Consider the following 256,943-nt stretch of genomic DNA (forward strand, 5'->3'; position numbering starts at 1 on the left):
GCAAAACAGTGCTCTGCCTGTATCTTGATACGTAACCCTAGACCCAGGCTTCTAAATATAAGAAACAGTTTTGGGTCACCGACTACAAAAAATATATATATTATTTTAAGACAGCATCCACATTCATTAGTTACTGCCAGTCCTTCAAAATTACTCCTGGATGTGGCATATTTGAGCCTGGAGAGTTACCCTATAAAAATAGGTCTCTAAGCCAAATACTCTGAATTGTGATTTTTGACAAATACAAAGAGAGGCATAAGGACCACCCAAGCACCACCCATCACCCCTGGAGAAGCCTCAGAAAGAAGGCATCCCCTTCCCAATAGAGACAGGCTTATTTGTGATTTGTTCCCACAGAGATTTATTCATCGCGGGCCAGGAGCGGGGGTGCGGAGTGGCCCTTGTGCATGCTTGGTGTCAGGCATTTGAGTGTCTCCTGGGCACCTACCTGTTCTAAGGCCCGGATGAGTGGCCAGATCAAGTCTGCGGTGGTCCAGTCACAATGTTCATCCCCTTTCCCGTCCGAGTGTACACCTGCCCACTTCACACTCAGACGCTGGTTCACCGAGGTGCTCTGGCGTCTAGTTTTCCAAAGCTGTCTGCTCCTGGCACTGTTGATTGGCCAGGTGACATGGAATCCTGTGTATGGGGACGAGCTGTGCTTCGGAGGGAGTGTACAGACAGGAACTTGAGAAAGGCCAAATCCTGCCTCTGCAGAGGCAACAAGTGGCTGGTGACCGGCAGGAAAGAGGCCCTAACTCACACACCAGCACCTTGTCGGCAAGTAAATACAGTATTTCCCGAGCCAGTGCCCAAGTTCATCCAAACCATCACATAGCCTTCTCCTGGGTCTCCCTGCCTATTCTTCTCTGACTGATGCTGTAATACTACAAACTCAGGGACTTGAAAACAGCCCACACTTGTTCTCTTACAGGCTGGGAGGTCAGATGTCTGAAATGGGTCTCACTGGGCCAACATCCAGGTGCCGGCAGGGTTGCATTCGTTTCTGGAGGCTCTAAAGGAGAATCCGTTTCTTGCCTTTTCCACCTCGAGAGCGGGCCACACTCCTGGGCCCCTGGCCTCCTTCCATCTGCAGTCAGCATGGCCACTGTAGTCTTTCTCGCATCAGATCTCTCTGGTTCTGACTCCTTTGTCTCCCTCTCTCTGATTTAAGGACCCTTATGATTACATTCCTTCCCCCTCCCCCAATCCAGAATAATCTCCTTATTTTAAAGGCAGTTGATTAACAGCCTTAATCCCATCTGCTACCTTAATCCCCACCTTGCCTTGTAACCTAACATATTCACAGGTTCCTGGGATTTCGTACGGGATGTCTTTGGAAGGCCATTATTCCGCCTACACATGCTGCTTTCACATTCATTCCCCGGCAGCACTCACACACAGCCCTGCTGGTCTCAAAACCTAAACGGAACCATGCCATTCCTCTGCTAAACTCCCAGCCACCCACCCACCCAATGAAAATCCTAACGTTTAACCATGGCCAGAAAAGTCCTAGGTGATGAGACCCCTGGCTGCCTCTCAGAACTCATTTCCTACCACCCCCCTCCCTCATGCTGCTGTACCCACACTGGCCTTCCTGCTGTTCCCCAAACATGCCACGATCCTTCCTGCCTCAGGGCCTTTGTATGTGCCCGTTCCTCTGCCCAGACAGTTTCCTGGATTTTCAGTTAGCTGGCCCTTCCTCTTCCTCCAGGTCTCAGCTGCTCACCTAAGGCAGCCACCCCACCCCTAACCCCTCGCCATCCCTTCACCTGTTTTATTTCCTCTGCACCTAGAAAAGGATGTAGCACATGGCAGATGCTCTACACATATTTCTCGAATGAGTAAAAGGCTCTTCTCCCATATGCCGTCCCTCTGGCTAATGTCCATGCCTTTGCCTCTTCTTCTCTGACATGCCAGCTCTCCAGGATGTAGGGTCTCCTTGCTACATGCTCACCCAGCCCTGTAGCTTACTTCAAGGGCTCCCCACAATGGGAATGAGAAACAGTCATCAAGTGTGTAATGATCACTTCCTGTCTGTCCACCCCAGCGCTCCATCAGCCCCTCTGAGAGCAGGAGTCATGTCCACGTCTTTCACCTCCGCACACCTGGTGCCTGGCCTACAGGTTTCCAGTCATTACTTGTTGACTGTAAGAATGAGTAAATATGTCATGAGTAAGGGCGCAAACAGAGGGAGAGATAGTACAAGAGAACAGAACCAAATACTGCTTCATCACCTTGGCCTTATTTTTACATTCTGATTTGCAGCTTTAAACCTGATTTCTGAAGTAAGATGTGATCAACCAAGGACTTGGTTCGAAGTCCTGATCAAATCATTCTCACTTATTTTGTTGTTGCTTTTATCATGACGGTTTAGAAAAAGGAAATCATGAAAATGCATGCAACACCCAAAAGTTATTTTAAGAAGATATGGATCCAAATAAGCCCCAACTTGTGTGGGTGGCCTTTCCCCAGGGCTTCCTTTGGGGCTGGACTGCCCCCTAGTGGAAGTGAGAGAAAAGCACTTTAGGGTGCCCCTTTGAGGAATAGCGTATTTCTTTGCTTTTTATAATCCTTTGTGTTTGTGTAACGGGATCCAGAAACAAGTTGGAGGGAAATTGAACAACTTTGGTAGAGAAAAGAAGCAACAGTTTCCAGAGTAACCTTTAAGGAAAAACGGAAGCGGAGATAATGCTTTAAAAGATTATAGTGTGCCCGGCACTGTTCTAAGCACTTGTGCCATTTAATCTTTGCAAGAACCAACTGACTAAGCTACTATTTATTGTCCACTTTTGATACATGGGGAAACTGAGGCATGGGAAGGTTAAGTAACTTGCCAAGGGCCATAACTAGAAAGTGGTAGATGCAGGATTTGAACCTGGGCAGGCTGGCTCCAGGGCCTCGACTCCCTCCCAGGACCAAACCTGCCAGTAGTCACTAGTTCAAAGCACTAAGGTACAGTCATTGCTTTTGAAAGATTTTTGGCTGATTTCCAGGGTAATTTTCAGGCTAGCTCACTCTAAGACTTAGTTCTGGCCTTAAAATTCTCAAAAGCAAGGTAGGCACAATTATTCTCATCTCTGTTCTTTAGAAACACTAAAGGTGGGTAAGAGTAAAATTCCCAGTGACTGTGGAAGACAAAGGCTGGCTCAGTGGGGCTTATTCTTAAATCTCTATATTCTGCAATTCTAAACTTAACTATTTTGCCCCAAAAAAAGTTGCTTAATCATGTTTTTTATGAAAACATGGGGGGGGGGGGGTTCCCTCAGCCCGGCCTGTGCCCTCTCGCAGTCTGGGACCCCTCGGGAGATAACGACCTGCTGGCTTAGGCCTGCTCCCGGGTGGCAGAGGGCAGGCCAAATCCCTAGGTGCAGCCCCTGGTCGGGCTCAGAGCAGGGCCGATTGGGGAGTTGAGGCGCCGCCCCCTGTCATTCACAGAGCAGGGCGGATTGGGAGGTTGCAATGCCACCCTCAGTCATGCTCAGGGTAGGGCCGATTGGGGGGTTGGGGCGCCGCCACTGTCACAGTCAGGGCAGGGCCGATGGGGAGGTTATGGCTCTACCCTGTCACACACAGAGCAGGGCCCGTGGGGGGAGGGGGGGTGGGGTGCCGCCCTCTATCACCCACAGAGCAGGGCCGATCAGGGGGTTGGGGCACTGCCACTGTCACACTCAGGGCAGGGCCGATGGGGAGGTTATGGCTCTACCCCGTCTCACACAGAGCAGGGCCTGTGTGTGGGGAGAGGGTGGTTGGGGCGCCACACCCTGTCACACACAGAGCAGGGCCGATCAGGGGGTTGGGGCGCCGCACCCTGTCACACACAGAGCCGCAGGGCGATCAGGGGTTGGGGAGCTCCCCCTATCAGGCACAGAGCAGGGCTGATCAGGAGGTTGGGGTGCCTTCCCCTGTCAGGAACAGAGCAGGGCGGATAGGGAGGTTGTGGCCCCACCCCCTGTCACACACAGAGCCGCAGGGCGATCAGGGGGTTTGGGCGCTGCCCCCTGTCACGCTGATCCCGGTGCTGGGAGGCATATTACCCTTTTACTATATAGGATAGAGGCCTGGTGCATGGGTGGGGCTGGCTGGTTTGCCCTGAAGGGTGTCCTGGACCAGGGTGGGGGGTCCCCACTGGGGTGCCTGGCCAGCCTGGATGAGGGGATGATGGCTGTTTGCAGCTGGTCACACACCCTTCAGGGTGGGGGTCCCCACTGGGGTGCCTGGCCAGCCTGGGTGAGGGGATGATGGCTGTTTGCAGCTGGTCACACACCCTTCAGGGTGGGGGGTCCCCACTGGGGTGCCTGGCCAGTCTGGGTGAGGGGCTGAGGGCTGTTTTTAGGCTCGCGGGTGACTGAAGCTCCCAACTGCTCCTTTTTTTCTTTTCTTTTTTATTCTGGGCCAGCTTTAGCTCTGGCTCCAGCTCTGAGGCCTCTGCTGGGTTCTATAATCGAAACAATGTATAACTCCAGCTCTGAGATCCCAGCTCGCTGAAAGCAGGTTTCTGGGGTTTTGTTTAGCTTCTATATTTGTTACAATGTTTCTTAAACTGCAGGCTCAGAGGCCGGCAAGGCAGGCGGGGAACGTTGGTTTCCTTCGTCACTGAAGCAAGCAAGCCTCATGTTAGTTTCAAGCTGCCTGGCTGCCGGCCACCATCTTGGCTGGCAGTTAATTTGCATTATCGCCCTGATTAGCCAATGGGAAGGGTAGCGGTCGTACGCCAATTACCATGTTTCTCTTTTATTAGATAGGATACTATGGCAAATATATGGTTTGCTATCTGCTAAGTATTGTGCTAAGCTTTTAAAATGTATTTTCACTCAATTGTCATTAACAACCTAGATATAAACACGGCTATTAATTCATCTTTTCCTCTGAGGAAACTGAGGCACAGAGAAGTTCAATTACTCATTCAAGGTCACACAACTACACAGTGTTAAGATTTGAGCCCAGGCAGTTTGATTCTAAAGTCCATTTTCTTAATCATTACATTCGACTAACTCCCATAAATCATAAACTGACCCTCATAGTCTAGTTCAGTGATGGCGAACCTATGACACGTGTGTCAGAAGTGACACACGAACTCATTTTTTTTTTTGGTTGATTTTTCTTTGTTAAATGGCATTTAAATATATAAAATAAATATCAAAAGTATAAATCTTTGTTTTACTATGGTTGCAAATATCAAAAAATTTCTATATGTGACACAGCACCAGAGTTAAGTTAGGGTTTTTCAAAATGCTGACACGCCGAGCTCAAAAGGTTCGCCATCACTGGTCTAGTTCATACCTGAGAAAAAAAATAACACTACTTTTTTTTTTTTTACAAAAAAAAAATAATAGAATTAAATGACTTACCTTCCTATTTCCCCATTTTCCCTAATTAGTTGCAAGCTTAACATAAATTTGTGTGGGCTGAACTTTGGGGACAGATTTGCATTAATTACAACACATTTTCTGTTTGGAACCTTGTCAGATATATAAGGTCTCAACTCTGTGTCTAAAATTTATTTCCTATGTACAATACTTGATATCCACAGAAGAAAAAACAATCATATATCTGGGTTGTGGGTTCAATCCCCAATTGGGGGTGGGTGGGAGGCAGCCTATTGATATTTTAATTTTTTTATTGATATCAGAGAAGAAGGAAAAGAGAGATAGAAACATCAATGATGAGAGAGAATCATTGATTGGCTGCCTCCTGCACAGCCCCTACTGGGGATCGTGCCCGCAACCCAGGCACGTGCTCTTTGCTGGAATCGAACCTGGGACCCCTCAGTCCGCAGGCCGACACTTTATCCACTGAGCCAAACCAGCTAGGGCTCTATTGATATTTGTCTCATATCAACGTTTCTGTTTTTTTTCTCAACCACCCCCCCACCTCTCTCTCTCTCAAAAAATTAAACATAGAATTATCCTATGAGCCAGCAATTCCAGTTCTGGGTATATACCAAAAAGCAGGACTCAAAAAGATACTTGTACAACATGTTCATAGCAACATTATTTACTATGAACCAAAAGGTGGAAACAGCCCAAGTGTCCATCAATGGATGAACAGGTAAACAGAATGTAGTACATACACATATGGGAATACTATACAGCCTTGAAAAGGAGGGAAGTTCTGACGCATGCTACAACATGCATGACCTTGAGGGCATTATGCTAGGTGAAGTAAGCCAGACGCAGGACAGATACTGTAATTCCACTTGTGTGAGGTCTTAGAGCAGCTAAATTCGTAGAGACAGGAAGTGGAAAGGCACTTTCTAGGGCTCCAGGAGGCATAGGGAGCTACCATTTAATGGTGTAAAGTTTCAGTTTTCAAGACAGAAACAGTCTTGAGATGGACGGTGGTGAGGGTGCACCAGAATTGAATGTATTTAAATGACACTGAAGTGTACATTTGACAATGGTTACGATGGTAAATTTTCTGTTATGTACATTGTTTTGAATTTTCTACACTTTATGATGCTTTGACATCTTAGGGCCTCGGGGAAAGGGAGAGACTGCCCCTCCCAAGGTTAACTAACTTCTAGGGATAGTAAAAGAGTTGTATGGAATATGCAAACCAACCAGTCCTCTATCCTCATCATCCTAGGGCCAGGGACTGGACAACTAGAGACCACCCCTGTAGCCCAGAGCCACCCGAATTATTCAGACTATCCAATCCCAAACCTGCTCAACTGCTTGCCTTGCCTTCCCCATTCCTGTTCTCAGAAACCATAATAATGGCGGTTGCATGCTTTCCCCTCACTCTCTCTGCCTGCGACCAACTCAGGGTTCTCTCCTGTGGCCCTGAGTTTCCCCCTCCCCCTGGGAACTGAGTGTAATCAACTATCTTTTCAGTGGCCTTGCCATACATGAATAAAACCAAAATCCTGGGAATATTTTACAATATATTTTAGCCCAATTTAAAACAGATAAATAGCCCTGTCTGGTTTGGCTCAGTGAATAGAGCATCAGCCTGTGGACTGAAGGGTCCCCGGTTCGATTCTGGTCAAGGGCACATACCTAGGTTGCTGGCTTGATCCCCAGTAGGGGGACGTGCAGGAGGCAGCAAATCAATGATTCTCTCTCATCACTGATGTTTCAATCTTTCCCTCTCTTCCTCTCTTAAATGAATAAAGATATGTATTTTTTTAAGATAAGTAATTTTAAAGACTATTACAAAAGCACAGATCTAAGTCAAATATGGTACATCTCTGCTCCTGGAGTTTAACATAGTAGTTAAGAGTGTAGACTCAGAGGTTGAATTTCCTGCATCCAAATGCTGGCTCCACCATTGATTAGCTTCGTGATGCTGGGCAAATTCCATAGCCACTATCCTTTAGTTTTCTCATATGAAAAGTAGGGATAATAACAGAATGCCCCTCTTAAGACTCTGTGAGGATTAAGTGGGTTAAAACTAGGAAAGTGTTTAGAACAGTGCAGGTACCAGTATACAGTAAGCACTCTATAAATATTAACTATTACTGTTATGGAATCTGCAGCCATTTAAAAAGTGAGGATGATCTGTATGTGCTGACATGGAAATATATACCCAGGGAGGGGGCAGGAATTTCTTAAAGGAGAGAGATATATAAGCAAATACTTTTTATGGAAAAAGTTATCCTATATAATAAAGAGGTAATATTCAAATTAACCCTCACACCCTCACAAGATGGCTGCCTAAGACCAGGCCGGCAGGGGGGTTAGTGAGGAACAACCAAACGACTGAACATGCAGGCTGCGTGGGGCAACCAGGCCAGTGGGGGGGGCCATGAGGGGCAACCAGGCTGTCAGGGGGGGCAGTTGGGGGCAACCAGGCTGGCAGAGGGGGGGCAGTTAGGGGTGAACAGGCCGGTGGGGGAGGCAGTTAGGGGTGATCAGGCCAGCGGGGGGAGGGGGAGGAGTTAGGGGTGACCAGGCAGGCAGGCAGGTGAGCAATTAGGAGCCAGTGGTCCAGGATTGTGAGAGGGATGTCCGACTGTCTGTTTAGGCCGGGATGGGGCCTAAAATGACAGTCAGACATTCCCCAAGGGGTCCCGGATTGGAGAGGGTGCAGGTGCTGGGGTCCAACCCCAGCAGGTCCAGGGGTCCCCAAAGGTGTGGACGGAGTTGGCAAAGAAGGAATGACACGGAGACAGCGTTCAGTTGATCAGCAGCCTAGCCAGGATCTCTAGCCAAGTTCTGGTCAGGATCTCCAGCGAAGTTCTGGTTAGGATCTCCAGCCAGGTTCTGTGTCCATGTTCTCTTGCTAGGTTCTCCAGGTTCTCCAGCCAGGTTCTGTAGCCATGTTCCCTCGCTAGGTTCTCCAGCCAGGTTCTGTCCAGGTTCTCCAGCCAGGTTCAGTCACCAGGTTCTAGTCAGGTTCTCTTGCCAAGTTCTATCCAGGTTCTGTAGCCAGGTTCTGTCTCTAGGTTCTTCAGCCAGGTTCTCTCGCTAGGTTCTGTCTCTAGGTTCTGTGGCCAGTTTCTGTCCAGGATCTTCTGCCATGTTCTCTCCAGCGAAGTTCTTCTGTCTCTAGGTTCTGTGTAGGTTCTGTGTCCTGTTGTCTTGTTACATCTGTATTTATACCAGTTGATTCCAATCCTATGAATCTCTATTCCAAAGGTTAGGGCGTTTCTTATCTCCATTCCAGGGAGTAAAGATTATGTAGCTTAAGCATGATTGTTCATAGTTAAAGTGATTAATTACCCTCCTGGCACTTAGTTAAGGGGTTTTATTCCCTCCCTAACTTCAGGGGAAAATCCCTACCTGGGGAAACAACCTTTCTCAGAGAGGTGACCTTGGTTAAAACACATAGTGCCAAGAAGGTGAGCAAACATATTAAGAACAGTATGCCATATATGCCAGGTCCCTTGAAACAGCAAGGATGGACCGGCTCCCGGCATGCAGGCTGGGATGAGGAGACCCCTCCCCGCAGAAGCCTCCCTGCCATGCATGAATTTCATGCACCAGGCCTCTAGTACCATTATAACCAACACTGCCGCCCCCCTCCCCCCCAAAAAAATATATAAGAAACTCTTAAGAGTTTATTTGGAGGGGAAGGAAATAGAGATTTGAATGAGATGTGAGGGAAACTTTTAGTTTTTTTTATTCAATACCTCCTATACTACTTGAAGTTTTTACCATATTCATTCACACCTATAAACATAGACATTTAATTTTTTTGGAGGGGGGGGGGAGCAAGTATCTCTCATTGCTCTTTACTGCCACCTAAGGGGTGCTGGGGACATTGCCTGCCATGATCACAATCATTGGTGTTAACCTTATTCACTTTTTTTTTTTTAATTCTCACCCAAGGATATTTTTCCATTGATTTTTTTAAGAGAGAGTGGAAGAGAGAGGGAAAGTAAGAGAAACGCATCAATTGGTTGCCTCCTCCATGAGCCCCGACCAGGGCCCAGGCCAGGGAGGAGCCTGCAACCGAGGTACGTGCCCTTGACTAGAATCGAACCCGGGACCCTTCAGTCCACAGGCTCACTCTATCCACTGAGCCAAACCTAGAGCCTTATTCACTATTTAATAAGTGATCCCACCTTCTTGAGTTAGTATCTTACACCAAACAATTCATGACCTCAAACTTTCCATTTTTAATTAGGTTGGTAACAATCAGAAACATGGGCCCATAGTTATAAAACTCAATAGATTTTAAAACAAAAATACTGGTTTGATCTCCTTCACTGAGTGACCATTCCATCTTTATATTTATAATCTTGATCAGCCTCACCCATTGGCCTACCCCAAATAATCTCGCCTCACCCCTTCCCCAGTGATCTGTCCATGATGCCTACATTTCTAAATCAGCTAGCTGCCTGCATTCGAATACTGGTTCCCAGCTCTGTGACCTTGAACAAGTCACTTCACCTCTCTGAGCTTCAGTTTCTTCATCTATAAAATACAAGTGATAATAGATCTCGTCCTACCAGTTTGGCTCAGTGGATAGAGCGTCAGCCTGCAGACCAAAGGGTCCCAGGTTCGATTCCAGTTGGGGGCATGTACCTTGGTTGCAGGTTCCTCCCCAGCCCCGGCCATGGTGGGGGCTCGAGCAGGAAGCAACCAATCAATGTGTTTCTCTCACATCGATGTCGCTCCCTATCTTTCCCCCTCTCTTCCGCTCTCCTTAGAAATCAATGGAAAGGTATCCTCTGGTGAGGATTAACAAAAAAATTTAAAAAAATAATAGATCTCTCACAGGACTCTTTGGGGATTACAAGTTGATATATCAAGTGCAATACCAGATGCATAATAGGGCTTGATAAACAAATTTCACTGTTAATACCTACAGTCTTCAAATCTCAACTTAATTGTCTCTTCCTCCAGGAAGCCTTCCCTGACCTCCTAAGTGGGTCATGTTGTCACAGATGACTGTTGGATGTTTGTTTGATTAATGCATCTCTTCCTGGCTGGATCATCAGCACTAAGAGCACAGAGCATGGGTCTGCTTTGCCCACCATTCAATTGCCAGGTCTACCACAGTGCCTGGTAGATAGTGGTTATGCCATATATGGGTACTGATAAAGAAATGAGTCAGGAAACTGAAGGCCTCTCAAAAATTAAATGTTAACCAGAACACGTGTCATGAGCCCAGGTTCTGATGGGCTGGGTGACCTGTGTCAGGGTCATCCTGCAAGACAGCTCGCATAACATGAACTGGAAAAGGGATAAACTATACACCTCAGCCACTTCCCCTAGGACCAGCCCAATGTGTTATTTTACATCAAGGTGCGGGCCCCTGGTAGTCCTCGCGGCGTATTCATACAAATGAGGGGAAGGTGCCCATTCCTCCAGGCAGGTGGAATCTCAGGACCTACTTGTCTCCTCAGGCAGGCAGACCTGCCCAGGGCACACTGCACAGCCCCGGTCCCTGGGCTCTCTCACTGGATGCAAACCACTTATCGTATCTGAGCCAGAGCACGGGTCCTGAAGCTTTCTCCAGGCGCGAGCGACTGCATAGCGAGATTAGGGGTCCACTGCTCACGTGTTCTTCCTTATCTCGCAAGCTGTTTTGGAGAGAACCCAGAGCTCACCGTCTTCATGTCCAAGACTTCCTCACTGACTATCGGGAGCAAGAACAGCTCAAGGAATGACACCGGTACCGCCAGCCTGGCCTGAGCCCCTCCCGCTCCTGGAGACGCCCTTGCCTCCCTGTGCTACTGCCTTTCTGTGAGCCTGTGTCCACCTCTCCTCTATGGATGCCTTTGGGGCTGGATCCATGTCTTATGTATTTTGTCTTTTAAAAATCCCTTTTAAATGACAAAAGTAGTACATCCTTGAGGTAGGAAAAAATTCAAACAATAAACTAAAGAGCTGAAAGTCCTCTTTCTATCTGCTCCTTTTTTCAATCCCACTCCTATTTCCAGAGAAGATCATATTTTTAAAATAAATATATTTTATTGACTTTTTTACAGAGAGGAAGGGAGAGGGATGGAGAGTTAGAAACATCGATGAGAGAGAAACATCGATCAGCTGCCTCCTGCACGCCCCCCACTGGGGATGTGCCCGCAACCCAGGTACATGCCCTTGACCGGAATCGAACCCGGGACCCTTCAGTCCCCAGGCCGCGCTCTATCCACTGAGCCAGACCGGTCAGGGCAGAAGACCATATTAATAGCATGTTGTGTATCTTTCCAGGACCTTCCATTTGCAAGCCTAATGGTGCCGGCAAACATGCTAATGTTTATTAAATGCTTACTAAGAGTCAGGTGCTCTTGCTCAGCACTTTTTGTGCGTGTCCTCAAGTAATTCACAGAACAAGCCTACAAGGTAAGTGTTATTTTTGTTCCCTATTTCACAAAAGAGAAAGCCAAGGTGACAGTTACCAGGTGGTGAAGCCGCATTTGAACCCGGGCAGGCTGACTTCCGAGCTCACGCTCTTAACCTCTACTGCTCTGCCATTTTGGGGGGGCCTGGGACGTCACAGACACTTCTCCGTGGTTACCTGTGTGCTTCTCCTTCCTCCTTCTGAAAGGCTGCTCGTCGTCCCTAAAGCGAGTGTATTTAATTCATTTAGCCCTCCGCCTATTGACAAACTTTGCAGCATCTTCCAGTTTTCCATTTCCTTATTTCCTCAAACCTAAGATTCCACTGGCTGTATGAAGCGCCCAGTTTCACAGAGATTAAAATGCGCCTCTCAGAATTAATATATTATGGCGTTAGAGACAGTGCTGCAAAGAACATGCTTGCATACAATTTTCAGGTGTGGATTTCGGTAGAAGTTTCTAGAAGCAAAGCCGTGCACCAAAATGAAGGTGCATTTTTATTTTGATAGATACGGTCGCGTTCCCCTCCAGGAGAACATCACCCGTGTCTCCGATGTACCCGGCACAACGGCTGGGCCTGGGCAGGTACCTAGCAAATGTTTGTTCAGCGGACAAAACGCATGACCAGGCCCGGCAATGGGAAGTGTTCTGCGTTACCCGCATGCAAAACAGAAACGGAACCCACACACGACAAGGAAACCACGACAGGGCCGACCCTGAGGCGAGAGCGTTTTGGTGCCGCATGTGGACACCCTGGTGGCTGAAGCGCTGGCCGCAGGGAGTGACACGCGCTAATGAAGGCGCGTTATGCAGGGCGCTGCGTCCACAGCGGCTGCAACATTATCTGCCCAAAGGCTGTGCACTCGGTTTACAAACAGCTTCTGAAAGCGCCAGCATTTTACAACCCCCCCGGCACCAGACGAGAAAGTTCCAGAAATCATACGGTCTGTCATTTTACTCAAGCCCCTGCACCGCTGCCCGCACCAGCACCGCCTGGGGCACTTATTGAAACGCACACCCCCCTCCAGAGCTTCGAGGAATCGCCATTCCCGAGGACTCGGGCCGGGGAACCTGCATTTTCACCGCGCGGCCCTCACGGTGACGCTCAGGCGCTCAAAGGCGTGAGAGCCAGCGCACCACGGGCTCTAAGGGGCCTCTTATTTAGACTTTCCCTTTCACACGAGCCCTTTGGCTGGAGAGTGTGGAATCACCCGGAAGTGAGCAAAAATATCCCAAATCTCTAATGGAGTCACTCACCCCCGCGCAGGGAGCGCGGGCCAGAAAGTCGCGCGCGGCTGCGCCCCCTGCCGTCCCTCAGCAGCCTCGCCCGGGGCGGGGCCGGCCGGAACCGTCGACTGCGACTGCGCGCGCTGAGGCCCACAGAGACCGCCTCAGGGAGCCGGCGGCCGCGGCGATCCCGACCGGAAGCGGAAGTAAGGGTGAGCCTCGCGCCTTCCGGGCCCCAGCCGCGCCCACCCCACGGGCCCCGCCGGCTGGCGGAAGAACCGGAAGCGGAAGTTGCTAAGAGGCGGGGGGAGTGTGTCTGGTTATCTTTGCGCTCCCTGGGTTCGCGCCGTCGCTGCCCGAGCTGGGAAGGCGCGGCCGTGAAACCTCGCCAGGTTTGCTGACCCGGCTCAAACCGGATTCCCGCCCGGAACCTTAGCCCGAGAGGTGCGGTCCTCGGCGCTCCGACCCTCTCCTTGGGCCCTGTGACACCCCCGCGCCCCCGACCGCGGGAGTCCCCTGCCCCTTCCCCGGGGTGAGGCCTAGCCCTGCCCGGTGTCCCCGCAGACTCCCGCCATGGGCAACACGAGCAGCGAGCGCGCCGCGCTGGAGCGACAGGGCGGCCATAAAACGCCCCGGAGGGACAGCTCGGGGGGCGCCAAGGATGGGGACAGGCCCAAGATCCTGATGGACAGCCCCGAGGACGCCGACCTCTTCCACTCGGAGGAGATCAAGGTGAGGGGAGGTGGGGAACCGGTTCCCTTGCCCATTGAGATCCAGCCCCCGCCCCCGACACTCCCCCTCGGAAGCGGGGCGAGGGGCTCCGGCCGCCTCCGCGCGGGGAGGCCGCGGCCCCGAGGTGCCCCCTGAGCAGCCCGGCCGCCGGTGTCTAGTTTCCGACGGAGAAAGTCACCCTGAGGGGGAGGAACGCGCCGCGATCACATCGCTGAGGAGAGAGGCTCCGGGCCGGAGTGTAAATTCTGAATTAAGACCGGGAGCCGGCAGTCACAGCCCGTCTCCTCCTCTCTCAGGGATCCTGATTATGTCACTGAGAAGCCTCCCTGCCCGCAGGAAGCCTGGCCCCTGTGACAGTGGGTTTGCAGGTTGCTGTGGGTCCGGGAGATAAGGCAGAGCGCACGGGCCGCCGCAGGCCGCGTGGGTCAGCGATGGCGGCGGAGGGTCTGGACCGGCCCCGCCAGCACATTGGGTCCCGGCCCGCCCAGAGCGCGCACGGAAGGGAAACGGCTCTGGAGGCCGGGTGTGTGGAGGGGGAGTGGGGTGCCAGGCGCAGGGGGCAGCCCGCTGCCGCTCACCTGCTCGGCCCTGGTGTGAAACATGACAACAGACCAAGGCAGACCAAATGCGGGCGCCCTGCTGCAGCCTGCTTTCATTTATCAGAAAGTCTAAGGCGACTCAGACTCCCGCTACCCGCCTAGGGCCTGCTTCCAGCCGCAGGACACAGATTCCGCCGCTGAGCTGCGTGCAGTATATCCTAGAGAACAGCTCATTTCTTAAGGACAAGGCGACAAAGCAGGTCTCGGTGCAGTGAAGGTGCCTGGCCCACCCATCCCCAGCCCAATGTATTCTGTTAGCATCCACTTGTCTGTTAAGCATCGTCCATTAGGCTAATTGCCTGCCACTCATTCCAACTTTGCTCCCATTTTTTCTCAGCTGTTGGGCTGGGTGATCATGTTATTATCTTATATTCTCACTTGGATCTTCGCTATAAAGACTCTGCTTTGACTTGGCTTTCCATCCTCAGTTTGAACCTGCTTTCTGAATCTGTTGCATTCCTGGGAAGCTACGTGCAACATGAACTTTGGAATCCTGGTTTTCCAACGACCTGACGGCCCTTCCCTCAGTAATAATTTTGGCCCAAGGATGGCTATTTAAGACAGCATAAGAATGAAACTACTTTCTTCAAGAAGTATTTGTTCTGCCCTAGCCTGTTTGCTCAGTGGATAGAGCGTCGGCCCACAGACTGAAGGGTCCCGGGTTCGATTCCAGTCAAGGGCACGTACCTCGGTTGTAGGCTCGATCCCTGGCCCCGGTCAGGCGTGCAGAAGGCAACCAATCGATATGACTCTCACATCAATGTTTCTCTCTCTCTGTCTCTCCCCTCCCGTCTACTCTCTAAAAAAAAATCAATGGGAAAATATCCTTGGGTAACGATTAACAACAAAAAAAAGAGAAGTTTTTGTTCTGTTGCTATTCCAAAACTTCTAAAAGAAATGTTTAACATGAAGATGATCTGTGGAGAATGATTTAAAATAGTGTCCACAAAAAAAAAAACACAAAAAAGAAGTCATGGATTCTTTTAACTATGCGCAAATGTACCATTTTGGCTGGGGTCAGTTATCACATCCTCAGGGAAATCGTTTTCAGTCTGTTATTCTTTATCTGAAATCTTGTGAAGCTCAAAGAATGCAGGCGGCTTTTAGGACGTGCGCAGCCAGTGTGTGAAGGGAAGATGCCGTGCAGCACCCCTAACGGTCTCCCCAGCCTGCAGCGCCTGCTCTTTTAGTCTTGGCTGCTGGCTAGGAAACATGTAACAGATCCCAAACCACACATTTCCCCAGAGCCAGACGTGCTTCTTCCTCTGGAGCCTCCAGTTACACATCGTCTCCCACACCAGCAGTTCCTGTCGACCGTGGGTCTTACCTGTTTCTCCCCAGGGTCTGATGGCACTCGGTGAATGTCGTTTTTCCCTTCCCCGGAATCTGGATTTGCCAGTTTTCACGTTGACACCTCCGGAATTGTTCCTAATAAATGTTCATGTACTTCAAATCTTGCTTAATTAAGGGAGGAAAATGACCTTTATTAAGCTAGTCTTGAATTCATTGCACCTTCTTCCAAGGGAGTTTTGTCATTTCTCCTAGAATTTAATGTAGTTCTCTTTAATCACAGCAATAATGGTAGCTAATAATTTTTAAGCACTTACCATATGTCAGACACTACGCAGAGCATTTTACATGGACTTTCTCACTCAGTCTTCACAACAACCTTAGTGTTATTTTTACTGTCTCCATTTGCCAGTGGGGAGCTGACGTACTAGCCAGTTAATGAGCCTGAACGTGAACCTTGGTAGTAACAGCTGCCTCTGGAATGAGTTGTCGATATTAGGGGAGCTGTCTGTGTAGGGAGCTCACTAATGACTTCCTGTCCCTGAGTGCGCTGCTGTGTTTCCAGGCTCCCGAGAAGGAGGAATTCCTGGCCTGGCAGCATGACCTGGAAGTGAACGACAAAGCTCCTGCCCAGGCTCGGCCCACTGTCTTCCGCTGGACGGGGGGCGGCAAGGAAGTGTACTTATCTGGGTCCTTCAACAACTGGAGTAAACTTCCGCTCACACGAAGGTACTTGCCGGGGAGGGTTCACGTACTGTCTCAGCTCAGGGGTGCTCTGGTCCTGAAGGATCTCTGCTGGGGAAGAGAAGGAATGTTTTTATAATATGAATGCTGAGTGGAAGAATAATCTTAGTAATTCATAGGTTCCATTCTCACACCCACATGTCTAGGTTTAGAGCTCACGTAATTAGGAGCATTGCTTCCACTTCACATATTCAGCTGTGCGTTTGCTCAGGCAGGATTCTCGGAGAGAGAAATCGATTCCTAGTGCTGTAGAGAAAGCACCAGGCTGGGAATTTCGAGACCGGACTTGAGACCACATTGGCTGGCTAACCTGTCATTAATGCCTGAGCCTCAGCGTTCCTGTCTGTAAGAAGGGACTATTGGATCAGATGATCTCTGAGGTTCTTTCTAACTTGGATTCTCTGTGCGTTCCTTTTGTTTGAAAGGTACATGTTATGTAGCATCGTTAACAAGACCACAGTAAACTCATCAGGAACCCTAGCATGGACTTTTGTCTCAGTGTCAGTGAAAGCATCTTCCCTGGGGGTACTCCTGATGAAGCCGGGGGAGAAACCGCCCTGCGTGGCCAGGCCTTGTTATTGTCAGGGAGCCACCTACCTTTCCGGGGTGATAGTGGTGTAGGAGGGAGCTGCTGGGCACAGTGACAAGTTGCTTCAAGTCGGGAACAAAACAGGTTTTCTGAGACCTTTTTAACAGTTATGCTTCTTCAGAGAACTTTTGCCTCCTATTAAATTGCTCCCCTTCCCTGCCCCTGGCAAACTGACAGGGTAAAGCTTGGCTGCAGGCTGTTGCCGTCCTCCTTGGCATCTAGGCTGCCAGGTGTTTTGTGTGCACGTTGAGAAGGACAAATGCCTGTCAGGCGACCTTTTGAGCAAAGTGAGTTTTTAATAAAACGTTGCATCCCTGCTTCCTTGACCATTTCTAGATTAAGATCTATGTATTGAATTGCTTGAATTGGTTAAAAATGTTTATACTCCTGCAGCTGAAGTCTTGGTTTTACATGGGAAGGTTTTGTTTTGTTCTATGGCTGGCTTTGTGAGTAAGCTCAGAAGGCAGCCCACCCAGCTGAAAACCTCTGCTTCCTTTTCCTCATAGCCATAACAACTTTGTAGCCATCCTGGACCTGCCGGAAGGAGAGCATCAGTACAAGTTCTATGTGGATGGTCAGTGGACACACGACCCTTCTGAGGTACTCTCCCCCCGCCCTCCGTCCTCTGACTGCCGCACAATCCAAATGAGTCACCTTCCCTTCTAGGCTCTTGCCAGGTCCCTTTGTCCTGCCGGTAAAAGTCCCTGTGTGTGGCTGAGCTAGATAAGTGCTAATTGTCAGACTTTTGGCATACTTGACCAAGAGGAGCAGGTTGGCTAGACAAGAGCTGAGCCCTTCCAGCCAAGAATTCTAAATCCTCTAAGAATAACCCCAGAGGTCTTCCCCGTTATGATTTCTGCCTGTCTGTCTCTTCCCAGCCAGTAGTAACCAGCCAGCTTGGCACAGTTAACAACATCATTCAAGTGAAGAAAACTGACTTTGAAGTGTTTGATGCTTTAATGGTGGATTCCCAAAAGTGCTCCGATGTGTCTGGTATGAACACAGTTCTTTTATACCACGTGTGTGTAGGTGGGGGCTGGACAGCATAGAAATCCTCTGTTTCCCTCTCCTCTCTCTCTCTTGAGTCAAGCTGCCCAATCGGGTGGATGTTTGCAGCTCCCTAAAGAGCCACATAATGAATTCCTAACTCTTTGGGGTCAGGTGGCTGAAATCAGCCCCGAGGAAGCAGTCAGTCATTTTGGGGGCAGATCTCCAGGATTCAGTAGGTCTGTTGGCCACAGAGATCAGAGAATTGAAACAGAATCAAAAGGCCTGGGAGCCTGGCCGTGGGTCAGTGATGAGCCAGCGCCAGGGAAGCCTGTCAGCCCCCGCTGCTCACAACCCACTCAGGGTGCCTGGAGAGTTTCCGCCTGACACGCGGTAAACAGGCACCTCCGTGACCTTGGCCATCACCGTGTGGCACATTAGCACCTTGTTGGGCAAGGAGGCTCACCACAGGAAACAGGCTGCACAGCACAGCCTGCTAAGGACAGTCTCGGGAAACGTTCCCGTCTTTCACGAGTCATGCAGTCATAGCCCTTTCAGTAAATTGCTTTCCGTCCAAACCCACAGGAAGGAACTACCTGGAAACGTAAGTGCAGTTCAGCGGGAAGGGTGTGTTGTCACCTACAGTGTCAACAGCAGCTGCACTGCAGCCTTTAAACAATTCCTGAACCCCCTGGGAGACCATGGAAGAAAATGGCTTCAGTTCAGTTTATAGGATGATTCCTCATTGCCTCCTGGTTCGACCTGGAGGTTCTGCCACCAGGGCCTTGTTCTTATCGGCTGGAAGCCACGGTGGTAAATGATCGTGGTGGGCTTGCCTGGCCAAGAGGCCAGGTGGTGGTGCGTAGGAATCAGAAATCCGGACATCGAATTCTCTCTGGCTAGCTACCAAGTCTTTTAGAGAAAACATTTATTTCTTTTCCAGAGAGGTGGAAATTGGGGGATGGAGGAAATGCCCAAATATCCCCTACTTACTGATAAGTGTAATTTTGGGCCATGCACTGAGGCTTTTAGTCACGTTTCCCAGCCTAGATCACCTGGGACAGAAACTGACACCCCCCCCCCCTCCCCCCGCTGCAGGTAACCCACTGCAGGCTCTCTGTAGACTTCTCAGGCTCTCTTAACATCTGTATTGGCTCCCAATGGCTTGATTTTCTGCACTTACTGCTTTTCTTGTTTTCTGCTGTGAGCTGTTCAGGTCATGGGAAGGGAGCCTTTCCCTAGAAAGTGTGGCAAGGACGTTGGCAGAGCTGGACCCTGTTTATTCCAGACAGCCCACGGGTCAGGCAACCAGCCCCATCCCAGATGTCCTGAGTAACAGTTCAGTCCTCCCAGCTGAGTGAGCTGCTTCTAACTTTGTGAAATACTGTGCTTCTAGAAGCTTCTTAATGTCTATATAATCGAGACACTCAAGCACGAGTTTGAAAGGAACCTGAAAGTGGTAGAGTCAAGTGCCTTTGGAGATCGGTTTTCCAATTTTGTTTTGATTTGCATTGTGCCGGTACCTCATATAACCTGTATAAACAGGCTGCTTTATCTTCTGTTTTATTCTGGCTGGCGGTGCTCCCAACTCAGGCTAAGCCACTTAAGCCTCACTTGGTGCCTGGAGCTTCTTTGCGGTATTGGCCGGTGCAGCCCACAGCGAGGAGCATGTCCCTCCTGTTAGGTCACGGCGACAGCTTCCGTGATAGTCTGACCAGACTCACCACCTCTGCCACAGTGCTGACTCCTGCAAAGGATCTAAGTTCACGACTGAATTTTATCCAGTCATAGAATTCGGAAAGGTTTTCTCATTGCCTCTGCTCTTCACCCCTGGGGCCTGTATATTCTGCAAGAGAATATACGTCTGTATTGAGGGAACAGTGCCGTGAGTTAAGTGAGACTGCTCCTACCTCCTCATTTTCAAAGTAAGTGCCTGTCACCATCTCCCAACAGAGCTGTCCAGTTCCCCGCCAGGACCCTACCACCAGGAGCCCTACGTCTCAAAACCAGAGGAACGGTTTAAAGCACCACCCATTCTCCCCCCACATCTGCTCCAGGTCATTCTGAACAAGGACACGGGCATCTCTGTGAGTGCACAGGCGTCTGCCTGGACCGTCCTCCACGGTCATGTTCAACCGCCCCCTCTCTGTCCACCTCTTGCGGAGCTGCTGCCGAAAAAGCTCAGTGTCGCCCCTCAGTGTTAATGGCCGGGTCCACCTCTGCCGTGGGAACGGGCTACTGGCAAGACCTTCTCCAGTGTGGGTGCTGCCTCCCCATCCAACAAGCCTTTCGGGGCTTTCCTTGCATTTTACTCCTTTCAAATTTTATGACAAAAATACATAAACCAGCCCTTCTCAGTCAGCTGCATGATGGGATTCCTCCTTTAGCCCCAGTGCTTTCAGAAACTGCTCTTAGATCAGCATCTGGGTGTCTGGGCAACACATTCCCTCTGAGGTCGCTGTCACAGAAGGAAGTGCGGGTCCTCCTGGGCCCTGGAGAACACACCGTCACTCCCTCGTAGCTTATTGTCCAGTTGGTTGAACCCAAATCGCCCAGTTTTCTGCTCGGATTCTTGGAGAGGCTAGATGTTCTCCAGCTTTATTCAAGCCACCATCTCCAAGGCACCCGTTTATAAGGTGGAAAGCGCACCTTATAGGAGCTGCGTACGGACAGGAGCTGAAGGACACGTGTGCAGGCGTGCCCTACACTGGCTACACTTTTACCCAGGGACCCACCACTCGGGGCAGAGAATGCCTAAGCACACGCTCACCTGACAGCTGAGCCGACTTTTGCCCTACACCTTCCTCGTTGGAATGAGCATTTATAAAATTGGAGAGGGGTACATTGGAAAAAGAAATCCAGATTTCTGGTTTCTCAAAAAATTGGAGGGTGTGGCAGCATTAGTGCCAGTCCTGAGAGCTTTGTGGAGCAAGAGTGCCCCTCCTCCCCCAGTGACCCCTGTCATTCTCCAGGCGCCCACTGCCCGGGAGTGTCTGGTATCGATTGTATCCTCCTGCTTTCTCTAAAAGTGCACCCATTGGACAGCTCTGTCTTCTGCCCCTCCAACAAGAGGACAGGGCCGTGGGCCACATTTTGTAGAGGCCAAGGCAAAGCTGAGCAGAGACCCCAGGGAGCCCAGCAGCACATGGGGGCTCCCCTTGGTTGGAGAATGAAGCATGACCCCCTCGCCTCACCTGGCGCCTTGGACAGCCCTTTCGCTGCCTTAGAAAGACGGGCCCTGAGCAGCTGCTCCCTTTCCTTGGCTCCCCAGGGCTATGATATAAAGTGGGGAGTCTTCCCGATTCCCAGATCGTAAATGCTCACCTCACGTCTGCTTCTGTTCCTCACAGTGTGATCCGGCTTTGCTTCCTGAGCCCAACCACGTCATGTTGAACCACCTTTATGCGCTGTCTATCAAGGTAATGATGTGTTTGTTGCTATTAGGGCTGTGTTCTCAAAGTGTGCTCTGCGCCCCCTAGAACTAAACTACCTGGAGTTCTTGGCTAAGGGGAGCTCCCAGGACCTGATGCAGACCCTCACTCCAGTCCTGCAGGCGGCCCAGGAACCTTTCGATGAAGCCCCCCTGGTGATGCTCTTGCACTCTATGAACTGTGAGTCCTGATCATTTGTCATTTCCACCCTTTCTCAGGACGGAGTGATGGTGCTCAGCGCGACCCACCGGTACAAGAAGAAGTATGTCACCACCTTGTTATACAAGCCTATATGAGGAGCTGCGGGCAGTGGTGGGCCCGGAACACGGGCACCACCAGGCTACACACACACATGCTTCCCACTGGAGGGAAGGGACTGTAAATTCCCCATTTCATGCTCTGTAAGACATTTCATACCTGCCCTAGTCCTGCTTGAAGGTCAGTTCCGGGCACAGCAGCTCCTGGCACGCCTGCCTCCGTCTGTCATGGCCCTCTCAACACCCAGTGGCTGAGAATGGAGTCGAGGACAGAAGGCCCACAGCCCCACCACAGGGCACAAGGACGGGTGCAGTTCTAAATACACATCCACCAAACCGGTTGTGGAGGTTTTCTTAAGCCAAAAAACAAACACTAGCTACTTTGGTAGCAAATATCTGGGAAGCAGGAATAAGGCCACACAAAATTTGATTGTATGTGTGTCTTTAAGGCCTGGCTCTGGCGCTAACAGTGTTGGTGCTGCCCGGCCTCTGCAGTCAAAGCAATATTGTCTCCCGTTCTCTGCTCCAGGGAGGTGTCATTTCTATAGCAATTAGCACCTGTCTGATTTCAGGTGAAGTTCTACAGTTGTTACACTTACGTGCACTAAGTTTTGTTGTGTGTGTTTTTTTAACCAGAAATGGCTGATGTACAGCCTTAGGGTAATTTTCTAATCACCCAGCTAGAATGTAGATCATGTGAACAAACTGCTCAGCAATAATCTGTTCTCAGAACAGACTTCGAAAACCGCTGCCGGGTTTCTCCATTAAGCTGGATGATCCTCAGGACTGGCCACTGTTAGCGGCACGGTCGTCCAGCTTTTTATTCTCATCGTAATGAGGTGACAGTGTTACCATGAAAGCCTATGCCACCTGCTCAGGACCTCTGTCCCTACCTAGAAGGCTGTCGCAGTTCTTGTTGTTGCTTATCTGCAAAGAAATTAGAACTCGACAGCAGTCTTCTAGATTTGTGTTGGGATGACATCCTTTGGACCAAAACGAACCTCTTATGCTGGGCTTGGCTTCCAGGGAGATGCCGCAAATGTTCCCATTAGTGCAGGCTCCTGTCCCCAAGTCAGCGGAAGCTGTCATGGTCTGTGTTCATGCTGGGAGATGGAGGAACAGAACTCCTGGCTTCCAGTACCTGTTCCATAAACCCGAGTCCGGGTTAAAATAACCCTTTTTTGTTACTGTTTCAAAACACTGAGTTACTGTCACCTTGACGTACAGGTTTCAATAAAGCGTTCATTCAGCGCCATGCTTTTTAATCGTTTTCATGTCCTGTGGCCCACAGGTGAGGCCCATTCCCTGGCCACACCCATTCCACACACAGTTTGAAAGGCTATTAAGGACCCTGGTGACTTAAAGTCCCTTTGAACAGCTGAGTCACAAGGGGAAGCTGAGGAGAGGTAGCTGCCAACGTTCCTGGCTTAGGCAGGGAGGTGGTATCCCAGGTCACAGATACTGCTTCCTGTTGCTCATCATCGAGCACCGTGAGGGAGCCTGGGGCCATGACACCTGCTTGGAAGCCACCAGGACAACCTGGAGTCAGACCTGTTCTTGCCAGCTAACGGGCTCTGTCCTCCCAAAAAGAGGGAAGGTTACGGGTATCCCTTTCATGGGCCTTTCTTCCCAGGTATCGGGGAGCCGCTGGGGCATCTGGCCCACCTACGGTGGGGAGTGGCTGGATAACTAGCCATCTCACCCTGAAGGCCCAGCTCTGGCCAGAGTGACTCGGTTGGTTGTCCCAAGGCCCGAGAGGGTGCTGGTTCAATTCCCAGTCAGGGCACATGCCTGGGTTGTAGGCTCGACCCCTAGTAGGGGGCGAGCAGCCAATGTTTCTCCCTCTTTCTCTAAAATTAATAAAAGCCCGAGTTGGAAAATGCAGCCTATAAATTGGCTCTACCCACAAATTTCAGAAGCAGCCACGCTGGAAATGCAATGCAAAAGGATTTGAAGCCAGTAAGCCCGGTCATTGTCCTGCGCAGCCCAGGGCCCATGGGCACCCGGCAGAGATGCCTGTGAGGGAGCACAGGCCCCAACCACAGAGCAGCACGCGGTGTCCGCACTCGCCACAGCTGCTTGTGTACTTAAACGACTTCATTTCCTTTAAAAAGGAAGTCCCCTGTGGTCCAGAAGATTGCTCAGACCCAAGTGAAAAACTTTATACCCAAAAAAAACCAACTTTATACCCAAGAGGTAATAGGGATTGTTCCACGGATGTGGAAGAGGAGACCCTGCTCTGTCCAAATCACGGGCAAAGCTACATGTGCCCTGCGGTGCCCCATGACCCGGGACTGTTGCTCGGGTAGCATACCCTTGCGGGTGAGGACTGGGGACATTGGCTAAAGCTTAAGTTGCTTATGAATGTAGAGGTACTTTTCCCTCTGGGAGTTTATATGCAAATGAGTATGTGGAGGCAAAGGTAAGGTCCTTAAATTACAAATGTAAAGTGATATTGCAGGGTAAATAGAACCATAGATCAACACATTGAAACCAGAGACCAAAGGACCCAGGCAAGGGCATTTCCTCCCCTCCCCTGGGAAGTCAACAGCGCCCCAAGACCAGGTCAAACAAAGCCTGACATCGCCCTGGAGTCCGCCGGTCCCCCAGCATCCCCTCCCAGGGTGTGGACACAACTGAGATTAGGAATGTCCAGTTCAGTTGCTGACTAGCTAGGTGACCTTGGGCAAACCCACATGACCTTTTTCAGTCTGACTTATCCCCCTGAACAAATGAGAGGGCTTGGACTAGCACTAGATAGTCCCTGAAGCTCATTTCATTTCCCAATGGGAGCCACAAAGCTTTTACAACAGGCATGGAATGTGGGCACAAACAGGAAGTTAAGAAAAAGTGCCAGCACATCAGGCTCAATTAGGAGACCTCCATGACTCCCAAGGCCACGCCTGAAACCAGGTCAAAGTGATCCGTCCACGGCTGAGGTCAGAGACTCCACCATCACAGAAAAGAACAAACTTTCTGAGTCTGCTCAGTTCTGAGACCTGACCCTCCACCAATGTTTACAAATGCTTTGAATTAATTTGTGAAGACTGAAGGCTATGGACCACTCATGTCTCCTAGCTTCTGAGTAGTCCCTCCCTAGCGGCTCTCTTGATCAGCAAATTGGTGGAGAAAGGAAACTAGAGCCACCTGCCCTGGAACGCAATAGTAATTGTCTTCAGGAGAAAACAGGAAGTTAGGATCATGCATGTATTTCCTCTAAAACCCAAATCACTCCAACTAATTATAAAAGGATCCACAAGGGCCCTCCTAAGAGTCATTCCTGCTGTGAAGCAGACCTTAGACTGGATTCTAAAAGCTGGAGCAGCCAGAGTCCCATCTCGGGCCCAGCCCTGTCCCTGGGTTGAACCCCGCCTGCAGCCCTGCCAGCAGGGTCACCTCCCACAACCACCTGTTTTTTTGTCCTAAATACAGCTAAAGGGCCTTTGCCTGGATAGGCTGCCAGCCTTCCCACTCCTTCCTACTCTCCTGGAGTGAATGCACCCATCTCATCTGGAAAACTCAACAGCAAGTGAGAATAAGAGACAGCCCCAGCTGCACATCCCCAGAGTCAACTTATTTTCCCTCTGTGGTTTCCTGAAAGACAGCCTGAGTGGTGTCTAGAATAGTAAAGTCATTTTCAAGGTTCTTTCCTCTACCCTAACAACCCCTTCTGGGCAAACAGAGCTCCATTAATCATTGATGGACTGAGAGCCATGATCAACGCTGCACTGTATTTCCTGCCCCCACCCTCCCAGCTTTGGGAAAAAAAAGTTTCAACATTTGACTAGGCAAGGGATAAACTTTTTCTCCTGTGAACAGTGTGCCTAGAGCCTGCCTTAGACATAATATTTAAATTACCATGAAAGGAAAGCTTCTCAGCCTTGGTACTGTGGACACTGTGGGCCTGATTATGCTTTGGGGGTGGGGAGCTGTCCTGGGCCTTGTAGGACTTTTAGCAGCATTCCTGGCCTCTACCCTCTAGGCGACAACCAAAAAGGTCTCCAGACCTTGTCAAGTATCCTCAGTGGAGGGGAGCAGTCATGCCTAGTTTAGAACCCCTGGAAGAGGCCCCTTTAACTGTTGTATTATGAGATTGAAAGCTTAGCTAGTCCCACCCCTGTGGGTCTAGCTTTAATGCTTTAGCCAGTGGTTCTCAACCTTCCTAATGCCGTGACCCTTTAGTACAGTTCCTCATGTTGTGGTGACCCCCAACCATAAAATTATTTTCGTTGCTACTTCATAACTGTAATTTTGCTACTGTTATGAATCGTAATGTAAATATCTGATATGCAGGATGTATTTAGGCGACCCCTGTGAAAGGGTCTGTTCGACCTCCAAAGGGGTCGCGACCCACAGGTTGAGAACCGCTGCTTTAGACTTAAACCTGTGTGAATGTTTTCTAAAGCAAACCCAATTCTGAAGACCAGCTGGCTGTTCAGTCCTATTAAGCAAATCATCCCTTTTTGGCCTGAGTCTCCAAATCCTAGTTTCATGGTTATTAAATTTGCTATGCAGTCGCCTCTTTAATCTTGTGAGAATTAAATTGCAAGAGTAGAAACGTGATGTCTAATTTTGTGCTTCAGACCCAGGAGGCTGGTGCGGCTGAGTAATTGGTCGGCTGTTTCTTTGAAGTCACTCCTTAGGGTGCAAAGAGCCTTTCTGATGCGTTCCTTTAGGGAAAGGCGGTTTCCTTGCGCTTGTCAAGTATCCTGGGGCTGACAGAACCCTCAGGACAATAACTGAAAGGCTGGTTGGTCCTTAGTGGATTTTTTCTAATATTATAAGGAAAGAAAGGTTTCAGCATTTCCCTGGTTCATCTTCGGAAGTATTTTCATTCCTGCAGCTGTGACCTTAGGCAGATTTTTATCCCCAGCAGTAAAACAGAGAAGAGGAACAGAATTGCAACTACGGTTCCTGTCACAGGCCTTGTGAGATACGACCCTGTAGGTCAGACTTCAACTGTGGTCAGGTGACTTCATTGGAAAATAAAAATCGAACAGCAACAGGAACCATGAGGAAATCAACAATTGCCAAAAGTGATGATTTTGTCTGGGTCAGGCATTTTTACTAAGAAAATATTTTAAAAATTATAGAAAAAAATTCCTTGTAGACTATAAAACTTCATCCAGTTAAAAACAGAAATATTTACATTTGAAATTACCTGATCTGAACTCCTCCCTCCAAGGAAATTTACCTCTTTAAATCCCTGTGGCCTTCTAAGGACGAGAGAAATTTTAAGGTGGCTTGTTGTCCCAACGGGCTGCATCCTAGGGGAGCTGGGTAATCCTTCCGGGAGGAATCCTTCGAAATGGCCTGCTTGGTGAGCTCACGCCTTCCAGTCCTGCAACCCTATAAAACCACCTTAACAACCACTTCATGGCTCCCTGGAAGTGCTGACCACATTGACAATGCCACGCTTTTGGAAGAGAATGTCGCCAGTCTAGAGCTCTGTGTGCTCCCACCCGCCCAGAGGAACAGCCTCGTGGAAAGGAGGGAGGCCCACGCCGTGATGACAGGCCTGGGCCGGCACTGGCCATCCTTAGGGTTTCATGGTCTCGCTCAAGAAATGAGAGGAGGTCACTGCACTAGAGCACACATTTCCGATCGTTGCTTTATTTCATTATGGTTCAACAGCAAAGCTCATTCCTCTCAGGTGGATCTTCAATTGTTCCCTCCTCGTTCTGAATAAAAAAGGTAATGAAGAAAAAGCCTGTACTTTTGGAGACCTAGCATCTTATTTATGCTAAGAAGCTTTTGACCGCAATTTCGTGTTACAATATTTCCTGCTGGCATCTTGGTGGTCACACGGAGCTGCCCACCCTCCAGTGAAGATGGCTGTCCACAACTGCCACCGTTGAAACCAAAAGTAAGTGTTGAAAAATGCACCTTTTACAATAAAAAAGTAGAAACCAATTCAATTTCCTTTTTTTTTTTTTACGAATATAAAGTTTCTTGTAAATATGTACAGTCTGTGGAGCTACTTCTAGAGCAGGAAGCATTTCACACATGGGACACACGATATACACGCCGGGGCTCTGGAGGCCCGTCTCTCATGGAGATCCTAAATGAGATGCCAAGACTGAAAGACTCGTTTGCAGTGACCTTTCCAAATGCTGTGGACCAAGAGACAAAACTTCAGCAAACATTCAGTCGGGTCTGCCCCGGGGGAGGGAAGGGATGCAGTACGACCCCAAAGACTCAAAGCGACACACAGAACACGACAGCATGACACTGGCCAAGGGTGCGACAACAGGGAGGGTCTTGGGCGTTTCAGAGGAGAAAGCACTTAGGTTAAGAGACGAGCAGGAAGGAGCCGGGACTCGGGCCAGGCTGCAATCTGGAAAGGGTCTGAACTGTGGACACCTGGGTTGAAACACGGTCACGTTCACCTGCTGCGGTGGGAACAGGCTACCTGTCGGCCTACCTAGGATTGCCTGGTGGTGGGAGGCGTGCCTAAGAGAACACGAAGCGAGATGCCTTGTGGGAGATTAAAGGCAGAAATAAGGCCGCTAGTTAGCTTGCCAACTGCAAAGCCTCTAGGTTAGTTCTTTACCAGTTGCCAGGAATTTACCGGCCGCCAGAGGGTAGAAACAGGTGGGCCTCACTGCACCTAAGGAGGGCTTCTGGCCCCTGCAGAGGTGGGAGCTGAGCTGCGGCTGCCTCTTCCTGGTCTTAGTCTAGCCCTAGGGAAAGGCTCGTTGGGAAGTCACAGTTTTGTGGGGTAGAACCGTGCTGGGTTTGTGTGAATAGTCATCCACGTGGATCGGCAGGAAGCGTGACCGTGTGAGGTGGTGGTTTGCTGAAATCCTTCTCTGGTCGTAAGGCTTGAGCGTTTGGTTTTTGTTGGTTCAGTGCTACAGACCGCAGCTTCTGTGGCCAGTGAGCTGGCAAGTGGTCAGAGGGTCTCGATTTGTGGGAGCTATGGGCGGTCCAGGACATTGCAGAGCAGCCAGGTCGGGGGCAGCACATGCAGCGAACAGCCATGCAGAACTCCCGGACGGGTCTCTTCCATCCCAGGGCGGGAACAGTGTGCCATCGCAGACATGAGGTGGGTGCCCCCAGTCCCCTCCCAGGCCCATGGGTGCTGGGCTCAGAGCAAATCTATTGCATGCTTTCCTGGCCAAAGCTACATGAAGCGGGACAGCAGGCTGGGGAGATGACGCTGAGGGGCGGGGAGGGAAAGCTTCTCGAGGTCCCTTGGCCCCAAGTCACTGCCTCCAGCCGAGGCCGATGACCTCCATACATTCTCAGCTGGTGGGAGGGGTAGTTGTCAAGGCCATAAAAGGCAATGAGAACAGTAAACATTTGGCTAAGATGTCGCCCTGGGTGAAACAGGGCCTTTTGCCAGGAAGGGCGAGGATGAGAATGGGCCTATGTGAGTGCAGGAAGTTAGCCAACTGGCGGGGACTCTTCTACGATACGTTTCAGTAGCAAAGACCTGATGTGTGATCTAGCTAAAAATGACTACAACAGGAAATACATTGCTATTCAAATCTAGTAAGAATTCTGTTGTCTTAAAAAAAAAAAAAAAAAGGAAAAAAACTTAGAAAAAACACACAAACAAAAAACAACCAACCCTAGGATCTTAAAGTAGCTATTAATTAGGATTCTAACCACATTGTAGTTAGTGCCGGGTTGGTTTCCTTTGATGAACTGGTACAGGCTAGAGCTAGATACAAAAGTTTATGAATGCTTGGAAAGAGTAACAAAGTGCAAAGGGGATGACTGCAGGACGGTGCCGGCAGCTCCCAGGAGCCTCAGCCCCGCACTCCTAGCAGGGTGTCCGTGCCGAGGTGGGTCTGGGTCCAGCCGTGCCACGGGGGGCTGGGATCCCCTTCAGCAGTGTTCCATCGTGTGTTCGGTGTTTTCCTGCAGATTATGATGAGGAGTTGGCTTTTCTGACTGAGGATTATACTGAAGACTGGTCCCAGACCTACGAGCAAAAGGAGGAGCGGTTTTAGCCACCAGAGGCCAGAAATTGCTGTGCTCTTTGCATAATCCTAACAGGAAGTTTGCAGCACCTGGTTCCCCTCTCAGCGGTTAATGCTGAGTGCTGGGCAGGGTGGCACCAACTAGCAGAGCCAACCTTCAAAGCTTGGAGTCCATCAGGGACTGAAATTCACTAAAAAGTCTCAAAGGCTATGAGTATTTCTACTGTTACACACACACACACACACCATCTTATGGAGCCATCGCATTTAGATGGCTTTTCCCCTCTCCGTCCTGGCAGGGGTGCGACGGTGACCGGCATTAGAAGAAAAATGCGATCTAGAAAGTCAGCTTCAGTGACGGAAGATTCAAATTCTTCTAGAAGCAGCCACTGCGACCAGTGTCAGGGCAGCCTTCCTGACAATGCTGATGTATGTGTACATGCGCATGTGTGCTTGGGCAGGTAAGGCGCAGAACGCTTTGTGTAGGAAGCCGTGTGTGTGAGAAGGGAGAATGCACACACACCTGCTTACATGCATACTCTCTCTAGAAACTGCCAGCACCTGTTGCCTCTGCGGGAGGGAAAGACCCTGTGTGGCAGCTATCGCGTTGCTGGGGCACACGCACACACACTATCCTTTGCGTAGGAAGTCTCTTGTGAAGTCAAGGACCTTTCCTTCCTAACCTCGTGTGCTCACCAAGCCCGAGTTCCTTCTCACAACAGAGGCCGGAGGGGGCTCAGCCCCCGCTCACTCCTCTGGCCTCCGGAGGGTGCCTCACCTTGTTGACCTGGGACAAGGGCGTCCTCACGGCTCCCGCGGGAAGCCGGCCCCTGCTGCTGTCTTCAAACAGCCTCCCAGGGGACCGCTCCCTCCGCGTGCTGAGCATGCGGCCTGGGGACTTCTCCCGCTCCAGGGGGCGGCCAGGAGACTTGTCCCTGCGCAGCTCGGTCCGCCCCTCTCGGTAGCGGTGGGGTGTGCTTGGCTCTCGCGGGTGGCTGGGGCCTTCGGGTGGCGCCGGGCTGGAGGCCACACGCTTGGTGATGTGCTCGTTGTACGTTGGCGGGCCTCGCTTGTTGGGGCTGCTGGCAACAGGAGAGGGAGGGGGAGCTGAGGAGCCACACCCCAAAGGGGCAGAATCCTGTGAGAACCCTCCGTCCCCCAGCTCACCACTGACCCTGAGAAAAGGGTCCCACCTGGAGTTCTCCAGGCTCTTGGTCTGTTTGACTTGGGTGGGGAGGGCAGGGAAGAGCGCGCAGATGGCGACAAAAGAAAGTCAAGCTTCCGCTCTAGGAGCAGGCTTTTGTTTACTGGGCACCTACTGTGCCAGGCCCTGTGCTCAGCTCCTACTGTGCTTAGATCATCACAACAGCACAAGCTGGGAACAGGCAGGCCCACACTGTACAGACAGGAAATGGAGACCAGGCGGGCTGGTGGCTGGCCTGGGCTAGTGAACGACGGACTGGGACTCAGCTCAGGTCAGTTTGATGTCATAATCCCCAACCTCTATCCTTCGACCTAGTCTTTTCCAGAGCTGCGGAGGCACGGGAGGACGGCACGCGGAGGGTGAGCCTGCTGAAAGGCCCTCGATGCGGGGAGCAGTTTGGAGAAAGCCTGTTTCCTCCCTGTCGGCTGCCATTGCTGTCCCCCTCCTGGGCTGGTGTTCAGTCCCCTCTCCCTCCAGGTAGCTTTCTAAGGAGGCAACCCAATGCTGATGTGAGAGGTGTAGGGATCGGGCCTGACATAAGTAGGAAACCAAGCAGGGCAGATAAAAACAGTGTAGCTGCTCATAAAATGTCCCTGACCCCAAAGGGTGATGGTTAATAACCAATCAGGTGAAAATACTGAGGCCCCCCTCCCAGCCCCCCAAAAAGAAACAAAATACTGGGGCCTTTTTGTACAATAAGCTAACCCTGTACCCAGCACTGCCTGGGTATTTCATGACGATTTCTGCACACATGTCCCTAACCACCTCTGAAGCAAAAGCAAGAAACAGAACTGACATGCGGCCTCCAAATCAATTCCTTCCCACCCTCATGAGCAGAAAAAGATCTGGGTCCTCATTATCTGAGCATGATTAGTGCTGGGAGAAGGCAACCCACCTAAAATGAGACCATTTTATAGTGAATCCACTTGGAGACATATTTTCATTGATTGGGGCTTTATCTTCAAAAGTAAAAGGAGAAATCAGGAAAATAAATTTATTTTATCCTTGATATTTTAAAAATCTAAATTACATGCTAATTCTAAAAATGAACCAAGTATGAATCTCATACTGATTTATTTTTTTTTAATATATATATTTTATTGATTTTTTACAGAGAGGAAGGGAGAGGGATAGAGAGCTAGAAACATCGATGAGAGAGAAACATCGATCAGCTGCCTCCTGCACACCCCTCACTGGGGACGTGCCCGCAACCAAGGTACATGCCCTTGACTGGAATCGAACCTGGGACCTTTCAGTCTGCAGGCCGATGCTCTATCCACTGAGCCAAACCAGTCAGGGCTCATACTGATTTATTTTGCTGTAACTTTCTCAGCAAAATTATATGCTCGAAAAATAATTAAAAATTATATGCTAACATGTTACATGACATCCTTTACATAGATGCTAGCTTTTGCAGTAAAACATAAGGACATCTCTTCGAAAATATCTGAGAATGTCACTGGTTTTTCCAAAGGCCTATTGTAATCCTTGAAATTTAAATCCTTCTCATTGGGACAGTTTATCATTTTATCAAATTTGTTGATTTTCTTTCTTCAATTATTGGTCTAACTTTACCAGAACCTCTTTTGTCAATGCCCAGAATTGAAAGCAACTGAGCAAAAAGATACTGGTCCCTGGGGGAGAAAGACTAGAGCAAGCTGAGATGCCTGCTGGTATAGGTGAAGTTTTACTGGAACTCAGCCACGCCCATCTGGTGAGGCACTGTCTGTGGCTCTTCCACACGACAGCCGAGTATGGAGACAGACCCTATGGCCCACAAAGCGGAAAGATTTACTATCTGGACTTTTACAGAAAAAGTTTGCCAATTCCTGCTCCACCGTGAAACAGAGAGGTTGGTGAGCGGAGACTGTTTCATAAGCAGTCGGTTCGTTGTGCAGTTTCATGTCATTCTCTTACTTCCCGGTGCAACTCTAACTGTGCAGACCCAGATACCAAATGCTCAGAAAGCCAGACCTCCCTGCGTTGAGCATGCAGCCACAGAACAGAGTAACTCGGATTTCAACAGCTTGAAACCAAGTTTATATTCATCTCTAGTTACGTGGCTTTAAGATATGGCAGACAAATAAAATGAACCCCAAGCAGGAGAATTATATTAAGTCTGTTTGTAACGGATGAGAAATTATAAAATGTGTCCACAGGGGCCCATCAAAAAGTGAGAGGGAGGTTACTGCCCAGGGGAAGAGAGATGGCTCAAGGAAGGCCACTCGGGATGTCGGCTTAGATTAATGGGACAAGAGAAAATACCCATCATTCTAGGCCGAGTGGGCAAGCTTCCATCTCCATATGCACTAATAACCAATGATCTTCCCCGTCAATTTTATGCTTCTTGCAAAAGTTGCACTTCCTGCTCTGCTAACCGGCCAGGGCGATGTGCTGACCTGCGGAGCAGCTGTGGGTTTGGACTGAGCGCCAGGCCCAGAGCTGGTCTTGTCGTGTTGCTTACACGTTGGGGGAAATTCAGTTTGTTAAATGTTTCATGTAACTGCTGTCCAGTTTTGCCAAGCTGTGTAGTGACTTTCAAATTCTGGTTTTCACAACCTGGAGACCAGACTGTTGCTTTCACATGATGTGCGTAGTGTCTCATGACTGAAGTTTGCTTTGTTTTATAGGGTCTGTACGCCTTGTATTTTCCAACAGCTATTTTGTAAACAGATGATGTATTTCTCCATTGAAAACACAATTTAAACAAAGCCACAACAACCAGCACTCTTCCCCCCCAATTTCAGACTTTTACCTTCTAAGCTGCCTAACGCAGTCCCCAGCTAAAGGCCATGTAGAAGCCAAGAGGCAACTAAAGACTACCAGCTGGTTTTGCACGTGCCTGGCAACAGCACGACTTCTGCCCGTGTTCACAGAAACTGGAGCCGCTTTCGACTACAGGAAAAGCAGCTCCCTCAGAGACACCACACAGTCCCAGAAGGACGGTGCCTGGCCCTGAACTAGTGAGGCGATGGAGAAAAGATCTAATTACAGTACTTTGATCTGTTCTTGACATGATGTAGGAACTCTTTAAATAAAGCCTAGATAAATAAAATAAAAACCGCTTAAATAAAATCTAAAATTTCCAAGGGAGGACTTGAGCAGCCACTCTTGAGGCAGGGACAGGCCAAGAGTGAGGAGCCGCTGGTTATTCAGCCAGTCCTGGGATTAAAACCACACCGACCGAACGTTTCTGACTGACTCTTATATTTCAGCAAAAGAGAGAGACAGGGTATTAAATAGCCTGCAGTATTAAATTAATGACTCTCCCAAGACCTGAGCATTTTGTGGTATCAGAGGTGTTTCCTCCACAGTCCGAGAGTCCCTTCAGATTAGAAAGCGTCTTCTTCATCTATGCACCCAGCCCGGACATCGTGTCTGGCACATGGTAGGGGGTCCACATAACTCTCTGTAGACATGTGGGGTTGTAAACCAGTCCAAACATTAAATCCTAGATAAGTAAATATCCCCTGGGTTAAATCCTCGCAGCCCTTTCTGTGGACCAAGGGCTTGAACTTTACACGTCTCATGCCTCCGCATCGCCCTGGAGCTGGCTAGCCCTCCGCGGCAGGACAAGGCCAGGCCCACTTCCACACGTGCTGTGGGACAACAGGTCTCTGCCTCCACAGAGGAAAACGCAGCAACATCTACGAAAATGACAAGTGCACAGCCGCTGCTAGGAATTTACCCTCCAGGTAGATTCCTAAGATGCAGAGTAACAAAATGACATAGGCACCGCCATTTGCTACAGCAACAGACGGGGAACAATCCAATACCCAATGGGAAAGGAGCAGTCAAATAAGCCGAACGTCATGGGGAGGAATGCTGTGTAGGCATCAAAAAGAAGGAAGAAATACTCCTTACACTGACACGGAACGCGCTCTGAAATGTGAAGGTCTGCGGGCATGCACCGCGTGCGGCCGCCTGTCTTAAAAGGAAGGGGCAGAGCGAGGCCCTCCAGAAACCTGTTCCTTCATACAAGCAGCAAGAACACCAACAAACACCGTCAAAATCAACTTCCCAGAACTCTGGAAATTAACCAAAGGCTTGCAAGAGCGTCTATGTAAGAAAAACAGCTGAATTTCAGTAAGAACAAGCTTTGTGACACTTTAACTTGACCTGCTCCCCCGGCTTTCTTCCCAGATCCGCAGTCAGTCGTGTTGAAAGCAGCAGCCTCGTAACCACAGGAGCCGGGGAAGCCAGCAGAGCAGCTGCCACCAGAGGGAGCTGGCGGGACTGACGCGCCCCAGAAACCTGTCACCAGCTGACCTGTCTGGTTCCTCCTGGGAAAGGACCCTTCTCAGGCTGGTTTCTATTTGCCCTGGCTTAGTGCTCCCTATCCCAGGGAACATCCTATCCCAGGGAACGTCAGTGCCAGCCGTAGTAAGAATCAGTCTGGGAGAGTCACTACATAAACAGCAGCAAGCCCAAGGAGGGGACCAGATTTTCCGCCACCACATTCTATTATCTGAGAGGCATGTTTTCAACAAAATAATTATGACATACAAAGACAGAGGGACGTATAGATAGGACTTCATTTCTTCTGGGAAATCTTCCCTGACCCCCAAGTCCAGGCTGGGGGCCCTCCTCTGAGCTCCACGGTAGCTCACACAACCCCGAAGGCAGCCTCAGCCTTCTAGGCTGTGCCGGAATGGCCTGAGTGCATGTGTCTCTCCCCTGGGACTTCACGGGGGCGGGGGGTGGGGGGAGATGCATCTGGTTTATTCACCTCTAACCCTCCCACGACCGCCCAACGAGCCCGGAAGGATATCTGCTAAAGCAATGAGTGCATAATGCACGTCCACCCAAACAGAGCCACGGAGACACCCTCCAGAGAAAGGCCTGCCGTTTCCTCCTGCCTGTGCTCAGGGGCATTTGAGCAGTCTCCTGCCATTACCGTGACTGTGTCATGTCAAGGCTGCAGAGCTCAAAGAAATGAGTGGCTTGAGCTTCAATACCAGGGAACCTCCAGCCAGTGTAGCAAGACTTCCTTCTGCTTTGTAGAAAGCGCTGACCCCTGCAATGAGAAGAGGAGGGGCACGGTACCTGCGGGAGGTGGAGGGACCCCGGTGGTGGTCAGTGCCAGACTCCTTCACGAGGTTTCCTTTGCAGCAAATGATCCTCAGTTTATCCTGGTATGAGGACGCCAGGTATATCGCTCCCGAGGAAATTGCAGGGCCCAGGTAGCGTGGGTTTGGGATTTCCAAATACGCTCGGGCAGGGGTCCTGCAGAGAAGAGAAGAGTAGCAGTGCAGGTTAGCGCCACTGCTAGACAGGAAAGGAAGCAACAAGCGCCTGGCCCCACACCCACCCCAACCCTGAGCCCCCAGAGCCTGGGGCCAGTGCTTACCCCAGAGAGGAGCGTGCCTGGATCTCAATCACTTCTAGTGAGTTGAAGTGGGTCACAAACAGATAGGGTTCTCTGTAGGCTGTGGGGCCGCCACGGAGGAAGAGCGAGAAGAAAGGGTTAAAAGAAAGAAAATCAAAACCAGCCTGCAGTGCACCCTTGGGCCTAGCAATCCCACCTAAGCACAGTGAGGCATGATCGAGGGTGTTCACTGCCATGTCGTCAGAGCAGAAGATGGGAACCAACTCAAGGGTACATGCGAGGGGATCAGGTACATACAATGTGGCACAGCTGTGGAATTCTGCACACACAGCTGTGGAATTCTGCACACACAGCTGCAGAAATGCAAGAACCTCTCCAGTACTGATATTGGGGGGGGGGGGGGACGCGCTGAGGTGTGTAGTTTTACTTAGTGCATAAAGCAAGGTTCAGAATAATGTGTCAAGTGTGCTACTGTAATGATAAAAAAGGGGGACATAAGAATGTATTTTCTCTCTGCATTTGCATAAAGCCCTAGAAAGATAAGAAACTCAAAACTTTTTTCTCTTGAGGGAGTGGGCATAGAGAGTTTGGAAGATGGGTAATATGGATGAAACTTTTCATTGTACACGTCAAAATTTTTTGATTATGTGCATTTTGAAAAAATTAAATAAAAAAAGACTGGTTTCATAGGTAATTAGATATTTCTGGTCCTAATACTATATATCACAGTGTCACTGAAACTCTAAAGATGACCGGAGATCCTTTCTGTCTTAAAGGGAAAAGGAGGTCATCCCTCCTATTCCTGTGGTCCCTGTGCTTGGGTATTAGACTTCTAGTCACGCCTCCGGTGCTGAGGTGCGGGGGAGTCTCCTGGCCGTGAATCGGGGCTGGCCCTGTGGCCTGCTTTAACCAGTGGAACGCGGTGGAAGCGAGGCCTGAGCTCCCGCTTCTGCCCACAGGGAGAGGAGCCGAGGCCTCCAGCCACCAGCCCAGCCGGGCTCCCACCAATTGCTGCCATGTTGGTGAGGCCACTGTGGACTTTCTAGTTGTCCTGTGACCCGGCTGACACCATAGGAAACAGAACTATCCAGGCAACCACAGAATCATGGGCCATAAGTTGTGTTAAGTCACTAGGTTCTGAAACTTGATATACAGCAATAGATCATCGAAAAAGCCTTGAAGGGCATTTCAGCTGCGATGGTAATTCCCAACATTCACAGGGACAAGCAAGTTCATCCTTGTATGTGTGTGTGATCACGCAGATAGTCCCACATTTAGAACTTAGGAGCAGAGGATACCATTCGACAAGTGCATACAAATTAGTACAAGATTTCATCACAGTGCTACTTACACTTACAACAAGAATGGCCAGGACCTGAGTGCTTTGCCCAATTAGAGCTGATAATAGTGACATGTGATAATAGTGACATGGGGTACTCTGCTGCCTTTGAAATGATGTAAGTAAACTCAGGGAACGGTCTGCTTCTTATCATGAGACCCTAACAAATACTTCGCAAGGCCAGTGGGTTTGGCTGATGCAATTCTTTATCAAGCCGTAGACTCTCTGCCCTGAGCACTGACTCGGGGGATGACTACATGTGGCACTTGGTGTCCAATGGAATCCACGAACACAGTGCTTGGGCCAAAATGAATTCCACCCACAATTCTTTCCCAGGACACCAGCTGCTGGCGAGAGGAGCCCTCCACACCTTGCCTCACTCACCGAAGGCCAAAGGTAAGCGACTCCACTTGAGATCGTCTGTGCGGCTACGTCTCCCGTAAGAATCCACAAACACCCCAAATTCTGCAAGGAGTCAGAGCCCGGGCATCAGCATAGCTGAGGCAGACACACACTCTGACGGAAGAAGGAGGAATCGAGCCCAGGGGACCACTGGCCAGATTTCACCAGATGGTTAAAACCTAAGGACCCTGCTAAGCCTGATCTATTAGAAAACGAGGGTTCAAGTGAAAGGAGGAGAGAGAGGAAAGGAAAAGGGAGGAGGGTTGGGGAAAGGAGGGCAGGGAGGAAAGGGAGAAACAGAGACCCAGAGACAGGAAGGGAGAGAAGAAAGACCCAGAGATTTGGAAAGAACAAAGAAGAGACACATCAAGAGGAAAGAAAAGGGAAAGACAAAAACGTAAGGACGGGGAGAGAGGTGAGGACAGAGAAGGAAAGGACTGCCTGACTTTCGGACAGAATGGAGTAGGGGAGCGCCCTGGTGGGGACAGGACGGGCATCCCGAGAGGCCTTGGTGGCAGCTGGAAGGAGTTCTCTGCACCCCAGCAGGACCCGCCTTGCCCCAGAGTCCCCTGACAATCGCAGCTCTGGGGGACCCGGTCTGGGTCTGCTGGTGCCAGCAGCCCTCAGAACAGCAGCGAGCGGCAGCCCCGACTCACCGTGGAAGCAGAGCAGGTACTCCTCCCGCTGCCCTGCACTGTTCACCTGCATTATCGAGACAGGGAAACTGTGGGAAGAGGAGGCAAACACAGCAGGCGCCAAGGAATGGTCGTTCTTATCCAGGAATTCTGAAAAGGCAGGCGAGAAGCGGGGCTTCAGGAAGGGGCTGGAGCTGGTGGCAAGGCCAGAGCAGTGTGTGGGCTGGGAGGACTGGGGCCCTACCCTCAAGCGTGTACTGCTTCATGTCAATTTCGTAGAATTTATTGGTTCCGATGAGGATACTGTAGTTGGTGAAGTGGATACAGCTGCAGGGCTCTGAGGTCTCTATCTCCTGAGACAGAGGGCAAGAGGAGAATGTGAGTGTCCCCAGCCCAGGTAGCGACACCGCCAGTTCTCCTATTTCCGCCTCAGGCATCAGTGAGCCTTGCAGAGGGACTGCTGCCACCAGACTTGTTCAAGCTATGGATTATGCACAGCACATTCAATCTTTTCACGTCCCTTTGCTATCTCTGAATTCTTTGCAACCCCAATCTAAGGAAATAAGGCCAAATACAGCCAAATAAAAGGGCAGAAACACCAGTTCAATGAAAAGGTAGCATTCAAAAAGAGAGTTTTAAAAATACAACGTTCTTATCAGAGGAAAAAGCCGGGAAAAGTACCCCAACTATTAACAGTGGTGGCTGGAGGGAGTGCTTTCAGCTTCCTTCTGTCTTCGAGTTCTACGTTTCTATTTTGAACCTGTATCACCTACATAATTGTTATCTTCATCACTGTCGTCATCTGTCCGAATTATTTGCTTCCTCATTACTTCTGCTTGCTTTCAGGCCAATCCTTATGGCCCAGCGACCCAGACATGCTTATTCGAAATGGTGGCCAGGAATTAGGAAGAAGCAATGATTTCTGAGAATTCTCCTGAAGCTAACGGTTCAAACCCAAATCAGCACTGTCATGACCACTAACTATTCACTGACCACCTACTACGTGGAAGGAAACTTTTAGGCAACGTGACAAAGTGAAATGGTTGGAAAAATCCAAGTTCAGTTTTGGTTTCGACTCTGTCACTTAGCAAGGCCAGCCTCTATCCATCGTCCTACCTGAAACTGGGGATTGCCACACCTGCTTCTCAGAATCACTGTGAAACATGTTTATAAAGTAGCCAGCTCAGTCCCTGGTACCAGAAGGTGCTCAATAAAAAGCCACCCTAAACTAACAACAGCCCATGCAGGGTGGACAGGTCCTCCAAGGAACGAGCCTGGTTTATTCACCTTCCTTTCACTTTTGAGACTAATCATGAAAGTACCTGAAATAAGTCAGGCTTATTGGGTGGGACATCCTACTCTGCCAGCCTGCGGCCATCCTCCTGACGCCGCTGCTCCGAGGAGAGCCAGCTCTACCTGCCCTGCCCAGCACAGCCAGCACTGGCTTTTCCAAGGTAATTCACAAAAGCTTCCAGGACCCAAGAAAGATTCTAGTAAGTGCCCCCAGCGACTGCCAGCTTCTCAGAGATCTCTTCCCTTTTTTCCTGCTCTGCCATCAGCCACCTTCCTTCCACCTTAATGAACAGCTGGGTCCACGGGGTGGGCTGGAGAGGAGCTCACAACCAGGAGGAAGTGAGAGAGGAGACCTGCAGCCACCAGCGTCTGGAGCCTCCTCCAGGGAGGAAGGGTCTCTCCCAGGCCAACCGGCGAGAGATCGGCAGGTGAAGAGACAGCACGCGCTGTGCCCTGAGAAGCACGCTTCCTACGCCAGCGCGTGGGCAGCGCAGATGGACCAGGCCCGAGACGTACCTTCCGAATGCAGTACTTGCTGAGGTTTTCGTTGTAGCGGAGAACGACGACTTTGCTGGGCATGGCTGCACAGATGCAGAGCCCATTCTCAATCTGAAAGCGTCGGAGGAAAAAGGAGCGTCACTGGTGTGTATAGTGACTGCGGGAAAAGAGCGAGGTCTCACCCTCGGCACTGCTGAGCCCTGGACCAGGTGACTTCTGGGTGAGGGGCTCTTCTGTGCATTGTGGGATGCTCAGCAGCAACCCTGGGCCCTGCCTAGTAGATGCCAATCGTTTGACAGAAAATGTCTCCAGCCATTGCCCAATGTCCCGGGGGCAGGCTCACCCGTTTGAGAACCACTGATTTAGCAGAGATTCAGAGAAAGCCTCAGGAAATCCACCTGCCCCACACGCATTTTGTGTGTGTGTGTTATCTGCTGGAGACAGGGCCGTTTGACAATCTTATACCCTCAGGGAGGGGAAAGGCAGTAGACTTTGCTGTAAGAATTTAGAGAAGATTTTGGCCCCAAAAGAAAAGTTCTTGGCTAAGATCTGTGTATATAGAGTTCTACATTAAAACTGTTTTTCTAGAACAGCTGAATCCCTCTTACTTCACCTCCTACACCTAGAACTTTGTCATTTCACCAAGAGTGAAGAGAAGCTTATTGTTCAAATCAGTCCTGAAAGGAAGGTGGCTGGCAGGGTGGGGAGAGGGAAATGGGATGGATTAGGGAAGGAATACACAGGAAAATGAAAATTATTGGCAACATTCTATTTCTTGGGTTGGATAGCGAGTTTGTGGATATTTACAACAGTATTAGGTGTTATAATTTTATAATTTACATATATACTCCATATATTTTTTGTATATTTCAAACATTATGATTAAATTAACTTATAATTTTTAAAAACCAAGATGCACATTTTTTTTTTTAAAATATATTTTATTGATTTTTTACAGAGAGGAAGGGAGAGGGACAGAGAGTTAGAAACATCGATGAGAGAGAAGCATCGATCAGCTGCCTCCTGCACGCCCCCCACTGGGTATGCACCCGCAACCAAGGAACATGCCCTTGACCGGAATTGAACCCGGGACCCCTCAGTCCGAAGGCCGACGCTCCATCCAGTGAGCCAAACCAGCTAGCACTAAGATGCACATTTCTAAATAACTTATCATTCACAGATAAATATAAGAAATTTTAAAAATATGTTGAATAATAAAAATTTACAGGGTGCAGCCTAGCCAGTTTGGCTCAGTGGATAGAGCATTGGCCTGTTAACTGAAGGGTTCCGGTTTCGATTCCCAGCCAAGGGCACATGCCCAGGTTGTGGGCTCGATCCTCAGTGTAAGGCATGCAGGAGGCAGCTGATCAATGATTCTCTCTCATCATTGATGTTTCTCTCTCTCTCTCTCTCCCTCTCCCTTCCTCTCTGAAATCAATAAAATATATATATATACAGGGTGCAACTAAAACTGTAGTTAGAGGAAAATGTGTAGCCCTTAAATGCTTATATTGGGAAAAAAGACCTGGGAGTTAATTAGTGAGACTTTCCGCACACGGAGGCCCTGAGGAGCGCACCTTGCCAGCAGCAAACAGGTGGCAGCCCTTGACAGCTTCGAACACGCTGGGCGACACGTCTGGCTGGGCGGGAAGGTGAGCCTGCGCCAGGGACTGTTTCACTTTCTTCACGTCCACGAGGCACAGGGCTCGCTCTTCTCCTGGGGGAGGAGCAGCGCCGTGGTCAGTGTGGGGACACCAAGCAGACACAGGATGGCCGTTCTAACTCCATCCACAAATGTAGCCAGCAAGGCCACACAGATGCCCTGCTTTCCATGAATCCTGTAAACGCAGTTTCGGTCCAAGTTTCAGATCTCACATGAAAACATCTTGCCTCTTAGTCAAGATTCTGGGAGAAAAACATTCTGCAGGCAGAAAACTGGAGAAGGTGAACCATACTTTTCAAACATGTTCTCCCCCAGAGTAAGAACGGGATAGGAACACCGAGAGAACATTTCATAAAACAACAGACTCTGACAGTTCCAATATGGCAATGTCATGAAAGACAACAGACAGGTTAACAGAGACTAAAGAGACATGACTAAACGCAGTGAACGATCCCAGACTGGATCACTACTCAGGAAAACAGGTACTCTAAAGGCCAGGATGGGGCACAGATAAAATCTGACAATGGGCAGTATATCAGAGCACTGTATTCCAGCAAAGGTTAAACTCCATGAATTCCTAACGGTACCATGTGGAACTGTTCTGTATGATGCTATCATAGAGGATTCGTGCCACAACCTAAGGGTACAAACCCATAAGTACACAACACCAAGAGCAAACCTGCATGTAAACTATGGACTTAAGGTGACAATGATGTGTCAGTGCAGGTTCATTACTTGTAACTGATGTACCCTCTGGTGGGACTGTTGATAGTGGGGGAGGCTGTGTGTGTGTGTGGGGGGGGGGGGGGCGCCCAAGGGCCTATGGGAAATCGCTGTACTGTCTGATCAGTTTTGCTGTGAACCTAACACTGTTCCGAAGAGGAAGATCAAAGAGCCCAGCCGGTGTGACTCAGCGGTTGAGCATCGACCTATGAACCAGGAGGTCACAGTGCGATTCCTGGTCAGGGCATATGCCCAGGTTTCAGGCTCCATCCCCAGTGTGGGGTGTGCAGGAGGCAGCGATCAATGATTCTCTCTCATCATTGGTGTTTCTACCTTTCTCTCCCTCTCCCTTCCTCTCTGAAATCAATAAAAATATATATATATATATATATATATATATATATATATATATGATCAAGGAGGGAGGGAGGAAGGGAGGAAAGCCAACAAAAAGAGACAAAGCAAGCAGAGGAAAGAGCTGAAGACCAAGAAAAGTCAGTTCCAGACCATCTTAGCTCAGCTCCTGGATCCATCCAGCTGAGCCTAAAACAGGACCTAATTGTGGATGTTTCGAACATTGAGCCAATAAATTACTGTTTTCCTTTTAAAAAAAAATAGTACCCAAAAGAGAAAAACATTTTTGCCTTGGTTATAGGAGAGAATACCCTGTTCTTAGGTGATATGCTGAAGAACTGGCTGCAACTCTCAGTCCAAAAAAGTGATAACACGTCTGTGTATCACAGGAAGAGAGGGGAAAAAGGTGGCAAAAGCCTAACAAGTGGTGAATCTAGACAAAGGGTCTCTGAGAAGTCACAGAGCTCCCTCCGTATGAATGCGATGAGGACAAAGGCCTGACATTAATGAGCCTCAGGCTCACTACTCTTCACCTGTCACATGGTGAGAAGTCCTTGGGGGTGTCAGTGTGTGCTATACTGGACCCCCAGGAAACTGAAAATGAACAAGAGGGCCATCACCCTGGGCACAAAGAGGGACAGAGAGAGAAGAGCTGCTTCCACTCCAACCTGCCCCCAGGAGGGCCTGCCTTCCGGTTTCACAAGCATGACACCTGGCTTTCAAACAGTTTTCCTTAAAGTGAAGAAAAAGCGCCATGTCCTTGGCCTCCACCTGCTATCATGAGGAGCTTCTCCAGGTCCTTGATGATATAAATTTGGAAGACCGCTCCGATTCCCGGGACGTGGGTGAGGGAGTTTTTCAAGACATTCAGTGCATAGAGCCCTTCCTCGGTGCCTACCAACACCACCTGCAAGGGCAGAACATAAGCACCGCCACGTCACCATAACAACCAAACAGGAAGAGGCACAAAGCTGACACAGCCCTTTCTTTCTTGACGGCGTGTGGCTGTTGCCAGACGCCAAGCTGACAGTGTCCAGAAAACACCGTTACCTGGTCGCTGAAGGGCAGTGTGCAGTTCATGTCTAGCCGGTCATCACCTTCCAGTTTCAGCAGGGAGTTTCCAAGCAATTTCTTTTCATATGTGAAAGAAAATAAGAAAGAAAAAAGAGGACCTGGTGAGATTGAACTGTTTCATGACCAGAGAGACAAAAGCAAGAATGGAGAGAAGCTTAATGCCAGAAAGAAAGGCAAGTTATACCTGAAAACACTCAGAAACACACATCTGCTCTTGGCTTGCCTCATATTTTGATCTGAGCTCAAAAGGCAAGACGGGGGTCTTACCACTGTCTCTGGGGTGGTTGTTAATTAGCATTGGAGTTAGAACTCCGCTTGGACGCAGAAGTAAATGAGTATAATAGTTGTAGAAATATTCTGCGTGGAAAATAAGCTGAAGCTAAAGATGTACCTGCAAAGGGTTAATGAGCACATGGAAGGTTCTTTCCCCTACAGGCTGTAGCAAAAGTGCAAAACCCAGCGTCAGCAGCAAACCAACAAGCTTCGGAGTCTCTTTACCTGAACCCATGCAGGCAGAAGCCCCTGGGGAACGCAGCCAGGGCCCTAGTGTACACACAGTAACATGGATTCAGTCAAAGGCGTACGCGGGTAACGATGAAACAGGTCACTGAACACCTCTACCCAGTGAACAGAGCTCCTGACAGCAGGAGGTTCGTGGCTAAGGATTTCCAATTGCTAATATTTCAAGTGTTTATTAGAAGAGATAAGTGTGTGAAAAGCACTGTTTGGTCTTATGTGGAGAAAATGCCAATGAACAACGAGCCCTGTTTATATCCTGGAAAGTTCTAGGAGGGCTGCTGCCAATCAAGGCACACCTACGTTCCTACGTTCAAGGATAAGTAGGATTTCAAACCTGCCTACGGAAGAGCAAATCGTGTCGAAGCAATTGAGAAGGTTATGAAAAGCTTGCCTGAAGTAGACACGGCTGTCGGCCGCCTTTTGTGCTGCTTCATGGCCAACGTGCTTGAAACTCAAGCCTTCAACCCCAATAAACTCATCAGAATAAACAAGAGAGAGGATTGCCGTAAAGTCCATAGCTGCTGTGTTGCCATGACTAAGAGGTGGCTAATGGTGCTGCTGTCCATTCTGAAAGAGGGCCCGTGATACCAGAGGAGCCACCTGAGAGCCTGTCTCTCTGTCCCCACAGAACTCCGCTCGTGGAGCCATCACCCCTCTGAGAAGGAGCCCGAGGGAAATCATGACAGCCAGGACCCCACCGAGGCAGCCCACAAAGACAAGCCCTAGCGCCCACTTTCATACTCACAGCATCGGCTTCTGCCTTTTCCCTAGAAACTCTCCCACCTGCGACAACTGATTCTAAGGCGGTGACCCAGCGCTGCTTGTCAGGGAAGCTGGGAGCTAGCAAGTAGAGGGTTCTCCCGGGCCAGCAGGTGGTATGCGGGTGGGACTCCATCTTCAGGATGTATGGGACATCTAGGAGATCGACAGAGAGCACAGGGTTGGATGTGGATTTCCCCACTCCCGCCGGAAGGGATGGCCCTGAGGTCTCAGAGATTTCACTGCTAAGACAGGGAGTTCAGGAGGTTGGGCCCTTGTGCAGGCCAATCGCCCACATACCCTGATTCAGCAAGCCCAGCCCACCTCCGGGAGAGGCTCCTGCTCTCACCTGCTTTGGCTGTATTTGCGAGTTCAGAAGCACCAACGGCGCCATGAATAGATACATCCCCGTCGGGAAGGCACAGCTCAAATTCTTCCACCGGCCTCTGTCCAGCTTGGTGCAAAGAGGAAGGGCAGAAAGAAAAACAAAAGAACAGGAACAAGAACAAGAGGAGAAAAGAGGAAGAGAGAGAAAGAAAGAGAGAGAGAGAGAGGAGAGGAGACAGTATGCATGGAAAGAGGCACACGAGAACAAAGGAGGGAAGGGTGTGCAGAGAAGGCGGAGAGGGAAGATAAAAAAATAAAGTGTGTCAGATGAGCAGCACAGTCAACTGTGTGATGACGATGCGGATTTATGGGTTAGTTGGCTGAGGCAGGAGTTCTCGGAAGGTGTGTTAGCAGGTGGAATCTTCAGGGCAGCACCCTGCAGGGTCTTCAGAGGGGAGACCTATAGATGTGAGTATCGTACCAATAACCTTTAGTGAAGTCACTTGGTGTTTAATTTTCAAAAATGGGAAATTGTAGAAGGCTTGCAGCGCAGTCCAAAAAAACAAAGCCTTCACGCCAAGCCTGGGAGCCTGGGTCCACCACGTGCAATGAAATCCCCCTGAATTACTAATTTACCTTCTCTGGCTTCGTTGTCATAAATGAGGACTTTGGATCCCTCCAGGACAATGTACTTCCTGTCCCAGCCTTGCTGTCCTCGTTTGTTATTCCTGGGAAAACAGATGGAAAAGAAGAAATGTTTGAATTCAGAGGAATCAGGTGGGAGGAAGGGGTGGGGTAGGGAGGGATGCCCAGAGAAGACATCCCTAGAATTCTCTAGAAAACACCAGGATTGGAAGTGGCCTGTGTCTTTCCATGCCAACACAGGGGAGGAAACACTTCCTTCACCCCTCTAGGTTCTGTGGCTGGCATAGGAGTTCCACTGATACCAGAAGATGAACGGGAGAAAAGCAAGCACATCTCATTTTGCCTGGGCATCTCCATAGGAAAATAAAGACCCAAAAAGCCGATAGGCCACGTGCTTGTATTCTAGGCTGAACAGAGTAGTAATTTTGGAAAAGTGACTAAAATGTACAGGGGCAGCCATGACTCCCCGTCTCTGGTGATAGGAGTGTTTCTTTCCTGCTGGTGCAGGGAGGGCAGCTCTGACAGGGAGTTTTATCTCCGACTTTCAGGAAGAGGAAGGGGAGGTCAGAGTGTCCTTCTTGCACCTGCTGTTTTTCAAGAGCTTTTAGTTCAAAACAGTCCTTATCCCAGAGTGGCATCTTTGGGGGTGGCATGTTCTGCCATCCTCCACCAGCACCAGCCCAAGCTACCCTGCAACGATACCTGGGCACCTTCATCCAACCTTCCAGGTGCAAGCTGCTGCTGGGCTCCTTGGCCTGGAGACCCGGGGAGCTCATTTTGTCGCGGCAGAAGGCCTCGGTGAAGTGTGTGGCATATTCGGCTGGCAGGCCACAGGTCGCCGGCAAGCACGTGGAGCACTTGGGATGACACATCACCTGACATTCTAGGGAAAAGCAGGGGACAACCTGGAAACTCGCGTGGCTGATCCTGGACCATTCCCTTCCTCCGCCAGCCACCCCCCTGCTGGGCCTGCCAGCCAACCCCCTGCCGGGCTTGTCAGTCTGGCCTTGTCATCCAGGTAACCCCTAAGCTTCCGCAGGAGCCAGGCCTCTACAGAGACAGGAAATGAGAGAGCCAAGTGCTCTCAGTCCAGTTGTTCTGGCCTCTCCCAGGCTATCACAAACAAATGTGTAAAGGACACATGTGCATGCTCCAGTGGAAGCCAGCAAGCACACAGCCTCATGGGAGGCAGAGACCAGCCAGAAGAAAGGGGGCTGGAAATTAGCAAAGCCCAAGGCATTTTGTACAGGAGGTTTGAGACATGAGCCAAAAACAGGTATAAACTCTCTCCTCCAACAAGAGAAAACTAGTATCCTCCCACGTAAACTAAAGCTTGAAAATGAGTGTACTCTATGATAAGAAAATTAAAATGGGGGGGAAAAGGATAGATTTTTTTTTAGGTGGAGACACACAGGTGCCCACTGTAAACATACAACCACTGCTCTTACCCAGACATTTGGATGCCTGGCGTCCAAAGTGCACAGTATCCAGACAAACGGCGCACTTTGTGGCTCGCATGTTCAGTCCTACGTTAAACCGGTGAGGAATATTGTGGTGCATGCGTTCCTTAAGACGCCGGCTGAATTCTGGAGGAAAATGTTAAAAATCATTAGGGTGCTACAAATTAAACCATCAAGAAAGTGGAAAGACAACCCACAGAACAGGAAAAAATACTTGCATGTCATGCACTGACAAGGAACTTGTAGCTTGACTATATAAAGAACTCTTACAAAGCAGTAATAAATGACACATAACCTAATTAAAAATGAGAAAAGGATCTGAATAAGCATCTCGCCAAAGAAGATAAATGAATGACCAACAAACAAATATAAAGATGCTCAACATCATTAGTCGCTAGGGAAACGCAGATCAAAACCACAAGGAGATACCGTTCATGCCCCCAGAAGTCTAGAATTTGAAATATGGAAAATAAGTGGTGAGGATGTGCAGACATTGGAATCTGCATACATTGCTGGTTGGAATGTAAAATGCCAAGGTCACTTTGGAACCCACTCTGGCAGTTCCCCAAAAAGTTAAACATAGGATTACCATGTGACCCAGAAATTTCACTCGTAGGTATATGCCCAAGAGAATTGAAAACATATGCAGCTACAAAATGGGTACATAAATGTTCATAACAGCATTATATATGACAGCCAAAAAAATGTAAACAACCCAAATGCCCAAATGTGCTATTCATACAGTAGAATATTACTCAGCCATAAAAATGGAGTATGTGGTGGATGGATCTCAAAACTTTATGCTCAATGAAAAAAGCCACATATGGTTTGATTCCATTTACATGACACGTCCAGAATGCAAATTCAGAGACAAAAAGCACATTCATGATTGCCAGAGGTTGGGCAAAAAAGAGAAATGGAAAGTGACTGCTAATGAGTATAGAAGGTTTTTTGGGGGGAAAAGGATGGAACCAAATATTAGAATGCAATGTTATACAACCTGGTAAATTTAACAAAAAAGACTGAACTATACATTTCAGTGAGTACATGATATGACATGTGAACTTATCTCAATAACATTGTTTTTGTTGTGTTTTGTTTTTTATACATTTTATTGATTTTTTACAGAGAGGAAGGGAGAGAGATAGGGAGTTGAAACATCGATGAGAGAGAAACATCAATCAGCTGCCTCCTGAACACCCCCTACTGGGGATGTGCCTGCAACCAAGGTACATGCCCTTGACCAGAATCGAACATGGGACCCGTCAGTCTGCAGATGACGCTCTGTCCACTGAGCCAAACCAGCTAGGGCTCAATAACATTGTTTAAAAAAATATTACAGCAGGTTAGTTACAGATAGGGGAACTTAAAAAAAATTTTAATATATATTTTTTTATTGATTTTAGAGAGAGGAAGGGAGGGAAAAAGAGAGAGAGGGAGAGCAACAATGATGTGAGAGAGAAACATGAATCCGTTGCCTCCCATACCCACCCTGACCGGGGATCAAATCCTCAGCCTAGGTATGTGCCCTATTGCCCTGACCAGGAATCAAACCCACCACCTTACAGTGTACCACATGATGCTCCCACAAACTGAGCCATATTGACCATGGTGAGAAACTATTTTAACACTAACAGATGCATCTAATTTATATGAATCAACTTAAAATCTCCATTTTCTGGTTACCAAGAATTAGGGGTTTTTAAAAAAAGTAGGAGGTCAACTACATGATAGCACAGATGTTTGTGGGCATAAAGAAGCATGCTTTCAAGCCAAAGGTTTGTAAATATCTTAGTCATGAATTCTTTGATTTCCCAGATAAAACATTTATCTAGAGCATTTCAGAATCCAATTTAAAAATCACAAATATCAATTACAGAATTTCTAATTATTAAATATACTAGAGGCCCAATGCATGAATTCGTGCACCATTGGGGTCCTTCGGCCTGGCCTGCGGGATCGGGCTGAAACCAGCTCTCCGATATCCCCCAAGGGGTCCTGGATTGTGAAAGGGTGCAGGCCAGTCCGAGGGACCCCACTGGTGCACAATTGGGGCCAGGGAGGGACGTGGGAGGTTGGTCAGTTGGGGAGGGACCGCGGGAGGGCTCCAAGGCGTGTCCGGCCCGTCTTGCTCAGTCCCGATTGGCCAAACCCCAACAGCAAGCTAACCTACCAGTCAGAACGTCTGCCCCCTGGTGGTTAGTGCGTGTCATAGTGAGCAGTTGAGCGGCCTTAGCATATCGTTAGCATATCACACTTTGATTGGTTGAATGGACAACCAGACGACCAGACACTTAGCTTCTTAGGCTTTTATTATATAGGATAGGATAAGCTGACTCAAGAATTCTCCCTTCATGTCTAGTTCCATCATGAATAACCTCATGTTAAAAACCCAACTTTTAAGCCTTAAGAACCAGATTCTTACACTTATATTCTTATCTGTTAAAATTAATAAGATGTTTTTTTCCTTTTAATAGGCCCCCTCTCAATAGTGACCTAGAATTTAGTTAACTAGAGACAAAACTAAGAAATTTCTGAATACAAATTACATTCACCATTTAACATCACCCCCCTTCCTTTACCACAAAGTTATAAGGAATAAATGACATGCTCACACTCAAGGCACCCAAAGGAAGTGCTCCGAGCATCACAAAGTACTCAGGGAGCCACTCTCCACAGCCCTGTCACCAGACGCCAGAGCCAGGAACCTTTCTTTCCTGTTAACATCACCATTTTAGTGATTTTAAGGGTAAAGTTCTTTGACTGATTCAGTGTTATGTAAACAGAGAAAACAGATGATATTATCATTAAAGAAAACCAGCAGAATGCCATGGAGAGTTACAATATTTATGACGAAAGTCGGTTTGATGGTGATACCGTGATGCTAAATCACAGCTCTACTCCACTCTCCCTAAGACTTTCCAACCTCCCTCTTTAAGTCCTTTTCATCTCTGGGTGAACAGAATACTTCTGAGACTATAAAGAAAACTCCTGCCCGAACCAATATGCTCAATTAATATTTGACAAAGGAGGCAAGAACATACAATGGAGCCAAGATAGTCTCTTCAATAAATGGTGCTGGGAAAATTGGACAGATATATGCAAGAAAATGAAACTAGACCACCAACTTACACCATACACAAAAATAAACTCAAAATGGATAAAGGACTTAAATGTACGACAGGAAACTATAAAAATTCTAGAAGAATCCAAAGGCAACAAAATCTCAGACATATGCCGAAGCAATTTCTTCACTGATACAGCTCCTAGGGCACTTGAAACGAAAGAGAAAATGAACAAATGGGACTACATCAAAATAAAAAGCTTCTGCACAGCAAAAGAAACCATCAACAAAACAACGAGAAAACCCACTGTGTGGGAAAACATATTTGCCAATGTCATATCCGATAAGGGCCTAATCTCCAAAATTTATAGGGAACTCATACAACTTAACAAAAGGAAGATAAACAATCCAATCAAAAAATGGGCAAAGGACCTAAATAGACACCTTTCAAAAGAGGACATTCAGAAAGCCAAGAGACATATGAAAACATGCTCAAAGTCACTAATCATCCGAGAGATGCAAATCAAAACAACAATGAGGTACCATCTCACACCTGTCAGACTGGCTATCATCAACAAATCAGCAAACGACAAGTGCTGGAGAGGATGTGGAGAAAAAGGAACACTTGTGCACTGCTGGTGGGAATGCAGACTGGTGCAGCCACTATGGAAGACAGTATGGAGTTTCCTTAAAAAACTGAAAATGGAACTCCCATTTGACCCTGTGATCCCACTTCTAGGAATATATCCCAAGAAACCAGAAACACCAATCAGAAAGGATATATGCACCCCTATGTTCATAGCAGCACAATTCACCATAGCTAAGATCTGGAAACAGCCTAAGTGCCCATCAGTAGATGAATGGATTAGAAAACTGTGGTACATCTACACGATGGAATACTATGCTGCTCTAAAAAGGAAGGAACTCTTACCATTTGCAACGTCATGGATGGAACTGGAGAGCATTATGCTAAGTGAAATAAGCCAGTCAATGAAGGAAAAATACCACATGATCTCACTCATTCATGGATAATAGAGACCATTATAAACTTTTGAACAATAATAGATACAGAGGCAGAGCTGCCTCAAACAGATTGTCAAACTGCAGCAGGAAGGCCGGGGAGGGTTGCGGGGCAGGAGGTAGGGGGGTAAGAGATCAACTAAAGGACTTGTATGCATGCATAGAAGCATAACCAGTGGACATAAGACATTGGGGGATAGGGGAGGCTAGGGGATTGTCTAGGGCGGGGGGATAAAATGGACACATATGTAATACCCTTTGTAATACTTTAAGCAATAAAAAAAAAAAAAAAAAAAAAAAAAAAAAAAAAAAAGAGCTGAATTAAATGTAAAAGAAAGAAGCAGCTGTATAATATGAGGAAGTTAATATTGATTAGAAAATCCAATTATTTCTACAATTTATTTTGTTATATCCCAAGATAGCTGTTTGTCAGCAGGTGAACTTCCTATTCAATTGGCATGACTGAGTAATTAGATGTATTCTCAGAGCAGCAATAAAATGAAATTCTCATGTCTCAGGAAAAAAAAAAAAAAAAAAAAGAAAACTCCTTAGACTGTTGGTAGGAATATAAACCCGCATAAACTAACAACACTCAAAAAGCACATAACCTTCAGCCCAGTGATTCCTTCCCTAAGAGCACACCCTACAGCTACACTGCCCAGAGGCACAGGGTGTATGGTAACAAGCAACTGGAAATAACAAAGATGCCCACCACCAGCGCCTGGTGTAACAGGTAAGTCACATACCCACCCCATGGAGCACTATGCATCCCTTGGAAAGGATGAGGTCCATCGTGTGTGTTCATATGACACACTCTCAGATAACATTTTAACTAAAAGAAGAAAGGTGTTTTGTGGTGTATAACACAGTGTGCGCTGATATTTATAAAAGAAAAAAGGCCTAAGGAAAACATGCTTATTTTCTCAGGCTCTTTAAATATGATTATATAATATAAAATATGTGAGTAAAACAGACATGCAGTTCCACGAACCACTGCTGGATGAACACAGTGGTTGACTCTGGGTAAGGGAACTAGGATTGGGAGGATGGAGAGATTTGATTCTTACTCCTTATCCCTTAATGTTATTGCTTATCATTTTTACCGTATTTCTTAATGAAAAAAAAATGTCAACCAAACTCGAATGGCTTGAGAACGTACCCTCTGGAGTTGAAGACTCCTTTCTACGGCTGGACGGCGGGGCGAGCAGGCTCATGGCACTGGGCTGGTGCTCGGGCGACCGCACGATGGCAGACATGGCAATCTGCTGCCTCGCAGTGGCTGGTGTGGATGGGTGCGGATGGTCGGTAGCTTTCCGGTGAGCAGCTGGGGAGAGAGCAGTCCAATGCCTTTTGGTCAGCCGAGTCACCAAGAGGCCCGAGCCCATGGGCTGCCCCAGGCTGTCTTTCAAGGACCCCAAACTAAAGGGACATCATTGTACCAAATCAGCAACGCCAAGGATGCCATGAATTGTTCAGATTTTGGGTGTCTGGACTGAAAGCTCACAGGCCATAAATACAGATGCCGAGCTGGTCTTGAGCAACCTCCTCGGGGTGGGTCCTAACACTGCCTAGAGAGCTGGGAGCCCTACCTTCCTCGCGGGCGGAGCGGAGCTCGATGCGGGTCTTCTGAAGAGCTTCCTCTAGCTCGGCACAGCGAGCTTTCTCCTTCTCCAGAGCCACCTTCAGCTCATTGTACTGCAGAGGAACCTGTGTGGGCAAAGCAGGGTCCTCTTTCCGTCGACTAAATAAACCCTAGCAATGGAAACAGAGATATCTCCTAACTCCTGGAGACTGGCACTTGACGCTAGCTAAAGGAACGCTGACTTGGGAGGAGCACACCACGAAAGCCAGGAGCATACTCACTGTAAGCGGATTTAGTAAAAATGGCATGTGAGGGGGAGGGGAGAGGGCCACAGCCCATTCCAGCGGCTGGAAAAAATAGGGATGCGCAAATTTTCACCGGGAGGGTTTAAAGATGCTTGGATTGCCACCACCTCTTCCTTAAGCATTCCCAAGGAGGAGAGCCATTTCCTGATTCTTTACCCTCAAAAAATGGAAGTGGAGGATGGAGTCAGGAGAGATGGTTCGGAAATCACTCTTGCCTTGAATTTGTCTCATGATGCTTAGTTACAAGACACAGAGAAGAGTGTTATAAAAAACAGAAGCAACAAAAAATGGAATGCTAAAATTATGTCAGAATTAGGGGCTTACTCAAAAAAAAAAAATGCAAGTGGAGACATGTGTTGTACATAAAAGAAAAAAAGGAAACCATATAATGAGACAAAATAAAAACAAAAAAATGGAAACACCCTAACTACATCAAGTGACATAATCAGATAACAGTCCACTGCTAAAATAAAAAAGATTAGATATCATAAGCATAACAAACACAGTCACACAGTGTACAAGAAATTACTTCCCCCGCAGCCACCGCTCAGTAGGAGGCTGCTTGCAAATGCTGCTCTCATCCTTACTGTAAATGCAGCACTGGGCTCATGGAGACCACGTGCCCCTTCAAGCCTCAGTACTCCGTCATCAGAGGCCTGTTCTGGGAAAGCCCTGCCACTGCTACTCTGGGGTAGGACCGCCTTTGGAAGGAAACAAAACTCCTTAGAGACCTTTGCAAACTGAGAACACTTGGCCAAACCTCAAAGGAGGGCTTCAGTGGTTCAGAAAAGAATGTGCTAGGCTTATTAAAAAAAAAGAAAGTTCCACCCTAACCGGTAGAGATCAGTTAGTTGCAGCATCTCCCATGCATCAGAAGGCCACGGGTTCGATTCCCGGTCAGGGCACATAGCTAGGTTCAGGTTCATCCCTGTTGGGATGCATGCAGGAGCAACCAATTGATGTATCTCTCTCACATCGATGTCTCTCTCTCTCTCTCTCTCTGTGTCCTTTCTTCCATGTCTGAAACAACTAGAAAAAAATCTTCCCGTGTTCATCTATACCATATGAAACCCTGCCCATAGTTGCTTGTTTGGGAAGACTTTTTGGCTAATTTTTAATTTGTCTGCTACAACTTTAAAAGGACGGAGCAGTACTTGGTGGAGGATGTAACTGTCCAGTCAGGCACTTCGAACTGGTTACTTCAGCTCTCTCATGAGCCAATCAAAATGACTGGGCCAGGTGATTCCTAGTCTTTTCTGGAGTCCCATACACGTGGCCTGTAATCTCTCTAAAGTCCCATACCTGTGACCTAATCCCTCTGGAGTCCCGTACGCATGAGCTGAGACCCCCCTTTGGAGACCTGTATGGTGACCCATGTATAAACCTTTCTCTGCTGTCTTCCCAGTTTCTTAGGTTAAAAAAAAAAATTACTCCCTTAACAGAGACAGGCACTACAATTTTAAAACCATGAACATAAAGTACAGAATTGACAATGATATCCTCTCTTTGAGGGCTATTCTGATTATCTCAAAACCTACATCTCAACCCAAAATAAAATAAAAAAATGTACATTTTGTTTTCTTCAGTGTTCCCTGGATTATGTATCACCATGGTTTTCCCTGAACCATCATTATGGTTGGGCGAAATGTCAAGTCCCCCTTTTCAAACACGATGACCCACCTTTTTCTTTTTAGCAGGCTGGTCCATTTTGGCTTGCAGAAAATCAATAAGTTTGGTTTGTTGAGAAATAGTGCCCTCCATTTTCACCTTTTCATGAGAATAGAGAACCTGAAATTCATCAGAACAAAAACAACCTCAGACCCAGAAGGAAGTATACTTTTAAATTTGATACTTTAAGAAAATAAAAAATACAGTCAGTAGCATACTAGCATATGAAAATTCAACACAAACATACTCAGTCAATATTGATTTACTCAGTCCTATTCTTATAGCCAAAAGAGTGTGTGTGTGTGTGTGTGTGTGTGTGTGTGTGTGTGTGTGTGTGTTTGGGGGAGGGGGGCGGGGGGGAGGGCATGGACTGATGGATGGATAAAAAAGTGAAAAGGTAAAAATAGCAAGTGGCTAATACTAGAATCTCAGGGGTAATCGGCATAGAAGTTTTCCAACTTCTCTGAATATTTGGAAATGCTCGTAATGAAGTCCTGGGGGAAATACACAACAGTGCACAGCATGAAGATACTGACCGTTTCACCAGCTGGCTCTTAGCCACCAGGCTGTGGCTCCGCAGGCACCTGTTAAGTAAATTCCCTCTGCCAGGTCTCACCTGAATATTTTCCAGCTGATATTCCAGATCACTCCTTTCTGTTTTCAGCAGATCAGCCCGATCTAGAGCTTCTTGCAACCCTTGAGTCAGACGGAAAATGTGACTCTTCTGCAGGTCCATCTGCTGCTGTAGTTTGGCTTGCTGGCGGGAAGGAAGGCCAGAAAAGGGCTCACTACACTCACAACATGTGTTCCCACACGGTTCCTACTACCAAACGCATTCAGGCCTGACACCAAGAGTGCAGCTTCCGCCGAAACCAGTTTGGCTCAGTGGATAGAGCGTCGGCCTGCGGACTGAAGGGTCCCAGGTTCGATTCCGGTCAAGGGCATGTACCTGGGTTGCGGGCATATCCCCAGTGGGAGATGTACAGGAGGCAGCCGATCGATGTTTCTCTCTCATCGATGTTTCTAACTCTCTATCTCTCTCCCTTCCTCTCTGTAAAAAATCAATAAAAAATATATTTAAAAAAAAAAAAAGAGTGCAGCTTCCGAAATCATCTTATTCCAGAATTAACAACTGTCTCCTATTCCACAGTGATGCAGGCCCAGTTAAAAAGAATCTGCACAGAAACCTCTGAAGGCCAGCAGGTCACCGGGCGCCCACTGTAACAGGAGGTCCAGGCTGCTGGGTCTGGCTCCCCAGTCAGAGCTGCAGTGAAGGCTACTTGGGATTTAAGAGTGTGAGCTGCCTGAGTTGACATGTAAGGCTGTGTAACTTAATGCCTTGACAATCAATTTGTCCTTATTGTTTGGTTTTAAAACCGCAATTGCTGTTAGGAGAAATCATTTGTCCACGCCTGGGTGCTACACAAAGGGGAATCACATCCCTTCTTTTTTTTAAAACATATTTTATTGATTTTTTACAGAGAGGAAGAGAGAGGGATAGAGCGTTAGAAACATCGATGAGAGAGAAACATCGAACAGCTGCCTCCTGCAACTCCCTACTGGGGATGTGCCCACAACCCAGGTACATGCCCTTGACCGGAATCGAACCTGGGACCCTTGAGTCCGCAGGCTGACGCTCTATCCACTGAGCCAAACCGGTTAGGGCCACATCCCTTCTAACTTAGAGCACCTTGTCAGGCTGAGGGACCCCAATAAGCATGCAGTAGCCACAGCTGTGGGAAACATTTCTACTGTGTGGAAGAGGAAGATCCCAGATTCAGTTATGTGTTGGTAAAACCCAGAGAAAGTTTTCAGTTCAGTTTATTGGAAATATAGTTCTGTGCTAGAATTTATAATGGAAATTAGAAGTTTCCAAATTTATAATGGAAAATCAACCAAAAATAGGGCAGGCTATCGCGGTCCTGGTCTCATGGCTCTCTTTCCTAAATCGCCTGTTTGTGGAAAGCAGGAGAGAACAGCTCTCCTGACAAGACTGCTTGATTTCCTCCAGCCCTGGGCTCCCGGCTAACCACGGTGCTGTGACCCAAAACGCCCTTCCCAGCGGCCCACATCCCTGCAGACTTGAGGACAGAGAGCTAATGAGGAGCAACACACATCACCGCGGGGCTCCCAGCAGACACCGCCAATGGCAGTGCTCTCGGACCCAGCAGGCCGAGAGCTCCCGCTGACCTCAGTTTGCTGACCTTCTCTGTCTTACTTCCCTTCCCTCCACCTGTTTCTCTGCCCTCCTCTTGAGAGGTGCCCGATTCCTTGAGGCATCACAGCATACGGAGAGGAAGCTGGGTTTTAGAATGTGAGAGACCCTGGTTTAAATACTGATACTAACGCTGATCAGTCATAGGACATAGGGTAGCTCATACTGCCTCTCAGAGCCTCAGTTTCTTCATCTGAAAGTGGGTATAACACCTGCCCTCACTGGGGGACATACTGGGTGCAGTGCCAAGCATACAGCAGATGCTTCATGAGTTTTAATACTCTCTACCTCCTCTCTCCTTCTTTCTTCCCTCCATCCAGCTCAGGTGCTCTTTCTTGCCCCACCTACTCTGCCAGCCTCTCCCCTATCAGTTCCCCAGGAGGCAAGAGATCCTGTCACTAACCAGACATCACCTGGTCTGTGAGCCAACCTGGAATTTCTGAATCGAACCACAGAACCCCCTAAAATACTTTAAAAAAAAGAAGAACAGCTAAGATAACCTATTCAAGGGAGCTATCCATCCCTCGCAGCAGGAGTGATTTGTAAATTACACTCTTAAGCTTCTCCCCACTATTTTAGGACATTAATTACTAGGCAGGAAGCAGAGAAGCAAATGCTGGGGACAAGAGTGTGTTTGGTGACAGCCAGGCCCAAGATTTTTTTCTAGAATAAACACAACAACCGTTCCTTAGCTTTCCAAGAAATAGGCTGCTTAGGTACCATAATAAAAAACAAGTAAGAATGACATTTGTAATCAATAAAATGTTTTTCAAAACCATTTGCCTGCTTCCCAAAGAGAGGCAAGTGGCAGCAATTCCTGGCCAGTGTTAGACTGAAAGGAAGGCTTTAGCTATGTACTTAGATCTGTCCCACAGTTTTATGAGGTGACATGAGACTGGGAAGAAGCAGGAAGGATCTAGATGACAGAAACCAGAGCCTGTAACGACCCTGGTGGCTGGAAAGACGGCTGAAAACTAACAAGAGAACGTTCAATAGGGGGGTATTTTTAAAAACTTCAACTGAATAAATACAAAACACAAAAATGTAAAAACAAACAAAAAACCACTTGTGGAAGGGCAGACGGTGACCTCACAGGTCAGTGGTGTCAGGGGCACGATAAAGCCCCCAGGAGCCCAGGGCACGGCAGACGTTACAGAGTCTGGAGGGAAGTGGAGGTGCCCACCATGTCCGTACTTCCAGACCTCGGGACTCTGAGGGACTCTCTGGAAAGATCAATCCACCAGAAAAGAACATCGCCAACTTGAAATGCACTGTTTAGAAAAGATGAGGTGAATCGAGTAGGGAGCAACTTAGACCATGTCACTGGCATCAGTGGTTGCCTTACAGAACTGTCACAGACTGTGGGAGCTGATTCATGTAAACGCCTCAGAAAGGCACTGGCACATAGTAAGTGCTAATTAAACATCAGCTATTCTGCTTAATCACCAAGTAATCAATATTGATCTGCTATTTCAGTTGGGAATATCAGACTACGTTCTATTTGCAAATGTTTCAACCTAATAGAACCAGTGGGTGGAAGTTATACGTGTTAGCTCAAAATAAGACTTTGTGAGAATCTGAGTTGCTGAGAAAAGGGCTAGGATGTCCGAAGTCACTGTGTTTAGGCCGTGATTCAATGAGACCCATGCGAGGAATGTTGGGGAAGAGATTCCCTAGCTTGGGTGGGAAATTAATTTCACCAGGATTAGCAATGGACTTTAATCTCTGGCATTACTTCTAATGGACTAACAGTGGCTGGAAAGTGTCATGTCAGAAAGCTTCTGAGACCATTTAGGGCCCAAGAGGAAGGATTTGGGAGAAAGAGCCACCAATAAAGTCTGGGAACAGTGGTGCAAGTGCTGAGAATTGGGCTAGATGACACATAAACATTCTGTCCAGCTCAGAGACTCTGATGCTGGCCGCATTGACAAGTCTCTGTGCCTAAGATGAGGACAGCTGGGTTAAGTCCTCGGTCACATGCTTGCCGGGTGCATACCACAGCCAAGGAGCTGAGCCCCATTTTGGACAATAAAGATCATTCTATGTTTCATAATGGTTTCAACTGTCAGTGAAATTTGCCTCAAACTCAATGTCAGCCAGATGTCTGTGAGGTACAGACTAGGAACTGGAAATGTTCTCCTGTGGTTTAGAAGTGAGAATGAGGGGACTGACTCCGATTCCAGCATTCTATTCCTAGCATTGTCACTGACTCACCATGTAACCTTGGACCAAAGCACTGAGCTGTCAGGGCCAACTCTCCTTCCTCGGAAAGAAAATAGGACAGACGACATCATTGATTATCTCTGTTCTTTCCGTTTCCAACATGTGCTAAAGTGAGGACACTGCCTATTCATTCCTGATAAAAGAACACAACTCTCTATTTGACTACCCAGTAGGCTTCTATTTTTTTAATATTTTAAATATATTTTTAAAATATATTTTTATTGATTTCAGGGAGGAAGGCAGAGGGATAGAGAGATAGAAATATCAATGATGACAGAGAATCATTGATTGGCTGCCTCCTGCACACCCCACAGTAGGGATGGAGCCTGCAACCTAGGCACATGCCCTGACCGAGAATTGAACCATGACCTCCTGGTTCACAGGTCGATGCTCAACCACTGAGCCACCCAGGCCGGCACAAGTACACTTTTAAATTTCTATTAGAGTGTTCTTAGTCCTACCTTTCATAAACTTCTCACTCATCTATATAATTAAGTTTATTTAAATATTTCATGTGGCAAAATATATAGCACATAAAATTTAACATTTTAACCATTTTTAAGTGTGCCGGTCAGTGGCACTAAATACATTCACAGGTTGCGTAACCATCACCACCTCTGTCTCCTGATCCTTCCCAACCTCCCACCCACATTTTTTAAAGTTTTATTCTATCATACATTCCATATTTACCTGCACAATTTTCACCACATTTGTTCAAATTAGTAGCACAGCGATATTATTTCTACCAGCAGAGCCCTTTGGCAGCTATGGGTACCATACAATAAAACCCCAATTAAGCAGACAAGCACTCGGTTAATCCAAGTGCCAGGCTCACTATGGGTTAAAGAGAACACTCCGGAAGTCCAACTTCTTGTTAAATATCTTTACACAGTGTGTTTGTCTTGGTTGGTCCATTCTAATGAACAAAGCGAAATAATTAGTGATTCAACACAGAGGGCTTTGCGTGGGAGTGGGAAGTAGTTACCATTTTAATTAGCGATGTTCAGATTTCTGCTACAAAGTTCAGGAAATAGCAGAAGGGGCGGGTGTAAGAGATCACTGGAGCTTTTCATTTTGTGTCTCAAAAGGAGGGCATCATTTTTTAAATTGAATTAACTGAATACTCAAGTCTTTATGAAACTTGGTGCTCACCACAATCAAGTCTCTGCCCCGTGCACACCGCGGATTTGCATGGATGTTCTACCAGCCTGAAAACTTAATAGACTTTGGATATTAAGAACAATTTAACACAATTTTCATTCACCCACATACTTAATAAACTGCCACTGGGCACATACCCACCATGGGCTCCACACTCTGTTAAGCGCCGTGTGGGAGGGCGCAAATGTCAGAGGCCCTCTGGCCTTCATGACACGTCTTTTAACTTTACTCTTCCTCTAAAATTCCAATTGCAAAATCTGAAAGTCTAATTTGGCCCTGACCACCGGAACACAACAACTGTTCACTTTCGAAACCCCGCCTGGCCCATGTGCCAGGAGTTCCCACTCACCTCCTCCAGGAGCCTCTGCTTGAGCTCACGCTCGGTCTCCAGTTTCTGCTGCAAACTCCGGGCGTTCATTTCAAGCATGGCGTGTTTCTTCTCCAGGTCACTGAGCTGGACATTGGGGAAGTGGCCATGATACCACATTTAGGAATGTTGGATGCTAATGACTTTTGCAAATAGCCACAAACCTTCACATGTAAAGAATAACCAAGTTCTGAAGGTCAGAACATAAACACTATGTTTTAGAAGTTTACCACACAAGTCCACGGTGGAGATAAGCCTTATGGAGGCCATTTCTGTAAGGATAGGAGTGATCTGTAAGGGATGGGTCATATATACAGCCATGACAAGTTCTAAGAGAACGGCCACTGAAGAATTTATTTATCTGACATGCTGTGGCTGAATGAAACAATAGTCATATGCTGAACACCTACTTCTTGCCCAAGATAATATCAGGGGCTTTGGGGGTAAAAGGACGGACACGCTCTCTCAAGGACATCACATCAAATCACAAAGGCAGGGAGTGGCCGTAACTAGACATGCACACAAAGAATGAGGCTGCTTGGTAAGATGTTAATTTTGATAAGAGGTATGGAGAAGATAAATTCATATTGAATCAGTGGTCATCGAGAAAAGATGGTCTCAGGATGCCTGGTGTCTTAAAGGCTGAGTAGGACTTTGCTATAGAATATTTTAAGAATAGTCAAATAGAAAAAAAATTTCTTCAAATTAAACACAGAAGAGTTCACTTATCTCTAAATACCACATTTATTTTCATCATAGTTAAAAAAAAAAAAAGTAAAGCCACTCGGGAATATTCCTGAGAGGCAAGCTCTAGCCTTGAATCTAATCATTTTATTTCTATAAAATTCTAGTAAGAAAATAATCATGATGTCCATAAAGATCTATGTTCATCACTGTTACTTAAAATAACAAAAAAAAATGGAAGAAGCTCAAATTTCCAACACGAGTGGAAAGATTACAATGGGTACCTCCATGTAATTTCTGTTTTTAGAACTACATGTTCAAAAAATATTCTATAACTCAAGGAAAGTCCCTAGCTATATGATGTTTTTAAAAAGCTGCAAACTATTTCTATAGTAAGAACCTAAATTTGTAAATGTTTGTGTGCACACATCAACATGTCACACAAAGAAAAGACTACAAATTACAAATAGCTTTATCAATATGATAGTGGTGATGAATGATCAGTCACTTTTTCCTTTATTTTCTGTGGGTTTTATATCTTCCATAATGACCCCAATAATTCCTTTTGTAATCATGAAATAACCAAGAGTTATACAAAATACAAAACTCAGAGGACTGTGCATGGGTATGAAAGTGTACCTGTGAGGTATATATGAAATTTCTCTGACCTTCACTTTTGTTATCTGTAACACTGAAGCACCTACTCTAAATCTCTTTCAAGGATCTTAGATAAAAATCTCCAAAACACTGGTCTACGACTTTGTAAATATAACATTAAGTCCATAAAGCCTTCTAGAAATCAGGTGCCAGAAAACTACAGTTGTACGTCCACAACCAAAAGCTGGACCTCAGGAGCAGACAGGGAGATGCTAAGAAATCACGGACGGACTGTGATGCTCCAGTACCTACCACACTCACCCACACAACTGCCAACCAAGGATGTCCCATGGTGACACCTACCTGTGGGACTTTACTGGAATGGGTAAATGCCTGTTCATGAAATATGCTGACCATAGGTTGCATCTAAAAGAAGGAAATGAGGACGTTTTCCTAAAAGGCAGGGGGGATGGGCACCGACCTTGTCAGAGAGGCTCTCGGCTTTCAGCTTCTGCTCTTTGAGAGCCTGCTGCAGCGCGAGAATCTCGGCCTTGTGCTCCTTCACGGCCAGCTCGACCACCTGGCGCGACTCGGTGATCCGCTGGTCGGCTCTTGCTCTGCCGGGAAACACAGGCCGCTCTCAGAAGCGCTGTCGTCATCGGTCTGGAGAAAGGAGGCTGGCCCATCTTTAGTCCTGACAAGCAACCCAACAGGCTGCAGGCTGGACAGATGCCCTACCCTCCAAACTATGCCTTGCTTCCTGACTTATTACAGAGCGAAGGTTTGACCCACTTTAGGCCTTGGGTAAAAATACTCTTAAAAAGTAAAGTTCCTGTGAGGAGCCGCGTGGAAAGGCTGAACAGGAAAGGGCACGCTTCCCAATGCAACTGGGCTGATGGGATGCGTCAACACTGCCACACCCTCCAGTGGGAGCAGAAACGGATCGAAGTCCCACTGAAGGACTACTGGGTGCAGAGGATCATGGGAGACCCCATTTGAGCAAACATTTCCTCTCCTTAACGTATATGCAAGATGCTGAGTGTTTTGTGTGCTCATCGGAAACCGAAACTTGAATCTGGTGAATGTATCTGTAAATAAGTTTAGAGAAAAGAAAAACTAGAAACAAACTGGAAAAGTCACTTCCCTTCCCATGCAGGTCTTAGGTTTTGCCTCTTCCACATCTGGGCGTATAGCAAGCTCCTCCACGGGCAATGCTCCCCTCCCCTGCTCCACGAACCCAACCTGCCTCAGCCTTCAAGGATAAACTCAAGGCCGTGTCCTCCAGAAAATCTCCCCCAACTTCTGCTCTCAGAAGTAACCTCTCCTTGCTCTGTATCCAAAGCACAAATGTATTTCTTTCCTGGCGCACCCCACTATTTTAGGTGATAAACATCTGAATGCATACGTTATCTCCTCCATTAGACTCTTAGCCTCTTGAAGACAAAAATTAAGAATTAGACTTTACTCATCTCAGTATCCCACATAACACCAAATTGGGGGGGGGGGGTTATAATTGCCCCCTGAAAATATAGATGAAATATCTACCTAAACACAGCCCATAATTATACCTCCCATGTGTGGCTGTGTATTTCCTAATGCTGAAGCCAGCCTCCAACCTCCAAAATTGTTTCTGAAAAACTCTAGAAACAGCTAGGGTAGGAGCTGGACTTGAGGGCAGGGGGAGGGGTCTGTGTGAATGCAACCAGAACATACCCTGAGGATTCGGGGGCCCAAGAGTTTGGAGGGAAGCAAACCAGCAGCCCCTCACAATCAGCAAATACCGTGAGTGGGAGGATGTGCAAAAAGGAAATATTTCTCTTGAAATTTAATCTTTAGCCTCTAACCTTTTCTAGTTTAACTAACTGAGCATAGACTGTATGTAACATCAACACATTTAGTTGAGTCTCCTATGGTCAAGTAAACATAAAAAATACCAAAATGAGTCCGACTGAATGACAGATGTTTCTGTGTATAGCTGTCTTGCTTAAGAAGTATCACAGGAAGGTAGTGTCGGAGGAAGGTGATATTAGGGAGGTTATGAAGGATAAATACGACTCAGCTGTGCAGACAGGAAGTAGTGGGGCTAGCTCTAGCCCATTCGGTACCTTGGTGCGCACTGGAAAAAGACACCTATTTCAAGACCATTTATTTCCATCTGTTGGCAAACTGCTGTAATATAGCAATTTTGTTAGAGCAAAATACTTCCCTGCCATGAGTGGTGAGACTGTCCTCATAAATCTGCCACCCGGTGATGGTGATGTCTTCGATGTGAACAGCACGCCTAGAGCTATGTGTGGCCTGGCAGGGGATTCTGTGCCAGGGTGATGGGACGGGGGGACGGGGGGACGGGGGTGGGGGGGGAACAAAGGTGAGAAAACAGAGGAAGAAGACTGCCTGGACTTACTATTTTTTTCCTCTGAAGAAAGAAAAAGAAAATTAAACTATTCTTGTAGAGCAGTTGTTCTCAACTGGGGGTGATTTTGCACCCTCAGGGGTCACTGGACAATGTCTGGAGACGTGTTTGGTTGTCACAACTTGAGGAGGGGCATCAAGTGGGCACAGACAAAGGAGGATGCTCACAGCAGAATGCACACGGCAGCTCCCATGACAAAGGGTTATCAGGCCACACTGAGAATAGGGCCAAGGCTGAGAAACCCCTGGGCAGAGGGAGACCAGCATCACTCACAACCAGGATTAAAATGGTGATGGCTGGCATGGCTCAGTGGTTGAGCATCGACCTATGAACCAGGAGGTCCTGGTTCGATTCCAGTCCAGGGCACATGCCTGGGTTGCGGGCTCAATCATTCTCTCTTATCAATGGATGTTTCTCTCTCTCTCTCAAATCAATAAGTATATATTTTAAATGGTGATGGTCTTGCTACAATACAAGGCCACCAGGGTAGGAAACCGGAGGAAAGAGTTTCTGCAAAGAAAGCACTGAGACATGTGTCCTGCTCTGCCTTCCGGGTCTCTCCTCGGGGTATACGGACACCAACTGAGGCCACAGACTCCAAGTGACACTGACCACCGTTACAACTAGGGTGACCAGCCCATCTTGGTCTGCCCAAGGGTCTCACGGTTTCAGCACTGAAAGTCTTTTGTCCCAGAAACTCCTCAGTCCTGGGAAAGCTGGACGACTGGTCACCCTGTTCACCACTCTCGGGTGATGCTGCTGTGGTCACCTGTCATCGGCTGTCTACAAACAGAGAGTCTCACCTGCTCTGCTTCTCAGTGTCCAGCATCCTCTGCAACTCTCGGACCCGGCACTCAAACTGGGACTTCTCGTCACCGAGGACGCTCCTCCACGCCTCCCACTGCCGCTCCTTTTCCAGCAGCTCGTCGTTCAGGGCCTCCAGGTCCATGACCTGTTCTTCCAGCATCGTGCAGGTAGTCTTCAGAGCCTCCATCGTCTGCAAATCAGTACCAAGTGAGCATTTCCTGGATGTTACTTTTGTCAGATCAGTTTCAGAAAAGCACACATTTCTCACTACAGCCTGAAATACAGTCTATCTTTTTCTTCTACCGATCGAGGGGACTGGGCAAGAATTGATGAAGGGCTATTTCTGCCACCTCTTCTAGGCAGAAACCAAAGCAAGGCCAGGGGAGGAGAGTGCAAAGGCTCACATTAGCCTCCTGGAGCAGTGTGTTTTATTCTTTTTAATTCTTATCTCTTTTTTCTATTGATTGATTTTAGAGCGAGAGAAAGGGAGAGGGTAGGGAAAAGAGAAAGAAACAGAGAGAGAAAGAGAGAGAGGCATCAATTTGTTGATCCACATATATATGCATTCATTGGTTGATTCTTTTATGTGCCCTGACCAGGGATCGAACCTGTAACCTCAGGATGATGCTCTAACCCAGCCGTGGGCAAACTATGGCCCGCGGGCCGAATCCGGCCAGTTTGAAATGAATAAAACTAAAAAAAAAAAAAAAAAAAAAAAAAAAGACCGTACCCTTTTATGTAATGATGTTTACTTATTAGTTCACACAAACACTCCATCCATGCTTTTGTTCCGGCCCTCCGGTCCAGTTTAAGAACCCATTGTGGCCCTCGAGTCAAAAAGTTTGCCCACCCCTGTTCTAACCAATTGAACTACCTGGCCAGGGCTATTTTTAACTTAAAAAAATTAAACCAAAGAAGAACTACACACTTTTAGAAACCATTTTTAAAACCCTCAAGCCTTCAAAACACAGACATGATTATAACAAGAGCCCATTTCCTGGCCAGGCTCAGTCTGGGGGAGATGCGCCAGGCACTCACGCTGACCTGAGGGGACCAGGGGTCGCTGACACTGTTATTGTCCTTACCTGCTTCTGGCTCGTGAGTTGCATCTCTCTCTCCGAGATCTCGCGGCGGAGATGGTCCACCTCACTTCGCAGCTGAACTATCTCATCGTTGGCGCCGGAAGCCTCATCGAGTTGTTTGGACAAGTAGAAGTTTTGGTTGTTAAGCTCAGCGTTGTCCTCCGTTAGCTGGTTTAGCTGCTCCTCCAGGTCTGTGATTACCTAAAAGATAAAAGCAATTGGTTACACACCACACAAGTAGATTTTAAATGAGAAACTGCTTCTAGAGCCGTGGGTTCCTGAAGCGGGGGACACTAGCGATCAATGAGCGGCTCCTGAGTTTGCCTCTCCAACGCCCAGAGTGGGCCCCAAGCTCCTGCGCCCGCCCACTGGGCACTAAGACACTTGCTGTGCTAGAAAGAGGAAAGTCTATCTCAGGGTTCACCTGGAAAACATGGCAAAAGCAAACCCACCAAAAGTGAAGGCCATACAGAAGGGGCCCCTTTAAATGAAATAAAGTTCATGGACAAAAATATAATGTGGAAAATGCAAATTGAGGAAAGAGGGACGAAGACCGGTCTCACAGTCAGCTATTAAGCTAAAATGCCACGACACCTTCGATAGAAACTATAGTTTTACCAGGAGATAGTCTTAGAAAGCAAAATAAAGTTCTTATTGAGAAAGACCGAGTGAAGGACACTAAGAGTTATTCTAATAATATCTCAGGCAATATATTTAATTACATGCAACAAAGGAAAAATATCTTCAGGGAAGTTCAGAGTAATCCTGAAAACACAATATTGTACCATGGCGTCACTTTAATGGTTTTCATTATACAGTTCGCTATCGGAAAAATGGGAAGGCGCGTATATGAAATTGTCATTTTGTAAAAAGAGATTTAATCGGGTTTGGCTAAATTATTTCCCCGCTCAATGGCAGAATGACTTCAACTCCACTGCCTTTAGCTTTCCTGTTCTTTGCTGAGCTCAGTATCAGCACTTGCAGACCGCTTTAACACACAATACTTAGGAACTTTAAGGCCAATTTTCTTATAATAGTTGGAATGAGGTGCACAGGCAGCAAATTAAATTTTATGTAACAAAAAGATGTAAATTAAAAGGAAATGCCTTTAAGCCTATGCTTATTAATTGTTTCCAATTTTCAAACCAAGAGTAGAGTTACTTTATGAAATGGTAACAGTTTCCATGACTAATTCCCTATTTTAACCACCTCTGATTAGTGTTTAAAAAATATCTTCTTGGGCACATGGAAACAAAGAGCATCAAGTAAGTACATTTGTTCAATGCGGCTCAGAAAGCACAGCTTTTCATTTTGTTAACCGAGCTGATGGATTTTTAATGTAGTAAGTGGTCTAGGAATTTTAATTTTAATATCGTAAGTCAAATTCCTAACGTACTGGTTTGAAGTACACTGTCAGCTACAAAAGGGGGAATAAAGGTTATCTGGTCAGGTTCTTAGCTGAGACTCCTTCCTCATGGGGGTGGGGATAGGGAAACACTGCACGCTTGCCATTCCTAGCAGGCAGCTATGTCTCATAGGGAGCCCTACACCACCCCCTCGGTGCCATGGCGAAAGCTCCTCAAACCATAGATAAATGAATAAACAATGCTTAATAGTTCAACTGGTCTCTTTCGGGTAGGTAGCAAGCCCCACTCCTTAAGATCGTTTTCATAACAGACTGCAAATGTCCCCACTTAACTCTATGATGCTTCCTTCCGCCACTTTCCCAAAGGAAAACAGAACTGAGGAAACTGGCCCGGAAGCTATGCAGTACAATGAACGCAGGAACCTGAGATAAGCAACGGTGGACTTTACTGGGTTGGTTTCTCCATCTGTGACTAGATAAATACTATCTTCACTACCCTTCTGCTCCTATTGTTTTAATGTTTTGAATTTTCTTGCCTACTATTCCACTTTAATGTACCATGTAAAAATACTAGAGATAGCTCTAGCTGGTTTGGCTCAGTGAATAGAGCGTCGGCCTGCGGACTGAAAGGTCCCAGGTTCAATTCTGGTCAAGGGCACATGCCAGGGTTGCAGGCTTGGTGCCCAGTAGGGGGCATATAAGAGGCAGCCGATCAATGATTCTCATCACTGATGTTTCTATCTCTCTCTCCCTCTCCCTTCCTCTCTGATAAAAATATATTTTAAAAAATACAAGGGATTAAAAATTAATGACCAAGATGATGCTTCATTATAAAGATTACAATGGTGCCTCTTGGGGAGCACGAACTACAGAAAATTTGTTCATGTAAGAATATACATGCTGCCAAAACAGTTTCCTTGCCATCTGAAGACATATTTAAGCCTTTGGATACCCACTTCCTTTTGAAATTTATGAAAAGAAAATGCAGTCTGTTATGAATCCATTTCTGCCACCTCTTCTCTTTCTCCCAAAATTAAATTACAAGTTGTTTCAGAAGAAACACTGGAAAGATGTCAATGACGTGCCAAGATCGTTACTCTCACTTCAAAGGAAACGGGCCCTGGAGGAAGGGTGCTTCTGGTTCCCTGTTGTCCTCTGTTGTTTTGTTTGTTTGTTTTGGGGGGAGGGGCCATGTCTCCGATTCCTACTTACACAGTTTGTGATGCTGGTTCTAGAGCCTGTCACTGTCTCTATGCTGCCGATGGCTAAGGGAAGGAGGTTGTGTTTGTGTGAAGCACCCAAACACTCATTAAAACATTTTAACTCGTTCAGACTTTTTACATATTCTTTCTACCCAAGCCAGAACATGTGTAGCTTATGCCTCTGTTTCCAGTTGCTGGAGATGTGGTATTAAGTGTTACACACACACACACACACACACACACACACACACACACACTTGAGTTTGCAGATATTGAACTGACTTGAGACAAAGCAGTAAATTAATGGTCTCCATGGTTTAAAAATATATATATAATAATAGACTTTTATAATAATAGGCGATTTTGAACCAGGTAATACACAAGGAGAATTGCTGGGTCTACTTTGTGGCCTTTGGTTATTCTCTCCACACCAAGGGCAAATGATCTTTTTACTATGTTAGAGTCGGTTAATCTTTCATCGCTGAAGACAGAGGGTAAAAAAGATAAACTGAAAGCCTGACTCCATCTTAATGGCAAAAAAGACAAGGGAGACAGGGGCCAAGAGCTTTCTTGTGGACTGTTCTTGCAGATAAGATATCGTGGTGCAGCTCTAAGAGAAAACAGGATATAAAAAATGCTGTTTGGAAAAAAAAATAAAAAATCTCTATTTGGGGTTATCTGTTGCTTTTCAAGGCTTTCATACAAAACTCGTGGTTCTGAGGAACAGATGCTAACATCTCGCACCTAGCGAGGAGCCCCGGGGAACGTTACCCAGTAAATGTCCGTAGCATGTGAGAGGTGAAGACACCCTCCAGGTAGTGTGCACCAGGCTACAAAGACACAGGCCTGAAGTCTTATTTTAATGCCTAGTTTTCTCTTGAAGGCAGCTATTTGCATATTATTTATTTTTAATCTTATAGCTGACAGATTGATTCATAATTAAAACTGTGTCATATGTTTGCCCACCAACTCCCCTCCAAAACAGGCTTAGGTAGGATTCAAAGATCTATATTTTGAATCAAATCCTTTTTTGAAATCTCTTTGAAATATAGAAGCGGTCAGAGCTTGAAAATCTTACTTTTCATGGGCTTTTTAAAAGCTGCTAACTGGGAGCTTCTATCAATTGATTTAGGAATTCCCAACAGTAATAAAGACACTTCTAGTGGACGATCTCAAACCACACCAACAAGAAAGGAACATTTACTGAGGTGCCTTGAAAGCAGCCTTTGAACTTGGCAAAAGTATAATTGAGATAGACTATTGTTGCCAAATATTGTTCCATAAGGGGTGCCTTTCAAACTTTTCCAAGGAGCAGAACCCTTTTCTAAACAAAGGATTCACTTTTATGTCAGAGGTCCAATATCCTATATAATAAAAGCCTAATATGCTAAGTGTATGGTCGTCTGGTCGTCCATTCAACCAATCAAAGCGTAATATGCTAATGATATGCTAAGGCTGCTCTACAGATCGCTATGATGTGCACTGGCCACCAGGGGGCAGACGCTCTGACTGGTAGATTAGCTTGCTGCTGGGGTCCAGCCACTCTGGACGGAGCTTGGGACTGAGCGAGACAGGCTGGACACGCCCTGGAGCCTCCCCTCCCCGGCTGGCCAACCTCCCGCATCCCTCCCCAGCCCCGAACATGCACAGGTGGGGTCCCACAGCCTGGCCCGTGCCCTCTTGCAATCTGGGACCCCTTGGGGGATGTCAGAGGGCAGGTTTTGGCCCGATCCCGCAGGCTGCGGGACCCCACTGATGCATGAATCCATGCACTGGGCCTCTAGTAATAAAATAATGATAGTAACCAACAGTTTAGCACTTTCTATGGACCAGGCCCTATGCAAACACTTGGATGCATTATCTCATTAATTCTTGTAGGAACCCCATGGCTAGGTACTGTTACCAAATTTCTGATTCTATGACTCAGTGTTCCCTAAGTGTTACGGTTTCTGTAATTTGGATATATACTGGAACTAAGCAGCTACCTTTCTTCTCTTACCAGGCTCCAAAGAGCAGTTATTAAATAAATTATGTCTTACAATCCATGATGCACTGGAATCAAGGAGAGTGTTCGCTCCATTTTACAGGCAAAGAAATAGAGACTTGGGAGATAACACCACATAGGCCCCCAAGAGGCCAATTCAGAAGTGGAGCCTGGTCTGCCTATCATCAGAGAGCCAGTGTGGACCCTCAGCGGCCACTGCTGTGGGTGGGACCCCTCCATCCACCTGCGAGGCCCCCAGAGCTTCTCCACGGAATGCCGGGGGGAAGGAAAGGAAGGATTACAGGTCAGTGTTGCAGGAAAAAAGCACATCTGAGGAATAAAGAGAGTCTGAAAGTTACATAAGTTAAGAAAGTAACCAAATTCATTCTACATATCGCCATATTCTATTAAAAACTGTATTTCCAATTTTAAAAATGTGGGGGAGAGTGGATGACAAAGGAGCACAAGGGAACTTCTGAGGATGATGGATATGTTCATGATTTTGAGTGTTGTGCTGGTTTCATAGGTGTACACACACTTCAAAATTCATCAGGGGATTGTATGCCAGTTACACCTCAATAAAAGTATTAAAAATTTTATTTTAATCTTTATGCCAAAAGACTAAAAATGAAGAAAGGAAACCTGCAGATGAAGGATTACTGATGTACACACTGAAAATATATCCAAGTTTTATTTTAGGAAAATATAGTAATCTAAAAATATCACAGCCATAAAAAGACCTATATTTTATTCAGTGATCATTTGAGCTTGTACGTAATGTAAGCAAATAACTCTTGTGTAAAATAACAAACCAAGACAAAAAGAAACTGAAAAAGAGGACAGGCCCAGATGCGTCTATTCTTTGACGAAGGGAGGGAGAATGGAGGAAATCAGCAGACATTTCTAAGGTGGGTCCACCCTGGTCCAGCCATCGGCACCAGAAAATAACCAAGAGCCATCTGCCAGGTGCCTATTAGAGTCAAACTAAAGGCACGTCGCGTGACCTAGCTATTCCGCTCTTGGGTATACGCTCATCAGAAATAAGTGCTTATAGCCACCAAAGGGCGTGGACAAGAATGTTCTCTGACAGCTTTACCCACAGCAAAAACAACACAAATTTCCACCCGCAGGAGAATGGGTAAACTCACTTCAGTTCTAGTCATATACTGGATACACCACACCATAATGAAAAAGAACAAATTTTTGACAGATACAACATGGATGAACCACACAGACAACTTAAGTAAAAAAAAAAAAAAAAAAAAATTTTAAAAGCTAAACTCAAAAGACCTTCATTTAAATGAAGCTCAAAAATAGGCAAAATTGATCTATGATATCAGAGATCAGAATAGTGGTTACCCTTGGGGAAAAGGATGCTGATGAGAATATGAGGGAGCCTTCTGGGGGCTGAAAATGCTCTGTATCTTAATCTATGTTGTGGCTACGTAGATTGTCTATACATGTAAAACTGTTATACACTTTATGTTCTTTTCTGTATGCATTTTATACCTAAACTAAGGGGGAAAGAATCAGGATCTAATGCCCCACTACTGGGTAAGGAGGAAAGAAAGAGTTCATAAGAAAATAAAACACGGATGGGGGCGGGGAGGGGGTGCGCATTCTGGAAATTCACAGATGCGAATAATGCAAATGGAGACAAGCTCACCTAGGACTGACTAGGAGGTAATAGCAATGAAAGGACCAAAGGAAAGGCAGGGGACCATGGGTAAGATAACATCCCTCTCTTCTGAAAGAGGCCTATTTCAGGCCTTCCTTTTCAGCAAAAATAGACTTTGCATTGCCACTGACCGACCCTATTACATAATCTGTGAATGATGCTTATCTGTGCATAGGATTTATTTTTCTCAATATAAACATCTTCCAAAGTCCTAGATTTTAAATTTGCATGGAAGGAAGCCAGATTTTACCTGTTAGGAAGTTAAAATTTCTAGATGTTTCCTCTGCAGAGGCAGCAGCTTACAGAAGACTCTTCGCACACATAACTGCCCCTGCACAATCTCTGGCCTGAGCTGGCCTGAGCATCGTCCACACTGGAGACGGAGGGGCAGCTGCTCGGGACTTTTGTGGCAGCGACTGAAGCCTATTAGTGGTTGTGCAGTGAGAATTACTTGGACCGCTCCAGCTATCCTCCCTCCAGCATGAAGAATGGCTTTAAATGTTTAAAACAGGCAGACACCCGAGAAACTGAAGTGATCTGGGGCTCAGAAACGCCAAATCGGTTTGACAGCATTAACTGCTTCGAGCTGAGAGTCTGTATCAAAAATTAGTCACTGACATCACGAAGAGATGTTCTCTTTTTCGTCTTGGATTTAATGTTATGCTATTTTAATCATCTTTGGTTAATACTCACAGTACAGCTGTTACGAAGGGCATCAAATTTGCGCTGGATTTCATCTCTATGTGCCTAAAAGGTAAGAAGTTGATTATAAATTTTCCATAGGGAGGAATACAATTGTACACACTACGGGTCAAATAAAGAGAACAGCAATTGCCTAGAAAGCCAAGAATGTTGATGCAGCAGCTTCAGCATCTGTTTTTCAAAGGATTAAGTCATCCCCAACATCAGAAACAAAAGTTACAGGAACACATGATGCTGCGTTAATAACGATTAACTATTTTTTTAATTTTAATTTATTTTTCAATTACAGTTGACATACAACAATGAACTACTCAGACCACACATGCCCACCCTTTACAAATATATTTGAACATTCACATTAATGCCTAGGGATGAGTGGACAAAAAAAAACTAATAAAGGGTGAAGTCTTTACTCTCCTTCATTTGCTTGTTCCCCGGCCTTAACCTTTCCCTCTTCTCACTACTTGACCCTCCCCAACCAGCCTATTCCCAAGAGACAAAAACACACAGACACACATACAGGACAACAGCCAGGACAAAGTAGGAACTTTTTTTTTTTATCAAAAGCTGCTGAGACTCAGAAACCCCATAGTGATCTTGAAATAAATAGAGAGGCAGAACTGCTTCGTTCAGTTGACAAGGATTTTCCGAGTGCATACTACATGCTAGACACTGTGATAAGAGAGAGCGTGTAGGGCTGACAACTTCATTCTGGTGAGGGGAGCTAGAACATAAATAAGTGCATGATTACAAAGTGTGGCGAATGCTATAAAGGAAACAGAAAAAAAGGGAACCAGGGGGTTAGGAAGGAACTCACTTAGATGGGTGGTCACAGAGGCTTCCCCGAAGAGGTGACATTTAAACCGAAACCTGCTGGGTGAGGAGGAACCAGCCACGCAAAGAACAGGAAAAGGCAAAGAGAACAGTGTGTGCCAAGACCCTGAGGCAAGAAGGGTTTAGTGCACTTGATGAACAAAAAAAGACCCGAGTGGCTACAGCAGAGTTTTTTCAACTTCAAGCTGTACTCCAATGGTGAGCATAAGTGGGATTTTCTGGTTTGTTTTAACCAATGAAATGGAACAAAACAGGACAGAATATAAAAAACATCACAGGGTACCTTTTCTACAACAGTAAGCCCTGTTGTAGAAAATTTGTCTGAGATAGCATAATTCATCCAATTTAAGTTGCTATCAAGTTGTAAGGCTATCACAATTTTATGTAATATTTAAAGAGAAAGTACTATCAACTAAACCAAGACATGTTTATATATATACTAGAGGTCCGGTGCACGAAATTCGTATACTTGGGGGTGGGTGGGGCCCTTCAGCCTGGCCTGTGCCCTCTCACAGTCTAGGAGCCCTCAGGGGATGTTCAACTGATGGCTTAGGCTCGCTCCCCACAGGAGCGCACTGGCTCAGGGCTTCTGGCTGAGCTGTGCTCCCCTTGGGAGCTAACTGACCACCAGGGGGCAGCTCCTGCATTTGGTGTCTGCCCCTGGTGATCAGTGCGTGTCATAGCGACTGGTCATTCCGCCATTCGGTTGATTTGCGTATTAGCCTTTTATTACACAGGATGATTATATCTACATTAATAAAAGAGAAAAATGGTAATTGGCATACGACACTACCCTTTTCATTGGCTAATCAGGGCTATATGCAAATTAACTGCCAACTAAGATGGCAGTTAACTGCCAACAAAGATGGCGGTTAATTTGCATATGTAGGCACAATGCAGGGAGGCGAAAGGGAAAGCAGGAAGAAGCCCCCTGACACTGACAGTGATCGGAAACCCAGGGGGGAGCTAAGAGCTGGGGGGCAGGGCAAAGGGGGCCCTGGGGCCGCCTTTGCCCTGCCCCCCAGCCATGATCGGAGAATCAGGCGCCTTTGCCGCCCTGGCCAGTGATAGCAGGAAGTGGGGTGGAACCAGCGATGGGAGCTGGGCACGGTGGAAGCTGGCAGTCCCAGGAGCTAGGGGTACCTTGCCTGGGCCTAAAGCGGAGCCCACGATCGCGGGGCCGCTGCAGCTGTGGGTCCCCACTGCCCTGGCCGGACGCCTCAGCCAGAGGCGTCCGGCAGGGGCGGAGCCCGCACGATCGTGGCGCCCCCCACTGCCACTGCAGGTCCCCGCTGCCGGGGCCGGATGCCTAGGCCAGAGGCATTAGGCCTGGGCAGGGGCAGAGCGGGAGATCGCGGGGAGCTGGGAGTCCCCTGCCCAGGCCTAATGCCTTGGCCAGAGGCGTTAGGCCTGGGCAGGGGCAGAGCGGGAGATCACGGGGAGCTGGGAGTCCCCTGCCCAGGCCTAATGCCTTGGCCAGAGGCATCAGGCCTGGGCTGGGGGCAGAACCAGTGAAGGGGGGAAATGAGGGTCCCCTGCCCAGGCCGATCCTGGGGCCGATCCTGCGATTGGAGGGTGATGGGGGTCAACGCCTGAAGGCTCCCAGTATGTGAGAGGGGGCAGGCTGGGCTGAGGGACACTCTCCCCCCCCCACACACACACCCAGTGCACGAATTTCGTGCACCGGGCCCCTAGTAATCATATAAAAGCTATGATTGTAAGATGCAATCCCAATTTTTGATACCTTAAGTTCAGTGAAACACACTATTACAATACAAGGTAAAATGTATTCTTCGGTGGGTTGTAGCCAAATGATTTTTGAAAACCACCTGGCTCAAGCACAGACAAGGAAAATGTGGTTTAAGATGATGGTAGAGAGGCAGGCAGGGACCAAGAATCTTTTCTTTTTTTTAAATATATATTTTTTATTGATTTTTACAGAGAGGAAGGGAGAGGGATAGAGAGTTAGAAACATCGATGAGAGAGAAACATCGATTCAGCTGCCTCCCGCACACTCCCTGCTGGGAATGTGGCCGCAACCAAGGTATATGCCCTTGACCTGAATCGAACCTGGGACCCTTCAGTCTGCAGGCCGACGCTCCATCCACTGAGCCAAATCGGTCAGGGCAGGACCAAGAATCTTGAAGGCCCAGAAAAGTGTTTGGATTTCATTCAAATTGCAATTAATTGAAAGCCAATGATGTTTTAAGAAGCAGACTTACATGATATGATTGTCATTGTGTGGGCGCCACAGGAAGAATAGATCAAAATAGGACAAGGGTAGAAAGGAGCAGGAAACCACTGTCATTCAAGGAGAGAGGGTGGTGGCAAAGGCGAAGAAAAGTGAATGGAACTGCTACCTCTTTGGAAGCACATGTAATAAGACCTGCTCATGAACATGGGGCCAAGGGAAAGGAGGAGTCAAACCCTTACAGCTTTCTGATTTGAGAGCTAAAGTGGATTATGGCATTGTTTGCTTTGCTCGGAAAGCCCAAAGGCAAAAGTAGTCCTTCTCTTAAATTTAAAAAAAAAAGGAAAGGAAAGGAATTAGCCCTGGCCAGTGCTCGGTGGTTAGAGCACCGGCCCTCGGACTGGAGGGTCGTGGGTTCAAATCCCAGTCAAGGCATGTACCTAGGTTCAGGCTCGATCCCTGACAGGTACCAATAGATGTGTAAGAATACTATTTATCCAAAGTAGGAACGTAGCTCTCTACACTGCTGTTGAAGTCTCATCTGTGAGCAAGCAGAGTCTGGCCCCAAAGACCATCCAATCCCCGAGTGCATTTCATGACCACCGAGGACTCTTCCTAAAAGGAGAATAAGGCCCACAGATTAATAAACTCTAGAGCAAGAGTGAGCAAATTTTTTCTTTAAAGGACCAGACAGTAAATATTTTTGGCTTCGAGGGCCATTCAGTCACTGTCAAAAATACTCAACTCTGCCCTCATGACACAAGAGCAGCCATACTCAATATGTAAAAAAATGGGCATGGCTATGTGTCAATAAAACTTTATTGACAGAAAACAGGAGGCAGACTGAATTTGACTCACTGGTTATAGCTTGCCTAACTAACCCTGCTCTAAATGACTATTTGGTGTGAAATCTCTCAAAGACAGCAACAAGAAGCTGAGGGTAGAGTTAATTCCTTCAAGGCCTAAACAATGATCCCTGGCCTAGACTTAGGGATAGATGACCTATTCCACCTTCTTACTAATAGCAAAGTTTCTCATCCCACACCATTAAAAACTTGTTTAACTGCCCCCCACTTGTAGTTTGAAATGTCAATCACTAATACTATTTCATTTTCTTTGAAATTTTCCATCACCGAGACCCTTGGATCATTTTGACACATCAAATGGCAATCCTCTTTGAGGATATAATGTAATGAATTACCATTGTTATGGCTTTTGATTTATTATTGACTATGAACTATAAACCCAAAATGTAGAACCAATCCTGTTGTGACTGCTAGAAATACTATAAGAAATTTAATAATTATTGGACTGATCTGGGTTAAAAAAATGTCAAGAAACATGTTTTATGTTTTTTTGAAATAAGTTATAAACCAACTATACAAAAAAGCAAAAGGTCGCATAATAGTATATATAAGGATAGTGAAATACATAAAACAAGGTAAAATGTATTTGGATTCTCTCAATGAAATAACTGAGTGTTAATAAGATATTAGGTATTACAGGGAATAGGTATTCTTAAAAATTATTGAGGACCCCAAAGAGCTTTTGTTGATGTGGGTTACATCTATCTATATTTATATTAGAAATTAAAACTGAGATCTTTTTCAAATATTTGTATTTTATTTCTTTTTAAATAACAATAACATTGCTTTTGTACCATCAGTGTGTTAACCCAATAAAAAATGCCAAATGACATCTTAGTATTACTGTGAAAATAATCGGACCTTGAGGACCATCAGGCATCCACAGACCTACTTTGAGAACCACTGAGCTAGGGGTTAGGTGGCAATAAGGTAGAATGGACAGGCTGCAGCCTGCAGAGCAGAGAGCCACTCTCTTTAGAGAGTATGTCTTCATTAATTTTAAGGAAAGTTACAAGAAGAAAGAAAAGAGAATTATAACACAGCCTTGTGAGAGAAAATACCCACAGAGCTCAGGAAAGGAAACCAGTATTTAGATGTCTGACCACCTTCTGGGATCCATGGTCATAATTCTAGAACACTCAGGCTTCCACCCCTTTCTCTGTGAAGGCAGGCACCAAGCAAGACTGTCACCTTATATGCCCCAATTTCACATCTTGGCTATCACACTGACAGCTTACTAATTAATACAGGGTTTGATATTTATTGAGGGGGGGGGGGTAGAAGAAATGAGAACATGCATTGACTAACGATTTTAACTAATCACAGGGAATGACTTTGGAATCTCATAATCACAGAATGCTGGGACAATTCCTCTCATTACTGTCTCTGGCTTTAGACTCTTGGCCAAATCAATAAAAGCACGTGAGGGAAGGGACGCGAAACATGTTGGTGGGCCCTGCAGGTGTACGCAGGGCTCACACCACACCTCTACCCCACGGCACCATTCAGACACCATGTCACACATCGGTGTGCTCTAAAGTGTACGGACTCCGATTCTCTCCCTTCCTGGACAGGATTACATGGAGTCTTAAATTTCAAGTCCAGGCAGAAAATGCTCTCCCACCAATAAGCATGACAGCATCTTGAAAGTATGGATTTTTGCTTAAATTTGACTCGCCTGTTGGTCTCTACCTTGATTTAATCTCAGCCAGTAAATTTCAATGCAAATGCAATTGACAGGATGGGTAAAGCGAGAGTGAGGAAAAAGAAAGCAGAAGACCCAGACTGGCTTCCCAGTGGCCCCTGCCAAGCTTCTTCAATGCCCATCTTCAACTTAACTGCGGCGATCCATCTAATTTGGTCCAGAAGCGGAGGCCAAATGGGGTAACTACTCCTTCCCAGGCGAGGAGATGGAGGCCTCTTTGAAATAAGCAATAATAGCCCATTTAACTATTCCTTTTATTGATAAAACAGCCTGCTGTGAAGCTGACAAGCCTCCTGGGAGATCATTTTAGATCTGGCTGATTTAATTTGATTGATGCTTACACTGGGTCTGAACCTGGGCCTCGAACAATGAGAGAGAGGGCATCAGAGTACAGCATTTTTGACCATTTTCTCTTTCTCTTGGAAAATACATTCTTCAGACAAAATTCAACAAAGCCATTCAGGCAACAACCACATGAGGCCCATAACCAGGTTTAGAGGACGTAATCAAAAGGAGGGGAGAGGGAAAACCCACAGCCTCAAAACTGAATGGAAGCAAACGCATGGAGCTGGGTTTCTGCGTGAGGGGCTTACAAACAGCTGTCTGACCAAGGCAGCTTTCTGCCAGAACTTTAAGAAGCCCTGTTTTCCATGGCATCTTCATCTGTGAGACTGGTAGAGCCCTAGTTTCTAGACCTAAGAAAGCTGTTTTTCTTTTTTTTCTAAGATGCTCTGAGGCAGTGATCTCATCTGACTAAATTAAGTCGTGACTTGCTGCTGTGCTAGGCTCCCAGCAGCCATTAGACACAGCATATTCCAACCAGCAGCAAGCAGGATTTAGAGACTAATTTCCCCACAGATAAACAGCGGTGACATGCGCTCTATTTTATACCCTCCTCCTTCCAAAGGGAAGAAGATACATGGCCACCGCCCTCCCTCCCAATTCCAACTGAGCAGAAAAATAAATGTCTCCCTCCTCCAATGTAAAAGGATTTGAGGAATTACAGGCCAATCCCCCAGGGACAAAAGGCTAAAGACACAGCCCTAGGCACACAGTGAGGACTCATTGAGTATGGATTAAATTACTGAGTTCTCTTCCTTTCAGATCTTGGGTATTCATACAGGGGCAAAATATTAACATACAATGCATTAAATATAATTTTTGGTTAGATTTTTAAGTGTCTCCTTTAGCAGCCAAGAAGAGCTATCTGGCTGTCTTCCTCCCCATCCACCCAACTCCAGAAAGTGTATAAGCCTTCTCTGCATTCACTCTTATATATTCATTTCATTCTTACCTCCATTTTTCCCTTTCATAGTCTTATTTACTCTTTGCCTTTTGTTTCTTATTTACCCTGTTTCACTGTTTTGTATCTTTCTAAATTGCTTTCAGTACATTTTGAAACAAGGCCAAGTATAAAGAGATATCATGACTACTTTTTTCCAAACAAATATTGGGGGCATGTGTCATCAACAGTGTTTAATAAGTGTTCTCATAGAGACATGGAAATTCAGATTTTAGTCAGTATCTGAACTTGACATTAAGTCCTGGAAAATCTAGGAATCGCAAGTACCTTCTACATCTGTTACTATGTTACCCCCAGAATCCTAGAAGTCCCCGTGTCCCAGGCTGGTCCACAGTGCCAGGGTCCTGACATGAGTTTCCAACTGGGTTGAGATAATGGGTTCTCCAAACCCAACAAAGGGAGAATAACTTCTAAGAATGAAACTAGTTTAAAATATATACCAGATCATACCAAATGCATACATAAGACATAAAGCAGAATCTACAAATTAAAAAAAGAACGTAAATAAGGTTAACCAAAACAAATATAGAAATATGGTACTGTTAAGATTATTTTTTTTTTAATGATTATTGAAAATCAAAGTAGAAGATCCAAGCAAAAAGACTTTGGCTAAAACTGAAATTCCAAATATAACTGAAATTCAGATGAATACACCTGAAATGAATATAATATTGAATGTCAACTGTAATTGAAAAAAATAAAAGAAAAAATAAGGATGATTTTTTTTTAAGGGAAGATAAATAAAGGAAGACCTTTTCCAGATGCTAAGGAAAGCTCAGATATTACCAAATGATCTGAAACACTAATTCCAATGAAGGAGAAGCCTATGTAAGCCAATTTAATGCCCATTCGACATCTCAAGAGATCTCTGTTTTCTCTTTCGAAATGTCTAAGAGTGAGCAGACACCTTAGCACCACACTCATCCTCGCTGCGGCCTTCAGCGCTGCAGGAGCCGCTCCCCAGGCCGCTCCCCAGGCCTACCGTGAGCGCCTGGATCTCCTCTTCTGCTTCCGCAGTTGTCTCTTCTAGCTCCGTCTTGGCCTGGCGGAGCTGGCTCTCCAGGGCCGCCCGGGCAGCCTGCAGGGCTGTCAGCTGGGCCTCACGCTCCTGCAGGGAGAGCTGCAGCTCCGTGAGCTGGCGCTTTAGCTCCAGCTTCTGCTCCTCGTGCTCGAGGCTGACCTGAGACACAGAGAGAAATGCCCAGTTGACCTTAACTATAAAGGAAGCCAGGATGTGACCTGCTGTTCAATATGTATCTTAAACTTGGTCATGGAATCAAATTCTTCAGCACTCAACTGAGGGGGAAATTTAAATTAAACAGGTCTGACTTCTATGAGTCTTGAAAATCAACAGGAGTCAGAAAATGTGAGAGGATGTACATACAAACCATTCCTTATTTACAAATATTCAAATGCTTGGGAAGGTTTCCAAAGGAAAACCATGCAACAATCTCCTCCAGGGGACATTATAACAAGAGCTCTTACTAGAAAAGCATTTAAAAGCAATGATAGAAGTAACATCATATTAGTAAGAGGAACACCTTCATAATTAGAATACAAATGGAACAACAGGCTAAATTCCGTGTATTTTAAATATTCTTGCTCGGATTTGTTCCCATTAGGTAACCAGTAACAATGTCACATCACGAATATTCTTCCTTCTATCGGCCCATCTAGCCATCTATCTACTCAACATTTCATTCATTCATATAAGAAAACTTTACTCAGTAACCTCTGTGTAAAAAGGAAAATGGAGATGAAAGACAGGATCTGCCTTCAACTTGAGAAGAAAAATGAAAACCAACCATTCTCTTGTGTTTGGTCATGTGCAAGGGTCAGGACATGCAGGGGTGTAATGGGAACACAGCGGAGGGCAGAGGTGGTAACTGCATCTGTGTACTGAAGAATACAGGAAGCCAACAAGCAGCTCAGAAAAGAAAGAAAATTCCAATCAGGGGCAGCAAGGCACCCAGAGGCATGGAGATGAGAAAGACTGTGGCGCATCTATTGACCTAACAAGCACTGACAAGGCTGAACCGAGAACCAGACTCTGTCCGACATTAATGACCAAGCAAATAACAGACGCTCACTGCCCTCAGAGAGCTCACTCTCCAATGGGACTGCCAAGAGGCACACAGGGTGATAAGTTAAAAACAGGAAGCTGTGGGGACCCAGAAGAGACATCAGCTCCAGCTCCAGAGGACAGGAGAAGGCTCCCCAGAAAAGATGACACAGGAGTCCCAAAGGCCATACGGATGAAGAGAAGAAAGGCTTAGGAAAGCTTTAGCCTAGAGAACCAAGAGAATCAGTGGTTGCTTCGAGGCAGGGCAGGGAACCAAGGACAGAGGTGAGTCCAAGAGGAATCTGTGTTTCTGCAGGTGCATTACACGAGGGAAACCATTGGCCAGGACAGGGAACATGAGAGGAAGAGCCAGTCTGAGGAGAAAGATAAGAAATTCAGTCTTCGCCTATTGAACTCGAGCAACAGGGAGACAGCGAAATGGAGAGGTCTAACATCTGCTGGGATGATGGCTCAGAAACCGGAGGGAGGGCTCGGGTGGGAAGTCGGGGGCAGCTGAAGCCAAGGCTATGATCTCTCTGTGAGGTTGAGAATGATGACGATGGTGCAACGACGACATGACAGCAGCAAATGTACTCACAGGAGCCAGGCACTGTGTTAACTCCTTTCATCTTCATAACTACTATGACCTCTGTTCTGCAGATTAGCAAACTTTGGCATTGAGATCAAGTAACTGGACAAATGTCACACAGCTAAACAAGGTCAGGGCTGGTTCGAACCCAGGAAGTGTAGCTCCGCTACTTACTGGTGGCCTTAATAAAGGGCCAGCACTCCGCTAGCAGGCCTGGAAACTCCCCTGCCACTTGGGAAAACCATGAGACGCAGCTGACAGCGGAGGAGCGGAGGTGGGTGAGCAGGATGCTGAACACGGACAGGAGAACCCAGGAGCCCTGCACAGTCAGGACGCCACACACTTTGCTAGCGAAGAGCTAACGCTGCACACACTGGGCGGGCGCAGGCCCTTCAAGATGAGTCAAGCCGAGGCTGAGGCCTCTGACCCCGTCTCAATAGCAGCAGGCAGCAGGGAGGTCGGACCTGCCTTGTTATATTTAAAGTTCCAGAACTCCCAGAGAGCATACAGCTCCAAGCCTCTCAGCAGCATTCTAAATTTCTACCACCATCCTTGGGGGACTAGCTGTATTAATTTAAGAACAAAGCAACACACTTCCCAGAGGCATTTTAATTGCCCAGATGAGCTATACAGCCTCAGGGCAGAAGAGGTAAGAAAGACATTTGTGGAAAAGAAAGGCAGTCCATCCAGCCAATGTTCCCAAGCTCAAAGAAGTCTCTCTGAGTTATTTAGGGGGGAGTGGTGTTAAACTTACTGAGGAGTAAAAATATCGCCTGCATGATAAAAGTTAAACCATCACCTAAGGCTTTCAGATGACCTAGAAAGATGGTTCTCAAACTCTACAAACAAGAATTTCCTGGGGCATCTGTTAAAAATGCAAACCTCTACTCTGCACCCTCTCCAACCCCAACCCCATTCCAACAGGCTGAGGGAGGAAGCGGGCCAGGAATCTGCATTTTGACATACCAAGTGGTCCTAATGGAGGGTCCACACTTTGACAACTCCTGTCCTGTGGAGTGCTGGCCTCATTACAACACTCCAGTGTAAACTAAGACGTGCCTAAGCATGGGTACTCCCCAGACCTCTGCCAGCGTAGCAGGCTTTTCCTTGAGAGTCACCATCTGCTCTTTGAAGAATTCCATCACCAATATTTGAGCACAGTGTCTCCACTCCCAGCCCAATGTCCCACTTCCAACAACCACTCTGCTGAACGGCAGGCCTGTCTCTGCAGGTGCCAGGTTACCCTGCCCACTAGGCTGACAGCCCCAAGATCAGGGACTGGGTCTGTCTTGTCACAGATTATATCAGGCTACTAACTGGCACACAGCGGGCATTTAGTAAACACAGCATGGGTGAGTACCTGAACGTAACTTCATCACTTCAATCAATCTCAACATGTTTACAACCGAGTATGTTGTATTTTCCTCCTCAAAACCTGGCTGTCCTTCCCAGCTTCCTTATACCTCTGAAGAGAACCACCTTCCATCCAACAAACCTACCGTTTGGTTGAATCTGCCCCTGTCATTAAGCCATGCAAAGAGCCAATGCCGTGCTAAACTCTGTGCATGAGCTGGGTCATGTGACCCTTGCTAAATCGAGATAAGGAGGAATCACTCTGCCTCCATCTGAAGATGCACCAATTACATAAGCCCCATGTGACCTTGAAAGGAAGATCAGTTTTCATGGCTGCTTTACAGATGAAGAAACTGATGCACAGAGAGAAGGTAGCCTGCCCAAGGTTGGAAAACTCATCAGAAGTGGAGGTGCGACTCTAACCAAGACCCTGTGCCCAGCCTGTGCCCTTTTCCAGGCACAATGCCTCTCACGTGAGCACTGACTTATGCCTGATCCCTGGCTGGTTTGGGGCCCGAGTCCTCCAACAAATCCTCTGGGGCGATCACCCTCACTCTCACCTCCCTCAACCGTGTCTCCAGCTCCAGCAGACGATTCTTATCGCTATGGTCTTGGTGGCTGATTTTTTCCAGTTGTTCCTCCAGCTTCCGGTTCTGGGCCTCCAATTTCCCAGCCTGCGTCTCCAGGTAAAACTTCTGCTGCCTGAGTTCTGAAATCATCTCTTCCTGGGCCTTCCTGGTGGGGGTGGTAAGAGGAACCAAGCAAAAGCACAGTCTCGTCAGAGGTGAGCACGTCCTTTCGGAAGGACAGACAGAAACAGAGCGAGTGATGTGTCTTCTACAGTAAGTGGACACGGTCATTCCCGGGTTAGCTAGGACCTGACCTGGCCTCAGGGTCATTCCCAGGTTAGCTCTGTCCTGACCTGGCCGCGAGAGCATGATCCGAGCATGGGGACGAGTCCCCCACTTTGGGGATTAAGTGTGGCCAAGGGGAGTGCAAGATATAATCACCTTTCACTCTTTGGTAGACCTTTTTTTTTTTTTTTTTTTTTTTGAGTCTGTAGAGGAGGGCAGAAAGGGGGCCACTTAGAGTCTAAGAGAACCCTAACCACGCTTTCAGGTGGACTCAGGGGAGGAGAGAGGGCTGAGGGGAAGGAATGCCGTTCCTTCTACCGCTCCGTGAACCATGCTCACCTCTCCCAGCCTGCTCGAAGCATCAGAAACCAGAATCACTCAAAGACCAAAGAGCAGTCTGCCAAGCTGGTTTAAACTAAGATGGGAATGTTTTAGAAGAGCTCTGAAGAGATATTTAAAGAAAAAAAACACCACTCTGGAGATTGTAATTTCAAGATCAAAGTACTCCTGGAACAATGAAGAGTCCTTGCTAAACCCCACACTTCCTCCCCCAGGGTCTAACTTAATAACAGCAAAATAGATGGCCCAATTGGGCACCACAGATCACCTCTGGCTAATCACTGCGGGCAAGTCTGGGAACAAGGTCTGCAGCTTTCCAAAAGCAAACTATAAACAGCCTCATTAGAGACAGCAAAACACTATAATCTAACGGCAATCTGAAGCACTTAAGAAAACCCAGCTCAAGAGAGACTCTTAGAATGAGCCCACTTAAGAGAGGGCAAGATTGCGTAAGTATGGGAGGGGGGGGCCGGCCAAACTACAGAAGTAATTAAATCTGCTCCAGCTCCATCAGAGGGGAATGGAGTTTATGCCCAGGAGAGAAGATCAAAGTGTAATCACACAGGCAGCTAGAATCTGAATACTTACATGTTCCTCTGGGTAAAAAGACTGCTGTTTGCAGCAAGTTTATTGGCTTCCGACAGCTCCACAATCCTCTGTTCCAGGGATCTGATCTTGGAATCCATAGCATTGATCATCTGAAACACAGGGGACCTCTGAAACCTTACCCACAGGCAGTTCTCCCAGCACAAGAGTAATGTGAGCCATGTGCCAGGGTAAGGGTCTCATCTGAAATGCAGGCCATCTGACCAGAGGCAACAGGCACACAACTAGTCTGTACCCTGAGGGTCACAGATCTTATTGCTCAAACGATGGCACTCAGTTGTTTTACCTAAACAGCGACTGCATGTCCCACACTAGCTAAATGGCTTGCATTAGAAACAGGCAGGAGGCCCCATTCAGGAACCTGACATTCTGCAAGTAAGCAGGCCTCTTTCAATCCCATGGCACCTGCATGTCACCTGAGCCTGCAGGAGCCTCTAACTTGAACCTACAAGTCCATACTTCTCATCACCCATGGAGTTGTCCTTTCCTAAGTGATCCCTTATCACCCAGCCACTGCTGTCCAACATCCTTGAAGGTTTCCCCAACTTAAGGAATCATAAACCAGCAGAGGTCATGGTTAAAAATACCACCTCCCAGGACCCTCCTTTAGAGAGTCTGAGGTGCGAAGGCCAACTACAGAAGTCGTTAGGACAGTAGGATCTGAGATAACACGCACTGCCTGTGAGCCCATGAGCAGCAACTTTCTGAAATGCCTGCTTATATGGATTAGAAAGGAGAGATGGACAAGTGAAAGAGCGGACGCATGAGGGACACCAAGGGCCATTGGATGTTCTGTCAGGGGGACGTTTTGAAGGACGATGTTCTAGCTGATGACAGATTAGCTCTTAGAGAAGAGTGAAAAGGTGAAATCGGCCATCCTGAGCTGCCACCTCCACTGCTTTTAGGAGAGGAAAGTTACAGAGAGAACCACCTGTTTGCAACAAATTCCACCAGATAAAGCAGAAAGAATAATTCATCAGCTGCAATGGAGTCATCTCAGGTGTGTGGTTCCTGGCATGGTTCACAAACCCTTTGAACACTGGCTTTGCGATTTCTTATACCTACCGCCTTCTGCTCGCTGAGAATCTTGCCTTTCTCATGGGCCTCCTCCTCGTGTCTCTGCATCATATTCTCCAGGCTCTCCTTATCAGCCAGGTCTTTCTTTATCTGATTGTCCAACACCTATGAGAAACAGAAACAAAGGAAGTTAGTTTCCTGAGCAGCAACGCTGAGCAGGGAAGGCTAAACAAGGGCACTTGAGAAAAATGGGGAAAGGAGGTAGGAGGGGAAACGCAGTTGGAGAGGACAAGCCCTCCAAATTCTGGGGCAAAGAGAGGGTTTGGGAGTCGGTTTCTTAGCTGAAATGAGGTTAAAAAGTCTTACCATGAAATGGCAAGTAACCCATTGACTTGAACTAAGAACTTATTTTGAAATCAGTAGCCAAAAAGACCGAAGAGGTATATCTTAAATGGAGGTGAACTCCAAAATGAAAGAGAAAATAAGATCTCTCTACAGATCCTATCATTTGAAGATATTACCTGAGGACAACTTTCTCGTGGCCAATGCACCAGTAGTTTTCAGAATATTGCTTGCTCTTAAATTTGCACAAAATGAATCTAGATATCTCTGGGCTCCTATGTGAAGAGACAGAAGGCTGGAGACCGAGGAAGTCTGTGCGACCGAGGCTGATGGTCAGACAGCCAGGGGCAGGAGGCTTTGCCCACCAGTAACGTAGGTGGAGAGTCAACAAAGAGAGAAAAAACGAATGTCTTTCCTCTGATCCAGCTGCACAAACAGTCACTGGAAAGAGAAACCTTTCCCAGGGGAGAGAAACCGTGTGTTCTCAGTGCCGAGAATGCCACTCTGAGCACCTCCTGTTCCTGAGAGGAAAAATCAACCAGTAATGGTGTCACCATCCGCCAGCTTGATCTAATGTTCTGCAAGCCCTACTGGTTGCCAAAACAAGAGAAAAAGAAAGACAACATCATAACTTGTCCAAGCCTTTGACCACAACCCTGTGTTCCTCATCTGAGAGAATCCACTCTGCTTTTCTGAATGACACCAACTGCATCTGATGCTGGAAAGAAAGCGGAAAGAATTGGGGTCACAGATGGGATTGAAATCTGCCTTTCCCACAATGCCTATTGTGAGGGGACCTTCATAGAGCATGGGGACATTGTCCCTGAAAAGAACCAGTCAGCAGGGAGGGGGTCCACATGATAAAGAAAGGAAAGAAAGATTTCAAAGAGGGCTTTAAACTAGAACCGACTGATGGAAAAAAATAGAATGAGAGTTGGTGGAGAAGAACAAAAGGTGGAGAACAGGTCATGGGAAAAGGGAAGAAGCTCAATAGGATAAGTGGCCCATTCTCTTGGATGTCAGGGCATGATTCTAAAATTATGAACAAGAAAAGGACAGAATCTAGGGTATGATCATAATTATAACTAAAATGGCCTTACAGAGGCAGGATCAGGAAATACAAAGCAGAATAGGCTAAAAAGAACAGTTTCATAAGGATTCCAGGAGGGAAGACAGAAGAAAACGGATCTTTCCCTAACATTCCCTAAACAAAGTTCTCGCCATCTAGAAGGCAGCAGAGACTACATAATATCTAGACCAGGTATGCTCTTTTTTACAAGGTGCTAAAGCAGTAAAGCACATTTTCGGGGTGCCTCTGCTCAAAAAAGACCCCAATATTGGCAGTGATGGAACCCAGTAAGAGGTCAGGGTGAGCTGGAAGAAACCAGTCTCGGTCAAGACAGAACATGTCTTTTTGACAGGAAAGTCAATGTAATATCACAAATCTTAGAATGAATTTTACGAAGGGTTATTTCCATCATGCAAAGGTGCCAATGGACTCCTGTATACATAAAAGTCTGGATCCCAGAATTCAAACTAAAATGATGAGTATATAAAGTTTAAAATACACTTTGCGGTCACTTCTGGGTTGTTTTCCGATATTTATTTTAATAAAAAATAACCAAAAGTAACACCAAGGGTAAAAGAAAGAAGATGTCAAGCTAGTGATGGTGATAATACTGTGTGAGCACATGCATGTTGGATTCTCCAAAAGAGAACCAGTCACCTCTTTGAGAATACCAACCAAATCAATAACAGCATCACCACAAAAATTAAAAACCTTCTTCACTGTCTGATTTGGAAAGGGAAGAAACAATATTTGAGATATAATGACCAATGTCTGATTCTCTAGAACATAAGAATTGAAGGCTAGGTCCAAAAGCATTAAAAAATTGTGATGCCATTTTAAAAGGAAATGGATAGGCTGGCATCCATTTCTGACCACCGAATTTATTAATAATAATTGAATTAAAATAATAATTTCAATAATTAAAATAATAATTGAATGTATCATTTTATATGGTGGGTAAGATTATTTAGGCTACTTTTTCTACAGAAAATGACTTAAAATGCTAAATGAAATATGAAAAACATTTTCCCAAAAGTGAAAGCAGAAACCCAGAAAGGTAAAAACGGCACAAGCACCTTTTAACTTGAGGCATTTTTAAACCAAACCAGACTTTCGGTTTTTTGTTTTTGTTTTTTTTTTAATATATTTTATTGATTTTTTACAGAGAGGAAGGGAGAGAGATAGAGAGTTAGAAACATCGATGAGAGAGAAACATCGATCAGCTGCCTCCTGCACATCTCCTACTGGGGATGTGCCCGCAACCCAGGTACATGCCCTCGACCGGAATCGAACCTGGGACCCTTCAGTCCGCAAGCCGACGCTCTATCCACTGAGCCAAACCGGTTTCGGCAGACTTTCGTTTTTAATAGTCTCAAAGGTTAAGAAGGCAGACAAGTCAAAACCCATGGCCACCCACAGGGTGAGCACACGTTCTCATTCAAGGTCTTGTAGGATAATTAATAATTTCCTAAAGAAAACGAGCAGCTCACCACGCACACAGGAGACAGGCACTGTGAAAAAGAACCAAGAGAAACAACAAAGCAGAAGAAGACCTTCAGATACTTCAGATATTGGGATCATCAGACACAGATCATAAAACAAATATGCTTAATCATTTAAAAAATAAAAGGCAAGCTTAGAAATGAATGCATGAAATAGGAAAATTGTCTTAAAAAATCTAGGAAGCTTGGGAAAGAACTAAATAGAATGTCTAGAAACAAACAAACAAACAAAAAATACAGTAACTGAAATTTTCAACTCCATGGGTAGGTTTAACAGCAGAGTATACAGGTAAGAACTAATAAAATGGAAAATCTGTCAGACCCTGCCCAGAATGTAGCACTAACAGATAAAGAAATGGAACTAGAAACAAAGGGTAGACTGTTGGTTATTTAACACATGCCTAATCAAATTCTCAAAGGAAAAGGAAAAAGAGAAGGGGAAGAGACAATATTTGAGATATAGAGATAGACAATTTTCTGGAAATATTAAAAATACCAATACATTCAAAGCTCAGTATATTTCAAGCAGGATACATAAAAATAAATCTGCACCTAGACACACTGCAGTAAAACTTCAGAAAATTAAAGCAACATTTTTATAGAGTCAAAAGGGGAAAACAATAAATTACTTTCAAAGATAGCAACAGTTAGATTGACAGCTAACTTCTCAATAACAGTCATAAAACCCAAAAGTCAATGGAATGATAATTGCCAACCTAGAACTATACCCAAACAAAATATCTTTCAAGAATGAGACTGAAATAAAGACATTTTCAGACAAACAGTACAGAGAGCTTGTCACCAGCAGAACTTCGCCAAAGAATATCAAGGATACACTTTAGACTTATTGGAGGGATCACTTCATAAATTATGTCTAACCACCATGCTTACACCTGAAACTAATATAATATTGAATGTCAACTGTAATTGAAAAATTAAAAAACTTGTTTTTGAGGATATGCTTTAAACAAACAAACCAAAAAAGTTTCTTAGGTCTGAGATGCAGCAAGGCAATAAAAACAAAGAACGTGGTCAATCCATCTAAATCAAAACTATCACGGACTGAATGAAAGTGGGTCAAAAATATTTAAAAAATAAAATTGAGATACAAAATGACCAAACTTTTAAAATAAATTTTTGAAGCTCTAATATCCATGCCCCTACATGGGTAATACAACAAAGCCTTCCACAGTGGCCTTAAGAGAGTTTTTATCCCAGACAGTCCTTTGATCAAGCAAGAACTGGCCCAAAGTGCCCAGGAAGAGAGAGAGGCTATGTGGTGCTCTAGGCTGAATGCCAGGGAAGATCAGAAAGTGTCTTTACTTTAATTTTTTCCTCATAGTGCTGCTCTTTCTGCTTCAGGTGGACCTCTAGGTGCTGGGCTGAGATCTGGGCCTCCCGGTGCTTCTCCTCCAGCTCCTGGACACAAAAGAACAGACAGTCAGGTGTGCAAAGGGCAGGCCATAGCCAGTGTGTTAGACATTCACAGGAAACATGACTTTGGCACAGGCAGCACAGGCAACAGGCATCTGTTCCTTCATCACTAGCCCTAAGGCTCTTGGGAAGGAAATCGCCACCAAGCCTTGGCCTGGGCTTCCCAAGTCCAAGTATACACACATATACACACACAGCTGGTGGGCAGAATCAGAAATCTGTCAGTGTGACAGGTCAAACAAAGGCAGCTCTTCATATCTGCATAGAGAAATAAGAGTAACAAGGCAACACTTGAACGTTTAGCACAGCGCAAAGCCCTGACCACTATCTTGAGCTTCAGGCCATTTTCACTGCTATGACAGCCTTAAATGAGAAAGTAATTTTAACTTATTTTAAATTTAAAGTTAATTTATTATGATAAAAAAGTATTTTGTATTTTTTCTCATTAACAAAGTGATTGCTCAAGAACCCTCGCTGAGAAGGAAAACTCATGTTACACTTTAAACACTTTTGAGTTTTGAATGATTATTTCAACTGACTGGTATGCAGAATATGAGAATGGAGACATTCATATTATCTAATGTGTGTATCAGCAATTTTCAACCTTTTTCATCTCATGACACACATACAGTAATTACTAAAATGCTACGGCACATCAAAAATATATTTTTTGCCAATCTGACAAAAAAATAGGTGTAATTTTGATTCATTCACATCAGACAGCTATTGTTGTGTTGGCTGTTGTCACTTTTTTATTTGACAATCTAAGGGAAAAGAGGTCAGGTATTGCATGTTTTAAAAATTCTTGCAGCACACCAGTTGAAAATTGCTGGTTTGTGTGATATAAGCTAATGGTAACAAAGCAGAACATAAAACATACTGATAATAATGACATAAATATGTACACATATATGTTATAGATAGAAGAGAATTTGGAGTAATATAAGTAGCTCAAATTTAATGTTCTCTGCATTCTTTTATTAAGTATTCTGCTTTTAAACAAACTTGTAATTCATTTGAAAATTATACCAATTCATTTGCCAATGTATCATAAACTGATTTGTGAAAGGCAGCATTCAATTCACTGAAACATTCTCTAAATGCAGATATCATATCCGCATCTACATTAAGTCTTATGAATCTAGGCCCATTAGTTCATTACTAACATAAAAAGTTATTACTCCAAAACTAAGATAACAAAAACAAACAAAAAGTTATTAGTTATTACTCCAAGTTTTCATCTCTTGACACTATTATGACTTTTTTTTTTGAAGTGGGAAGTAATTACGAGAATTTTGAAGAATAAAGAAATTATACAGGGTATGTTCAAAAAATGGGAAAAAATACTTCCAAATTCACATGCACATATAATGTTACTGATCAAGCTTTTGAAATTCTAAAGTCTGCAAGCATTGGCTTTGCTTTGGGGGCCAGTGAAGTGTTCAATTTTAAGACCAGGTACACAAAATCTGTTGTAATCTAGCAGATATGATCTTGAAAAATTGAATATAAACAAAATTTTAATTAATAAAAACATAATTTAAGGGCTTGCTGTGCACTAAAGGATCCTCTGCAATGACTTCTTTTATTAAAGCAAAAGACTTTGCTATATAATGAGATCCCCAATGATCTGTGTTGAAAGTTCCTACCAAATAGCAAATATTTTAAAGCAGATGACATTTTGGGATCTGCTGCAAGCTTCATCATTATATAACAGTATTAAAGACCACCTCTGCCCATGTCCTAGATACTTCGCAGCCTAAGCACAGGGTTCTTGAGCAAAAGGCACCTTCCAATAAATGAAGTCACAGCCACAGAGGAACTTGGGCAGCTGGCAACATACATTCAAACAAAGAAATATGCTTACTTTATCTTTGTTATAAATAACTTGATAATCTTCCTTTTGTTAGTTTCAGTCCTCATAAGATAGCACAGGAATGGAAATCTGAATCTAAAACAGGTCAAGAACTCAGATACCTGAGACTGGCAACTTTAAGACCAAATTTCTGGTCTATACATGAATGGGAGTTTACGATATATAACCAAAGAATGTGGAGCTCTATTCTCCTCCATAGTAATTGCAAATGACCTTTGGAAAGCAGATATGCTAAAATCTGACTTCTTGGCAGTTTGGCATTTTTTGTTGTTGTTGTCATTTTTTAAAACATTATCTTTTCTATATGTATTGGATCAAACTCTTCAGTCCTGTTACATAAACACTGTTGTTCGCTGCTATATTTCCAGCTCCTAGAACAGTGCCTGGCACATAGTAGAAGCTCATTAAATATTTGTTGAATGAATGAATGAACACATCACCAGTAAACAGAGAAACACTTTGCAACCGCAAGAGACTTAACCACTTCATTTGCACAAAGCAAGGGATAGTGGTGGTGGGATCTCGGTGGGGCCTAATTTTACTCACAATAAAATTCACACACTTGACAATTGCCAAGAGAAACTTTGATGACGGAAAAAGAGAACGGAAAGGGTAGAACAACAGTCACATTTGCCTTTGCGTACAGACATATATATGAAGACTGTGTGCCCACACAAAACAATCGAACCAATTTCTCTTTCACCTATTTGCTCAAGAGCATCCATACGCTCGTGAATATATACAAACATAGAAATGTAAAGTTTTAAAGGGTGTTTCTTTAAAAAATATTAAGTACAGGCCTATAAGTTGGCTATTCTTGAGTTCATATATGACTCATTTCCCAGAAGTGATGCAGAGAGAGAGAGAGAAAGAGAGAAGTGACCTGCTCACCACCTCGCCTCCTGTGGCAGAGAGAAACAGCCGACTACTCCAGAGTCACTTCTGGGGCGGGGGAGGAAGGAGCTATGAACAGACTCCAAGTCATCACTAAGTGGCATCAAATTCCTGGCTTTGGGACTGAGATCCAAGGGGAGTCCTTCAAAGGTTCCCCTGCGTTCCACCCTGGCAGGCAAAACTTTAACCCATCTGCAAATACCACCCAAAGCCTTCCTGATTAAAGTTAAATTGGTCACCAGAACTGAAAACAGAATCATGATTACAAAGCTAAAAAAAAGACCTGCTACATCTAAGGAAATTGAAAAATAATAATAAGAACCAACTGTGGCAGAGAGAGTGAGTGGGTGAACATTGCTATGACAAATACTACTCTTGAGAAAAACAATTCCGCGTGACTAATTTCTTCTCCAAAAACAAGAATCTGGGCTTTGGTCTTAAAGGTCTAAAGCCCTACCGTTTTTTTAAATTGGCAATGCAAGTTAACAGCCATACAAAACCCTGCTCATAGGAAGGAAATGCTCCTGGAGAAATCTACGGGAAATAACAGAGTATGCAAATCCATAATTTAAAATGCCAGGCAGTAGCAAACAGAGCAAAAATAAAAAATGTTTACGGATCTGTTACCAGTGCTGAAATGTCCAACATTTGATTATTCATACTGTTCTCTGATGTGGTGTTCACTGAAATCACTTCTCTTAATTCACCTACTTGGTGATACCTCCCCTCTGATGGTACTTAATGCTTCTTTTTACCCCCTTCCCTCTGCAACCTCTAACCTGTTATCTTTTAACTTTTCAGCTTTGGTTCCCGCTCACCAGAATTTTATCAGCCATCTGCTGGATCTGTTGGGATTTTGTCTGGATGTCATCCTTCAGTCTGTTTTCTCTACGCTCCATGGTCTCTAGCCTCTTTACCTTGTTCTCCAGAGAATGGCGACGTTCCTGTAGATCGTGAATCAGAGAGTTTTAATGGGGTAACCGCTACGGGCATAAGGCCTGCACTCGAGGCGGGAAGAGAAGTCTCAGGCACCCGCACCAACAGCGAAGAAAATAAAGACTCTAGAATTCAAGTACTTGGTTGTGAAGGTTACAGGAGTGCATTCATTCATTCAAATATTTACCAAGCACCTACTATTTGCAGAAGTACCATACTAGGCATCACGGAAAATACAGAGAGGAAGCCGACATAACTCCTGCCCTTGCAAAAGGTAAGACAAACACAGGTAAACATAATATAGGTTAAGAAGGGAAGAGCCATAAAGCAAACAGGTACAGAGTGCTGTGGAAGGTTGGAGGCAGGAAAGGGGACTTTTTACCCAACAGGTGAGGGGAAGAGTCACAGAGACGTGAGTTCTGGAATGGTCCGGGACAGGGGGAGGGCAGAAGAGGAGGACGGAAGACCTCTCAGACAAAGGCAGGCATGTTAGCAGAAACACGGAGGTGGTCAAGAGCCAGGTTAGGCCCCAGCTGAAGCCTGGAGCAGCTACATCTTCAGATGCGTGATGGGGAAGAGCAGGAGAAAAGGTAAAATTCAGAAAGGTGGGTCAAATAGTTGTGAGTGTCATGTACCAGGCTCAGGGCTGCGACTAAGATATATGGAAGTCCTGAAAGGTTTGGGATGGGGTAGGGGTTGTTGATGAGCCTTCTTCTGAGTCCATGAGTCTTACTATATGAGCTAGCTGGGAGGAAGGAAAGACCGGAAGCAGAAGGCAAAAAAAATCACTACTGCCCAGCAAAGAGGAAGAGGACCTGGTCTATGAGGAGGCCGACAGAAATGGCAAGCAGGGGATGAACGGAGGAGACAGGGCGGCTGTATTTATAGGACTGAGTAGCTCACTGAATGGCAGGGCCCACAGGTCCACGGAAAAGCAGATACGATGTCAAGGTTTCAAGCCTGGGGTGACTAGATGAATGATGGTGGCCCTGACCACCATGAGGAAATAAGAAGGGAACTCAGTTCGTGGGGGAAGACCCTGAGTCCATTCTAGATTTGATGCACTATTCAGATACCCAGTCCAGAGGTCAGGGGAGCACTGGGAAATACTGACTGGAAATGGGTGAGGATGGCCCCAAAGAGACATGAGCAAGCAGGGTCATGCCAGCACGGTGTAGGGAAAGCAGAAGGGCGGCAACAGGGACATGGTTAAATCAACTGGCACATCACTCTGTAGAGCAATCACCACGGAGCTAGGGGAGATAGACAGGAGAAAAGGGGAAGTGTCACTTTTTATTCTATGCTCAGTATGTTTTAAGTTTTTGACAATGAGAAGACACTCGTATGTTTGCTATATAATTATATAAACGATTTCAACAACAACAACAACAAAGAATCTGAGGGCGAGAAGACACCCAGAAATTCAGATCTGGGAAGTCATCGACACGGTAATAGCTGACGCCTTGGAAATCAGTGTTATTATTACTGTGGGGAAAAGGCAAGGACAAACAAGGGCACAGAGAGAAGAAAGAAAAACTCAGGGACGGCGTTCGTCTCCTATACACACATACACAAATCCTCCCAGATGAGTGAGCAGGTCAGAGGAAAACAGAAAGGAAAAGCTTTCATCAAAACATCTTTCTACTTGAAGCTGCTGTGACAAATCTTTCTTCCCCTTTGGGAAAACATTTCCAAGCCTCTCCATTTCAAAAATATTTGCAGAAGGGAAAACAGTTTGGTCAGACATAAGCAAGAGGTGGCTTTGCAGTTCCTCTCCCTTGGCACAGCCAAAGGCTGCTCACTGTCACTCCCACGTGGCCACGCCAGGGTCCAGGGTCAGCTCAGCAGGGACTGGCAGTCCCCTGCTCACCTCGGCTTCCACCAGCTTCTTTTTTATGCCTTCGGAAGAATCCTCGCGGTTCTGCAGCTTCTCCAGCTCGCGCTCGGCCCGCTCCTTCGCCTGGCGGATGTTCTGCAGCAGCTCGGTGGCCTCGGTGCTGGCTTTTACGGCCTACCGGGAAAGAGGGAACAGGAGGTGGATGGCCACGTTTACTCCATTTTCTAAATGGGGAAAATCAGGGACACTAGGAGAATGTCCATTTTAAAAAACATATAAACATTCATTTTATTATGAAGTTTGTCTAATTCTAAGATGCGCGTACATATTCTTTTAACATTGCTGAATTTGGAATGCATCCTACACTGAAAATTGACGGCATTTTTTCCATCTCGGGGTATGTGAGATAATGGTGCATCTGATGTGAGATAATGGTGCATCTGATAGTCATTATCATCTTAGATTCAATGCAATGTAGTAATGCAAACACAAAAGTCTAGAAGGATTTATCTACCCAGGTAATAATGTATTTACCTCAAAGCATTAATTTTCTCCTCATTTAATTATCTCACTTTCTAATTTTCCTATAGAGAAATTGTACCACATTTACAAGCAAACAAGATAAAAACAGTAATTTCAACTATTTTTCAAAGGGCACAACACCCATAGTGTTCATGGTAATTCACCAATCCATGTGTTGTTGTTTTTTTAAATAACACATTTTGAAGTTAATTTTTATGTGGGTCTTCATTATACTTCTGCTCTTATAGCATCATTGTAAAGATCTGAGTTGAAGAGACCAACAACCTCACACTTAGTTGCTTTTTAAAAAAATATATTTTACTGATTTTTTTACAGAGAGGAAGGGAGAAGGAGAGGAATAAAGAGTTAGAAACATCGATGAGAGAGAAACATCAATTCAGCTGCTTCCTGCACACTCCCTACTGGGGATGTGCCCGCAACCAAGGTACATGCCCTTGCCCAGAATCGAACCTGGGACCCTTCAGTCCACAGGCCGACGCTCTATCCACTGAACCAAACTGGTCAGGGCAGTTGCTTTAAATTAAAATTTAAAAAAGTAGAAACTCAAAATTTTAAAATGGAAACTGCAAGAAAACTCCAGTTTCGAGGCCAGCACTGTCCACATGAGAGCCACTAGCCACGTGTGGCCCTGGAGCACCTGACAGTGGCTGGTGTGACTGAGAATTACATTCTTTTTAAAAAGTATATATTTTTATTGATTTCAGAGAGAGGAAGAAAGAGGGAGTAAGACAGAAACATTAATGATGAGAGAGAATCATTGATCAGCTGCCCTCTGTATGCCCCCCACTGGGGATCAAGCCTGCAACCTGGCATGTGCCCTTGACTGGAAATGAACCTGGGACCCTTCAGTCTTCAGGCCAACACTCTATCCACTGAGCCAAACTGGCTAGGGCAGGAACTCCATTCTTTATTTAAGTTCAATATATTTAAAAACTGAAATAGTATAAATGTCTTAATATTGACATACACGCTACCATGATATATTGAATTAAATAAACTATACTATTCAAATAATTCCACCTGTTTCTTTTTGTTTTTCCTAATAAGCCTACTAGAATATTTTAAATTGCATCCGTAGCTGATAATTGTGGCTTACATCACACTTCTATTGGAGAGCACAGTTCTAGGTGAAAACAGGGTTCCTTACGCAAGCTACTAGCTAAAAGAGACAGTAAAGGCTTTCATTAGTGGCTCAAGAACAGGCAAGAAGGGAAGAAATGAATAAGCAAAATGTGGAAGATACAGACAATGGGATATTATGCAGCCCTGAAGAAGGAAATCCTGTCAGATGCCACAAAGTCGCTGAAACTCAGGATGTTATGCTAAGTGAAATAAACAGTCACACAAGGACGAATGCTGTGTTATTCTACTCATACGAAGCACCTAAAGCAGTAAGACCACACCAGCAGAAACACAACATGAAAAGGCGGTGCCCAAGGCAGGGCTTGCAGGGAAGGGGGATTTGTGTTGGCAGGTATGGAGTTTCAGTGCTGCAAGATGGACAAGTTCTAGTGCTCCATGGTACAACACTGTGAATGTACTTAACACTATTGAACTACACACTTAAAATGGTTATGATGGTAAATTTAATGTTATGTTTTTTTACCACAATTTTTGTAAAAAGAGTAAGTAAGAAGGAGTTCTCCTACACTAAGCCAATAAACACATTCACAAGCATCCACAAGGCATGTCTCAGAACCACATTCATTCTGGCTCTTTTGTTGGTATTTCCAGGGTTCAACTAGCACAACCTTTTCTGGATGCTGTCAACCAAACTCCCCCCTCCCCCCACCAGGAGACGCTTCCTCGGCTCCTTCCATCTTCCAGTGCACAGCAATGCTGCCCACAGAGTTTCTCATTGAAAGCAGTCTGGGTCGTGAACAACACATGCTTCCCTTACACATGTGCAAAATGGGGAGCCTGGCCCCACGAAGGGAGAGAAGCCGGCTTCTTGGGTTCTGTCACAGTATAATTAGAAATTTTTCTTTAGACTCTCACACAGCTTGGTTTTCAAAAATAAACACTGCTGACACATCTCAAAAGAAAAAGTATATTAAGAACTCATATTTCCAGGTAATAGCTCATTCCCCCTGCACTTTCCCCTGTGCTGGGTGACTAAATCTGTTTCTTTCATCGTTCATGCCCAGAAGGAGGTAAGGTAAAGTATTTGGGAAGGGGGGGTAGGTTCCCAAGAAAATCCCCTCGGGCTTACCTTCTCCAGCTTTTCTTGGAGCTCTTGAATTTTGAGCTGCTGCTCAGCATTGATCTATAATTAAAATCCCAGGAAATAAAGCAAAAGGCAAGTCGGTATTAAGGTCTTGCTACATTTACTGCAGTCCTATTTTCTTGAGGTTCCTGTGGGGTCTTTTTGTTTTGTTTCCCTGTACCTACTAATGGAGAGGAAAAACAAGTGCCTATCAGAAAAGACTGAATGTCCCAGAGCAAACCTCCAGCATACAAAATGGCAAAAAGAGAATCAAAGTTGCCAGTGCCTTAAAGGCAAAGAGAATTTTCACATGCATTTTATTGAGAGTCTGGATTTTTTGTTACTGTGAGCAGACATGACAAAAAAAAAACACGATGTCTTTTATCCCTTTAGAACTACAGCTGAAGCTAAAAGTGGTCACCCAGAGGTTGACCATCAAAATAAACCTGGAAGGAAGTTCTCTATTCATTACAAGAGAATTCTTCCCGATGACCGGCCACTGATAGTAACCTCTGAAAGATCATCTACCAAAACAGCAACATCAATAATGGAAAATACCTTCTCCAGTTTGGCATATTCTCCCACTTCAGGCTTCCCTTGATCCTTCGCCTGTAATTTAAAAGATATGACATAACGGGCAGTCTCAAGAATATAAAGTCTTACAGACAACAGTACCTCCTGTACTTTCTTAAGTCTCGGTGATCAAAGTAATGATGATGATGATGACAACAAAATATCTTCTGTAAAGACCAGGACTTCCCAACGTATCCCATTATTCCTAAATGTAGACTCATCAGGCTAGTACTCCCTTTAGTCTTGCTAGATCATCCCTGATTCTACCCCAACACCCTCCTGGTGGGTGGCTGCTACCTTCATCAGTTTATGCTGACTTTCTGTCGCTTTCCGCTTGAACTCTTCGGCAGCGAGCCTGGACTCTCTCAGCTCTGATTCATAGAGGTCACTCCGTCTTCTTGCCGAAACCAGGTCCTCTTCCAACTGGTTCATCATTAACCTCATTTCTTCCACTTGAGCCTGGTACTCCTAATGGGCGGACCATGGAAGAAAGGTGAACTTGAGAACTACTAAAAGAAATGACGGGCAGTGAAGAAGGACAGACATTGGCCACAGAGGGAAGACAAAAACTGAAAAGAGATTGGCAGAGAACAGACCCAGAGAGAAGGTGAGCAGACAGATGGGCAAAGGGAGAGGCGTGGGAGGGTGAGGAGGGAGAAGAGAGTATTAAATCTTTAAACCGTCTTAAAGTGGAACATGTATCACTAGTAACACCATTTGGAACACATGTGCCTATAATTAAGATCCTTTGAGCAAATAATACCACAAGTAAGCACAGAACCTTAAGGCATCTGCAACACAAGAGAGCTGAAAGGGATGTTCTTTAAACAACTGGAACAAACTGCGTATGTGTAGCTTTCTTCCAAGGGTAATCGTTTCTATAGATTTGTCCTTTAGAAGTCATGTGCTCCTAACGTAATTAGATATGGTACTAGTTTTAAAATTAACCTTTCAGATTGCTCAAGAGGGTAATTGGAAATCTCAGTGGAAAGAATCTTGGAAGGTGAAACTCATCATGTCAGTTTCTCACCATTAATTTTTCTGGGCCCAAACTGAATGAAGAACTTAACATTGCTCTTGAAATACAAGTCACCCTGAAATTTGCATGAGTCAGAAAACACTGACTCTGGTCAGAATAACTTGTGAGAGAGATTCCAAAGAAAGAATCATCTTGTTCCCTCTAACAAACCCTTTCAAGTGATCCAGACAGCCTGACCTTTTTCAAAATGCATTTCTAAAATCAAAACAGAACATCTGAATTGAGGCTTTTCAAAATTGGATTTACCAGAAGAAATGGGCAGTTTTGAAAACTTTTGGTCAAAGTATGAAAATCATCTTTATTAGCAAAATCAAAACTTTTATATATAAGAATTATGAATGAGCACTTTTGCAATCCAAGATGCCTTGGGGTGGGGGTAGGCAGACTATAAAATGAAAGAACAAGGAACTGAATCAAGATTGTCTTTGACATTCACTATATACAGTGAACATCTATAAGACCTGTTCTAACAAGCAATAATTGAAGAGGTATCAATTGAGCAAGGATATGTATGTTTTAAATAATAAGGTATAAAGCAGACCTCTCAGCCTATTTTAATAGGCGATCTCCCCAGTGCACACTAAAGGAGAGGTGATGTCCTATGAAAACTGGGTAGTTGTCATGCAAGCACACCTCTAACTATATCATTGGGAGAGGGGAAATGAAGAAAAAGCAAGCCCTGAGTGGAGCAGCCTTATTTCACTTTACTGAAAACTATACTGTCACTGAAGGTCAAGCCTAGACGTCATGGGGCTCCAGGTTTCTGGATGGTGCACACTAAGGGGGTGATGTGGGGTTATATAGCCAAAGGCCTTTATAACCTGCTCACAATTATCTGAACTCACGGAATGGAACATGAGCCAATTATGTAAAACGATACATTTTTCCTTGGGTTTTTCCAGACCCCTGGATGCATTCTGATTATCATGGCTCTGAGTACTGTGCCTTCCTGGACCCCCTTCTCTCAAAAAAGAAATAATAACAATTTTTTAAAACTATATTTTATTACTGTGTTCATATAAAGACAAAAACATGATTATCTATGGAAAGTTTCTTTGACCTAAAAGCTCAATTTTTTTTCTTTTAAATAAAAAAATTTAAATATTTTATGGGCAACTACAAATACCATCAGTCCTACCCCACAGTCACAAATACCAAACTGTGGAGGCAGCTGAGTTGGGAGAAAATCTTGGGCATCTTATCCCGAAGCTCCCTTTCCTTTTCTTTTTTTGTTTATCCTCACCCAAGGATATGTCTCCATCAATTTTTAGAGAGTGGAAGGAAGGGGGAGAGACAGAGAGAGAGAAACATCAATGTGAGAAAAACACATCGATTGGCTGCCTCCCATATACGCCCTGACCAGGGCCGGGGAGCATGCCTGCAACTGAGGTCTGTGCCCTTGACCAGAATTGAACCCGGGACCCCAGCTCCCTTTTCTTCCTTGAACTTGTTAGTGAGAAAGGGATGTAATGTTTGCGTTCTGTCGACAGCGAGGACAGAGCAGCTGTTCATCCCCCCAGCATCTCTTTCCTGAGCCGTCAGCACCCCGGGGAAAGAAGGCAAGAATCAGGCAACATCTCCGTCAGCTCTCTGAGCTCTTGGGGCACTCAGCCTGCTCAAGCATCGACGAGAATTCTACCTCACTTGTGGAGCCGCTGTTATTATGCTGCAGACTTCAAGGCAATCTCATAAATCCAACAGCTAATGCCTGCTGCAGGGAGAACCTGAGGGAAGGTCATCAGGTCTGTCTCCAAGGGCAGCTGGGAGCGGTCCTGTCTCAGCATGGGCAGAACTGCAGGTGGGAGCTGAGCGGGATCAGAATGGGGACCACGGACAACTCCCGCGGCCTGCCTAAGGTAAGTGTTCCGGAGGGAGCTTCCGAATTTTGTGGGAAGGAAGTCAGACGTGGTCCTATTCAGTGAGAAGCATCTTCCGTGTTTCCTGAGCTTCTGCTTCCCTTCCTGAGGCGAGGGCGACGGCGGGGGGGTCAGCGATTGCTGGTAAAGGTGCATGAATCAAACCATCACGGGAGACTCGGGTGTTATTTTAGACCAAGTCCAAATACTCTATAGGGGGTGGCTAAGTAGAAGCAAAATATTAATAAAATAAAGAGCCGTATAGAAATTAGCTTTTGAGATCAAGAGCAGGTGAAAACTGCCAAACCTGAGAGGAACCACCATGCTGCAAACCAATTACAGACAGTCCTCGGGCTCTGTCGGACTTGACATACGTTGTTTCGTGTTATGTCGCCATCTCCCATTTATTAAAAAAAAAAAAAGTTCTATCATTTCGACGTATGTACATATGTGCTTTATGGTTTTTATTATTTATTTACCACAAGTAAAGGTCAGGAATTGTTATCTTTCTTTTAAATCTTTTTACTGTTTCACTTCATTACTGCTGTGTGTGTGCTCCATGTGAGTGACATAGGTGCTTATGTAGGTGGGTTCCGACTTGAAAATCACGTTATGTCACGCCATAGGAACGGATCTCCGACGTAACCCGAGGACTTGCTGTACTAGGAGCTTGCTGAAAGCAGGAAATGCTTTTCCTTTTTTGGTCAATCCTCACCCGAGGAAATTTTTCCATTGATTTTTTTTTTAGAGACAATGGAAGGGAGGGGGAGAGACAGAGAGAGAGAAACATCAATAAGAGAGAGACACATCAACAGGTTGCCTCCCACATGTGCCCCAATCTAGGGCCAGGGCTTACAACTGAGGTACATGCCCTTGACTGGAATTGAACCTGGGACTCTTCAGTCCACAGGCCAACACTCTAGCCACTGAGCCAAAGTGGTCAGGGCACGGGAAATGCTTTTTCCTGGACTGCAAACATCCTCCTCTCACAAAACGTCCCCGAAGTCACTTTAATAAACCCTTTTTCTGGTGAGAAGTAAAATCAGACAGCAAGAAGTGTTCTTTCCCCACTGGAACTTTTAGCAGTCATTAAATCTAAAACTCCACATCATGCCAACTGCGATATGAATCACAAAAGACATTGCTTTGAATTCAACCACCTTTCAAAATGTTCTGTTAATTCTGTTTCTGTGGAATTTCATGGACACCAGCTGCTCCCTCTGGTGGCCAAATATAGCTTTAATTTCCCCAGGATGTCAACCAAGAGCAAATTTCCAAACACATTGAACTAATGGGAGAAAAAGAACCCCACCTCTTGAAACTTTTAGAAAGAAAAACCACGTTGGTAAAAGGGGCAATGAGTCACCTGTCAAAGCAGTTCTTTCAAACTGAGTGGGCTGGAAAAGCTCTAAGATTAGCATTGTTCAGACACCTGCTAACCAGATTTCTCCGCTTCCTATGCATGTTTACTTACAACAGTTTAATCAAGCAAGAGGATAGAAACCAATCATTTTTAAATATTAAGGTGATTGGATTATACCAACAACACCCCCCAAACAATCATTCTTTCTTTAAAGAACAGTGAATGGATCCGATCATTTGCAGAAGTTTCTTATATTTAGCACCACCCAGATGGCTAAGTTGGTGCTACCCAGAGACAAAAATGTTCATTTCCATCAGTGTTTACATTGGGTTTTCTGAAGTGAATGAGAGTTGCCTGGCAGCTGATAATTCAGTTCTCCAATTGCTCATTACCATCTCTTCATGAAAGTTTCTATTTACAGTTTCTTCAAAGGACAGAAAAAATCTATGCTAAAAAGGAAACAATGAAGCAAAATAAAAAAAATGAACAATCTCCAAAGAAAACCCTTTTGAAGGGGGCGGGGGAAGTGGGCTTTTTAAAGGTCTCGGTGCTCTTTTCTGAATACACAGGATGTAGCTTTCTGCACTCAGATTTGCTGTTAATCTCACTCAGTCTTACCTCTTCTTCTAGACCAGTGGTCGGCAAACTGCGGCTCGCAAGCCACATGCAGCTCTTTGGCCCCTTGAGTGTGGCCACAAGGTTTCAATCGCACTGTACGTGCGCACGTGGTATTTTGTGGAAGAGCCACACTCAAGAGGCCGCAGTTTGCCAACCACTGTTCTAGACTATTTCTTTACATTTTATTTATATAGTAAGTTTTACCTACTATGAATTATTCTGGCTTCTCTCAAAAACTTAAAAGTGAAACTGAAAAGCTATAAAAACCTTTAATTTCTTTTTAATGATCTAAAGCAGAGGTTGGGAAACTCTTCCTGTAAAAGGCTAGATAGTAAGCAATTTCAGCTTTGCAGGCCAAATGGTCTTTGTCACAACTCCCCTCCACCACTGGAGCAGGAGTAACAGATATGGGCAATACGTAAGGGAATGAGCATGGCTGTCCACAAAAACCTTATTATGGACACCGAACTCAGACGTCCACAGACTTTGCATGTGCCATGAAATATTACTCTTCTTTTGATTTTTTTTCCACAATTATTTACAAATGTAAAAGCCATTCTTAGCTTATGGTCATGGAAAACAGATGGTGGGCCAGACTTGCCCCAGAGGCCACAGCTGTCCTGCCTTTGCTCTAAACCTAAACTTTTCATAGAAAAGAGCAGCCATTATGGGCACAGATTTCAAAAGAGCTACAACCAAACACTCTACAGTTTATATCAGGGGTCCTCAAACTTTTTAAACAGGGGGCCAGTTCACTGTCCCTCAGACTGTTGCAGGGCCGGACTATAGTTTAAAAAAAAAAACTATGAACAAATTCCTATGCACACTGCACATCTTATTTTGAAGTAAAAAAACAAAACGGGAACAAATACAATATCTGTATTTGCATGTGGCCCGCGGGCCGTAGTTTGAGGACCCCTGGCTTATGTAAATATGGGGTAGCTGGAGGGGGGTTAAAGAGAAACCAAAGGACTTACATGCATGCATATTAGCATAACCAATGGACACAGACACCGGAATGGGGGGGGGCTTGCCCGGGCTAGGAAGGGATGCGGGGGGAATCAATTGGGGAAAAGGGAGACATATGTAAAACTTTAGACAATAAAAAAATAAAAAGATTTAACCCTAATGTAAAAAAATAAAATAAAAAATAAAGTTTCCAAATGACCTACATCTCTCCCCCTTTCTCTTTCCTTCTCTCCGCCTCTCAAACACCCCTTCCTGAATGAGAGGTCGGAGCCGCCGCCCTGCTCCCGGGCAGGCAGTCATACCTGCTCTTTGATTTCCTGGAGCTTCCGGCTCTGCTCTCTGATATCATGGAGAAGCTGCAGTGCTTTGTCATCCTCCTGGGACACCTCCATCCGTGCTTGCTCCAAACTTCGCTTTAAGCTCTGCAGAAAGCAAAAATTTTAATAGGGATGCCCTGCGGAGCCTGCTCTGTTTGAAAAGATTCATTAAGGGAGCTGCAAGCTGCTTCGCAGACAGCAAGACGGTGTCAGGTGATGGACCAAAGTCGACAACTTCCAGTTGGTTGCTGATTCCAGTTTTCATCCTGTAAAGACCCCTGGGTTCAAGAAAGATCATCTCAATCCTGTGACCTTATGATCCAGCCTGCAGCTACAGCAAGCTGTCTCCTACCACCGTCTCCCTGACCCAGCACATACTTACTTACATGTTTAGGACTAAACACTAATAAGATCCCTTAGCTGTTATAACCACCACTGGGATAGTCACAGAGTCTTGTCTGTAATAACAGTTATTCAAGGACATGCTAGTATATAACTCTTTCAAAGTAGCAATGACTTCATTCTCTGCCCTATTGTCCCTTGAGACTCCAAGTAGTCTATTTCCATCTCCTGGCTTACGTCTCCTGGATACCTTTCATCCATAAGGTTCCCTCAGTGCTTCAGTGGCACTGAAATATATATCTGAAATACATAGCTGAATAACTTCACCCACCACTGAAAGGCAGCCAGATCTGGAATGGAAACATAGCAGTTACTCTTAATTAGCCACGTCCTATAGATCTCTCCCTCGTGAGAGAAGGGGGGGAGGGGGGAGGAGGAAACTTGAAAAATGTGTGATTCAATTTTTTAAGACTGTTTAATTGGGCACATTAAAAAAACACCTGGATGAAAAAGTTAACGAGACAATGGAGAAGACAGTCTACTCTTGTGATGGAAAGGGGAAAAAAAAGCCACATGGTAAATAATGACAGAGGGTCTGGGTTTTAAAGGCTGAGTTTTCTTGTTGCTACGCCAGTTACAGGCAATGAAAAATTGATTTCAGGCAGATTCAAAAGACATTTTCTTGTGCTTATTTGCGAGTTGGTTCCCGAGGCTAATCGTGTCAGACATGGTGTCGGTTTGGACCAGAGAGGTTGGGATGGGTGAAGTTAGGACCCTTGGTGACTTGCTGCAATGATGACTACGCCCATCTCCAAGCTCTGCGGCCTGCCTGGACTTCCTGGGGTCCAGTCTCATTTCTCTCTGGGACCTCTCGCCAGGCTCACACTGCTCTGCAAATCACAATGCTTGCTTTTGTAAGCTCCCTTCTCTACTCTCTGCCATTGGCTGTGATGTGCCTCATGGAGCTGTCATGAAACAGGATGAGACACACACAACAGGAAGTGCCACCTCCAAGGGCAGGGGACTTGGGGAAGGCTCACACTGCATTCTGTGATGTAGGTAGCAAGGTCCTGCTCCAGGAGGGATCTCTGAGTCTCAGAGGCCTTCAGCTCCACCTCCTTCTGACTAAGCACAGCCTCCACCTCTGACACTCTCCGATGTAACCGGGTCATTTCCTGCTCCATCTGAAATAAACACATCGACAGGTTATAAAGGCCCCTGGAGGTTCGTCGGGGGCTATCACATCTCAAGTGGCCTCCAAAACCACCTGGTGGTCTGGGCTGGCACTATCTCGCCAAAGGTTGGGATGGCAATACCATTGTTTCTTCGCCCAGGAGCGCACAGTTCTTCGTAAGGATAGTCACCAATGCTAAGTCACTCCTCTCATTCAAGTCTCGGTTCACACTTGGTCACTCCTCTAACCCAGTGAGCAAGAAAGCCACAATCATCACTTTTCACCTGCTTGCTTTTTTGGTTTGGTTTGGTTTTTGCAGACGTCACTTTAATGTTACCCCAAATCCATCTTGATCCCCCCCATCTCCTTGCAAAATCTAGAGGACAATCCAGGACAGGGCAAGGAGATATGTATTCGTCTGCACTCCTAGGAGTCCCAGGCAAGCAGTGACTTTTATGAGCTTCCAGAAAGCTGCCCCTGGGCAGGTACAGTGAATGTTAAGAGACGTTGAGCATAATCAACACCGTGGCAGCAGTTACACAAGCAGGAGTTTTAAAAGACTAGGAAGAGAAACTTCGCATCACTCAGAGCAGATGGGATGCATCTCGGCCACAGGAGAGGACCCACACCACCTGCCGGAAGAAGCGGACATCTGGCTGGGTCATGCTGAGAAACAGGCCGTTTTAAATCCAGGGCCTCCTCTGGTTAAGATTTAAAGGATTTACAGCAAAGTCAAGGCCCGAATTCATCTCCCTCTGAGCTGCTGGAGGTGTGACTTCAGTGAGGGAGATAGCACCTCACTCGCTCTGTATGGATCAGGTGGCTCAGTGCCAGCAGCGGCCCCGGGCGGCTCCCTTGGCATACATTGACGGGAGGATCCTGGAGCAAGGAGAGAGGCCGGCCGTGGAAATAAATACCTTGTGACACTTGTCCTGGGAGTCTTGCAGCTCTTTGCTTTTGATGAGAAGTTTCTTTTCCATGGAGCTAGTCTTGGCAGGGGAGTCCAGGCCCGACACAACAGACCTAGACAGAAGGAAACCAATGTCAGGGTGGCAAGTGCACGGCCTGAAAGCCACACTCAGAAACGACGCATGGACGATGGAGCTTCCAGAGCTCTGTGGCCATCAGCAGGGCTTCTAATGGCATCACGGCCATGAGGCAGGAAGGTGGAAGGAAGCAAGAATTCTGGAAGCAGGCAGAGCTGGGTGTCAATTCAGTTGCCACTGACCTGAGGCAATATTCAGACTCTCTGAGCCTCGGTTTCCATGTCTATGAGGTGGAATGCTAATAAAAGGACCTACCACAGAGGAGATTGTGAGCAGGACCCTGCCTACATGGCTTCACGCACACTCAGCAGATATGTGCTGTGCACCTACTGTGTTCCAGAAACTGTCCCAGGCACTGAAATAGCAGTAAATTAGACATCAAGGTCCCTGCCCTCCTGGAACTGACATTCCGCAGGGGGCAGAAAGAATGCATCAGGCAGACACACACAAAAAGGTTACAGATGATGACAAAGAAGGAAACAGGGTGACATGACATGAAGAGACAATGGATCCAGGGTCTGCTTTAAGCAATAGTAATCAGGGAGTGCCTCTCGGAGGACGTGACATTTAAGCTGGGGCCTGAGGATGGGAAGGTGCAGGCCATCCAAAGCTCTGGAAGGAAACAAGCTCTAGGGAGGAGGGATAATTGATATAGTCCTGAGGCAGAGCAGAGCTAACACAGCAAGTGCACAATAAATGTACACGGATCAAATTATTGTTTATTCCATCCCCAAGCTAGCCAGTTGGTTCTGTTTCATTTTATACAAACCGCTAAGGCTAACTATGGTAGGCTGAATAATGCCCCGGCCCCAAGAGGTCCATATCCGAATGCCCAGAACCTGTGAACCTGTTACCTGACACAGCAAAGGAGACGTTGCAGATGTGATTAAGTGAAGGATTTTGAGATGGGGAGATTAATGTGGATTATTTGGTTGGGTCCAATGTAATCATAAGGATCCTTATAAAATGAAAGCAGAAGAGGGAAGGAGATATGACAACAGAATCAGGGTCAGAGTCAGAGAGAGATCTGAAGATACCACACCGCAGCTTTGAAGATGGAGGAAGGGGCCACAAGCCAGGGAATCTAGGCGGCTAGCAGAAGCTGGAAAAGGCAAGGAGACCGATTCTCTCAGAAGCTCCAGAGTGCAGTCTTGTCTACATCTTGATTTCAGCTCATCTCAGACTTCTGATCTCCAGACTTCTGACCTCCAGAACTTGAAGGTAGTCAGTGTCCTGTGTTAAGCCACTAAATTTGTAGCAATTTGTTACAGCAGCTCTAGAAAGCTCATACACTTACTGGGCACTGACTACATGCCTGGTTCTGTTCTAACTCTAGACATGTTTTTACTCTCTATTCCTCACAACTCTGGGAGGCAGATACAATTTATTATCCTCATTTTATAGATAAGGAAATTGAGGCCCAGAGTGATTAAGCAACCTGCCAGTTACTAAATGGTTTCAGTTGGTCTCACAATAAAGAGCTGGGGCAGGGAGAATGACTTGATACACCTGATATAACCCTTGGAGAAATATCACAAAAATAATGCAGCGTGACCTCCTGCAAGTGGGTTAGAAGGATGCTCTCGCCATAGAAAGGATATGCTTGTGTATATCACTTGTGCACTCTGCCTCATCCCTAGAAACAGCTAATTATGGGTGGAAATGACAGTCCCCTTCCAGGACAGCTTCCCACAGGGGTTGGCTCCCAGGGCACAAACACTGGGACTGGTGAAGGGCAGGGTCAGAGCAACAACCGACAAGGGTTCTCACATAGGTAAGGACATGCAGCAGAGCCCACCGCTGTCCCACAGCCCCATCTCTGTTGCCTTGGTAACGGGATTGCAGGAGCTGGTTCTCCATAAGCATTCACTTCTTACCAGCAGGTGAAAGTTCCGCTTTCTGCCGACCCAATCTACTTCCCTGCCTGAAAGAGGTCAGTTCCCTGCAGCAACTCAGAACACCTCTCCTTGCAGCTCCCCGCCCAGTGACAGGGTTGGCGGGATACTGCTGTCTTGCCATGCCCCAGTGACAGCTCCCTACAAACACACTACAGGGCAGCCAAGCAGGTCAACACCCAGAGCCAGGCTGCTTTGTTCAAAATCTGACTCTGCCATGCTAGCTGTGTAACCTCTCTGAGCTGTGGTTTCCTCATCCATAAAATGGGGATAATTCTCAACCTACTTCAAAGAGTCCCTGCAGGGATTAAATGAGATAACCCAGGTAAAGCCCCAAGCACAGTGCCTGGCACTTCGCAAGGGTTCAATAAATGCCGACCATTTACTAGTATCACTGTCGTTCCTGTCATCACTACCCATGCAATGTCATAAATAGCACATGCCTCACAGGCCTAAAACAGTTGCTTGAAATAGTCAAACTCAGGGGGTTGAATTCACTCTGTGCTATTATTCACATTAAAACAAATGTTGCTTATTCATAGAAATGGGCAACAGGGACTAAAATCCAAAAATAAATCCTTTTTAAAATCTAACATTTGGCCAAAAATTTTAACTGATTTCTAGGCCTCTCATTAGCCTGTTTGGTACCTAAATCTAGGTACACAGACACACACACAGTTTTTCCCCCCTTTAATCTGAGATGAAATGGGTTGCTTGGTATGACTTGAGTTACCCTTGCTGCTTCCTTCATTCTTATCTTCACTCTGGGGGTGAGCTAGAGAAGACCCAACCCACCCAGGAGGGAGGGCTGATCTGCAGACAGGCTCACAGGTCTTTCAGTATCTAGAACCCCCGCCTGTCATTACGTCACACAAACTGACCTGAGTCAGAGAAGACAACACAGGACACAGCTCTCTGTGCCCAAGCACAGTGCCTGGCACTCTTTAGAGGAGTGATCACATGGGTGCATGATGATGGGATGGGATGGGAAGCGGCTCCCACAACCTGATGACACGTGGAGGGCAGGCTTAACGCTTGAAGTGGGCTGCTATGGGTGCAAAGCTGATGGCTTGATTCACAAAACAAACAAAATCCTAATCTAGGTCACTCACTAATGGGACCCAGAATCGAGGAGATGTGTGGCCCCACTCACTGGCTCTTGCAGGAAGGAGACAAAGCGACAACCCTCCTGGTCGCCCGAGGTCTAACGCCCTCATTCTTCTACTGCTTTCATACTTGACAAATGTTCACTGTTTAGAAGGTCTAAGTGCAATTAAGAGCTCTTCCGAATAAAGGGGCTAAGAAAATAGTCTTTTTAAGAAATAAAAATCGTATCTATAAAAAGCTATGGTGATTGTTGTCTTGTTGCCAGAATACCATCTCAATGTACTACAAATGTTAAATGTTTACTATCCTGTACCACCAGTATAAAAGAAGTATGTACCTCTCCATTTTACTCTATCCAATTCTAGACATTTCTTCTTCCTGGTTTCTCCTACCTCCTTCATCTACCACCAATGGGTTTCATGTAACCCTCCTTCCATTTTCTCCTTTGACTCTAAAAGTATAAAGAGAACCGCAAAACTGCCATTCTCTAGAGCAGTGGTTCTCAACCTTCCTAATGCCGCGACCCTTTAATACAGTTCCTCATGTTGTGGTGACCCACAACCATAAAATTATTTTCGTTGCTACTTCATAACTGTAATGTTGCTACTGTTTGAATCGTAATGTAAATATCTGATATGCAGGATGTATTTTCATTGTTACAAATTGAACATAATTAAAGCATAGTGATTAATCACAAAAACAATATGTAATTATATATGTGTTTCCGATGGTCTTAGGCGACCCCTGTGAAAGGGTCGCTCGACCCTCAAAGTGGTCGCGACCCACAGGTTAAGAACCACTGCTCTAGTTCTCAGTTCTTTGAGATCTTGCTTCTGGGCTTGTTCTCAGTTTGATTCAAATAAACTCTTATAAAATTTTAAATAATAAATAAAACAAAATAAAAATTTTAAAAGCTCTGGTAAGAATTCTGTGATTAAACCGGCTTGTAGCAACAATCCCATAAACAACAATGGGATTGGAGCATAAGGCTGGAGGATAGAGGGCAAAGTTCATCGCAGCCCTCTGGACATCCCTGCACCTTAGTGTCACCTGAAGAGCCTTTGAAAAATACTGATGTTGGACAATGAAAATACCCATGTGATACTACCATGATGGATACATGTTATTCCATATGTGTCCAAAGCCCTAGAATGAATGGTACAACAAGAGTGAACTATGAACTCTGAGTGATAATGATGTGTCAGTGTAGATTTTATCCACTGTAACAAAGGTACCACTTTGGTGCCAGATGTTGATAGCGGGGGCAAGAAGTATGTGTGAAATTTCCAAACCTTCTTCTCAATTTTGCTGTGAACCTAAAACTGCTCTTAAAAAATTAAGCAAAGTCACTAATCATCCGAGAAATGCAAATCAAAACAACCATGAGGTACCATCTCACACCTGTCAGAATGGCTATCATCAACAAATCAACAAATAACAAGTGCTGGAGAGGATGTGGAAAAAAAGGAACCCTCATGCACTGCTGGTGGGAATGCAGACTGGTGCAGCCACTGTGGAGTTTCCTCAAAAAACTAAAAATGGAACTCCCATCTGACCTAGCGATCCCACTTCTAGGAATATATCCTAAAAAACTAGGAACACCAATCAGAAAGGATATATGCACCCCTATGTTCATAGCAGCACAATTCACCATAGCTAAGACTTGGAAACAGCCTAAGTGCCCATCAGCAGATGAGTGGATTAGAAAACTGTGGTACATCTACACAATGGGATACTATGCTGCTGTAAAAATAAAAGACCTCTTACCATTTGCAACAGCATGGATGGAACTGGAGAGCATTATGCTAAGTGAAATAAGCCAGTCAGAGAAAGATAAGCATCACATGATCTCACTCATTTGTGGAATATAATGAGCAACATAAACTGATGAACAAAACCAGATCCAGAGAAAGAGAAGCATCTATCAGACCATCAAACCTCAGAGGGAAGGTAGGAGAAGGTGGGGGTAAGGGGGAGAGATCAACCAAATGACTTGCATGCATGCATATAAGCCTAACCAATGGACACAGACACCAGGGGGTGAGGGAATGGGGGAGGGGGGGGGCAATGGGGGGATAAGGACACATATGTAATACCTTAATCAATAAAGAAAAAAAAAAAATTTTTTTTTAAAATTAAGCCTTAAAAAAAAAAAAAAGATGTCTGGGGTCCAAAAAGACCAATTAAATCAGAGACATAGAGACTAACTAGAGGCCCAGTGCATGAAATTCCTGCACAGGGGGTGGGAGTGGGGGGTGTTCCTTAGCCCGGCATGCACCCTCTCCAATCCGGGACCCCTCGGGGGTTGTCCGACTGCTGGTTTAGGCCCCATCCCTGTACCGGCAGTCAGACATCCCTCTCACAATCTGGGACTACTGGCTCCTAACCACTTGCCTGCCTACCGGCTTGATTGCCACCTAACCGCTCCCCTTATGGGCCCCAACTGCCCTCCCCTGCCGGCCTCATAGCCCCCAAATGCCCTCCCTGGCCAACCTCATGGCCCCCAACTGCCCTCCCCTGCCAGCCTCATGGCCCCTAACCGCCTCTGCCTCGGCCCCACCACTGTGGCTTTGTCTGGAAGAAAGTCAGGCAGTCGGAAGATGTCCGGTCTCCCAGTCTAATTAGCATATTACCCTTTTATTAGTATAGATAGTAGGGCCTGGGCAGTACCAGTTTTATTAAGCTCCTTGGTAATTCTAATGTACACACAGCACTGAGAATCATGATACCTGTGATTTATACCTCATAGTATGACTGTCCCCAGCTTCACTCTCACCACACCATTTGATGCTGCTGCCCTTTGGTCACTTTTTGAGTGGGAACACAGTTTTTAAGTTAATCCAGGTGGGCTATGAATTTCAAGACAATGCACATGTTTTAGACAATGATAAAAGGCTATTCCTTTTATATGCTCCCATTGTTAATAAGTCAACTAAAATATACCATTTTCATTAATTTCTATAAAAGAAATATACTAGAGGCAGGTACAACCTAACATATTTGTATTCCATTTATTTTTCATGGCCAATTCAATCATTAGCAGCAATGATAAGCTCTGTATTTCTTGAACCAACAAATCCCCCCAATAGATATTCTGAAATACAGTGGGGCCTTGGCTTACGAGTTTAATTCGTTGTGTGACGGAGCTCGTAACTCAAATTACTCGTATGTCAAATCAAAAAGTGAACGAGTGAGACACGTGATGCTGGGCTGATGTTGTGGCGTTCACTGTGAAGTTCGCTGTGCCAACTAGCGGTGGGGTATCTGAAGCTGGCTCGTAACCCGAATTTTAGCTCGCAACTCAAAGCAAAAAATCAGCCAAGAGACGGCTTGTATCTCGAAAAACTCGTTAGTCGGGACACTCGTAAGTCAAGGCCCCACTGTATTATCTATTTTTTTCTAAGCTTTCATTAGCCATCCTTATGACTTTCAAAGCAATAGCAAATTGTTGCTGACATTTGCATTATTGTAGAATTAACCATATTGTAAATCATAGCTTAGGAGGTTCAAGACAAAGCTGGTCTCAGAGCCACCAGACTGTTACCAAATAGGTCCCTGTCCTCTACAACTAGTAACTCAGCTGGTTAAAAATTATCGTGAAATGGACCATTTCATCAAGAGTAGTATTGTTTAAAGAGCTGATGGTATTGTTGCTTTAAGGAAAGTTGGCAAAAGATCGTGTAGCTGGTTGACTGATGGGCACAGAATCACAGCTAAGAAACTATCTAATCATGAAGTTCTGTTGACCCTGGAATGGGAGTCTATCTACTAATTAAAGAATTTTCCAAGAATTCTCAAACTTCGCCCTAGCTGGTTTAGCTCAGTGGATAGAGCACCAGCCTTCAGGCTGAAGGGTCCCAAGTTTGATTCCAGTCAAGGGTGCATGCCCTGGTTGCAGGCTTGATCCCCAGTAGGGGGTGTTCAGGAGGCAGCCGATCAATGATTCTCTCTCATCATTGATGTTTCTATCTCTCTCTCCCTCTCCCTTCCTCTCTGAAATCAATAAATATACATTAGGAAGATGACTGCCGACGGGAAGGCAGACTGCTCTAAGATAGTGTGTGAGAGAACGAAAGGAGAGGGTGTGGACATATGGAGTGTATAAATTTGTGTGTGAGCAATAGCTATACTCCAGGGGACTGTTGGAGACTGCCGGATTGGGCTCCCCTAAACAGGCAACCTCCACTGCTGCTGAAATCGCTCCTGGAGCAGCCGGCTCTGCCGCGGAGACCGCGCCATCTTGAAGGGGAGAGTGGCTGTTATCGGGAGCATATACACCCAGGGATCCTGCAACCACAGCACCCAGGGACCAGCTACGAACCCAGGAACACCGGATCTCAAGCATCGCAAATACGTGGACTCGGACGAGCCCTGCTCCTCCTCACAAAAAGGTCAGATTTCGCCTAGGGAAAGGTGAGGTCTGCAATCCAGGTTGGAGAGAGGAACATGCGCAGGGGAAGTCTGTGCCCCACAAAGTCTGCGGCTGTTGGGGCCAGAGTGATCCACGAATGTGGAAGGAGATCCACAGGGCTCATGGCAGAAGGGAACTCTAAAAATCAGCCCATAGCTGGACTGGGACCAAAAAGGCAGCCTCGGATTTTACTAGTGTGCCGGCTGCTTAGTGCCAGGGGGAAAAGGATGTGCGGGAAGAGACGTTTGGAGAATTGCACGCAGAACTGGATGGAGAGAGAGAGCTACAAAACCAGACACCCGGAGAAAAGAAATCATGGTGAGACAAAGAAACAGCTTGCAAATGAAAGAAAAGGAGGCATCACCAGAAAAGGGAGTAAACAAAAAGGAGGCAAGCAATATGTCAGAGAAAGAATTCAGAGAAATGGTCATAAGGTGGCTGAAAAGAATGGAAAACAAATTCAACAATGTGTGGAAGAACCAAGAAGAAATGAAAAATGACATTGCTGCTATAAAGAACTCAATAGAAAGCATCAACAGTAGACTAGAAGAAGCAGAGGACCACATCAGTGAGCCAGAAGACAAGGTAGGAAAAAATACCCAAGCAGAGCAGCATCTAGAAAAAAAACTTAAAAAACAGGAGAGTCTAAGGGAACTTTGGGACAACACGAAACGAAACATCCGCATAATAGGGGTGCCAGAAGGAGAGGAAACTGAGCAAGGAATAGAAAACCTGTTTGAAGAAATAATGACAGAAAATTTCCCTGATATAGGGAAGAAAAAACTCACACAAATCCAAGAAGCTCACAGAGTCCCAAACAAAATGAACCCCAAAAGACCGACACCAAGGCACATTATAATTGAATTGGCAAACACCAATGACAAAGAATCTTAAAAGCAGCTAGAGAGAGACAGAAAGTTACCTACAAAAGACCCCCATCAGACTACCAACTGATTTCTCAACAGAAACACATCAGGCAAGAAGGAAATGGAATGAAATATACAAAGTCATGCAAAGGAAGGGTCTGAATCCAAGAATACTATACCCAGTAAGGCATTCAATCAAAATTGAGGGTGAAATCAAGAGCTTCACAGAAAAAAAGGACTAAGGGAGTTTATTACTACCAAACCAGCAATGCAAGAAATGCTAAAGGGTCTGCTGTAAAAAGAAGAAATAGGAAACGAAGAAGGTACATAGGCGTAAAAAATAAACATGGTGACAAACAAGTACCTATCAATAATAACTTTAAATGTTAATGGATTAAATGCCCCAATCAAAAGACATAGGGTAGCTGAGTGGATAAGAAAACATGACCCATATATCTACTGTCTATAGCAGTGATGGCGAATCTTTTGAGCTCGGCGTATCAGCATTTTGAAAAACCCTAACTTAACTCTGGTGCCCTGTCACATATAGAAATTTTTTGATATTTGCAACCATAGTAAAACAAAGACTTATATTTTTGATATTTATTTTATATATTTAAATGCCATTTAACAAAGAAAAATCAACCAAAAAAATGAGTTCCCGTGTCACCTCTGACACGCGTGTCATAGGTTCGCCATCACTGGTCTATAGGAAACCCACCTTAGAAAAAAGGACTCACACAGATTGATGGTGAAGGGATGGAAAAAGACTTTTCAGGTGAATGGAAATGAAAAAAAAGCTGGGGTAGCAATACTTATATCAGACAAATTATATCTCAAAGTGAAGGACATAACAAGAGATAAGGAAGGCCACTTCATAATACTAAAGGGAGCAATCCAACAAGAAAATATAACTCTGGTAAACATATAGCACCCAATACAGGAGCACCCAAATACATAAGAAAACTTTTGGAGGATATCAAGGGAGAGATTGATAGCAATACAGTCATAGTAGGGGACTTTAATATCCCACTATCACCACTGGACAAATCCTCTAAACAAAAAAATCAGCAAAGAAACAGCAATCCTAAATGATGCACTAGATCAGATGGAATTAACTGCAATCTTCAGAACATTTCACCCCAAAGCCACAGAATATACATTCTTCTCAAGTGCACATGGGTCATTTTCAAAGATAGACCATATATTGGGTCACAGGCAAAGTCTCTTCAAATTCAAGAAGATAGAAATCATATCAAGCACCATCTCAGACCACAATGGCATAAAACTAGAAATCAACTACAATAAAAACAATTTAAAAAAATCAAACACCTAAGGAGGCTAAATAGCATGCTATTAAACAATGGCTGGGTTACCAGAGAGATCAAAGAAGAAATAAAAATCATCATGGCAACAAACGACAATGAAAACACAACAATCCAAAATCTATGGGACACAGTGAAAGCAGTCTTGAGAGGGAGGTTCATAGCTCTACAGGCCTGCCTCAAAAAATACGAAACAATGGTAATAAATTATCAAACCCTACAACTCAAAGAGTTAGAAAGAGAGCAACAAGAAAAGCCCAGCGTAAGCAGAAGGAAGAAAATAATAAAGGTCACAGCAGAGATAAATGACACAGAGACCAAAAAAAACAAACAACAACAAAAAAACAAAAACCAAAAGATAAACAAAACCAAGAGCTGGTGCTTTGAAAGGATAAACAAGATTGATGAACCTCTAGCCAGGCTTACCAAGAAGCAAAGAGAGAGGACCTAAATAAACAAAATCAGAAATGAAAGAGGTGAAATAACAACCGATCCCACAAAAACATAAACAATTATGAAAAAATACTATGAACAACTCTATTCCAACAAAATGGACAACCTAGATGAAATGGACAAATTCTTAGAAAAATACAAGCTCCCAAAACTCAACCAAGAAGAGTCAAAAAACCTGAATAGGTTGATAACTACTGAAGAAATTGAAACAGCGCTCAAAAATCTTCCAGCAAGCAAAAGCCCTGGTCTGGACAGCTTTACAGGGGAGTTCTACCAAGCATTCAAAGAAGAACTAAAACCTATCCTCCTCAGACTATTCCAAAAAATTCAAGAGGAAAGCACGCTTCTAAGCTCTTTCTATGAAGCCAGCATTACCCTAATCCCAAAACCAGATAAAGACACCACAAAAAGAGAACTACAAGCCAATATCCTTGATGAACATAATGCTAAAATCCTCAACAAAATCCTAGAAAATCAGATTCAGCAATACATTAGAAAGATCATACACCATGACCAAGTGGGACTTATTCTAGGGATGCAAGGATGGCTCAATATACACAAATCAATAAATGTGATACATCACATAAACAAACTGAGAGACAAAAATCACATTATCATATCAATTGATGCAGAAAAAGCATTTGACAAAATCCAATACCCTTTCTTGTTAAAAACTCTCAGTAAAGTGGGAATAGAGGGATTATACCTCAACATAATAAAAGCCTTATATGACAAACCTACAGCCAACATCATACTCAATGGGCAAAAACTAAATTCATTTCCCCTAAGAACAGGAACAAGACAAGGATGCCCACTTTCATCACTCCTTTTCGACATAGCACTAGAAGTACTAGCCATGGTGATCAGACAAGAAGAAAAAATAAAAGGCATCCAAGTTGGAAAAGAAATAAAACTGTCCTTATTTGCAGATGACATGATATTATACATAGAAAGCCCTAAAGACTCCATCTAAAAACTACTAGACCTAATAAATGAATTTGGCAGTGTAGCAGGATACAAAATTAACACCCAGAAATCTATGGCCTTTTTATACACCAATAATGAACTCACAGAAAGAGAAATGAAAAAAACAATCCTATTTACCACTGCATCAAAAAAATTAAGATACCTAAGAATAAACTTAACCAAGGACGTAAAAGACCTGTACTTGGAAAATTACAGGACATTGAAAAAAGAGATAAAGGAAGACATAAACAAGTGGAAGAACATATCATGTTCCTGGATTGGTAGAATCAACATCATTAAAATGTCCATACTACCTAAAGCAATCTATAGACTCAATGCAATACCTATTAAAATACCAATGGCATATTTCAAAGATCTAGAACAAACTCTCCAAAAATTCATCTGGAATAAAAAAAGACCCCGAATAGCCACAGCTATCCTGAAAAAGAAGAACATAGTTGGAGGGATCACAATACCAGACATCAAACTATATTGCCAAGCCATGGTTCTCAAAACTGTCTGGTACTGGCACAAGAACAGACATATAGACCAATGGAACAGAATAGAGGACCCAGAAATTGACCCAAACCATTATACTCAATTAATATTCGACAAAGGAGGCAAGAGCATACAATGGAGTCAAAACAGCCTCTTTAAGAAATGGTGCTGGGAAATTTGGTCAGATACATGCAAAAAAATGACACTAGATCACCAACTTACACCATACACAAAAACAAACTCCAAATGGCTAAAGGACTTGAATGTAAGACGAGAAACCATAAAAATCCTACAAGACTCCATAGGCAGCAAAATTGCAGACATATGTTGTAACAATATCTTTACAGACACAGATCCTAGGGCAAGAGAGACTAAGAAAATAAACAAATGGGATTACATCAAAATAAAAAGCTTCTACACAGCAAAAGAAACCATCAACAAAACAACAAGAAAGCCCACTGCATGGGAGAACATATTTGCCAATGTTATCACCAATAAGGGTTTAATCTCCAACATTTACAGGGAACTCATACAACTCAACAAAAGGAAAATAAATAATCCAATCAAAAAATGGGCAAAGGACATAAATAGAATCTTTTCGAAAGAGGACACTCAGAAAGCCAAGAGTCACATGAAAACATGCTCAAAGTCACTAATCATCCGAGAGATGCAGATTGAAACAACAATGAGGTACCACCTCACACCTGTCAGAATGGCTATCATCAACAAATCAACAAATGACAAGTGCTGAAGAGGATTCAGAGAAAAAGGAAGCCTCCTTCACTGCTGGTTGGAATGCAGACTGGTGCAGCCATTGGGGAAAACAATATGTCGTTTCCTCAAAAATTTAAAAATGGAACTGCCATTTGACCCAGTAATACTACTTCTAGGAATATATCCCAAGAAAACAGAAACACCAATCAGAAAGGATATATGCACCCCTATGTTCATAGCAGCACAATTTACAATAGCCAAGATTTGAAAACAACCTAAATGCCCATCAACAGATGAGTGGATTAGAAAACTATGGTACATCTACACAATGGAATACTACACTGCCATAAAAAAGAAGAATTCTTACCATTTGCAGCAGCACGGATGAAACTGGAGAGCATTATGCTAAGTGAAATAAGCCAGGAAGTGAAAGAAAAACACCACATGATCTCACTCATTTATGGATAATAAAGAACATTATAACCTGATGAACAAAAAGATAGCTACAGAGGCAGAGAAGCATCGAACAGACTGTCAAATTACAGTGGGAAGGCTGGGGAGTGTTGGGGGGTGGGGTAAGAGATCAACCAAAGGACTTGTATGCATGCATATAAACATAACCAATGGACACAAGACCCTGGGGGGAGGGGGGAGAGGAGGGAGGGCATGTCTGGGGGGTAGGGGAGGCCGGGGGAAGGTCAATGAGGAAAAAAAAAGAACGGGAGACATATGTACTACTATCTGTAATACTTTAAACAATAAAATTAAATTTAAAAAATAAATAAATAAACAAACATACATTTAAAAAATTCTCAAACTTCAATAAATATTTTAGGACTACCACCTATAAGTGGATGTGTATGTGAGATTAGATAGATAGATAGATAGATAGATAGATAGATAGATACACAGACAGACATAGACAGGGATGGTATTTCATGAAAGGTACATGTAAACCAGTGGTTCTCGATCAGGGACAATCTTGTCACCCAGAGGATATTGAGTGACATCTGTACGTTTTTTTACTTTCATAACGAGGACTGGAGAGCTATTAGTATCTAATGGGTTGAGGCCAGATATGCTGCTCAACATCCTGCCATCCACAGAAGAACCTCCCAAAAGCATTAACCAGCCCAAATGTCAATTGTGCTGACTGAGAAACCCTGCTGTGGAAGTTATGAAGTTAAGGAAGCTACAATTCCTGTCTTCAAGGACTAGCAATGTAGGATAGAATTAATGCCACTATCTTTATCACTGATATTAATGCACATTTATTGAGCACTTACTATGTGCCAAGCACTGCTTGGTACTCTATGGGTTACCTCGTTGAGTCTTCCCCACGAGCCTATGCAGTGGGTATTTTTATCCCGTGACACTGATGCTCAGGAATAGCTTACCCTATGACCTCTACATTTTCCTATATGATGATGATTAGGGTGTGGGTGCAGGACAGTCAAGCTGGGTGGGAATTCAAAGTTGGGCTCTGCAACCTAACGGTTTTTGGTTCAAATCCCAACTCTGCCACTTTGGGGTTGCAAGGCCTTGCACAAACCCAAGAAAGGTACCGAAGAGGCTCATAGGAGCGAGGTCATGGAGGAAAGGAAAACCAGGTAGTTGAGGGAAGGGAACTTCTATCTGTGACTGGCTATGTGCAGTGCTGGGAGGGCAACTCTGAGCCTGAGCCCAGGGCAGCCTGGGTACTGAAGAATATCCACAGCCAGGTTAGTCCACAGCCACCCCCAGAAACAGCTCAGCCCACACTCTTCCTCCATTACTTGGTGGCTCAAGGGTGGTAATTAAATAGGAAACAGCACAGACTTGAGAGGCCCAGGCTGGCTCATGCTCCAGGCTCGATGAGATGCAGTACAATAAGGATGCTAATAAAAGAACATGCAGCCTGCCCACACATTGCTTGCCTACTCCTCCTGGCCACATCTCTGATCCACAGCCAGTTATCCCCATGGAGAGAAAAGGCACTTCTGAGCAGCGCTGCATGCAGCCACCCACCCACACACAGCAGTGCTGTCTCTGCGAGCACGAAGACGAGTTTGGGTCTTCCTTTTCTCCCAGCTTCTATTTTCTAGAAAAATTTACTCTGAAATTGACATCTCTTCCTGATACACATCTGCTTTATAATTATAGAGGCCCAGGGAGTATTAATAGAGGTAATGGCATATGACACAGAGGGAAGGCTGGGCTTCGTTGTTATTGCTGCAGCAGGAAGAATGTTTTTATTTTTTTAAATGTGTTAAATGTGACCTAAAAATTGCTTTACATGGAACTTCAACATTTAAGTAAAAATGATAAAATGCAGTTTCCCAATGTCTATAAATAATACACATAACTCCAAAAACACCCTTAATAAAGCTATTAACAGAATACTTCGTATCAAAAGAGTATACAATCTATACTTCCATTCTAAAAGCAAGTACTTCCCAATCACTACTGTCATAATTGAGATCATGCTTAAGCATCATGCCTCCATTTATTTCCTTAGGAAGAAGACCCCATGACTGCAGAAGATGCCACCAATTCACAGATCACACATGTCACAAATCACAGATATGCGTGAGCTAACCAAGAATGGGCACTGGAGGCTAAAATAAGGGACTCAAAATTAGCTCAGCTGAGGGCCCTTCTTAATTGTGGCCAATGGCACTAAAAAATACATGTCATTGCAAGATGTAGCACGGTGCAAAGAATAAAAAACTCATCAGCATTCTGCTCCCAAAATATACTGGCTTTTTAAGATTGGGCATTCTGAAATTTATGAACTAACTTTATAAACCCCTTTTAACATACACAGTGGTGTCCATCATGAACACTTGGAAATATCAAAAATACTGCTGTTCTAAGGAGTTTCAGAGTCTACTGGCTTTGGAGCACACCCTACCCAAACACAGAGACACACACACACACACACACACACACACACACACACACACACAATCAGCAGTGGTCTCCAGTTGAATTAGAGCATTTGCTTTGGAATGATTAGCATATAATTCAAGAATCAGTTATTAAAAATCGTGTTATTAATAAAAGCATAATGGGTGCCCGGCTAGCTCAGTCGGTAGAGCATGAGACTCTTAATAAAAGCATAGCATCTCTAATACAGTCCACACCTCTAAGCCAGTGCCTAGCTTTGCAGGCCAATTTCATTGGCATACCTGCACCGCTTGTCTGGATGGCTGCAGTAACCCAAGTTACCTCCCTGATTCTAACTCTTGTTGCCCTACTCTCCACCACACAACATCACAGGGCCCCTCTGCGAAATAAGAACTGGCTATTCCACATCCCTCCTCAAAATCCTGCAAAGGCTTCCTGCTCATTGCAGTTACAGGTGCTCCTTGACTTGTGACGGGGTTGCATCCCAATAAACCCATCATAAGCCAAAAATGCATTTACCACACCTAACCTACTGAACGTTACAGCTTAGCCTAGCCTACTTAGCATGCTCAGAACACAGTGTCCAAAAGAAACAACGGGTACTGGCTGTTTACCCTGTGACTGTGTGGCTGGCTGACAGGAGCTACAGTTCGCTGCTGCTACCCAGCATCACGAAAGAGTACTGTACCAGGAAAGACAAGAATTCAAGGTACAATTTCTGCTCCTGCCCCATTTTAAAGTGGAAAAATCATAAGCCAGGGCCATCTGTAGAGCACAATCCAAACCTGAAGGCCCTACCTACCGAAATCCAGACCACGCTCCCCATGCACCCTGAAGCTCAGGCCACTGTCACTCCCCGTCCTTCCCATTGAGGTTCTGATCTCTTCAGAGCCCCAACCACCATCTGAAATGTTCCAATTTATGAGCTTATTTATCCTCTGCTCCCCCAACAGAATGCTAGTTTCTTAAGGACAAGAACCTTTTCTGCCTTTTTCATAGTTAGGCCACAAGGCCTAGAACAATATATTTGTTGAGTGAATGAATGAATGAATGAATGATGTGCCAAGAGCTTCTGTGCCCCAGGCCACCTCAGTTCAAAGGTCATGGTGGGACAAAGGAAAACAAAACAAACAGTTTTCCTTGCACGCTGGCATGAGTACTGTTGCTGGCCCTTGCCCAAGAGGTGCCCAATATCAGTTCTGGGACAGCAATGCCACAATTACATGCACACTGGCCACACTCAAGCACCGTAAAGTGGAGGAAGTGTGTGGCCTCAGACTGGCCTGTCCTCCTTCCCCGGTGCCGCCTTTCAGACCCCACTTGAAACTGATCCTACCAGAAGCCTCAAGCGTGTTTTACTGACACACCACAGACTCCATTCAGAATAAAAAACTGAATGGAGGTATTACGACATCTGTCAGGCACCCCACATGGAGTCTGCTTCTCTCAATGGGCAGAAACCAGCACGATGTTTTTATAAAGTGGAAGCAGGAAAGACCAGAAAGCCGAAAGCACCCTTAAGCCCATCCTCACCCCTCAATAACAAACATGAAATGAACACTCACCTGCTCCAGGTGCTAGCAACTGTATGCTCCCCACAAAAAAACCTAACAGACAGGCGCTATTATAACCCCCACTTACACATAAGGGAGCTGTGGCTGAGATAAGTTAAATGCCTCGTTCACACAGCTAGCAAGGGTGGAGCTTAGATATGAGCTCTTATCTCTCTGACTCCAAAGCCTGTGCTATATAGCTCATTCAAAAAAATAAAGAGTGCTTATATCAGCTCTAAAGTTACATGCTGAAAAAGTTGGCCATTCTCTGCCACATCAAAGTGCAGGAAACGTAAGAAGTTTCACGCTTATTAATCACCACTTTTCTTATCTGTAAAACAATGGGTTGTTATTGGGATGAAATGAGGATGCCTGTCATTTGCAATAGCATCTGGTACAGAGTGAATTCTCAGTGAAGTCAGCTCTTTCGCCTTTGTTATTTTTAGGCAACTCTGTAGGTTCTGCATAATCTAGTACAGTCATAACCATCAGAAGCAGGGTCTAAGTCTTAGATCTGTTACTACCTACAAAACTTCAGAAAAATAACAACATTGCTGAGCCTTAGTCTCCTCATCTGTGAAATAGAGCTAATACCAGCTGCCTCACAGATTTATGGTGCGGACTTAATGAGATAATGCATGTAAGGCACTCAGCATAGTTCTGGGCACACAGGAAGTACTCAATAGATGACAGTTCCCATTAGCGGTTGAATAAACTGTGAAGAAAATGGTATAATCCCTGGCCACTTTAGTCTAATTCAATTTGACAAATGTTCACTGAAGACCTGCCAGGGGCAAGGCACAAGGTAGAAAACACAGTCACTGTCCTCGAAGAGCGTGAGCAGCTTGGCCAGACACAGGGGACAAGAAGGAATGAGGACTGAAAGGCAGGCTGGGTGGTGGCATAGACTAGGCTTGAATACCAAGTCCAGGAGTGGCCGTTAAATCTGTGCACACTGTCATACTACTGAAGGTCTGAGCAGGAGAATGACATCATCCAGCCTGTGATTGGGAATAGTTCCATCTTCTGTGGAGAATGGGTCAGAGCCAGGAAAACTGGAAGCAGAGGAATCAGTTAGGCTACTGCATTAGTCCAAGTGTCAATGGGGGAGGGGGTGAGGACAGAAAGATGGGCATAGATACAAGTGTCATCCTCGAGGCACAACATAGAGGTCTTGGCAACTGATGGGATGCGGGGGAGGCAGAAAGAGTTTCAGATGACTTCGTTTTCTTATCTTAGAAGGGCAGGGAAAGTGGTAGTTTCTTAAATGAAATGAAGAAGCCACAACTAGCACCTAGTGGCTTACTGAGTGCATCCGTGTTGGGAGGGAACAGAGGACAGAGATGGTGAGGAACTGGTAGAATATCCTGGCTGGGAGGAAGGGCACGGGGCAAGAAGAGTTAACATCAAGGAACTGAATGAGATCACCAAGAACAGGCTAAAAAGAGCACTGAAGAGGGAACTTCAGAGAACGGTGTGCACGTTTTAAGGGCCTGGAACAGAAGACCAGCCACAGGAGTGAGAACGGCAGAAAGTTAGAAGGAAAGCCAAGTTTGCAGAAGAAAGTAGAAAATTTCAAGACAAATGTGGCAATTAACGGTATCTAGTGGTGAGGTGGAATCAGTCGCTTCTGAGACAGTCATTTCCATAGAGGTGCAGAGGTTGAGAAGAGGTTGTAGGCTATTCTTTCTAGAAGCTTATCAGAGAAAAGAAGGAGAGTGAGGTCAGAAGAAAAGAGATAAGAGAAACAGAGAGAACAGAGAGAAATTCATTTAGGTAAAGGAAGAGTTGCCAAACTGGCGCACAGCTTGGGAACATACAGCTCCATTTAGTCAATTACTCTCTTCTTAGGGGATCCGAGGCAACCGTGCAAATTAGCATGTGTAGGCCAGCAAAAAAAAATACTTGACAGATCTTCTAGAGCCTAATCTTTGGGACTGGGCTGGGATGGTTTGGATCCGCTTTCCTGAAGGTATCTTTAAGACAAGTGAGAAGGCGGCAGAACGGCCCTGCCAGGCCTGCAAGGCAAGCACGCACGGTCTAAATAGAGAACAGAATAAGGCAAGCAGAACAAGATGTGCTCGACTAAGAGAAGGAAGAACTGAATGATCAAGAATAGAGAACCCAACACAACCGAGGGGAACGTTAGACATCTGGTCCAGATAATGGCAGCATGGAAACCATGCAGCACACACAGAAACCATGGGCAGGAGCCAGTTACGTTTTTTTAAACTATTTGGGAAGTACAGGGGGTGCATACCTTCATGTACCACAACAGATTCTGTCATTGTTGCTGACTAAAGAAAAAATCAAAACACAGATGAGGTTCTTTGCAATAAGGATCTGGGCTGGACATGGAAAGGAAAACCATTTTTAAGAGAATATTCCCAAGTATTTCAGTAAAAAGGAAGTAGGACTGATTGGAGAGTTCAGGCTATCCTTCACTAGAATAAGCAATCCCAGGATAGATGACAGGCTGCAGCGTGGAAGTATAAAATGTAGGTTTGAATAGACACGGATCATAGAGTCATCAATAAATGGAGAGCTGCAGCCATAAAAATGATTTGGATCAATTCACCAAATGCTTATTGAGCAACTTGTATATGATCAGCCTGCAGATAGGGTGAAGAGCAAGGTCAATGCAGCTCCCTGTCCTTGCCAACCTTAGACCCTAGCAAATAAGAACTCTTAGGGAGAGAGTACATATGCATGTGTTGATGGACACACACACACACACACACACACACACACACACACACGGTAAGAGTGTCTAAATGAGAAGAGGAAGAAATCAATCAGAAAAATCCCGGAGCTACACAGTCTACCTACGCAATAAACTCACAGAGATTGAAAACAAAGTCATTTAGCATTTAGGTCGCTTGTTAATTCTCATCCGACCCTGCCCCAAACCCATTCCTTGTCATTCTCCACGTCGACAAGCATGTGAATCTCTCTGGGTTCAAGTCCCGGCTGAGCAACTCGCAGCTGTGTGGCCTTGGGCAAGTTACTGACTCGCTCTGTGCCCAGGTTCCTCACATGTAAACTGGGGATGATGATGGTACCTTCCTTGCGGGCTGCTGTGCAGTTTAAATGAGTTGATCTGTATAAAGTGCTTAGAACAGAGCCTGGTACAGAGCTGGCACCCTGTAAGGATGAGCTGTTGTTATCACTCTGCCTACCTGAAATCCTGTCTACATCCCTCTCCACTTGAAATCCTGTCTACATCCCTCTCCACTCATCCAAATCATTGTCTCTTAAAAAGCCAAGCCAAATATTTCACCTTCCACCCGTACGCTTATAAATTTAGTTCCAGCACACATTTCGTGCCGGTTTGCCATGCCCAGCGCTCCAGTAAGAGCGGATGAATGAGACCCAGCCCTGCCCTGTGATCACAGCTGACGAGGGAAAATGGACAGACATTCCAACGATGATCATCACTGTAATTTGGCAAGAACTGTGACTGGCATTACCCACTAAGTGTCCCGTCCTGGGCTGCCAGGCTCTCCTGCCACTCCAATTTGTACCAAGATATCTGCAGCAAAGGTGTTTGCCTGGTGCTCCCTGAATTGTTTCACACACATATACTTTCACTTGTACAACCCGATGGAAAGGAACCCATTCTGGGCCTGGGCCTTCTAATTCTATCGCCCATCCACTCCACCCCAACCACCACCCTATACCTACAGGTATTGGCAACTGCCTACTAATTCGTGGTTGGTCAGGACGTTCAAGCTTCTCTAGCAGAAAGTTACCAGGGCCTGGGAAGCTGGGTTTCTGGTCTGGTATGACTTTGGACTTTTAATTATTGCTGAGTTCTTCCCATCACCACTTGGCATGAACGAGACACTGCATTTACAGAATAGAGTATCAGTAGTAACAAAAGTAATAGAAGTGAACGTTTATTGAGACTCTTCCACATGCCAGGTACTAGATCAAGTATTTTAAATGCTTCACAGAATCCTCCCAACAGCCCCAAGAGGAGGTGGTATCATTACCCCACTTTGCAGTGGTGGAAACTGACATGCAAAGAGGCCCCCATGGAGCAAGGAAGAGGCACCGAAAACTGGTTCTCTAAGAACCTGGGGAAGCAATATGCCAGCCCTTCTTCATTCCCCCCGTGTTTGGATGGCTGGCTCCAAAACGAAATTTCAGACCCACCCAAAAGGAAAGGGAAAAGCCCTGAGCCAAAAGAAAGAGTAAGCCCCTTCCTAAACAGCCTCCTCAGACACTGGCATCCCAGAGTCCAGTCCCACTGAGATCCCAGCACTCCTCTACAATTCCCAGCTTCTCTAACAGCACACAACTGGCCTGTAGAAACTATACAAACTACAGAACCAACTGGCTTCTTCCTTCTAGAGTTGATGCTGAAGGTTTGCAGAAATGTACTGATCCAGCAAGAGCTTCAACAAGGCAGTGCCTCCAACCTCAGAGGAAGGAGAAGGGCCCTAAGGAAATGGACCCGCACTGACGGGGGAGGGAAGAGGGCCGGGACCCGCTTTATTTTGAAACCTTTAACACACTGATTTCTGTTAATACCCTACTATTGTGAAATCCAAGCAAATAGAAGCTCACAGGAACCACCAGGCATGCAGAGCTTGGGGACTTGGTTTGGGTTATTGTTGATTAAAAAGAAAAGGGGGAGCCGAACCGGTTTGGCTCAGTGGATAGAGCATCGGCCTGTGGACTGAAGGGTCCCAGGTTCGATTCCGGTCAAGGGCATGTATCTTGATTGCGGGCACATCCCCACTGGGGAACGTGCAGGAGGCAACTGATCAATCTCTCTCATCGATGTTTCTAACTCTATATCCCTCTCCCTTCTTCTCTGTAAAAAATCAATAAAATATATAAAAAAAAAAAAAAAGAAAAGGGGGATACTTACCCACTCTCCAGCACTAACCAGCTATGCCATAATCCCACCCCAAAGACAACCAAAACTAGTTCCGTAGACTCTCTCCTACTCCCTCCAACTCAAGCTGCAAGGAACTCCCACGAAGACTCAGACAGAGAATGCTGAAATCGAGAGCTGTATTAAGCCTTAAAAGAATGATGCGCTCAAGTGGCTGGCTTAGAAATAGTCTGGGGGCCCGAAAAGGGATCCTAAAAAACAGTCGCGACAAAGTCATCGCACTGCCAGAGTCTCCGTGAAAATTCCTCATTCATTCAGCCCCACCTCTGAACATTTCATTCAACTCACTGGCAGCAGACCTGGGGTCAATTTGCCCAGCGCCGTAGAGCAACATCTGCACTTTCCTCGGTGGTGTGAAGAGTGAGTAACAGCACAGGTAATCAATGTGTATAAATAAAAACCTGTGATGCTGGAAACAGGGAGGGGAGGGGGAGAAACTCAGGAAGAAACACCAATCCCTGGAGGCGATGGTGGTGCCCCCAGAAAATGCCTCCCCCCACCTCCAAGTGAATTTTGTAAATATATATCAACAAACCTGCAGGGGATTCTAAGTAACTCCATCATTGAATCTCTTTTATTGAATTTCTCAATAATAACAATCCAATATGTCCAGGGTCACCTACATCCAACAGGTGGAGTGAATTCCTAAAATGATGTTATAGGTTTTACCTGTAGGGCTGCCCATGGCAGTATAGTCCGAAGGCAAAATCACATTAAAAGACCTAAGATGAAAGAAAATTCTTTCTGATTCCAATCATGAATTGGAATGGAAAAGGCAATGAAGTTTCCCCAAAGACAGGTACTATGATTCCATCTTCCAAATAAGAAATACAGCCTTTTGTTTGCATGGACTTTTTTTAAGAGAATCTTATTAAGCATTCTGTTGGGGCATGAACAGAAGCTCATTCTATGCTCTAGAGATATAGTCTGAACGACCAAAGGTAAGACAGCATATCTTCAGATACAGTGAGCAATATAAACACAATCTGGGGAAAAGGATCACGGGAAAATTAAATCAACAAATATTCGTCGAGGGCCTGGGCCTTAGCCCTGAGATGCCCTGACAGAGAGCTCCCTTTACTGAGCTTTCGGTGAAAAACGGGAAGATGCAATTACGGTCTTCCTGAAAAATAAGCAATTAATCACCCTCTGCTTCAGATTAATTGCTGTGTGCCTAAGATCCCCGTATCATTCTGCCTTTGCCCCTAAAATCTAACTCCCTTGAGTCCTCTCTGGTTTTTCAGATCACTGATTGGCACCCTAAGCAAGCTTCGTTCTGACCTGGCCAGCCCACTACTGACCAGCACTAGGACTCTCCGCACGCCTCCTTCCAGTCTGATTTGTGACCTTCAGTGTGCTGCATGTGTCAAGGTTAAGCTGCCCAGGAACCATGCATCCTTCAGTATCGGGCCTCTACGTCTGCCCTGGCTGTGAGGCCAAGTGCAAAAGCTCGCAGCCCTGCTGGGCCATTTCAAATCCATCTGAGGGCACATTCAACAGCTAGTTCGCTTTCTGCCTCTCCTCCCATCGTCAGATCCCTTTGGGGTTGCTGAGCAAATTTAGCCAGAAAGGCACAGCCAACACTTACTGAAATCCAACCTCCAATTTTAAGCCTAGCACCCAGGCAGGGAGGAAGAAGGACCACTTCAGTGCCTTTCTAAATAAAAATCTGTCTCAAATTCAGTCGCAGCCCTCAACCCTATCTCATGTCAAGTGCCCAATTCCCCACAACAGTCTGAAATCTTTTCAGGAACATTACTGTCAAAATAGCACCCAAGGGGAGACACCATCCAAGAACCAACTTGATATCCCTTCAAATTGATGTCTAAGCTACAAGCACAACAAATTGGAATGAATGCTGCCAGGGAGAAAATCAAATTCTGCTCGTCTCCTAAGTGGGCAGCAACTACCTACCCAACATTACCCTGCGAGCCTCCAAGTGAGGAGCCAGGCCGGGCCAGGAACTGCCTGGGATCTCCGCCTCTGAACACAGACTGTCATCGGATCATGACAGCGAAGCGAGACACTGAGCTCCTGCATCCACAGAGGCTACTGCATTTTAGACAAATTCCGGGAGGCGGAACCCAGGACACTCCCGTCCCAACTGCCACGCTACTGCGTTTCTCATTAGCTTTTTAAAAAACGAAGAAAGACCTATCATGTCAAGAGGTGGACAGTAATATGTACACTTCCATTTTCTAGTCTCCTGGTCGGTTTGGTTTTTCCCCTGTGAAGCCCAGGTTCTGGGAATCAGTGACTCGCTGCATCACACTCCCTCCCTCCTGGTGGCTCATGGTAGCGGGCTTTCTCTGGCTGCCAGCGCTCTGCCAGCGCCCTGATCTTCAGCAGACTTCGAGCGGAGCCGAGCACAGCTCTGTGAGAGCTCCGGCACAGCCACTTGAAGCTCAGGTAGCTAAACCCCTCAGGAAACCCTGAGGCACAGTTTTTAGGTTTTTTTTCAGTACAGCCAAGATAGCGACCTCCATCTACCCGCCTGAGAGATGGAGACCTAGGTGGACAGATACACAGATGAACAGCTCATCTTAGTCCTGCACATTTCTCCTTCCACCACGGATCTGCACTGCTAGGTATTTCCCACTATCTCCTCCCTCTAAAGAAGATCAAAGACTAGAAAACTAACCCAAAGTACCCAATTGACAATTATGATGCTGCAGACAGGAAGAGGTACCTTAAACAGAGCAAAATGAAAATATTAACAGTCAACCCCTCCCAAGCCCAAACAGGTAAATTGCTTTCCCAATGCAGGCTGGTTAACAGCTTCCCCCCACCACACTCCCACCACCCGACCACCACCACCTTGGGGCTCTGTGGGTCTTGCATCAATGCAGGTCCCTTAGAAAGTCAAATTCTCACTTACTCAGATCTACCAAGAATCCCCAGTGCCTTGCTATATGAAAACCCCACAAACGGCAGTTCTTCGCCCGAGAAGCCTGAGGGGTTCAGCTGGCACGGAGAGGATGAAACCCACGAATTCTTCTCTGGTTCATCAAAATTGGAGGTGTCATCATCAGACTTGAGGGTGGGAACGAAGGGGGGAGGAGCTGGTTAAAGAAAAACAAGAAGAAGGTGGGGAGAGAGAGAAATTCAGCCAGATTGCACACTGTTGCGGAGAAAATCCTGACTCCCTCAGCGTTTGCGATGGCACTGCAGCGCCTGCTTTCAATCTAGCTCGCACAGGCAGCCCCTGCCTGGGCTGGCTCTTACAGCAACAAGAGATTAACCCCTTCTCTGCCAACATGGCCACCCACCCGCAGACAGGCTGCCTTCTCTGCTGGGATAAACTCAAACAGGTCACTTGGTGGAAAGAAAGCACTTGGGAAACTCGTGTGAGCAGGCTGCTCATGGCTGATATCTCCAGAGAGCTCATACAGAGCATCGGCGGGGGTGCCAGCACGCCCGATGACCTAAACCTATGCATTTCCTCTTCCAGACGGGTCTGCATTATTAATGTTTAGTGCTATTCACTGAAATAAGGTTGAAATAAGATGGAATTTCGTGGATCAGCCGGAATGAGAGGGAGGAACAGGAAAGAGGATTTGGGAGGTATGTAACTCCTGTTAGGATAGCACTGCAGTCTAGCTCATTCATATCCAGATGAGTACACACGGAGCTCTTATTAACCACTTTTTTTTAGTTAATTTTCCCTTCTCCCCAGCTCAAGCATGCCTCCCACCGTCCCCAAACCCACCGCAGTTCAATCAGCATAATGAAACACGAGCCAAATAAAGTTCTTCCCCATGATTTACAGCACCCCTGCGCTGGCGGATGCACCGGATGCACCGAAGGACATCGGCGTCCTACCTCGTTAAGGCTTGACTCCAGGCCAGGGGCATCTTACATCTTTCTCCACTCGCTGCAGACCTACTCAACTCTCTCGAAGTCAGGGAGGTGGAAACTCATCCATCCGTCACCAGGAGGCTGCCCATGGTGGTGGGCTCCCAGGGGTGCAGCCGGCCAGAAGCGTTACCATGGCTGCAGGCTGAAGCGTCTGAGGCAGCCTGGCCCAGCGAGTTGGTGAGCTGGGCATCACATCCCCCGCAGTGCAGGCTTCATGCTCCCCACTCTGTGCGTGCTCTGGCTGTAACCCCACCTGGCTGCCTGCGTGGCAGGGGCCAACGCTGATCTGAGTGACAGGGCAGCATGAGTCACTGCCGGAGCTGGCTACAGCGCCCCCTAGGACAGTTGTCACAGCCCTTCACAGTCCAGACTTGTTTAACTCCTTGTTTCCTGGACAAAGCCGTGTGCCAGATCTGATCAGCAGTCTGTTTTCTGTTTACAGACTCAAAAGACTCTGGCTGTTTCCAAAGTTCCCCAGTGACAACAACATCTGCAGCAGCACTGGGAAGTAAATGGAGCAGTGGAGGGATGTGGAGGGCGGAGGAGAGGAAGGGGGTCTGGCTGCTCCCAGGAAGTGCAAAAGAGCATTCTCAGAGCTGCAGGTGCATTGAGATGAGGTGGGAGATTGAAAATGTAAAATGTGCACTGCCAGGAAATTATTTAACACCTCTAAGCTCTCAAGAGAATTTAAATGTTCTCTGTTAGTATCGGAATCTACTCGCTTAATACTTTAAAAATTAGCTGATGGGGAAAAAATTACATTGAATGCTTCAGCCTACATCCCATGCATACTTTCATCAACACAGCTTCAAATCCAATCTGATTTCAATTACCCAATACCTTTCTTTAAGCAAAAAAAAAAAATTTTAATGAAGCGACATCTCATAAGAATCAAAAAAAGTTTTCCATCCTAAAATAAGGAAACTCAGATAAAGACAAGAAATGTATGAAGGGAGGTTTGCAGATGATAATAGCATGGAAGCATCGTGGTTATGGCACATACTTTGGGATCTGAGTGGATTCAAGCTTTACCACTTAACAGCTCTGTGACCTTGGGAAAGTCACTTAACCTCTCTGAGCCTCACTTTCAATACAGAGATAACTTCCTCAAAGGGCTGCTGGGAAGTTTAAGTGAGAATAATTTGTATAAAATGCCTGTACAGTTCTCAAGACACAGTAAGCACTCCATAAAGACTGCCTACTATACTACTGTTGCTCATATGAGATACATGTTTATGACAGATGCTGCAGTTACTGAAGTCCAGTGAGATACAGCAGAATCTATGTTGAATATTCTTCTTTCCTGCACATGACACCGACACACTCATGCGGATGTTTGTGCTAATCATCTTATACCATTTAATTCCTAACAGAGGTTTAATACCCTTCCCACTATATCCTAATCCAGCAGTCGCCAACATTTCGGACTTTGCAGACCACCGTTGGTCCACAGACCACCGGTTGGCGACCACTGTTCTAATCTATCTTTAGGAGACTAAGATAGAATTTCACTTCTGAGTGAGGAGTATGATTAATATAGGGGTAGAAATAATTATGATTTAGAAATTCCATACTATAAAATAAGAGTCCTCTTTAAAACTCCATCATGCTCAAAGGTAGCCCATCTGGTCAAGATTTAAAAAAGGGCCAGATAAGCTGCAATAAAAAGAAGTCACCATGAAATATACCCACTGATAACATGTGAGATATTCACAGGACAGATTAAAAGCCAGGGAGGTAAACCTCCAGACAGGTAGTAACTGAGTGCAACAGGAAACTGAAAAGAAGAGCCTCTGGGAATCACATGTGGGCAGGGAGAAGAGCCAACGTCTCAGGTCAAGAGAAGTGGGGACACTGGAAACTGAAAGTGATGGGGATGCTCACCCTTGACCAGGGCCCTTTAGGGGAAAAGACACAGGGTGACTACTAACTCTGTAATCCTGGGGAGAGTGTCTGCATTCACAGTGTCCTGAACGGTGTGGGAGCTACAGGGCAAGAAATGAGCATTGACACTGGTCCAGGATCACTGAGTCCTAAGGGTACTCACAGGCACAAGTGGAGAATAACTTGTAGGGACACTCACAACCCAGGGGACACACACACACACACACACACACACACACACACACACACAATCCCTACTGCAAATGAGTTCACAATGAAAAAGGAAAAACAATCAGCTACACATAACAAGGAAAAAGAGACCATCCAAACCATCATGAAGGAGCATCAACAGATATAATGGGAAAATCTGCCCTCCAAAAACTACAGGTAAAAGGACAATCTAAAATGGACCATAAAAAAATTTGTAATTTATTATCAAGGTAAATGAGTAAAAATTCTAATAAAAGAACAAAATACTCTGAAAAAGGACCAACCACATTTGAAAGGAAGCAAGTGAAACTTATAAAAATGAAAAGTATTTATTACTGAATTTAAAGCTAAAAATTTACTGGATGCATTAAATAAAAGATTAGACACGGCTGAAGAGAAAATTAGTGAACTGGCAGTTAGATCTAAAGACAACACATAGACTTATGCTTCCAAAGTGTAACCTGTAGGCTGGCAACATCAGCATCGCGGGGGAGTTAGAAACGCAGAACCCCAGGCCCTGCCCCCTGCCCAGGGAATCGGAAGCTGCATTCTAACAAGATGCGCAGGTGATTCATGAGCACGCTACAGTTGGAAACATGCTCCTAATGAATGCGACACACAGAGACAGGGAAGACATGAGAGGTCAAGGACAGGGAATGACAAGGTTCAATACACATCTAACTGCAGCACCAGATGGAGTGAGCAGCAAACAATCAAAATCTAGATGCCATATTCCAAAAGGATCGTGTAAAATTTGGCCAAGTCTAGAGACCACCAAGCATGTGAGCACATCTACCTTGGGGAACTAATTCTCCTTTTCCTCGTCCATTATGGAAAATGGCCCTTGTTTGATCCTAATAAACTGTAATATTTTTTGCTTTAAAAAAGGTAGTAAGCCCTGGCTGGATGACTCAGTCCCATACACCAGAAGGTTGCAGGTTTGATCCCTGGTCAGGGAGCATACAGGAAAGCAACCAATCGATGTTTCTCTCTCACATCTCTCCCTCCCCCCCCCCACCTCTCTCTACCTCTCTCCAGCCTCCTCTCTCTAAAATCAATGGGCATGTCCTCAGGTGAGAATTTTTTTAAAGCATTCACAGGTCATTGGATCTGTATCTATGTTGATGGAGTCTGAGAAGATAGCATACTGCTAGGAACATAGCAGGTGCACAATAAATACTTACTGAACAGACACATAATTAAATGACTAGGAAATACCTCTTGCAAAGAGAGTACGTAGCCTAATACAGGCTGGGAGAAAGGACTTGATGTTTGAGTTAAATAAAGAGGCTCTAGGGCCTCTTTAAGGTGGAGATTGTTCTGTCTGAAAAATATGCTAATGAGTGCCTATATTATTTTCTGATACAGAATTACAAAATCATCACCTCCCCCCCAACACACCCACCACAATCAATAATGACAAATAAGAAGCCACAAATTAAGATCTATTTTTCATTGGCAAAAGCCACTAAGAAAAAATAGAAAAATATGTTTTCCTACAAATTTTTAAGTAAATCAGCTTGTGCTTGAGGTCACATCCGGGCACTTTCTCCTTGGTGGCAGGGGCTATCCAAATAAGTTCTGAAGGGTTGTTTTTTCCCTCCAGTTATATAAGATAGATGGCAAAACAAGGCTTTCAGAAACAAAGAGCTATTTTTAGAACTATAGTTAATCTCTTTCCTATAAATTCTCTTTTTTTTAAGTCCTGACATTCATTAGAAGCTTTGAGAGGGAAAAAATGTATTGCCTTCAAAAGTATTCAAAACATAGCCCTGGTCAGTTTGGTTAAGTGGTTAGAACGTCGGCCCTCGGACTGAAGGGTCATGGGTTCAATTCCAGTCCAGGGGACATACCTCATTGCAGGCTCAATCCCCAGCCCTGATCAGGGCATGTGCAGGAGGCAACCAATCAATTTGCCTCTCTCACATCCATGTTTCTCTCTCTCTGTCTCTCTCCCTCCCCTCCACTCGCTCTAAAAATCAATGGAAAAATAAATATCCCTGAGTGAAGATTAACAAAAAAACACACAAAAGATTTTCTAATTTTGTTGCTGTGTCTATCATCTGCTTTCCCCACTGGAACACCAGCTCCATGAGGGGAAAGACTGTGCTGTGTTCACCATGACACACCTCACACCTACAGCAGTACCTGGCTGTCCTTGTTCCATGTTTAATATCTGGTTAGATGTGGGATAATTTCTTAGACCTAAAGGGTTATTTCATGCAATATGCCACTTTAGGAGACCCAATTTAGTCATGAAGAACTGACACATAAAATCTATCTACACTAATAAAAGAGAAACATGGTAATTGGCGTACGACCGCTACCCTTTTCATTGGCTAATCAGAGAGATATGCAAATTAACTGTCAGCCAAGATGGCGGCCGGCAGCCAGGCAGCTTGAAACTAACATGAGGCTTGGTTGCCTCAGTGACGGAGGATCGTTGGAGGAAACCAACGTTCCCCGCCTGCGGCTGCAGGCCTCTGAGGGGGCAGTTTAAGAAACATTGTAACAAATACCGCCGGACTTCAGCCAGCAGATTCGCAACATTGTAAGCAAAGGCCAGAAACCTACTTTCAGCCGCGTGGAGGCCTAAGAGCTGGAGCCAAGCCTCAAGGTAAAGCTGGCCCAGAATAAAAAATAAATAAAATAAAATAAAAAAAGGAGCGGTTGGGAGCTTCAGTCCCAGCCTGAAAACAGCCCTCAGCCTCTCACCCAGACTGGCCAGGCACCCCAGTGGGGACCCCCACCCTGATCCAGGACACCCTTCAGGACAAACCAGCCAGCCCCACCCATGCACCAGGCCTCTACCCTATATAGTAAAAGGGTAATATGCCTCCCGGCACCGGGATCAGCGTGACAGGGGGCAGCGCCCAAACCCCCTGATCGCCCTGCGGCTCTGTGTGTGACAGGGGGCAGGGCCCCAACCCCCTGATTGGCCCTGCTCTGTGTGTGACAGGGGGTGGCGACGCAACCTCCCCATCGACCCTGCCTTGAGTGTGACAGGGGACAGTGCCCCAACCCCCCAATTGGCCCTACCCTGAGCATGACTGAGGGTGGCATCGCAACCTCCCAATCTGTCCTGCTCTGTGCATGACAGGGCGGTGCCCCAACTCCCCAGTCGGCCCTGCTCTGAGCCCGACCAGGGGCTGCACCTAGGGATTGGGCCTGCCCTCTGCCACCCGGGAGCAGGCCTAAGCCAGCAGGTCGTTATCTCCCGAGGGGTCCCAGACTGGGAGAGGGCACAGGCCGGGCTGAGGGACCCTCCCCTCCCCCCCGAGTGCACAAATTTTTGTGCACCGGGCCTCTAGTCCTATCTAATAAAGAGGGAATATGCTAAGTGACCCTATGCCACTGCAAAGATGGCGGCGCCCACAGCCAATAAGGAGGGGGTATGCTAATTGACTGCCCCACCGCCCACAGCCACAAGATGACGGCACCCAGTCCTCCAGCCCCGCAGGGACGGCAGGCACGTCCCAGGCCTGGCCTTGCCGTGTGTCTGCCTCCGGAGTCCCCCAATCCCCTCAGCCCCCGAGCCGCCCAGGGCTGCCAGAGGCTCAGGTAACCAGGAACTGCCGAGGCTTGTGCTTCTGGCAGTGGCAGCAGCAAAGGTGTGATGGGAGCGTCGCCTTCCCCTGATTGCCGGGTCATCTCCTGCCCCTGAGGGCTCCCAGACTGTGAGAGGGGGCAGGCCGGACTGAGGGGGACCCCGGCCTCCAGTGCATGAATTTTCATGCACCGGGCCTCTAGTATATATATAAAAGCGTAATATGCAAATCGACCGGGCAGCAGAACGAAGGGTCGGCAGAACCACTGGTCGCTATGACGCACACTGACCACCAGGGGGCAAACGCTCAATGCAGGAGCTGCCCTCAGCCTGCAGGCCCCAATCGCTTGATGGGGAACGGGGAACCGGGGGTGGGTGACAGCGGATGTGGGTGGTGCCAGGCCAAGGCAGGTGCAAGGGCCCCGACTGCCCCGCCAGTCGCCCCATACACAGAGGGCGACTGGCGTCAGTGGTGGGGGCAGGCGGCCAGCTGCCGGCAGCCGAGGAAGATCGGCCCTGATCACAGGCCAGGCCTAGGAACCCTACCCATGCACAATTTTTGTGCCCTGGGCCTCTAGTATGTAAATAAAAACACCTGAGCCTAGATATGGCTCATAAAACTCCTATGACTTTTAATCATCACTGTGGTCACAGACATTGGTGCTGAGTTGTGTGTGGCAGAGGTAGAAGATGAACAGCAGCCAACACAGTGTCATAAAGGACAATGGCACATAAATGAATATAATGAATCAGGACTGTGCCTGAAACATAGTGGGCATTCAATAATATTAAATCGAAAACATTTGCAACTTTATTCCATCTACCATGATGTCCTGCACCTTAAAAAAGCACTACTTAGCCCAGGCTGGGTAGCTCAGTTGGTTAGAGCATCACCCCGGTACGCCAAGGTCATGGGTTCAATCCCCAGTCAGGGCACATGCAAGAATCAATCAATGAATGCATAAATAAGTGGAACAACAAGTCAATGTTTCTCTCTCTCTCCCCGCCCCCCACCTACATCCCTCCCTTCTTCTCTCTCTAAAATCAATCAATAAATAAAAATTAAAAAACAACAACTACTTAGTCTGGCCATGTTGCTCAGTGGTTGAGCATCCACCTATGAACCAGGAGGTCACTGTTCGATTCCCAGTCGGGGCACATGCCCAGGTTGCGAGCTCAATCCCCAGTAGGGGACGTGCAAGAGGCAGCCGATCAATGATTCTCTTTCATCATTGATGTTTCTACTATCTTTCCCTCTCCCTTCCTCTCCGAAATCAATAAAAATACATTTTTAAAGAAAAACTACTTAACTAATTAAGTAGTTGATATGTTCAAACCTATAAGGAAGACCACAAAAAAATAAGCTATCTTTCAGTTCCTTAAAATCTGAGGTGCCACTGGGATTGCACTTACCCGAGTTAAAAACACAGAACTGCAAAGTAAGTGAAAGGGAAGCAATTTCTGTTGTTTAGAGGTCAGGCTATAGGTGTGAATAGTCAAGAATACATCAGTGGAGTGAGAGTGAGTTTTGAAGACGGGGGTACAGGAAGTTTTGTGTGTTCCTGAAGGGAAGTGTCATGGAGGTGAATGAATCTCAAGAGTTGGTTAAAAGGTGTCTTCGTGGCTGAAGTGTGGGGAAGAGTGCTACTTTAGATAAGCCACAGAGCGGCTGCCCAAGAGGCTGTGGGTAATGAGGCTGCAAAGTCCGTGAAAGGGAAATCTTGGCTGAACCTTGAAAGGGGGGATCCTGGATTGGACTGACAGGAGGGATTATTAGAGCGAGTCTTAGAGTGCTGCGCTGGTGTCAGCTCCTGAGACTGATATGATCGTTTCCGTAGTGATAGTTGGAAGAGGTCGACGCCAGAAACCTCTACAGGACAAGTCTACAATAGTCAACATGACAAATTCTATCCAAAGGAAGTGATAACAGAAACAGACACGGTGTGGGTTAACAGGAGACGGGCAACAGAAAGAAAAGGCAAAATGTAACAACTGATGCAAGGGCAGTATTTGTTATCATTTTAAAAAGATCAATGACCAGCTCTAATTCCAAGAGAAAAGGGTTACGATAGAAAGAGCAAGCTAACCCAATATCAGAGGTCTCCTGAGAATGAACCACCAGAGTAAGTCAGGGGATAGGCAAATAGAGCTAATTACTAAATACACAGAAGTAACGGAGCCCATGAGAACAGGTTATATTCCTTACAGCCTCCAGGTGGGAGGCAATCAGATATAATTCATCCAAATGATACATTGTATAAGTTATTCAAAAAGAAGACAAATCATAACTAGTTCCAATAGAGTTAAGTAAATTAAAAGTTATCCCATCTCTTTACTTCCCAAAAGAGTCATAAAAAGACTTTAGGGCAGTGGTTCTCAACCTTCCTAATGCCGCGACCCTTTAATACAGTTCCTCATATTGTGGGGACCCCCAACCATAAAATTATTTTCGTTGCTACTTCATAACTGTAATTTTGCTACTGTTATGAATTGTAATGTAAATATCTGACATGCAGGATGTATTTAGGCGACCCCTGTGAAAGGGTCGTTCAACCCCCAAAGGGGTCGCGACCCACAGGTTGAGAACCGCTGCTTTAGGGCAATGTTGATTTGCCTGGTGATTTTCACAATGTAGCTTCCAAGTAAATGAAAAGGAAGTTAGCGTTACTGGAGTATGCTTTCGTCAGTCCATCGCCAGGTGCTAGGGTCTGGCTGCCAGCTGCTGAGCAGAGTTCCTCTCTGATGGCAAACACGAGATCTCGAGAGGGTTGTGAGCTCTGTCTGAAACTCATTCTCAAAAGCCATGTCCCTACTGGGCTACTTACTGGCAAGTTCTTGGGTAACAGCTTACGCTCCCCACAGAATTGTACGTCAGAGACACTTCCTCTCAGTTCTGGTGGCACTTGAACCAGATTTCGAACTCTTCCTTTTGCTTTGTTTCTCCCTTCCCTCTCAATCTAGGTGCTCAGTGGCCTGTGACACATCTACACAGGCTAGAAAACACTCCAAAGACAGACCTGCTCACACTGCAGCTGGGCATTTCTCTGCAAAGTGGGGCTTGGACAGACCCAGTTTGGGACCCAGGGGGAAGCCCCAGACTATACTTTAAACAAAAGCACGTGAGCTGGTTCATCGGCTTCCATTCCCTAGAATCTGCTCACCCTCAGTCTCAACAACTGAATTACTTACAGCCAAGAACACACTGGATTTGGTTCATTCTTTGCTGCCCTCAAGACTCTGTAGTATCCTTTCCTCCAACATTTTCATATTTTATTTTTAAATTTTTTGCTATGAAAACTTTCACATGCTCAGAAGCAGTAAGGTAGAAAAATGAATTCCCATGTGCCCATCACCTTCCATTGCATCTCACCCCACCCCTACCTTGTCTGCATGCTTGTTGATTATTAAAGGCAAACCCCAGAGATCCTATCATTTTGCCCATCATTACTGCAGGAGATATCTCTAAGCCAGGGTTTCCCAGCTGTTTTGTTGTAGGGGGCTGCCAGGTGTATTATAGGTTACCCGTATCCACAACCTAGACCCACTAATGCCAATAGCACCTCCAGTCATGACAACCAAAAATGCCTCCAGACATTTCTAAATGTCCCCTGGTGGGCAAAACTGCCCTCAGTTGAGAACCACTGCTCTAATACAAAAGGACTTACACACACACACACACACACACACACACACACAATACTGTCACGCACCCAACAAAGTTAATAGCAACTCTTCAACATTTTCTAATACCATGTTTGTGTTAGACTTTCTCCAATTGTCCCAAAACTGTTTCTTTACAGTTGGTTTGTTTGAAGCAGGATCCAACCAAGGTTCATACACTGATTCAGCTGGTGTACCACCTAATCTACACCATGTAATGCTATTTATTGGTTTAAGAAACTGGATCACATGTCCCTACAAAATTTCCCACATTCTGCTCTTGGTTGGTTTTACTCTTGTGACTCGTTTAACATGTTTTCTGTCCTGCATGTCTCCTATAAACCGGCAGTTAAATCAAGGGCCTTCCGTATATTCATATTCAATTCTTTTGGCAAGAATACTCCCCAGGGCGTGTTGGCTACATACTAGGGCATGATATTAGAGGGCACAGGATGTCTGCTTGTTTCCCTTCTTGTGATGTTAAGAAAGACCCAATGAAAAGGATTCCAATGATATCAGCCTGATCCCTCCACCATAAAGGTCCCTCCAATCTTTCAATGAATGGTCACTGATGACCACTGCCTACAGCCATTATTTCATTAAGGGCTACAAAATGGTGGTTTTCTAACTGTCATTCCTTCTGCATTTATTACCACATCAACAATTTGGTTATCCTAGAAGATAGTTCGAATAGGAAGGCAAGATAAATGCTTGGGTCTTTCCCTATATTTAGGAACATTCAGAGTAATGAGTTGGAGGGTGGGGGCCCTCAGCCATGGCCAGAAATAACCAATAAGATTTCTTTTTCAGTTATTGGTGTGAAGTCATGAATTTTTATATAGTTGATGTCTTCACTGCAGTCTTTTCGATGGTCCTCTTGTCTCACCTTAGACCAGAGAAGCCCCTCTACTAGATATTCTTGCCAAAAAAAAAAAAGTCAAATCAGAATCCATTTTAGTTTTTGGAGCTGCCTTCCAGTTTACAGGGACTGGAAGAGCAAATACAAAACCACCACCACCATCATCCCTACTGAGAAAGCAGAGACAAAAGTGGGGATGTTCTATAAGACAATGACCTCACTTCATCAAGTCAATGACATGGGGAAAAATTTTTTTTAATGTAAGCCCATCTCCATAGCTGACTATATTCCAAGATATGAGTGACTTTACATCCAACTGGAGTGTTGGCAAGATGTAGAGAAACTAGATTTCTCATACACTGTCAATAGGAATGTAAAATGGCACAACCACTTTAAAAAACTTTGGCACTTTCTTAAAAAGTTAAGCATATATCTATGATCCAGCCATTCCACTCGTGGGCATTTGTCCAAGACAAATGAATGCATGTGCCCATAGACTTGTACACAAGTGTTCATAGAAGCTATATTTCAAATAGTCAAAAACTAGAAACAACCCAAATGTCTATCAGCAGATGAAAGGATAAACAAATTGTGGTATAACTATACAATAAAATACTACTTAGCAATAAAAAGAAATGAAATAATGATACGTCCTACAATGTGGATGAATCTCAGAATAATTATAAATGAAAGAAGCCGGATAAAATAAGTACATATTGCATGGTTTAGTATAAAGTTTAGAAAATATAAACTGGAGTGACAGAGGCAGGTCAGTCATGGTCTGAGGGCAAGGGAAGGGAAGGGGAGAGGTGGTAGAGAAGAGTTACAAGGGGCATGAGGAAACGTTCGGGGTGATGGGTATGTTCATATCTTGAGGGTGGTGATGGTTTCACAGGTGTATACATACGCCAAACTTAAGCGCACACTTACAATGCATGTACTTACTATGCACCTATTCTTCCCCAATAAAGCTGTCTCCGACCATTGGGAAGGGAGAATATTTTGTCCCCAAGTCTCTCCTGGTCTAACAAGCTTCCACCCAGGCTCCTTCACCCCATGAGGTAGGCGTGTAGAATAAACACATGTAGTCTCACCCTTTAATTCACCTCTCCCCCAAGGAAGGACTTGGACATTCAGCAGGCTATTTTAGTGGCGCACAGGGTTGCTGCGAAAACAAGAACCAGGCTTACCCACTACCTGTTTTATTGCCCATGTCCAGATGCAGCAGGCACTCAACCAAGTGACCACGCTTGTCCTCCTTATTTCCATCACGCCTACTGCGCAAGGCCTCCCAGTCCACGAGGGAAGACCTCCATTCTTCTCTGTTCAATAGGGTAGGTGAATTTAACAGAGCCCTACGTCGAAGGTTACTGAGCACTTGCCTTGCCAAGAATAAAGTGGATATTTCCGTCCCTATCTGGCTACCAGTTCTTTGTGTGTGTCCTTTGTTAGTCAGAATTTTGAGGGACAGAACGGTGGGTCTTAGAACCCAAAGTGTCAGTGCTATACCTTTCCTTTCTATCAGCAGGGATCAACAGAGTTGGCCACACTTTTCTCTGAAGTGAGACACTGAAAATCATTGCCAAGCCCTCAGTCATGAACAACCTGGACCTCCTTGTCTTTGTCCCAGGCTTTAATCTCTTTGACTCCTGCCAACTGCCCTCTTTAATTCTATCCAAACATCGCCCTCTGAATATGTACGTAAATGCAATCACCACACTTCACAGAGCTGACTGTGAAGTTGGCTGCTGAATATAGTCCCAGATGTTTAATATAATTTTGAATCTTTGGCCAAATCATTTCCATGATTGCTTGGTTGTGGAAGGTTTTCTGGCAAGTGAGAATTTAAGGGCTATGGATTCCAATTTATGCGCTTTCTCTACAAACCTATTTCCTGTTTCCCATCTTCTCCCAGAAAAGGCACTAATTTACCTCGTTTAGAGTTGATTAACTGAACTGGAACTTAGCATTGCATTGTTGGCTTACACGAAGAGGCACTATAGGAAGAATCATAGGGAAGTCCCCAGGGCATGTATTGGAAGAATGTGGCCCACCATGTCACAAGGGGTCTCATTTATAGGGAAGCTCCTCAAGGCTCAGTATCCAGAAAATCAAATCTTTTCTGAGCAAACTATTCTGGGTCTCTTTCTCGTGGAACTGAGGCTCGTGGGACTGTTCATAATATTTTCTGCTGTGGCCACTAGAAGGCTGAGAGTACCAAATCTGTCTTCTACAACTTGACAGGCACTTGCTTGTTTTCACCTTTGACCCTGATTTTATTTCCTTACCCTGATATTTCTACCACCCAGATTTCTACATTTATTTTGTATCCTTTTAGTACTGCAATTATAACTAAAATAAGCTTGTTTCAACTTATCTTGGAATAAAGTGAAATATTACATATGTTTAACATCTGGATGTAGCTTCTAGAATGAAATCCTATCATTTTAATTCATAAGCATTTAGCTCTTTTTAGTCTATTTTATCTTGTCAATGACTTACTCTCTAAAAAAAGAACAGCCCTCAAGAGACACATCGATATCCACCTGTATATCCCATAAGACGGTAAGAGCTTCTGACGACATGTCTTCATTATTCTGTCTTTAGGTTTTAGCAGGTGGTCCAGTAAGTTGTGTTTCTGCTATCACTACTATACCATCCCCCCTCTTTCTACCCTCCTTATACCAGTTCCCCAAGCAGCTCCTTTCCTCCCTTCCTCCTGCCCCTGAAGTGACTGGGTGAGTGTCTGACAGGGAGATACTAGTACATTTAAGGGGCCACCCAAGGCTAACAGAGAAGTACATCTACTACCGTCCTCAAACTATTTTATAAAAAAACACAGGACCGGAAGCCTGCTCAAATGATAGGAGACCTTAAAAAGGCTCAAAACACACACACACACACACACACACACACACACACACACACACTGCACAAGCCATTGAGGGAATGCTATCTGAAAAACAGAACACTAAAATAAATAACTGAAATATTCATATTAAAACCGTAAGTGGCTTTTCATTTGAGAAGAAAGCACCGCTCATTTGAAATCAATAGTCAGAGTGGCAAATTCAAAGGATAAACACAGTAGGGTTTTGCAAAGACTTTCCCCTCATTTATTCCAATGATGCAGGAAAATAACCTGACAATAAATACTCCTGAATTCTTGAGAGGCAGTATAATGATGCTGTTAAGAGTACAGGCTGTGCTGTCATTTATATTAACAGAAAATATTATGGAAAGTTATACAAAAATTTGGCAGTAGTGGTTCGCTGTAGGGAGAGGAACTGGGTGTGTGGTGGGAAGATGTTTTTCATTGTATAACCTTCCCTGACACTGGAATGTTTTCCCAGGGACTGTATTACTTTTCATATAAATAAAAGCTAAGAGCGCTTGGAGTCAGGGAGATCTGATTTGACCTCTGCCACTGCCAACGCCTGGCTCGGTGACCTTCACCAAGCGGCTTCATCTCTTTAGGCCTTAGTATCCCATCTGTACTGTGGGATTAATAATTGTACCTGTCTCACAGAGGTTTGGGGAGAAGTAAATGAAACAAGAACATGCATAAAGTATTTTGCAGAGCCCCTAGCATATAGCAGGTGCTCAATAAATGGCATGGCAGTATAATACGCAAATAAAAAAGTGTTAATGATGAAAAACCGAATCCATCCTTAATTAAAGGTAAATATAAAATGACAGTTAGCTGCGGTGTGGGAAGGCATAAAACTGCCTTTTTACAACCATATGCTATCAGCAGGTGAAGATTAAGTTAAACCACCATCTTGAAAGTCATGAAGGATATAAAGCCCATCTGAGGGAGAACTTTCAATTCCTCAAAAGCAGAACCTAAAATTTGGCATTTCTAAGCACTTCCATCCACCCATTGAAGTTCTTAGCCAAAAAGCAGTTTCCCCGTAGCCTGACCTGAGCACAAAACTAAGAAGACTCCACAAACATGAACAAGAAACTCAGATCTAATTTTCTCCTCTTGCCAAGCTTCACAAACGCTAATATGCACAGGAATCTGATTCCTGGGGACCTTATTAAAATGCAGCTTCGGCTTAGCAGGTGGGGCGTGAGTCTCTGCATCTCTAACAAGCTCCCAGGTGATGCTGAGCTGCTGGTCCACGGTCCACACGCTGCACAGCAAGGTCCCACTGACCCCAGACGACGGCTCCACTGCTTATCAGCCAACAGCAATCTTGAGGGATTCCGATTACTGTGATACTCTCTCCTGGTAACAACCGGTCGATTCTTTTAAATCAATAATTCTGGCCCTAACTGGTTTGGCTCAGTGGATAGAGCGTCGGCCTGCGGACTGAAAGGTCCCAGGTTCGATTCCGGTCAAAGGCATGTACCTTGGTTTCAGGCACATCTCCAGTAGGGGGTGTGCAGGAGGCAGCTGATCGATGTTTCTCTCCCATCGATGTTTCTAACTCTCTGTCCCTCTCCCTTCCTCTCTGTAAAAAATCAATAAAATATATTAAAAAAAATAAAATAAAATAAATCAATGATTCTGAACTGGGGGGGACTGTGTCCCCACGGGACACTGGGCAATAAACATCTGGAGACATTTTTGGTTGTCACAACTGTAGGGATGGCCTCTATGGGTAAAGACCAAAGGTGTTGCTAAACATGCTACAATTCACACAACAGCCCCCACAACGAAGAATTACCTGGTCCCAAATGTGAATAGTGCCCAGGTTGAGAAATCCTGTTCTAAATAAACAGAAAACATGAGTCCAGTCCTCTCAATTCATCTCAAGACTATAAACCCCGATTTTAGAAGTAGGTCATTGATCCAGCAGTGATTTTCCTTTCCCAAGCTAAATCTGAGGTGTGGAAAGGGTAAGAGATTAGCAGAAAGAACAGAACACTATACGTAGAGAGGGGTCACTGGGTCATGGTCTACATTTTGTTTAAAATCAAGCATTGGTGATTCAGTAAGCCAGAATGACCAACTAAGCATTAAACTTTCTACCTTTTGAGGTGCAGCAATTTTAACAGAACCATAGCTCTATCAAAGCAAAGGCTCTAACGCTTAGACTATAAGCTCCATGAAGACAGGGTCATATCCGAATTTATTCACCTATAGAGCTACAGCACCCAATGTAGCCCTTAGACATTGTAGGTACTCAAATATCATGATGAGTCTTGTACATCCAAAAATTACTGCAATCTACACTAATAATAAGACAAATATGTAAATTGACCATACCTTCAGGACGCCCCACAGCCAATCAAGAGTGCGTATGCAAATTAACCCAACAAAGATGGCGGGCCTGTGGGCAGTGCGCACACACACAGGTGCCGAGCGGCTGGGGCGCGGGGCATTCCCACCCCCCCGGCTGCTCCAGGCCTACCTGTGCAGGCACCAAGCAGCCTGGGTCCCGGGGAAGCTATTGGAGTGTCTGGTCCTGTCAGCCCGGCCTGGGGGCAGCTGAAGTTCCCAATCCTTTTTGTTTCTGCAGCCCCTGGACCATAAGCGAAAACCAAGAGCACAGGGAGCACCAGGAATTCTGGGAATCGTAATTCTGGTGGCAGCCCCTGGACCGGAAGCAGAAGCCCAGAGTGTCGGGAGCACCAGGAATGCTGAGAATCATAGTTCTGGTGGCAGATGCTTTGTGCAATCTCCTAGACACCAGAGCAAAGTGAGCCTGGAGCAAGTTACTTGTGTGGGTGGGGGATGGAGGGAAAGCAAAGGTGAGAGACATAAGTAAAGCCAAAGTGTTGAGGAAAAATTAAAAGGAAGATATCCTGCAACTTCTAGGAAATCTCCACCAATGGAGCAAAGAAAAAAAAAGACCTCTACTATTCTGTGAGCACAAAACCAAAATAGGTTGGGGTCTCAGATAATTCACTCAGATGATTGCAAAGACAGACAGAAATTCCTGGATTGGAGAGGGCTCCCCTGAGGGCTCCAGATTGGAGAGGGTGCAGGTTGGGCTGAGGGACCCACCCCCCCGTGCATGAATCTTCGTGCACCGGGCGCCTAGTCCTATATAATAAAAGGCTAATATGCAAATCAACTGAACGGCAGAACAACTGGTAGCTATGATGTGCACTGACCACCAGGGGGCAGATGCTCAATGCAGGAACTGCCCCGTGGTGGTCAGTGTGCTCCCACAGGGGGGAACGCCACTCAGCCAGAAGCCGGGCTCACAGATGGCAAGCACAGCAGCAGTGGCAGGGGCCTCTCCCGCCTCCATGGCAATGCTAAGGATGTCCAACTGATGGCTCCAGGACTGCGAGAGGGCGCAGGCATAATGGGAGTATTGATATGGATTTTCGACTGCGCACCACCAGGACCACCCCCCAGGGGCATTCCCAGACTGCGAGAGGCAACCACTTCCCCCCACCCCCCAAGTGCACGAATTTTGTGCACCAGGCCTCTAGTTACTAATATACATAAATAGACACAGAGATTAAACCATCTATAGTGTGAGATGGTTTATGATATGTCATCATTACAAATCACAATTACTTCTGCTAGGGCATGCATGTTATTATAGAAAGAGCATGGGCTCTAGACCTCAACCCAAATCTGGCCCCTCTCACTCAATTGCTATATGACCTGGGATAAGTTACCACAATGTCCACATCTGTGAAATGGGTATAAAAATCCTTACCTCTGACAGAATTGTTTAAAGTAATATGGTGTGATATACTTAAATACCTAGTAGTTGACTCAGAATAGGTGCCATTTCCTATCATACAGAGGGACTGGAGTAAAACACCCAATGGGTTAGTTACATAGTGCTTATTTCTACACACAACAATATGTAGAATTTCACCTGAGGCTAAGAAGAAATAGACCTCCTCTCCTTTAAACCAAATGCTGTCATCCCTCAGGTTAAGTGAGCATCCACAGGATTATGACCTTGTGGTTTCACTATTCAGATAGCAAATAATGATCATCAGCAAAAAAAAAAAAAAGAGAGAGAGAGAGAGAGTTAGAAACCTATCTGACAGGGGAATATCTCAGTATTCAACTCCCAGATCAAAACAAAATGTACTCTCTGCTAACAAACATTAAGGACCTGAAAACTCAGAATAAGGTGCTACTTGCACTGACATCACCATGCCTTTGGGGAAGGGCGGGGGGGGGGGGGCGACGCGGGGGGGGGGGGGGGGAGTATGTTTTGGAAAGGGTAACTGGAAGAGTGCACCAGACTGCTATGCTTCCCCCCTGATAGGAGCAGGGGCATGATGCCAGGAAAGCAGGTGCGACCCCAAAGGCATGAAGGAGGAGCTTGACTAGCTTCAGCTTTCCGGAGCCCAAAATCAGAGTGGGTACAACCAGACTCCGGACCAACACCTGAAACATCACCAGAACTGCATGGCCCAAGAAACACAGTACACTTAAGAGGCCCCAGACTAAAACAATGGAAAGCAGCCTTGAAATAATGATAATAAGCAGCTGAAAACCCAACCTTACATCTGATTATGTGAAGCTGGGAACGAAGCATCAGAGTAATGGGCACCTGGTGACCATGAGTGTGGCAGGGACTCATCACAGAGGTTGCTTGCTGGGAGAATAAGCATTCCTGAGTTGGGTCAGAGTCCTGGTGGTGCCCATATCACCCCCCAGGGGCAGGACCCAGGAGGGCACAGATGCTCCACCTGACTTCAGTGTCAAAGCCAAGACTTGTCCAAGTTTCTCTCAGAAGCCATTCCCAACTCTGTCATTCATAAATTTGCCCAGACCCTTCTTAAACTGCATTTATATATCCAGCCAAGACCACCTCTTGAGATAATGAGTTTTAGAAGATTACCTGCTGTGTTAAGCAGTACTTCCTTTAGTTACAACAAGAAAAAAAAGAATTAGGGGTGAAACAGCCGAGAGGTTAATGTTGCTTTCATCAAGGAACACTCTTGTGTGTGGAAAGTGGACTATTCAACAGTTTGGAACCACGAGGCATTTCAGCAGCAACCATGAACTTGGGAAACTTGATGACTTCAAGTGTATTGTTTAACAAAAGTCAATCAACATGTGCTTATGGAAAAAAAAGGCTGGACAAAGGCATAATTTCTGTTAGAGTGAGAACACAGCCCAGATTGCATGGAGTCCAGCAATGTTCTCACTCACAGAGCCCTGAGCTGACTGCAAATATGCAGGGATCAGAGGCTGGTGAAAATCAGAAAGCCTGCCAGAAGACGGTGAAATTAATACCATGGCTCTCTGCATGGTCAGGGAGGCCGCGGGACCTCCAGGAAAGGGCACTACCAATCCTCACTGGGCAGGAAGATGCCACCCATTGGCTGAGCTACATTAGTTGATGGGATTAGTCCCAGCAACTACAAACACTCTAATTGCAATATGGTACCTGGATTTTGTTCCTGAAGAAGAAAGAAAACATGAGTGGGGACACTGGTGAAATAAGAAGCAGGTCTAAAGTTTATTAATAGTAATGCACCAATACTAATCTTAGTTTTGACAAATGTGAGATTGTTATGTAAGATGTTAACATTAGGGGAAACTGGGAGAAGGGTATGCGGGAACTCTCAGTACTATCTTTGCAACCTTCCTCTAAATTTAACACTATTCCAAAGTAAAAAGTTTATTAAAATTAAAAGAAAAATTTTTAAAGCCAACATATTTCATGAAGTGATAGCTCATTGTGGTTTTGATTTGTATTCCCCTGATGATTAGTGATGTTAAGCACATTTTCATATAACTGTTGGCCATTTGTATGTCTTCTTTAGAAAAATGTCTTTTCAGGCCCTTTGCCCAGAACCCTGGTTCTTAAAACTTGATGGTTTTTATTGACTTCCAACTCCCAGTATAGTGGCTCTGAATAGTCATGAAATATGTTGGCTTCAAAAATTTTTCTTTTAATTTTAATAAAAGAGATCTAATGTACAGAATTACTACAGTTAACAATACTGTACTGAAGTCTGGAAATTTGCTAAGGGAGTAGATTTCAGGTACTCTCACCACAAAAAAATAAAAGTAAGAGAAAAAACTAACTGTGAGATGGATATGTTAATTAGCTTGACTACAGTAATCAGTTCATCATGCATATGTATAGCAAATCATCATGTTGTACATCCTAAATATGTATAATTTTTACTTTAAAAAATAAATTTTAATAAAAGAATTAGGATTCAGTTGGGTGAAGAGAATTCCCTTATAAAAATGAGTCTGTCGGGGGGAGAAGGGACAGGACATGTGTTAAAAATAAGGAAAAAGTAAGAGGGCACTTATTAGCATAAGGAAAAATTAAGATAGCCACAGAAGGAATAGTGAGCCAAATATGGCAGCAACAAGTGTGAAGATGACCGAGACTATTAGTAATCCATCATAAAGTCATCTCCTCCCAAAGACAACCATGACCTTCAGAGATGGGCCTCATGATGGACAGCATGGGCCACATTCTACACTGACATGTATTCTCCACAGGGCTATATCATTTACAGAACAGTGGTTCTACTTGTAAACCCAAAAGCCTAAAACCTATAAACAGCCCGAAAGGAAAAGACTAGAACAAAATCTGAGAATTCTTTTTTTTTAATATATTTTTATTGATTTCAGAGAGGACAAGGGAGGGAGAGAGAGATAGAAACATCAATAATGAGAGAGAATCACTAATTGGCTGCCTCTTGCACGCCCCACAATGGAGATGGAGCCCACAACCCGGGCATGTGCCCTTCACTGGAATCGAACCCAGGACCCTTCAGTCCACAGGCCAACACTCTATCCACTGAGCCAAACCAGCTAGAGCAAAATCTGAGAATTCTGATACAATACTGAAAAGTCAAGGTTTACCAAAAAAACAAAATAAGTTAATCACTATTCCCTGACTTACTTGAGTGGAGATATGTTCTTAGACATAATCCACAAGTGCATGCATAAACCATTAGCTGCTTATTCAAGAATCTATATATAGTATAAAAGGCTAATATGTAAAGAGTCCCCTCAGGAGTTCGAAGGTCAGACCAGGAGTTCTAGTGCTCACTATGACAAGCACTGACCACTAGGGGCAGCATGGAACATGGTGGGTGACCAGCAGCGCCCCAGCTGAGGGAGTGAGGGAAGGAGGAGGTGGGGAGGTGGGGAACCTGATCAGCCCTGATTGCAGGCCAGGCCAAGGACCCTGACAATGCATGAATTTCATGCACCGGGCCTCTAGTATTAGAGATAAGAAGGCAAGGCAAGAAAAGATTAAGTATCTGAATAGCAGCTAACAGAAATTGTATCTTCTTTCTAAAAGCAAAAAGGAAGACTGTACTGAAAATGTATTGCTGATTAAAAGCTCAGAACCATGGAGAGTTGGGGGTTGATGCCTAAATAGTAGAAAAATAAAGCAATGTGGCTACCAGAGGGAAAAAAAGCCAAGAAAGACTTATGGAAGTGCAACCTACTTAAATATTTTGGCGGGAGGTTAGAGAAGCCATCAAAATGGCTTTCAGCTGGACAATACTGGATCTTAACCCAACACGTTCCAGCTAAAGGTGCAAGCGGTGATAATTACAACAGTTCCAACTAGAAGCCTGGTTTTGCCACCTAGACATGGCTTCCACTTCCCCACCTCCCCTCATCAGCAAAAATAAAACACACTCAAGCAGACCAATGGCTTTCTGACTGGCTAATCTATGCTAATCACTGGGTCAGGTCACTAGAACACATTCAATAAACAACACACCCAAATAAAAAAAGGTTTTAAAAAATCACCAATTTGTAAAAACCCAAGCATTTTTATTTTGTTGACAATAAATCAGGCCTTTGTTTTTAATGAAGTTAGTTTGCATTAGTTCATTACAAAGTGATATATGAATGAATCCACTCTGTGTATACATTATAGATTTTACATGCTTGTGGGCAAACACAAAAATTTTAGAGGGAAGCAAATGAAAATGCGAGGCATCTATGGCTTTCCTGCAGGCTTGGCCATTAGCAGAGCAACCTGGGCACTTTGCCTAATCTCGGAATCCTTTTCCTAACCTGTGAATGAAATACCCAGGCCCACTTTTCCTCTGGAAGGAAACTCTATTGAAGCAAATGACCACCTTCAAACTCCATCTCTCTAACTTACTGAGGGATAATATTCTAAAGGCCGCATAACCACGGAGTTTGACCAGTGACCCAGTTCTGTGCAAGCAACTTTAAAGTGGAATTACTCAGACAGCTGCATTACACCATCAGCCTTTTCTATCCAGTAGATAATGAAAGCCTTACTGTTATAGTTTATACCAGCTTCTGTGGGCCACAATAATTTCAGATCATTCTCAAGTGTTTCTGAATCCCAACCCCAGAACTGAAGGAACCGCAGCTCTACTTACAGTTACGAATGTTATTCCAGTCGATTTTTGAGAAAAAAGGATGGCAGCAAAGGCCTTCAAACTTCAGTCTCTCTTTCTGGCCACACAACAAGCTTTGAATCAGATCCAGTAATTCACTGCTAACTTTGGGGTCATCTGGAAACTTCAAAAACCGCTATTCCAAAAAATAAAATAATTTCCTTAGCAAATTCAGCTTCATATGCCCAATATTAAGAAAGTACTTCTCATATATGCAAGTTTCTTTTTTTTTTTTTAAAGAAGGAAGTTTTGTGCCCTCTTCAGTTTGAACCAAAGGCAAGCTCCCAAAATAAATGGCCTGTTGACAGGAATAGGCCTCATTTCTTTGCAAGGGTTCAATACTTTTCATGATTTGACCCCTGCTCCTCTACCATTTCATCTCGCTCCATTCCCCATCTCCCTCTTGACTGTCCCACAATGATGAGCTATTTAAAGCTGCCTGAACAAATCATGCTGTTCTGTCTGCCTAGAAAACCCTGCCCACCCTGAGCCCCTCTTCCCTGCCTAGCTCTTCCACCCTATCACTCCCTCCTGCACTCTCCTCTGTATTCTGCTTTTGCACACATACATGTATTCTGATTTCTGTGTGATGATGGAGGAAGAAGGCAGAGAACCTTCTCCTTGCTCATCACTGTAAACCTGATACCTAAATGTAGCGAGTGCGACCTACTCATTGCTGAATGGTGGGCTGAAATGAAGGGAATAAATCAGCCCCAAGAATCATCTAAGTGGAAACTTTAACTCAAGAGGAGACTCAAGAATAACAAATAACTATGCATGTATTAAGCATATAAAATATGTATTATACATAGAAAAAATATGTATTAAGTATTCCAGAAAGATGAAATTGGGTGAGATACAAAAACCTGTGAAAACACTTCTCTTTTTCCTTTTGGTTGAAACTAAAACATTTATATTTGTCATATCTTTAAGAAATGGGCTCACTATAGTGAATAGTCAGTTATTAGAAAATAGTTTTAAATTCTACTTTATATATATTACTGTATTTCTGATTCATGCCCTCAATCACATTCGACAGCTCGCAGCACTACGAAGCCGTATATAGCATAACATCAAGAGCATGGACTGCAACGCCAGACTGCCTGTGTTATTTTTGGACAAGTTACTTAACTACTCTGTGCTTTGGTTTCCTCATCTGTTACAAGAAAATAATAATATCCACCTCACAGGTTGTTGGAGAATTTTCCACGTTAATAAACTATATTTCATCAATTCTAAGACTCACATTTATTCACATTTAACAACACTGAAATCAAAATGCATCTTATACTCAAATCAAATATCAAAGATTAACTGGCAGCAGATTTTCTTTTTCAATGGTGCACAAAATAATGACGTAGGCTTACAATTAATTATTGGCAGCTAAAAAGTCAATAAACTACAAGTAACAAAGTGTTTAGAACAGCTTTTGGCATAAAGTAAGTGCTGTATAAGTATTTGCTATGTTATTAACCAGTACTGCTGGTTTACATTACAAACGCACATTCCACAATTTTTAACATTTCTTAATATTACCTCAAAATCTACTAATAGCTCTTTACCTGGAAATTCATGATGTTATTAAAGGTTCTGGCCGAAGTTCCCTCCGTGAATGGAGACCTTCCATACACCATCTCATAAGCAATAACTCCCACTGACCACCAGTCACAGTCGAGGCTGTAGACACCTTTTCCGTCCCCATTCATCACTGTCAACACTTCCGGGGCCATGTAATCTGGGGTCCCAATCGGGAGTTTGGCATTCACCTGGAAACCCATAAATAAAATGAACACAACAAGCTTTCAATTACCCTCAAATATATTGCGAACAGCCACATTTCAGACACAAACTGATTTGCCGCTGATTACTCTTCTTCCAGGCACTCAAACCTTCTGTCGAGTGGCACACTGTTAGGAAATGCAAATGACTTACTACTTTTTTTAAGCACATAGTATAATCCAGAGGGAAAGGGCAAAGAGCTGTTGGTATACCCTTTGGTTATGCAATGAGAGGGGAGTGTACACGTGAAATGGAAGATAGCTTTTCTGGTACACGTTACGGATATGACAGAACTTCTCTTACTTATGAAACAGCACAGTGATAATGAATCCTAAAGATGAATCTCTAAGATCAATCTACCCATTACTGAAACACTGGCAGCTAGTTGGCAACACAATATTACAAACGTGTTCTATCTCAAGTTTAAATATTTGGAATCAACATTTTCACTTTGATCCATCCACAGGGCAAGATATGAAAATTTGCACGAGAGGTCAAATGTTACTGAGTTCACTTTCCTCACCCCTCCTCCTCCAGTTCCTTGTTCCCTCCCCACTGTTCAGAAACCAGGGCCCTCCAATCCAATGGCACCCAAGCATCCGGCCTTGGCAACAAAAGATTAGGACGATGTAGCAGTCTTTTTATGAAGCTAAATATTTTCCATTTAAAGAACTGTCCTTTCTTTTTCTGAGAATTTGTCCTTCTGGCTGTTTTGGTGTTTAAATGTCCTTTGTTTCTTGAAATGATGCTCATGACAGAAGTAGGTTTTCTGCCCCTCCCCCCACCCCTTCGGAGGCAACCTAGTAAGTCAGCAACAACCCTTTTGGTCTTCAAAATTGTTTTGAAGTTTCACTGAGCCATGAAATTTGAAGTCTAAGGATCACCTCTCTAACCTTTTTCCCCATAAACCAGAGAGGGCCTGATGTTAATCACATACAGTGTTGACCAGCTGTCCAACAGGCTTCTCTCACATCAGCAGTTACATGGCACAAAATAACTTTCTCCCCATTAAAGGATGTTAAGTGCCCCTCTGTGAGCCAAGAGATTTTATGGGTGAGGCCACATGTCTTTAATGCTGGGCTTTATATCAGGAAAGTAAATTCGCTTTGATTGGGAATTGAGAGGAAAGCGAATGTTTAGAGGACACTAGGAGGTCTCCTTTCCCCAGTGATGAAGACCCAAAGCTCTTCCAACTCTAAGTTTAATTTTGTCTATTCCTCTGACCCAGAGGCCCAGTGTGATAGGAAATGGATTCATTTTCCAGACTCCCCGTTTCCGCCGCCTGCCTCAGGCCCACCATGTTTTCCCAAACTGTAACCCAGAAAGCAGCGTGATACTGTTACTCTTGACACTTGGGCCATCCACTGCTTTGGGCAACAGGCTCTCCCTGCAAATACCCATTTGGGAAAGCTACATGGTCACACCTCCCAAGAACCCCACGGGCCTGTGTTGATGCACAAAAGTGAAGAGAACGGAGGAAACATATGGTCTAAGACAGCACACCCTAAGCCTAAGGAACTGAAAGTAGCTTACATCGAGAGGAAGCCTTGATGCTGGGAAGCCTCAGTCTAGACTTCTGTGCTTTAATGTGTGTATAAATGTTAATGAGCTCAACATAGGTTAGGATGAAATTGCAGGGTTTTGGTAAAAACCATCAATACTGACAATGAGAAATATCTTTTAAATATCAAATAAGAAAATAAACACTATAATACCTTGATTTAACCAGGTGTTGGTAATGCCACTGTATCGTTGATTAAATGCTTACCCTTTATGCCTAATTATCTTGCAGAAACATTAATACACAATCCTCAAATGTACATCCTTTGCATATGTTGGGTTTTATTTTATCATCACACTAGGTTGTTTGAGAATATTCAGTTCTCCCTGTTTGCAGCTCACATGGCTTGGTTACTTGTCCACAACCAAAGAGCTGAAAGGAACCTGACTAGGTCATGTGTACCAGCATGACCCAGCAAAGGGTATAAACTGCCAATCCCTCATTTTCAAACTCATTGTTAGACTTATCAAAGAGATTCAGATAACTCCCCAAGTAATGCCCATAACAGATATGTGACCATAGGCATCTGCCTCATCCTTTGTAAATTTTCTAAATTTTAAAGAAAAATACTCCTTGGCTTGCTCTTTGTATATGTCCTACTATAGTAATTAGCAGTAATTAACAGACTCTTAATGGCCATTAATGATTACTAAGTTTCCATTAGCTATTGACCTCCAAGCATATTAAACCTGTTTGATATGTAACCTCACACATCTTGATAAGGTTTTTGCAAGATGCTTTCATTCTCCTCTGGGGGCAATTCACAGCCAGCTAATATGGGTGAGATATCAAAAAGGGAATCATGTACTAGAGTCCAGTCCAGCACACCATCTGACAAGGCCCCCGTTTTGTGAAGTTTCATTCATCTTCACTATATTGACAGGGAAAAAAATACACCAGTTCAGAAGGAGATGAGAAGAAAATGACTAAGAGGCAGAAGGGTCTGTCATATTTAGAGAAATAGAGGGTTTTAAAAAAAGAAAGAAAAGGATTGACCTAGCCGATTCTTTTATAAGCAGAAAGACAAGAAGAAGGTAAGAAAACTACTGTTTTCCTCTTCCCAAGCCCCTTCCCATAAAATGCTAAGACTATATAAAACTGCTTCAACCTACCTTTCCCCACCTCACTGCCCAGGGCATAAACATACACCTTTGCAGAAGCAGGGGGCTAAGAAATTCTCACTCCAACATAAATCTCAAAAATGGCTATCACCTATTGGTTTCCAACTGATCAATGGGGCTGATTTATAATCTTTATTTATAATCTTCTTACAATTGTTTTCCTGAGCTGAGACAGGTTAAAAATGTTAGCTGTTTACCATTCTTTGAAATTCTAATAAATGAAGTGGGTGACCTAACTCACACAGCACGTCAGTGGCACATCCTAGAACACCCAAATCTCCAGGCAGTAAGGTCTACCTGTACTTACTAAGAAAAATACTCCAAGGCAATATTCTAAGAAGCTTGAAATAAAGACAATGGAAGATAGAAAACAACAGATTTAAGATTCACAAATATCCAAAATACATAAACAATATTTGTGAGTGGTAAGGAAAAGGATTAACAGACTTGGGGTAACATACAATAATTTCAATCAATGTGGATTCAATTTTATATAGTGTATTTTGAGTACAAAAAACATTTAGAGCTCTGACCGGTTTGGCTCAGTGGATAGAGTGTCGGCCTGCAGACTCAAGGGTCCCAGGTTCGATTCCGGTCAAGGGCATGTACCTTGGTTGCGGGCACATCCCCGGTAGGGGGTGTGCAGGAGGCAGCTGGTTGATGTTTCTCTCTCATCGATGTTTCTAACTCTCTATCCCTCTCCCTTCCTCTCTGTAAAAAAATCAATAAAATATATTTTTTTAAAAAAACATTTAGAACCTACTTAAGGGCTATAAAACATTCTATTTAAACTTTTTTTTATTTGAGAAACATTGATTTTGTTGTTCCAAAATGTTATTTATGTAATCATTGGTTGCTTCTTGTATGTGTCCTGACCAGAGGTCAAACCCACAACCATGGTGTATAGGGAAAACACTCTAACCAACTGAGCTATCTGGCCAGGGCCATAAAATCTTCTATTTAATGGAAACACATTTCTAACCTACCTCCATTGGTCAAAAATACAGAAAAAAAAAAATTATAATTCTACTAGAGGCCCAGTGCATGAAATTTGCAGTCCGGGAGCCCTTGGGGGATGTCCCCACAGGGAGTGGGCCTAAGCCATCAGTCAGACAGCCTTAGCCCTGCTGCGGAGGCAGGAGAGGCTCCTGCCACCTCCGCAGTGCTCAGGGCTTCTGGCTGAGCAGTGCTCTCCCCGTGGGAGTGCACTGACCACCAGGGGGCAGCTCCTGTGTTGAGCGTCTGCCCCCTAGCGGTCAGTGTGCGTCATAGCAACCAGTCGTTCTGCCGCTCTGTCGATTTGCACATTAGTCTTTTATATATAGGAGGATATCCATACTTGATCTAGATTGCAGATACTTGGTCTTCTATAATAAAAGGGCCTTTGAATTTAAAACAGTGCTAAAAACCCCTACTTCTCTGGTTGTCACATGCTCGGCCCTAGAAGCAGGAAGTTCTGGAGAATGATTCTGTCTCCACAAGGAGAGGAGTGCAATACTCTTGAGTGTACAGGACTGAGTACCATCTCCTTGACCCAAATAATCTGGGGTTAAGCTCGTTGAGCTGCAAATAAAATAGTGCCTCTGGGAGGCTCCCTGCTGGAGTGAAGGTGCTACAATTAGCAGTGACAAGGGCAGTTTGAAGCACTGAAAAACAGAAACCGGAAATGAATGGGAGTCCTGTCTCTGCCACAAGGGGTCTGAAGACAGTGACTCCAGATGCAAAGATAGGGCCTTCGTCCTAATTCCCATTTCTTCAGCAAGCAGTGACACTGGATCTTAGCCTCACATTCTGAGCAGGTTTATTGCAAACACATTAACTAGATTTCAGATGCTTCTCAATCCACAGCAGTGATTCTCAACCCGGAGTGATTTTGCCACCCAGAGGACATGTGACAATGTCTGGAGACATTTTTGGTTGGTTGTTGCAACTGGAGGGGAAGGTACTATTGGCATCTACCTAGTGGATAGAGGCCAGGGATGCAGTTAAACATCCTGTAACACACAGGACAGCCCACAACAAAGGATTCTCCAGACCAAAATGTCAATGGTGCTGACTATGTACCTATGTTCCAATTATCAGATTATGTACCTATGGCCCAATTTATTTCTAGATGCATAAGATTTTGTTATAAATGCAATGTATAAGTTTTTTTTTAATCTTATGTGGTAAAACTTCTGCTGTATTTAACTTTTTTTGCGGAGCTTTATTCCACCATAAATTCAACACCTACGTTTTCATGCCTGTTTTGGAATTGCACATAATTTTAAAAACAAAATGTTTTGGTTCTATAATCTAATTCTTAATGTAATGGTCAAGAGGAATAGATTATAAAACATAATTTGAAATAATACCCACTTTTCCTTCAAGAAATTTGAGAAAGAAAGGTAACTCTACATATTGCCCTTTACAAAAAGAACTTAACTCTCACAGTTGGGGGGCATTTCGAAGAGCAGCTCCTCAACCTCTTAATTTGTGCATTTTGACTAGAATCAGTATTTTCTGGAGAAAGAATAAAAGGCCAAACTCATAAGGACTTGTCTAGGTCACCGAGTGGTTCAGTTGTGAAATGAGTCTTAAAACCTAAGTCGATTTTCTCTTAGACTTATCATTTTTTGCATAATTGACCTCCAAATTCACATTTTAATATGTATCAACTTTATTAGATTTTTTTAATCTATTTTTTTTTTTACTTTGTCATCTTTTCCCTAAAGTATTCTCACTCTTGCTCTCAATAGCTGCCCTCCTGCCTTACTATTTAGCACATAGGATATTTATTAATTTTTACCATAGTTCCAGGACTCAGGATTAACATTTTGAGCACTTGGTTCTTAACACTTAGGGTATTTAGTTCAAATGCTCTGATGATTAACTTTAATTTTGCTGCATGAAAAATAGAGGATTTGAAATAAAGAAGATTACATTTCATCAAAATATTTTAAGGTTAAAAAAAACATAATGTAACAGAAGACAGTCTCTACCAGGCAGGGAAAACAAAATAAGCATTTTTCTCTCTTTTAAACCAACTATAAGAATGTTCCTAAAAATGTCTTGTAGGGTGTGAACAGGTATCCTATCTAATAATAGACAAAGATGCAAATTGACCATACCTTTGCTATGCCCACCATTGGCTAATCAGAGCGATATTCAAATTAACTGCCAACAAAGATGGAGGCTAACTTGCATATGCCGGCTGGGAGCGAAGACTGAAGACACCATAGAAGGAAGCCAAGCAACGGAGCCGAGGTAGCGGAGATGGGCGGGAGAGAAGCTGCAGAGAAGGGCGGGGTAGGAGCGGCAGAGAAGGGCGGGAGAGAAGCAGCAGAGAAGGGCGGGGTAGGAGCATCAGAGACAGGAGCGAAGCCCTATTCTTGCAGGAATCCTCCTGCAATAGGCCTCTAGTTATACATAAAGGGTGCCAAGGTCAAGTAAGTCTGGGAAACAGCTCTGGGTCCCCATCTCCACTCTCATCCCCCTCAAGAAGTCATTTCACACGCTGGCAGAAAAAGTCTCCAAAGTGTTACTCAGCTTTATCCCAGTATTTCCCAAACTTATGAGGATCACAGCATGCTTTCCAATACAACCTCTATTAAGCTAGCTTATTGCATTTTGTTACCATCTTATTTGAGTTCATTTTAGCAGCTGATCCAAAATCCACCAGCTTGATGTGTCCTGTGCGATCAATGAGAATATTCTCAGGCTTGATGTCTCTGTAAGAAAATCAGGCCACAAATTAGTGTTGTCTTCTCCATGCCAATCAGCAAATGCCTGCTTACCTAGGATATTGATTCGGCCAAGAATCTTAGCGTCTGCTGTAGAAAACAGTATGGAGTTTCCTCAAAAAATTAAAAATGGAACTCACATTTGACCCAGTAATCCCACTTCTAGGAATAAATTCCAAGAAATCAGAAACACCCATCAGAAAGGACATTTGCACCCCTATGTTCATAGCAGCACAATTCACCATAGCTAAGATTTGGAAACAGCCTAAGTACCCATCAGCAGATGAGTGGATTAAAAAACTGTGGTACATCTACACGATGGAATACTATGCTCTGTAAAAAAGAAGGAACTCTTACCATTTGCAACAGCATGGATGGAACTAGAGAGCATTATGCTAAGCAAAATAAGCCAGTCGGAGAAAGAGAAATATCACATGAACTCATCATTTGTGGAATATAATGAACAACATAAACTGATGAAAAAAAATAGATCCAGAGACAGAAGTATCGAACAGACTGTCCAATCTCAGAGGGAAGAGGGGGGAGTGGTTAGGGGGGTGTTAAGAGATCAACCAAAGGACTTGTATGCATGCATATAAGCACAAGCCGTGGACACAAACAGTAGGAGGGTGAGGACATGTCCTGGGGGGCGGGGGGTGGGGGGAGAGGGGGAATGGTTGGGGAGAGGTCAATGGGGGGAAAAGGAGACATATGTAATACTTTAAACAATAAAGAATTTAAATTTTAAAAAAATCTAAGTGTCTGTGTTCTGCTATAGACCTCCCTATTGATGGATATAAATAATAAGCACACATTTGCAAAATACACTGAAGAAGAGGAGGAGGAGGAGGACTCCTATGATTCCTGGTCTAACCACATTCCACTCCCACAACATTCTCGGGGACATGAAACATCAAATAGTGAGGATGCACAGAAACCCTTTTCAAGCGAGGATCGTGCGGAACACCTTTGTAAATTACAACAGGCGAGGTCAGAAGTACAATGCCATGGTTCTCTTCCTACATGGTATGTCAGCTCCTTCGACAAGTCAAACCCTGTCTTTCTACCATGTAACGTAAAGACCCCTCTAAGAGCTCCTGGTCTTAATTAACTACGTTCACACACCTAACTAGCAAACTTGAGAACGTTACCATTCTAGATCTATTCCACTGAATGGGCAAGCTGAAATGACTGCCATTTTGGAAAATTTCATTTCAGCCAGTTACAGTTAAGACTGGCTAAAAATTAGATGAAATGTTATTTTGATGCCTAAGTCATTCATCCATTCATTCTATTGTTGGAACTCTTAGGTGATACAGTTAAACCCTCAGTAGTGTACCAGAGAGTGTCACTTACCGATGTACATATCCCATCAGATGAACGCTGTGAACAGCCAAAATCAGTTCAGCAAGGTAAAACTGAATCATGTTTTCATCTAATTGGTCCTCATATCTATTCAAAAGTGACAGCAAGTCCCCTCCAGGCTGATATTCCATGACCTGTATAGAATGCCAAAGCTATTAATTCTTCATACACACACACAAAAAGGAAATGTCTCAATTAGATCCTCAAATCCTGCCTGACATGTTATAATTACAATGTCTCCACAAAGTAATGAAGATGTGTGAGGCGTATTATAAGTCACGTAGAATGAGGTCCCTGCCCTAAGGAAATGGTATCTGTTCCCCAAGAGAATCAATAAAACGAAAGACTAGTACCAGACCCCATGCACAATGTCTACAAGGCAAGCTCGAAAAGTTGAATTAAATCCTCCCACGCGCCCACCCACCGACACTGACAGGCATCCCCGAGGGTGAGTACACAGCCTGGATGGAAATCCTGGAGGACAACGAACCTCTGCATCCCTTCTGCATTCCCCTCAGCGCCCAGCGGAACACAGCAGGCGTGCAATAAATGTGATACCATCTTCGCCTTTAACCGTCAGTCAGGGTGGAAGGCAATCTGACTCTATTAAATATTTAAACGTGAACATATACTCTTTGGTCTCATAGTCCACTTCTGACTATTTTACAGGAACTTGTAATAGTTTGTAAACAGATAAACAGATTCACTGCAGCACTGTTTGTAACACAGAAGAAAAAAACCTGGACGTCACCTAACTATCCATCAGTAAGAGACTGCTAAAATGTAATCCACCTAAACAGTGGGCTAAGATGCAGATATCAAAAATGAATGGACTCGATCTATTCACACTCCATGGTAATCTATGGAGTGGCATCCTATGCAGGCTGAAGTACAGCTCCTTTGTTGTGAACGTAGGGAAAAAAACACAAATTATTACATTTGTTAGTATATACACAGGGCGGTTAGTGCCCTGGCTGGTGTTTCTCAGTGGTTAGAGCATTGGCCCACATACCGAAGGGTTGAGGGTTCAATTTTTGATCAAGGGCACATACCTGGGTTGCAGATTCAAGCCTTGGCCCTGGTCGGTTGCATGCAGGAGGCAACCAATGAATGTATTTCTCTCATATCAATGTTTCTCTCTCTCTCTCTCTCTCTCTCTCTCTCTCTCTCTCTTTCTCTCTCTCTCTCTCTTTCTCTTTCTCCCTCACCCTCTCCTTTCCACCCTATCTAAAACTCAATGGAAAAAATATCCTTGGGTGAGGATTAACAAAACAAACAGAAAAATATTTGATTAGCAAAAAACTTCTCCCACACCAAAGAACCCTCTCAATACAAAGCCCAGCACCAACAAGGCCGTCCACACTGTTCGCGTCCTTTCACTCTGGGAAGTGAATTCTCTCCATCCTCCTCCAAACTCCTGTTTGCTTTTAGTCCAGAATTAGAAGAAAGCTCTAGTCAAGCCAAACAAGGAGCGTTGGCACATATCCCCAGGGGCCCCAGGCTAGTCAAGTAAAGACTCTGCCCCACACCGAGCCAGCCCCACGCCAGAGGCCCCGAAAGGAATCAGTGACTTGCATGTCCTCCCGGAGGGCTCCACATCACCCTGGAGTCTCCCCCATTCACATGGCATCACACACATGGCAGATACCCAACGAGAGACTGGACAATTTGAAGAGTAAGGTTCCATTTGATTTGATCTATGAACTAACAAGAACAGCAACACTTAGAAGGGGAGGCAGCTAAAATGTAGACTTCATGTCCCCCAAATTCACAGCAGACATAAGCTACTTGTCCCTGTGCTAAAGGAGCCCACAGGAGCCACCTAGTTGCCTATAGCTCACCCACTCATCTCAACCTGGTTCTCTATAGGCCCTGGTATGTGGGTAAATGAATGCTAATTTTGATGTCTGTTTTACATACATATTACCATCAAAAATGTCTTAAACATCCCCCCAAGATTCACAGATAACACTAGTAGTCACACTTTTAGAATGGAAATGTCTTAAAATAAGAACAATGCATATTTATGACAACACGTAGCAGTTATAAATTTTCTAACCTGGCTCTATTAAAGATGTGAAAAATTGAACAGCTTTTAAGTTTAAGGATGAGAAAGTCAATGCATAGCAGCCACTGACAACTTTTAAGAACTCACAAATTGACCACTATTTAGTACTTAGCATCTACTCCTGAAGAGTCTATTTGTAATAATCAATAAAACAGTTTAGAAAATAAGAACCATCTCTTAGAAAGGCAAAAAAATATGCATGTTGTTCAAAAAAATAAAATTTCCTGAGCTAGAAATCTCTGCCCAAACTAGATTTGTCTTTTCTACAAGTCAAACAACTTTTTATTTCTTCAAAACCAGGGCTGATTGAGAAGACAAGCAACAAAAATTACAACAGCTGCTAGGCAGCATGCTCCACAACATGAGGCCAAAGAGACATACGAAATTACAAACCTACCAAAATAGACTGGGTACTTATCAAAGAAGCTAATCGAACTCGACCCACCAATATGATTCCAGATTACCATACAAAAATCCCACTGGGCACCACTAGGAGAACTCAGCTTGGCCATTTATTGAGTAGATTTGGCTATCCCAAGATGTTACCCATGTCCTAACCCTATCCTACTGGGGTAGCTGTTCATCTGGTCTGAATGGAGCCCATGGGGAAGATGGCGTGGCTGGGGCCAACCCCAGCTTAATCAATCATCTTGCTGTTGAGCTTAGAGATACAATAAAGAACCAGGACTCAGACACTTTCAGAAAACACATCTGGGCTTTTAAAAATGGTACCACGTCAAGAGGCTCCAAAAGCATCATCAAAAGTCAAAAACTAAGAGCCCAAGGCAGTTTGGCTCAGTGGATAGAGCATCAGTCTGCGGACTGGAAGGTTCCGGGTTCAATTCTGGTCAAGGGCACATACCTCGGTTGCAAGCTCAATCCCCAGCCCTGGTCAGGGCAAGTGCAGGAGGCAACCAGTCCATGTTTCTCTCTGTCTCTCCCCCTCCCTTCCATGCTCTCTAAAAAAATCAATGGAAAAATATCCTTGGGTAAGGATTAACAACAACAAAAAAGAATAAAGATTGACATTCCTAAAAAAAAAAGTCACAAACTAAGAGTCTTTAAGAGCGGCATCAACAGAACACTATCAACAAATTAAGGCGGAAGTTACCGCCCAGGCTGTTCCAAACCGATCATTCACAGTACTTGGTTTTACTATTCAGTGGTGCCCAGTGAGATGTTGGTCCCCCAAAAATATGGTTTCTAACCTACTTAGACTGGTAAGTCCTTTGGGCAGGGCTCCTCAAACCTGCCTGCTCACCAGAATCACTTGGGTAAGTAAGCACTATTTTAAAACAGATAAAATATATTCATCCAAATAAATACGTGAGTGCCTACGATAAGCTACTAGGCACTGCTTTAGATATTAGAAAAACAGCTTTCTTCATGGAGCTGGAATTCTAATGGAATGAAAAAATTTATTTTTAATTAAGCAGCATGAAAGGGTAAAGTATGTCTCTTCCCATCCTAACCATTCAGGATCTTGTTAAAAATGTGGATTCCAGGGACCAACTCGGACTCCATGGATCAAGCTCCATGGGTGGGGCCCAGGGGCCTGCATTTTCGGGCGTTATGGGGTGATTCTGATGCAGCCAGCCCAGCCCTGTACTAGACCCGCTGCCTGGGGCTCCCTACTCCGACCAGTTGAAAAGTTTCCACAGCAAAGGTGCCCTTGTACGAAACTTGGCCTTAATACAACTATCACTTCTGTTGTGTACATTTTTTTTCAATGACTACCTGGAGCCTTTCTGCAAATCAAGACAAGATCACTGACAACAAAGGGCTGGAAAATAACCAGGCTGTCGGCACTGAAGCAACAATCCCCCATCTTTGCAAGGACGAGAGATGTCCCTGCACACACTGAACAGCTGCAGGTCACCCGAACAGCGAGTGCCAAGGCACGGTAATCAAAGGCCGGGAAGTGGGAGGAGGAAAGAGCCCTGCAGTGAAATAGCCCTAAATAGTGTGACAACCCTGCGATGGCACAGAAAGCACAGCAGCTGACAGACGAGCCAAACTCGGAGCTATAATGGACTTGCTCTTTTAAAGCAAAGACATTCAGGCCAACAGAGACAGACCCTTCTGATGACAGCAGCTGCAGATGCTAATTAAAGGGCAAGTCTTATCTGCTTCTCTGTTGGTGTTTGCGTCCATACCCCCAAGTACAAAGATGGCAATTCCCATCAGCTGTGTTGCATTTGAAACCAAGAGTGAGTGTGCAAGTGGGTGTGTGCGCACGTATACACACACACACACACCTGCACACTTGCTTACACATGTATGCATATGTAGGGTGTATGACTATTTAAGTTCTTTAGTACTCTGTTCCAATTTGCCTAGGGTGTCGTTAGAGCACACTGTGCTGGCCATCACTTAGAAATACTGTAATATTGTCCTTGAAATGCCTGCACTACAATCAGCAAGACTGAAAGTGCCATGGAAACGTAACGACGCTATTGGCATCACTACCTGCTCTGCCCGGTATTCCTGATCTTTGGCATGAGGGAGCAAGGAAGGGATCCTCTAAGCAGCGTGGGCCCTGGCAGAGACCCTAAATTATTCTTGAAGGGCAAGATGACCAAGAGAAAAAGAGAGGAGGCCTTTTATTTCAGAAACTATGAATCCCAGCCTGATTCATCCATGAATTCAAAAACTCATTGAGCACTGAATCACCCACAGTCTTGGCCAGAAACAGACAGCACACTCAAACTAGGCAGCAGAGGATATGAATTAATGAAGGGGCTATTTCCGAAGGCATAGGGAGGGTTAAAGGAAATAAACGTGGATGGAGAAACACCTGTGGCTAGCTAACAGCAGGGGAGTGAGTAGGTAACATGCCTGGCCTAAAAGAACCAGAAAAGGGATCTCAGATGTGAATACTAATACTAATACTAATACTAATACTAATACTAATACTAATACTAATACTAATACTAATACTAATACTAATACTAATACTAATACTGAAGGAGGGGAGGAAGACGCAGGAACCAGACGCTAACTATAGCTATACCAGTTACTATAGGACCTTGGTCTCAGAGTGGGGACCAGCAGCAGCAGCCTCACCTGGGAACTAATTACAAATGCAAATTCTTGGCCCCGCCCCAGACCGACTGAATTAGAAACTGAGGTGGTGCCAGGCAAACTGGGAGAATGTAACTAACCAGGGACACCTAAGATGGTAAAACTCTAAATTCACTCACTTGGAATATGCCTTGAACACCAGGACACAAAACAACTATGCCAAAGGCATGGAGAACTCAAAGAACCCCCCGAAGGTAACACACTCAGCAACTGAACTGGGGTCCATAAAAGGTATTAAAATCTTATTTTGCCATTGAGAAAATTAAAGCTGAAAAGGCCAGTGACTCCGGACAGACCAGATCAGGAACAGTAATGAAACAAGGACCTACATTGGAAGTAACAGCCTCCTTCTGACGGGCAGCTGTCTTCCAAACCCTGGCTCCCGAAGCAGCAGCGCGTGAACACGCTGGCGAGTTTTGAGACAAGCCTGAAAACTGGGTAATCTTACCAGTGAGATCAAAACAGCACATGTCTTTGCTGTCAAAACTATCGCAAGCTGCCACATTTCAGTAAAATAAACAATGAAGTTGTATTCGCTCTCTCCAGGCTCCCAACGACAGCACAGGCTGGTGTTCACACAGGCCACAGGTCACTGCCTGGAAACAGCCCACCTCTAAATTGCTCCTACACAGAAAGGAAAGACCATCTACATAATTGCATGGCTGTGCATTGAAAGAGAAACAGGAAGAATAGAGCAGTAATTCCAAGCAGGACATGAGAACCAGGGTCATGTTAGAAGTGGTTTGGGATGCAACAATATAATGTGATAACAGTCTGGGAGGTGGGTCTAGGGAGCCTGGCTTCAAACCCACTGCTTTCATCTCTGTGGCAGACTACATAACTTGCCCCCCAAATCCATTCTTCCATTGTAGTAAGAATTTTAGCTGGATATAGGCCATGCAGCTAGACAATACAGATGTGTAGTCATGTGACAAAGGCCTGGTCAGCAAAATGTGAGAGGAAATGATGTGCCCCACTTCCATATCATCCTATGTAAAAGACATGTGGCTGCTCTGCCTTACTCTCCTTTCTCCTACCAGCTGGGGTAAATAAAGGCATGAAATGGCCCCAGTTCAAGCACATCAATGAATACAATATCCTAGGTCCGTGGTCGGCAAACCACGGCTCGTGAGCCACATGTGGCTCTTTGGCCCCTTCAGTGTGGCTCTTCCACAAAATACCACGCGCAGCGCGCACGTACGGTGCAATTGAAACTTCGTGGCCCATGCGCAGAAGTCGGTATTTTGTGGAAGAGCCGGTATTTTGTGGAAGAGTCACACTGACGAGGCCAAAGAGCCGCATGAGGCTCGCCAGCCGCGGTTTGCCGAGCCGCAGTTTGCTGACTACTGTGAGATAGGGGGAGTCACAAGATGGAAGGAAACCGGGTCACTGAAGTATCACAGCTGCTCCACCTGCATGGACTGTATTTTGTGGTTTTTTCATTATAATACCTTAGTCCAGTGGTTCTCAACCTTCTGGCCCTTTAAATACAGTTCCTCATGTTGTGACCCAACCATAAAATTATTTTTGTTGCTACTTCATAACTGTAATGTTGCTACTGTTATGAATCATAATGTATATATCTGATATGCAGGATGGTCTTAGGTGACCCCTGTGAAAGGGTCGTTTGACCGCCAAAGGGGTCATGACCCACAGGTTGAGAACCACTGCCTTAGCTTATACCTTAACTACCTATACCTCCCTGTGTGCAATAGAGGAGAGGGGCATTGGGAATGAACAGAGGGAAGCTGATAAAAGGCCACAGGAGGGAAAGAAGATTCATGGGTTATAGGCTCAGTGCTAAGGCTGCCTGAAGAGATTCACAGTATGAAAAACATCAATACAAAACCAGCAAGCTTTAAGAATTTCACAAAGAATGTAGATGCAACAATATTACAAGTGATGAGTTGCAAAACCATGTTTCCTTTGTAAAGATCAGCTCCTTAGTGGAAGGACACTGGCAAAGGCATCTGCTATTCAGAACTGAACAGATTTCATCATGAACCATATTAAAACAGCACTGTTTCCATGGGCCACCTGCCAGAATGCAGGACTAGCCCTGTTAGATAGAACCAGATGTTACAACGAACTTGCTACAATTTTCTATATACCAGGAATTGTAAGCCACATTCATTAGTATGTAACTACAAATGAGAAATTTTTAACCATCAAAATTCCAAAGGGCCCAAGTTCAATTTCCTTGCATTGCACTCCAAATTTTGAAAATCCCAGTGTCTATCTTACATTATAAACTTTAGAGTAACAAAACTCATACTGCTAACATATTATTTCCATAACACAATGAGTAAATTTGTATACAAATCAAATTTCTGTGAAATCAATCATGTATTCATCCAATAAATATTTCTTAAGCATTTACTTGGGGAAACTCTACTGAAGCAAGGGAGACATAATCCCTCCCTCCATGAAGGGAGTAGCCTGGTGATGGCGACCAACGCCTGCTCAGAAAGAGGAAATACAGGGGTGCAATGAGTCCAGTAGAGAATCTGGCAGGAATTTCTCAAAGAGTAAGTTATATAAGTGTTCAATCACTGGGTTGTGCACCTGAAACTACTATACTGTACCTCAACTCTTATTAAAAAAAGTTTTTTAATTATTTTTTAAAAAAAGAATTTCTAAAAGAAGTAGCATCTGGTCCAAGCCCAGAAACTGAAATCAGAGTAAGCCAGAGAAACAAAGAAAGAGGGAACAGCATGGAGAAAGGTCAGAGCCAAGTTCAAAGAACCAAAGAAAGTTTAGGGTGAATGTCAAGGGAAAGGAAAGAAATGGTAAGCAACAAGGCTGGAGACATATGCAAAAAAAAAGGCCATGTAAACCACATGGAAAGGTCTGGACTTCATCCAGGGGGCAGCAGGGAGTCTTGAAGGGTTTTAACAGCAGGATGGCTTGGCCGCACCGTGTGGAAGACCTGGGGGAAGGGCAAGACAGATGGCAGGGAGAACACTAGGAGGTTAATGCAGTAATGCAGGCAAAAGATGGCGGCCGGAACTCACACGCAGAAGCAGGGCTGGAGAATAGAGATAGCGCTGAGAAATATATCAGAGGTGGAATCCTATAGGTTTTTTTTTATTAATATAAAGTGTTTCATCAATTAAATGCATTTGCATTACCAATGATGTTCAACTGCCAGGGGAGCTTACATGATTTGCATGTTTCCCCAAACTTCAAAGGTTTGATGATCTCTAAGTGGTCAAACGGTATAATGGAAATTTAGAACTTTATGATACCAAAGTAGACCTACAATCCCCTGATCTTGCAGCAGAATGCATTCCCAGGTTTCAGAAGGGTAAAATGTGCATATACTTTATATTATGTAACACCCAAGGGTAGGGCCTGGGATAGCACCCTGTAATAAAATACATTCATAATTTTGCAGCAAAATGGATGAATAGTCGCACTAAAGGGAATAAATAAGAGAGTTCAGGTCAGGTTTTGCTGGAGTTCAAGTCAGGCTTTGCTGCCAAATAAGTAACAAAAGAACTTGAGGTTATTCAGAGCTCTGGGTGTTTCAGAATTGCAGATAAGGGATGGTGGATCTGTAATCTCACCTTGATTCCTATACTAAGTTTGGATTTTTATATGAAAACTGTACCCTTAGCAAGCATTTTACTCCAAAGTACCACAGTAATTGAGAAGACAACACAGACAAGGAGATAATTACAAGATGCCATCAGTGATACTCAATTGAGCTACTAAAGAAGGGCATAAAAATGCTGCTGCAACCAGGTATCAATGTGCTGAGGCAACCAGAACTCCAGAAAGCAGCTGTTTTGTGATCATTCCCATCTTGCAAGTCGGCGGGTAGATCACCTGAGAAGATGGTCCTTAAGCTAAGGATGCCGATGCCAGGGACAAAATCCAGAGGGAAGGCCCACAGCTAAAAGACCCCAAAAAGGAAGCCCCTGCAGCCGGGAGCCATCCTAGCGGAGGAACGGCAGGTATTCCCAATCCATGAGCTATTCCAGGAAGGCTATGTCCAAGCAGAAGTCCACACCAGTTAAGTCCACAAATTAAAAAGAAAGGGTAGGTTCTTACCGCTGTGACAAAGGCAACTGGTAAGGATGTAAATGGGGACACCAAAAAAGTTTAAAATTCTCAAAATGCCCAAATATTACTTCCTGAAGATATGCTTTGAAAACCTGAGCCATGAAAATAAATAAATAAAAAGACAATGGTCACTCCTAGGTTCCCTCTGGTCATCCCCAATGGCCACCACAGAGACCATTTCCCTGACGCAGCTGAGCAGTGGCTTGCCACGTGTGACTGGACCAGTAGTTGTCATCTGAGTTACACAGAACACTCAGAATTTGCCATCGCCCTACCAAACCTGACCTCGATAGTGTGACAGTCCTAAACAACGCGTAGTTTTAAGAAGCTGCATGAGATTGGATATCTAGAAGGTGAGCTCTTCAACCCAGAGGAAGAGAAATATGAGCTTACAGAGCAGTGCAAGGCAGACCAGAAAACTGTGGGCTCAGCTTTTGCCAAAAATCAGTGCCTTTCCTAGTTCCAAGATTGCCTGTATTGCCTTGAAAATAAAGCTTATGCTCACAAGCTGGTCTAAATCATTTGCAGAGTTCTAATTAAAATATCCACAAGAACAATAACAAACCAACAAACCCCTGCTGGTTTCAATGGAATTTCTTTTCTGCAGGCTAATCAAGAAGTCTGCTACCACCCCCAAACATAAGGAACTCTCAGATACAGACACCACAAGGCAATTATTGCATTTGCAGCAAATATCCTAGGATATCAGTGAACCTGAAAACACATCAAGGTCATTTGTGAACGTCAGGCCTCCATGCCCCAGGTCTCAAGGAAGAAAAGCTTCCCAGACAATATTCAAGGAAAAGAAGTTTCAGGCCATAAACAAGCAGATGTGGTGCTGGTTTTGAAGGAGCATGTGGCTGGTGCAAGGCCAGTCTCCCAACACAGTCTGTTAAGAATGTCCTCGCTTAGAAGGCTAGGGCGGGGGCAGGGGGAGGGGGGGAGGGGGCGGAAGGAGGGCTTCTCTACCGGCATTGGTTCTCAACTAATATGAAACCAAAATAAATAAACTGTTTATTCCAGGTTGGAAATAAAGGCAGTAACGTCCCCCAAAAGAAGCCCCGTGAAATTTCAAGATAAATAGAAACCCATCGCTCTCTTACATGAGCCTCTATACAGTTTATATAGTCTTGTTTTAAGGGCTGAATCAGACAAAAAGTGTTTCTAGGATACATTTTATTTTTTTACTTTAATAATTTAAACCCCTGAGAACCTAAACAAGACCCCAAAATGAATTTTAGCATTCTACAACTTATGTTACATGTATATCAGAAATACCTATGGCACCATTCAAAGAATGAGGCAAATCTCTATGTACTAATCTGGAAAGATGTCCATGACAAATCGTTTAAAGGCAAAAAGCAAGGTGAAGAGCAGAGCAGAGAGTAATATACCATTTTTCGTAAGATAAACTATACATATGTGTCATAAATATAGACATAGAAATACTTTTCCCATGAGGCACAGTTAAGAGTCAGAGAAAACATGCATAACCATTAATATTTGTTCTGCTAGAAAATGGACTAGAAAGAAAGGAAGAGCATTTTCCCTTCTATGTCATACAGTTCTTTAGTGATTGTATTTTCTTAATAATAATCATGAATTATCTCAATTTTTAAAAATTAAAACTTTTTGCCCAGCTGGAGTGGCTCAGTTGGTTGAGCATCATCCTGTGCATCAAAAGGTTGCCAGTTCGATTCTCGGTCAGAGCATATACCAGGGTTGCAGGTTTGATCCCCCGTCAAGGAGTGTATGCAAGGCAACTGATCAATGTTTCTCTCTATCTATCTATGTATCTCCAAGCATGTCCTCAGGTGAGGATTAAAAAAAAAAATTTAATGATGTTAACTAGACTTATTGTGGTGATCATTTCACAATATATACAAATATCAAAAAGTATTATACATATGAAATATAATTATTATATATCAATTATATCTCAATTAAAAAATTAAAGCAAGACTCTATTAAAGGTGATATCAGACTATTCCCAAATAAATAATTTTTCATTATTGACCTTTAAGCCATAGATACACTACCCAACGATAAGTGGGGCTGTTTCTAAATGGGCTAGCCCTTACTCTTTAGGGTAAGAAGAACAGGAAGACACCTGGGAGTCAGAAAAGCAACTGAGTGAATGAGAGGTACCATGGACTGTCTGAGCAAGAACCACATTCAGTTCTATGACTGTGATATCCAGTATCAGAGCACTGGCTACTTGCAGACAGACACAAATACTCACCAGATAGAGGTTATTTTTGTCCTGAAAGGCATACTGTAAATGGGGGATCCAAGGACTTGTGCTCTGAGATAATATGTTCCGTTCTTCCTCAAAAAATGAAACCTAGAGGAAAAAGAAATCTTTTAGACAATTATAATACAAAGTAAATATGAGGGAGAGGAAAATGCCCTTTTCTCTCTTTAAGCCTAAACTAGTGTCTCTAGTTTAAAAAAAAAAATCATTTAGCCCAGCATCCCACAAATCTCATCCATTTTCTTACTTTGCTCTCAATTTTTGCCAGATCCGTATATTATCTGTCCAATTATTTTCTTAGTGTCTTTCTTTAAAGTCAACTCACTCTCTTTAAATCTAAGTACTTTCTCTCTCTCTTCGCCTCCCCTTCCTGAACTGTTCAGTCTTAAAGCCATGTGGAGCAGAATAAGGTGAGCATCCGTGACGGGTGGTAGAAAGAGAGGCCTGGTGGCCCAAGCAGGATGAGGAGGGCTGCAAACATGTGTGGCGAAAGTCCAATATATGGTATCAACAGCCATGCAGGGTGAAGAAGGCATCCACATATAGGGACACTCTGAGCCCACCAAAGGGAGGGGCAGCACCAAAGACAGTAGATTAAATGTACATCCTATTATAATAAAAGCCTAATATGCAAATTGTCCCCTCCACCAGAGTTCAGCTGGGAGTTCGACTGCTTGACCAGTCGCTGTAATGCGCTCTGACCACCAGGGAGCAGATGCTCCAACTGATAGGTTAGCTTGCTCAGATGCTGGTGGGCTGCACTGGAAAGTGAGGTGTGAGGTGAGAGTCGTCAGGAAGGTCCCTGGGTTTGGCCTGAGCCCCGAGCGGATGCGGGCGGGGGGGTGAGCCAGGAGGGACCAGGTAGTGTAGGAGGCTGCTACGTGTGATCCAAGAACTGTGGACTGCGCACACCTCCACAGTCTGTGGCGTTCTCAGTGTGCAATTTATAATCTTCAGAGCTGCTTCTTTTTATTTGTTAAGTTTCACTAACTACTCCAGGAGAGTGGGTAGCACCATTATGGGGAGACAGGCCAGGACCTGCTCGAGGCCAAGGGGCGGCCTCAGGCTCAGGGACAGCAGCAGAGAGGGGGCAGGGCTGAGTCAGAGAAACCGAGTCCAAAACTTGAAAGGAAGCAGCGAGGGGCAGAGGGCGACAGCTGCACAGGGGCCTAGAAAAGCTGCTGGGTGGGGGCAGCTGAGGAGCCCGGTGCCTCTCCCATGGGACAGGCTCCACATCCCTCCCTCCTCCTCCCTGTGACCTGTCACCCCAGCTCTCCTCTGAGGCCCGCACAGCCCTGCCCTGCCCCACCCCCCCCACACACAGCCCTGCCCCTCACAGCCTTTGGGGAGCTCCAAGCCAGGAGCAGAAAGGGGAAGGCTGCAGACAGGAGGTCGCAGGAGGAGGGGGCAGAGCATGGCCCACCAAGTTAGATAGAGGGGAGGGAGGGAGAGACTCTACGGGACTGGGGACAGAGATGGGCAGGGAAGGAAGGCCATGCGGAAGCGTCCCCTTGGTTGAAGTAGAAATCCTGACCCCATTTTACAGACCCCAGCGGAGTGTGTGTGTGGGGGGGGGGGGGAGGGCGGGGGGAGGGAAGGGAGAGGCGGACTGGATGGATGGAAAGCAGCGACATTTGATTCATGGCTTTTTATTTTTGTTAATATATTTTTATTGATTTCAGAGGAAGAAGAGGGAGAGCGATAGAAACATCAATGATGACAGATAATCGATCTGCTGCCTCCCGCACGCCCCCTACTGGGGATTGAGCCCGCAACCCCGGAATGTGCCCTTGACCGGAATCGAACCCAGGACCCTTCAGTGCGCAGGCCGTGGCTCTATCGACTGAGCCAAACCATCTAGGGTGACCCATGGCCTATTTAAAACTGCTGCAGTAGGCTGAGCAGGGGTCTTACCACGATGGTGTTACCTGATAACGAGGGTGTCTCTCCTAATGTTGGGTAATCAGAACTGCAGCGAAGTAAAGACACACCCATGGAGCCTGCAAAGGGTTCCCGTGCACATGATGCAATTTACTTCATGTGGCTGCTGAAAAGGGTGAGCAGAGCCTTGGAAGGACATGAGGTCTCCAAGACTAGGGGCCGGAGGGAAGGTGCGTGCCGAGTACTCCGCGCCGGGAGTTACAATCTATATATATAAAAGCCTAATATGCTAAGTGTCCGACCAAGTGGTCAACCAACTGGTAGTTTAGCTTGCTGCTGGGGTCCGGCTGATCGGGACTGGGCGAGACAGGGCCAGGCACGCCGTGGAGCTCTCCTGTGGTTCCTCCCGCAGTCCCTTCCCGGCCACCAGCCCTGATCGGGGCCGATCAGGACTGGGCGAGATGGCCCTGATCAGGCCCAATCGCCAGCCAGGCGGAGGGACCCCACCCATGCATGAATTTCGTGCACCAGGCCTCTAGTCTATATATAAAAGCCCAGCGACCGAACAGCAGAACAACTGGTCTATCAGTCTCTATGACGCACACTGACCACCAGGGGCCAGACGCTCAATGCAGGAGCTGACCCCTGGTGATCAGAGCACTCCCACAGTGGGAGTGCCACTCGGATGACTGGGATGAGCAGCTGCTCCACAGCGAGAGCAGCTTCTAGCAGGCCCAGGGTGAGGCCAAGTCTCTGCACCTATCAAATACCTGAGACAATCCAGACTCTGGCCTGACCCCACCAGCTGATGCAGGGCCTCTAAAGTGTGTTCTAGAAAGAGCACAGGGAGCTGGCATAGGCGGATGACAAGAGGGGCCATGACTATGGACCTGCCAGGGAGGCTGTCCTGATGGCTGAAGATCCTGGAGCATGGCTGCCCCAAACATCCCCGATGTTGTCACTGACCTGGCATCACACATCAAGGACATTCACCAAGTTGCTTTGGGGTGCAAAGCTCTCCGCCAGGTTCCTCCAGGACACAGAACACATCTTCACCCAAGACATTACCCTGAAATATCAGCTCAGACTAACTTCCTCATTCAGCAGCCGCTCAGAATGTAGGTCCACAGCTGTTCGGCTGACTGGGATAGCTGGCACGTCCACAGCGGGCCAATCCTGCAGGCCACGCCCCTCCACCAGTGCACGAATCCATGCACCGGGCCTCTAGTTTTACAGTAAAAGGACTGTTGCAGGACTGGAGCAGGCAGAGTAACAGTACAAGACCCTGAAAACCTTGTACCAGAAAGTAAGACAGTACTCAAAGGTGGGGATATGTCAAAAGGACGAAAAGCCAATCTAAAGAGATTCTCATGGGCCAACCTGGTGACAATCCTATCTAATAAAAGAAAAACATGGTAATTAGCGTACGACCGCTACCCTTCCCATTGGCTAATCAGGGCGATATGCAAATTAACTGCCAGCCAAGATGGCGGCCGGCAGCCAGGCAGCTTAAACTGAACATGAGGCTTGCTTGCTTCAGTGACGGAAGAAACCAACGTTCCCCGCCTGCCTTGCCGGCCTCTGAGCCTGCAGTTTGAAACATTGTTACAAATATAGAAGCTAAACAAAACCCCAGAAACCAGCTTTCAGCAAGCTGGGATCTCAGAGCTGGAGTTGATACAGAGTTTCGATTATAGAACCTGAACAAACCAGATACCTGCTTTCAGCAGCAGAGACCTCAGAGCTGGAGCCAGGCTAAAGCTGGCCCAGAATAAAAAAAGAAAAAAAGGAGCAGTTGGGAGCTTCAGTCCCAGCCTGAAAACAGCCCTCAGCTCCTCACCCAGACTGGCCAGGCACCCCAGTGGGGACCCCCACCCTGAAGGGGGTGTGACCAGCTGCAAACAGCAATCATCCCCTCATCCAGGCTGGCCAGACACACCAGTGGGGACCCCCACCCTGAAGGGTGTGTGACCAGCTGCAAACAGCCATCATCCCCTCATCCAGGCTGGCCAGACACACCAGTGGGGACCCCCACCCTGAAGGGTGTGTGACCAGCTGCAAACAGCCATCATCCCCTCATCCAGGCTGGCCAGACACACCAGTGGGGACCCCCACCCTGAAGGGTGTGTGACCAGCAGCAAACAGCCATCATCCCCTCATCCAGGCTGGCCAGGCACCCCAGTGGGGACCCCCACCCTGATCCAGGACACCCTTCAGGGCAAACCAGCCGGCCCCCACTCATGAACCAGGCCTCTATTCTATATAGTAAAAGGGTAATATGCCTCCCAGCACCGGGATCAGCAGAGCCGCAAGGCCTCCCGGCACCGGGATCAGCGTGACAGGGGGCAGTGCCCAAACCCCCTGATCGCCCTGCGGCTCTGTGTGTGACAGGGGGCGGGGCCACAACCTCCCTATCGGCCCTGCTCTGTTCCTGACAGGGGAAGGCGCCCCAACCTCCGATCGGCCCTGCTCTGTGCCTGATAGGGGGGAGCTCCCCAACCCCCTGATCGCCCTGCGGCTCTGTGTGTGACAGGGTGAGGCGACCCAACCCCCCCACCCCACGGGCCCTGCTCTGTGTGTGACGGAGTAGAGCCATAACCTCCCCATCGGCCTGCCCTGAGTGTGAGAGTGGCAGCGCCCCAACCCCCTGATCGGCCCTGCTCTGTGGGTGACAGGGGGTGGTGCCCCAACTCCCCTATTGGCCCTACTCTGTGAGTGACAGGGGGGAGCTCCTCAACCCCCTGATGAGCCCTGCTCTGTGAGTGACAGGGGGGAGCTCCCCAACCCCCTGATGGGCCCTGCTCTGTGCGTGACAGGGGGGAGCTCCCCAACCCCCTGATGGACCCTGCTCTGTGCGTGACAGGGGGGAGCGCCCCAACCCCCTGATTGGCCCTGCTCTGTGCGTGACAGGGGGCAGCACCCCAACCCCCTGATTGGCCCTGCTCTGTGCGTGACAGGGGGTGGCACCGCAACCTCCCCATCAACCCTGCCTTGAGTGTGACAGGGGGCGGTGCCCCAACCCCCATATTGGCCCTACCCTGAGCGTGACTGAGGGTGGCATCGCAACCTCCCAATCCGCCCTGCTCTGTGCATGACAGGGGGCGACGCCCCAACTCCCCAATCGGCCCTGCTCTGAGCCCGACCAGGGGCTGCACCTAGGGATTGGGCCTGCCCTCTGCCACCCGGGAGAAGGCCTAAGCCAGCAGGTCGTTATCTCCCGAGGGGTCCCAGACTGGGAGAGGGCACAGGCCGGGCTGAGGGACCCCCCCTCCCCGCCCGAGTGCACAAATTTTTGTGCACCGGGCCTCTAGTTTAAGTATAAAAATCTATACTAATAAAAGGGTAATATGCTAATTAGACCGGGCATCTTCCGGACGTCCTTCCAGACAAAGCCATGGTGGCGGGGGCCAAGGCAGAGGCAATTAGGGGTGATCAGGTCAGTGGGGGAGAGCAGTTAGGGGTGACCAGGCCGGCAGGCAGAGGTAGTTAGGGGCAATCAGGCAGGCAGGCAGGCAGGTGAGCAGTTAGGAGCCAGCGGTCCCGGATTGTGAGAGGGATGTCCCAGATTGGAGAAGGTGCAGGCCGGGCTGAGATACCCCTGCCCCCCGTGCATTCATTCACTGGGCCTCTAGTATATAATAACAGTAATGGATCATAACTCACTGACTTAAACAGTTAAATGTAAGTCCATACAGTATAAATGAGTGAGTTGAAAGTTTTATGAGGAATGGCTATTTTGATAGTTTGAAAGCATCTTCCTACAAGATACTTAGGTAATTACAGTGAAGCAGCTTGGCAGATACCAAAGTGAACATCATCATGAACGTGACCAACTGAAATTGAGAGCCACCTGCTGGGATGCAATAAAAAGAGCAGAGCATCTCAACTGTGATGTTCCTGCCAAAGAGCTCTAACCTGAATCCAAACATGAGTAACATCAGACAAATACAAATCTTACAAAATAACTGGCCTGTAATCTTTAGAATTATCAAGGTCATGAAAGTCCATGAAAAATTAAGGGATTGTTCCAGATTGGAAAAGACTAAAAAGACAGGACAACTAAAGGCCAGGTGTGGTCCTGGACTGGATCCTTTTGTTCCAAAAGACCGTGGGACCACTGTTGACATTTGAATGGGGGCCTGAGGATTAGATGATAACAGTGTATCATTGTTAATTTAAAATAAACTGTCTCTGACCCACTTCTCACAGAGCTCTGGCTGGGTGGACTGGCCGCTCCTAGGTGACAGGTCTTGTCTGCAGGACACTACCTCTCCCTACCTCCTCTCTGGCATTTCCCTTCACTCACTCCTGGTGCTGGCATCTCTCTTCTAATGCCCTTAAATTCCAAAGCCTCAGAATGGCTCAGCTAAAGACCCTGCTTTTCTTAAAGTCACCCTCTTAAGGAATAGATGAGCTTTAATATGTGTACGATTTTAGAAACCTCCCACCCATACCTCACAGGGGTCATCCCGAGTCATTCACCCGGAGGAAGGCACACTATCTGAACTGCAGTGTGGGATGTTGGATTACTCTGCCTTTACATGTACTATTTCCATCTACGAGGTAAGCATCGCGAGGTCGGGACTACATCTAATGCCTCTTCCCAAGACCTAGAAACACTCCAAACACAACAGGTGCTCAGGAAGTGTTTATTGGTGACAGATGGTACGTAGGTGCTAGGAGGCCGAGTGAGCATCTTCCACACCTCTCTGCCAGACGATCTGCCACGCCTGCATTGTTCCTTTCTGGGTAGGAACACTGCATTCCTAAACACTGGCTGCATCACTCTTGGACTCAAACAAGCAGTGTCCTGTCCTCCGCTGCTCCTTTGACTCTAATCCCAACCTCCTCCTTCCAAAAGCCTCAATGATCCCCAGCCATCTCACAGATTAAACTGCCATTCCCAAAACTGGTTTAGGGGGAAATGGGGAGTTACCACTTCAGTTTGGGATGTGAAAAAGTTCTAGAAATGGCTATGGTTACACAACACTGCGAAGGCACTAATACCAATAAATTGTATCTTTAATTTTATGTTATATATATTTTATGTTATATATATTTTGCCACAATTTAAAAAAAAAAGGTTCTTGAGGTTTCCCATCAGGATGGGTACCCCATCCTACCCAAACGTCCTCATTTCTTCCCATTCCCCAGTCTATTCTAAACCATTAAGAAAACCTAAAAATACAAACCACATCTGCATATAGCACTCCTGGACTCAGGTCTCCAGAAGGTCACACATGCTGCACCTGGCACATTCTCATCACTTCTCTCTGCCCAGAACCTGCAGCAGCAAACGTCCCCTGGCTGCCCCTGGCTCACCACATCTCTCCTCACTCCATCATCCAAGGATTTGCTAACTGCTCCCCCTCCTGTGACGCTTTAGCAGTTTTAGCTGGTAAGCACCTGCTTTATATATTTGCATTTTTCCTCTGCTTTCCAAGGTTGTTTTAATTTAAACCCTGAAACCAACAGCCATCGAGCTTCACTTCCTTGTGCAGGCTTCCCACGAGCCAGATACACTACCAGACACATGATGTGCACTCGAATGTCTGTAACGAATAAATTACTCTCTGAACTCCAAGGCTGATGGCCGTCTCTCCAGAAACACAGCAAAGGAATCAATATGTCTGGAGCATCAGGCTTGTTTAAAAGAAAGAAAATACCACAACCATCGAGATACCTTCTGACCTGCTCTCAAACAAGCAACTCCCTAGACATTAGGATTTTATTTCATTTCTTTAGAGGCGTGTTTTTTAAAATCAAATATACATGCCCACAGCACAAATATATAAAATGTGCACAAAAGCAAATGCTGACTCACTTCATAATGTGCATATCTCTAAATCCCCAGCTGACAGTCAGGAAAGACCTTAAACTCGTTAATTAAAAGGCCAAGTTGGTTCTGAATAACACACAACTATAAAAACAAGATAAAGAAATCCAGGGGAGTTTGTGAGCCTTCAAAATGAGTCAAGATCAGTTCAAGAAAAAGAGCTAAGGACATGAGAGACCTGTCTGCCCGTGCAACTGTAATTAACGAGAGTCACAGAGGAAAATGTGCTTGATCCCAGGTGTCAACTCAGCAGATTAACATCTCTGCAACCAACATTCTGGTACAGAGAGGGGAAGGGTGTGATGCTAAAATGCTCCTACCTGCTCCTGGGCCAACACGGCCTTCTTCTTCATCACTTTCATAGCATAGATGTCCCCGGTGGCTCTCTCTCTTACCACCTGCACTTCAGCAAAGTGTCCACAACCCACCAGACTTCTGACTTCAAAGTCCTTCGCAGAAGGCTGGAGCTCCTGCAGCTCAGCGATGGTGTTGGAATCTGCAAACATAGAAGAACGACTCCCAGGTAAATAAAGAGCTTCGAAGACCTGCATCTTTATGAAAGCCAAAAAAGAAAAAGGGTTCTTATGTCTTCCCTCACTGTCAAAAGACATTTAGTCACTTATCATCAGCATGAATAATTATAAAATCAGCACAAAAGTGTTTTTATATGTTAAAATTAAGGGCTCCAGAAATTCCAAAGCACCGTTTCCATGGCAGCTATAATTTGCATCCTGTAGACTTAGAAATAGGGGAAGGAGAACACAGATCAAGCTTTCCTTCCTCCTCTCCAAGGCTGCAGGGCAGTGTTTGGTCAAAAATGCTTGTCCACATTTAGGTCAATTTTACAATGGACACAAGCAACATGACTCCCGTTTCAACCAATGTTGGAGTTGGTTTCCGGACCATTCCATTCTGACAAGTGCTCTGCTCAGTTTTCTCTCAGTAGCCCATTTTATTGCCCATGGATTGTGTCAGTAATAGTAATACCTTCCTTGCCTTAACACATGGCAGTGCTACCAAAAAAAAAAAAAAAACAAACAAAAAACACAAAACAAACTTGACATGTCACAGATCTGGAAGAGTTGCCGCTGTCTTTTTCTTAATGTATAGTCTTACTCCTTTTCCTAGTGCAATCTTTCTGTTGATGTCTCAGTTTGCTTGGGCTGCTATAACAAATACTATAGATACTTGTTTAAAGAATAGGCATTTATTTCTCATCATACTGAAGGCTGGGAAATCCAAGATCAAGGTGCTGGCATATTCAGTTCCCCGTGGGGGCCCAATTCCTGGCCTACAGACAGCCACCTCCTCACTACGTCCTCAAATGACAAAGAGAAAGGCAGCTCTAGTTTCTCTTTCTCTTCTTATAAGAACACTAATCCCTTCTTGGAAGCCCCATCCTCGTGATCTCATCTCAATCTAAGTACCTCCAAAGGCCCCACCTCCAAATGCCATCCCATGGAGGGTCACAGGCTCACCATAGTAAACTGGGCGGGACATAAACATTCAGAGATCTTCAATGTGTGAATATGGAATAAACCAGTGGTCGGCAAACTCATTAGTCAACAGAGCCAAATATCAACAGTACTTCTTCAAAACAGACTCGCCCAGGCCGAAAACCGACTTCTGCTCATGGGCCACGAAGTTTCAATCGCACTGTATGTGCGCCCGCATGTGGTGTTTTGTGGAAGTGCCACACTCAAGGGGCCAAAAAGCCGCATGTGGCTCTCGAGCCGCAGTTTGCCGACCATGGGACTAAACAAATGGATGGCAGGTTTGGAATCTAACATACATCTTTTTTAACGGAAAGAACACTAGGCTGGAGCATCTCTGAAAATGCAGCCACTCTAATGACCTGCAAGAATTGGGGGGACCAGCTGTGACTGACTGAAAATTTAATTCAGTTCTGCACATTATAGGGAACTGCACCGTATACAGGGGTACACTCCAAAGGAAAACACATAATCAAAATTACCCTGGAGAATCCCTCAGACAGGGCCACCTTGAGGACCAAGAGGCTGTCCTGCAATCGCAGAGGGACACTGGCGTCCTCCGGGCACTGGAGCAGATCGCCACTTCCATAGGTTGGCCACGGACACAATTGGAAGATAGATTTCTAGAGTTACATTCAGCTCAGCAGATTGTTCAGACCATGACAGGGACTGAGTCCAACAAAAGGAAAAGCCATTTCATACCCACATTCACAGAGTGGCATATTGATGAATTAGCCAATGCGACTGTAACTGTTGCTACCCACCCCCTTTCTTTGTTGCATGGTTGGAATTTAATTCCCTTGTATCAAAGGCACTTATGATGATCTCTGTTGCACTGAGTGTTTTCCCACCACAGACCCACCTCTCACATTAGCCAGTCATCCTGAAAACACCTGCCTTCGGTCCCTTGGGGAATCAGGCAAGAGTGGTAGGTAGATCCCCATGAATTCATCATGACCATTGTAAAAACAAATAAAAAATAAAAATAAAAAAATCTAGAGTGCCTACTCAGAGAAATCCATGCAGAAGCAAAATTGAAAGCTGAGCGGCGTTTTCCTTTTACCCTGACATCACAGTGCCAACCCCATCTTTCTTCCCTGTCCCTTTCCAAGTTTCCTTCAGATCAAGCATTTGAGTTTGAATTATAATTCCCCAAATACGCTGGCTTGCAACTCTCCGGGTTGAACCCGATTTCATTATTGCTCCCACACAAGGCCAATCTCTCTTGATTCCCTGTTAGGCCTTGAGCCCACAATTTGCTTACAGCATTTGTCCAACTTATTAATTTTGGGTCTGTCACTGCCAACCACCAGACATCTCAATCACACAAGCAGGCAAACTGCTTACAGGCAAAACCACCATGATACTCTCAGAATTCTAAGGAATCATTCCAAATCTCAATATCTTTTTTCAAATGCTTTGGATTGTTAAGGTGAACAGGTGAGACCCTAAACTCAAGTCTACGATTATTTAAAAAAATAAATCTTCACAATTTCTCTCCAAATTAGCAGCTTCTGCAACTCCAAGACCATATTACCCTTCACCCCTGCACATGGAGTAGCATGGAAGAGCCCAGTGGGTGCTGACTTCTGAAGTGGAGATAAAGACCGGAAGCACTGAAATAGAATGCAGTCAAAGGATGATCTTGTCAGATAAACATTTGCACCCAGAAAGCAAAAGCCAACACTGCTGAATGCACTGCTTCTTTTCTGAGACTTAGTAATCCGACATTTCAACTTCTAGGAACTCAAAGTGCTTCACAGAAGCACTAGCACATGTGCTCGCAGAAGATACGTATGAAAATGTGATGAGCACGCTTGTAACAGAAAAATAATTAAAAACAACCTAAAGGTCCATCAACGGGAAAGTCCACCCACATAAAAGAATATTAGGCCCTTGTTTAAAAGAATGAGGTAACGTTCAACCTCCACTAGAATATATGGGGGGGGGGGGGGGAGTTTGTCTGTTTTGGTCACTATTGTAAACCTAGAATGGAATCTGGCACGTAGCAAATGCTCCATAAATATTTGTTGAGTAAATATACTGCTAAGCCAGTGGCAAGACATTATACACATATGTAAACGATAATACAAACGGAACCACTTTAAAATGGAGCCGGAGCTGCCAAGCCAGAAGAACTGTCTTACACCTCTTATGTCTCAAATCTTTGGAATGTTAAAACAGAGCAAAACAATATTTGGACTGGGCTTAAGCAACCTTGTGTCCCAAAGAACTGTTTGCCAAAAATAACAAAAAAAAAAAGCAGTTATTATGACTACTGGACTGATGACTACTGGACTGAAATTTTAAATATGATTTAGAATTCACTTCGCTATGCTATGCTATCTGCACCAACAGAAATGCCTTCCTTCTGTTGATGCCATCCACCCCCTTCCCTTCCTCCTAATACCCATTGCTCCTCTTGGAACACTATTTGGGCTTTGCCTGAACCAGTGATTCCCAAATAACTATTCTTATTGATCTCAAATAAACGCTTATGTTTCACTTTCTAATTTAACATATTATTTTTTGTGTGTAAAATTAAACACAAGTAACGTTAGAACATGCATGGAACGGGCTGATAGATGCTACAGCTAATTGACTGGGGCAGAGGGATTCGTAAAACTACTCTCTTTCCCTTTTGATGTGCTTGAAAATTGCTATAATAAATATTTTATAAGGACAAAAACATTGCAATACTATTAATAGCGGTTATCTCAAGCAGGCAAGATTTTGAGGGATTTTTCTCTTTGATCTTTTATATTTAATTTTGTATTATGTTTACTATTAGGGGGGGAAAACTCCTTCAAGTTATAATTTGTCCACAAGTATTAAAGTTGTGAACATACAGATTTTACCTATGGTGAATGTAGATGAAAGAGGGTAGAATTTCAGCTACTATCAACTCACCAAGAAATTCCCAACTTTGGCAATTATGAACACTTTTCTGTTTGTTTTAATATCACTCTTGCTGTTTATTTTTTACACAAATTATGAGACACTGTATTTAAGGTTTGGCGACTTATTTTGTTCATTAGCATCATAGTCAGTCAACCAATATTTACTGAGCACCTACTATGTGTCAGACACTGGGGATAGAATAGTAATTAAGAAACAGCCCTGACTGGTTTGGTTCAGTGGATAGAGCGTCAGCCTTCGGACTGAAGGGTCCCAGGTTCGATTTCCGTCAAGGGCATGTACCTTGGTTGTGGGCACATCCCCAGTGGGGAGTGTGCAGGAGGCAGCTGAATCGATGTTTCTCTCTCATCGATGTTTCTACCTCTTTATCCCTCTCTTTCTCCCTTCCTCTCTGTAAAAAATCAATAAAATATATTTAAAAAAAAGAAAGAAACAAAAATTCCATCCCTAGCTCCCAGATGCTAGTTCTCTGCCCTCCCTTGGCCCACACTAGGGTCAACACTTTAGTATACAGGGGTATACTTTGTCTCATTTCCTCCAATAGTTCCCAGAGAAAATCTCTATGACAAGATTCAAGAAACTTAGGCAGTAACAGCTGTTGGATCTTTCTTCCCATGGGAAACTGAAGCTTACATTCTGAAACAGAAACTCAAAAGGGGAGGGGAAAGAAATACTAATGCAATCATCCTTTTTCAATCATAGCCTCTCAACTATACTCTCCAGGAGGCCTCTTCAACAATATGAAACCGTTCCCTGAAAGAGAATTCCATTAGAAGAATCGACATTTCACTAAGCCTAGCCCCCTGATTACAGAATGAGTCGAGAAGAGCCACTGCTTTAAAGTAACCAGAGAGCAGTCTCCAGACTAATGAAGGTGCCTCTGGGTGGCTTGGTAAGTGGTGAATTCGTCTGTCACATAATTTCCCTTCCCCTCCCACTCCCTATTTGAGAATTTAAATATGCAAGAAAATAAGGTGGGAGTTTATTCAAACAAATACAGAATAATGAGCAAATGCCCCAAGTACATTTTAAAGTTAAAGATATATTAAACATAGGTGGAGGTTTATGACTATCATTACTGGGAAACATTTATTGTCTCTATGTACCAGGCATCATGGTAAACCTGATCATTCAATCCCCACACAGCCTTATTAGATATACATTTTCCCCATTTTGCAGATGAGGAAACTGAGGACAAACAAGGTTCACACATAAATACCTAAAGTTACTATACTGAACATACACTGATTTTTTAAAAAAGATATTTTTATTTATTTCAGAGAGGAAGGGAGCGGGAGAGAGAGATAGAAACGTCAATGATGACAGAGAATCATTGATCGGCTGCCTCCTGTAACGCAGGACACCTTCAGTCCACAGGCCAATGCTCTATCCACTGACGAAACCAGCTAGGGTCCATACACTGATTTTATCTATTCAAACGCCCAGCTCCTCTGGGTACATGCACATCCCCCATTCCATGAGGTCCTGGTAATCATGGTGCCCTGAACCTCTAGGCACCCAGATGAGGCCAATCACATTGACTGGTCAAGGGGCAGGCAAACGACCCAAAGCCGAGCCGATTAGAATCTTCCCTGCCACTGTATTAATAAACATAGTGAAAGATAAATGTCAGGCAGGGTATGAGAGCCAGTCTCTGAAAGTGGTGCCCAGTGACCCATGTCCCCTGGAATTCATGCCCTGTGTAGTTCCTGGCACATGGAACGTGAGCCGCCCTATGACACACTTCAAACAACAGAATGCAGCCAAATAGATCCCAGGCACCTTCCAGGCCTTAGCCCTAAGGAAGCCTGGCCACTTCTACTTCTGTGCTTTTGGAAACCTCCAGCTACCATGTAGGAAGTCCAGATATCGCTGCTAGAGACCGACCATGCAGATCAGGGGTCAGCAAGCTTTTCCTTAAAAAACAAGATGGTAGGAGGAAACCAAGATGGCAGCATAGGTAAACACTGGAGATTGCTGCCTCGCACAACCACCTCAAAAATACAACTAAAAGACGGAACGGACATCACCCAGAACCACAGGAAGGCTGGCTGAGTGGAAATTCCACAACTGGAAGGAAAGAGAAAAGCATACCGAGACTCAGAGGAGGCGCAGTGAGGAAGTGAAATACTAAGGTGCAGAGGTGCGTGTGGAGTGGGCTGGCGGCTGAGGGCGCGGTTGTCTGTTTCAATCGGGAGGGAGTCTCAGGCTCTGAGCTCCAGTTCCGGGTGAGTCTCTAGGGACCCAGACTCAAACGGGAGAAGCGGGACTGTCTAGCATCGGTCAGAACTCGAGGGCAGCTTTCTCTCCGAGGTTTGCAGCGGTTGCTGGGACACTGAGAGGCAGAGCCTCTGGGGACGAGACTGAGAGCAGCCATAACTGCTCGCTCGCCGTCCCCCCCCCCCCCGCCCCCGTTGATCCCCTGGGACCCGCCTCGCCCAAGCCTTGCACAGAGGCATTTGTGGGATAGCCTCAGGCAGAGGCTAGATTAGCGCCACCCTAGAGGACAGAAGTTCTCCCACTGCAGACACAGCTGATTCTCACAGCCAGCTGGCCTGGAGGTCAAATCCCTCCCAGTGTTACCTACAACAATCAAGGCTTAGCTACAACAAGACTGCGCACAAAGACCACAAGGGGGTGCACCAAGAGTGTCTACCTCAGGTAATTGGGACACTTAGCACAGAAAGCCACTCTATCGACACAGCGAAGCATAAAAAATGCCGAGACAAAGAAACAGGACACAAATGACAGAACTGGAGGAAAGCAGCTGCTGGATATAGAGTTCAAAACCACACTTTTGAGGTCTTTCAAGAGTCTTCTAGAGACTGCCGATAAACTTAATGAGATGTACAAGAAATCTAATGAGACCCTCGAGGTTGTGATAAAGGACCAACTAGAAATTAAGCATACACTGACTGAAATAAAGAATATTATACAGACTCCCAACAGCAGACCAGAGGATCGCAAGAATCAAGTCAAAGATTTGAAATGCGAAGAAGCAAAAAACACCCAACCAGAAAAGCAAAATGAAAAAAGAATCCGAAAATACGAAGATAGTGTAAGGAGCCTCTGGGACAGCTTCAAGCATACCAACATCAGAATTATAGGGGTGCCAGAAGATGAGAGAGAGCAAGATATTAAAAACCTATTTGAAGAAATAATGACAGAAAACTTCCCCTACCTGGTAAAAGAAATAGACTTACAAGTCCAGGAAGTGCAGAGAACCCCAAACAAAAGGAATCCAAAGAGGACCACACCAAGACACATCATAATTAAAATGCCAAGAGCAAAAGACAAAGAGAGAATCTTAAAAGCAGCAAGAGAAAGAAACTCAGTTACCTACAAGGGAGTACCCATACGACTGTCAGCTGATTTCTCAACAGACACTTCACAGGCCAGAAGGGAGTGGCAAGAAATATTCAAAGTAATGAATAGCAAGAACCTACAACCAAGATTACTTTATCCAGCAAAGCTATCATTCAGAATTGAAGGTCAGATAAAGAGCTTCACAGATAAGGAAAAGCTAAAGGAGTTCATCACCACCAAACCAGTATTATATGAAATGCTGAAAGGTATCCTTTAAGAGGAAGAAGAAGAAAAAGGTAAAGATACAAATTATGAACAACAAATACACATCTATCAACAAGTGAATCTAAGAATCAAGTGAGTAAATAATCTGATGAACAGAATGAACTGGTGATTATAATAGAATCAGGAACATAGAAAGGGAGTGGACTGACTATTCTTGGGGGGGGAAGGGGTGTGGGAGATGCGGGAAGAGACTGGACAATAATCGTGCACCTATGGATGAGGACAGTGGGTCGGGAGTGAGGGCGGAGGGAGGGGTGGGAACTGGAAGGAGGGGAGTTATGGGGGGGAAAAAAGAGGAACAAATGTAATAATCTGAACAATAAAGATTTAATAAAAAATAAAAAAATAAAAAAAACAAGATGGTAAATATTTCAGGCTTTTAGGCTTTGTAGGCCTTTCAAGATCTCAGTCACCACTACTCAAATGCCAATGTCATGTGAAAGCAGCCACAGACAATGCCTAAACAAATGAAAGTAGCTGTGTTCCAGTAAAACTTTATTTAGAAAACAGGCATCCCAGGCTATAGTGGGCTGAGCCCCTGAGGGAGGGACCACACAGAGGAGCCATGGAGAGCATGAAAACCCTGAGACTTCAGGAGAAAAAGGCCCAGTCACCCCAGAGCCCCAGCTGAGCCCAGCCTTCTAGTCAACATGTCAGCGTTGGGTGAGCCTAGGGAGTCCCTGGTGCCTGAAATCTTGGCCAACATCACATAGAGAGGAGGAATCCTCAGCTGAGCCCAGTCAACCCACAGAATCATGAAAGGTAATACAATGATTATCATTGGAGGCCACTTAAGTTTAGGGTAGATAGTTACACTGCAAAGTCATGTAAGGCAGGGTTTCCCAAACTTGGCACAATGGACATTTCCAGCCCGATAATTCCATGTTGTGGAGAACTGTCCTGTGCATTGTAGGCTCTTTAGATGCCAGTAGCAATCTCCCCCTGCCCCCCCCCTCCCAGTTTTGATAATCAAACTGTCCCCAGACATTGCCCAGTGTCCCTGTGGGCAAAATCACCACTGGTCGAAAAAGACTAGGGCACCAGCAGTCAACTTCCCCAAGTCAAGCAAAGTCAAGAACAGGGTGTGGGCAGGGCCAACTTAGGCCCTTAGGCTCTTTTGCTTTCATCAGCCCCTTCCTCCATTAAAAATAAAATAAAAAATTATATATATTTTATGACCACAGTGGCATAATGATGAATATAATCATAACCCAGAACCATTATACATTATTCTGTATTCATATTTTCCTTATGACTTTAAAATAAATTAAAATAAATTAAACTTATTAAAATTAAATATTGTGGGACTTAAGCATTGTGCCCACTATGCCTAATGGAGAAGTCCACCCTGATGAGTGGAGAACTAGGCCAGAGGACAATATTTAAGTCCCTGGAACCAGCCATGCCTAAAGTTTGACCCACCCTTGGATTTCTCACTTACTGGCCTGCGCTAGTTTGAGATGAGTTTCTGTCACTTGCAACCAAGAGGCCTGACTTATCCGGTCTCCCAGCAACAGGTGGAACCTGACCTTGAAAAGGTTCGTCTAAGAGCAGGATTCTTACCCACTGTCAGCAACCACTAACTCATCTGCCTCTGGCATCTTCCAGGTTTCTCCAGCGGGACAGTTTTCAAGAAACAGTTCTCCCAACTTACACTTCCGGACGAAGTTGCTCACGTGCTTCATCTTCATCAGAGCAGGCCGGCTGCATTCTTCAAAGAGAACAAAGAGGGCATCTAATATCCCTTCTCGGGAGAGAGGAGACATCTGCTGTTGAGTCATCAAGGGTGGTTTCCCCTAAAAACAGCAAACAGCAGATGGAGACACTGTCAATAATGAAAAGCTTTGATCAATAACATCCATCCACACAGAGTAAATTACAAGCCACCAACTTGACTAACTGCTCACGACACATGCTAACAGCCCGATTCTGCGGCTTCATTCTTTAAAGAGACATCAATTGACAGTCATTAAGTTATCACTAGCACGATTCCATTACTGTGGGTCTCTTCCACCAGCATCCGGGAAGGAAAACGTCACACGAACGCCATTAATTAGAAAAGGCCCTTCTTTCTTAACAGTCTGAGGCTCACGGGAACATTTATTCTGGACCCTGCTGGCCCTGACATGTCTCCATGTCTCTACAACAGGAAACAGTGATTGCCATTTCCTTCACGTGTGCCCAGAGGCTTATTAATATAACTTTAGTGTCTTTAATTCACTCAAACAACCTAGAGTGCGATGAATGGAGTGACTACTCTAAAGCTCAATTTATTCCTGATCTAGAGCAACAGTTGCAAACTGGCAGACTGTATTTAGCCCACAGACTGTATCTAGCCCACAGACATGTTTTGTTTGGCCTGGAGTGTGTAAAATAATTTGAATTATTATATTGAAAAAAATCAGATTTCACCAAAAAGGTGGGGGGAGGGGAGATTCCTGGCTTCTCTTAAAACACTGGCAGATCTAGCCGCATTGCTCCATACCTCTGCCTGCTGACTTTGAGCTGCAGCTGCGTGAGAATGGGCATTCTCCTAGGCTGGTCTCAGTATTGTAATAAAAACAAAGATGAGCGGCAAGGAAACAAACTCAGGTGAACGGAGTTGGCAGCCTGTTACCTGGAAGAAAAGATTCAGCCTGGAGGCCCGGGCGGCAATGGGCTCAGCGGCACCAGCATCCAGCTGACTCCGTGCTCCATACTTGAACTTCAACATCTCCCCAGGGTGCTGAAGGGAGACAGGAGAAGGTCAGGTGTGAGAAGGACGGGCTGAAGGAGCCTGATCTTCCTCAAGGTGTCAGGGACAGGAAGGTGACCATCAGGCACCACGCACCCGCCTTGGGACACTCGGTCTGGTGCGAGCGAATACAAACCAGGTTTGTGCTCACCGGAGAAGGAAAAGCAGCCCAGGCAGAGGGACCAGCCAGGGCCCAACTGAGGTTCTGAGGCGGGACCTGGCCTTCCCTGACAACGGCAGGGAGACCAGAGGGGCTGGAGCGGAGTGAGAGGCCGCGGTAGCAGGTGATGGGTGGACACCGGGAGCGTGAAGACGCTGAAAGTTAAGGTCACACAGGCGGCGAGCTGCAGGCGGACTCCACTAGACAGAAGGACGCACGTAACGCCGACAGGAGGCAGGGCAGAGGCCACGGGACCCTTCCTTCTGCCCGGGCACCCTCCGCCCCCAGCAGGCCCTTCGGCTCCCGGGAAGAGGCGCGCGCACCGCCGGCCTGGCTCTCCGGACCCCACCCGCCGCCCCCCCGCAGCCCTGTGGGCGGGAGCGCCGCCCTCCCCGCTGCGGGAGGCGAAGTGAGATTGGCGTGGGTGAAGGGGGCCCCTCCGCTGTGTTGCGGAGTGGGGTGCGGGAGAATTGGGCTTCGGGGGGCCCAGACTCACGCTCAGAGGACCCCGCCCGTCAGCACTGAGCTCCCCTGCCTGCCTCCCGCCGTCGCGTTTGAACACAAGGACGGTGGGCGGGGCCAACCGTGCTTGGACCAATCAGAGTACCCCTACCTATGATGGACATCTGCGTATCATCCAGGCCCGCCCAGGTTCTTAAAGGGACGGAGTAAGTGTAAAGGAGAGCCAATCAAATTGTTCCTTCCTCTGACTGGTGACCAATGGGAATCGGGGAGGGACTAACCCGGCAGGGCCGGTCGGGGAAGTTTGAAATTGGCGGTTAAGCTGGATGCCGTGTTCACCGACGCCCAGTGTGTGTCAGGGATGCCGGGGGAGTCGCCGGGGCGGCGTCTCCTGCTTTCGTGGCCACCAGCGAGGAGGAAGGCAGCCAGGCCTCCGCCTGGTCTTGTTTCTCAGTCTTAACTGAAGCCGAAGTACTTGTGACTTTGGTAAATGCGCTGGTTCTCTGCCTCAGCTAAGGCAGCCAAAGTTTTGAGTTTGAACTTCCGCCTGCCTCGGTGACAGCGTCTTGGGTCTAATTGTCCTGCAGGGAGTGGGTGCAGGTATGGAGACTGTCTGGAAGATATTTTAAAATAAAAGGCAAAATACTTAAACAGGCACTTCACTAAGGAGGAAATCCAAATGTCCAACAAACGTATGATAAGGTGCTCAACCTCATTGATAATCACACACAAAAATAAATAAATAAAGCCACAGTATGACAGTAACATGCAGGTGTGTGGGGAGGGAGGGGGGGGGTCTGGCTGTTTCAAAGAAGAGGAGCTACATGCATGCATACATAGCTGACGGGAGTGTAAATTAGCACGGTCTTGGCACTATTTGCTAAAATTGAATATATGCACAGTCTACAACTCACTCCTGGACATAGATCTTAGAGAAACTCCTCACTGTGTACACCAGGAGACATGTCCAAGCATGTGCAAATAGTACTGAGTGGTGTCATGGCAAGAAGACCTGGAAGCTAGCCAAATATCCATCAGCCGTAGAAAGGATCATTTCTTATTGGCACTGTTTTCAAACAGCAATGAAAAGGAATAAGCTGCAGCTACACACAATGACATAATGGGTCTCAAAACAATGTTGAAGGAAGGAAGCAAAACAATAAAGTATGATTTATTAATATAAACTTCAAAAGCTGACAAAACAGTGTTGTTTAGGGAGGGGTGTACATACAGGGGGTAAAACCATAAGAACTCAAAAGACCAGACAGTGATGACCTGGAGTTGGGATGGGGGCCTTTCAGGGTGTCTGGGGACCAATATGATCTGTTTCTTAACCTGGGTGGTAATAAAATGGAGATTTTGTAATTATTCAACTGTGTTTATATATTTTTTTAAATACATTTTATTGATTTTTTTACAGAGCGGAAGGGAGAGGGATAGAAAGTTAGAAACATCGATGGGAGAGAAACATCGATCAGCTGCCTCCTGCACACCCCCTACTGGGGATGTGCCCCCATCCAAGGTACACGCCCTTGACCGGAATCAAACCTGGGACCCTTGAGTCCGCAGGCCGACGCTCTACCCACTGAGCCAAACCGGTCAGGGCTCAATTGTGTTTATATATGTTGTATTTGTGTATATAAAAAAATTTAGGTCCTTTCTGTACTCTTCTAATCCCTACACTAGATAGAACTGGAAATGTGTTATCACATTCACACATGCACCACATATGCACATATCAATACAAAACCAAAGCTACAGACTTGCTTAATACACTTTCCCCCCCAAATATAACTGGCTACTCACTCCCGAGACAATATAGTTATTATTATCAAGTCCTCCTTACTTTACCACACACTTTATCTCAGTGAATCCTTACCACAACCCTGAGAGCGAGGAACTGCAATCCATACAGTACATATCAAAGTCTAGAGGGGTCACGTGACTGATCTTGAGTCATTCAGCTTTAGGCATTGGAGCTGGGTTTGGAACTCTGGGACTATAAGCCTTCAAATCCTTTCCTCTACACAAAATCTGCTTCTCAGAAGACATTAGGAACTCTCCCAGCCCCTGCTTTTGTCCTGTTGCAAGAGCTGACCCAGTCCAGAACAACATATAAAAATAAATGTTTCTAATGACATGAGAGGCTGAACAACGTTTGTGGATGGTAAGCTGAGAGGAGACACAAAAAAGGGTTGTAGGCAGCTCTTGCCTTGATATAAAGAATCTCAGGCCCTGGTTGGTAGCTCATTGGTTAGAGCATCAGCCCGTGGACCAAAGGGTTGAGGGTTCGATTCCTGGTCAAGGGCATGTACCTTGGTGGCAGGTTCCACAGCCCCAATCTATGTGTGTCTCTCCCTTCGATGTTTCTCCTCCCCACCCCGCCCCCCCACTTTAAATATCCTCAGATGAGGATTTTTTAAAAAAGACTCTCAGAAAAGCTGTGAATATGGAGCTAGTCAATGCTTCTGCTGATTTTTCTAGCCCAGCAAACTTAGTTTCCAGGTGTCTCAAACAGAAGTCTTTACCAGAATCTTGAGTCTTATTCTTCCTAAATTAGAATGTGCTGTTAAACAACACCCTTTTGCATTGCCCTGAATCCTCCTTTGATATCCGACTAACGTCCCAGTAGAACAATGACTGGCCCCTGCGAATCCTTTGTGAAACAAGATAGGAAATAAAGCAAAATGAAGAAAGAAACATAAAGCAAAAGCCACATTAACTCTGCCATTTTTCTTTCGGGGTAGTCACTGCACAGAAAGTGTAGAAGGAAAGAGAGTGACGAGGACAACAGTGGCTGTGCCAATCCTAAAAGCTAAGCACTGCCCAATGGGAGGAACTGTCATTAGAACTAGACTGTTAGGAAGCTGGGCGTTTGTTCTTGCATAAAATGAGGCAATGACCGCTTCAGTGCTGAACATGAATCCATGATGATCACTGTGACGGGGATTCTGGAAGAAGATCACCAGCGCTGAGTCATAATGAGGGACATTGTGATGTTCTTGCATTTAATCACCATTTATTCATTTATTTTTTAAAAAATTATTATGCCAAGCACTGCGGGCACCAAAATGAAAAGAACTCCCACCTTGCCTGTTCCTGAGAAGCCAAGTGCGTTGGGGAAGTGGGGCTGTAAGCAAACAATAGTGAATCACGGTGCTGAGTGCCTGTGGCAGGGGAGGCGACGAGGGCTATGGCAGCCAAAGGGAGGAAGGGCAGGCAGAATGTGACAGCAAATGCCTGAAACTTTAAATGAATGTGACCGCCCTCGGAACATTCACCTGGGAGATAAAGGGAGCAGAGATGAGCCAATGCACCTTAAAGAGACAGGAGACTTGACGACAAGATTCAAACTAGATGGAGTGGAACATTAAGCACTATACATACCATCCTCCCAAAGGGGAGAAAAGGAGTCTGAGAAGCTAGCCACAAAGAGGCAAAGCGATTCTGGTCCCTTTGGTAAGAAAGAGTTCCTCGAGCTATTTTAGCTGCAGGTAAGTGCTATATAATAAAAATAACTGCCCCTAGCTGAGTGCTCACTACAAAGGAGCCATATCCCAGGTATCACTTGCTCCCAAAAATGTGTTCCCACCACTGGTGTGAGAGATACTTTCAGGTCACGTTTGTTAAATTTTACCCCGTGCCAGGGAAAACTGCAGCTAGTCCATCAAAGCAGGTGTTTCACAGCTTGTATCGCTTGGAGTAAGGCTAAAGGAGGTACTTAAGCAGAAAATGCACAATAGCAGGTTTGGCTTAGTGGATAGAGCATCGGCCTGTGGACTAAAGGGTCCCAGGTTCGATTCTGGTCAAGGGCACATACCTCGGTTACAGGCTTCCTCACGTGTCACCCGAGACAACATCAATGTTTTTCTCTCTGTGTGTCTCTTCCCTTCCATCCTCGCTTAAGAAAGAAGAAAATGAGTGAATAAAGAAAATGTTAAGTCAATAGTGGTATAAGTGGCCCATGAATATAGCTTATTTAAAATCGCGAAATTTGGAAAACACACATCATTTAACCTTTGAGTCTAAATGTATGCATAGTTACTGTGGCATTAAGAGCTAAGAGATGTGAAATGCTTTGTAAAAATCTAAAGCCAGCAAACCACAGACTAGGGAGAAATGCTAAGACATGTGAAATGCTTTGTAAAAATCTAACCAGCAAACCACAGACTAGGGAGAAATACTTGTAAGTCTGATATCTGATAAGGGTCTCATAACCAGAATGTATAAAGAATTTTCACTCAACAGTAAAAAAAGACAAATAACCCAACTTTAAAATATACAAAAGATGTGAATAGACAGTTCTCCAAAGAAGATATGCAAATATGGTCAATAAGTACATTAAAAGGTGCTCAACATCATGAGTCATTAGGAAAGTATAAATCAGAACCACAATGGGATAGGATACCACGCCAAACCCACTAGGATGGCTATAATAAATAAAAATAAAAACATACAATGCCAAGTGCAGCTGAAAACATGCAAAAAAAAATTGAACCCTCCTACGTTGCTGGTGAGAATGTAAAATTATGGAGTTTGGCAGTGCGTCAAAAAGTTAAACATAGAATCTATGCCCCAACAACTTCACTTCTAGGTATATACCCAAGAGAAATTAAAACATATCCACATAAAAACCTCTACACAAATGTTCCTCACAGCATTTGGCATTCACTGTAGCCCAAAGTAGAAACTAACAAATAAATGGGTAAACAAAGATGCTCTATCCAAGTAATGGAATATTATTCCACCATCAATAGGAATGAACCGCTGACACAGGCCACCACATGGATGAATCTCAAAAATATTTTGCTCAGTGAAAGAATCCAGATGCAAAAGGCCACATATTACATGATTCCATTTACATAAAATGTCTAGAATAAGTAAATCCATGGAGACAGAAGGCAGAGTAAGTGCCAGGGGCTAGGAAGATGGAGGAATGAGGAGTGACTACTAATGAGTATGGAGTTTCTTTTTGGAGGTGATTAAAATGTTCTAGAATTAGATAGCAATGGGGGTAGTTACACAACTTTGTGAATATACTAAAAACTACTGGACTGTACAACTAAAGTGTGAACTTTATGGTATGTGAATGATATCTCAATTTTTAACAAAAAAAGATTAAAATCCTATATAATAAAGAGCTAATATGCTAATTAGACAGAACAGCTGAAAGACCTTCTGCATGTCCTTCCAGACGACCTTCTGAACGAAGCCAGGGCTTCAAGGGGCTGTGAGGGCCGAGCCCCTTGCATGAATTTTGTGCATCGGGCCTCTAGTGAGTATATAAATGTGAAACATTGTTATAACACAGGATTTCTCATCCTGGACACTGTTGACATTTTGGTCGAGATAATTCTTTGTTATGGAGGCACTGTCCTGTTCATTGTAGGAGATTTAGCAGTATCCCTGGCCTCCACCCACTAGCACACACCCCTAGTCATGACAATAAAAAATGTCTCCAGCCCTAGCTGGTTTGGCTCAGTGGACAGCGCGTCGGCCTGCAGCCTGAAAGGTCCTGGGTTCCATTCCAGTCAAGGGCACATACCTGGGTTGTGGGCTCGATCCCCAGGAGGGGGCGTGCAGGAGGTAGCCGATCAATGATTCTCTCTCATTATTGATGTTTTTATCTCTCTCACCCTCTCCCTTCCTCTCTGAAATCAATAAAAATATACGGGAAAAAATGTCTCCAAACATTGCCAAGCGCCACCCTGGAAGGAAGTGTGGGGAGGGCAAAATCTCCCTTGATTGAGAACTGTTGTGACTATAGGATGTGAAGATTCCCAACAAATACATTAAATATACGCTATTTAAACCACAGAGCTCACAAATAAATCAAGATATATTTTACAGATTTAAAGATTATGAAAATTTTAACTGTTATAACTTTCATTTTAACACCTAATGGTGTCAATGTTTTATCCAAGTTTGAATAAATCATTTCCTATCTATGTTTTTTTTCTTCTTTGACCCTAGACAAAGCTTCCAACAAGGAAAAATAAATTTTTAAAACACAATTAAATGACAATTAGCTTTCCTGCCATTTGATTCTAGACAATCACTCTATGATGCTTGGGCATGTCAGTTAGCCATGTTTCTTTAAAGGTATATGCTTTAAAACCTTAGAGACTTGTTGTGTTTTTTTAAATATATTTTATTGATTTTTTTTACAGAGAGGAAAGGAGAGGGATAGAGAGTTAGAAACATCGATGAGGAGAAACATCGATCAGCTGCCTCCTGCACACTCCCTACTGGGGATGTGCCCACAGCCAAGGCACATGCCCTTGACTGGAATCAAACCTGGGACCCTTGAGTCTGCAGGCTGACGCTCTATCCACTGAGCCAAACTGGTTAGGGCTAACCTCAGAGGTTTAATACCTCTGCCTTCAGCCCACTAGCTTCAGGAGTATTTTATTCAGGAGTAAAATGCAAGAAATTCAGGCACCTGACTCACATCAAATGTTCTCTAAGGACAACTAGAAAAGAAAAAAGTCATCAAATCCCTACAGTGTTTAAGAAAATGAAATAAAAGCCAGAGATGGGAAGAAAACATTTCCAAATGATACATCTGATAAAGGGCTGTTACTCAAAATACACTGCGCCCCCCCCCCCCAAAAAAAAAAACTCTTGAAAGTTAACAATAAGAGAACAAACAACCTGATTTAAAAATAAGTCAAAAACCTTGACACCTCCCCATAGAAAATAGACAGGTGACAAATAAGCACATGAAAAGATGCTCCACATCCTATGTCATTAGGGAAATGCAAATTAAAACAACAATGAAATACCACTATGTCCCTATTCCAAGGACCCAAATCAGGAAAACCGACAATACCAAGTGCCGGTGAAGAGGTGGAGCACAGGGACGCTTGTTCACTGCTGGTGGGAATGCAAAGTGGTGCAGCCACTTTGGAAGACAGTTTGGCAGCTTCTAAACCAACAGGCACCATACAGCCCAGCAATCACACTCCTTGGTATTTAAGGAGTTGAAAACGTGTGTCCGCACAAAAACCTGCCTATGCCCACCCACACTTTAGCTCAGGGGTGGGCAAATTTTTTGACTCGAGGGCCACAATGGTTCTTAAACTGGGCCGGAGGGCCGGAACAAAAGCATGGATGGAGTGTTTGTGCGAACTAATATAAATTCAAAGTAAACATCATTACATAAAAGGGTACGGTCTTTTTTTTTTTTTTTAGTTTTATTCATTTCAAACGGGCCGGATCCGGCCCGAGGGCCGTAGTTTGCCCACGGCTGCGTTAGCTGCATAAGGGCAAGGGTCATGCCCATCTGGCTCCCAATAACAATCGTCAGTATCTTGCACAGTGTCTGGACCTTGGTAGGCCCTCGGGACATCTCTGAATTAATGCACCCGTGAGTTCAGTAAAGTGCTAGAATCTAAAGTTCAGTTGAAAAGCCACTCTAGTTTATGTTTTACTTTGGAAAACGACACCCCTTTTGCCGTGTAAGATCACATATTCACAGGATCTGAGCATTACGACATGCACTTCTTTGGGGGGCCACTCCTGGGCCTCCCACAACCAGAAAGGTGGAAGAAGGCGGCGTGCAGGCAAGAATAGTAGGAGATAAGGTGAAAGATACTTTTCCTAATGACTAAAAGCTCGTTCGTTAAGAAGAGAATTGTCTTTGCAATCGCATTCTTTAACACTGCCTGGGTTGGCCTTTTCTCGCTGTAAATAATACGGGGTTGCGCTTTCCTACTCTTTCTGCTGTCGGACAGCCTTCGTCATGCTCTCTTTATTTCTCAGCTTCTAATAAAGTTAAAACACTTGGTGAAACTGCAGGATACAGTATTTTAGTTTCCATATGTGGGTGTTGAGAGAGACTGTCCGAGCCCAAAAAGCAAACCTAGCTGGGAGGACTTTGGGAAGAAAGAAAACTCAAAACAGGGGGTGGGTAGGAAAAGATGTGTTCGGTTGCTCGTTAGCATCACTTTGCAGGAAAGCCCGAGATCTTTGGGGGCTTATACACATTGGGAAAGACGCTGTCCAGCCTGACATAGCTCTTTTTCTCATTTTTAAAATTTTTTATTTATTGATGAGAGAGAGAGAGAGACGGATCTGTTGTTCCACGTATTTATGCACTCATGGGCTGATTCTTGTATGTGCCCTGACCAGGGGTCAAACAGCCTTGGTGTTTCTGGACAGCGTTCTAATCAATCAACTGACCTACGCAGCCAGGACTTGTTTATTTTTTAATTATGGTTAAAATACAACTAACATCACACTTACCATTTTGGCCATGATTAAGTGTACAGTTCAGGTATTAAGGATATTCGTATTCTTGTGCAACTACTACCACCATCCACCTCCATAGCTCTTTCGTCTTGCAAAACTGAAACTCTGTACACGTTACATAATGACTCTCCGTTCCCCGTTCCAAGCCCCTGGTAACCTCTTCTCTTCCCTGTCTCTCTGAATCTATACCAGGTACCTCGTATAAGTGGAATCATATAATATTTATCCTTTTGTGTCTGGTTTATGGAACAAAGTTAGAATAATGTTTCCAAGACTCCTCCACATTGTAGCATGTACCAGAACTTCACTCCTTGTTATGACTGGGTCATATTACATTGTGTAGATAGACTGCATTTTGTGTAACTATTCAACTGCTGATGGGCCCTTGGGTGGTCTCCACCTCTTGGCTATTGTGAATAATGCTACTGTGAGCACAGGCATACAAGTATCTGTTTGAGTCCCCGCTTTCAATTCTTTTGTGTGGATACCTAGAGGTGGAATTGCTGGATGATTTGGTGCCACATTTACTAGTAGCTTTTAGAAGCACCGCCTGTTTTCCACAGCAGCGACACCATTGTACATTCCCATCGGCAATGCATCGGGGCTCCAATTTCTCCACGTCTTCACCAACACTTGTTATTTTCTGCGCTTTTTAAAAATTATTATTATGGTCATCTTAATGGGTATGAAGTGTTTTCACATTGCGCCTACTTATTTCTACGTTCCTTGTTTAGCACTAGAAATATTTCACATGTGAAATGCAGACAGTTCTCCACTCCGCACTGTCTAATGAGCACCCACATGTCACTTCCAACAGCCGTTAGGCTCCCGCCTTCAAAATTACTTCCATCGGGGCTCCCTTAGACTCGTAGTTAAAGCACCGGGACTACCATGGCTCGCCCGGCGTTTTGCCTCACCGGAGCAGAAGCGCTCTCTAGTGGCCGAGCAGGAAAACTGCAGGTGCCGCCCCCTCTTGCACTTGTACCTGTCCTGCAAAGTCCTTGGTTATATTCTACTTACCTGGTGATGCCCATCTGGTCGTGCCTCAAAAGGCAAAGTCCGAGGCAAATTCAGCCAGGGGTGCCTTCACAAAGGTTATGTAAATGGGCTTTCTCCCTGAATGACAACGCCTTCTCCAGTGTCGTCTTCATTGCACCCCTTTCTAAAACAGGAATAACAGACGTGCAGCTGACAGTTTAAATGCAACCGGTTCGTCTGGGCCCGGCTCTCCCCGGCAGGCTCCGCCCTTCGGGACTGGCTGGGCTATTCTGGGCCAGGTTGGTATCTCAGAGGCTTGGCGCGGGTCTTCGGAACTAGTGTCAGCCCTCTGGGACTAGATTCGGCTCTGAGACCTTGGCTGGGCCAACCCGGGCTAAGTCCACTACAATCAGATTGAGCCGGGCCATGGGGAAGCCCGGGTCTCCATACGATGGCCTTAGAGCAGCGGTTCTCAACCTGTGGGTCGCGACCCCTTTGGGGGTCGAACGACCCTTTCACAGGGGTCTCCTAAGACCATTGGAAAACACATATATAATTACATACTGTTTTTGTGATTAGTCACTATCACAATTATGTTCAATTTGTAACAATGAAAATACATCCTGCATATCAGATATTTACATTACGATTCATAACAATAGCAAAATTACAGTTATGAAGTAGCAACGAAAATAATTTTATGGTTGGGGGTCACCACAACATGAGGAACTGTATTAAAGGGTCGAGGCATTAGGAAGGTTGAGAACCACTGCCTTAAAGGAAAGGACCCCTAAGTGAGTATGTGTGGCCTGGGAGCCAGAGGTTGAAAGGGCTGCTGACTCTCCAGGGGGAGGTACCTGTGGAAATCACCGGGACACACTGAGGCTGGCTCCCTGGGGCCTGTGGGAGAGGGGGGATTGCTTAGGGGTGAGCTGGGCTCCTGGGGTAGGCGCCTCCCTTTGGGACTAGGCTCCGCCCTTCGGGACTGGCTACAGCCTTAGGGTCTGGGCAGGGCTCTAGGTCTGGGTTTAGTTCTTGGGGGCTAGGTCCGCCCTTCAGGTCTGGGCTAATCACTTTGGAAAGTCCCAACTCATTTCTGAGTCCTGCAGGTTGACCCCTAAGGTCAACATTGGCAGAGGAGAGTTGAGTTTATTAACGGCCAGAGATATAACATAAATGAGTTTCTGAGCTTTATGTGGGTGTAAGAGCCCCAAGAGGCTCACTCTGTTTGATCTCGCCTACGTGTTCAAATTTAGAGACTCATCCAAAGGAATGATTTTCAATAACTAACAATGAGGATGTCCAGTCAATCGGCAAATGTATTGAGTTTTTGCTTGTGCGGGGCTGCTAATAGGTTTTATTGGAGGACTCGGGCATATGATTTCATTAACTGAAGGGGCTCAAGGGGGATCTGTGAAAACCCCTTACTGCCAAGAGAGCTGCAGAGCTTGCTTTGGGAGTTAGGCCCTTCTCCATAGCATGTGGCCTGACGTTCCCCACCCATTCTCCCCTAAAAAGGAGTAAGTTATGCTCATAAGAGATTGGTTGCCAATGAGGATGTTTTTGTCGAAGCCCAGCTCCAGGCGGCTTAAACAGTGCAGAGAATGCGTTATCTATTCGCTCACGTAACTGAAAGTCTGTAGGTATCTCCTCTGGGTAAGGCTTGATCTCGTGGCTTGCAGGTCCCCAAGCACATCCTTTCTTTCCGGCTCTCCATCCTAACTTCTATCGTGTCGGCACCCTCTCCAGAGCTTACCAAGTGGCCCTGTGGCTGCTCCACATCTTCGTGCTGCACCATCCAAGGGAAGAAAGACTATCTTCTGAAATCTCTCACACGAGACCTGGAATTCACTTTCTCTTGTTGACCTGAATCCAGCCATTTGATGATCCTTGAACCATCTGTGGCCAGGAGACAAGAACCGGGGACCAGATGGCCTCAACAACACATTGCTCCCTTTTTAAATTATTAAATATATTTTTATTGATTTCACAGAAGAAAGGAGAGGGAGAGATAGGAACATCAATGGTGAGAATCATCGATCGGCACCTCCTGCACGCCCCACACTGAGGATCGAGCCCACAACCCGGGCATGTGCCCTGACTGGGAATCAAACCGTGATCTCCTGGTTCAGAGGTCAACACTCAACCACTGAGCCATATCAGCCAGGCAGCACGTCCCTCTCTGAAGGCGAGGTCCTTGAAAACGGCTCCCCTAGGGGAATGGTGGGCAGAATGTACATTCCAAGGATAGGGGAGGGGATGAGGAGATTCCAATTGTCCAGGGCCCGCTCGCTGGTCTGCTGGAAGTCACGTCCTCTCAACGTCCTCCTCCAGCAAACACCATGTCATCCAAGATGCTTATTCTAAGTGCCCGATTGCCGGCAATACTGTCAGCTCACCACTCTGAGTTGTATAACCTGACTTCAGAGAGTCTATCTTTGACGTTGACACTTGCAAGATATCCAGCCTTGAGCAGCTCCCTGCAATTTCTGTGCCTTATTTTTATCCTATGAACTGAGGGGGAACGTGGTGTATTATTTCACAAGAGGAAATGCAAAGCAGCCCATAGACTTCAAGGATTGCAGCCAGGCCATCTGCCCCACTGATTAACAGGAAGCCACTGAATGATAAGTCAGCCAATTCCAACTCTGCCCACTCAAGACAATTTCAGGACCTTAATAATCATCGTGACTTGCACAGAATAGAAACGCATGACTTGACTTGCTAAGCGGTTTCCCACTGACAGCAGTCAAGATAAGAATGAGTTTTCCTCCTTCCCAACACACACACACACACACACACACACACACACACACACACCAACACGTGAGTTCAGATTCCACAGAGAAAACTGCCTATTAACTACAGTAGACATTCAATTACACTGTTGGGGGACTGGTTAGCCAGTTTAAGAATGTCCCAAACCAGTACCCTGACTACAAAGCAGAATCACCCAGGGAGGTTCTATAAAATACAATGCCTGCGTCACACCCTCAGAGATTCTGGCTCAAGAGGTTTGGGGGCGGGGCAGGGGGTGGGGAGTCGTAGTAATCTGTACATTTTATTTATTTTATTTTTTAAATATTTTATTGATTTTTTACAGAGAGGAAGGGAGAGGGATAGAGAGTTAGAAACATCGATGAGAGAGAAACATTGATCAGCTGCCTCCTGCACACTCCCTACTGGGGATGTGCCCGCAACCCAGGTACATGCCCTTGACCGGAATCGAACCTGGGACCCTTCAGTCCGCAGGCCAACGCTCTATCCACTGGGCCAAACTGATTAGGGCTAATCTCTACATTTTAAAGTCTCCAGGTGATTCCAATGTGCAACCAGATCTGAAAACCACTGACCTAAACCAATAGTTCCCAAAGTTGAACATGCGTGGGAATCACTTGGGGGAAATTCTTAAGCATGTAGGGCCCTGGTTCCTACCCAGAGACTCTAACTGGGCGGGTTTAGGGGCGGGGCCCTGGAATCGGCAGGAACTCTGATGCCTCCTCCCTCGGGTATTTTTTTTTTTTACTAATTAAATCTTTATTGTTCAGATTATTACATTTGTTCCTCTTTTTTCCCCCATAACTCCCCTCCACCCAGTTCCCACCCCACCCTCCGCCCTCACTCCCCACCCACTGTCCTCATCCATAGGTGTACGATTTTTGTACAGTCTCTTCCCGCATCTCCCTCACCCCTTTCCCCCCCCCCCCCCAAGAATAGTCAGTCCATTCCCTTTCTATGCCCCTGATTCTATTATAATCACCAGTTCATTCTGTTCATCAGATTATTCACCTGATTTTCAGATTCACTTGTTGATAGATGTGTATTTGTTGTTCATAATTTGTATCTTTACCTTTTTCTTCTTCTTCCTCTTAAAGGATACCTTTCAGCATTTCATATAATACTGGTTTGGTGGTGATGAACTCCTTTAGCTTTTTCTTATCTGTGAAGCTCTTTATCTGACCTTCAATTCTGAATGATAGCTTTGCTGGATAAAGTAATCTTGGTTGTAGGTTCTTGGCATTCATCACATTGAATATTTCTTGCCACTCCCTTCTGGTCTGCAAAGTTTCTGTTGAGAAATCAGCTGACAGTCGTATGGGTACTCCCTTGTAGGTAACTGTGTTTCTTTCTCTTGCTGCTTTTAAGATTCTCTCTTTCTCTTTTGCTCTTGGCATTTTAATTATGATGTGTCTTGGTGTGGTCCTCTTTGGATTCCTTTTGTTTGGGGTTCTCCTGCGCTTCTTGGACTTGTAAGTCCTATTTCTTTCACCAGGTGGGGGAAGTTTTCTGTCATTATTTCTTCAAATAGGTTTTCAATATCTTGCTCTCTCTCATCTTCTGGCACCCCTATAATTCTGATGTTGGTACGCTTGAAGCTGTCCCAGAGGCTCCTTACACTATGTTCATATTTTTGGATTCTTTTTTCATTTTGCTTTTCCGGTTGGGTGTTTTTTGCTTCTTCGTATTTCAAATCATTGACTTGATTCTTGCGATCCTCTAGTCTGCTGTTGGGAGTCTGTATAATATTCTTTATTTCAGTCAGTGTATGCTTAATTTCTAGTTGGTCCTTTATCACAACTTCGAGGGTCTCATTAGATTTCTTGTAGGTCTCATTAAGTTTATCAGCAGTTTCTAGAAAATTCTTGAAAAACCTTAAAAGTGTGGTTTTGAACTCTATATCCAGTAGTTTGCTTTCCTCCATTTCTGTCATTTGTGTCCTTTTTCTTTGTCTCCGCATTTTTTATGCTTCCCTGTGTTGATAAAGTGGTTTTCTGTGCTAAGTGTCCTCTAGGGCCCAGTGGTTCAGCCTCCCCAATTACCTGAGGAAGACACTCTTGGTGCACCCCCTTGTGGTCTTTGTGCACAGTCTTGTTGTAGGTAATCCTTGATTGTTGTAGGTATCACTGGGAGGAATTGACCTCCAGGCCAATTGGCTGTGAGAATCAGCTGTGTCTGCAGTGGGAGGACTTCTGTGCTGGAGACACCCCTCCGGGGCAAGACTTGCTTCAGTGGGGCTTTGGTGCTCACTGAGTCTGCCCCCTGAGTGTGTCCTTTATGGTTCCATGGAGCTGCAAACTGGATGGTCCCACTCTGACCTCTGGGTACACTGGCTCCTGGATCTCTAGGGAGGTGCTAATCTAGCCTCTGCCTGAGGCTATCTGGCAAAAACCTCCCTGCAGGGCTTGGGCGGGGCGGGTCCCACGGGATCAACAGGGCGGGGCTAGCAGTTATGGCTGCTCTCAGAGGCCCAGCTTCTCAGTGTCTTGGCAATCGCTGCAAGCCCCTCTGAGAGAAAGCTGCCCTCGAGGTCTGACCAATGCCAGACAGTCCCACTTCTCCTGTATGAGTCTGGGTCCCCGGAGACTCACCTGGAACTGGAGCTCAGAACCTGAGACTCCCTCCCGATTGAAAACGACAACCGTGCCCTCAGCCGCCAACCCGCTCCACATGCACCTCCCCACCTTAGTATTTCACTTCCGCACTGCGCCTCCTCTGAGTCTCGGTATGCTTTTCTCTTTCCTTCTAGTTGTAGAATTTCCATGCAGCCAGCCTTCCTGTGGTTCTGGATGATGTCCGTTCCGTCTTTTAGTTGTATTTTTGAAGTGGTTGTTCCAGGCAGAAAACTCCGGTATTTACCTATGCCGCCATCTTGGTTTTCCCTCAAAACCCTCGGGTATTTTTTTTTAAATATATTTTATTGATTTTTTACAGAGAGGAAGAGAGAGAGATAGAGAGTTAGAAACATCGATGAGAGAGAAACATCGATCAGCTGCCTCCTGCACATCCCCCACTGGGGAAGTGCCCACAACCCAGGTACATGCCCTTGACCGGAATTGAACCGGGGACCTTTCAGTCCGCAAGCCGATGCTCTATCCACTGAGCCAAACCGGTTTCGGCAGCCCTCGGGTATTTTTAAGGTGGGTTTTTTTAACCTGCTGTCGTATTTGCAACACAGGTACGAGAAGAAAGAGAAGGAAGTAGACATTTGAAGCCACCCGTTTTGCAGATGTTCCAAAACCTATTGAGGGAGCTGGGTGAAGCTATTAACTATTAAAAGATTTGGGATGAGCAGCTGAGTGCAGGTAACTATGCTCTGGACCCAGCAGGACACACACACACACACACACACACACACACACACACACACGCTTCCACACAAGTTGCTACTATTTAGCCAGGATGTCCATACTGATTGTTAGAATATTGAAATATGCCCAACCGGTGTGGCTCAGTGGTTGAGCATCGACCTATGAACCAGGAGGTCATAGGTTCAATTCCCGGTCAGAGCACACATGCCCAGGTTTTGGGCTCGATCCCCAGTACTGGGTGTGCAGGAGGCAGCCGATTCATAGTTCTCTCTCATCATGGATGTTTCTATCTCTCTCCTTCTCCCTTCCTCTCTTAAATAATAAAAATATATATTTTTTGAAATGTTGCAATACTTTTATAGCAGTTAGCAAAGCCTCTCCTCCACCCCAAGCCGCTATTAGGACCCAGTCCTCCCCACACAAACCTCTGAGTGCTGATGGCCTGGTCAGCGGGCCGTACTGTGTGGAAGATGTTGAACATCCCGTCTACCGTCCCTCTCTACAATAGCTGTGTGTGACGGAGGTGTGTGCAGAGTGGTAGAGAGGTACAGAGAGGGACAATAAATTCTACCTGGAGAGGTCAGAGAAGGGCTTGAAAAATAAGTCACCTTTAAATGGAATCCTGACAGATGAGGAAGGAGATCTTCAACAAGTAGGGAAAGGGAAGCATTTCGGACATGGAGAGTGAGCAGAAGGTACAGGGGTGCAAACTGAGGGGAGGAGTCGTGAGCAACTGACATCACTGGAGGGGAGGGGAGGGGAGAAGAAGAAGCTCTAAAAGGTAGGTTGGCATTAGGTCAGGAAGAAAATCAAACACCATGTGAAATTTTCCGGTCGTGTTTCTCAAAATGAGCTCCAAGAACTGCCCCGCAAAGAATACCATGGATGCTTTTTTACTTCAAATGCAGATTCCAGATCACTATCCAACGGGAACTCGTCGCTTCCCTGCAGTGGGACCCAGATATCTTTACTTTGAACAAAGAGATCACAGCTCACTGTTTGTTTGGAAAGTGGGACAACCCACGGATTGGGTGGCTGTGGGATACCATGAGATCAGCATCCCCAGAAAATTATTCCAGAAAAGACAGACAGCGAGGTTTGTCTGGGAGCTGCAGGAGAATTCTGGGAGCTGGGGGAGAATTCTGGGAGAATTCTGGGAGCTGGGGGAGAATTCTGGGAGCTGGGGGAGAATTCTGGGGGCTGGGGGAGAATTCTGGGAGCTGTGAGAGAATTCTGGGAGCTGGGGGGAGAATTCTGAGCTGTGAGAGTATTCTGGGAATTGGGGAGAATTCTGGGAGGTGTGAGAGAATTCTGGGAGTTTGGGGGAGAAATTCTGGGGGGCTGGGGGAGATTCTGGAGCTGGGGGAGAATTTTCTGGGAGCTGCTGGAAATTCTGGGAACTGGGGGAGAATTCTGGGAGCTGTGAGAGGCTGGGGGAGAATTCTGGGAGCTGGGGGAGAATTCGGGGAGCTGTGGGGAATATGGGAGCTGGGGTAGAAGTCGGGGGCTGGGGTAGAATTCTGGGAGTTGGGGGAGAATTCTGGGAGCTGTGAGAGAATTCTGGGAGCTGGGGGGAGAATTCTGGGAGCTGGGGGAGATTCTGTGAGGCTGGGGGAGAATTCTGGGAGCTGGGGGAGAATTCTGGGAGCTTGGGGGAGAATTCTGGGAGCTGGGGGAGAATTCTGGGAGCTGCGGGAGAATTCTGGGGGCTGGGGGAGAATTCTGGGTGCTGCGGGAGAATTCTGGGGGCTGGGGGAGAATTCTGGGAGCTGGGGGAGAATTCTGGAACTGGGGGAGAATTCTGGGAGCTGCGGGAGAATTCTGGGAGCTGCGGGAGAATTCTGGGGGCTGGGGGAGAATTCTGGGAGCTGGGGGAGAATTCTGGGAGCTGGGGAGAATTCTTGAGGCTGGGGGGAAATTCTGGGAACTGGGGGAGAATTCTGGGAGCTGCGGGAGAAATTCTGGGGGCTGGGGTAGAATGCTGGGAGCTTGCGGGAGAATTCTGGGAACTGCGGGAGAATTCTGGGAACTGGGGGAGAATTCTGGGAACTGGGGAGAATTCTGGGAGCTGGGGGAGAATTCTGGGAACTGGGGGAGAATTCTGGGAGCTGGGGGAGAATTCTGGGAGCTGTGGGAGAATTCTGGGAGCTGGGGAGAAATTCTGGGAGCTGTGAGAGAATTCCGGGAACTGAGGGAGAATTCTGGGAGCTGGCGGGAGAATTCTGGGAGCTGCGGGAGAATTCTGGGAGCTGGGGAGAATTCTGGGAGCTGGGGGAGAATTCTGGGAGCTGGGGAGAATTCTGGGAGCTGTGAGAGAATTCTCGGGAGCTGGGAGATGAGAGAAACCTGGGAGTTGGGGAGAATTCTGGGAGCTGTGAGAGAATTCTGGGAGCTGGGGGAGAATTCTGGGAGCTGTGAGAGAATTCTGGGAGCTGGGGGAGAATTCTGGGAGCTGGGGGAGAATTCTGGGAGCTGGGGGAGAATTCTGGGAGCTGGGGAGAATTCTTGGCAAGGATTCTGGGAATGGAGGGTCGGAGCTGGTCCTGGGAAGGACTGGGAGGAGGTTAGCAGATTTGGTCATTGGTTGCCCGTGGAGAGTACAGGAGAGGAAGGAGTCACAGATGACCTGAGGTTTCTCCATTCAAGGCTGGTTGGGTAGTGGTGCAAACAAGGACATCGGAGCAAACGTAGAGTTAAAGAGCAAAGAGTGTGTTTGGTTTAGATCTGGTGCATTCAAGACGGCTCTGGGACTGCCCGTGTGGACATTCTGTGACTGAGTGGCCAAAGGTCAGGTCTGCCATCAAGAAAGATGATGGGCTGCCTTGGCCCGGTGGCTCAGTGGGTTGGAGCGTTGTCCTAGACACTAAAAGGCTGCGGGTTCAACTCCTGGTCAGGACACAACCTAGGTTGTGGGTTCAGTCCCGGGTCGGGTCACATACAGGAGGCAACCAATTGATGTTTCTCTCTCACATCAATGTTTCTCTCTCTCTCTAAAAATAATTGAAAACATATCCTTGGGTGAGGAAGAGAGAGAAAGAAAGAAAGAAAGAAAGAAAGAAAGAAAGAAAGAAAGAAAGAAAGAAAGAGTTGTAATGTACCCCGCGGATCACATAAGGCGCCTCAAGAAGTCGAATAAAAAAAAAAAAAAAGTCGAATTAAAGAGTCACATTTATTGCAAATCCAGGACTATGAGGGGGCATTTCACTCTTCCAGATCTCACAGTGCCCGCCCCAGCCCCAACACCAGATTTATAGGCAAAGATCACAAAGGTATTGATTACATCCCAAGGTCTGGAATGAGGAGCCTGGTTTCCCAAAAAGCAGTTTACAGAAGCAGAAGCAGCATGTTATCTAAATTATAGTTTTGGATCTCCGGATCACTGAATTGACAGAAACATTATCTAGAGCCCTCGGGTCTGGAATGAGGTACCTGGTTTGCAAAAAGCAGTTTACAGAAGTAGAAGCAGTTTACTTAAGCATGTTATCTAAATTACAGTTTTTGGGTCTCTGGAACACTGAGTCAACAGGGACACGTTAACTGGAGCCCTCTGACCTTGGGATAATTGTGCTGTCCTTCCCAGGTAAAGGAAAATGTGCTTTCTAAGACCAGTATGACCACAACCAATATTCACATTACAATCAATAGGGTATTTAATCGAATGGAGTGATTTATATATTCAGAAAATTAAAATAACTTTTCTATTGTTAAACAAAGCAAATAAGTACAGAAGCCAAACAGCAGGGTTAAAGTTAAACTATAGTTTCTACCTGAGATGATTGCTACCATACTTCAAGAGAAAGCAAGAAAGCAAGAAAACAAGAAACAAAGAAAGAGGAAGGGAGGGAGGGAAGGGAGGGAGGGAAGGAAGGAAGGAAGGAAGGAAGGAAGGAAGGAAGGAAGGAAGGAGAGAGAGAGAGAGAGAGAGAGAGAGAGAGAGAGAGAGAGAGAGAAAGGAAGGAAGGAAGGAAGGAAGGAAGGAAGGAAGGAAGGAAGGAAGAAAGAAAGAAAGAAAGAAAGAAAGGAAGGAAGGAAGAAAGGCTGGAGATGGAGAGCTGAGTGTCACTGGGACAAGAGCTGAAGACATGGAAATGGATTAGCTCACTCAGGGGGGCGTCTCCATCAGGCACAGCAGGCACAGTGCCTGGGGCCCACACAAATGTTTTCATTGCTTTTTAAAGCAAAAGAGAAATAACCACGATGATCATCATAAATCCAGTCTGGATGTACATGCATCTTTAAACACACAGTAGTAAAATCTAATTGTTCATGTCCTTTTGGGGGGAGGGGCCCCAGAGGCAGAAGTGCCCCAGGCACAAGAGTCATAAAACTCTGGGGTTTTGCGGCCATTTCCCCCCTTTCCTGGGTGCGGAGTCCCGCTCCTAGTAATGTGTTTAAATGCCTAAAATAACACGCAGGATTACAAAGGAACCAATTACACTGAAATACAGTTATCGAAACACTTTTAACAGCTAATTAGGGACAGAGCAATACGTGTGTGTCTTTATTAATGCACTAAATAATAAAAGTCAGCAGCAGCTCTAACAGCCGCCATCATTTGGAAGTGAGCACTAACTGAGATGTCAGCTCTCAGGCGACATGCAAATATCTGTGACCTCTGCTGGTGGAAAGGTCACAGTGACAGGACCACTCCTTCGCTCTGTTGCCTACATTCCTCGTGGAAGGAGAAATGCTGGCTTTCAGTTAGAACTCGGTGAAAAAAAGTGATCTTTCCTGCAGCCAAGCTCACAGATGCCCAAACTCCCATGCCCAGGCCCCTGGGGGTCCGAGGAGTCCCACTAAGAACTCCCAGTCTAATGAGAGTCGGGGAAGAGGTGCCGGGAAAGATCCGACGAACAGGAACAGATCCAAGAAAGACATTATCAAACTGAGGAAATGCAAGGGGCAGGAATAGAACGCTGGATCCAGCCAGTATTGTAAGAACTATTCATCAGGCTCTGTTAACCGTGGCTGTTTTATTCTGATTAAAGAAGGCACATTCCACCCTGGCAGGAGCTGACCTGGAGACGCAGCCCTTCCTCCCCATTTGGGCTGCCTGTTATCATGGAAAGATGAGCAAAGATTTGTTACAGACACCAGAATCACCAGCCCTTTGAAGGTCCCCAGCTCCTTTTTGCATACCTGCAGGCCTTTGCAGACCTCCAGCCTGCTTACCTGTTAATGTTGGCACTCCCTGTAGGGAGGGGCTATAGGGTTAGGCCTGGGACTGACCTGTGCCAGGGCCACAAACAAGTCCCAGCTCTTAGCATAGTTAAGCTTGACCTATAGTCCTCCCTGCTCCTTCCTAGGTAACTAATGGGCTGTGGGAGGTGCAGCAAGTGCTGCGAAAACAAGGTGAAACTCACAAGAACATTGTAAATATGTTGACCACTACCCTTGCTTTGCTTTGTGTGCTCTGACTATAAAATAAAGACTCAGCTTGCAGGCCGTGGCGCTGTCTCTCCATCAGAGTAGCAGCATCCCACCGAGCCCCAGCTGTATTCTCTTGTCTGTCTTCTTTAATCCTTCGCCGCCCCCCCTCAGGCTCACCGAACCTACCCTTGCTGGATGGCACAACTCCCTTCGGCTATTTCCCCATGGAACCCCAGCCCTTGCACATCACTAAGCCCTTTGAAGACCCCTAGCCTTTTGCATATCTGTTAACTGCCCTTTTGCCTACTTTTCCTGTGTTCTTTTATGGTGGGTGCAGAGCAGATGTTTGTGGCTAACCTGCTGCTCTCCCGTACTGCCCGCAGTATTGGGATAAACGCTCATATATGCTCCAACCCTGTCTCTCTTCCTTGGCTCGAGTGGTGCCAGGCAGCACGGACCCATTGTTTGTCCGGTTACAGAAACGTTTTGCATGAGCTGCCCTGAACCACATCATCCCTTAACAAGAAATTTCAGCTCCAAATATACCATCAAGCATGCCAATTGAAAGAGAAATGTCTTCACGGTTGTGGGAAATCTCTATGCCCAGGAGAATCGGTCACATTAAGGCACTGTCTTGCTTTTGTCTGCGGTGAACAAACACAAAGTATGTGGACGCATCAGTCCATTGTTCCCCCTTTTCAAGCGTTTCATCATAAATAACAGCAAACCGTGGGAGCTCACAAAACCCATTCAGCCCGGGACTCTCTTCTTTCCGGCTGAGTGTGTACTGGACTCGGCCATCTGATGTGGGTGCGTTCCCTCTCTTAACCTCCCTAGGATTTTTTTTTTATTATTGCCTAAAGTATTACAAAGGGTATTACATATGTGTCCATTTTATCCCCCCGCCCTAGACAGTCCCCTAGCCTCCCCTGCTCCTTAGGATTTATTTGGTTTACAGGTAGCCCTTGTTTCTATGCCTCTAAATAGTATATTCTTGGAGGCCTCCGTGATAAAGGAGCATCTAGATCAGCGGTTCTCAGCCTGTGGGTCGCAGCCCCTTTGGGGGTCGAACAACCCTTTCACAGGGGTCACCTAAGACCATCGGAAAACACATATATAATTACATATTGTTTTGTGATTAATCACTATGCTTTAATTATGTTCAATTTGTAACAATGAAATTGGGGGTCACTACAACATGAGGAACTGTATTAAAGGGCCGCGGCACTAGGAAGGTGGAGAACCGCTGATCTAAAGGAATCTGAACCTCTTGCTTGCCTTTGGTAATGGGATGACTCTGAAGGAGGCAGCCAGGACTCAAAACTGGGAACAAAAGAAGCTTCTTGGACCCTACGTTCCAAAGAGAGAAGAAACAATTGGAGTCCCTGTTAGGTCGCCGAAGGAGGAACGCATGAGGCCGGAGGGGTGAGGGATTATGAATTTATTTGATCATCCGCACACCAGGTGGCTGAGCCTGGATGGCTCCAGCACCCAGCGAGGGGAGCCAGCAGCTTTTAAAGGACCCTTGCGGGATTTTTCTGGGTGTTGACTCCTTTATGCAGACCTGGAGGGGAGAGAATGGAATGTGGTCACCGCAAGTGAAATGTGGTCAAAGGGAATGTCCATAGTGAAGTGACCCGAAAAGCCAGTTCCCGGGGGAAGGTTATCAACTCAATCGCTCCGTCAAACCTAACAGTCCCCCTTCTCTACAAGAAGGAAACACACTCCTCGGCCGCCCGTGGCCTCACTCCAGCCCTTGACCCCAAGCCCGGGCTGGAGCAGCACCGTTCCCTCTCCTCCAATTGGGGAACTTTCTTAGAGATTGAGGGTGGGAGGGTGTTTGCCTCAATGAAACATGGAAAAGCAGATCACGCCCCTCCCCACTCCCAAGCCTGGCCTATTCTGGGATAGAAGTGAAGAATCAGAAGGCCATGCAAGGGACTTTGTGAACACTTGAAGAAAACTGAACTCTATGGGGCTTCCTTAAAGGGTGGGAAAGGGAGAGTGCATAGACTGTGGTTGAAGGAAGACACCCGAAGAAAATGTAGTTCGAAGACGATCACTCTTCCGAGCTAGTTTTCTTGCTGCTCCCATGAGCAGGGTATAAAAGGCAGAGTTGGCCAAGGAAAAGCCGCTTCCCACACTCACAGAAAGGTAATGCATCCAAGAGCCTCCACCCGTGTTCCACTCTGTGCGGCGAAGATTCTTCCAGGAGCAAGAAATCATTATGATTTGAGGTTTATTGGAAATATTCATGGCAACCAATCAGTGACAGAAATTGGGGCCGATTTCTCCATGGGAATTGGTGGAGACCGTCCTGACCTCTGAGCCACTGAGGTGCCTCTCTATTTTCCGCTTGTCAATAAAATAAGAACAACCTTAGGCGGCACTCCTGATTGCCTGCTGGGAGGAAACTGAGCCTATCATCCAGCTCTAATGAAGTAAAGACCTTCCTAACATGTTGGCACATAGGGCATACGTTTACTTCTCTGCCCTGGTCGTAGGGGGTAAGACACCAAGTCCCTGAGAACTGTCTTGTCCCCAATCCCACCCCCAGTGGTGGCCCCCTTTGTCTGTATCTACACAATGTGGTCCCAACTCCTTGACCAGAGTTGGGACGAGGAGTAGAAACGGACGCTACTGAGCCCAATCCGGTTATTTCTCCTAAGACTTGAAAGCAGCCCTGTGCAGAGAGAAAAAAGAGGGGACGTTATTGTGTAGAAAGAAAGAAGCAGAGATGCTGAGAGGAGAGAGATGAGAGACCATAGACCATGTAGTATCTGAAAAGGGGGGCCTGAGAGATGTTGAAAGTTCCTGAGAGCGTGTTTGATGAAAATTTTGAAAGGGAACAAATGACAGGTGAAGACGGGGGTGTGTGTGTTCGTCCACAAACTCAGGTGAAATCTAAAACTGGCCCCTGCACACAAAGGGCAAGGGAGAACCAAGAAAGAGCCAGACCACTCCACAGGGTGGTGGCAAATGGGGTCAGGCCACTCCCCAGGGCAGGTGGCAGGTGTACTAAGCAAGGGAACCTGCATCTGAGGCTGGTCTTGGGTGGCATCAGCTGAGTAGATCTCTGTACCCACCTGTTAGAATCTCAGAAGTTTATATCAAGGCTGCCAGGAAGTATTAAGACAAAGAGAGTGTTGGGGCGAGGTGGGGAGGGGGGGAAAGAGGAGGCAACCATTGTTCCAACTAAACTATCAGCCCCTTGAGGACAGGGATTGTGTCCTGTGTTATCCAGGGGTGAGGGGAGGGTCATAGAGTTGTCATAAGGACTATATGAAATCAGTGCAACCCGTCACCACCTACAGACCAAAATAATGTTGCCTTCTACATACGCACGTGAGCATTTTTCAATTATGTATAGATGAAAAATTGTTTTATTATTTCTAATCAAATAGAAGTCTGGCAGCTTTGGGTGATTATAAACATTTTCCCCATTGCAATGTCCTGGAATTACATGGAGGTCATTGGGCCATCCAGTTTGCCGTTTCCTCTGCACAGAGGGCTCTGATGTACACCCTCCCCTTCTGTTTTTGGCTTGGCCAGTTCTTACTCCTCCTCGCGCCTTAGCTCACATCACATGGGTAATTAATGACTGGTCCAATATCTGTCTCCTCTTTCCCCATGAGTATTGGGACTGCTTCTGTATTCCCAACCCAGGAATGAATATTTGTTGAACGGATGAGGGGTCAACAGATGGCCCCCCTAAGACAGGACTTTAGAGAACAACTAATCTGCTTAAATACTTTCATTTTCCCCTCGCCACGTCGATTTTCACCCATTTTTGCCTAAAAGGTATTTCATCGTTCTCTTCGGTTTAATCCCGTTGCCAATTCATACTAACCTCAGGCTCTGATCACAGAGATTAACGTCACTTCCAATTTGCCCCTCAATTTTTTTTTTATTTTTATTTTTTGGTACCATTCCCATGGTGGGAATTAGAAGAAAGAAAGAAAAGAAGGAGACACGTGGGAGGCTCTAGAATAGGGAAGATTGTGGAGGTGGGAGTGAGTGAAAGGAACCAACTTGATAGAAATCGGGGCGAAGCATCAATCACTTTATTCCCCCCCAAAGCTCAGGGAGCCCTCCGGGGGAAGCTTGCTCTTTGCTGCCACCTCGTGGCTGTTATTGGATCAGCTCTCACAGGAATGAATTCCAGCAAATGATGACACCACACCTACTGTGTTCAAGGCTCTATTAATAATTCCTTGTGTTTCTGTGTTCATTTACCAATGATGAGGCATTTTTACATACATTATTGCAACTCAGTCTCATTGCAACCCTGAGAGGTGGACCCTGAGCGGGTAGAATTATTCCCACTTTGCAGATAAGGAAACTGAGACCCAGCTTGCATAGCTGGTCAAGAGTAGAGTTGAGGTGAAGCTGGAACCCACATTGTCCGATTCATAGTTCACTGACTGCTTCTTGGTTTTATTCAGGGTAAAACACAAAAAGGAAATACTAACTTCTCAAGCAGTGAAGGCACATAGACCCTGAAAAGTGACAAGGAAAGGAAAATGGACCAACAAGAAAGAGAAGGAAACTGCGTCTCTAATTTTTTTCCCCAGCTCTCAGTTTATTAATTTCAAGTAATATCCTCACATTTTAAGATTTAGGATCAATGAGCGACAAATAAGAATCAGCTAAGATAACAATACTGTAATGTATATTTGAAAGCTGCTAAAAGACTAGATCTTAAAAGTTCTCATCACAAGATAGAATTGAAAAGAACATTACTAATACATAGAACTTGCTATGGCATTGTTCAAAGTTCTTTATGTATATGGACATTTAACTCCACAGTAGCCCTATGAAGAGATACTATTATCAGCTCCAATTTATAAAAAAGGAAGCTAAGGTTAGTTAAGTAATTTTCCCAGAGTCACGCCAATAATAATCAGTCGAGTCAGGATTTGAATGCCGACAGACTGATGTCAAAGTCTCTTTATTGCCTCGCTACACTACTTCCGAAAAGAAGAAGCAGTTGGGGTTGATGGGTGGTGTGGAGAAAGATGCAAAATAAAGAAGCTAAAAGTTAAAGATCAATTACTTTCTGTTGTACAATATGCTGAGACCACACACTTTGTCCGTGGGCTTTTCCTACATCCTATTTGTCCTGCATTAAGTTTCCTTTGTGACAATAAATGACTATTATGTTCCAAGGGTCAGAATAGAAATAAACCAAACAATGGCAATTCTCATATTCAGTTGCAATTTGAGCCATTTCTCTTTTGCTAACGTGCTTTCAATACTACCCTTAACACAAAGAGTCCAGCAGAGCCTGGGAGGGCGAGTGCTCTGAGCAGTGTAGCTGGCCACCTGAAAACATGTTACCTGCCACATTTACTGCCCTCCTCCCAAACTGGGAAAACAGGACTTCAAGTGTGCCCGAAAACACCAAGCCCGCTACCAGAGTTTCCCTGTCTAGGCAAGTCCTCTTGTTGAGACTACTTTATATTCAAAAACTAGAGGCCCGGTGCACAGGATTCGTGCACTGGTGGGGGGTGTGGCCTGCGGGGATCGGCCTGCTGTGGGAGCACCGCTCATCCTGGTCAGCCGAGCGGCTCTCCCCCTATGGGAATGTACTGACCACTAGGGGGAAGCTCCTGTGTTGAGTGTCTGCCCCCTGGTGGTCAGTGCGCCTCATAACGACTGGTCGAGCGGTTGTTCTGGTCGTTCCACTGTTCAGTCACTGGGCTTTTATTATATAGGATAAAGACTATATCTGTTTGTATAGATCAGGGATTGCCAACCTCAGCACTACTGAGATTTGGGGCCAAATAATTCTTTGCTGTGGGGGCTGCTATCTGCATTGTAAGATATCTAGCAGCATCCTGTCCTATCCACTAGAAACCAGTTGTGACGATTAAAAATGTCTCCAGACCTCATCATTATCCCCTGGGACGGCAAAGTCACCCTTGATTGAGAACCACCAGTGCAGGGTCAATGGCAGTTTACAACCCAAGAATGCCCACCGCCATCTCTCTTCTGAAGAGAGACTGTGAAAGTAGGCGTTGGAAAACAATCATTAAAATATTCAAAATATTTGCACTTGGAAAGAAAGGGAAAGGTTTTACTACTTATAGCCCAGGAAGAGGAATAGATCCATTAGGAATAAGGGCTTGACTACGTGTAAGATTTTATTTTCCCTGAGTGAGAGATGGATCCGGCGGCCGCCAGGCCCCAACTATCCCTGAAGCAACCACGTACATGAGAAACCCTGTGGGCATCTGGCTTAACCGGCTTCGTCTACACGTCATTCCCTGGAAACAGTGGTCAGTCCAAGGGTGAGCCAATCAAAGTGCTCCCTTGGGATTCCTCTAACTGAAATGAGGGGCTGGGCAGGAGAAGAGGGCGTCTTTCCTCTCTGGTCACATGTCCCCACCTAGTGAAGAAGTTCTGAAAGCAATGCAGCCGACATCCAGAGAACAGCATGGGCGAGAGGCACAGACACAGCGAAGCTCGAGTTCTGAGTATCCGTGTGGCCGGCCCCAACCAGGGCATTCCCTTGGTTTTGTTACTCGAGCCAATTATTCAAGCTAATTCATGTTGGGTTTCTTTATTGTTTTGTTTTATTTGTTTGTTTAGAGAGAGAGGGATTACTTTGATGTTCCACTTATGTATGCATTCATTGGTTGTTTCTTGCATGTGCCCTGACCAGGGATTGAACCTGCAACCTTGGTGTATCAGGACGATGCTCTAACCAACTGAGCTACCTGACCGGGGCCGCTAAATGACTTCTTATGTCATCCAGGGGTTTGGAAGGAGAGCAGCGGTTCGCAAATTCAATTGGTCGTGGAGGCCGCTGTGAGTGATTGGATGCTGATGGTTAAAGTGCCGAAGCTGGAGAATGACTCATCTGTTTTTAAATAATACATTATCCTTATAACAACCTAACTCCTGCCAGCATTCACTATGCTCTCCCCCGGTGGCAGAGAGAGGAGTGGCACTACAGCGCGCACTGGGGATTCCACGGCGTGTCACGCCTGGGAACGTTCAACCTGTGTATCGTGAGGGGAAAAGGCCGAGAGTCACTGGGTCACCTGGGCCCCAAAGCTGCTTCCAGCTCCACAATGTGACGCTCCCCCAAACAGACAGCGAGTTGATAGCTTTCGAGATCAACACTCACCACCTGTCCCCGTCCGTGTGTCTTGTGAGGGACCACTCACTGCCAAGAGGGGAGGATGAGGGTAGCATGTGTCACCCCAACAAAGATACTTCTAAGAGGAAACGGGGCGTGGGTAGGACGGAACATCAATCAGGGCAACAAATTAAGCAAGAACTGTGCTGCGTAGCCTGAACCTGAATCACCCTAAGTATATGTAACTCCAGAAAAGTGGCTCTAGCCCTGGCCGGTGTGGCTTGGGTGGTTGGGTGTCGATCAGGGCACAAGCCCAGGTTGTGGGCCCAATTACCGGCGTGCAGGAGGCAGCCAATCGATGCTTCACTGTCACATCGATGTTGCTCTCTCTCTCCCTCTCCTGTCCTCTCTCTCTAAAAATCAATAAAAATATTAAAGAAAAAAAAAGTAAATTCACATAACTGGAAACCACCAGACCTGCCCCCAGGAACATCACTCTAAAGGCGAGTTGGTATATCTTTTTTTTAAAAATATATTTTATTGATTTTTTACAGAGAGGAAGGGAGAGGGACAGAGAGTTAGAAACATCGATCAGCTGCCTCCTGCACACCCCCTACTGGGGATGTGCCCGCAACCAAGGTACATGCCCTTGACTGGAATCAAACCTGGGACCTTTCAGTTGGCAGGCCGACGCTCTATCCACTGAGCCAAACCGGTTAGGGTGAGTTGGTATATCTTTATGCCAGTTTCCCCAGAAGCTGAGCCTGAAACAAGGATTTGGGTTCCGTGTAGTGTATCTGGCAGGGGAAGGGAATGCCTCGAGGGCAGTGGGAAGTGAGACAGGGACAGAAGGCAGCCACTTAGTGCATGAAGGCCAGCTATTGCTGTGGCCACGGAATGTGACCCTAAGGTGTTCATAGGGACCTGCCACCCGCATCCCCTTCAGGGAAAGACCTGCTATAGATGCAGGGAGTGTGGTCAGCAGGCAGCCCCAGCTGTCGGCTCCTCCAGGGGCTGCCTCAGGGCAGAGAGCAGCCTGCACCTGCTACCGAGCCAGGCAAGCTACAAAGGCCGGCCACTTCCTCCTGATCCGGGACCCTGAGGGCTGTCCTCACACCAGAGCTTCGCTCGGGGCGGGCCAAGCATTTGTCAAACCTGTATTACAACTAGACTTTCCTTTCCTTTTTTAAATGTATATTTTTATTTATTTCAGGGAGGAAAGGAGAGGGAGAGAGAGAGATAGAAGCATCAATGGTGAGAGAGAGAGATACAGGCTGCAATAAATCAACAAACGACAAGTGCTGCGAGGATATGGAGAAAAGGAACCCTCGTGCACTGCTGGTGGGAATGCAGACTGTGCAGCCACTATGGAAGACAATATGGAGTTTCCTCACAAAATTAAAGTTTGACCCAGCGATCCCACTTCTGGGAATATATCCCAAGAATCCTGAAGCACCAGTACACCAAGGTTGCAGATTTGGTCTCTGCTCAGGGCACATACAAGAAGCAACCAATGAATGCATAAATAAGTGGAACAACAAATCTCTCTCTCTCTCTCTCTCTCTCTCTCTCTCTCAAAATCAATCAATCAATTAAAAAACAATTTAAAAAAAGAAGTAATCCAGGCGATACCACTTCACACCCATTAGGATGGTTATAATTTAAACACGCACACACAATAGCAAGTGTTAGGCAGGATGTGGAGAAGCTGGGACTCTCACACATTGCTGGTGGGAATATAAAATGAGGCAACCACTTTGGAAGAGTCAGGCAGCTCCTCGCAGAGTTAAACACAGAGTTACCATGTGACCTTCTGGGGACTCTACTCCTAGCTTTAGGCCCAAAGGAACTGAAAGCAAACACGTGAACAGACGCTTGTATGACGATGCTCACTGCAACATTGTTCCTGGTCGCCAAAAGGTGGGAACAAACCGAATGCCTGTCCACAGGTAAACGGATCAACAAAACGCAGTGCATCCGCGCACTCAGGGACTAGTCTCAACCATAAAGAGGGAAGCACTGCCTGGCCAGTGTGGCTCCGTGGTTGAGCATCGACCTATGAACCAGGAGGTCACAGTTCGATTCCTGGTCAGGGCACATGCCCAGGTTGCGGGCTTGATCCCCAGTGTGGGGGCGTGCGGGAGGCAGCCAATCAATGATTCTCTCTCATCATGGATGTTTCTCTCTCTCTCTCTCTCTCTCTCTCTCTCTCTCTCTCTCTCTCTCTCTCCCATCCTTTCTGAAATCAATAAAAATATATTTTAAAAATATTTTTTAAAAAGGAAGCACTGATACATGGTACAGCATGAATGAACCTTGAAATGATCATGGTGAGTGAAAGAGCCAGAACAGGTCTGCAGAGACAGAGAGTAGATTCGAGGTTGTGAGGAGCAGGGAAAGGGGTGATGGGGACCGACTGCTAACGAGCCGGGTCTCCTTTCGGAGTGACGAACTGCTCAGGAATGGAACGGAGGTGTCGGCTGCATAGCATAGGGAGTTTACTTAAACCCCCTGGACGGTTCACTTCAAAAGGATGGATTTTATACTGTGCAAATGTACCTTCACTTGAAAACACATACATAACAGCAGCGCCACATCCTCTCTCTCCTTCTCTGCTAAGATCTACGTGAAAATGGAGCTTCCTAGAAGTGACCTGCTTGTGGGTGGTGCGATCTATGAAACGTTAAAAGCTTGTGTCTCAAAGGCTAGACTTTTTAGTTTTTAGTTAGTGTTTCATTAAATAAAACGACTGTGCTTGCCTCTGAAGGGAAACACATTACAGCACAAAACCCCAGATACCTACACGCCTGTGACCCACGCCGTAAACAATTTCTTTCTGATCCATAAAGATATAAACGGTCACTCCATGTCTGGTATCTGAGACTCCTGGGGAGCCCCTTTTCCAGCATGGCTGCTCGTTCCTCTCCCAATGCGGGTGCTACGGAGAGCAGCTGGCCAGGACACCTACAAGCAGAGATTAGGTTCATTGTCAGGATGCATTTGAATCACCGTGGGGGCTCCTCCATGCACAGAGCCTGCTGAGGAAACATTTGAAAACACCGTCTCTAGAGCTACCTTTCGCTCCTCCTCCCAGCTGGTGCTCACGAAAATAAGGACATCCTCCTTCCTGCTAGTGTGGCCGGGGAGCCGTGACCGTATGAAAACACAGTACTAGCATGTGGGTGGGCTTCTAACTGGTGGCCTATGGGAAGCCACACTGCACAGAGGCCCTATACCTTCTATCCGTTCATTGAATGAATAGTTCCTAGGCACCTACTATGTGCAGGCACAGGCCTAAGCACTGGGTTCAAAGAAGGGGCTCAGCCCTGCGCCTCTGTGTCTGCATCTGGCCACAGAGTCGTGTTTGTTTTTGTTTGTTTGTTTTTATGGTTGACAATATTACACGTGTCCCCCACTTCCCCCTTTCCACACCTCTACCAGCCCCCGCCTACCCCAGCCTTCACCACGCTATTGTCTGTATCCATGGGCTGTGCATATACTAGTATGCATATGAGTTCCTTGGGTAATCTTCCCATCTCCCCACCACCCTCCCCTCTGAGATCTGTCCGTCTGTTCCAGGCATCCATCCATGCCTCTGGATCTATTTTGTTCGTCCGTTTATTTGGTTCATTAGATTCCACATATAAGTGAGATCATGTGATATTGGTCTTTCTCTGACTGGCTTATTTTGCTTAGTATAATAATCCCCGGTCCCTCCATGCTGTCTTAAAGAGTAAGAGGTCCTTCTTTTTTTTTTTTTTTACAGCTGCACAGTACTCCATCGTGTGACCGTACCACAGCTTTTTATCCACTCATCCACTGATGGGCACTTGGGCTGTTTCCAGATCTTACTATTGTAAATTGTGCTGCTGTGAACATAGGGGTGCATGCATTCTTTCTGAATGGTGCTTCAGGATTCTTAGGATATATTCCCAGAAGTGGGATTGCTGGGTCAAACGGAAGCTCCATGTGTAATTTTTTGAGAAAACTCCATACTGTTCTCCACAGTGGCTGCACCCGTCTGCATTCCCACCAGCAGGGCACGAGGGTTCCCTTTCCTCCATGTCCTCGCCAGCACCTGTTGCTTGTTGATTTGTTGCAGCCTGTGAATCTGTGAATCTTTGTGCTCTGTGTCATTCTACAGAACAATAGCAGGTGCTTTCAGGTGGCCAGCGTAGTACAGTACTGGGCACAAGTGAATAAAGCTTTGTTCCAAGAAATTCACAGAAGAGGGAAAATGGTCAATAAGTAAAGGGGAAATATTAAACCTCACTAGTATTTATTTATACTCTACTTCCCCCCCCCCCAAAAAAAAAAAAAAGATTTAAGGCAGCTTACAAGAATACATAAAACATAGCCAGGCAGCATAAATTGTAAGTAGGAGAGAAGGAAAAAAACAAATAACACCAAAGTGAGGGCTGAAATGGGGCTAGAAATGAGACAGCACAGAGATAAATAGGACGGATTCCTCTGTGCTCGTGGCCTGGTGTAGTGACTGGTGTAGTAGATGCTGCCCTGCCCGTAGAGGCCCTGCCCAGGGCCCTTATCACTCATCTCCACACCAAAGGATGCTCATTGCTACACCTGTGGCTCTGAAGGAGGGCTTTGTTCTGCTGTGAAATCACACCTGGCCAGCAAGCAGGACAGCCCAGAAATGCCAGGGCGTTCATGTCCCTAGAAGCAGCCCCGCCCGTGATGGATGGGAGTTGGTAGGAGAGGAACCCAGCTTCCTCCCGCTTCACTGCTGCGTGAGGCCTGTCGTCTGCAGTCTCCCAGGGCGCCCCGGGGCCACTGAGCCCCCGGTGCCCAGAGCAGTGGCTGGCTTGGTACACACCTTTTCCTGGTTGTCTTGCTTCCTGCGTCTCCCTTGCCCTTACCCCCACACTGCTGTTTCCTGGGATCATCCCCCAAATAAACCACCTGCCCTTGAATCCTGGCCTCAGCATGCATTTCTTGGGGAATCCAACCCACGACAGCTCACCACGCCCTCATCTGCATTTTATCATAGAATTCCAGACTCCAGCACACTTACTCCCAGCCAGGGTTTCTGGGAGTGCCCAGGAGGGAGTCACACATGCTCAGAAACATGTGTAGTCGGCTACCACGTTTGCGGATTTTCCCTCCTGTCCTCGTGCATCAAGCAGGCATGCCGCTATTTCTGCTGTTGAAGATGATCTCAGTTGACTTCCACTTTATCCAAGAGACATCTCCATCTTCTGTCATTAGGTACCACCTTTCCTGGCAGCCACCGCTGCCGCCTCCTGGGTACCAACTAGCACAAGGTGCCACGTTGTTCAATGCGCCAGGGTGGTATTCAGTAGAGGGCAATGGCTCCCGCCACACTGTGTCCCAACCCACTGACAAGATGCCACAACAACGATGCTTGGGGGCCAAATAAGGTTCTCATTAAACAGCCCCTTTAGCTTTTACTTAGAGCCAAAGCCACATAAAACTCAGGCCTGGTAAGTCCTCAAGGACTGGTCCTGAGAATTAGTCTGAGTGACACGTACTCCACTGTCCTTAAAGATCACCCATCCAATCTCTAGCCAGATGTAAGACTTCTTAGTCTAACTTGCCTGACTGACCTTGTCTTTCCTTTTGACGACTTATCTCCTGGGAAGTCCCTTGGTCCCTCAAGGAAACAGGACCCATGGGAAAGGTACAACATGGGTACAAAAGGTGTCTTGGTATATGGGATTATTGATTAAAATACCGTTGAATACTGGAGGACGCTTACCAAAACTAATCGGTTGTTAGGTCTTCTTTCTGGCAATTAGAGAACAGAGTCAACTGTCTATTGGAGTATCTGAATGGAAACTACATCTGGTTACTTTTGTGCTCTAAAACCATCAATGGCTCCTCATTACCCTTAAAATAAAATTTAGTTTCTTAATCTGACCTATTGGCTCTGACTTGCCAACGCCTCTCCTATTCCTTTCTCCTTTTTGTCCACATATCCTAGCCAGATGCCTTCCATTCTCTACCCCAAATACATTAAATTCTTTCCCATTTTAAGGCCTTCGCCTCCGCTGAGCTTTCTACCTGAGGGTCCTGCCCAGGTGTGGCTGACTCCTCATTCTTTAAATGTCAATCCAAATGTCATCTTCTCAGAGGGATTACCCAGCTACCAAACCTAACATAGTCAGTCCCTCACCTCACTCCTCACCATTTGATGAAGTTACTCTTTATCAAATCGCTATATTTATTGTTTTCATAGAACATTTCAGAATCTATGATTATCTTATTAATTTGTTTCTGTCTCCTTTCACTGGAACGCAAATTCAGCGAAGGTGGGGACCTTTCCTGTTTTGTTGCACCTGAATTCCTAGCATCTACCACAGCGCACAGCGCACAGCACCCACTCAACATACTGGTGAATGGATGTAGGTAAGTATCCTTCTGTTCTCGGTAGCAGGAAAGCATATACTTGTGGTTCATCCAAAGCTGATCATCTATCATTAAATTACGAGTTATAAAGCAGAAAGGCCAGTACACACTTCTTATTCCCCCACTTAAAACATTTTCACTTAAGACCTTTCCTAGTGACTCTGACTCTGTCCGAGCATCAGTAGCTGGCAGGAAAGAAGGAAAACTTGATCAAACTCCTTTAACTCAATCCATAAACACATTTCTGGTCCAGACTAAAGGCTAAGGAAGGTCAATAAAATCGGCAAACAAGTGATTTCTAACCGACTTTTCCATCTAGTAGTCAAAAATATAAAAGTCCATAATAGGTCCTCAAAACAAATCTTTTGAAATTAGTTCGCTTGAGTTAGGTTTTTTGATGAGACCAGCACTGATAGACATATAATGTGGGACACATGCATAACTTTATATTTTCTAGCAGCTACAATGAAAAAAGCAGAAAGAAAACAGTTGAAATTATTTTTAAAAATATATTTCCTTAAACCCAATAGATCCAAAACATTATCATTTCAACATGGAACCAATATTTTTAAAAAGAATACATGCGATCTTTTGCATTCTTTTTTTTTTTTCATACGAAGTCTTTGAAATCTGATATACATGTAATTTTACACTTATCGTGATTGGGACAGTAAATTAGAATTGGAAATAACTGCTCTGTAGTTAAATTTCAGAAACTTGGAGCTGAAAAAGTAGATTTATATACCCAAGTAACTCCAAACATACTTAAAAGTTTTCCAGTAACAGAACCAACTATTACTTTTTAAATTTAAAATGGAAATTAACTTGCATTGTCCTAAGTAAAAGAAGCCAGACACAAAAGCTGTTATGATTCCATTTATAGGAAATGCCCAGGATAGCTAAACCCATGGAGACAAGCACGGATTGGTGGCTGCAGCTGCGGGAGCAGGAAATGGGAGCGATGCCTCCTGGGCACGGGGTCTCCTTTGGGGGCCATGAAACGTTCTGGAACTGGATAGAGGTGGTGGTAGCACAGCATTGTGAATGCACCGGATGCCGTGGAATTGTTCATTTTTCAACGGTTACTTTTACGTTATGTGAATTTCATCTCAACTTTTAAAAAATTTAAATGGATAAAATTTAAGTAAAAGTACAACTTCAGTTCCTCCGTCACACCAGCTACAATCCGAGGGCCTGGATAAGCTATGACATCGTGTGACACGGAACCAGGCTATGCCCACGCAGAGGCCACGGCTGTTTCAGTCCTTTACGTGCACTTCCCAGGCCACGGCTCCCGGCTCCCGGCACCGAATCTCCCCAGGTGAAGGGCCCGGGTTGCTGAGGCACCTGGCGGCCGCAGAGGTGTCCGTTGCCACGTCACGCGAGGCAGCCATGAATCCGATTGCTGCTGTTTCACATGATGAGCCCGTTCTGGGCGACAGAGTGTCAGGTTCCCCGCATGTTTGAGCATGTTGTGATTCTTTCGTCGTTTTTTCTGAAAGGTGCCAGGCATCCAGCGCTGAGGTCTGAGCTTCCTGACTGACTGCTCAAGGTTTCCAGCAGCCTCTCCTCCAGGTCGGGGAGCTGGGCGGGGGGAAGGTGGGGGACAGAGGGGGAATGAGCTCACGGAGAGCAGGCACTGTGCTGGGAGCAGCACATGTTAAAAGCAGTGTAGCCCTGGCCGGGAGCTCAGTCGGTTAGAGCGGTGTCCCAACGCCCCAAGGTTGCAGGTTGGATCCCAGGTCAGGGCACAGACAAGAAGCACCCACTGAATGTGTAAAAAGGGGACAACCAATCGATGTTTCTCTCTCCCTGTCTCTCTCAAAAGAGTCAACCAATGAAAATAAAAGCAGTTTAAACGATTAGGGGCACCAGACCTTAGCGAAGGATGATTCACGGCCTCGGAGGCTCTGATGACCTCGCCTGGCCCATCCCAAATGAGTAAGAGCAAACTGCCTTTTCTTTCAACTCCCTGGAGGTAACATCCGCAACCACTCCTGTTTTCCCGGCACTGAATCAGAGCTCTCAGGTAGCAGGAAGTGTTTCTCCACGTCTTTCTTATCAAAACCTCTCCTACTCGTTGATCTTTTAAGCCTCTGGATGGAATCTGATCGCATTATCATGGCCGTGCCCTGAATGCCAGGATCCCTCCCTGGAAGGATCTCCAGCATTTTCTCATTTCTGATGCTTCTACCTCCCAATATAATGATTCAGTTTATCCACTGCCTGAACTGTTTCTCCTTGTGGCCCTTTCCCTCCCTCCCCTTTACCAGATCGGAGGGAAGAGGAAATAAAATTTCCAAAGGTCAGGTTTTTTTTCTTGGCCAGTCCAATAATGGAAATGTATTCAAATTCTTCCTTTCTGATATTGAAGTGATAGCTATCACCGTCAATCTATACTTCTTATTTACTTATAACAGACCTAGGGTGATATTCTTTTTTTAAAAAATATATTTTTATTAATTTAGAGAGGAAGGGAGAGAGAAATAGAAGCATCAATGATGAGAGAGAACCATTTATCAGCTGCCTCCTGCACATCTCCTACTGGGGCTCAAACCCGCAACCCAGGCATGTACCCTGACTGGGAGGCAAACCACAGGTCGATGCTCAAACACTGAGCCACGCTGGCCGGGCTAGGAGGATTTTCTTTCTTTTTTTAAAAAAATATTTTTTATTGATTTTTTACAGAGAGGAAGGGAGAGGAATAGAGAGTTAGGACATCGATGAGAGAGAAACATCGATCAGCTGCCTCCTGCACACTCCCTACTTGGGATGTGCCCGCAACCAAGGTACATGCCCTTGACCGGAATCGAACCCGGGACCTTTCAGTCTGCAGGCCGACGCTCTATCCACTGAGCCAAAACGGCCAAGGCTAGGATGATTTTCTTTCTTTCTTTTTTTTTTTTTTTTTAATATATTTTATTGATTTTTTACAGAGAGGAAGGGAGAGAGATAGAGAATTAGAAACATCGATGAGAGAGAAGCATCGATCAGCTGCCTCTTGCACATCTCCCACTGGGGATGTGCCCGAAACCCAGGTACATGCCCTTGACCGGAATCAAACCTGGGACCTTTGAGTCCGCAGGCCGACGCTCTATCCACTGAGCCAAACCGGTTTCGGCGGGGATGATTTTCTTAAACCAACAAAACACACACAGTAAAATACAGACCATGGTGGCACATTCTATCCTGTTGCTGACAAAAGTGACGGCTGTTACAGATTCCTCAGAAGAAATGGCAAATAATCCCCCAGAGAGTTGCCGCTTTCAACCTTAAACCTGGCTATTGGCAATGTTTGTTTTTTTTTTGGTTTTTTTTTATAATATGTTTTTTATTGATTAAGATATTACATATGTGTCCTTGTCCCCACGTTACCCTCTTCCCCCCCCCCCCCCGCTCATGCCCTCACCCCCCCGTTGTCCGTGTCCATTGGTTAGGCCTATATGCTTGCATATAAGTCCTTTGGTTGATCTTTCCCCCTTACCCCTACCCTCCCCTACCTTCCCTCCAAGGCCCGACAGTCCAATCAATGCCTCTCCGTCTCTGGATCAGTCCTTGTTCATCAGTTTATGTTGTTCATTATATTCCACAAATGAGTGAGATCCTGTGGTATTTATCCGCTCTCCAGTTCCATCCATGCTGTGGCAAATGGTAAGAGTTCCTTTTTCTTCTTCCTCTTCTTAAAGAATACCTTTCAGCATTTCATATAATGCTGGTTTGGTGGTGATGAACTCCTTTAGCTTTTTCTTATCCGTGAAGCTCTTTATCTGACCTTCTATTCTGAATGATAGCTTTGCTGGATAAAGTAATCTTGGTTGCAAGTTCTTGCTATTCATCACTTTGAATATTTCTTGCCAGTCTCTTCTAGCCTGCATGGTTTCTGTTGAGAAATCAGCTGACAGTCGTATGGGTACTCCCTTGTAGGTAACTGACTGTCTTTCTCTTGCTGCTTTTAAGATTCTCTCTTTATCTTTTGCTCTTGGCATTTTAATTATGATGTGTCTTGGTGTGGTCCTCTTTGGATTCCTTTTGTTTGGGGTTCTCTGCGCTTCCTGGACTTGTAAGTCCATTTCTTTCACCAGGTAGGGGAAGTTTTCTGTCATTATTTCTTCAAAAAGGTTTTCAATATCTTGCCCTCTCTCTCCTTCTGGTACCCCTATAATTCTGATGTTGGTACGCTTGAAGTTGTCCCAGAGGTTCCTTACACTATCTTCATATTTTTGGAATCTCTTTTCTTTTTTCTTTTTCGGTTGGGTATTTTTTGTTTCTTTGTATTTCAAATCTTTGACTTGATTCTTGGGATCCTCTTGTCTGCTGCTGGATCTCTGTAAATTATTCTTTATTTCAGTCAGTGTATGCTTAATTTCTAGTTGGTCCTTTTTCATGTCCTCCATGGTCTCACTATACTTATTGAGGGATTCATTAAATTTATCGGCGGTTTCCATAAAATTCTTGAAAAACCTTATAAACGTGGCCTTGAACTCTATATCCAGTCGTTTGCTTTCCTCCATTTCTGCCATTTGTGACCTGTTTCTTTGTCTCCGCATTTTGGCTGCTTCCCTGTGTTGATAGAGTGGCCCTGCGCGCCAGGTGTCCTGTAGGGCCCAGTGGCTCATCCTCCCCAGTTACCTGGGGTGGACACTCTTGGTGCACTCTTGGTGCCTTGGTTGTTGTAGGATCACTGGGAGGAATTGACCTCCAGGCCAATTGGCTGTGAGAATCAGCTGTGTCTGAAGTGGGAGAGCTTCTGTGCTGAAGACACCCTTCTGGGGCAAGACTTGCTTCAGTGGGGCTTTGGTGCTCACTGAGTCTGCTCCCTGAGTGTGTCCCTTATGGATCTGAGGAATTGCAATCTGGATGGTCCCCCTCTGACCACTGGGTACAGTGGCTCCTGGATCTAAGGAGGTGCTAATTCAGCCTCTGCCTGAGGCCACACAGCAGGAGCCACGAAGAGGCTCAGCTGTGAAGCAATGCAAGCCGCTGCGGGGCCTTGGGCCTTCTCTTGGAAGTTCCGGGTCTGCCTGGTTCGGCTGCAGTTAGGTACATTCACATGCAAAAGCCTCTGCCGCAGCCTGGGTGAGGCGGGGTCTCAGGGAATCAAAGGGCGGATCAAGGAGCGTCTGCCTGGGCTGCAGTTAGGTACATTCACATGCAAAAGCCTCTGCCGCAGCCTGGGTGGGGCGGGGTCTCAGGGAATCAAAGGGCGGAGAAAGCAGCTATGGCCGATTCTCCGCCCGGAGTCCCGCGTCTCAGTGTCCCGGTAACGGCTGCAAGCACCTCTGAGGGAAAGCCGCACTCAAGTTCGCCCGCTGCCCGACAGTGCCCGTATGAGTCCTGGGTCCCCAGAGACTTCCTGGAACCGGAGTTCAGAGCAGTCGGGAGCTTGTGATTCAAAAAGACAGCCGCGTCCTCAGGTGCCACCCCCTTTCCACCCGCGCGCGCGAGCCGCCGTACCTCTGCACTTCACCTCCGCAGCGCCTCTGGCTCTCAGCGTGGTTTTCTTTCCTTCTAGTTGTAGAATTTACACTCAGCCAGCTTTCCTGTTGTTCTGGGTGATGTCCGCTCTGTCCTTTGCGGTATTTTTCAATTGTTGTGGGAGCGGCAATTTCTCGGTGTTTATCTATGCCGCCATCTTAGTTTCTCCGGCAATGTTTTGTTTGCAGAATTTTGGTTGCAAATAACAGAAGTGTCCTATGACTAGCACGAACTGTGCAAGAAGAAGAGGGCGAGAGAGCTAATGACAGGATGCTGGCGGTGTTCTGCGGCATCAAAGGAAGAGCCGAACAGCTAAAATTTAGAAAAGGAAGCAGCCAGGCTCAGATTTGCTTATTCAGTAGCAGCTCATGAACTTTGCCTCCGGAGCCCTGCCATTAACATCACTCTTCCCAGGTCTCCTCCTTTCTATTTCCAATTTCAGATTCCAAATGAATTGTGTGTGTGTGTTGGGGGGTGGGGGACACACACATTTAGTCAACCTGGCAGGAAGCCCTTAGGACAAAATGGTGTCCCCTTCCATGCCCTCATTCTTTCAGCCTGATGCAGGCCGCCCGGGAAGGACGAGGGGAGGCCAGCCTGAAGGAGCTCAGAGCTGGAGGCCGGCTGCTGACCACACTCTCACAGCCGAGTAACAAGTTCTTCCCTGAAGAGGGATCTGAATGGCTCCTCTCCGTGTGTCTGCGGGAGTCCCCCTCTGGTTCTGCTTGGATTCATGTCTCCGTCTACTCTCAGGAACCGGCTCCTCATGGCTCCAGTGGGCCCCTCTTCCTGAGGGAGAACTGGGGGGGGGGGGGAGAGGTTAGTGGGATGAGCCACAGCCCCTACCATTGCAGTTGGTCTCAAGGCTGCAAACAATAGTCACCTTTTCCTTCGTTCGTCCTCTACTCCCATTCTGGATTCATCTCAGCCTCGGCTACCACCTCTGCTGGCTTTGGTATCTCAGCTGCTATGATTCAGACCCTCATCGCTAGGGCTGAACAGGCAGGGAGCTGATTAGCGAGAGCTCTCGGCATCAACGCGTGTGGGGGAAGTGAAGGCAGGGAGACTGGACTGAGGAGGAGGTGGGATTCAGTCCCAGTGAAATTTCAGCTGACTCCAGGGGGCTCTGAAGCTGGGCTCACCCTTCAGAGCTGTCTCCGACTGGGGTGAGAGGACCACGCCTTTTTGCCCCTGCACTGCCATCCTATTGGATGCAGGCTGCCCTGGGGAAGTGGGTGTGTGATGCTGGGTGAGACGGCTTTCTACCGCAGAGAGCAATTCCCACCAAGCACTGACAGCTGAGGGCTGGGGATTGTGGGGCTGTGGGGTGTCAGCCAGGAGGACTCCCAGAAGCTGCTGGGACAGGTGTCCTTCAGCCCGGAAGGGGGAACGGGATGGCACCAAGCACGACAACCTCATCTGTATCCAGCACCCAACACCCATCTCTCCCTGTCCCCGTCTCAAATTCATCACGAGTTGTTCTCGCCGCCTCCTCTTTAAAGGATTTCTGAAACTGCAGTAAAATACGCATAGAATCCACCGTCTTAACCATCTCTTCAACATTTTTGAGAGTACAGTTCAATATTGTCCAGTGTACCCACAGCACAGTATTGTACAACCAACCCACAGAACTTTCGCCTCTTACGAGACTGACACTCGATAGCCATCCGTTAAACAGCTTTTCATTCTCCCCTCTCCCCAGGCCCTGATAACCACATTGCCACTTTCTGCCTCTCGGAATTTGGCTGCTCTGGATTCCTCATGTAAGTGGAATCACACAGTAGTTGTCTTTTCGAGGCTGGCTTCCTTCACTTACCCTAAGTCTTCCAGTTTCATCCATGTTGCAGCCTGTGTCAAAACGCCCTTCCTTTATAAGGCTGAATAATAAAACTCTACGAGGTGAATATATCACACTTTTGCTTCTTCATTCATCCGTTAACAGACACTTGGGTTGTTTCCACCTTTTGGCTGCTGTGAATAATTCTACTATGAACATGGATATAAAAGTATTTTTTCCAAGACTTGCTATTTTTAAAAAAATATTTTTATTGATTTCAGAGAAGGAGGGAAAGGGACAGAGCTAGAAACATCAATGATGAGAGAGAAACATTGCTCAGCTGCCTCCTGCACACCCCACCCTGGGGATGGAGCCCGGGTGTGTGCCCTGACGGGGAATTGAGCCTGTGACCTCCTGGTTCATAGGTCGACGCTCAACCACTGAGCGACGCTGGCCGGGCGTATTTATTTTTATTTTTGATACAAGCCAGATCTAGGATGTTTTTAGCCAAGTTGTTTTTTTTCTCAAGATGGATTTATCTCTCATTGGTTTAATTCCTTCAAGGCCCAGACAGAGTCAAGGATACGCTACTTGGGGAGGTAAATCTTAAAAATCAGAACATTCTGGTAGGGTCAGCTTGATGGATATCAAACCTGGCTCATGGTTGATTATGAGCCAATATATGCCATCCAAGAGTTTCTGCTTTTGCCACCAAAGAGAAAGAAACCATCTGTAAAGGAAATTTTCCACATGCTGCCTGAACCGCTCCACCTTATGTTAGCCTAACGGCCAAGGTTAGTTAATCCCAAACAGGACTTCGAAGAATAGTCTCTATGATGGGGGAGGGGGCAGCTAAGAGGCTGGCAGGGAGCCAGCTCGTGACTTCATGCTGAAGCTGATGAGGGTATCCCTGAGGAGGAGAGGAAAGCAGGGGTTGACAAGGGAGCGGGAGACACTGGGCAGGGGGAGGTTGGATGGAGTCGAAGAAAATTTTGCCAAGAATCTAACAGGACATCATTTTGTTGGCCTGGCGGTAGACTCAGACTAAGCAAACCTGAGATTTCAAGCAGCAAAAATAAAAAGTGCATTCTTTATTAATTTTTAAGAACAACCCGGGCTTCTTGTCTAGGACCCATAAATTTGGACCAACACATACACTTCAGGGTTACTTCTTCTGTTTTTATTGAAGTTAAATCCAAGGTGCACGACTCAAACTAAAAGCTAAAAGCGGCATCAGATGTCTCTGGAGCGTTTCCTCGCCCCAGGTAGCCAGCTAAAATGGGAAAGTGATCAAAGGAAACTTGAAATTCAGAATTCATTTTCTTAAGGAAATTCTCAACTCTGCAACTCACCCACACAGAGCTGTGTGCAAGCGGATAATTGATACTGAATACATTAATGGCAAAACGGTATGCATGCTTCCTAAAATAAGCAGAACTAAAGCACCGTGGTTGGAAAGGAGGCTTAAAGGATAGATAAATAACAGGAAGAGCTTCCTACCACAAAAGACTCATTTTTAATCATCATTTGAAATAATACAAGATGTCTAATGCTAGAGGCGCCCAAGAATCTGTGCTGAAAAGATCCATCAACTCTAAAAAATTGCATCTGCTGTGCCTCAGTGTTTAGTGGGCTGTTGGGCTAAAGTTGGTAACTGTCTTGGGATATCCCCAGTTTTTAAAAACTTATTTTTTTATTTATTTTTTTTTTACGTTGGGATACCCCCATTTTTTATGAGAGAAGCTTTATGTGAAACTGTACAATATACAGTTTTGTACAATGAGCCTATACTTTATTTTTTAAATGTATTTTTTATTGATTTCAGAGAGGAAGGGAGAGGGAGAAAGAGATAGAACCATCAATGATGAGAGAGAATCGTTGATCGGCTGCCTCCTGCATGCCTCCTACGGGGAAGCCAGCCTGCAACCCTGGGCATGTGCCCTGACCAGGAATAGAAACGTGACCTCCTGGTTCATAAGTCGATGCTCAACCACTGAGCCATCTCAGTCGATCCTAAATTTTAAATAACTTGCCTGATGTTCATTTCAACTAGAAAATAAAAAAGGCAAAAAAGAATACAAAACAAAACAAAAAAAAAACCAACACATTTTTGACTTTCTCAGTTCTCCATTTAAACATTGGCCAAAACATGGATAAATTTAAAATTCCCTTTCCCTGTGCCCTTTAGCAAAGATGAGATCATCTATGATTTTAAAAAGAAGCTTCACTAGTAAACACAGAAAGTACCAGAAGCAAAGAAAGAAAAAAGCCAAGTTGAAAAGAATAGGTTTTTGAGTTTCTGATCATATGAAAGCTGGCTAGCTTACCGAGACAGCTGGTTCTGATCTGATCAAACAATTTCCTCATTGAATTTTGCTGCTGTTTCTTCTCTGGCTCCTGTACTTGAACCGACTCAAAGACGGCCCCACTCACTCGGAACTTCAAGGGAAAAGTGAGAGGAAGGTAAGTGACATTGGTGGCCAGAACCTGGGTGGACAATGAGCTTTTCATTCCAGGTGGCCACAACATTGAAAGGTCTCCCCATCCCTAGGAAAGGTTCTAGGGTTCATGTCTTCGAGTGACAGTTTGTGGCCATTCCTAATTTGAAATATCTACTACACAAGAATCTAAGAGCTTTCATTACCCAACTTAAGTCCTGGAGACTTAATCTTAGCCTTAAAGTCAAATTTCATTGGGTGTGAAGTAATTTTTATTATAGGAGTTGCAGCTGTCTTTGAAATAAAATTGCACCCTTCACTGTTCGCACTCAAAACTTCCCATAGCTGAAACAAATCAATCGGATCTGTTTTTAGACATCTCAAAGAAGCCCAGCTATCACAGTAACCCAAGTGTTAAATTAAGGGCAAGCACTTTCTGAGTATGTTGTTGCTACATGTTGACATAAATGGCCATTATAGTGGATGAGTTTAGTTAACATAGACTAATTTCTGTTTTTATGGTGAACTAGAGGCCCGGAGCACAAATTTGTGCCCAGGTGGGGTCCAGCAGGTCCGCCCCCATCGGGCAGATTGGGCTGAGGCAGCTGGGGGGAGGGGCCATGGGCAGCTGGCTGGCTGGCCCCACCCCCTGGTCAAACTCCCAGTTGAATTGTCAAGGGGACAATTTGCACATTAGCCTTTTATTATATAGGACTAGAGGCCTGGTGCACAAAAATTTGTGCACTTGGGGGACAGGGGGTCCCTCAGCCCGGCCTGTGCCCTCTCCCAGTCTGGGACCCCTCGGGAGATAACGACCTGCTGGCTTAGGCCTTCTCCCGGGTGGCAGAGGGCAGGCCCAATCCCTAGGTGCAGCCCCTGGTCGGGCTCAGAGCAGGGCTGATTGGGGAGTTGGGGCGCCACCCCCTGTCATGCACAGAGCAGGGCGGATTGGGAGGTTGCGATGCCACCCTCAGTCACGCTCAGGGTAGGGCCAATATGGGGGTTGGGGCACCGCCCCCTGTCACACTCAAGGCAGGGTTGATGGGGAGTTTGCGGCGCCACCCCCTGTCATGCACAGAGCAGGGCCAATCAGGAGGTTGGGGCACTGCCCCCTGTCACACACAGAGCCACAGGGCGATCAGGGGGTTGGGGAGCTCCCCCGTATCAGGCACAGAGCAGGGCTGATCAGGGGGTTGGGGCGCCTTCCCCTGTCACAAACAGAGCAGGGCAGATAGAGAGGTTGTGGCCCTGCCCCCTGTCACACACAGAGCCGCAGGGCGATCAGGGGGTTGGGGAGCTCCCCCCTATCAGGCACAGAGCAGGACTGATCAGGGGGTTGGGGCGCCTTCCCCTGTCACAAACAGAGCAGGGCCGATAGGGAGGTTGTGGCCCCGCCCCCTGTCACACACAGAGCCACAGGGCGATCAGGGGGTTTGGGCGCTGCCCCCTGTCACACTGATCCCGGTGCCGGGAGGCCTCGAGGCTCCGCTGATCCCAGTGCTGGGAGGCATATTACCCTTTTACTATATAGGATAGAGGCCTGGTGCACGGGTGGGGGCCGGCTGGTTTGCCCTGAAGGGTGTCCTGGATCAGGGTGGGGGTCCCGCTTGGATGCCTGGCCAGCCTGGATGAGGGGATGATGGCTGTTTGCAGCTGGTCACACCACCTTCAGGGTGGGGGTCCCCACTGGGGTGCCTGGCCAGTCTGGGTGAGGGGCTGAGGGCTGTTTTCAGGCTGGCGGGTGACTGAAGCTCCCATCCGCTCCTTTTTTTCTTTTTCTTTTTTATTCTGGGCCAGCTTTAGCTCTGAGGCTTGGCTCCAGCTCTGAGGCCTCGGCTGCTGAAAGCAGATATCTGGTTTGTTTGGGTTCTATAATCGAAACACTGTTTCAACTCCAGCTCTGAGATCCTGGCTGGCTGAAAGCAGGTTTCTAGGGTTTTGTTTAGCTTCTATATTTGTAACAATGTTTCAAACTGCAAGCTCAGAGGCCGGCAGTGGCAGGCGGGGAAGATGGCTTCCTCCATCACTGAAGCAAGCAAGCCTCATGTTTGCTTCAAGCTGCCTGGCTGTCGGCCACCATCTTGGCTGGCAGTTAATTTGCATATCGCCCTATTAGCCAATGGGAAGGGTAGCAGAGGTACGGCTAATTACCATGTTTCTCTTTTATTAGATAGGATTATATAGAATGACAAAGCAGAAGAGATGAATGACAAGCTCAGGTGTGCATCATTCATTCATACTTGGATGTTCCCCATGGCCACACATAAGCCATCCTATATGTTACATCCTAGCCTACCACTTCAATTTTTATTTTTAAATACCAGAGGCCCGATGCATGAAATTCGTGCATGCGTAGGGTCCTAGGCCTGGCCAGCAATCAGGGCCAATCTCCAGGGTGACTGGCCGGGCGACCAGGGAACCCCCACAGGCACCCGCCTTGGCCGACCTGGGGTCTGTAGGTTGGGGGCTCCTGCATTGAGCGTCTGCCCCCTGGTGGTCAGTGTGTGTCATAGCAACCAGTGGTTCTGCTGTTTGGTCAATTTGCATATTGGGCTTTTATTATATAGGATGTTTTTAAATTGATTTGAGGGAGAGAGGAAGGGAGATGAGAGAGAAATATCCATGTGAGAGAGAAACATCCATTGGTTGCCTCCTGCACTCCTTCTACTGGGGATTGACCCCACAATCTGGGCATATACCCTGGCTGGGAATGGAAACAGGACCATGAAACAGCACTCAACCAACTGAGCCACACCAGCCAGGGTGACCACTTCCATTTTTGAAAGCAGCCCAGAGTCTGTAAATTCTGTAAATGATTTTAGGGTCAGGCAACCAGCATTTTCAGAAACTTTTATTTGATATTTAATTAAAATCCTCAGTGCAGTAAGAGAGTAATTGATCACCACTGTGATGGTTAATTTTCTTTTTTTAAATATATTTTTATTAATATCAGAAAGGAAGGCAGAGATGGAAACATCAATGATGACAGAGCATCACTGATTGGCTGCCTCCTGCATGACTCCTACTGGGAATGGAGCCCGCATTTGCCCTTGTCTGGAATCAAACCCGGGACCCTTCAGTCTGTGGGCCAACGCTCTATCCACTAAGCCAAACTGGCTAGGGCAAGTGATGGTTAATTTTCTATGTCTAATGGACTGGGCTAAGGGAACACCAGCTGGTAAAATAGTATTTCTGGCATACCCCAGCAGCTCCCCAATTCTCGGGCCTTTGGACTTGGACTGAAGTACACCACCAGCTTTCCTGGTTTTCCAGCTTGGAGACAGCAGGTGGTGAGATTTTTCGGCCTCCATAACCAGGTGAGCCCATTCCTACAATACCTTTCTCATCTATTTATCCTATTGCTCTGTTTCTCTGGAGAACCCTGACTTATACAACCACCTTCAATAACATAACACAGGATATGTTATTACTTACCTCAGGTTAAATAATTCTACTCACTCACAATCTCTTTGTAAGTTCTATTTGCCAATTCTTCAACTGAATTTTGTGATTTTCTAAATCATACACTTGTTCTGGTGTCGTACATTGACTCATAGTTAGAAAGTAGCAAAGTTAATGGCAGCTAGTTCATCCCATTGCTTCCGGTCCCCTGGACCAGCCTAGTTTGCTCCAAAAAAGAAACAGTCAGTATCTGTCCTAGACTCTGATCAGCTCCATTTCATATTACTCTTCTGTCCTGGCCTTATCATTACCATTCAGCAACTCACCCACACCTGAAACCCCTCACTTAGCCCAAGAATTTCCCAGTTCTCACTCAAAATCCTGCAAATCTCATTAAACCCCTTGAGTTCACACAAGAGCACTTTTCTTTCTGTAATGGGCCCAGGATTCTTTAAAAGGACAGTAGAGAAAACAATAGACCTGAAAGGGGGCACCAAATCGGCCTCATATAACCCCCAAGTTTTCCCCTTTATTGGCCAATCACAACCAATTAAATTCTACCATGTGAGAGCATTCCTTTGGGTGTTGGCAGTACATTTCTGGGAAGGTTAAAATGGATGCATGTGTGGCCCTGACTGGTTTGGCTCAGTGGATGGAGCGTCGGCCTGCGGACTGAAGGGTCCCAGGTTTGATTCCGATCAAGGGCATGTACCTTGGTTGTGGGCACATCCCCAGTAGGGGGTGTGCAGGAGGCAGCTGATCGATGTTTCTCTCTCATTGATGTTTCTAACTCTCTATCCCTCTCCCTTCCTCTCTGTAAAAAATCAATAAAGTATATATTTTTTAAAAAATGGACGCATGTGTAATCCATAGTGGCTCTCAGTCATGACTTCATTGGCATCCATAAATTTGTTGTACTGACTACAGAGACCTGGCCAGGGACCTGCAGGCTGGGTTATGTGAAGGCCAGAGCTTGCGGTGCTCCCCGCGGGGGTGCTGGCTCTGTCTGGCCATGGCAGGAAATCCTGAGGGTGTGCAGTGCTTGGAAAGAGGGGGAGAGGCAGCAAGACAACCGGGATGGCTCCTTCACCACGTGGCCTGCACTTTGCCCGTAAGAGGTGTGCAGGTTCCAGCAGAAGAGAAGCATGGGGGCTCTGCGAGGTCAGACTTTGTCTACCAAGAAATCTCACAGGTAAGCTCCCGTTCATAACAAGACTCAGCACTGGCACGGTGCTTATTACGTGTGAGGCACGGAGTCTATGTAATCATCACAACAACTGGATGAGGCAGGTATTGGTTTTGATTTCCATTGTCAGGTACGGAAACTGAGGTTTGGAGACATCTCTGGCCTGGCTCTAGTCTGTGGTCTGAAAGGCTTAGAACTCTGATTTGGCCAGCACATCAGTAGCAACAGAATATTTTAGAATTGCACTGACATTCATTAGAGCTCAATAAGCCTAATGTCCAAAACCAAGCTGCCAAATTATTAATTTATGATGAGAAATATTTAAGCTCTCAAAGACCACAATGCTGAGGTTGGCATGACCAAAAACATTCTCTCTTTGTAGGCAGAGAAGCCAAATTGCAATCAGAACACAGTTTAAGGAACATATAATTAGAACCAAGAGAATCAGAAGAACAAGCTAAATAAGCGTCCCTCCGCATAGCTATTTAGACACACTCTGCTCCTCTTGGGATAATCTCATCAATGCGTCTGTAATCCTAGAGCTCCATTCCTGAGCCAAGTGTTAATGGGACTCCTGCTGGTTACCCCCGTGATTCTCCTTTTTCTGTGCTTCTAAATAGACCAACTTCTCTTCTGATGAGCAACGTTTTTAAAAATTGTGTTGAATCCCTGAAGTCAAGCCTTGTTCTGGCTTGGGAGTACTACATGGTATATTTATTTTATAGACCCCTTTTATACCATCAAATTAGTCTTAATTATAAACTCCACTGAGCCCAGCATTGTCATTACATAAGGCAAATCCTCAGGAATGTTTGTTGAAAGAATGAGAGTGAAGGAATGAATAGATAAGTGCATCTCCATGTCAGGTGATTTTAAAATAGCTCTCCATCACTATGGGGAACATATGGAGAGTCCTTAAAACTTTAAAAATAGAATTACCACATGATCTTAACAATTCCATTTCTGGGCATATACTCAAAGGAATTGAAAGTAGGGCCTTGAAGAGATATTTGTATCCTCATGTTCATAGCAGCACTATTCACAATAGCCAAATGGTGGAAGCAACCCACATGTCCATTAACTGATGAGAGGATAAACAAAATGTGGCATGTACATATAATGGAATATTAGTCTTAAAAAGGAAGGAAATCCTGGTACATGGATGAGCCTTGAGAACAGTATGCTAAGTGAAAGAATCCAGTTACAAGAGGACAAATACTGAATGATCCCATGTACGGCATATCTAGAATAGTCAAATTCATAGAAATCGAAAGTCCAGCAATGGTTGCCAGGGGCTGGGAGAAGGGGGATAGGGAGTTATTGTGTAATGGGTACAGATGTTCTGTTTTGCCAAACAGAGTTCTATGGATGCTGGTGGCGATAGTAACACAACAATGTGAATATAATCAATGCCACTGAATTGTTCACTTAAAAATGGCAAAACTGTAAAGTTTATGTTATGTGTACTTTACCAAACCTGGGGGAAAAAATAGCTCTTCCATGCTAACCTATGGCTTATGTTTTTAAACCTGAGCTCTCTTTCCAGAAAACCAATATATCAGCTCCTGTATTTGTCCTTGTTTAGTACAATGGTTTGCCTGTTGAATTTCATTCTGTTTGAGACTCCTTGTGTTACGGTGTCACTGTACCAGCTATGCATAGAGTTGTGCAACATAGGGCACAGCATCCTATCTAATAAAGAGGGAATATGCAAATTGACCCTAACAGCCGCACAACTGGTTGCTATGATGAGCACTGACCACCAGGGCACAGATGCTCAACGCAGGAGCTGCCCCCTGGTGGTCAGTGCGCTCCCACAGGGGGAACTCTACTCAGCCACAAGTCAGGCTGATGGCTCCAAGTGCAGCTGTGGTGGCGGGAGCCTGTCCCACCTCCATGGCAGCACTAGGGATGTCCAACTGTGGCTTAGGCCCGCTCCTCCGGGGGCTCCTGAGCTGCCAAAAGGATGTCTGACTGCCAGCTTAGGCCCAATCCCTCCGGGGAACGAGCCTAAGCCAGCAGGTGGACATCCCCCGAGGGTCCCGGACTGTGAGAGGGCGCAGACCAGGCTGAGGGACCCCACAGAGTACATGAATTTTCATGCACTGGGCCTCTAGTTTCAAAATAAAGGTGTGAACATTATTGTCACTACTTGCTAACTAAAAGGACAGACTTTCAATCACGAAAATTAACACTGGCCCTAGCTGGTTTGGCTCAGAACACAGAGTGTCGGCCTGCAGACTGAAGGGTCCCAGGTTCGATGCTGGTTAAGTGTACATGCCCAGGTTTCAGGCTTGGTCCCCAGTGGGGGGCATGCAGGAGGTAGCCAATCAATGATTCTCCTCATTGATGTTTCTATTTCTCTCTCTCTCGTCCTTCCTCTCTGAAATCAATAAAAATATATTTTAAAAAAGAAAAGAAAATTAAGATTGTATTCATGGTTGATAAACAAAGCAATTTGACACTAGGTTGATATCAACTTTGACAATCTTAGCATACTTTATTTTTTAGTTCCGCAAGAAACAAATGCACCAGCTGAGCGCAGTTGAATAAAATCCTCACAGAATTAGCAGTTTTCTGACCCACTTACTAAAAAAAGCTGAATCACACCATGGGGACCCCAGGGAAATGCAGATTTATACCTTTGATGTGTTGCTTGGTTTTTCTTCAATTAAAATAAATTCTGGGATCAGTTTCTGAGTCTTTGCCATCTTCTCTTCTTTTAATGGGTAATTTCACATGTCTTCTTGAATATTAAGCCTTTGCAAATTCTTGATTTTTGTAAATGCAAATGTATAATAAAACCTGCACACAGCTTTCTTCTATGCAAATATTTTCTAAACCCATCAGGAGGGCCTGTTTCTCTCTCTAATCCCTTCCTTTATTAAATTGGGGTTGGGGTGGGAGGAGGGGGCTGTCAGGAGGAGAAGTCCAATGTGCTTTGCTGCAGATGCGGGCACTGGTCACTCCACCTGTGGTCACACTGATACAGGAGAGGCGCCACCATTCCCACAGGCATGGAGCGTGTTTACTCTCCATTTCCCACCACCAGGCCTTTACCAGTGCTTTTCCAAGCACAGAGGACAACCGTTCTCCTCCTGCCACAGATTCTGCATCCATTCTAGCTTTCCTTTAAGAAGCTGTTGTCCAGATGAGGAAACTTTCCAATTTCAAACCCATTAATACAATCCCTGACCAACATCTCATCAACAACTCACTCTTGTGATTGCTCTGTTTATACTGATCCCATGCTTGTCTTAGTTCCCTGTGGGAGCCAGGTGTCCTTGGCCGCAGCCATAGTTGCGTGATTCTCTCTCTCTTCCTGGCTCTATCATTCTGTTGCCCAGGTTAGTAATCTCAGGGCACATCTGCAAGTATCATCGCATATATATTTTTGCTTCCTACATAATATCTAACACCACAGCCTCTATGTAATAAATGTCCTGAGTAAATGAAAAGGTTAATACCAACCAAGTTAGTGTGTAACAAATCCGGCATTCTGAGATCAAGGTGTTCTTTTCCTGACATTGTGTTGAGTGGGCACTGACGATGCTAAGTAATGTGCTAAGTGCTTTACATATATTATTTTTATTTTGTTTGTGTTAATCCTCACCTGAGGATATTTTTTTCCATTGACTTTTCAGAGAGAGTGGAGGGAGGGGGAAAGAGAGAAACATCAATGTGAGAGAGATACATCGATTGGTTGCCTCCCGCACGTGCCCTGAACGGGCCGGTGATTAAACCTGCAACCAAGGTAACTGCCCTTGACTGGGAATCAATCCTGAAACCCTTCGGTGTGTGGGCCAACACTGTAACCACTGCTCAGCCAGGGCACTCTACATATATTATTCATTCATCATAAAAATGTATCAAGATCTGACTGTGGGCACTGTGCTATGCCTTAAGAATACATTAGTTCCCTAACTGGTTTGGCTCAGTGGATAGAGCGTTGGCCTGTGGACTGAAGGGTCCCAGGTTCAATTCCAGTCAAGGGCATGTACCTTGGTTGCGGGCACATCCCCAGTGGGGGGGAGGGGGGTGCAGAAGGCAGCTGATCAATGTCTCTCTCTCATTGATGTTTCTAGCTCTTTATCCCTCTCCCTTCCTCTCTGTAAAAAATTAATAAAAAAATATTTTTTTAAAAAAACTAAAACAAAAAATTGCCCTTTAAAAAAAAAGAATACATTAGTGAACAAAATTATTTACTTACACATTGCCTGGTGGTCAGAGAGGTGGTCTGAGGTTCAGTTAGTAACTGGGGGAGCCTCAGTTAGGTCTTACTCTAGAAACATGTTCTTAACCACTATGTTGTATTTCCTCTGGTGTGAGCTACTGACAAGCCACATGATAATAGTGACTGTCCAGTATGACCACATTCTTACACAATCAATGATGAAATAGTCCTTGAAGATAAATTTTGAAGGTCTTATATAATGTTAATTCCAAATCCATACCAACTTTCGTTGATTACTCAATAAATACCTACTGGCCAACTGCTCTGATAACTGTATGATCCATTGGCTTTCATTAGAACTTGAGAATTTTTAAAAATTAATTCACCCATAAAGATATTTCATCACCAATTTATTTCTCGCCCTAACTGGTTTGGCTCAGTGGGTAGAGCGTCGGCCTGTGGACTGAAGGGTCCCAGGTTCGATTCTGGTCAGGGGCATGTACCTTGGTTGCGGGCACATCCCCAGTAGGAGGTGTGCAGGAGGCAGCTGATCGATGTTTCTCTCCCATCGATGTTTCTAACTCTCTATCCCTCTCCTTCCTCTCTGTAAAAAATCAATAAAATATATATTTTTAAAAACAAACAAAAAAAAAACACCTATTTCTCCCAAGAGCCAGAAGGGTAGTAACAGCAACGATAACACAAATTATGAAAAATAGATTTTAAGGCATCCTACCTACCTGCCAGCAAATGTATTCAGTTGTCCTGGCAACTGGATGATATACTATTTATACAATCAGTTTGCTTTAAAATTGAGAAAGAAAACTACAGGGGGGAAAAAGGGAAATTCACTTAAGAAACTGTTAGTATGAGCAGTATCAGTAGGTATAAATAACTTTGCCTGCCAACAGATTAAACCAGAATGTGATGCAAAAAGAACAAGACATAACAAATGTTTGGGAAATTCTTGAAATGAAATAAAACTAGGAAATGCCTAAAAATAGCTTCAGATAAATGATACATGTAGCAAAACACATCAGCAGTGCTTTTAGGGCCAAGATCATTGAAAAGAAATAGAAAGATGTGAATACAGAGAAAATTAAAATCACAAATCTTTCTAAATGTGGGCAGTGAAGAACAAAATATAGCCAACTCTTGAGCATAAAGCAGCAATTTTCTGATGAGTTTGGGCAATGGAAACAGCCAAATCATTAGAAGAGGGAGAGGGAGAGTAGGGAGCCATTTAGTCAATGTTGAGAGCAATTCAGCTCAAAACAAAAGGATTTTTTTTTTTTTTTTGCTTGTTTGTTTGCCTAAGTGGAATGGCTCTGTTATGGGCTGGTTTCCCAGTGGGAATTCCCAGAAGCAGTCAAAAGCACCCATGGGCTCACATCATAGACTCTCTTGTGTATAGCCCATTTATTCCTATTCGGGGAACAAATCCCATGTCAAATTGCGAAGCCTGTCATTTTAGAGCACAGTTGCTCAACCTTAGCACTATTGACATTTGTGGACAGAAAATTCTTGTGGTGGGCTGTCCTGGCATTGCAGAATGTGGAGCAGCATCTCTGGCCTCTACCCACTAGATGCCAGAAGCAACTCTTGCTCCCAGGTGTAACCACCAAAAATGTCTCCCGATATTGCCCATGTCCCCAGGGGGCAAAAGCACCCCCAGTTGAGCACCATTAGCTTAAAAGGCGAAGGATGACCATCCAGCCCAACCTCTTACCATACAGATGAGGAAACCAAAGCCCAACACATTGAATGCCTTGCTCAAATGGACACAGGTGCTTAAATGCCAGATCTCACCCAGAAACCCCAGACCATCACCTTCAATAATTCCATTCTACACCAATTTTAGTCATTTCCATATCACCATCATGATTTTGCCATACCCAATGCCAATGATCGGAGCTGACTCATTTTTTAACTTAACAAATTGATTTTAAAAGGAAACAGGTATATAAGGGAAAGACACATGCAAAAATTAGAAAAGATTGCCCTAGCCGGTTTGGCTCAGTGGATAGAGCATTGGCCTGCAGGCTGAAAGGTCCCGGGTTCGATTCCAGACAAGGGCACATGCCGAGGTTGCTGGCTCAATCCCCAGTAGGGGGCATGCAAGAGGCAGCCGATCAATGATTCTCTTTTATCGTTGATGTTACTATCTCTCTCTCCCTTCCTCTCTGAAATCAACAAAAATTTTTAAAAAATTAGAAAAGATTATGGTGTCAGAGGGAGAGATCTGTGCTCAGGTATTTTATCAAACACCTACATTGTGCCTGCCGTGTGCTATGTACCATTTATTTATTTACTTATTTATTTACTAGGGGCCCAGTGCACAAATTCGTGCACCTTGAAAGGAACTGTGGGCTGCAAGGCTGCGGTGGGCACAGGGGCGGATCTCAGCCCATCCTTCACGTCCCACCCCTGACCCCTCCCGCCATGCCACCCCCCCCACCCTACCCCCGGTCCCCTGTCTGAGGGCAACCCCTGCTCCCGCCGCTCCCATGCACTGACAGTGCCAGCCCGCTGACAGTGCGGAGTGGGGCCGGTGCCAGCAGCAGGGGCAGGGGCGGGCGGCAGCTGCTGCCCTGAGGTGGAGAAGCCCTCAGGGGTGATCTGAGCCGGCAGCTGTCACTCACACCTGCTGACAGGGCAGAGTGATTGGGTGCGAGTGCTGGGCGGGACCGCAGTGTGCAGGAGCAAAGAGTTTTCAGTAACCACCAGAGGCTCGCCCCGATGACAGCAACCAGCGCCCTGCCTTGGTCTGGCGCCCCTGCTCACCTGCTCCACCATCCCGCTGCGGCCACCTCCCACCATGTTCCTTGCGCCCCCTGGTGGTCAGTGCACATCATAGTGACCAGTTGTTCAGTTGTTCTGCCGTTTGGTCTACTTGCATATTAGCCTTTTATTATACAGGATTATTATATAGGATTCCTCACCTGAGGATATTTTTCCATTTATTCTTAGAGTGGAAGTGGGGGGGGGAGACAGATAGAGACATCGATATGAGAGAGACACATTGATTGGTTGCCTCCTGTATGCACCCTTGGCCAGAATCAAACCCGGAACCCTTCAGCCCGTGGGCTGACGCTCTCTATCCACTGAGCCAAACCGGCTAGGGCTGCACCATTTTAAGTGCTTTACATATATGAATCTTTTTGTCTTACTAATGACCTTATTAGATAACTGTTACTATTATCCTCATTTTATAAAGGCTGATACTAAAGCATAGAGATTCAAGATCACTCAAGTCCTAAGTGGTAGAACCGGGATTCCAGCCCAGGAAGGCTGGCCCCAGAGTCCACGCTTTTCATCGGGAAGGGGAAAGATCAAAAATGTCTGGTAAGGGAGAGATGGGTCTGGAGCTCAAAACCCAGGAGCATTTTCTATGTAGTTAGAAAATAATGGGTACAGGTAAAAAGGCAGTCAGACCTGGTAGTTAAGTAAATCCTTTTGGAAGAAGGGAACTCGCACCTGGAAGAGAGACAAGTTGGACAGAAATGGTGGTGGAAAGAAAGGGACAGAAGCTGCGGGGGGGGCGAATCAGGGGCAGGGGCAGGATGAGACTCTGAGTGAAGTGTACCGGGCTCTGAGAGAAGCAAGGAGCTTGGCTGGGTGAGGAAACGGTGAGGCTGGAGGTGGAGATTCAGGCATAATGGTGACCTGGAAAAAGGGAAAAAGGGGTTGGGGTTGAGGCCTAGGAGAGGGCCCTGGAAGGTTGGGGGGAAAGGTGCGAGGGGGCTATCAAGGTGAGAACCTAGAGATGGGGGTGGCGAGTTGCTGCAACTTTAGATGGGACTGAGAAGGGGCCCCAGCGGGGCAAGCTCAGGCACCCTGATGGGTAGCAGAGAAAGCACTCCCATGCCAGGCAGAAAAAGGTGTCTGCTAAAGGCCGACGCTGGTGAGCACCAGCCACTGAAGTTAATGTTTTTCCCTTAAAAATCAAGTTCAGCCCTGCCAGCTCAGTAGTTGAAGGTCAACCTATGAACCAGGAGGTCACAGTCCGGTTCTTGGTCAGGGCACATGCCCGGGTTGCGGGCTCGATCCCCAGTATGGGCGTGCAGCAGGCAGCTGATCAATGATTCTCTCTCATCATTGATTGTTTCTCTCTCTCTTTTTCTCCCTTCCTCTCCTAAATCAATAAAAATATTATTTAATTTGGTGGGATTTGTCAAAAAAAAATATTATTTAAAATCAAGTTCAGTATACACACCACGTTTTGCAAAATGCTGAATCAATTCATCTCCAAAATATATTTTAAAAAAGCTTTTGATTACATTTGAGAAAATTCTGAAACTTTCATGTTCTCACCACTAGTTCATAAATAAAATACACCACTTGAAAAAATGCACACACACTTGTAATCGCTGAATAAAAATATCAAGCGTAGAACTGCTTTGTCACATGTTTTGCCAGCTCCTGGTGTTTCTTCAATGCTTGACTTTTCAAAAAACAAATTTGCTGGAAAATGTTTTGTCTTTTACATTTTCCAGTTTTTGCAGATCGAGACGGTAATAAAACAACTTGGGGAAATTCAGTGAGTGTTGCCATATTTGGAAATAGGATTTCTTAGAAAGAAAATTTCCATCCATAGAAACCTATCCATAGTAGATTAAGATCAGTTACATCCAAGTTCAACCAGAATATCCAGGTACAAAAGCAAAACTAATACAAATATATTTAAAGGAAAATATAAATAATAAAAATGTGAAGTGAGGTATAGTAATTAAGAGTCAGTAAGGCCCTAGCCGGTTTGGCTCAGCAGAGAGAGCATCGGTCTACAGACGAAGGGTCCCAGGTTCGATTCAGGTCAACGGCACATACCTAGGTTGTGGGCTCCATTCCCAGTAGGGGCGTGCAGGGGGCAGCCGATTCATGGTACTCTCTCATTGATGTTTCAATCTCTCCTCTCTGAAATCAATAAAAAAATATATTAATCTAGGTACATAAAAAGCCAGTGACTAGAACGCCATAATGACCGGCCACTATGATGCTCACTACAGCCAGCAAACCTGCCAGATGGGGGGCGGGCGGGCCAGTCAACCTCCTGTAGCCCCTCCCCCTGGCTGGCCCCACCCCTGATGGGCCTCCCTACTCTGATCAGGGGCAGGGCCGGCTGGCCAAACACCCATGGCCCCTCCCCCAGGCCGCTGGCCCCTGATCGCTCCCCCGACACCCCATTCGTGGGTGGGGTCAGCCAGCCAACCTCCCTCTGCCCTCTCATCCTCCTGACAGGTCCAGCTCCAATCAATCTGCCCGATTGGGGCCAGGCGGCCGGACCCCACCCGTGCACGAATTCGTGCACTGGGCCTCTAGTAAATAAATAAAGAGTCAGTCAGGCCTAAAGCACTAGCATCATAGTATCAAGTAGTATATATATTGGGATTACATATTAACAATATAGAGTTATTGTGAGGATTAAATGAGAGACTAGAAGGAATGTAAAGCTAAATATAGTTTAGCTACTATTATTCTAGTGTGAAGCAGAATAAACTAAACAATGAGCTTTGCTTTGATGAGTTTTTAATTCTGGCACTAATTTCCATATAGGCAGGTACTTATTTATTCTTCTTAGCTCAAGGCTGACCTAATGGTCTTAAATGGCTCTAAATCAAGTTCTCAAACTGTGGTTTGCAAACTCCCGAAAGTCCCAAAGACCCTTTCATGGGGTCTGTAAAGGGAACACTATTTTCATAATTTTATTAATAATAGTATAACTAGTTTTATAATAATACTAATGGTCTAATACCATTTTCATTTTTCACTGTTGACATTTGTACTGATGGTGCCAAAGCAATGGTGGGCAACATTACAGAAACCTTAGCATGAATCAAAGCAGTGGAACCAACGTGTATTGGTGGGCATGTTATTCTTCACTACCATGTGCTACCAAAGGGGGGGGGGGGGAATAAAGCTAGTTTCCCTTAAGAATGTGCCTGATGCTCTAGCTGGGTAGCTCAGTTGGCTGGAGCGTCGTCCCCTACCCCAAAAGGCTGCAGGTTGGATCCCCAGTTGGGGTGGGTACGGGAGGCAACCAATGTATGTTTCTTTCTCATATCATCAATGTTTCTCTCTTTGTGTCTCTCCTCCTCCCTTCCACTCTCTCTAAAATCAATGGGAAAAATATCCTTGGGTGAGGATTAACAACAAAATAATGACAATGCCAGTCCTCTCATTCTTTTTAAATTTGGGACTACATAGCGATTTTTTTTTTTTTTTACTAAAACACATGATGTTAATATGTAACAGGTTTATTATAAGTATTTTAAAATGAAGTAATAAATTTTATCAGTTAATTTCTAATATGGTACATATCAATATCTAAATCTACCCAAACTAAAGTTTTTGAGATCTTCAATAATTTTTAAGAGTGAAAAGAGGTTCTGAGACCAAAATGTGTAAGAACCACTATTCTAAATAGTTGTCCAAACTTGGGCTGGTCTCCTCTGATTACACACTCACAGGGAGGCAGCGCTTAGGGCAAACCTGTCCAGTAGGAAACGGTCGGGTCAGCGGTGGAGCACTGTGAGCTGGAGTTGGCGCTGGGGAAAGGCCTCACAGTAACAGGCAAGTCTGATGGAGCAGGATCACTGAATTCAAGAAAGGCAGGCCAAACACCTTTTGGGAAAGATGGGCCGCAAGTCTGGATCAAGGAAAAATAAACAGCTGGAACCCTTTGGGATTAGGAATTCTGTTTCTAAATAGATTAGGGAGAAACATGTCCTTTCCCCAGCAGAAAAACACCAAGGGGATTGCAAAACTGAGCTCTAAGATCGATGTGGGCCCCTTAGTGTCTCTCCTTTCCAGTCAACAAGTGAACAAAGCCGGCCCTAAGGCTCCAGGCCTTTCAGACTCTCCCCCTGGTCTGCGGGCGGAGAGTGGTGTCCAGGCCTGACTATGGCTGGGCTCTGAGCTTAACAACGAATAAAAACCACAAATAAAAACCACAAGAAACGTTTGACCCATTTCGGCCTCTCGTCCTGAAATTCTCACCTCGCTGCGGTGAAAGAACCAAGGCGCGATCCAACTAAAAACGGGATGGGGAGAGGATCGGGAGACTCCAGCTCCAGAAAGGACAGTTTCTGAAAATAGGAGGCCGGAGCCAGCACCAGCGAGTCCCCCCAGCGGGCTCCCGAGTCTCTTCCGATCCCTGCGGGACGGCTCCTCGCCACCATCTTCCCCTGGATTCGCCAGCGAGGAAGGAATGCTTTACCCGAACCGCCTGGACCCGATCCTGCTGTGATGACCCGGCGACGACTCCACCCCTGGAGGCCTCTATTTCTCCTCCGTGAAATGGGAAGAGGGACCGGACTCGCTTCATAGGGTCCAGCGAGGGCGACCTAAAATAACGCGCAGACACCCCTAGCACCAGCCTGGGCACCTACCCAGCGCCTCCGGAGCAGAGGTTATTATGAGGGGCATTTCTTTGCTCCGTATCCTCAGGGAGCGGCATTTTTCCTTATTTTTCAATATAATTCCTTTCTTCCAGGCTATTATTTTCGAGGTTCTGGTCCCTCGCATCCCTGAGTCATCATCATCAAGATGCCGGGCTCTGAGACCGTCCCTTCCCCCGCTCTCTAGGGCTCCCCCTCCTGACGGCTGCGCCCTCGCGGGGACCGGACTCGTTCCGTGACCCCGAGTCCCTGGGGCGGGGCCACCTGGACCTGGTTCCGTGACCCCGAGTCTCGGGCGGGGCCTCCTGTCCCGGGAGTGTCTCGAGGAGGCCGCCTGGGGGGCCGCGCCGAGCCTGAGCCTCCCCAGATTGAGACCCCCCGGCCCCCAGCGGGACGAGGCCAGCGGGGCC

General features: G+C 45.7%; 2 protein-coding genes across 11 annotated transcripts; one reads left to right on the forward strand and one right to left on the reverse strand.

The window, feature by feature from the left end:
- Positions 1-13,248: 13,248 nt before the first annotated feature.
- Positions 13,249-22,845, forward strand: PRKAB1 (protein kinase AMP-activated non-catalytic subunit beta 1). Of its 2 annotated transcripts, XM_036353442.1 has the most exons (8): positions 13,249-13,405; positions 13,526-13,693; positions 16,148-16,311; positions 17,422-17,515; positions 17,794-17,908; positions 19,856-19,989; positions 21,253-21,321; positions 21,552-22,845. In XM_036353442.1, exons 2-8 carry the CDS (start codon positions 13,535-13,537, stop codon positions 21,627-21,629), a joined length of 813 nt encoding a protein of 270 aa, XP_036209335.1. In that variant the 5' UTR covers positions 13,249-13,405; positions 13,526-13,534; the 3' UTR covers positions 21,630-22,845. The 2 variants fall into 2 exon arrangements, with proteins under 2 accessions (XP_036209335.1, XP_036209334.1); XM_036353441.1 differs by having other exon boundaries at positions 13,255-13,693.
- Positions 22,846-28,594: 5,749 nt separating this feature from the next.
- Positions 28,595-196,331, reverse strand: CIT (citron rho-interacting serine/threonine kinase). Of its 9 annotated transcripts, none has more exons than XM_036353435.1 (49): positions 196,050-196,331; positions 195,782-195,889; positions 194,819-194,960; positions 185,482-185,657; positions 177,433-177,534; positions 165,962-166,104; positions 164,500-164,593; positions 157,985-158,188; positions 156,405-156,558; positions 133,982-134,165; positions 109,392-109,497; positions 108,341-108,484; positions 106,944-107,063; positions 101,094-101,264; positions 100,782-100,832; positions 100,230-100,283; positions 97,508-97,648; positions 95,520-95,645; positions 91,821-91,916; positions 87,633-87,749; positions 86,550-86,659; positions 85,329-85,503; positions 81,747-81,944; positions 73,857-73,910; positions 66,937-67,134; positions 65,848-66,041; positions 63,113-63,248; positions 61,333-61,437; positions 56,001-56,141; positions 55,397-55,504; positions 53,419-53,536; positions 52,989-53,153; positions 47,734-47,871; positions 46,988-47,168; positions 46,277-46,368; positions 45,663-45,767; positions 45,300-45,469; positions 44,534-44,578; positions 44,012-44,092; positions 43,733-43,868; positions 41,799-41,938; positions 40,240-40,332; positions 38,675-38,783; positions 38,452-38,580; positions 37,778-37,858; positions 36,076-36,154; positions 35,772-35,951; positions 30,300-30,603; positions 28,595-29,523 (listed from the first exon to the last, which is right to left on the reverse strand). In XM_036353435.1, exons 2-49 carry the CDS (start codon positions 195,875-195,877, stop codon positions 29,500-29,502), a joined length of 6,210 nt encoding a protein of 2,069 aa, XP_036209328.1. In that variant the 5' UTR covers positions 195,878-195,889; positions 196,050-196,331; the 3' UTR covers positions 28,595-29,499. The 9 variants fall into 9 exon arrangements, with proteins under 9 accessions (XP_036209328.1, XP_036209326.1, XP_036209325.1 ...); XM_036353433.1 differs by having other exon boundaries at positions 30,300-30,600; positions 53,419-53,581; XM_036353432.1 differs by having other exon boundaries at positions 53,419-53,581.
- Between the last annotated feature and the right edge of the window lie 60,612 nt (positions 196,332-256,943).

Source organism: Myotis myotis, unplaced genomic scaffold, assembly GCF_014108235.1.
Source record: "Myotis myotis isolate mMyoMyo1 unplaced genomic scaffold, mMyoMyo1.p scaffold_m19_p_20, whole genome shotgun sequence".
NCBI classification, from domain to species: Eukaryota; Metazoa; Chordata; class Mammalia; order Chiroptera; family Vespertilionidae; genus Myotis; species Myotis myotis.

Excerpts from the sequence above, each read along its gene's own strand:
- PRKAB1 (XM_036353442.1), top strand. The coding sequence starts at position 13,535 with ATGGGCAACACGAGCAGCGAGCGCGCCGCGCTGGAGCGACAGGGCGGC. Across the intron at positions 13,694-16,147 it reads TCCACTCGGAGGAGATCAAG|GCTCCCGAGAAGGAGGAATT; the intron begins GTGAGGGGAGGT and ends CTGTGTTTCCAG. Across the intron at positions 19,990-21,252 it reads ACAAGGACACGGGCATCTCT|TGTGATCCGGCTTTGCTTCC; the intron begins GTGAGTGCACAG and ends TGTTCCTCACAG.
- CIT (XM_036353432.1), bottom strand. The coding sequence starts at position 195,877 with ATGTTGAAGTTCAAGTATGGAGCACGGAGTCAGCTGGATGCTGGTGCC. Across the intron at positions 134,166-156,404 it reads CTGGAATAACATTCGTAACT|CTCCTCCCCCCTTCGTTCCC; the intron begins GTAAGTAGAGCT and ends TTCTTTAACCAG. Across the intron at positions 95,646-97,507 it reads AGAAGCTGGTGGAAGCCGAG|GAACGTCGCCATTCTCTGGA; the intron begins GTGAGCAGGGGA and ends CACGATCTACAG.